General features: G+C 51.7%; 6 protein-coding genes, 2 long non-coding RNA genes and 10 other non-coding genes across 29 annotated transcripts; 5 read left to right on the plus strand and 13 right to left on the minus strand.

Annotated features, from left to right (window-relative positions):
* Nucleotides 1-52,171: 52,171 nt before the first annotated feature.
* Nucleotides 52,172-72,871, minus strand: ARMC1 (armadillo repeat containing 1). Of its 3 annotated transcripts, none has more exons than XM_064170614.1 (7): nt 72,677-72,871; nt 69,660-69,842; nt 66,388-66,479; nt 57,686-57,875; nt 54,906-55,022; nt 54,753-54,827; nt 52,172-54,322 (listed from the first exon to the last, which is right to left on the minus strand). In XM_064170614.1, the coding sequence occupies exons 2-7, from the start codon at nt 69,810-69,812 to the stop codon at nt 54,131-54,133; spliced, it is 819 nt and encodes a 272-aa protein (XP_064026684.1). In that variant the 5' UTR covers nt 69,813-69,842; nt 72,677-72,871; the 3' UTR covers nt 52,172-54,130. The 3 variants fall into 3 exon arrangements, with proteins under 3 accessions (XP_064026684.1, XP_064026683.1, XP_064026682.1); XM_064170613.1 differs by having other exon boundaries at nt 69,639-69,839; nt 72,677-72,868; XM_064170612.1 differs by having other exon boundaries at nt 69,639-69,842; nt 72,677-72,868.
* A 3,874-nt stretch (nt 72,872-76,745) lies between these two features.
* Nucleotides 76,746-89,124, minus strand: LOC135189862 (uncharacterized). Its single transcript, XR_010308335.1, has 5 exons — nt 88,997-89,124; nt 83,242-83,640; nt 83,026-83,160; nt 81,932-82,152; nt 76,746-79,051 (listed from the first exon to the last, which is right to left on the minus strand). It is a non-coding gene; the product is annotated as an uncharacterized LOC135189862 (long non-coding RNA).
* Nucleotides 78,265-87,291, plus strand: MTFR1 (mitochondrial fission regulator 1). The gene is made up of 7 exons (XM_064170611.1): nt 78,265-78,347; nt 81,869-81,967; nt 83,487-83,605; nt 84,620-84,885; nt 85,627-85,873; nt 86,019-86,187; nt 86,888-87,291. Exons 1-7 carry the CDS (start codon nt 78,282-78,284, stop codon nt 86,945-86,947), a joined length of 1,026 nt encoding a protein of 341 aa, XP_064026681.1. The 5' UTR covers nt 78,265-78,281; the 3' UTR covers nt 86,948-87,291.
* Nucleotides 89,125-89,398: 274 nt separating the features above from the next.
* Nucleotides 89,399-144,848, minus strand: PDE7A (phosphodiesterase 7A). Of its 2 annotated transcripts, XM_064170609.1 has the most exons (13): nt 143,941-144,848; nt 113,081-113,141; nt 107,493-107,576; nt 99,636-99,787; nt 98,735-98,798; nt 97,321-97,416; nt 95,030-95,130; nt 94,042-94,173; nt 93,660-93,751; nt 92,969-93,113; nt 92,764-92,860; nt 92,412-92,492; nt 89,399-92,083 (listed from the first exon to the last, which is right to left on the minus strand). In XM_064170609.1, exons 1-13 carry the CDS (start codon nt 144,076-144,078, stop codon nt 91,869-91,871), a joined length of 1,458 nt encoding a protein of 485 aa, XP_064026679.1. In that variant the 5' UTR covers nt 144,079-144,848; the 3' UTR covers nt 89,399-91,868. The 2 variants fall into 2 exon arrangements, with proteins under 2 accessions (XP_064026679.1, XP_064026680.1); XM_064170610.1 differs by lacking the exon at nt 107,493-107,576.
* Nucleotides 144,849-144,957: 109 nt separating this feature from the next.
* DNAJC5B (DnaJ heat shock protein family (Hsp40) member C5 beta) lies at nt 144,958-180,197 on the plus strand. 6 transcript variants are annotated; one of them, XM_064170637.1, is made up of 8 exons: nt 145,155-145,493; nt 145,802-145,872; nt 146,459-146,702; nt 157,126-157,368; nt 159,692-159,819; nt 167,482-167,695; nt 171,079-171,253; nt 177,767-180,197. In XM_064170637.1, exons 5-8 carry the CDS (start codon nt 159,713-159,715, stop codon nt 177,859-177,861), a joined length of 591 nt encoding a protein of 196 aa, XP_064026707.1. In that variant the 5' UTR covers nt 145,155-145,493; nt 145,802-145,872; nt 146,459-146,702; nt 157,126-157,368; nt 159,692-159,712; the 3' UTR covers nt 177,862-180,197. The 6 variants fall into 6 exon arrangements, with proteins under 6 accessions (XP_064026709.1, XP_064026707.1, XP_064026710.1 ...); XM_064170640.1 differs by having other exon boundaries at nt 145,155-145,259; XM_064170641.1 differs by lacking the exon at nt 145,155-145,493 and adding an exon at nt 145,643-145,706.
* Nucleotides 162,626-162,698, minus strand: TRNAA-AGC (transfer RNA alanine (anticodon AGC)). The gene has a single exon. It is a non-coding gene; the product is annotated as a tRNA-Ala (tRNA).
* On the minus strand, nt 163,019-163,106 carry TRNAC-GCA (transfer RNA cysteine (anticodon GCA)). Its single transcript is given in 2 exon segments — nt 163,019-163,054; nt 163,070-163,106. It is a non-coding gene; the product is annotated as a tRNA-Cys (tRNA).
* On the minus strand, nt 163,422-163,494 carry TRNAA-AGC (transfer RNA alanine (anticodon AGC)). Its single transcript has one exon. It is a non-coding gene; the product is annotated as a tRNA-Ala (tRNA).
* TRNAY-GUA (transfer RNA tyrosine (anticodon GUA)) lies at nt 163,819-163,906 on the minus strand. Its single transcript is given in 2 exon segments — nt 163,819-163,854; nt 163,870-163,906. It is a non-coding gene; the product is annotated as a tRNA-Tyr (tRNA).
* Nucleotides 164,063-164,135, minus strand: TRNAA-AGC (transfer RNA alanine (anticodon AGC)). Its single transcript has one exon. It is a non-coding gene; the product is annotated as a tRNA-Ala (tRNA).
* Nucleotides 164,777-164,864, minus strand: TRNAY-GUA (transfer RNA tyrosine (anticodon GUA)). The gene is given in 2 exon segments: nt 164,777-164,812; nt 164,828-164,864. It is a non-coding gene; the product is annotated as a tRNA-Tyr (tRNA).
* Nucleotides 180,198-180,567: 370 nt separating the features above from the next.
* TRNAY-GUA (transfer RNA tyrosine (anticodon GUA)) lies at nt 180,568-180,658 on the minus strand. The gene is given in 2 exon segments: nt 180,568-180,603; nt 180,622-180,658. It is a non-coding gene; the product is annotated as a tRNA-Tyr (tRNA).
* A 149-nt stretch (nt 180,659-180,807) lies between these two features.
* TRNAR-ACG (transfer RNA arginine (anticodon ACG)) lies at nt 180,808-180,880 on the plus strand. Its single transcript has one exon. It is a non-coding gene; the product is annotated as a tRNA-Arg (tRNA).
* An 818-nt stretch (nt 180,881-181,698) lies between these two features.
* Nucleotides 181,699-181,771, minus strand: TRNAR-ACG (transfer RNA arginine (anticodon ACG)). The gene has a single exon. It is a non-coding gene; the product is annotated as a tRNA-Arg (tRNA).
* Nucleotides 181,772-181,926: 155 nt separating this feature from the next.
* On the plus strand, nt 181,927-182,015 carry TRNAY-GUA (transfer RNA tyrosine (anticodon GUA)). The gene is given in 2 exon segments: nt 181,927-181,963; nt 181,980-182,015. It is a non-coding gene; the product is annotated as a tRNA-Tyr (tRNA).
* Nucleotides 182,016-184,916: 2,901 nt separating this feature from the next.
* Nucleotides 184,917-216,122, plus strand: TRIM55 (tripartite motif containing 55). Of its 4 annotated transcripts, XM_064170585.1 has the most exons (11): nt 184,917-185,004; nt 188,389-188,646; nt 189,771-189,943; nt 192,176-192,341; nt 194,646-194,741; nt 197,626-197,859; nt 199,875-199,897; nt 199,989-200,113; nt 200,619-200,839; nt 203,129-203,407; nt 215,098-216,122. In XM_064170585.1, exons 2-11 carry the CDS (start codon nt 188,458-188,460, stop codon nt 215,206-215,208), a joined length of 1,617 nt encoding a protein of 538 aa, XP_064026655.1. In that variant the 5' UTR covers nt 184,917-185,004; nt 188,389-188,457; the 3' UTR covers nt 215,209-216,122. The 4 variants fall into 4 exon arrangements, with proteins under 4 accessions (XP_064026655.1, XP_064026656.1, XP_064026657.1 ...); XM_064170586.1 differs by lacking the exon at nt 184,917-185,004 and having other exon boundaries at nt 187,972-188,646; nt 200,685-200,839; XM_064170587.1 differs by lacking the exons at nt 184,917-185,004; nt 215,098-216,122 and adding an exon at nt 204,464-205,295 and having other exon boundaries at nt 187,972-188,646.
* Nucleotides 216,123-216,857: 735 nt separating this feature from the next.
* Nucleotides 216,858-219,137, minus strand: CRH (corticotropin releasing hormone). The gene is made up of 3 exons (XM_064170617.1): nt 219,049-219,137; nt 218,362-218,518; nt 216,858-217,927 (listed from the first exon to the last, which is right to left on the minus strand). Exon 3 carries the CDS (start codon nt 217,910-217,912, stop codon nt 217,403-217,405), a length of 510 nt encoding a protein of 169 aa, XP_064026687.1. The 5' UTR covers nt 217,913-217,927; nt 218,362-218,518; nt 219,049-219,137; the 3' UTR covers nt 216,858-217,402.
* A 31-nt stretch (nt 219,138-219,168) lies between these two features.
* Nucleotides 219,169-241,624, minus strand: LOC135189866 (uncharacterized). Its single transcript, XR_010308338.1, has 6 exons — nt 241,568-241,624; nt 230,484-230,631; nt 224,876-224,949; nt 222,569-222,726; nt 220,175-220,303; nt 219,169-219,290 (listed from the first exon to the last, which is right to left on the minus strand). It is a non-coding gene; the product is annotated as an uncharacterized LOC135189866 (long non-coding RNA).
* Nucleotides 241,625-255,562: the final 13,938 nt, after the last annotated feature.

Consider the following 255,562-nt stretch of genomic DNA (forward strand, 5'->3'; position numbering starts at 1 on the left):
GAGGACTGGGTATAAAAATAGAGGGAAATTGTCTGCAGTCTTCCCTCATCTCCTGGTTGCCAATTGTAATTAGGTCTTCAGGCTGCTTTGTAATCAGCCATCAATTCCACACCAGAAAGACCTCTGCAGCAGAATATGTGCTCTACGTCTTTATCAGCAGAGTCCTCCAGCCACTGAAATGCTTTACATCAGAAATGTCTTTGCCACACACCTTAGGACATCCAGAGAAAAGGGAGAATGAGCAAAGTGGAGCTTCCAGCAGCAACTGCAAAGAACATCAACTGCAGCTCCCATGCAGCACTTCTCTGTGCAACCCTGTGTGAGAACCTTTAGCCAAAGCCCTTCACTTACACGCGTCCCAGACTCTCAGCATGGTGGGGTTGGAAGAGACCTCTGAGAGCATCCAGTCCAACCCCCCTGCTCCAGCAGGGCACCCACAGCAGCTTGCCCAGGAGCACAATGTCCAGGGGGGATTGGAATCTCTCCAGAGGAGACTCCACAACCTCCCTGGGCAGCCTGCCCCAGGACTGCAGCACCCTCACATCAAAGAATTTTTCCTCCTGATCAAATGGAGGAAAACCTCCTGGTTCCACTTTGTGACCTCTCTCCTGTCCCTGGGCACCACTGACAAGAGTCTGGCCTCATCCTGTTGCTCCCCAGCCTTTAGCTCTTGCTGAGCATCGTCAGACTTGACAGGGCCTGGAGCAGCTTGATCTAATTAAAGATACCCCTGGTCACTGCAAGGGGGCTGGACAAGATGACCTTTAAGGGTCACTTCCAACCCAATGCATTCCATGATTCTATGATTTCCAGATGAGTTTCCACTGCTCTAAAGCTAAAGAGAATTTTCACCAGCAGAAGACTTCAGGGTACAGAGGAAAACTGTGGTGTGTCAGCTGGACCTGGCTGCTGGAGCTGGTTGCTGGAGCCATCTCCTCCAATGCCCATCCCCATGGATAAAACCAAAAGGTCTCCATAGTAAGGTCAACTTAGATCGAGGAGATGTAGGATGTCTGAAAGCAATTCCTTCCCTAAATAGGAATGATAATGGCTCTAAGGAATTATTTCTGGGAAGGAGATTCCTGCACCTTCAAGCACCATCAAGAAGGGCCTGGTGCTATTCTGCTGAGTGTCCCCCTGCCTCTCTAGCGGAAGAAGATCTCTCAAGTGAAGAGATGGGAGCAAAAGTGAGAGATAATACATATAAATAATGTTCCATGAACCCTGGCAGATGTCACACTGAGCTCCTCAGGTGGAAATGCAGTTTCTGTGGACTCCAATCTCCTTTCATTGCACCCATCTGACTCTCCAGATTCATTAACTGAGCAGCCACATTTTCCATCAGGCTTCCTACAGTGATTGAAGTTTGCAACACATCTATTTCTGCACACAGCAATTCCAACACTTCTCAAAATCATCCCTTAAAGTCCAGACTTGTGGCAGATTGTCTTTCCAGCAGGACAGCACAAGATGGGCTCTGGTGTACATCTTGAGATGCATGCTGAAATAAATTAACTATTTACACAGAGCATTCCATCTCAGAAGTGCAGGAGCTCTCCACCTCACAAACCAGCCTGAAAAACAGCAGCCCACACAGCCAGACCAGGGAGCTGCTGCAAGTCAAGATCTTAGGTACCAAGAACACGGCAGCCTGATGAACTTGGGGGGTTCTGCTGGTGAGAAGCAGAGACTCATAGAATTGCTTCTGTTGGGAGACCTCTAAATCACCCAGTCCGACCAGCACCCCAACACCACCACTAAGCCAAGAGCCACAACTTTCTTGAACACCTCCAGGGATGGGGACTCCACTGCCTCCCTGGGCAGCCTGTGCCAATCCCTGACCACTCTTGAATCTCCATCCCTGGAGGAGTTTCAAAGCCACACAAATGTGGTGCTGATGGACATGGTTTAGCTGCTGTCTTAGTACTGTTTGGTTAATGGTTGGACTTGATGATCTTAAAGGTCTTCTCCAGCCTAACCCATTCTGATTGTCTCACGCTTGCTGGCTAACCTTAGGTTATGGTCAGACTTGTTCCCTGAGTGACTCCAGCCAGCTGAACCCTTCACAGAAGTGAAAGTCAGAGCAGTAACCTGGTCAATTTCTTCCTCATGCTTCTTTCTGATGGAGAAAACCAGGGCAAACCAGCAGGTGATGCAGATGTAGGGGTGAGCAGCACCAAACCCATGCCAGGAGTTAGCTGTGCCCTCAGAGAACTTCTCTTAGAGTCAACACCCAGCTCCACTTCTTCCTGGTGTCCTTTGGAACACCCAGCTCCACTTCTCCCATGTCTCCTTTGGAACACCCAGCTCTGTTTTTTCCTCATCTCCTTTGGAACACCCAGCTCCACTTCTCCCATGTCTCCTTTGGAACACCCAGCTCTGTTTTTTCCTCATCTCCTTTGGAACACCCAGCTCCACTTCTCCCATATCCCCTTTGGAACACCCAGCTCCACTTCTCCCATGTCTCCTTTGGAACACACAGTTCCAGTCCTTCCCTGTGTCTCTCTGTGGGGATTAGGATCAAGACTGAGGACTATCATGGTCCCACAGCCCAGCAAGCACTGTGCCAACTTCACCACTTTTCTTCTCTGGGAGCTGATATCCCAGCAGCAGCTTCTCTGTCCCTGGTAAGCTCTACATATTGTGCAGACAGCTCCGGAGCTGCCTTCAGTGCCGTCATATGGTGCCAACAGCTGCTGATGAGCCATGTGAACTGCTTTGACCTCCTGTGTGCCATTTTCCTTGGCTCCCCTTTGACTTTCAGCCTATGGCCTCTCACGCAGCTCACAGGATCCCAGCACAGAGGTCCTTTGCCCATTTCAAGGGATCAGTGATGTTTTTCTCAGAGGATACAAATGCAGATCAATAGCTGCTCCTCTCAACACACAGGGAATGCTTCTTTGGAAATGAACCCTGAGATGGGCACAAAGCAACCAGAAGAGGATCCATTAGAGCTGCACTCAGGGATTTGAAGACTCCGCTTCACTTGTCCCCATTTCACAGTGTCATAACAACTGAAAACAAAGGATTTCATTTCACTACAGAAGACATCTCACTGTGTCTGGCCTCAGAAGGACTTTGATTACATGGTGTATTCACAGGTGACCAGGTGCTAGCATCTGCATCTGTAAAAGCCACCTGAGCAAGCTTGCAGAAGGATTTTGACTCCAACACAGGGCAATGTGGGCTGCTCTCTCTCACACTGATTTAACTACAAGGGCTTCTAGTGACAGGATGAGAGAGAATGGATTGAAGCTTGAGGACGGCAGATTCAGGCTGGAGATAAGGGAGAAATTCTTGCCAGTGAGGGTGGGGAGGCACTGGAACAGGTTACCCAGGAAGGCTGTGAATGTCCCCTCCCTGGAGGTGTTTAAGGCCAGGCTGGATACGGCCTTGAGCAACCTGGGCTGGTGGGAGGATTTCCTGCCCGGGGCAGGGGGGTTGGATCTGGATGACCTTCAAGGTCCCTTCCAAACCAAACCATTCTATCAATCTAGAAAAGCCCACTCAGAGAAGCACACAAGACCCTGGACTGACTGAACTTGCAGCAGAACAAATGCAGAAGGTGCCCCTGGCGCTTCACATTCCTCCTCCCCTCCTGCAGCAGGGTGCCGGGGTTTGGTACCTGTATTTTCAAGACTCACGTTACCTATCTGATACTAGACAGATTTAGCAAGGGAGTAAAGTCATCTCCACACATCCTCCAACCAAGGGGTCTACTGAGCAGAAATCCCATCAGATGCCTCTGATGAAATCCTCTTGTAGAGAAAGAGGCAACTTGTAACCATGGGAATAGAGCAGAGAGCTGCTTCAGGAAGGTGACAGAGCCATGGCCTCAGTACAGCCAGAATTAGGAGCAATGGATCCCAGTGTGTACATATCCCCCAGCTCTGCCTGACCTTCTGCTCTGGGGGAAAACACCCCAAAATGGGGCACCCTAAGCTCAGGGCACAACTAAGCAGGATTTGATAGGAACCCAAATTCTGCCCCAGAAACCTGCAAGGCTTGCTGCAATCATGAGGCAAATCCTGAAACCAAAAGCAAAATGTGTTTGCTTCTGTTTAGGCTTAATAAAGTTCCATTTCATTTCACATTTGTTATTTGTAGAGCAAAGCAGCAGATTGCTATTTCCAAACCTTTTCCAACTGTTTATTTTAAGCAGTGCTACAGGAACTCTGTATTTTTACATATGGTTACTGGTGCTGTTTGCAACTTACCCACTCCTCAGCTTCACTTTGAATCAGAGTTTAAAAGGTTCCTGTGTCTTTGAAAGACTCACACATATCTAACTGATGGGCAGCAAAGATTTCATTGAAGAGGCACCCTGGGATGGAGGCACCTCCTGAGATACCTTGGGGACAGCCTTAGGTAACGAGTAGCTAAGAGCAGGTGTGCAAACCCCCTCAATCCCAGCATGGGGAGGGTGGGAAGTGACCCCAGGAGATCATCCAGTCCAACTCCCCTGTTACAGCAGGGCACCCACAGCAGCTTGCCCAGGAGCACAACACCCAGGGGGACTCTGGAATCTCTCCAGAGGAGACTCCACAACCTCTCTGGGCAGCCTGCTCCAGGCCTCCAGCACCCTCACACCAATAGAATTTCTCCTCCTGCTCAGGTGGAACCTCCTGGGTCCAGTTTGTGCCCAGTGCCCCTTGGTCTGTCACTGGGCACCACTAAGAAAAGTCTGGCCCCAGCCTCTTGCCTCCTGCCCTTTAGCTCTTGCTTTATTCTTAGATATTTTATTCTTAGTCTTAGCCATTCTATTCTAATTCTTTATTCTTAAATATTTTATTCTTAGCTTTTTAGTCTTAGTCTTTGCTATTCTTTTCTTAGCTATTCTTAGCTATTTTATTCTTATTCTTTACTGTTGGATGTTTTGTTCTTATTCTTATATATTCTTATTCATTTGTAGACATTTGACTCGTATGAATTAAAATGTCAATAGACAGCAAGAGAGACAGGAGCAGGTACTGAACATTAACAGCAAGGTCTGAAGATGTGAGCAGCTCTGAAGCCTTCCAATCCACATGTACAGCTCTAGACACAATGTATGCATTCGTATGTACTCTTAAGTGGTAATTCTAGAGATGACAGAACCCCAGGTGATGTTCACAGGGCTTGTTTTTTAAGTACCAGACACAAATCAAGCCAAGTTGTATTCAAAAGACAGGATCCAGATCCTTTAACTGAATGAAACATCCACACACCACAAATAAAGAGTAGAAACAGATTGAAGAGAGAGAGAATTGAAACAAACTTCACCAAAACAAGCCAGGTAAGAGCAGATCCTTTAACTACTTTGAAACTTTCTCAATGTGCCTAAAATCCTAACCTATTAATAAATACATCTGATAAATAATGGTGATAGCCTCCATATTTCTTTGTTTAATTCCCAGTTTTCTTGCAAGACCTTCTCCAAGTTTGGCTGTGATGGATCATTACGTCCATAATGTGCTCGATGTCGGAGTGAATTTTGAGCAGTTTTTTAGGCTGCATACTGTTTTCTTCCAGATAATTTACTGGATTAAAATTAGCAGTGTGAAAAGCTGTAGAGAAATCTAAATGCCTGCCAAATCAAAGAAATAATCACATTTTTATGAATATTTAATATCACAGTCATGGCAAATAAGGCAAGTAATTAGTACTTACCATAAATTTGCAAAGTATTATTTTATGTAAATGTTACATTCTCCTAGTTTGAGATGAATTATTCATTGTATTAGCAGAGGCTGACACAAACCAGCAAACACTGAAATCTACGTGGTATTAGTTTACTTACCTTTAATGATATTGTTTAGAGGCTATATGGGGGAGATTTACTCTTTTTTTTTTCCCTAGTGGGGATGGAAACAAGAAGAAAGTCATTTAAAGTCACCTCCTTGTGCACTGCAATATTGGAGAAAGTCAAGATGCAAATGGAGCAAATGCAGGTTCTCTCATGTGTGCAGATGAAGAGCTCTCAGCTCTGCCCCCACTGCAGAGACCGTGCAGGAGACTGCATGGGGAAAGCTGCTGGTAAAAACAATAGGTGGGGGAGACAAACAAGCAGCAGCTGTGTCCTGGTGAGACACTGGAGCAGGCTGTCCAGGGAGGCTGTGGATGTCTCCCGCCTGGAGGTGTGCGAGGAGAGGTTGGATGAGGCCTTGAGCAACCTGGCTAGTGGGAGGTGTCCCTGCCCACAGCAGAGGGGTTGGAACTGGATGAGCTTTAAGGTCCCTTCCAATCCAAACCATTCTGTGATTCTATAAAGTCATTGATTTAAAGGGGGAAAAACTGTTCCTGAAGCTTTTGATTTTCACTTGAGAGTCGTGGAGCTTGCCACACGTGAAAGCACCAAGAGAAAGGTGAAAGGGCAGCTTTGGGAGGAGTGCTGTGAGAACTGCTCCTCGCTGTGAGGAGGTCATGCTTGCATGCTGTGCTTGGGAAAGTGCTTCAAGGAGCCAGCAGCCAAGGCTCAAGTATTAGAAGCAGTTTTACAAACCACAGTTTACAATCCCCCCAATTCAAATCAAAGCTTGCCAGCTGGCAAGTGGGAGAGAAGGAAAGTTCTGGTCCTTGTGGGTGGTTTGGACTGTGCACCAGCAAACCTTCACTCCTTACCCTAACACAGCTCTCAGCAGTCTTTGGGAGCTCTTTTCCCTTCAAACCACCCATCTGTAACCCAGCTTCAAATTTATTTCCACCTCCGAGTAAGCAAGGTCTGGAGAAGAGCGGAAAGGAACACACAGAATGAGAGAAAGATCTCCCTGAGAAGCCCTTCAACCCCTGACTCCTTCACCCCTGGGGGAGCGCTCTGCTCGCCTCCTGTACCCCACTCTCCCCCAGTCACAGAGATGAGCAACACCTGCAGAACACCCAATTAAAAGCAAAATTGAGCCCGCAGATTGAGAGTGGTGGCAGAGAAGAGAGGAGAGCGCAGCACAACGGACAGCAAAAATGTGGTTCACATAAATGTTTGTTTTTAGCTTTAATATTTTAAACAAACATTTCCTTCCACTTAGACTCAGCCTAATCTGCAATCTCCACCTGGTGTTTTTCAAACCAGATGGAAATGTAAATTATTTAAAATCATGACATTCCATTAGCAGTTGGGCTTAAGTGCTCTAAAAAAATCAAAGATAAAAGGAAAAGAGGAAGGCTGAGAAATGTTCAGGGTTCCAGAAGGCAACTACACTACCCCTTGTGTGGGGAGGCCACCAAGCAGGGTCTGGGAGGGCTCTGCTTCACATGTGCCCTGCGTGGGCTCAGGGAAGAAGCCCCAGATCCAAGCACGGGCTGAGCTCTGCACTGCAGCAATGCCTGCAGCTCATTCATTCCCTCAGCAGAAAGAGTGTGACCCCCGGAGAGCCTGCAAAGCCAAAATCCATTTCACCTCCCAAACTGCTCCAAGCAATGCTCCCTACTTGGCTTCTGTTCAGCAGGGAGAAAGCATTTTCCCAAAACTTTCTTCCTTTTTTTCTCCCCAGAGTGCAGCTGATGCCCCTGACAATGCCCTTTCCTTCCTGCTTGTGCCATGAAAGCCTGGGAGCAAATGTCCTATGAACGAGGTGCCTGCAGGAACAGAGTAGGAACTAGAAAGGGTCATAAGGAAGAAAACAGAAACTAACTTGGGGGGGGGAAGGGTTGTTTGCCATGAAAATTCATAACAGAAATCACCTCCTGAAAGGAGGTTGGAGCCAGGTGGGAGTTTGTGTCTTCTCCCAAGTAATGAGTGATAGGATAAGAGGAAATGGCCTCAAGCTGCACCAGGGAAGGTTTAGGTTGGACATTAAGAATACTTTATTGTCTGAAAGAGTTGTCAAGGCCTGTCTCAGGCTGCCCAAGGCAGTGGTGGAGCCTCCATCCCTGAAGGGCTTTCAAAGCTGTGGAGATGTGGTGCTGAGGGGCATGGTGCAGTGGTGCCCTGGCAGTGCTGGGTGAAGGGTTGGACTTGATGAGCTTCAAGGTCCCTTCCAAATCACATGGCACTCTGTTTCTATGACATTTCAGGACACTGCACTCTTTTTCTCTCATCACTACTGTACAAGAGGTGATAAGCCAGAACTGATGTTGTCTCAGTGTGCATCACAAGACAGAAGCCTAAAGCCACCAGCATCACTGGGCTGAGACAAGATGCTCTCATCTCCCTTCCTCCAAGCAGGCTGTGTTCTGCCAGCCCCCATCACCCTCTGCTGAGCTCTCTGGAAAGAAATCAAGCCAAGGCAGCTTCTGCACTGACTGGAGGACTCCTCGTGCACCTCCAGTATCATTTAGTTGAGCTGGGAGGGAGAAGGGTGGATGCTTCCCATGGCTCTGTCCTGCTCCTTTCTCCACTACATCATTTAGATGCTGGACATGTTCTGTCGTGGCTTTTTCTCTGATTCCACAGGAAGACACTGAGGCTTCTGATCAGGATGGGGAGCACAAACCCCATTCTTACAACAAAGAGCAACCTGATGGGGGGCATTTGCAAAGACGGCAATTTAGGGTGCTCCTATACAGGTTTGTAGCAGTTTGGGCAGAGAACTGTATTCACTGGGTGGGTCCTGGGGATACGATGGCATAGTGGCACAGAAAGCAGTGAAGCTAAGTGCAGCCGGGCTCCATGCAGTCTCTCCTTTCTGCCAGCAGGAGCATCCAGGCGAGGTGCTTTAAACAGAGCTGGGCTGGACCTGCCTGTGCTGCAGTCAGCTCAGCTGCAGAGGAACTGCAGTGTGGTGTCCCCTCTCATGCAGAACAAGTCACTCCATGTTGTTGACTATTTTCTAAGCTCGCATACCCCACAGGTAGTCCAAAATTATCCTGCCTCACAGAAAGTCAGCAGCCATCTGCACCACAGGGAATTGCACTCAGGATGATACAGGACCCAGCTGGGAGCACGACTTCCTGTCTTTGTCATCTGAGACTTTCCCTCTTCCCTCAGCAAAGCCCAGAGAAGCCATCCAAAAATATTCTGGATTTCCCATAGCTTTAAATCCAGACAAAGCTTCCTGTGTGCCCTCTGTGAAGAACAGCTTGCAGCATCTGGGGCTACAGCCCAGCTGGGGCAGGAGCGTCCAGAAGTGCAGCCACATTTAGCCACAGCCCACAGGGACAATCTCTGCTCCGCTTCCTTAGATCATCCTCTAGGACCACTTTTGAGAGAGACTGAAGTGATAGGACAAGAAGAAATGGCCTCAAGGTGTACCAGGGAAGGTTTAGATTGGACATCAGGAAAAAAATCATTCCCCAAAAGGGTTGTCAAGCCCCAGAACAGTCTGCCTGGGGCAGTGGTGGAGTCCTCATCCCTGGAGGGGTTTCAAAGCCAAGGAGATGTGGTGCTGAGGGACATGGGTTAGTGGTGTCCTGGCAGTGATGGGTTAACAGTTGGGCTTGATGATCTTAAAGGCCTTTCCAACATAAATGATTCTGTGATTGTGTGATGCAAGATGCTTCAGAGCCCCCCAGCAGGCCAGGCTCTCACTCCTGAGGGCACACCAGGGACCACAGACCCTACCTAGAGCAGTGAGCAGGGGATCCCTTCCACCAGCAAACCCCAAGAACATGGCCAGCAAATGGAGACAGAAGAGAGCTGAAGGAGCCTGGGGCAGTGTCCCAAGGGGGAAGGGATAGATCCCCTCCAGTAGTCACTGCGAAGTCTTGTTTTGTTTTGTTCTTTGTTTGGATCCAGGACAATCCAGGTCCAAAGGAGCTTGGGTTCAGCAGCAGCGGGCTGCAGCAGCTTCCAGTTTAACAGAAACCATTTGAAGTTAGTAAACGAGTCTCTGCGAATGGGGAGAAGAAGACTCATGCCCTAAAGCTGCATTAGGAGAGGAGAGAGAAAACAAACAATTGCCTCTCTCTGCCACAAGCGTCACTTTAAGTGCAGCCTGCTGGAGAAGAAACCCTGTGGGTCCCCAGTGCAGAGGTGGAAGGGGCGGGCAGGTGACGTGGGGAGAAGAAGAAATCACTTTGTTTCCAGCCCGGTGCAGTAAGATATAAATACAATCCAAAGGGGTTAATCTAATCCTTTTGTGAAGCACTGAGTCAGAGAACAAGACAAAAACAAATCTGTGATCTGGAACTTCCTGAGCACCCACTCAGGGTGGATTAATGAGGAGTACACGGCTGTGAAATTACGTGCCCTCTGAGTCAGGAAAATGGTCCTAGTGGTGCATGACCTTGAAATGAGGGGAAGCAAACTTCACCTGATCCACAATTATGAAGACCTAAAAGGAGGGGGACTGAGGAGGAGGAGGGAGAGCACATTAAGAGCAGGGGGGAAACGTCGCTGAATATGAAACCAGCAACACACTGAACAAACCCAAGGTTCGAAGATGAATTAAATGTAGCATAAAAGGGGGGGGGGGGGGAAGTTCCAGAGGCTTTAAAGGATCCTGGCATTAGCGTCTGAGCATTAGAAGGGAAGCTTGTCCTCTTTATTTACATGAAGTGGGTATTTTGTTGCTGTCGTTATGGACTTAGCGATGTTTGTCTGCCTTCAATTTTCTCTTTGCAATGAAAAATTGTTGTGAGATGATTTCTAGTCTTAGCTGCTTTACATGACAGTATTATCAAGGATTCATCAAGAGGCCATCTGTCGAATTTATGAGAAAAAATGCAAAAACAAAACAGATGAAAAGGAAAGAGCAAGACAGAGACTGGTCCAGGGGACGATAGATGTGGCAGCATGTGCCTCGGTGTGAAAATTACAACGTTTAAATACTGCAGAATAAATTACTCTGCCGAAAAATTAGTGATGCTCTCCCACTTCAGATTCTCCCCTTATGAGGAGAACATAATGAAATAGATCACAGACCAAATCTTTCTTTCTTTTTTTTTTTCCCTGTGGCCATTATTATATTCTAATGAAAAATTAAAATGGGGTAAAGACATAAAACCTGCCAAGGAATCAAATCAGCTCAGCTCCTGAGTCATTTCTGAGGCACCCCCAAAATGTACAGCTGAGATGGAAACAATAAATTCCTGGGGGCTTCTCTCAGTAATCAACTCCTCTCCCCCCTGCTTTTCATAGCTTATTGCATCTCCAGGGCTGGTATGTGCAGACCCCATGGCTGTGACAATGGCAGGGCAGAACCAAATGATCTGCCCTCATTCCAAGCTGGCTCAGTTGCAGATCAAAGTGGAGTTCAATACAAACAACTATTCCCCACCAATATATATTGCAGATAAAAGTATCTGAATGGAGGCTGCTTCCCAAAGCAGGTTGAGACCTGTTCACATAGTGTGTGAGAGAAAGAAATGGTGCTTACTGAAATCTGCACTTTGGGTTTCACTGGAGTGTAAGAGATGAAAAGCAACTCACACTGCATTTAAAATGGAACCACTGCAGTGTGCTGGCCTCTCCCTTCAGCTCCATCAGGGATGAGTCTGAACTTCCCTGTGAATTGGTGATAAGCCAAAGGGGGAAATATCCCACTGATGGGTGTGCAGGTTTGGTGATTCTCAACAGCCTTTCCTCCAAAGCTGCCGGCCTTTTAAAGTTCTGGAAAGCCACCAGGCTAAGGGTTACCAAAACCAAATCTCTCTATGGCATGTTAGATATTTTTAACCAAAGCTGCAGTGACACCAAACAACTGAGTCCTTTCTGTCCTGATTCTTACTAGGGAGAAAAATCCAGGAAGAAAAGCCCATGCTGCTTTTGCACCACAATCAGAAGTCCCAACTATCCCTACCTTAACCTCCCATAAAAGTGGCCTAGCTCTCATGACCTTCTGTGCCTGAGAGAAGAGCAAGTGAATTTGCTCCTCAGCTTTATCAAAGGTCTTCCTGAACTGTTGTGGTTGGTGTGGCAGATAACCAAACTCTGCATTAATTTCCACCACTTTCCATTTTCAAACTAACTAGTTAAAAAAAGGCTACATGTAGCAGGCCAGTAAAGAGGAAGAGGGTTGGAACTAGATGATCTTCAGCGTCCCTTCCTACCCAAACCATCCTGTGGATATGAATCTAGGAAAAGCAGTCCTCAAGCACACCCTGGTTCAGCCCGGGAAATGAGCATGCTCAGTGCTTGGAGAAAGCAAGATCCCCAAAGCTGCAGCTGACTTCCAACAGCACCAAAATCAGCATTAATTTGAACTTAACTGAATTGGGATGAGCAGCTTGATGCACCAGTAATTAAATGAGGGCAGACATCACAAAGCAAACCACACATGTATCTTAATGGCACAGAGCAGAGCATAACTACCTCCAAGGTCTACACTTGGTGTCCTTCCAAAACCACACAAAGAGTTTATGGCTAAAGACCATTCTGTCAGCCACTGGGGTCCAGGGAGACCCCCACAGGTAGGTTCAGTCCCGTAACAGAGGTTTCCTTACTGAGCTTGACTCGTCAGAGGGAGCCCACACAGTGCTCTTGTACTCGAGCCAACTGTACAGGGTGTGCCCAGCATAAAAAGGACATGGAGCTGCTGGGGTGTGTCCAGAGGAGCTCATGGCTCCCTGGGCAACCTGTGCCAGTGTCTCACCACCCTCACTGGCAAGAATCTCTTCCTCATCTCCAGTCTAAATCTCCTCTCCTTAAGCTTCAGTCCATTCCCCCTCATCTGATTACTCCAAGCCCTTGTAAAAAATCCCTCCCCAGCTTTCCTGCAGGCCCCTCTCAGGTACTGGAGACATTCAGGTGCTGTAGCTATGCCAAACTGTCCTGTTTCACACCAAAACAAGTGGCAACCACGAAAATCAGTCACCACAAACGGCCACACAAGCCTTGGAGGTCTGGTTTCAGCAGGAGTGGCTAATTCTTTCTATCCCAAATTAATTTGCTGGGTTCAGAGGTTGTTTTGCTGGCAGGGAGCTGGCTCTGTTTGAGCCTCCATCTCTGCAAAATCAAGAGCCCTTGTGCCACTCTTCACCCATCCCACACTGCTGGGGGCCCCAGAGGGGAATTCTGCCAGGGCAGGGCTGTGTGGGAGAGGAGGAAAACACATTCCATTAAATTAGTTACTCAAGTGTGTAACACTGCAGCACGGGAGGCAATTACCCTGATAGCCCATCTCTGCCCCACTCCCTATAACCATATGACTGAAGAGCCATTGTGTACTAATAGCCTGCAATAAGGTGTCAGAGGAAAGGACATTAGGGGTCTCTGAAGCAATGAGCATTAACTGGGTGCAATATTTTCCTAGGTCCACGTTATTGGGATAATCCTTGAACCACTCAAATCCATGAATTCCCATAGGAAAAGGCTCTCTCTTGCCAGGCTGGAAAACAGATAGATATATATGGAGAAGCTGCTTTATTTTAAAGAACTGTTCCATAAAATAAATAGTAAGCACAGAGCTCAGCATTTCCAGAGCCATAAAATAAATCCTCATCCAAAAAAAAAAAAAGAAAAAAGAAAAAAGAAAGAAAGAAAAAAAAGAAAAGCTTCTTTATGGAGCCATAAATCTCCTGCACAGAAACGTTTGCTTCATCTTCCTGTGTTTTAATAAAAATCTCCTTTTTGTACTCACTCAATTACAATATCACTATCAGTTCAAATTACAGGTCAAAGATATGGAGGCTTAATGTATGTACAGCCAGTTCCCCTCTCCTAATAACCTGTCATTCCCAGGATTTGAATGTCAGAACACAGCCTGCCGCAGTAATGCTACCCGGCAGCGGCGTGATGAGAACTTTGGACAAATCATGAAGAACATTCCAGATCCAAATCATCCAGAAGGTTACTGGGGAGAGCTTTCCATCCCGCTCTGACCCCCTGATCTGACAAGTGACACCTACCAAATGAACAGCTCTCCAGCTCAAATTGTTTAACTGTAGCCTGATCAGTTTTATTATGGCGCTAATCCGGCTATCAGCCGGCTCATCAGAAGGGAAGATATGCAGATCATGAATTATTTTGACACCAAGACCTTTTAATTTTTGCCAGCAATATTTCACCACACCAATCAGGGCCTGCAGTCAGTGATGCTGCTCGCCTCTTGGGATGTCAGAGGACAGTGCACTCCTGACAGCACCAAATCATCTGGGAGCTGTAACGAGCTATTGCTGCAATTATTATTATCTCCTGTAGTCATGCATTTCATTACGGCGCAGGCACACAAGAGCCTCCGGTTTGGGGCCAGTCTTAGTTAGGAATCTCTGCCGCTTTATGGGCTGTAGGGCTCTGCAGGGTAATTTCTTTTCTCCTCGGTAGACAAGGATAGGTGAATTTCTAATAAAAACAAAACACTCGCTAGGTGCTGGAGAAAAGAGAGAGCACAATACAGAACATTAACCAGCAGTCAAGCAGCTTCAATGGCCCACTTGTAGTTTATGAAAGCAGTGGTTAATCAGCAATATGCTTTGCTGCAGAGAGAAATACACAAGGCTACCTCTTTAAATACACAGATCCCAGAACCACAGAGAGGCTTGGGTTGGAAGGGACCTCACGGATCTTCTAAGAGTTCCAGCCCCCTCCACCACCGTGGGCAGAGACATCTCCAACCAGAGCAGGTTGCTCAAGGCTCCATCTAACCTGGCTTTGAATGCTGCCAGGCTTTCAGCCTGCACAGCTTCTCTGGGAACTTGTTCCAGTTCCTCACCACCCTCATGGGGTAGAATTTCTTCCTAATGTTTCACCTCAGTTGAGTTTCTTGCAGTTTGAAGCCATTGCCCCTTGTTCTGTCACTCCATGCCTTTGGCAAAAGTCCCTCCCCAGCTCGCCTGTTGGCCTCCTCAGACACTGAAAGGCTACTCTAAGGTCTCCCAGAGGCCTTCTCTTCTTCAGGCTGAACAACATCTACAACCAGATCAGGTTGCTCAAAGCCCTATCCAACCTGACCTGCAATGTTTCCAGGGCTGGAATCTCTATTCACAGAGAGAATACACCACAAGCCCTTCCTGGAGGAAGCACCAACCACCATCACTTCAGCTCATGCCTACATCCAAGACTAAAGTGTAACTTAAAATAGGTTGTCCTGCCAGCCCTGTGTTGCCTGGCCCTTGGAGGACACTGCAGCTGCCACAAGCACTAGAGAGGCAGAGCAGCTAACAAACACACACCATTAAAGGGGCACATCTATGCAAAGGGAATGGTTTGCAAAATACCCAAAGGTCCTCCTCCTGCTCTCCATCTCACCTTGACATCCACTGTCACTGTGACCAATGTCCATCAGCTTGCACACACATCATGCCACATTTCCATCCCTCGCCTTTATTTCTTCTATGCTCATTGGATTCCAAAACCTTTTCCTCCCTTTTTTCCCTTCAGGATTTTCTTTATCCCTTGGCTCCCTTTCCCCTTGTCAAATCTGTTGCCTTTGTCTCTCCACATTTAAGCTACAAACGGCTTTGTCTCCTAATAAGCCCCCAAGAAACACCAGCAGAAACAGGGACACAATTCAGCAGTTCCAATCCTGCCATGTTTTCAGCACTGCAAAGCAATGCAACGAGTACAAAACAAACAGGGAAGTGTCTACCGAGCAGGGAGGGAAAAGTCAAGCACCTGACTCTGTGTACATTTATTATGTGCAGGAAAGTCAACCACACATACAGAGAGTCTAAAATTAAGGTGTTACTGAGAGAACAACAAATTGCTGCTATATAAAGAAGGGGAAGAAGGCATTTGAAGAGACTAATTGAAATGTAAACAATGCAAGAATCACTTCCCAGCACCTTTCCCCATCAAAGCAACACCACGTCTGCTCCTGTGCCGAGGGATTGAATCCTGCCCTTCCTGCAGGCAGCAATCCCCTCCACATGTAAAGCTTTTTTGACAGCAAGGCAGACAAAGTTCTGAATATTAAACTTGAAGTAACATATTCTGCCTCATCACTTGTGGAAAGACATCTGATATTGCCTGAGAGTTTGGCACCAGAGGCCAAGCACCATATTTTCCACCACCCACACACAAACCCTTTCAATACAATCGCTAGCAACTTGCCTGTGAAATCTCCAGACATTGATGGCTACCAAAGACTAATAGCAATGCTCCTGTGATGGACTCCCGTCAGCAGAAAGCAGCTCTGCAGCTTTTTTTGCTCCCATCTGTGTGATGCAAAGAGAGCAGGGAAGACTTTGCCTCGGCAAAGATAAGGATAGTGTGTCCAAAAAGGAGCAGAGCAGCACACCAGGGTCTGTAGTGTTGTGTTTGTTTACAGCTGCCATTCAGCTTTACGTGAGTCCCCTGCTAGTGAGGGGTTGCTGATCCTGCAGACTCTTACACGTGTGAGCAGTTCCATCAAAGTCAGCAGGACGTGAGTGAACGAAGATTCCTTTTCAAGTGAGGCTTAGCAAGATCAAGGCTGCTTGGCCCTCACGCCTGTGGAAATCTTTGATTGCCACTGACTTGCAGGAGAAGCTAAATCCCCTCAGCACTCAGCAAGCTGGAAGATGCTTTCACATGGCTTGTGAACCTTTTAGTCTCTCCTTGGCTTGTAAGAGAGGCACTCAGAGCTCCAAGGGGCTGACTTGGAGGCCTGTTGTGACAGGACAAGGGGTGATGTGCTCAAACAAAAGGAGGGAGATTCAGACTAGACACAAGAAATTGTTTACACTGAGGGTGCTGAGACCGGCCCAGGCTGCCCAGAGAAATAGTTAGGTGCCCTATCCCTGAAACCATTCCAGGTCAGGTTGGACAAGGCTCTAAACAACCTGCTCTAGTTGAAGATGTCCCTGCTCACTAGATGGCCTTTAAAGGTCCCTTCCAACCCAAACCATTCTATGAGTCTGCCTGCCTATGCTTGTGGCATACCGGTCTAGACCCTGGAACATTTCCAACCAGTCAGTACCACAATGATCAGAATCATCTTGGGCCAAATTTAGCACCATCCAACAAAGTGATCCACATCAGACTCCTTCCTTTTTCCAAGCCTTTCAGCACAAGGCTTGAGTCTTGCTCTTATTTCTTGTCTACTACATATCAATGCTGCCTTGCTAACACCTTGGTTTATTTACATGTGAGGAGGTGGAGTTTGAGCCAGGCCCTTTGTGTTACACAGAATGTTCTCCTTTAGAGCATCAGAACCACAGCTATTTCTAATGGTGGCCCAGTGCATTTGCACTCCAGGGAGCAGAGAGTTCCTTATCAACATCAGCATGTGTCCAGACACAGCCTTTTGGGGTTCAGGAAATCCAAGTTGACAGATTCTTTACAACCCTCCTCAAAGCAGAGCACACAACTTCCACCTGCAGCCCAACAATTAGCTGCAGCGCAACACTGCAGGCACCAAATCTGGTGCTGTCAGCATTTACCTCCTCAGCTCACAGGTGTATCTAAGTGATCCAGCAGAAATTAAGTGGGAAAATTGGAGGAATCTGTCAAAATCTGCTCTCAGCAACCTGTCAAAAGCCATATCCTTAAATTCAAGGTGGGAATTCCACAATTGACTGCTGTCACGTTGGAGCTGAAACCATTAATTCATTGTAACTCACGTAAAACCTTCCTCCTTCCCCCTTTGCCCTCCTCTAATTTGTTGTATCTTTTATTTGTATCACACTAAAAGGTGAAGGATGCACTGTAACCTCTTGCTGTGTGGGGGATGTCACACAGCCTGCTTCAACCCAACTGCTCCTACCTTTGGGGAATTTCAAAGAGAGGCTGTAAAACCTCCTGCAATTTCTACTGCAGACAAAAGCAATAAAACAAATCCAGGGAAAGATTTCGTAGCTCATCTGTCACCTGGATGTCAGAACTCCTCCTACAAGCACAAATCTGCAATTCCAGAATGATCTGATAAAGGTTGGACCAAAGGCTTCCAACAAAGTCTTATCACAGAGCAAGAGCCAAGTGTTGCTCAAAACCTGTCCTTCTGGATAAGTGTTGTGCCAAGGTGTGGCTGGGAATGGAGAAGCTATGGCAGGAACTGGAGAAATTCTTTACAGTGAGGGTGGTGAGATGTGGGGAGAGGGTGTCCAGGGAGGTTGTGGATCACAGAATCTGTGATCCACAACCTCCCTGAAGGTGTTCAGTGCCAGGCTGGATGGGGCCTATGAAGCCAGGGAGGAGATGCAGAGTTTGGGAAGCCATGAAAGCCCAAAAGGAAGTTGCTTCAACTTTAGAGGTATCATTCTGGAAAGTCAAAGCAAGATTCAGAACTAATTAACTGACCAGACTCATCTTGTCAATCCCTGGAACAGGCTGCTCAGGAAAGTGGCTGAATCATCATAGATTCCAAGAATGATTGGGGTTGAAAGAGACCCTCAAGCTCATCCAGTTCCAGCCCCCTGCCCTGGGTAGGGACACCTCCCATCAGCCCAGGTTGCTCAAGGCCTCATCCAACCTGGCCTTGAACACCTCCAAGGAGGGGACATCCACAACCTCCTGAGGCAACCTGTGACAGTGTCTCCCCACCCTCACTGGCAAGAATTTATTCCTAATATCCAGTCTGAATCTACCCTCTTCATCTCTGGGAGCATTCAAAAGCTGTGCAGATGTGGTGCTGGGGGACATGGTTTAGCACCAGGCTTGGTAGTGCTGAGTTAATAGTTGGCCTTAATGACCTTAAAGGTCTTTTTCTAGCCTAGACAGTTCTATGGTTCTGTCTTTGGACCTGATGTTTGCACATGGTTTGACTTCAAGCCAGTAAGTGCCTGTGTAGTGGCTTCTTAATGGAAGAGGCAAATCTGGGATGTAAAATTAGGCAGAATATTTGACAGCTTTGTCCTATAAACCTCTTGTCTATTGCCAGCCTAAACTCAGCTCCTAAATATTTAAAATCTTGTTTCTTTTTTATTGGAGATGATTTTCTGATTAGGAAAAAGAAGAATGGAAATAAAACCTTTTAATATTGCTCTCAGGATTCATTCAGATGACTCCATGAGATCGCAGCTAAGTGCATCAATTAAATTAAACTACACAAATAAGTGCTCCTAGGCTTGGAAAGAAAGTTGGGGAAGGACAAACTGAGCTTTTTTTACTCTTCTGTCTGAGTCATTTTTAGTCATCCTCTGCTATTGTTTCTTACTAGAGTTTAAGAGGATGAAGAGATGCTGTCCTGCTGTGGGCCAGCCCAGCCCCAGCTCTGCTCAGCGCTGTCCCTTCCCAGCTCAGTCCCTGCTCCTCTGTTCTCATTTATCAGCAGCGCTAAGAGAAGGGTCCCAAGACGCAGGTGAGTGCAGGGCAATGACATTTGTGACCTCCCCTAGAGAACCCTACACCTGGGTGGACGCTGGACATGTGTAAAACGAGCCCCTCTGCTGGTGTCTGTCTGCTGCTGAGCGCTAGACACGTTCCAACAAAGCCCGGGAGCAGCTCTCAGAACTTTGCCTCCCATACACTCTTGCTTTCTGCCTAGGGCAGTGGTAGATGCTCCTCTGCTGTCAGCAAGCCACCACCCCAGAGATACAATCACAGAATCCCACAATGCCAGCTTGGAAGGGACCCCAAGGCTCATCCAGTCCAACCTTTCTAGGTGATAGTGGAGTTGAAATGAGCTGGCCCAGCGCCCTGTCAAGCTGAGTCTTCAAACTGCCTGATGTAGGGGACCCCTCTGCTTCCCATGGGAGAGGATTCCAATGTCTAAGGCACTGATTGTTCAAAGAGGGCTTGCTCAGTTCAGCTCCTGAGAGCTTCAGGCTTGCTTTTGCCTCCCTCTTTCACCCAAGATAGTTCTTCTTTCCCAATCAGTCTGAGTTCACTCAAACACTGCTACCCAGGCAGGTTGGTCATTTTGTTTTACCCTGTTTCTTGTTAATAACTAACCCCACCTTGGGTTGTTATAACTCAGCAGTTCAGATTTCCTGTTGCCATTTGATTGCAAGTAACCTTCTGAATCACTTGGAAAGGGAACTGTCCCCCAAAGGGGGCAAAATCTCTTCAATTATATTAATTAAATTCAATTAACTCCACCATTAACCTGTTAGAGTGCATCCAGAGGAGGGCACAGCAACGACAGGAGGGCTGGAAGCCCTCTGCTGTACGGCCAGGCTGAGAGTTGGGGCTGTCCAGCCTAGAGAAGGCTCCAGAGAGACTTTCTGGTGGCCTGTCGGTGCTCAAAGGGACTGAGAAGAAAGCTAAGGACAGATTTGTGACCAAAGCCTGATGTGACAGGGCAAGGGGGGATGGTCTGAAACTAAAGAGGAACATTTAGACTGGTGGGAATGGTGAGATTCATTACACTGAGGGTGGTGAGGCTGCCCCAGGTTGCCCAGATTGATGGGAGATGTTGCATTCACGGCATCATTCAAGGTCAGGTTGTCTGGAAACCCAAGCAACCTGCTCTGGTTGCAGATGTCCTGGCTGACTGCAGGGGGTTGGTCCAGATGACCTTAAAATGTCCCTTTCAACCCAAACTATTGGCTGACTCTGTGATTCAACCCAAGTACACGCAGCTAGCTCTGTTCAGGCAGACAGAGCTGCTTTTAACCACAGCCCCCGTGCTGAAAGCTGAGCATGTTCCTGTCTTTGCAGAACCAGGGCCAAAAGGACTGCACAAGGCAAGGGATGAGGCAGGTCACTCATTTCTGTGCTCCTGGGTTAGGAAGGCAAACCCTTCCTCCGCCGCCAAACTAAAATCAGTCCTAGCCTGCTGTATTTGCAGCCATTCTGCCACAGGAGGCTCCCAGTTTGGTCTCTGTAATTTGTGGGCTTAGAGAGCAAAATTAAAATGTGAAAGCCCACCAGCATGTGAATGTGGCCCCCTCTGACACACAGGCCATGCCCCTCATCCAACACAATCTTTGCTTAACAGCTGTGAGGAATTTTACCAGGCTAAACAGCTTTTTAGTGTAACCCAGGGGAACTGACATGTGTTAGCACAGCTACAGAAGGTCTCTGCAGTCCCTAAATGCAAAAACATATTGAGGACTGCAAAGAAAAAGTTACAAGGGGGACAGAGTTCACAGAAAATTTGTTCTCTGGTTTGTGGCAAGATCTATCTGTGCTGACAAACAGGTTCAGGGCAGACTTGTTTGCCGCAGGTTTGCTTTCCATAGATTCACAGAATGGGACCTTAAAAATCACCCAGTTCCAACCCCCTGGCATGGGCAGGGACACCTCCCACTAGACCAAGTTGCTTAAGGCCTCATCCAGCCTGGCCTGGAACACCTCCAAGGAGGGGGCATCCACGACCTCCCTGAGCAGCCTGTTCCTGTGTCTCACTACCCTCACTTGAAAGAATTTCTTCCCAATCTCCAGTCTAAACCTCCCCTCCTTTGTGATTATCAGTAGAGATAGTTCCCAGTGAAGCCACTGGGAGCACTGGCAGACTGAAAAGCAGCTCTCTGTGGAGTGGAGACAATTTACACCAGCTGAGGATTCAATTCAAAGTACTTAGAGGATGAGGCTAGAGAGCTGTGTTCCATGACAAGCAAAATGAGAGGCAGTTTTATTTTCCTGTGGGGATTCTCACCCATACAACTCCCCACGGTATGGAACAATCACTGCCATGGCAAGGCCTGAACGTGGCAAACAAAAAAAGCTCTGCCTAGACAACATTTTGTGGTGGCTGCTTGCTTGAAGGCAGTCCCGAGAGCAGTACAGTGAGGCTGGCCCCGTTAGGGGAGCAATGGAAACTGCTGCCCGTAGTTAGGACTAGGGTGGTGACACCCTGGTTGCCCAGAGAGGTGGGAGATGCCTGATCTCTGGAACCATTCCAGATTGCTTGGAACTCTGAGCAACATGCTTTAGTTGCAGATGTCCCTGCTGACTGCATGAGGGGTAGACCAGATGAGCTTTAAAGGTCTCTCCCAACCAAAACCAGTCTGGGATTCTGTGCTTTGTGGCTGCCATGACTCTCCTCCTATTCTTCTGTAATGCAGGTAGAAGAGACATGATGCATATGGACTGCATCCAACCTGCTGTGCAGATACAGGCATGCCTGGCACTTGAGGCTGACTGCACCTTTGGAGTTCAGCTGGCCATGCCCAGCCAACATCCAGGGCATGCACAACCTGCTCAGGCTCGGGAGCGTGACTGATGCCAACCCAAACCACCAAACAGATGGCAAAGTGTTATTTGCCTACCAAGCAGGTGAGAAAAGAAAAGGTGGTGAAGGAAACTGGATATAGAGAACAGTGATGTCCTCATAGTCAAGAATCCAGAGCAGTTTAGCTCAGTCTGACTGCAGGACAATTCCCTCAGGCCACTGTAGCCTGTAAACTTGCCCTGACTGCCTGTAGGGAGGTTGTCATGAGCTGAGTGTTGGTCTCTTCTCCCAAGTAACTTCTGACAGAACCAGAGGGATCAGCCTCAAGCTGTGCCAAGAGAACTTTAGGCTGGACATTAGGGATTTTTTTCCTCTGAAAGGATTGTCAGGCACTGGAACAGGCTGCCCATGGAGGTGTTGAAGTTACCATCTCTGGATGTGCTTAAAAGCCCTGTAAATGTGCTGTTCAGAGATATGGCTTAGTGGAGGGTTTGGTAGAGTTAATGCTTGGACTTAGTGATCTTGAAGGTGTTTTCCAATCTAAATGATTCTGTGCTTCTAAACAGCCCATCCACCACTGCAGGCAAGCACTGTGCTGCATCAGGAGGTGGCACAAACACATGTGTGCCACAGCCCAGGAGTCAGAGCAGGAGGAGGGAGGGTTCTCCCTTGTCAGTGTGAAGGGTTTGTTTCGTTATTCTGGCCCTGACTGAGCTCCTTTGCCTCTTGCCACCTTAAACTTCCATTACCACACTAATTCTAGGTGCTGCTAAAGGCATTTGGTGAAGCATGAGGAAAGCCAATTGACATGGAAAAGCAAAATTCACAGGGCAGGTTTCCTCCTGTGGAAATTATGTAAAATTGTTGCTGCTGCATTAGACAAAGAATTTGGCTGCATTAACTTCTCCTTTCCTCAGTCTCCCTCCAACATTCGGGGTTTTTCCATCTCCTTTTTGGTTTTCAGCTGAACACTTCCCAGAGAACAACTCAGAGAGATCAGGATCCTCAAAGTCCCATCAAGTCTGACCTTGAATGTCACCAGGGATGCAGACTCAACCACACCACTGTGCAACCTGTTACAGGATTTCACCACCCTCATTGTGCAGAACTTCCTCCTGATGTCCAACCTCAATCTACCCTGCTCCAGTTTCAAACCATCCACCCTTCATCCCATCACCACAGGCCCTTCTGAACAGTCCTTCCCCAGCCTGCCTGTAGGTCCCCTTCAAATACTGAAATGCAGCTCTAAGGTCTCCCCAGAGCCTTCTCTTCTCCAGGCCAAACAGCCCCAACTCCCCCAGCCTGTCCCCACAGCAGAGGTTCTGCAGCCCTCTGATCATCTTTGTAGCCTCCTCTGGACCCTCTCCATCAGGTCCATGTCCTCCCTGTGTTGAGGGCTTCAGAGCTGGGCACAGCAGTGCAGGTGAGGCCTCCCCAGGGCAGAGCAGAGGGGCAGAATCAGCTCTCTCCATCTGCTGACCACACTGTTTTTGCTACAGTCCAGGCTGCCACTGGCCTTCTGGGCTGCAGTTTGGGACATCCCTGTTCTGCTTTCTCTCAACCACCTCACATCTCAGTGAAGCTCTTCTGTAATTCCCCAAATCTAAATAGAGGAATTTGATTCCAAAACCTCGAAGCATCAGACCCTTTACAAAGGCCAGGCTATTGTTACCTCCCCGCTGGGGTGGCAGCAGCAAGGACTATTAGTTTTTTAGAGCCTGTAAGTACCCAACATTTAGAATTCATCTCTGTCTTATAAATAGCTAAAAGCTTAAGCAATTTGCATCACAGCAAAGTGCTGAAATATCTGCCCACCAAATTGTGGCCAACTCCGAAGAAGGCTATGAATGAGTCCCTCAAGAACTAAAAAATAAAAAGAGAGAGTTAAAAAGAACAAAGAGGAATGGTAAAAGACATTAAATTATTTAAATCTCTGTTGTTCTCTTGTACCTTAGGTGTCATTTAAAAAGAGAAGACATATTTTAGCTTGATTACTAACAAATATAGTGTCATTAGTTTGGATTTCACATCCCTGCCTGTCTTGCTAAGGGATATTTAGAGAAAATGAATAATTCTGTTTTATTTAGAGACCAATAATATCCCTGAGTGTTCATCCTCACTGTTCTGGAAGAACAATGAAACAGCACTTAGCTGAAGGATTTACTGGTGTGCCTGCCAGGACAAAAACAGATGGACAAAACAAGTTTAGATGAGTGAATCTGAAAAATTGGATGACCTTTATCTCACAAACAAAGTTACAGAAATGCAGAAAAAGCCAAAAGTTCTTTTATTTCCTTCACAATTTGTGCTGGAGCCAACCACTCGGATTGAAACCTGGTGATGGAAGTTAGCAGCCAGCCCTTGTGGCCAGTGCACATCATTCCTCAAATGCCTTCAGAAATCCTCATCCCAAAAAGACCCTCAGCATTGACTTACCTAAGGGTAAGATCAGACCAAATAAAAGGAGATCTGTGGGTTTGGGGAGGTTTTGTTTGCATTCAGCAGCATGCAAGGACTCAGAGCCAAGACTGAATGGCTGGCAGTGACAATGTCAAGTGTAGGCTCCTGGCTCACAGAGCTCAGGGGTGAGGATGAGGCAGAAATTCAGCAGGGAGGCAAAACAAGAGGAGCTGGCAGGCTGTGAAAGAGTTAAGAAGACAAGAGCAAAACACATCCTGGCTAGCAACAAAGCCCAAGGTTTGGATCACTTGTTTTAAGACACACAAAAGGAAATGCCACAAAGGAAGTCTGACATTAGTGTTCCTTGGGCACCAAAGCTCAGTCTTTGCTGGAGACATCAGAATTGAGGCAGTTGAAGCAGAGACACAAGATACAGAAAGACCACTGCAAAAACTAATCCCATGGAATTCCAGGGTGGAAGGGACCTCATGTGCAACCTAAACCTGCCCTGGTACAACTCTAGGCCATTTCCTCTACTCCTGTGATTATTGCCTGGGAGTAGCCCCACCTACTGCAACCTCCTTTCAGGGAGGTGTAGAAGGCAATGAGGTCTGCCCTCAGCCTCCTTTGCTCCAAACTAACCCCTCTTCAACCAGTTCCGAACCCAAGTCATGCTCCATTAACTTTAATAAGGCTCTGTCCTGCCTCAGGAGACACAGGATCAGGCCCCAGGTACAATCATCTGCAACCAACAGGACCAAGCATTTTTGCTTTCAAGTGAAACAGTTTTTCTGCAGTCCCTCTGCTGACTAGCTGGAGCTGTGTGCCAGGAGAGGTGCTGAGGCAGGCCACGCAGTACTATCACCTTCAGAACACTTGTGGGTTTTTTTGACAGGGAATAAAATCATTTCTACTTCTCCTCTCTCAGCAGCATCAGCCTTTGTTCCTCAGAGCAGTTCAAGGATCCAAAGAAGACAGAACCATCCTGTTCTGCCGTTTGCAAAACAAGCTGCTGGAATCAGAAGAAAAATATTCTGCAAAGCTTTTTCTTCTCAGCAATTCTGCTTTCTCTTTCTCCCTCTTTTTGCAGCACAAAATGGTTTAATTCTGTCTAACAAGCAATTAATATGTTCTCCCAAACAAATCAGAACTGCAGAACCAAATTAACACCCTTCAAGAGTGATACATCAGTGCCTGATTTCACAGAATGCTTTACGACCCTTCCACCTAATCTAAAGGATGGGTTTGAAACAGGAGGAAGCCTTAACATGGCTTGATTTTGAACACTTTGGCTCCCTATAAGTCTTTATTACTCATTACAGGGAGTCTGTATTAAACCAAGCAGCCTCCTGTGTGTTTCAAAGGCAAGAAAGTCTCAGCCACCACTAAACATTACACCCACTCCTATTTTTACCCAGCAAGGGAATAGTTCCCATTTCAGGGCTGCACACAAAGCAAGACTCTTTTCTAAAGCTAAAACCAGTTCAACATTGCACCACAATAACACAGCACTCAGAACTGGAGATAGCAGCTGCTAATTTGCTTTCTGCTTGTCTTCCACTGCCTTCAGCTCACAAATGGGTCTAACAACAAAAAGAACCATGGAATCCATACAAGGCATTCATGGGGAGGGATCTTTATTAAGCAACGAGCTGCTCCCATCTAGCCTTAATAAGATTGATACACCTAAGTGATAACCTCACTGATGACTTACATCACACAGTCCCAGCATCTCAGCATGGTGAGGGCTGGAGGAGACTGCCCCTCTGATGAGACCTTCCCTACAGAGCTGGGCCAGCTCTGGAGTCTTCAGCACAGCAGAGACAGGGAGCTGGTGGAGTAGGGCCAGAGGAGAATGCAGCAGTGCTGGGAGGGCTGGAAGCCTTCTGCTGTGAGGCCAGGCTGAGAGAGTTGGGGTTGTTCAGCCCGGTGAAAAGAAGGCTCCAGCAAGCCCTTCTGGTGGCCTTTCAGTGCTTAGCGCTTAAAGGGGCCAAGAAGAAAACTGGGAACAGACTTTTGAGGAGAGCTTGTTCTGACAGAACAAGGGGTGCTGGCTGGAAACTAAAAGAGGAAGATTTAGCCCAGAGAGAAGGAAGACATTCTTCACACTGAAGGTGGTGAGACCCTTGCGCAGAGGTGTGAGATGCCCCATCCCTGGAACCATTGCAGGCCAGGTTGGCTACAGCCCTGAGAAAACTGCTCTAGTTAGGGATGCCCCTGCTGACCGCAGGGGATTGGGCTGCATGACCTTTGAAGGTTCCTTCCAACCTAAAGCATTCCAAGGTTCAACTCTACAGAACAGAGCAACAGCAGAGCAAGCTTCCCAAGGCTGCCTCCCTGGCCCAGGGTAACCCTGCTCGGAGGCAGTGCCTCTGAAGCCAGGGCTGAAGCTGCCTGGCTGCCCGCACAGCTCCTGCACTGCCAGATCTGGCAGCAGAGGTTCCTGCCAATTATTTTTTTGTTAAGGGACTTGGCCTGCAGCCCATGCCTCATTTTACATATAGTAGAGCAAGAGCTGGCCTACATATAAAAATTCACACTGGTGTAACTGTGTCACTTTGGGGTGTGATATTTTGCTGACAGTTTTACCTTTAAAAGACCTAAAGTAGATCTGGCTAAATCTCTGCCCAGATACTTTATACTCTCTAAGAGGATTTCTTTCTGGTTTTCAGCTAGAATAAACAGGCTGAACTGCACAGCCATGGCACCTTACAGCAGGCTGCCTGTTTGTCTGCTCTGAGCAAAATAATACAGATGATGTGGAAGGCTAAGCATGGACCAGGGCTGCCCAAAAAAGAGAGGAGCACTAACAGGCCCCCTTTGCATCTCTCATTTCATTACAGCACCACAGCAGCTGAGGCGGGAAGGGATCTCCGGAGGTTATCTGGTCAAGCAGGACCACCCAGAACTGGTTGTCCAGATGGCTTTTGAACGTTTCCAAGGATGGAGACTCACAGACTGCACTGGGTAGGGAGGGACCCTCAAAGGTCATTTTGGAAGGTCCCTTCCAGGACAAAACTGACAGAATGTGATTAGAATGAAATTCTTGACAGTGAGGGTGGGGAGACACTGGAACAGGTTGCCCAGGGAGATTGTGGATGCTCCTTCCCTGGAGGTGTTCAAAGCCAGGATGGAGGAGGCCTTAGGCAAGCTGGGCTGGTGGGAGATGGGCTGGCGGTGGGGGGGGGGGGGTGGGTGGAACTGGATGATCTTGAAGGTCCCTTCCAACCCAACCCATTCTATGAATCTCTGAATCTACTATGTTTAACTGAAACACAGGGAGGCCTGAAACTAAACTCCCTCCTTAGAGATCAGCAAATTCAGTCCTGTCAGAAACCCACAACCAAATCCAAGCTGCATTTTCAGAGCAAGCTGCCAGTTTATCACTCGGGTTACTCAGAAGGGGGGGATCATAATGCCAGATAAACCTTTTAAGAATGGAGATTTACATGGGGGGAAAATGACTTTGTTAGCCAAGTATGGCTGGCTTTACTGGCATCATTTAGTTCTAAGTAGACTGAGAAATGGAGAGAGAATTGTTTTTCATTTTTAGCCTCTCCCTCCCCCATTACTACCCCTCATCGACCACAGTAATCCAGCTCCTGCTGGGCACACAGATTCCAGAGTGGAGGGTGTGCAGGGCCAGCCTGGGCTTTTGCCCCTTTTCCATGCCCCACTTTCTCCAACCCAACCACGAGCCAGGCTCTTGGCAAAGGTGCTGACCTCCCCATTTAAAGCCTGTTTTCCCCCTCTAACGTTGACATATGGCTACTGTGCTCTTAATCCAGTTATTTTGTGTCTGCTCTGTTGTTGCTATCTCATCTTCTGAATTTTCTTCAGGCAATTACTGTCAGAGGCATTTAATTTCTTTTGCTACATATGAACCAGTTGCCAACATTCCCCTCTTCTCAGCATTGAGAAGCTGGTTATGGGGGGCCAATGCAATATTAGCACAAGGTGCCCAGGGTGTATCTCTATACCTGCAAGGCCACCTAAAAATATTCTGCTCAGGCACCAAAGTGTGGTAGAGAGACCACAAAGTGTTCTTTTGGCCTTCATGTGTCACAGAGCCAGCAGGAAAAAAAAACCCCACACTACGTTGCCTTCATCTCTAATATGTTGAATAGTTGCCTGTGGTTAATTATGCTGTGTCCTGGAAGGTGCCACAAGCAGGCAGCAGGATTAAGGCAGTTGAAAGTGATGGGAGGAAACAGATGGAAAATAACTCAGGTAAGCACAGAAAGCAAGTCCAAAAGCTGCAGCCAGAAGTAGGCAAAACAGCCCCGTTTAAACATCCTCTGCAAACACCCCTAACACATCTTGGTGCTACCATGTGTTGACAGGACTTCGACCTTGAGCAAGCGAGATCAGAGGCACAGCTGAGCAGCGGAGAAGTGCAATAGCTGCTAGGCACAGATGTATCACAGGGACAGGGGAGGGATGCTCTCCACATTAACTCCTGCACCTCCTCTGATGGGGAGCAGCTGTCTAACATAGAGCCATAAAATGGTTTATGTTGGAAGGGACCTTCAAGATCATCCAGTTCCAACCACCTTGCCACAGACAAGAACACTTCCCACTAGACCACGTTGCTCAAGGCCTTGAACACCTCCAGGAAGGGAGCATCCACAACCTCCCTGGGCAGCCTTCTCTCACCACCTTCAATGGAAAGAATTTCTTTATAAGATCTAGTTTGTGTTGGAAGAGACCTTTCCAAGCCAGCTAGTGCAATCCCTCTGCAATTGGCAGGGACATCTGCAAGTAGTGCAGGTTGCTCAGAGCCCCAAGCCACTTGGCCTGGAATGGTTCCATGCATGGGACATCTCTCACCTCTCTGGACAGCCTGGGACAGCATCTCACCACCTCCAGTGTAAAACATTTCTTTCTCTCTCCAGTCTGAATCCTTTCAGTTTCAAACCATCATCCACCCTGAGCAGCCTGTAGCATTTACTGTAGCTTCTGCTCAGTTCTCCTGTCTTGTTCTAATGTCACCTAACCTTAAACTCGGAAGAAGCTGCCAACAGAGTATGAGATCAGAGAGTGTTTATTCCACCAGGCTTCACAGGGCTGACCCTGAATGGTCCTCTGAGGGGCTTCTCTCTCTTTTCATTAACCATAAATAATTCCCATCTCTGGCAGCCAGGATGGACAGTGTCAGCACCTGCTCATCATCTCTGTCTTCCTGGGCTTTGTCCACACCCCCAGTGTGTGTCTCTGCCTAGGAAATAGGGGTGGCAAGACCTATTTCACCAGCTGCAACTATTCCAGCACAGTCATCAGGTGATCTGCTTTCCCTTTACAGGCATGAGTGGTGGTCATGATGCTTGCTTGGATGGAACAAATTGCAGATCTACAGAAAATCAGCATCTACATTTGTTCCAGTAGCTCATTTGGAATGCAAGTTAAATCCTTTGGTTTCAGATTGTACCCCACAAGCACTAAAATAAGCACTTCTTGGGGGCTGGAAAATAAACCCTGTAAAAAACATATCCTTGATTTCTCAGGCAAGCAAGAATGGATATTTGGAGAGAAAGAACAAAAGATTATTTGATCCATTCCTGTCATTCAGAGCCTACCACGTTTTGCACTGCAATTCAGGAGCCATTAAGGCATAGAATCATAGAATGGTGAGGGCTGAAAGGGATCTCCAGAGATCAAGTCCAACTCCACTGCCAGGAACACATCCAGGTGGCTCTTGAAAGTCTCCAGAGACAGAAACTTGGCAACCTCTCTGGGCAGGCTGCCCCAGGGCTCCAGCACCCTCACACCAAGGAATTTTCTCCTCATGTTGAGGTGGAACCTCCTGGGCTCCAGTTTGGGTCCACTCTCCCTTGTTCTATCACAGGGCACGAGTGCAAAGAGCCTGGCCCCTTCTTCTGACACTCACCCCTCAGATATTCAAAGGCATGGATCAGGACCCCTCTCAGCCTTCTCTTCTGCAGACTAATCAGGCCCAGGTCTCTCAGCCTTCCGTCACCAGACAAGTTCGAGCCATGGAACAGCATCTACTAGTTACACAAAACTCAAAGTAATGGTTGGGTTTGCTGACAAAAGGTTGTGCTTTTAACAACTTCTGAAGGATTTTTATCATCTGAGAGCAGGCTGCATCAATGCCAGTTAGTCAGACATGGCAGGGATACTGCTAACATAGAGCAGCAGCTCTGCTTTGCTTGAGCACTGGGGCTGAACGGGGTCTGTGCAGCTCATCAGGCCACTGGTTAGCCATTTAGCAAGCAGCTTATTCATTAAATCAAATGTAGCATCAAAAACAACCTGGCAAGGTGACTAAGCTGCAGTCACACAGGCTGAAGCACACTGGACAAGAGACCTGTCTGCAAAGTCCATCAGAACTCTGCTGCACTGCAGTGCTCTGTCAGCCATCACCATTACCTTGTACAAGTACAGTGGGCAAAACAACCATCCTGGACCCTGCTGCAATTCACACCTCACTGAAGTGCTGATTGCAGCAGCAACTCTCTTGGCTTCTCCCTATCACTCCCACCCTTTTGTTCTCTACTTTGCTTTTCTCCTGGAAGCGGCAGAGTGCTAAAATGGTGGGCAACAGCTGCTCTATTAGTTTTAGCTGCACTCACTTACAAGGAGCTGTGTAGTTAGCCACAGAAGAGCTTCAGCTGGGAAAGCCTTTAAGATCAAGTCCGACCATTCTCTAACTCTACCAAGCCTGAGGCTAAACCATGCCCCTCAGCACCACATCTCTGCCTCTTTGAAACCCCTCCAGAGATGGAGGAGATTCAACCACCTCCCTGGGGAGCCCATTACAGCCTTTCTGAACCCTTTCAGTCGAGAAGTTTCTTTAATATCCACCTAAATCTGCCCTGGGGTATCTTGAGGTCATCTCCTCTCATCTTTTCACTTTTCAGTAAGGAGAAGAGATCAACCCTCAGCTCAGCACAACCTCCTTTCAGGGAGTTGTAGAGAATGCAAAGGTCTGCTTTCAGCCTCCTCTTCTCCAGACTGAACAACCCCAGGTCCCTCAGCTTCTCCTCACCAGATTTGGTGCCCTTCCCTGGAGCTGCTTCAGCACCTCAATGTTTTTCGTGGAGTGCTCTCTCTGCTGGCCACAAGTAGGCTCACAAAGTCTCAGGCAGATCTGCCTTAGCTTGGAAGAATTTCCCTGTTACCTCATCAAAATAAGAGCCACAAGATTTATATTTCTTCTATAACTAATGCTTTTAATGTGAGGCAATGGACTGAAGCTTGAGAAAGGCAGATGTAAACTGGTTATTAGGAAGAAATTCTTGCCAGTGAGGGCTGGGAGATGCTGGAACAGGTTTCCCAGGGAGGCTGTGGATGCCAGGCCAGGCTGGATAAGGCCCTGAGCAACCTGGGCTGGTGGGAGGTGTCCCTGCCTATGGCAGAAGGTTGGAACTGATGAGCTTTAAGATCCCTCCCAGCCCCAACCATTCTCTGAATCTATGAATACCCTTGGCACTTTTATTTGTTTGGCAGGGTAGCTTTAGGTATCCAGTGGATATTCAACAGACTACAACTAGAGGGGGGAGGAGGAATTAACTTAGAATGAAAGAGGCTCTGCGTTTTTCTCTGAGTGCCCTTTCCACCTGAGCCCAAGCTGAGCTGTGTTAAAATATCCCCTGCTGGCATCCTTCTTCTCCCAGAATATCTCCAGTTCAGTAGTCTCAAATTATGACAAGTATCCTTGGATATGAAAGCTTTTGGCTGAGCCTGAATAAGCTTTCTGCTAAGACAGATGTTCACTCTTTGGATATGTAATAGAAAACCCATCCAACGTCTCATCAGTACAGAAGTGATGATGTGATCCAACTTCAGGTGCTTTGTCTCCTGCAGAAACTTTGATATCTATTAGATGGGAAATGGCATGATGATTTCCAATTGGATTGTGGAGGCTGGGCCCTGACTGACTGCCAGCACCAAGTCTTGCCATTCTTTATCCCTCAGGTGGGGTGAGGGGGGCAGGAAAGCAGAGGGAAGAAGGAAGCTCATCAGCTGCTTTCCTGCTTGGTCTTTTTAACCTTTCCTTTTCTTAGTGTTTCTGTGTCCCAAACCACACAGCTGCTTTTCTGCTCTGCTGCCTGATGGAGGAGCAACTCCATCCAAAACCCAAAGCAAGTCTTTGTCCTGACCCTTGCTTTCATGTTTCTGCTGTTGCACAAGTGACTTCCACTATCTCAGGGCACCTTCTCAACCACACCGATTGCGCTAGCTGAGATCCATTAGTGTGCTGCTTTGTGGGTTCAGGGCTGGAGAGGTGGGGAAGAAACAATTACCAGCTCAGGCACTGCACAGACTTCCCACTTCCCTGGCCAATGAGCTAGAGATTTTCTGATCCAGCTTTTGGGGGTAGCATCAAGTAATCCATTCCATAACTGACCTGTCCCAGCACCTCCCTATTTGAAGCTAACCAAGAAAACCAGAAAATAACTCTTTGCATTCTGAGGCCAAACTGTGGATTGCTGAGGGTAAGGAGTGTTAGAACCTCCCTTAACAATGAGGCCTCTTCTGCAAGCACCAGTGACATCATGCACCTTGAGATGGTTTAGCAGTGGGCCTGGTAGCATCAGCTTATGGTTGGACTTGCTCTCAGGATCATTTAGAATGGAAAAGACCAGACTTCTGGGGAATTTTCTTATCAAGTGCATGGGGAAAAAGCAGACTTCAAATGCTTGTGCTCTGCCTTGCCTCAGCTGGCTGTAGAGTGACCAACCTCCAAGCTCTGCACCTTTCCAGAGCACCTGAGTCTGGCTGGAGTAAATATCTTCCAACAAGCTCATAAAACAGGACCTTGCTGGGCTCACAGAATGCTGTAAGCCAACCATCTGTCAAAGGCTAACTTCCCAAGAGGACTTCCTGAAGACAATCCACTTTGGGCACCTAGGTAGAAAGCATTAGGGTCCAGCTTGGGCACCATTGATTTTAATGTAACCTCCTGCATCCAGAAGTCTTCTGCAGAGTTTATTTCCTCAGTATCTCCTGTACAAACCCTTTATGGGATTAAAGAACACTGCCCACTCCCTTGGATCTGATGTAGATTGTGGAGAACAGCATCACAAAGATATTGCACGGGGAATAAATTCAACCATTCAGCCCTATGGCCAGTGACCGAGGGAGAGAGAAATGAAGAGACATAGGCCGAGGAGAAAAGATGGCTTTTAAGATGAGGTTGAAAGAAGATAAGAGTCGATGAGGCAGAGAGCTACATTCATGAAATGGGATTGTGCACCACGAAAACCTTTCAGATGCTCTGATATCCAGACAAGCCAGCCATGGAGAGCTTTGGCCAGCCACGTGGCACCCAAACAGCAATTCTCACACCTCACTAATTAATTACAGGGAGAAACTGAGGGCTTGCCTGCTCTGCAAGTTCTTACATCTCCAGTTCCCCACTGCCCTACAGAAGGCATTTATGCTACCACAGACACAGGAAGTCACCAGGAGAATAGCTTCAACCCAAAAACCAGAGACACATGTGGTCTTTCCTGAGAGGAGGAGCATTTGTGAAGGTCCTCCAAACCCTTTCACTGTTACATACAGAGCTCAGCTCACTGTATTTTGGTCTCTGACAATTCCAAGTGCTGGAGAGGTGGCCAAGATTACATCAGTGAGAGCAGTGCAGTCACAGTAGAAGCTCCTGTCAGGTAGGGTCTGGGTTTCATGTCCCATTTCATGGGCCGTAGCCACATTAATATTTAGGTGCCCTGTGCCACCAAGTTCAGTGGAACTTCAGAGCTTAAACACAGGTTTCATGCTTAACAAGTCGTTTAAAGACTGTGTACCTCAAATGCATCACTCTCACACGGCATGTTAGCACTTGGTAACCACAAATGAAACTAGTGAAAGGTTTCTGCAGTAACACAGAGCACTGCAGCCATGGTGAATGACTCCACCACTGCCCTGGGCAGCCTGTTTCAGGACTTGACAACCCCTCTGGGGAAAAAAACTGTTCCTCATGTCTAACCTAAACCCTCCACAGCTTGAGGCTGTTTCCTCTTGTCCTGCCACTTGTGTACTTGGGAGGAGAGACTGACCCCCACCTGGCTCCAACCTGCTTTCAAGGAGTTGTAAAGAGCCAGGTGGTCTCCCCTCCACCTCTTTTCCTCCAGTCTGAACAATCCCAGGTCCCTCAGCTGCTCCTCACAAGATTTGTGCTCTAAACCCCTCACCAGCTTCCTTGCCCTTCAGTGGAAGACTCTTGGAAGAAGCTGTCTCAGAGGAAGGATTAGCAAATTCCTGCCAGGGAAGCAAAGGGGCACTGAGCCTGACTGTCTAAGTGAGACATCAAAGACTGTGTGAGGACACAGAAAGCTCAGTCCTCTGCAGAACAGACCCCTTTCTAACATGCCCTAAGTCACTAATCTTTCATTACCCTGCTGATTCCTGTGCACCAGAGGACAAAGAGTACAGATTTTGCCATGCTGCCTGGGATCCACGAGGTCAACTCCACTGAACGAATTTATCAATAGAGTTAGAATTCCAATTTATCTGCTCCATCTTACCTAATCAGGCAGTGCCTGTGGTAATTGCTGCTGGAGAGATAGGAGGTTAATCTTTTAAGCAGCAGCACCAAACTCACCTGCTGAGAGATGATCTGGAGCACTCCAATAAAACATTCATGGCTTCATGCCTCCTCTGTTGCACTTAAATCTACGTTAACAGTCTCAAAAAGCTAAAAAGCCAGGCCTCTGCTCTGTGGTGATCAATAGCACCATGGTTAGATATCAGCTCATCCAGCTCAGTGGGAGAAATGTTTGCTCTTTGGTAGGTTTTGTAGTGGGTGGAAATGACAGATGGAATTCAAGTCTTTTGTTCAAAGGCTTTGTTCTCCTCCTTTTGGTGCAAAGAAGTTCCCTGTGATATTTTGCTTGCTTTCCAAGAGATCTGAAGCACCAATCATTTTGCTTTGTTCCACTTAGAAATAAAAACATCCCAAAAAGCCAAAAGAGAGAAGGAAACACTTCAGAAAGATTGGTTATGGACAAAAGTTGAGGTCACCAGAAACAAGACGCAGCATGTCTGGGCAGCATCCTTCCAGATCTGAAAATGTGCAATGAAACCAATCCCAGCTCCTAGTCTAGTGACCATCTCAAAGTGTGCAATTTGATCAAACAAAACAATGGATAAATGAGGTAAAACAACACATGCTCCCCCCTCCCTTTTTTCCCCATTAAACTATGATGGTCTTAAAACAGTTTCAAAGAGCCAGCATTGCCAAGAACTATTTTGTAACTCTCTGTACTGCTGTAAGCCAGCCCAGCCCCAGTCCTGTTCACTGCTGACGCTTCCCAGCTCAGCCTCTGCTCCCTGAGGCACTCTCTCAGCTCAGGGCAGCTCTGCTCAGCCAGGGGCTGCTGCTAGCAGGGAGAAGCTGATGGGGACAGTTCCTGCCAAGAGTTGCCCTGAACAAAGCCTCTGCCTCACACTTGCTCCTGGGCACACCAAGGACACTGCCACAGCTTGTGTCTGTGTCCCCTCTGCCTTCCACCCTCATCTGTGTGTTCCTGAATGCAGCTCCCATGTGCCATGGAGTCCAGTCTGGGACTTGCCCAGTGCAGCCCCCAGCAGCAGGGGTGCCAGTGGTGCCCTCATAGCCATCAGGGGTTGGGTTCCACATTGGTCTCTCTCTCTCTATTCCATGGCATTGTTCTTTCCATCCCAGCAGGTTTAATTTCTTTCCCACTCCATCAGTCTCTCTCCCTTCTTCCCTTTCTCTTCCCTTTGGGAATGCAGAAGGGTTCACAGAGAGTCTCTGGCACTCATATGGTGGCCAGCACAGCCCTAGAAAGATTTAAGCCATATAACATATTTGGTGGACTACAGCACAAGGAAGACTGAGTGGGGCAGAAGCATCATTATTTCAACCCTTAAGAGTAAACCCTTACTATGAAAAGAACTCAAACATCCTTGGAAAATCCAACTAAAAAAAGGCACACAAGGGTTAGAATAATTTGGAAGCTGTAGCAGAAGTAGAGCCATACTGAATATGAAGATGAGACACATTTAATTTAAACCTCTGAGAAGGATTTTCTCAAAGGGGGATGAAACATAATGTTTGCTCTCCACAGAACATAAAGATTGCCTCAGCATCCTCTCTGATGCAGCATATGAACATATCTGCTAAAAGTCAAAAGTGAAAGACTCTAGGAAGCTGCCAGACCTAGGGAAGAAACCAATCCTCTACATGGAAAATAAATCTATTTGCAAAGCAAAGCAAAGAAAAATATTGCTAAATATTTACTCAGCACCCAGGAGCTTATTAATCTTTGTTGCAGCAAATACAGCTGACTCTGGAGTGTGGGCAGAGATGGGTCTCACCAGTAAATACCACAGCTGAGGCTTGTAGGTAAGCAGAAGCTCTGAGAACAGTGACTCAGCTGTGTGGAGAGAGCTGCACAAGCAAACCTGGCTGCCAGGAGCTGTAGTTGCTGCAGTCTCTTGCTTTCCCCCGCCCCCACTTGCGATTTCCTTCATCTACCCCCACAGAATTGTTTTGGTATTGTTAACCAAGCACTGCCAGGTCTCCACCAAACCACGTCCCTCAGCACCACATCTCTAGGGCTTTGAAACTCCTCCAGAGACAGAAACTCCACCACTGCCCTGGCCAGCCTGTGCCAGGCCTTGACAATCCTTTCAATGCCAATTCTTTTCCTAATATCCAACCTAAATGTCCACTGGCACAACTTGAGGCTGTTTCCTCTGTTCCTCAGAGTTACCTTGCACTACAGACATCCCATAACCATTATCCCAGCACCACTGGAGACCATGGAGACAAGAACGACATTCTGCCTACTACAGGCACTTATAGTGAAGGATTGCAACACTTGAAAATCAAGTGCCTGATCCCAGCCTGATAACTCAGGCTGCCCACCCAAGAGCAAAGGCTCCTCAGCTGGCCCATGGGGAATCTGCTTTGACTCAACAATATAATTTTCTCCCCTTGGTCCTCTGGATCTCCTGGAGGATGAATATGGAGCTGCCTACCTCCAGCTGCTAGGGAATTGTGGTTGCTTGCTTATGCACAAGACTGACAGCAGCAGAGAACAAACAGGGAACTTCCAGCCTGTGCTGTTCCGAAGAGGAGGAGGTCTGGCTCATGACTTCTGTCATTCAGGGCTCCTCATCAATTCCAAAAGAAAACCTCACAGAATTGTTTCGGTTGGAAAAGACCTCTGAGAACATCAACCTAAGCCCACCACTGCCATTAAACCGAGTCCTGAACATGGAGCTTCCTGGACCACAAACCAGATTATGCTGCGAGTGTCTCTTCCTCACCAATAGTGCACAGGAAGCTCTTGGTCTAAAAATTCAGAAGAAACCCCAATTAGCAGCCATGGAAAGACCATAAGGTGGCTAACAGATATGTCCATGGGAAGATATGCAGAGAGCACTGGCAATGAAATCAGGAGAGGCTCCTTTCCTTAGGGATAGGCTGGCCTTCAAGTGTGAGTTATTTAGTGAGCCTCCAGAGGTCTCTGTTATGCAAGAAGGCAGATTAGATGGTCAGAGCAGACCCTGCTGGCCTCCAGCAATCAATTTCTGGCGTGGTGTCAGAAGGTTGGTTCATCACAGCCAAAGGAAGCAATTTCCTTGCTGATAGATGAAAGAGTAAATCAATTTTTACTCCGAGATGAGGACAGGATTCCACCAGTCCCTGGGGGCTGCTTCTGAACAACTGAGCAAGAACTGCTGTGGCAAACAGCAGGTGCTTGGCCTGGGCCTGGAGCATCTCTGTGAGGAGGAGAGGCTGAGAGTCCTGGGGCTGGTGAGCCTGGAGAAGAGAAGCCCCAGAGGGGATCCTCTCAAAGCTTACCAAGAGCTAAAGAACCTGGAGGGGGCCAAGAGGAAGGGACCAGACTCTTCTCAGTGGTGCCCGGTGACAGGACAAAGGGCAACAGGCACAAACTGGAACCCAAGAAGAGAAACTGGAGAGTTTCCAACCCGCCCTGGGCATTGTGGTCCTGGGAAGCTGCTGTGGGTGCCCTGCTTTAGCAGGGTGTTGGAGTGGATGATCTCCAGAGGTTTCTTACAACCCCACCAGGCTGGGATTCTGCAGTTCTCCCCCTGCTTTCACCAATGCCACCCAGCTTTACAGCACTCGAGCCGCTTCAGCCTGGCGCCCCTCTTTGTGCGACTGCATGTTCTGCTGAGGCGGCAAACACGTCCCAGAGCCATGATTCGTTAGCGCTGCCTTCACATGTTATAGCCAATTAGTCAATAATTAGTCAAATCATTAAAAATATAATTATGTAACCATGTTGCCTGTTTTAAATTAAGGACTCATTCACAGGCTGATTCTGGGTTGCTTTGCTGCTGCAGTTTAAGCACAGAAGCCCTGGTTGCCTTTTCTCTCTCCTTCAGAACTAAGCCAGGCTTCTGCTAATAAACGGACAAGCTCTTACTAAAATGCTGTCACCAAAGTCACAAAGATGCAACCAAACACTTTTGCAGCTCCCACCAGATGAAATATATGTGAGGGCCACGACTGAAGTGTTGGAGACCTCTAGAGCTGTAGCTCTTCTCATGGCACAACACTTGCCAAGATGAGCAGCGATTAGGGCTGCAGCTTAGGGAGGCAATATCAAGCTTTAATACACAAACCAAACCAAACAACCAACAGAGAGGTCCCTTGCAGAATGATCAAAGTATCTCCTGCATACAACCATGAAGTGTGCAGCACCCCAACAACCACCATGTTTCCAGTATCTTTAGCCATCTAGTCAACTTGAACACCTTCTCAGGAGGCATTCAAAGCCAGGTTGGATGAGGCCTAGAGCAACCTGGGCTAGAGGGAGGTGTCCTTGCCCATGGTGAGGGGCTGGAACTGGATGATCCTTAATGTCCCTTCCAGCCCAAACCATTCTGTGATTCTGTAAATGTTTTTAAACTAACCCTGTGAAGGGCTGCAACTGATGTCAGATGGCTGGGAGAGGACTTGACCTCCCTGCAGTCTCCTGAAGTAAGACCTGCTCCCACAGCCAAGCCAAACACAGGCCTGTCCCTTACTGCACACAGCTGAAGATGGAAATGGAAGCTGAAAGCAGCACACACAGAGCTATGAACAAAACTCACAGCAAATCACCTCACCTCTTTATGAAGTGCAAAGTGCCATTATTTTACCCACTGCAAGCTGCTCCTGGCAAAGACTCACCAAAGCCACCTTAGATTTTTCCTTAAGGCTGCTCAAAATCACCCCCATGGGCCAAGGCAGCCTGAAGGAAACCTGTGACAAACACATCTTAATGCTGGAGGCTGAGGTGCTGAAGATTGTCTGTGTGAACCTATGGTTTGGGCTGGAAAGGACTACAAAGAGCATCAAGTTCCAACCCCCTGCCATGAGCAGGGACATCTCCCACCAGCCCAGGTTGCTTCATTCAGCCTGGCCTTGAACACTTCCAGAAAGGGGACTTCTACAACCTCCCTGGGCAACCTCTTCCAGTGTCTCCCCACCCTGACTGGAAAGATAGAAGCCTTTCAGACCACTTAGATGAGCAGGATTCTTCCCTGGACAAGGACTGAGCAAAGAAATGGAGACCTGTAACCCAGGTCATGATGACAAGATGCAATTCTGGTCACACATCACTCCAAGCTCCTGACCTGGATCTCCCTCCCCACTGCCCATCAGAAACCTTCATTGTGTTCTAGGGATGTTTCTCCAAGAAAACTCTCAAACCCTAGTAGCTGGTACCAAAATGTGGGTTTGGCAGGTGTATGGAAAACTTCAATTTTTGTCTCTTAATCCATGGTACTAGAGATGGGAAACGTTTTTGCCTTCGTACAGGACCCAGATGGCAAACTGTGAAAGCTTAATTTCGAGAGCATTCAGGCTGACAGCTCCACAAGCAGCAAGCTGAATTTAACTTATGTGATTATGACACACACAGAGAGGACTCTTCAAACAAGTGGTCAAACGCTCTGCCTATCCCAGGCCTGCCTGCAAGATCCACGGGTGCTGCAGGAAGGCCTTCAGTGTGCAGCTCAGGGCTGGGTTACTACTCTAGAGACCTCACCTGCACACAGTACTCTGCATAGGCTACCTCAGCACAGAATCACAGCATTGTCTGGGTTGGAAATGACCTCTAAGGTCATTGAGTCCAACCTTCAGCCCATCACCATGAAACCATGTCCCAGAGTGTCACGGCTACACATCTTTTCAGCATCTTCAGGCATAATTACTCCAACATCTCCCTAAGCAGCCTGTTCCAATCCCTGACCATTCTTGCAGCAAAGAAATTGTTCCTGACATCCAACCCAACCCTCTACAGCACAATTTCAGGCCATTTCCTCACTTTCTGACACCCGATACTGGGGAGAAGAGACCAACCCTGGAACCAGCTTCACTCCAACCTCCTTCCAGGTTGTAGCAGAGAGCAATGAGGTCTGCCCTCAGCCTCCTCTTCTCCACACTAAACAATTCCAGGTCCCTCAGCTGCCCCTCACCAGCCCTGTTCTCCAGACCCTTCGCCAGCTTTGTTGCCCTTCTCTGGACACTCTCCAGCCCCTCAATGTCCTCGGAACGAGGGGCCCAAAGCTGACCCCAGTATTCAAGATGTGGCCTCACCAGTGCCCAGCACAGGGGCACCATCACTTCCCTATTCCTGCTGGCCACACCATTGCTAATCTAGGCCAAGGTGCTGGTAGCCTTCTTGGCCACCTGGGCACACTGCTGGCTCACTTTCAGCCTGCTGTCAGCCAGCACCCCGGATCCTTTTCTGCCAGCACCTTAATTCTATTTCTGCGTTTGCAAGGGGGGGGCAGAGAGCTGCTGCAACCTCCCAGGCAGGGTTGCTTTTGCTCCGTAGGGCTCCACTGGTGTGTTCTGCCTTATTCAAAGTCATGCTGGCAACACCACCTACTGACAGCCCAGCGCTGCTTCCTCTAGCCAGTGTTTCAATCCTGCCCCTGCCTGAGCCTAGCAGCTCTACAAGTTACAGCACCCTCTACAGAAAGTTAATTAACCAAACCTTCCTGAATTTAATAATGCTGGAATTTGGCAGAATTCACTCCATCCTGTCATTTTTAGCATTATTTGAGGTATCCTCACCCACCAACTTTGCCACCTGCAGTAGCCCACTAGTAGTTACTTGTTCCCTTCTCCTCCCGACCTCCCATTACACCTTTTTTTCCGTCTCATCTCTCCAAAACTCACAAAACTTCCTTTAAAAGCATATTTTAGAACTTAGGATGCTAGGAAGATACCAGTGATAAAAAAGGAGAGGCTATTACATGCCTGACTGACCTGCAGAACTGTATGATCCTGGGGTGTATCAGAAGAGCTGTGGTTAGTAGGTCAAGAGAAGTTCTCCTCCACTTCTATTCTCTGCTGATGAGGCTGCACTTGGAATATCTTGTCCAGTTCTGGGCTCTTCAGTTCAAGAAGGACTCCAGGAAACTACCTGAAAGAGTCCAGCACAGAGCCACAAAGCTGCTGCAGGCAGTGGAACATCTCCCTGTGAGGACAGGCTGAGGCAGCTGGGTCCATGTAGCCTGGAGCAGAGGAGCCTGAGGACTGCCCTCATTCGTGTTGATAAAGATGTGCAGGGCAGCGTAGGGAGGATGGAGCCAGACTCTGCTCAGGGACAGCCAAGGACAAAGTGGAGCAGAGTAGATGCCACAGGAACAGAAGGGAAAACCTTTTCCCTATGAGGGTGCTGGAGTCCTGCAGCAAGCTGCCCAGAGAGGTTGTGGAATCTTCTTCCCTGGATGCATTCCTGTGTGCTCTGCCCTGGCTTTCAAGGTCCACTCCAACCCTTATCATTCTGTGCTTCTATGGTCATCCTCCTTATCTTCTGCTCAGAACATGAAGGGCACAGTCACACTGGGGAAACTTGAGGTCCTCAGTGCAATGGGGACCTGTACATCCCCATTAGACACTTGGGAGTGATTCAGGGTAAAAAATGAAGGGACATTTGCTATTGAAGACGTCTCTGGTGTTGCAGTCTGAGGGAGTCTTAAGAGTCTCTAACCATCTTGAGCCAGTTAGAAAGAAGATTAAGGCTGGTCTGATCCAATTAGAGGGGATTTGAGGAGGAAACCAAATAGAAGTTGTGGATTAAGCTTTAATAAAGTTTTATTTGTCCTCCTATTGATGTCTCACTGATGGGCAAGTGCACAGCAGCTCACACAGCACAGGATCCACCAAGCCATCCGACTCCCACATCTCCAGCAGGGTTTGAACTTCCACATCCAGGAGGACAATGCAAAGTCTTCACTTGCTCAGGCGAGCACTGAAGCATGAAAGGTTTGATTGTCTTCCCCCAGATCATACAGGCACAGCAAGGAGCAGAGCTCTGGGATTACCAACCAGAAATGAATGCTCACGAGTTTCTCCACCTGCAGATAGAAGTAGAGAAAGTTAAACTCAAAGTTGTACTGCAGAAGCCATCAGCAAACAGGCCTAAGCTTCCAAAGCACAAAGGTGCTGGGATTTGCAGATAAAACTCTCTCTTTACTTCCTTGGTGCTGATAAAACTTCATTAAATGGAACCATAACACTTAAACTAATGAAGAACCAGCAGATGTTCAATCTGGGCTATTTTACAGCCTTGTTTTATTTGGGGAGAGAATCTAGTTTTGCTAAATTATTAATGAAAAAATGCTCATTTTGCTTCTGGATTCACTGAATGCCTGGGCTCAGTAGTTTGTTCTCATTTTCAGGCCCCACTGTTGCTTCTCCATCTCACTAGCAACAGGCATAAAACAAGAACTAAGAGTCTTTGTGCATTCACCTGTTAGGTGTGCACCATGAGGACAGTAGAGAGGCTGAGGTACCTGGAGTGTGCCCTGGAAACCCACTCACTTGAATTCACAGAACCCCAGCATGGCAGGGGTTGGAAGGGACCTTTGAAGATCCAGTCCAAGCCCTCTGCTGAGGCAGGGCACCCACAGAAGCTTGCCCAGAATCACAATGCCCAAGGAGGGCTGGAATCTCTCCAGAGAAGACTCCACAACCTCTCTGGGCAGCCTGCTCCCAGGCTCCAGCACCATCACACCAAACAAGTTTCTTCTTCTGTTCAGATTGAACCTCCTGGGTTCTAGTTTGTGCACACTGCCACTTGTCCTACCACTCGGCACCACTGACAAGAGTCTGGCCTCATCCTCTTGCCCCCCACCCTTTAGCTCTTGCTGAGAATTGATCAGATCCACCAACCCCAGGGCTCTCAGCCTTTGCTCCTCACAGAGCTGCTCCAGCCCCTCAGCATCTTTGTAGCCTCCCTTGGACTCTCTCCATCAGTTCCCTGTCACTCTTGAACTAAGTGGCTCAGAACTCAATACTCCAGATGTATGGATATCATCAAAGGAAAATTTAAGGCATCATAATATGGACATGAGTCACAGGAGCCTTTCCAAGTCTTGAGCAACAAACTGCACATCTCCTTTTTGAATAACATGCCCCAGAGGATTTCCTCTGGGCAAGGCTCCCTTTGGTTCAGACAATGTTTGACTTGCTACAGAACCTCCTAACCAGTCATTGTCCAGCAAACCCCATCCTGTGTCACTTGATTGCAACCACCTAGGCTTGCCCTCAGTCCTTGCCACTTGGGACGTTCCTGAAGGCTTTGACTGAATTCTCTCTTCTGCCTGACTGCCAGGAGAAGATCATTTTTCTGTCCCCACCAGAGAAACCTCAGCTTCTGTCGCCTCCATAGCAGGCAGTGCTGTGCCTGTGTTTTGTGAATCACTCTGCTATACATGCCTCTGCTGTTATACATCTGTTGTGGCACAAGCTCATCTCCCCACTGTCATTCTCTGAGTCAGTATTTGTACTTCTGTCTCATATTGTGATGAAAACATCTCTAGTGGCACTACACTTTAATTGGTATCAAAATATTTGGTAGCAGAGTCAGTAACACCCACAACTTTCATTTAGCACGTCTCTCTCTATGGAATATTGCTGTCGTCATCCCCTTTTACATGGCATTATTTTATCCCTAGGTTTTATGTCACTGATGGGACTCCTACTTCTGAGCAGTCCAGTCTAGCCACACACATCAAACTCCCCCTAGGGAAAGCTCCAGAAATCTAAGGGAGGAATTGAATTCCACTACAAGCATCAGTTGACCTTACACCAGCATAGAGTCACAGAATGGGCTGGGTTAGAAGGCACCTTAAAGCTCACCCAGTTCCAGTCCCCTGCCATGGGCAGGGACACTTCTCACCAGCCCAGGTTGCTCAAGGCCTCATCCAACCTGGCCTTGGACACCTCCAGAGAGGGGGCATCCACAACCTCCCTGGGCAACCTGTGCCAGTGTCTCCCCACCCTCACTGGCAAGAATTTCTTCCTTATCTCCAGTCTAAATCTGCCCTCCTCCAGCTTCAGTCGGTTGCCCATCATCCTGTCAGTCCTTGTTAGAAGTCCCTCCCCAGTTCTCCTGCAGCCCCTTCAGGTCCTGGAAGTCTGCTCTAAGGTCCCCCTGGAGCCTTCTCTTTTCCGGGCTGAACAGCCCCAACTCTCACAGCCTGTCCCCTTAGGGGAGGTGCTCCAACCCTCCAATCACCTCTGTGGCCTCCTCTAGCAGCTCCACATCAGGATGTCTTATGTGAAGCCACAGAGGACAAAGGCATTCCTAAAATTACTGCAGGTTGGTCTCCCTGCTCAGCAGCTGCCCACACACCAATCTGACTTGTGCTGGGAAAGTCCCAGGAGGGAGAGAAAGCCACCCACGCTCCCATGCATGGGGTGTGGTGGCTGAACATGTGCTGGGCAGGGGAAGTTCACAGACACCTCTTTGGGGAAGTCTAAGTAACAAGAACCTTTGGAGCCCACACCCACAGCATTCCCCTCTCCTACACACATCACAGAATCATTTCGGTTGGAGAAGTCCTCTAAGGTCATTGAGTCCAATCATCAGCTCATTACCACCATGAGCATTAATGCATCCACATCCAAAGTCAGCTGATCCTCCAGCAAACCACTGCAAATGGGTTACAAGAGGAAAGGATCTGTGCTTCTGCTTGCTGTCCTTGGGAGTAAAATGTGTACAGGGCACTGTGAAGGAGCAGTGCATCTCTTCTGGGTTCTAAACTGTATTCAGGGACCTCCACTGATTATCCTAGTAACACTGGGGTTCATTTCCTCTAATTTCACAACCCATTTTTGGCAGGGTAGGCCAAACAGAGTGAAAAGCAGCAGCTGAAGTCCTTGACTTTGTGTGGGCATTGCTCAGCAGCAACCAAACCATGAGTGTTGCTATCCACATCATTCTCATCCTAGACCCCAAACACAGCACTGTAGTGGCTGCTAGTAAGAAAATGCACTTCAGTGCAGCCCAGAGCAGGACACTTGTGCTGGCATTGCTGACAAAGAGGCCAGGCCAGGGCTGCCGTCGCTCCACTGGGTGCAGAGCATGAGCACGCAGAGGTTTGCATGGGAAGATGCAGTCCTATGACACTCAGCCCATGTTTGAGGTGACCTACAGCAGCTGCCCCATCACCCCCGGGACCCCTCCCAGCAGAGAAGATCAGAATCATAGAATCAATCAGGTTGGAAGAGACCTCCAAGCTCATCCAGTCCAACCTAGCACCCAACCCTGGCCAATCAACCAGACCATGGCACTAAGTGTCCCATCCAGGCTTTGCTTGAACACCTCCACCACCTCCCTGGGCAGCCCATTCCAATGCCAATCACTCTGTGAAGAACTTCCTCCCAACATCCAGCCTGAACCTGCCCTGAAACAGCTTGAGCCTGTGTCCCCATATTTTGTCACTGGTTGCATGGGAGAAGAGCCCAACCCCACCTGGCTAAGAAGGAGAGAAGCCCCTCAAGGTTGGCATGAAAATGGATTTGGTGTTGATTTGGCACTTTCATTCACACCAAAGCAAGGCAGATGAAGTTAAACTCACCCAGAGAACGTGCAGTGCTCACGCAGAAAGGCAGCCCTTGGGAGCAGGAGGAGCAGCAGGGTCAGGAGAAGCTTCAGCAGGATCACGAAAAGCTCCTGCTTAGCAAACTCCCTCCTTATCCTGAGAGTGATGTTTATGGGATGGCATTCACCTGGGGCTAACTCAGCTCAGCTGCCCTGGCTGACTTCAGCCAACCAGGTGGCCAGCAGGGCAAGGGAGGGGATTCTGCCCCTTTGCTGTCCTCAGGTCCCACCTGGAGTCCTGTGTGCAGTTCTGGAGCCCCCAGCACAAGCAGGACATGGAACTGTTTGAGCCAGTCCAGAGGAGATCAGCTCTGAGGACAGGCTGAGAGACTTGGGGCTCTGTAGCCTGGGGAAGACTTCGAGCGGCCTTGGAGCGGCCTTCCCGGATCTGAAGGGGGCTGCAGGAAGGCTGGGGAGGGACTGTGCCAAACACTGGCACAGGTTTCCCAGGGAGGTTGTGGAGCACAGAAGCACAGATCAAAGATCACATTGGGTGCTTGTGTGCTCCACAACCTCCCTGGAGGTGCTCAAGGCAGGCTGGACGAGACCTTGAGCAACCTGTTCTAGTGGGAGCTGTCCCTGCCAGTGGCAAGGAGGTTGGAACTGGCTGAGCTTTGAGGTCCTTTCCAACCTAAACCATTCTACGATTCTGTGACTGCAATCTAAGGACCTGCAGGCCACGGCTGGCCCAGGGCTGTGCCCCAGCAGGAGCAGCACAATTCCCCTCCTCCAACGCCACCTCCAGGGTCAGTCAGGTCCTCCTCTGGCAGCAGAATGTTCCAGAGCTGCTCCTTTCCAACTGTCCTCTGTTTCTACGATTTGCAGCGCTGCATGCACACTTGTGGCTAGGTTTACTGAGGAAAAACAAGCAGGGCTCTTTCGGCAAGGACAAACACACAACTTCCAGAGGAAGTTTTCCTCCACGGAACCAAACAACAACAACATCAAACCACCAAAACAACGCAGCGAGCCTACAGCGAGCTCCACGGCAGAACAAAGAAAGCAAAACGCGGCCAAGAGGGCAAATTCGGGGGAGAGGTGACAGAATGCGACTACAAAAGCGAAAAAGAAAGAGAAGCGAGCAGCGGCAGGAGGGGCTGCCGGGGGCTGCCGTCCCTGCGCGCCGCCGCCTGCAGGCTCCCGCGGCCGCTCCTGCCGCTGCCCCGCGCCGCCGCTTCCCGCCCAGCGCACGCGCCGCCTGCCATCTAGCGGCCGGGCGCCGCCACTGCGCCTGCGCCTCCGCGGGTGCCCTGAGGCCGAGGGCAAGGTCTCGCCTCACGGAATTGTTCGGGTTGGGAGAGCCCTTTCAGGTCACCGATTCCAGCCCTTAACCCAGCACTGCCAGGGCACCGCTTCACCGTGTCCCTCAGCACCCCATCCCCACGGCTTTGAAACCCCTCCAAGGGATGGGGACTCCACCATTGCCCTGGGCAGCCTGGGCCAGGCCTTTACAACCCTTCCGGTGCCAAACGTTTTCCTAGCGTCCAACCTACACCTCCCTGGGTGCAGCTTCAGGCTCTGCCCCATCGCTTGTCCCTGGGAGAAAAGACCTACCTTGCGCCAGGCTCCTTGCAGGGAGCTGCACGGAGCCAGGAAAGCTCCCTTCGGCCTCCTCCTCCGCAGGCTTGTCAGAGGCCGAGGTAAACAACATGTCCCAGCGTCTTCTGGGCTGAGCTTCGGAGCAGTGCTAAGCTCCTCTCTGTACTCACGGCCCCGAAATTCCCCTCCTGGCAGAGCTCAGCGCCCCGGGAGCTGCCCAGCATGCAGCCGCTGGAGAAGCGAGCCGCCAGGGAGCAGGGAGTGAGCCTGTGCCTGCTGCCCGCCCGGGCTGAGACCTGCACAGCTGCCACTGAGCTCCTAACGCAGGGCGGGGGAAGGCTTCCTGCTGGCACAGCTGGGGCTGACTCTGACTGTGAGACAGCACAGGCTCACAGGGGTGGAAGGGACCCCAGGAGATCACCCAGTCCAACCCCCTGCCACAGCAGGACCACACAATCCAGCTCAGGGCACACAGGAGCACATCCAGACAGGCCTGGAAAGGCTCCACAGGAGACTCCACAACCTCTCTGGGCAGCCTGTGCCAGGGCTCTGGGACCCTTCCAGTCAAGAAGTTCCCCCTTGTGCTGGGCTGGAACCTCCTGTGCTGCAGCTTCCATCCACTGCTGCTTGTCCTATCCCAGGGAGCAGTGAGCAGAGCCTGTGCCCCCTCCTGACCCCCAGCCCTCAGATAGTTACAGACATTGATTAAATCCCCTCTCAGTCTTCTCTTCTCCAGACTAAACAGCCCCAGGGCCCTCAGCCTCTCCTCATCAGGCAGTGCTCCAGACCCCTCATCATCCTCATAGCCCTCCACTGGACCCTCTCCAGCAGATCCCTGTCCCTCTGCAGCTGGGGAGCCCAAAACTGAACAGAGATCTGTGATCACAACCTCCCTGGGCAACCTGTGCCAGTGTCTCACCACACTCGCTGCAAAGACCTTCTTCCCCACATCCAGTTTCAATCTCCCCTCTGCCAGTTTAAACCCACTCCTCCTCGTCCTGTCATTGCAAGACACTTCCCTTGATTGAACCCCAAAACTGCAGAGAGAAACTCTGCCTCTTACCCTGCCTTGGCTGAGAAAGGGAGATGAGGAGCTGTGGCAAGCCAAGCAGGGGGGGAAAGCAAACAGAGAAGATGTACTCTGGATGCTTCACAACAGCACTGAGCTTGGGAAAACAGGAAAGGCAGAGTGAAACAGCAGAAAAACTGCCCAAGTGCAGCAGGGATGGTGAATGGGCAAAGCAAGAAGGGTGGAGAGCTGCTTTAATCTCATTACAGGGTTTGGTTGTGGTGCTTTGGTTTGGCTTTTGCAAAGCCGATTTGAAGGGGAAGCAAGTCTACAAAGTCTCTCTCTCATTAAGAAAGCAAACACCTCTAATCCTCACAGCTGCAGAGGGGGTGCAGAGGCACTTGGAGCTGCACTCCAGCACACCCCAACGGCCGGAGAAAACGAGCCAGGAACAGCAAGATTGGGTTTAGATGCTTGGGGGATCCACTAGCAGTTCCTGCTGGGCTGATGACAACACAGCAAGTGCTGCAATGAGGGCACAAGGAGCAGCAGAGGCAGCAGGCCTGGCCAACAGAAAATGCTCCAAGGTCTCTGCTGATGGATGCTTGAGCAAGATGAGACATCCAGACGCAGCAGTACCAGATCCCTTTAGCTCTGTGAGGGCAGCTGTCAGTTTTAGCTGTCTGGAGGTAGGGGTCTGAGTGAGCAGCTCAGGTGCAGGAACCCAAGCCAGTTTCCCTGCCTCAGGCCTGGCCAAAGCTGTGTTTTAGAGGGTGGCCCAGCAAGCAGCACTGCACAATACTGCTGAGTGCCCAGAGCTCTGCCCTTGGAGGGAGCTGTAGGCTCTCTGCAGCCTTCTCGGAGCCACTTCAGGTACTGGCAGGCTGCTGTTAGGTCTGCTTGGAGCCTTCTCCTCCAGGCTGAACAACTCCAGCTCCCTCAGCCTGTCCCCATAGCAGAGCTGCTGCAGCCTCTGAGCGTTTCTGTGGCCCTCCTCCAGACCTGCTCCGTCAGGTCCATGTCCTTCCTGTGCTGGGGCTCATGAGGTGAACCTGCACTAACAATTAGTGCATGGGTGGTGGGAAGGGAGCGTTAGAAAAGGGAGCCCATGGGCAGCAGAACCACCTTTGTGCAAGAGTTATTTCTGTCCAAGAAAGCTTCCCCCCAAATGCAGGGGAAGATGTTGATCAGCATTGCAGGCTTCTTCCAACTCAGCTCAGGGACAACCTTGCAATCACAACAGCATTATGTGGGGGCATTTTGTCAGCATTGACAATTTTTATCCTGTACAAATGGTGGTGTTTAACAAAGACATATGTTTACACAGATGGAGGAGGGAGGTTGTAGTAATGGTGTGATTGAAAGTAAATTGGATTGGTTGAGTAGCTGCTGCCAGCTGCCGTTTCAGCCTAGGAGTAGGTGGGTACTGGTGATGGGCTGTAGGCACCAGGACCAGAGATGGAAAGTTTGCTTGGTACCTGTTCTTGGCCATTGATCTGATCCCAGAAGCATCACATCTGGGCTATAAACCCTAGGACTGCCTGAGCTACTCTCTTACCTATGCTCCTTTTGGAGGCTGCTTCCCAAGGAAGTCTTTCACAGGCTCCAGCAGGAGACTTGGCTTTGGGTGTGCCTATCCCCAGGGAAGCAAACAAAATCTTCACTGGTGGCTCTTAAGCACAAACCTTTCCTTTTTCCCTCAACTTTCTTCCTACTCCACTTAAATATTGCAGGGAGCTTTTATACATTCGGGGTCTTCACAAGTGGGTCAGGTCATGGCCCAGGTGAAGAACCTGCCCAGCACCAGCTCTCATTTGCAGGGTCCTAGCTTTGAAATGGGGAGCAGGCACATCTGCAGTTAGCCTGGAGCTAACCTACAGCAGCTGCTCCACCACCCCATGTCCCCTGTCCACCACCCCATGTCCCCTGTCCAGCAGAGAAGGGCAGCAGGAAGAGAGGAGCTCCCCGGACTGGAATGCAACTGGATTGAATGAACCAAGCAAACTCTGCCCAGTGCCAGTATAAAGCAGATAAAAGCTACACTCACCCAGCAGTGTGCAGTGCTCACACTGAACAGAAAGGGAGTCCTTGAGAGCAGAAGGGCCAAGAGGAGTCCATGCAAAAAGCCTCAACCCTCACCCTTCCCCCTGAGGGGAATGTTTATGGGATGAGATTCACCTGGAGCCAACTCCAGGCTCACTCCAAAGAGCTGACAGCCTGCAGCCCATGGCTGGCCCAAGGCTCTGGCCCAGCAACACCTCTTGGCTACTCCACACTGCTGTGTTTCAAGATACTGCTTCCCAGCACAGGATTATAGACAAAGGCACTGCTTTTTTCACCCCCTCAGAACAATGTTTTCCAGGCTGGCACTGAGTATTCTCCTTGTTCAAACCACCACAGGGAGAAGGAGATGCAAACAGAGCCATTACTTACTTTCTCTTTGCTTGTTCTGCTGAGGGGTCCAGCTGTAACTTCACTGAAGCAGCGAGAGCATCCTCGGAGCAGCCGAGATTTACTGGTGCCGACAGCAGTGGGGGTTACCCAGCAGAACAGCCACACAAACGGAGAAAGCAGCCCAGCTTCCAGCCGTAAGAAGGTTGCTGCAGCAGCCTCCACGCCGCTGGTAAATGGCTGACATCGCCCTCTTACAGGGGGTGATAGATCTTCATTGGCTCAGCAACGCAGCCCACAATTGAGAGCTAAGTAGTCGCCACTCTTCACCTGCAGGAAAGCTTTACAGGTGTTTTATATGCAAAGAAAGACTCCTTCAACCCTGCCACTTGCTGCCTCCTGCTGAGTTACAGGCTCCAAACCGGCCTGGGTGCTTGCCTCACGCCGTACAGAGGCTGCTGGGGGGGAGCGAGGGAGTAAAACCAGACACCCAGGACAGGTTTATAGCCAGATAAAGAATGGCTTTGTCAGAGCTAAACTCGGGAACTCGGCACTAACTGCGAAGCTGCTGCAGTTGTCTCAGTTTCTATCCAGGAAAAAATAAACAATCTTGCAGGGCAAGAGAGGAGATTCTGCCTCTCCTCTGCTCTGGCGAGACCCCACCTCAAATCCTGCATCCAGCTCTGGTGTCCCCGGCTTAAAGACACGGAGCTGCCAGAGTGAGTCCAGAGGAAGGCTGGGCAGGGACTGTTTAGAAGGGCTGGTGGATGAGGGGCAATGGTTTGAAACAGAAGCAGGGGAGATTCAGTAGAGCAGACTTAGGTTGGACATCAGGAGGAAGTTCTTCAGAGTGAGGGTGGTGAGACACTGGAAGAGGTTGCCCAGGGATGTGGTTCAGGCCCCATCCCTGGAGACAGTCAAAAATCAGACTCAGTGTGGCCCTGGGCAGCCTGATCCAGTTGGAGGTACAGGGAGTTGGACAAGATGGCCTTTGAGGGTTCCTTCCAACACAATGCAGTCTGTGAAATCTGAGAGATGTGGTGCTGAGGGAGCTAGGTGAGTGGGACCTGGCAGTGTGGGGTTACCAGTTAAACCTGGTGAGTGTAAAGATCCTTTCCAACCTAAACAACTCTCAGATGCCAGTCCCACAAGTAAAACACCCCCAGAACACCCACCGAGGCAGCAAGACAGCAGCAGGCAGCCTGGGCTCAGTTATATTATCCTTTATTATTTTACAATATATTTCAAAAACTTGTACAGATGCCTTAAACTGTTCTACAAGAGCTGCAATACTGTCAGGAAAGCACAGCTAGGACCGAATGCACACACAGGCTGCCATACCTACTGGGATCCAACCACTGACACCCACAGGCTGCAGTCTTGCCCTAAATCCATGTGCAGCAATGCAAATGCAAACATGTGACTGCAGACCAAGGAAGCTCTGCATCCAGAGGACTTCTCAAAACACATTTGGTACACTGGAGACAGCAAGATGAGCAGCAGCACACATCTAAAGCAATACATGCCCTGGGAAGCCTGTATTTGCAATCTGTGCGTGTAAATCTGGATCAAACCCAAACCAGACAGAGGCAAAACCAGACACACCTCAGCTGCCAGCAAGCTTCTGTTCCTTTCTGATCCTAAAAGGACACCTGGGGTGGGGTGAGCTCTGCCCAGCATTATCCTCTGACATCACCATCTCCTCAGCGCTACTACAACAGCCTGTGCTGCTTAGTTGTTGGTATTCCTCCTGCATGGGCAGGCAGGAATCAACTCTGATGCATTTTCTGAGTCTCCAAGTGGTAAACAGAATGAGCATTATCACAAATACCACACAAAAGCATTGCATGATGAGGTCGATACCACTGTTTAGAGGCTGATAACCTTGTTTAGAGCTTGTGCAGCAAAGCAGTGGCACTGCAGCTTCCAAGCCCTGTGCACTGAATGCCCTCGGGCACACACCCAGTGCTCACCAGCAGCTCCCAGATGCTTTGTTATTCTCTACCAACAGAAGTTTTGCTTTCAGTGTCACTTCTGCTCATAGAAATCATCGAAGAGATCTTCACACCTAGGCTGTAAAGGTAAAGCCAGTGGGTTGCAGATGTTCTGAAGACTGTCCAAGCTGATGCACTCCATGGAGCCTCATCAGGAACAGCAATTAACAGGTCAGATTTGATAGGGAAGAAATAAAACAAACTAGAAAGGGTTACAGCCAGAGTCTCTGTGTGGCACTGTGGCAATAGAGGCATTCAGCTCTGCTTCCTCCTTCAAGTTTCAGTTACCACTAACCACCCACTAACAGCAAACACCATTCCTTACCCAAACACAGCCTCCACCTCTTTCTTCTCTGCAGACAGAGCTGCACTGGGTCATCAGCACCACAGCTTTTCCAGCTCCAGCCTCCCCAGCTAGCAAAAGAGCAGTCGGTGGTGTTGGTTAGTCACACCCATCCTCACAAGTGCGTGCTGGGTTCTGTACCGCACAACATCAGCACACACAGCTGTGCCCAGGCAGGCCCTTAGTCCTTAAGCACTCCAGTGGTTAAGGGTAGGCTGGAAAAGAATTCAGTATAGAGAAAAGGGTTCTAAGGTTCAAGTCTGTAGTGATTTGAGTTGAACAGCAAAGAGGGGAAGGTGATGCTCAGGCAGTGCACAAAAAATAAAGGAAATAAAACCACAGAAAGAGGCAGACTGCATTTTTAATCTGAAGTCAAATCTGTGAAATGAAACAAAATAAGGTTAGTCACAGAGGGAGGGGGAAATAAAAAGGGGGTTTAGTTAATACACAACTCAAGCTCTCCAGAATTTTCTGCCACAGAGGCCCTGAGACCTGGGCTAAGCAGACTCTCCCTAGGGGGTGTTCCATGTGAAGCCAGACTTAAAGCTCTACGAACATTTGGTATGGAAGAGTGGACCCAGTTTTGAGAAGGGAAGCAACAAAACCTTACAAGAACAACTGAAAGAGAGGTTTGCTTGGAGGCCTCTGTCCTCTGACCCCTGTCCCATCAGGCTAAATGTCCAATAAAATGTCAAATTGCAGCATACATTTGCTTAATCTAAAACTCCTGGGATGGGTTATTGCAAATTGCACTTGGCAGTTCCACCACAGCCATGGCAAACTGGCCCCCTCCTGGTTCATCCACACAGTCTCTGAACACCAAACCCAAGTCACCAATAGAAAGATCTCGATAAGAAGTTTGCTGCTGTGCTGAGCCAGCTGGCTGCACCCTCTGGGTGTGACCCAACACGGGACACTGCTTTGTCCTGCTCCTTCGTGGGGCTTTCATCTTCAGGCAGATACTCTGGGAGGTCTGTGTTCTGCTCCACTTCCACAGGGGTGTCTTGGAACGGGACCAGCATCTGATCAAACACAACAGGTTCAAATCATGGCCAATGCTGTCACTTAGAAACCTGATGGAAGCACTTGGTTGAGGCACACACCCACACTTCTGGGCTCCTCACTACAAGAAGTGAGGTGCTGGAGCAGGCAAAGAAGAGCAACAAAGCTGGTGAAGGGTCTGGAGAGCAAGTCCTGTAAGCAGCAGGTGAGGGAGCTGGGGTTGTCTAGTCTGGAGGAGGGGACTGGATGATCCCTGGAGGTCCCTTCCCACCCCCACCATGCAGGGATTCTGTAAAGCTCTCATATGGACGCATGCTCTGACAGAGGATTCCCTTTGTGCCTCTCACCTTGTGTGCACAGCACTGCCACACACAAAACCCTGCTTGGCATCAGATGCTAGGGGCACAGCCAAGGGTGAGCAATCAGTCCTTAGCAAGCTCCACATCTTACCTCCTCACCACTCTCACTCTTCACCACTTGCTGAGCCTTCATGACTTTGGTCGATGCTATTGCTGTGGCCAGGGCCTGCAAGCAGACAAAGCCAAGAGCTCAGCGCGGCAGCAGGCGGCGGTGCCAGGGGCTGGAGGGCTCTGGGGCACTCACCTCTGCCTTTAAGTCTGAGCGGATTCGGACCACACACCTCTGGACAGCCATTTGGAAGGTAAAACTGATGACACCTTTGATTTTCAGCAAAGCTTCTTCACACAGGTTCCTTCGAGACTGCGAAGCAAGGAGAAAAGGAAATGCTTCCAGAATGCACCACAGGAAAACACTCAGCACGGGGTGCCCAGGAACTCCTGGGGGCAGCTGGTGACTCAGGTGGGTTTTGCAAAGGGAAAACTGAGATTTACATTTTAGTGCACAAGTATTGGACTGTCTTGCCACAGAGAAAACAAAAGTGCTTACACTTTAGAAGCAGAAGAAGGATGGAATCAACTGTAAATAACGAGAGGAAAGTGCTGAACAGCAAAGAATGTTCTTCTCCGTCTGATCAGCTAAACAGTCCCCTCTGGTTAGGCTGTGAGTGACTCCAGTGCTCATTGATGAGTGGTTAGTGTGTAAGTTGCTATTTATCAGACACCTTGCCTCCATCCTGACTGAACGCATCAAAGCAGCTGCTCTGCCCTTCAGCTGCCTCACCCCTGGCAGCTCGCAGACATCGCTGAAGTCTCCGTTCAGCCGGGGAAAAATCTCTGGCTGGTAACCCACAGAAGGCTGTGGTTAAAGCAAGTGACATCTCCTGCTGTGCTCCAACATCACTGACCTGTGCTCCCTGCATCTGCTCTGCATTAGCCTACAACAGCTGCAGATTCACAGAATGGCTTTGGCTTGGAAGGGACCTTCAAGATCATGCAGTGCCAACCCCCCTGCCATGGGCAGAGACACCTTCCACTAGCCCAGGCTGCTCAAGGCCTCATCCAGCCTGGCCTTGAACACCTCCAGGAAGGGGACATCCACAATCCTGGAGGGGTTTCAAAGCCATGGAGATGTGGTGCTGAGGGACATGGTTTAGTGGGGACCTGGCAGTGCTGGACCTAATGATCTCTTCCAGCCAAACCAATTCTGGGATTCCATGAAAGTAAACTCACACAATCCCACCCTGAAACAACAAACAACCTTTCCCCTGCTGCCTCCAGGCAATCAATATCTACTGTTTGAGGTTTCAAAATCCACAGGCACGTGGAGGATCTGCAACCATCCCCACCAGCAGCTTCCTGTTCCAAGCCCAAGTGACAGAACACAGGTAAACGCACACAGCTCTGCTTGCTTACTGCACCACTTAACATTCTCCATGCCACCCAAATATTCTTTGGGAATAAACTCCTGAATGAAATAAGCTGCTTTCACTGCTCACATCCTTCATCATCCTCCCAGTCCCAACTTACCATGGCACTTAAAGCAGCATTACACTGCCGGGTGGGCACCTGGAGAATCGCCAACGCTTCTTTCATCATCTGATGAAATGCAGAGCTATGGGCAGCAGCCAACCCCAGCCAGATTTTCATCTGCAGCAGTTCTCAAAGAGCACCTGGTGGTGAGCTCTAGACAGCTACAGAACCTGCAGCTCTGCTGTCTGCAGTATCTAAATATCATAGAGGCATAGAATCGTTTAGGCTGGAAAAGGCCTGAAGTTGTGCCAGGGGTAGGTCAGGTTAGAGAGCAGGAAAAATTTCTTTGCTACAGGAGCGGTCAGGGATTGGCACAGGCAGCCCAGGGCAGTGGTGGAGTCCCCATGTGTGGAGGTGTTCAAGAAACCTGTGGCCATGGTTTAGTGGCCATGGAGGTGCTGGGTTGATGTTTGGTGTGGAAGATCTTGGGGAGCTTTTCCAACCCAAACAGTTCTATTGTTCTGTGACACCTATGAACAAACAAATTGCCTGCAAGCTTAAAAAGCAACCCAAACAGCAGACAACTGATTAGAGAGCCTGAGAGGTGCAGCACTTCTGGTGTTGACAAAGCACTGCCTGCTCCACACCAAGTGCTAGAAGGCCAAAAGTGAAACAAAAACCATTCCCTTTGTATGAAGTGAGCTGGAGAAGCATCTTACTGCTACAGGAATTAAGCCTGGTCTCCTGCAAAGAGTGCAGCGGGTGTGCTGCTGATAACATGGGGCCTCTGGACACGCTTACTTAGCAAAATGGGAAGCAACAAAGCAAGGGATCAGGTTCGATCAGTTAAAAATGGGTAGAAAAGTGAAGATGCAGAGTCCGGAGGGCACTTGTGGCTAAGGCACTGAAACAGTCGCCGCACGGCTTGGCAGCCAGGAGAAGGCAAACGTGGCCCTGGGCTGTGATCTGCAGGGGCAGGGCAGATAAATCCAGGCAAGTTATCCTGACATTACAGAAAGCCTCAGTGAGACCTCATTAACTCAAATGCCATTCTGGTCACTACAGTAGAAAAGATTTGCAGACAATGAAAAGATGTAGCCGAGCCAGCTCGGACCAAACCGAGTGCTGCAAGAGGGAGAGCAAGGACAAACCCCAGCAGAGGCTGCAATTGCCCAGGAACAGGAACAGCCTGGGGTTAGCTCACAGGATGGGTTGGAAGGGACCTTAAAGATCATCCAGTTCCACCCCCTGCTCCACCTCCCACTAGCCCAAGGTGCTCAAGGCCTCATCCAGCCTGGCCTTGAACACCTCCAGGGAGGGGGCAGCCACAACTGGAGCAGGGCAGATTTGGAGGAAGCTCTGCACAATAAGGGTGGTGAGCCACTGGCACAGGCTGCCCAGGGGTGTGGTTGAGACTCATTCCAGGTGAGACTTGATGGCAGCCTGCTCTAGTTGGAAGTGCCCCTGCTGGCTGCAGGGGGGCTGGACTCGCTGACCTTTGCGGGTCCTGTCCTACCCAGCCCACGTCCCGGCAGGGGAGCTGGCTCTCCTCACCGAGTCGTCCAGGCCGTCGATGTGCAGCACCACGGTCTTGGCGCGCTTGTTGGTGCTGCCCAGGAAGAACTGCGCTTTCCGCCGCCGGTAGTTCTGCTCGCTCACACTGTCCATGTCTGACAGGTTGGAAGACTGAAGGATATCATAGACTTCAGAAGCTAAAAGTTTAGTCTCTCCTGGTGTAGTGGTCCTGAAACCAAAGAGTGAAAAAGCAAAGGGATAAAGGCCTGGGACTCTGCCCTGCTCCAGCTCCATTTCCAAACCACTGCCCCTAGTCCTATCCTCACAGGCCCCTCTGAATTGTCCCTCCCCAACCTTCCTGTAGGTCCCCTTCAGATATCCAACTTCTTGTGACTGTTTGGTACATTGAGAGCATCCAAAGAATTGAAGAGGCAAAAAGAGGGGGTAAGGAGCAAGCAACCAAGTGCTAAAATAGCAAAGCACTGCAGCTACACTCAACTTTCAATCCAGGCTTATGTTTTGCTTCCTAACAGCAAAACAAATGCTGGTTTTAACTAACAGGAACTAGTGCTGGGAGCTCACAGAGACTTCAACTTCAGCCTTCCATCACTTATTACATAGAGCAGGAGAACAGATCATAGAAACACAGGATCCAACCCCTGTGCCAGAGCAGGGTATCCCCGGAACACATCTAGGCAAGTCCTGAAAGTGTCCAGAGAAGGAGACTTCATAAGCTCTCTGGGCCGCCTGCTCCAGGCTCCAGCACATTGGAGCTGTGCAAGCTGATGGCCTGAAGCAGCAATACCTTAGCTTGTGCACTAGTGACACCTTTTTGAGACAGTAAGCAACTGACCCAGCTGTTCTGGCAAATCCTTTCAACACCACCACAAAAAGCCGGCCCCCACCACAGTGAACTAAGCAGACACTGAAGAGGTCTCCACCCCACCTACAGCACCCACTGTGCTGGCAGCAGAGGGAACTGGGTGCTTTAGTCAGGCACAAAGGAGGCTGAGACCTGGGACAGGGCAGTATCACTGAGGCTCCCCTTCCCAGGAAAGTTTGGACCAGAGGACCTTTCAAGGTCCTTTCCAACCTGGGCTGCTGTAGAGTTCCATGCCTAGTGCCCTGCTCCCCTGCCAGGAAACTGGTGATTGTCCCTAGTTAGAGCAAAGTAACAGTTGGTAAGAGCTGGTTACCAACTCTGTCAGAGGCAGTAACAACTTTCTATCACTTCAGCAGGATTCAGAAGATGGCTGTCAGAAACCCAAACCCTTAATTTTCACTGTCTTCTTGAATTGCTGTCATCCTAGATTGCTGCCTGTCCTTCCATCATGTTCACCCAAGGCTGGCTGTATAAGCAATGAGCACAGAATCCAAGTGCCATGTGCTGTATCTGTCACAAGACACAAGAACTAGTTCCCATCCTCTTCACTGCTCAGAGTAACTTTGTAAACAGGCTCCAACTGCTGCAGAGGTTTCATTAGCACCACAAGACACAAGCAAAGCTCTGACCCTAGGGAGGGATAATCCCAGGCACCAGCACAGGCTGGAGGTTAACCAGCTGGAAAGCAGCTTGGCAGAGAAGAACCTGGGGGCCCTGGCAGACAGCAGGTTGAAGCTGAACCCACCATGTGCCCCTGTGGCAGAGAAGGGCAATGTGTTCTGAGCTGTAGCAGTAGGAGTGCTGCCAACAGGTTGAGGGAGGTTGTGGATGCCCCCTCCCTTGAGGTGCTGAAGGTCAGATTAGATGAGGCCTGGAGCAGCCTAGTGGGAGGTGTCTGCCCATGGCCGGGGGTTGGAACTGGATGAGTTTTAAGGTCCCTTCCAACCCAAACCATTCTCTGAATCCTGCCCCTCTCTTCAGCACTACTAAGGCAACACTGAGTACTGCATCCAGGTCAGGGCTGCCCTGAACACAAGATATATGAACATACTGGAGAGTCCAACAAAGGGTTAGAGGAGATGATTAAGGGGCTGATGAGAGGCTGAGAGAGCTGGGACTGCTCATACTGATCCCACTTCCCCCAGCTAGTGATGTTTTCAGCCATCATTTTCCTTCCATAATGAACCTAAAGGTAGCATCCTGCAGGACACCAAAAACGTGAGCAGAATTTAATGGCTTGGCACTAACTCTGGCTAAATGCAGGTGGATTAGAAACCTTCAAGCACACTTGGCAGAGGCTGATTGCTCGATTTAATTATAGTTAAAAAAGAGCTAACCAACAGATATCCACATCCACCATGCCTTGAGGCTACTGCTGGATCTGTTTCCAGGTGACCAGTTTCTTTCAGAGCCCTTTCATCCTAAATGTAAGGACAGAAAGTCCCCAGCAGCATGTGAAGGGAGCAGTAAAGCTGCAGAGAATTGCTGCATGCTGGAACGAGGGGGTGTGGGGGGTGGGAAAGCACTAATCCCTGATTCTAGAAGTGAGACACAGAGTGATTGACATGGATTTGATGAAAACTTTGAGCATGAGTGACAAGCCTAAAGAAAGAGCAGGGTATTAGAGAAAAAGCAATCTGCTTCCAGACAGTTATCTGATCTGGCTGGGCTTTTGCTGGCTGTTCTGCTCCAGCACCAGGGCAAGGCTCCTTCTTATCTCGGAGAACGCTGCTCTTTCTTGTGAGCTTTTAGGGCATGCCATGCTAGGGTGGGCTCCCAAGCATATGGCTCTCTCCTGACTCATTCCAGGCAAGTCGTTTGGAAACAACCTGGAAAAGAGCATTACTTCAGTACACACTTCCTCGCTCCCAGGGTGGTGTTCTCACCGCGCTACAGCCTGGGAAAGACCAGGTAATGGCATGCAGCAGCTGAGAAAGGATCAGCACCTGCTTTGCTGAGAGAGTCAAAATCCTCCACAACAGACAGCACAATCCTTATGCTGGCCAACGCCACAGCCCAGAATCCCAGCATGGCTGGCGTGGGAAGGGACTTCTGGAGATCATCCAGTCCAACCTCCCTGCTAAAGCAGGGCACCCACAGCAGCCTGCCCAGGAGCACAATGGCCAGGTGGGGTTTGGAAGCTCTGCAGAGGAGACTCCACAGCCTCTCTGGGCAGCCTGCTCCACAGTTCCAGCACCCTCACACCAAAGAAGCTTCTCCTGTTCAGGTGGAAGCTCCTGGGTTCCAGTTTGTGCCCACTGCCCCTCATCTTGTCCCTCACAGGTCCTTTAGCTCTTGCTGAGCATTGAGAAGCTTCTCTCCTCTCAGGCTGCTCTTTTCCAGTCTCAACAGCGCCAGGGCTCTCAGCCTTTGCTCCTCACAGAGGTGCTTCAGCCCCTCAGCATCTTGGTAGCCTCAACCCTAGCAATGGGTTAAGCAGAGGAAAAAACATTCAGAGGTGTACAACAGGAAGAACAACAGAACCTGCAGGACTGGGCAAGTCTGTAGCTGCTGCAGCACTATGGATCTCTAAATCCAGCTCCCAAGCAACTGGACTGCTCCACGACCCTACACAGCCCACGTGCAGCTGTGTTGTGTGACTGCCCCCATTCTAGGGCTGTGGTTTAGAGCAAGTGGGATGGATGCTCTGAGGAGTGCTGAAAACGAACAAAAGGCTCAGTATCAGCTGCAAGTTGGAGGGTGTGAGTAAAATCACAGCCCAGCCCCTTCAACTGCTGCAAATCCAGTGCCTGAGATAGCATCTGAGATGCTGAGCTGAGCAATCACCCAGCTCAGAGCACCTCCCTGAGCCGTTCCATTGTCCTCTGACCAGGAGAGGAGAAGCCACTCTCAAGACTGGGCTGACAGATTTGAGCACAAGCCATATGTCTCACCCAGCTCTTCAGCTCATTTGGTTTAACTCTTGCTATTTATATGCTAAATGGAAGATCAACTTTTGATCTTCCCCATCTTGATATCTACCATATGGACACGTTCTCCGTTTCAAAATAAAGAAATAAAGTAAGAAATCAAGGCCTGATACTCAACTAAACTCAAAAGGCTCCAGAGGAACATTTGTTAGGCAAAAGGCTGCACGACTGACACCAGCTCTATGTTGAAATTCACAGGAGCTCCTTCCAGCATCCTGCCTGCTAATGAACAGTGATCATTTAATGGGTATATAAGAGATGATTTCTGCCCTATCTGGCTTCAACAAATCACATCAGAGTTAAAAGAAGAACCTTAAGGCTAACAGCTCTCTCTGGTCCTTTCTGGTGGAAGAAATCAAATACTGGCATCCAAAAGGCAGCTCTGCCTGGGATCAGGGAGGAATTAGGCTGAGCTGCAGCATTTTAGGAACATCCTGAAGGAAGCCAAACACCACCTCTTGTGTTACCAGCATGCTAATGACACTACAGGATCACAGGCCGGGTTGGGTGGGAAGGGACCTTTCAAGCTCATCCAGACCAACCTCCTGCAGTCAGCAGGGATATCTGCAACTAGAGCAGCTTGCTCAGAGCCCCAGACAACCTGACCTGCAGTGCTTCCAGGCACGAGGCTCCCACCACCTCTCTGGGCAACCTAAGCCAGGGTCTCCCCACCCTCAGTGTCGAACATTTCTTCATCTTCTCCAGTCTCAACCTCCCTCTTGTAGTTCAAGGCATCCTCCCTTGTCCTGTCACTACAGGCCCTACTTTTTTGTAGGAAAGCTCTGGAGGACACAGAAAATAGCCTCAAGTTTCACCAGGGGACGTTTAGGTTGGACAGGAGAAACACATTCTTTCTCAAAAGGGAGAGAGGCCACCCAGGGCAGTGGTGGAGTCCCCATCCCTGGAGGGGTTTCAAAGCTGTGGAGATGTGGTGCTGAGGGCCATGGTTTAGTGGTGACCTTGATGATCTTGCAGGCCTTCTCCAATTCTCTGATTCCCTCCCCCTTTGCAGACCAGCACTGCTGTGTTCCAATCAGCAGCAGAAAGGAGTAAGTGCAGGAAATGGCAGGAGTTCACAGGAGATTTTAGCTATAACACAAAGCCAGCTGTGATGTGGCAACCTCCTCCTCAGATAGCCCTTCCATTAATTGAACAAATACATGGCTGTGCCCTGCCCTCCCCCAGTCCTTTCCTCCCTTCTCATCAATCACAGAATCAGTCAGGGTTGGAGGTGACCACAAGGACCATCTAGTTCCAACCCCCCTGCCATGAGCAGGGACACCCTACCCCAGACCAGGCTGGCAAGAAAAAGAACTCCACACTGAGCCAGGAGAACTCCTGTGGTACTGCATCCCTGCTGTTTTATTGCAGCAAACCCCACCTGAAATACTTGATGAGTTTTTGGGTTAGATCATAAACTTTGCTGCTTTCACAAATAATTCACTCTTCCCAAAGTCCTGGTAATTAGAAGCATCAAAAATTAAAGCTGAGGAAGAAGTGGGCAGTTAAAGAGACTGGATGTATTTCACCAGATCTGCAAGGGACTCTAATTAACCACATATTAATTGCCCTAATCTTCTTAGGCATGTAATAAATTGGAAGAGCTGATTAATGCCCTGGATTTAGTTCAGCTTGTTAGAGCTGACAGCCTGGCAAAGGAAGGCTGTCTTGAAAAGCTCTTTTAGCTGAGTAATTGGGATTTGACTCTCAGTCAGCAGCTATTTAGGATATTGACTCTTCATCAGTTGCTGTTTTTAAGCCATGGCAGATTTCAGCAGTGCCACTGTGCTGCTCATAAAGATCATCAAAAAATCCCCCTGAACCCTGACCTCTGCTGTCCATCAGAAGTCACTTTCACTCGGAACACAAACGAGCACATCTCCTCCTAGGCTAGAAATCCTAATTAATTTTGATTCCAGGAGCTGCTAATGACTCTTCATCGAGTCCATACGGACACATTAAGCCCTGCACACGATTCATGAAGCCAGCAACTACACCAGCTTTCTATGTTAGATCACTGCTGGAACACAACAAAGCACCATCCTTCAACCAGCCTCAGCTTCTCGTCTCCTTACCTCCTTAAATACTTCCACCAGCATCAACAACTACTCTCCTTCTCTACCAGCCTCAGAGACTTGTCTGGGTTGGAAAAGCCTTCTGAGATCATCCAGTCCAACCATCAACCCAACACCACCAGCATGGCCACTAAACCACAGCCCCATGTTCCTTGAACACCTCCAGGGATGGGGACTTCACCACCTCCTTGGGTGGCCTGTTCCAAACCCTGACCACTCCTGCAGCAAAGACATTTTTCCTAACCTCCAACCTAAGCCTCCCCTAGCACAATTTCAGGCCACTTCCTCTCCTTCTATCACCTGAGACTAGGGAGAAAAGACTGACCCCCACCTCACTCCAACCTCCTCATCCTCTTCTTACTTCCCTCCACAGTACTCGTACACACACAGGTACTTGGTCACCTGGAGGGACACATCTTTGTGAGAACAGCAAAACAGTTCCTGGAGGAAGAGGTGGCACTCCAGTCCAGCTGCCATTCTCAGCAGTTTAATAAGGAAGCAGGACTTTACTTTCAGGGCAGAGTTCAGACATCTTCTTCTTCTCTCATGAGCTGTGTATCCCTTGCAGTGAAAGGGCTCTGGCCTGCGTGTGGGGCTCCCAAGTACTACTACAAGAAATGAGAAGTGGCAAAGCAGCTCCAACTACTTTCCAGTTGATGGCACCAGACATTTCAAGATGAGAAATTCCACACCTGAACTGGAGGTCTCTATCACAGAGACCTCCAAGGCTTGGAGAGAGACACTCACATGAGAAAAGCCTTCACACATCAGGATTTCTGTGAGTGAAAACACAAGAGCCCTGGAATTCTAACCAAACTCTTGACTTCCCCAGCACAGCATCAGCTCAGCGCTGCCAAGCAGCAACTTCATGCTGAAATACGACAAATACTCAGCTTGTGGCCTCTCTCTGGACTCAGGAGCTGCACTGCACTGCACTGCCTGAAGAGACAAGTACAGCCTTATCAGTGGCAGAAACAGTTTGTCACCATTCAGGACTGAAAAAGGAAGGCCACTGGATATTACTGAGAAGGGAGTGGAAGCGGACACTGAAAGTTAGAAAACTGCTGATGAAAGGCAAAGATTCAGCCTTCAAGATGTGCCCCACTTGTCAAGAGCAAAAAAATCACTGGCTACAGCTCCTGGGCCAGAAGATGCTGGGTTCTGTTCCACCTGAAAGAAGACTGACAGAAATCCTTACCTCTTCCTAAGATTCTTATAACATCACCCAGAAAATGATGTAACCCCCACATTAAATTGTGGACACAAGCAAGATTTTAGATGAAAGTGATGAGCTGAATAGGCACAGTGGGAGACACAGCATGAAGTCATACAGAACAATTTCTTGCTGACACTCAGTTCAAAGCACAACAATTATGTTCTGGTAAGCTGAAATCTCACTACAAGCCAGAACCTGAAGGAGGCTGAGACCCTCTTTCCTCCCCTACAAACCTTCTAACACAAAACCACAAGCCCAAACCATTTGGGTTTTGTGACAAAAATAATTCCACAGCTCCCTTCTCAGCACTTTCCTACCATCTTTCTCCATATTTCTGCAGGCAACAGAAACCTCAGCTTCAGCATTTCTTGTCAACATGAAAGGCTCAAATCCTGACAAGCCCATGACAAAGTCTTGTGTTGAAGATGCTATGCACTGAAATTTTCATGATCTCACACTCTCCAAATGTTACAGGCATACAAATCAAATCCATGTTCTTACTCGTGCCAGAGAGCTTTCTAGAAAACACCTACAGGATTTCCAGTTTTTACTGACTCCTCTCCTCCTCTCTGAACCTCACTCTTTTGGTGCCTGAAACGTAGAAAAAAGCTATGTTGAAGAGACTGTCATAAAATCCTTCAAACCAAAGGTTTAATGCTGCTGCCTGAGTGATGTTTGTTAGCTGAAGGGCACGGACTTGCTGGAGTGGGTCCAGGGAAGGGTCACAGAGGTGATGAGGGGGCTGAGCAACTCTGCTACAGGGACAGGCTGAGACAGATGAGGCTGTTTACCCTGCAGAAGGCTTTGGGAAGCCTCATTCAGGCCTTCCAGTACCTGAATGAAGCTACAGGAAGGCTGCAGAGGAACGCCCAAAAGGCATCCAGTCCAATCCCCTGCACTCAGCAGGGACCTCCTCCACTACAGCAGCTTGCTCTGAGCCTGTTCTGAGCCTTCCCCAGCCTCACCTTGAATATCTTCAGGAATAGGGCCTCAACCAGCAACCTGCTGCAGTGTTCCAGCAGCTTCATGGTGCAGAACTTGTTCCTGACATCCAATCTCAATCTGCTCTGCTCTCATTTCAAACCATGGCCCTTGGGCCTGCCCCTGACCCGAAGGGGGCTTCAGGTCCTGGCAAGCTGCTATTAGAGGTCTGTCTGGAGCCTTCTCTTCTCCAGGCAGAACAGCACCAGCTCCCTCAGCCTGTCTTCATAGCAGAGCTGCTCCAGCCCCTTTATCACCCAGTTCCAATCCCCTGCCATGGGCAGGGACACCTCCCACCAGCCCAGGTTGCTTAAGCCTTCCTCCATCCCGGCCTTAAACACCTCCAGGGTTGGGAAATCCACAGCCTCCCTGGGCAACCTGTTCCAGTGTCTCCCCACCCTCACTGGAAAGAATTTATTCCTCATCTCCAGTCTAAAACTGTCCCCTTCAAGCTTCAATCCTTGCCTCTCATCCTATGAGTACCATTCTGGTGCAGTGTAAAACAAGAGCCATGAACTGCTTGCAGCCATGCAACATCAACAAGGAAGAATGCAGCATTAAATATCTGCTCCAATAATTCCCAGTCAAGGTTTCATTTTGCATCAGGGCATTGTGTTTACACTGTCTTTGGACCCAACAACCACTTGTAAACTTACTTTTGGATTACATTCTGTAAGCTGAGCATCATACCCAGTTCACCTTTCATCTTCTCTCTGTTGGCACGGCACTCGGCCAGGTAGCGGAGAGCCTGGAAGAGAAGAGGACCACAGCAAATCAGCAGCATGGTCAGGCAGGTGGGTTAGCTCACACCTGCAAAATGCTCACAGCACACTTGCAGGAAGAAAATAAAGAGAACACTTGAAGAACTGCTCTAGTCTCAAACACACAGGAAGCAGAGAGTATCTAATCTATGAGCAAAGGTGGAGAGCTTGGGTTTGGTAAACTGCTAAGAAGCCTAAAGGACAATCTAACAGCTGTCTACAGCTACTCAAAGAGCCTCTATGGAGGGCATGAAGCCAAACTTTCCTCTACAGCAGCAATGAACGTGGGCAACTAGTCACAAAGTGCAGCTTGGGAGTTCCAATCAGCTAGTACAAAGTGTCTCCACTATGAAGGTGGTTCCACACTGGAATCTAGTGGATCAATGAGACAAAACTGCCACTGACCTGACGGAGTGCTGCTGACAGTCCCAATTCAAGCAGGAAGCTGAAGTGAATGACTTCCAGAAGTCCCTTCCAGCAAACATTTATGTGATTGGAGAGCTAAAGTAACTGGCCCCATCTTTGGAGGGGTTTCAAAGCTGTGGAGATGTGGTGCTGAGGGACATGGCTTAGTGGTGACCTGGCAGTGCTGGCTGATGATCTTGGAGGCCTTTTCCAACCCCTACCATTTTGTGATTCTCTGATCTTAGAAGGTCTCTTTCCATCAAAATTCTCCTGATTCTCTGATCTTATACTATGCATCTGGCATGATTTTCATCAATCAATTCCATGGGCTCCCCTAGCAGTAGCAAACTCACCACCACCAAGTTTTCATTGCCCACAGAAAGAGGCTTAAAAAATTTATAAGCATTTGAGGAACCCATGCAGGGGTAAGAACAAAAGCAGCAGAAAGCTGCTTAGGTTATTGTTATCTAAACCACAAAGTGACACTTATTTGCTGCCCAAGGTCTTCGAGGTGGACTCTCTGCACAAGCCCAGGCAGCAGCTCTGTCTGCATGATCTTCCTAAGCTGGAGTTCAAATAGCAGCCCTTCCTTTCATGAGACACCTCCCTCCTCAATGCTGCCATGTCCTCAGAAGGAACCTCCAGAGGTGCACTGTGCTTTAACCAGGTGCAACAACTGCACTTGCAAACTCCTGCAATACACAAATGTAATGGTTTACAAAGTGGGAATCTGACAGCAAGGATCAGAAGAGCACAAATGCTTTAAATATAGTCAGGTAATAGCTGTGCTGCTCAAGAGCTGCTTTAAAAATAACACCCTTCTCGGGGCCTTCCCAGAGAGCTGACGAGCTGGGGGTGCTCTAAATCAGCTGCAGCAGAATTCAGCACCTCCTGAGAAAGTGTGGCTGCTCTTTGGCACGATCAAAAGCCCAAATGTCATTTGCTGCTGCCTCCTGACACGGCTCAGCATCAGTAACTGCAGTTTCTAAATGCTGTGCATCCATTTCTTTTCTTTTCTCTTGTGGGGACACACCTGAGTGGTAGCTCTGAACTAGCTTCCAGACTAAGAAATGGATCCTCACTGCTGCAAAAAGCTCCTCAGTTTTTGTCAGTCTGTGTTCAGGCAGTTTAAGGAGGATATGTCACAGGACACAGAATACACCTTTCTCTGAACAGCTAAACCAAAATGCAGGCAGTCCCTTTGCCACCTGTACCGCTCCCTTCACACACAAACCAAAGTTTCCAGTACAGAAAGACCAAAACCAAAGCGATCAGAATGACCAAAGTGACCTGCCCTAGGAGGTCCTATTCCCTCTGCTACCCATGAGGGTGACACGAAGGTCTGTCCCTTCCAAGAAGTGAGATCATTTGTGCTGTCTCCTGAGGGCAGGAGGAGGATTATTCTGGATTTTGGCTCACCCTCTGCTCAGATAAACACTTCCTTACCTTCACTTTAAGCTCCCAAGAGATTTCATCATCATCAATAGGAATATCTTCATACAGGAACATAAAAATACACCATCAATCTTAACAGCAAAAGACACTTTTGATGTGTTACCAGTGAAATGCTCAAAGAGTTTCTTCACTTCACAGTCCTGCCATTTAAAATTTCAGTCCAAATTTAAGAGAGGGGGAAAGAAAAAGTAGTGTTGTCTGGGTCAGTATTGGTTTATTTTACTTAAAACACTGGAAACTTATAGGATTTGAAGTGTATTGTAAAGAAGTCCTGAATAAAAGCTAGAAGAGAACCAGAACAAAATAAAATCCAGCACTTCTTGATCAGACAGAAGGAAGGGCTGAACTGAAACTGCAGATGGGGAGGAAGACACCTTCCACCCTGGAAGATTCTGCAATGTATCAACAAGTCAAACAGAGAACTGTTGTTCATACATTTATTCAGAGAAAGGTTTAAGTTGGGAGGAACCTTAAAGATCATCCAGTTCCAACCTCCCTGCCATGGGCAGGGACACCTCCCACCAGTCCAGGTTGCTCAAGGCCTCATCCACCTCACCAAGGCTTTGAACACCTCCAGGGAGGTTGTGGAGCACAGAATCACAGAATGTGATCCCTGTGGCAACCTGTGCCAGTGTCTCCCCACCCTCACTGGCAAGAATTTCTACCTAATCTCCAGTCTAAATCTGCCCTCTTCCTGTTCAAAGCCATTGCCTCTCATTCTGTTACTCCAAGTCCTTGTGAAAAGTCCCTCTCCAGCTTTCCTGCAGCCCCTCCAGGTACTGGAAGGCTGCTGTAAGGTCTCCCTGGAGCCTTCTCTTCTCTTCGGGCTGAACAGCACCAACTCTCTCAGCCTGTATCCATAAGGGATGTGCTCCATTCCCCCACATATCTTCACGGCCCCCTCTGGACATTTTGGGGTCATCCAGATTACTTATCATTTCAGCCAGGGAATTGCAGACTAATACAGTAAGAGACTTCAAGTCAGTACTTCACACCCTTTCATTAGGTACAAACTTAAGAGAAAACCCTGACATTTAGTGATCCCTTCCCAATGGAAGCACCTTTCTGACCAACAAAGTGCCTAGAAAACCAAACCAAAAGGACCTTTCCAAACCCCCTAAATTCTCCTGGAACAAAATGTCACTGCTGGACAGTTTTTGAAGCCCTGGTTTTCAAAGCACACATCAGGTCATAAACCCAGGCTTGCTCTTTCACACTCCTACCTCTTTAAAGCATACTGACAGTCATAAAGCATCCTACTGCCACAGAAAGATGAGAGCACTTACTAGTAAAGCTGAATGAACAACCTGAGGGTTGGGATGGTCCAGAAAGAGAATAAGTCCTGGCAGGCATCCTTGATCCTGAACAATGGCCCTTCTGTTCAGGGGGTCCGCTGCTAGGTCTCGCAGCTGGTTAACCACGGAGAGGGCATCCGGCTCCTCGCTCATCGTGGAATTCATTCTTTCTGCACCATGCAGAGAAAAAACCTGCTGGAAAACAAAAGAAATCAACCCTATTACTAACAGCACAAGATCTAGACCAGAATTGTTTGAGTTGGAAAAGACCTTTAAGATCATTGAGTCATTATGATCTTAATAATGGCTAAGATCATAGAGCTAGAGAATGACTGTTCTCTAACTGAGCCAAGGCTGGGGCTAAGCCATGTCCCTCAGCACCACGTCTCTGCCTCTTTCAGATGTCACCAGGGATGGGGATTCAACCACCTCCCTGGGCAGCCTGCTTCAGTTTTTGGGAACCCTTTCAGGGAAGAATTTTCTACCCACATCCAACCTAAACTTCCCCAGCAAAATCTTGTCCTGTCACTTGTTTGGTAGGAGAGACCAGTTCCCAGCTGGCTCCAGCCGCCTTCCAGGGAGCTGTACAGAACAATGAGGTCTCCCTTCAGCCTCCTTTTCTCTAGACTAAACTACCCCAGTTCTCTCAGCTGCTCCTTGCCAACTCTGTTCTCCAGATCCTTCACCAGCTTTGTTGCCCTTCTCTGGACAGGCTCCAGCACTTCCAAGGTTCTTCTCAGAGTGAGGGGCCCAAGACTGTGCCTAGGATTCACGGTGTGGCCTCCCCAGTGCCATGTATCCTACACTTTATCAGACTACCTCTGCCTCAACATCTGAGAGAGAAATCCACAAAGTTCCATTTGTTGAAGAAGACAAAGAAACACTTACGGCAGAATCAGACTACAGCCAGGATACCTAAATTCACAAAGCAGAAGATGAAATCATCAACTGCAGTGAGTACCATCACCTTATTGTGTTACCACCAAGTCAAGCACAAGTAAAACCAAAGCCCAAAGGTACTGAGTTGCTATAAGCATAAAAGTATGGAAAAATAAGGACTGCAATGCATGGAATGTGGATGGAAGTGACAAGCAGGTTGATCCTGGTATCTGTAAATGGCAAATCTAAGTTCATAGAGAGAACTGGTAGGTCTGCTCAGGGACACCCTGACTTGCTTCCTACAGCTCATTCAGACCAGTGAGCTCTCACAGGAGCCTGTGCTGCTGGTTATTTCACACCAATACAACCATTCCCTGAGAATCCCACTTCCCTCACAACAAAGCACCCTTAAAGCCTACCCACAGCCTTCTGCACCAGCAGCTGCAAAAATCAACAGAAGCATTTTCAGCAACAACCAAATTCTACACAAAAAAACAATGCAGAAAAGCCAGCAAGAGGTTAACACTGCACCAAGACAAAAGTCTTTGCTGTTCTTGGTGCAGTGTTAACCTTTTGCTCTGGATCCATATGCACTGCCACACAAACACTTGTGGTTTTCTTTTCCTGTTCACCAACACCCCCTGAATAAAAAGCAAGCAGGTCACATCTTGCTGCAGCTGGAGTCCAAGCCAACAGTTCAGTTTCAAAGCAGACAAGTGTTAGCTGGAGAGCACTGGATGGCAGAGTTGTTTGGTGAGGAGTAACTACTTCACAGGCAACAAAAGGACAAGTTTACTTAGAGAAGGTGCTACACTTCGTGCAAACAACTAGTTTCCTTCAAAAGACTTGTCATGGGCCTCTGAAGTGACTACTAAATGCTGGCTGTGGTCCGGATCTTGCAGCTTATGCCAAATAACTTTTTCCCCAAGGCAGAGAAGTGTGAGCAAATTGCAGTTAATTTGTGTTCTCTTCTTTTCCCTCTGCATAACACAAATTAGGTTCCTAAGTGGTCATATCCTTCCAGCATCATTTCCCAAGCACATACTGCTGTACAAACACTGTATTGTTTCCTTACTAAAGGCCTTTCAGCAACACAAAGTAATCAGGTTCAACAAACCCAAGCAGCCACAAATATGCATTTTGGTTAAGAGAATTCCTGACGTTTCCAGAGAGGGAAAAGGCTGTTAACTTCCCATGCCACTCCAGGAAAGTGCTAATGTGAAAAACGAGTTGGCTCCAAGGTGTTTTTCTTGACTGCCACAAGTCCAAGAGCTCAGCTGGGGGATACAGCAGCTCAGCCAATAGACAATGGTTTATATTTCACAAGCAGACAACTGCAAAAGCCCCAACTCTATTAAGAGTTACCAACTACTTTCCAGAGCTCACAGAAGAGCTTATTCAAAACTTACATTCAGTCAGCTGTGGAGCTGATGCTAACCAATCTCCCACTTTACTGCTGTGTCCCAAGCACTACATCATTCCCACAACTCCCTCCCATCCTTTTTTCCTCCTCCAAATAGCCTGAAAAACATAAACCCAAATTTCAACTCCTCCTATGCCACTGAGCTACACTCGTGTCCTCCCCAGCCTCATCTCCTTCTTTCCCCAGCCACATCTGAAGTCTTTACCTTCTCCATCACCTACAACAACCAATTTCACTAACTAGGAGCAGAGGCATTTTTAAATGCCAAACCCAAGCTGGTTAAAAAGATTCAAGAAGTGATCTCGAATTTGGAGGCCTAGCAAAGACGTTCGCCAGGCACCAGCTCTTTTCTACCCCTGCAGCTCTGAGAACAAAGCTTAACAAAGGCAGTGCAGACCTCTCTGTCGATCTCTCTGTCCGCTCTGTGTTCCCACCGGGGAGGCCCGGGAGAGGAAGCGTCACAGCTTCACACCGCCGCCCTCAGGCTCAGCGCTCTCCGAACGGCGGAGCTGACAGCCCAGCTGCGACAAGGCCCCGGGGCTCAGCTCCGGGCACCTTCACCCAGGGACGGCACAAGCCTCCAGCGAGCGGCTGCCATGAGCTCTGTGAGGCGATCGGAGCGAGCAGGAGGCCCTCACCGCCCCTCTTTCACCACCATCCAGCCCTCCCCCACAGCCCCCCGTTCCCGCCCCCCCGGCGCGGCCTGTTCCACTCCCCAGCCCCGTACCGTCACAAAACACGTCCCGCACCGAGGAGCTCAGCCCCGGGCCCCCATGGCCCGCCCGGGCCACAGCCTACAGAGGGCAGCGGCAGGAGGCCGAGGCAGAGCCCTCCACTCGCGCGTCAGCCGCCGGGGCCCGCTCTGACCCCCACCTCCCAGCGTCCCGCAACGCCATTGGCCCGCAGCCTCCGCCACTCGCGGCGCGCCTTGTTGCTGGCGAGGCGCGATTGGCTCTGCGGCCGCGGCGGGCACGCCGGGAGCGGCAGTGCGGGGGGCAGCGGCACAGCGGCTGCTGGCTCCCCTCGCTGTGCCTGGGTCCCGGCTCGCCAGCGGGGCTTGGGTTTGCCGCTCGGCTGAGGGCTGAAGTGTGCTGCAGACAGACACCCCTCAGCCCGCACTGGGCTCCCCTCGCTGTGCCTGGGTCCCGGCTCGCCAGCGGGGCTTGGGTTTGCCGCTCGGCTGCTGCAGACAGACACCCCTCAGCCCGCACTGAGCTCCCTTCGCTGCCCTGTGGTCCCGGCTCGCCAGCGGGGCTTGGGTTTGCCGCTCGGCTGACGGGTGAAGTGTGCTGCAGACAGACACCCCTCAGCCCGCACGGGGACGCGATGCCGGAGCCTGTGCCGGGGCCCGCGGCGGGCACTCCTCGTCCCGGGAGAGCCCAACAAGGAGGTTCATTGTCAAACCCGCGCCGAGCGCCCCCCGCCGCCGCCTAGCAACTGTGACGTCTGCCTGCGGAATTTTGTGATTGGTCACGTCCGGTCCTGTGACCGGCACCGGCGCGGGGGCTGCCGGGTAGGTCACCGCGCCACGGCCCGGCGGAGGGCACCCGAGGTCCCGCCTCCCGCGGGTGCCTATTGGTGGAGGGGGCGCCGGGGCGGCCGCGGATTGGCTGCGGGGAGGGGGCAGCGGGCGGCGGTGGAAGGAGCGGGTGGGAGAGCGGCGGGCGCGGACGGTGAGTGAGGCGAGGGCGGGCGGCGGCGGCTCCTTCCCCTCGGGTTCCTCTTTGTCTGTGCTCTTTCCTGTCTTCTGGGCAGCCCTACTTGGCGGGCGGGCATGCATGAGGGGAAGCGCGACCCGGGCTCTCAGACCGGCAGGCATGTGGGTGTGTGGGGCGGGGAGAGCGTTCTCCTGTGGAGTGTACTCCGAGGAGCTCCTCAGTCGGCGATGAGGGGGCTAGAAGTGGCTAGAGGCCGCTCAAAGCAGCTCTGTTCGTGGCGGCTGCCCTCGGGCAGGGCGGCGGGATGGAGCCGTCGCCTCCCGTTGCGAACGTGGCAGCGCCGGGGGCCGATCCTGGGCAGGGCAAGTGCCGGGCGGGCAGTGGCCTTGCGAAGGTGTTTTGCTTGCTCTGCCTCTCCGGAGGGGCAGGGCGGCGTGTAAGTGGCTCAGGCCGTGGAGGCCGAAGCTGTCGCAGGCAAACTGCCCGAAACTGAACCCCTCTGCCGCTGCCGTGCCGGCGGTGACAGCCGCGGGAATCTCGTACTCCAAGGGCGTCTGCAGGAGGGTGCAGGGGAGCTTTCCAAAGAGCTGTCCTGGCCCAGCCCTGGGCTGCAGGCAGTTAGCAGGCATTTAGTGATCCTGCTGCTGTGCTCAGCTCCTGCTGTTGTCATCGATAGCTAAGCTCCTAAACTCCTGGGTTTGTGTTGCATAACAAGCTGTCGAAACGCACATACTGAGTGTGAGCAGAGTTGGAGTGCTTGGCATCAGCCGTAGCATCGATCTGTCTGATAGCGTCAGCAGGGCTTAGCAATATTTACCCGTTGTAGTTCTTCCACTCCTGGGAAGGCAAGGCTTACAAAGCCCGAGTGAAAAGGAAATGGTTGCCTTCTGATAAGCCCCTGTATTCCACCTGGGTGATAAAGACAGGAGAGGGGAATTGAGTTCTCTGCACACCAGGTCTGAAAGTTCCAGTTACCTGTCACTGGATTAAAAATCTCCACAGAGCTGAAATAAGATCATAGTATCATAGTATCACTCTGTAGGGACTCTTGTGAAGAGAGGAGGGAGAAAACTGAACACTTCAAGTGCTTTTTCAGCCAGATGCATCCTTTTGTGGATAAATCTGCACACTGTTGTTGCTCAGAGCTGTAACAGGAGTGGTGATGACAGCAGTGAGCAGGGAGCTGTGTGTGTCTGGCAGGAAAGTGTCTGTGTGATAGGAGCCCCTGTGCTTTAGAGCTGCAGGTGGATTTCACTGTCCTCTCCATGCTGTCTCATTGCACTGTGTAGGTCTCATCTCCACCCATTAAAGTAGTGTTGAAGCATGGATTTTTTTTTGTCCTGCTTGCAACCCCCCTGTCCTGGGCAGGGACACCTCCCACCAGCCCAGGTTGCTTAAGGCCTCGTCCAACCTGGCCTTGAACACGTCCAGGCAGGGAGCATCCACAACCTCCCTGGGCAACCTGTGCCAGTGTCTCCCCACCCTTACTGGCAAGAATTTCTTCCTAATCTCCAGTCTAAATCTGACCTCTTCCATCTTAAAGCCATTCTCACTCCTCCTGTTACTCCAAGCCCTGGTAGTTTGTTTTGTCCTTCATCAGGAGATGCTCCCTGCCTGTTTGGCTTGCTCTTCTGTGATCATTTTTTGTTGTCTTTGCCTTTCTCCATTACCTCTTGGCCACGTTTCCACATGGCTGTAATTTCATGAGATGAGCTTGGCTCCCGTGTTGGTTTCAAGGGCTGTGAAGATATGTGTGCCCCAGTTTCCTGCTAAAATAAGGAAGAACCTGCTTTTTTTGCCTGGGGTTTGTGCTGTGGTTGGTATCCCTTTGAAACCAGGCTGACATGAAAATGTCTGGCTGCTCTTTGTTACACATACCCTTGCAATTCAGAGGCTACACCTTTCACTCTTCAGGTTTCCTGGAGTCATTTATTCTTTGTTCAGACTGAGCATTAAGCACATTAAGGCATTCTCTTTTGTATTTGTGCTGGTCTGATGTGCATGAGACAAGGAGACTTGGACAAATACCACGTTAGAAGTACCCACAGAAGAATTTCCATTTGAAAGCAGTTGCAGCTGATTTGTCTTTCAACCTTTCATGTGTGGGACTCACTAGAAAGCCTGGCCAGGGGCTCCCTGTCATACTCGCTGGGTGTGTGTGGCCTCGTGTACATCCTCCAGAGCCTTCATGTTTAATTAATGAAGGCTTTGTCATTTCTGAGTGCTGTCTTTCAGCCTCGTGGCCGAGATGCGATAGCAGAGTATTGAGTGACACCTGCAGAAGTGGTTTTGCTTGCATGGCCTGACACAGCTTCCCTTTGCCTTCCCTTGGGTTTCACAGCAGGTGTGCAGCAAGCCTGCACGTTGGAATGAGGTGCAGTGCAGCACATGCCTCATATTTCTGGAGCAGGTTTCCCCTTTCAGAGGAGGATTCCTGTCTCTTATGTCAGTGCATGCCTGTGGCACCAGATACACTGCCCAGTCCCACATGGGACATTTAGAATGACTTGATTTGCCCCTGGCTGGAAAACACATCAGGGCAATGTGAGCCTAGGTGTGTGCTCCATACTGTGCCTTGTCCAAGGGAAGAATAACAGAAGGCTACAGGAAGACTAGGTCACAGAGATGGTCATGCTTCCCTAAGGCTTCTTCAGGGCTCCATGAAGAAGTCCATGACTTATTCAGTATATATCTGTAGCTGCATTCATAGAATGGTTTGAGTTGGGACCTCAAGGATCATCCAGTTCCAACCTTCTGCCATAGGCAGGGACACCCCCACTAGAACAGGTTGCTCAAGGCCTCATCCAACCTGGCCTTGAACACCTCCAGGGAGGGAGCAGCCACAACCTCCCTGGGCAACCTGTGCCAGTGTCTCACCACCCTCACTTGTAAAGAACTCTCCTAACATCCAGTTTGAATCTCCCCTCTGCCAGTTCAAACCCATTCCTCCTTGTCCTGTCATTACAAGACCTTGTCAGTAGTCCCTCCCCAGCCCTCCTGTAGGCCCTCTTCAGATGCTGGAAGGCCACTCCAAGGTCTCCTCGAAGCCTTCTCTTCTCCAGGCTGCACAGCCCCAGCTCTTGTAGCCTGTGCTCACAGCAGAGGTGCTCCATTCATGGCACTTTGGCAGGCAGTCTGTTACTCTTCCTCATTTTATTTCTACCAACTGCACTTCCATTATCTCATGGTGGGTGAGTCACTTAATAACTTTATCTTGCATTTTCACAACTCCTCCTTTAGCTGATAGTTTGTTCTGACCCTGGTAAGAAGTGCCTTTGTTTTCCGTGGTGGTGAGAAACCAAGAGCAGCTTTTTGGACAGATAACTGCAGAGATGCACAGCTCCTGCCAAGTTTCCAGAAGCAGCAGGTTATTACTAAGCAGCTGTAAACTCTGTAATGGAAACAGTGATGGTTTAACTGTAGTGCTTGTGGGCACTTCCAAACAGCATCACTTTTCCATCTCCTGCCTTTCAGATTTCCCCAGTAACCAGTTCCTTGCTGCTCCCTGGCTTTAGTCATCCTTCCCTCTATGTATACAATACACAGAGTGGCTTCATCCTGCAGGCAGATCACTCAGGGTGTTTCAGCAGTGTTGTTTCCAGCTTGATACACAAACCAAACATAAACCTCAGTCTATAGCTTCCTTAGTTTTAGTGGTACCCACTTGTCCAAGTGATGGTGCAGAACACAATTAAAGCTGGGCTGTGTTCTTGAGAGCAGCAAACAACATCTTGTTCTCACTGGATGGTAGTACCTATAAATAGATGGGATCTGAAACCTGTCCAGCTTTGTAAATCACATGAGGATTTTCAGGTCCCACATCTGGGCTATTTCCTGTCCTGCTCTTGCTTTACTCATTTTCCACATTTCCTTTCTCCCCTCACTTGTAGGAAAAAGAAGGGGAAAACAAAGCTGTCAGATGATGTGGATGAAGAGAGAGGATCAGCTTTCTGTGTTTGCCCCCTGCACATGGTTTTGCTCCTGGAAAGCATGTCCAAAGAGAAGGACCCAAGTGTCCTGGTGGCCAAGAAGGCCAATGGGAGCAGGCTGCCCAGAGAGGTCTCCTTCTCTGCAGAGCTTCCAAACCCACTTGGCCTTTGTGATCCTGGGCAAGCTGCTGTGGGTGCTTTGCTTTAGCAGTGGGGCTGGACTGGGCAGCCTCCAGAAATCCCTTCCCACCCCCACCATGCCAGGATTCTGGAAGGAGCTTTGGACAGGAGCTTTGGACAGGAGCACAGTGCTTTCATCTTCACACTAGCCCCCAGCTGCAGGCGTTCAGTGGGGCCGGGTGCTCACTCAGAGCTGTTGAACCCCATCACCTGTCCAAGCTGAAGTCAGCAATTGTGTCCCCAGCATTTTAATCATTAACTTTGCAGCAGCTTTGACTTCTTCCAGATGACACTGCTGTGGAGTCCTTGTCACCTGTCATCAGCAAATGTCTTCTGACTGCCTCTGCTTTGCAGCACAGGTTGCTGCTGGCCCCCAGCACATCTTGTTTCCAGGAACTCTTTCTGAAGTTTGCTTTTTAGGACTCCAAGGAGCAGGTCTTTGTGTGCTCCTCAACATGCATCTAAGATTGTCTTCTTTCTCATTTCAGAAGTACTATGGAACCTCTGGAGCCCTCTAGGGTTGGAAGGCTTAAGTCCACCTGTGGAGAGGCTTTTCCCATTCCAGATGATTTGCTGGCTTAAGCGCTTCGTTAGGATGGCTTTGGAACAAGTTGGATTAAACATGGAATCAGTAAGTGTGGGAAATGTGCTTTGTGCCTGCAGGAGCTCCAGCTGTGGCAAGCTCTTGGGATGCTGTAGTTTGTGCTTACCTTCTGCAGCAGAGTGAGTGTAGCCAGCACTTGGCTGGTTCTGTGCTGCTGAAAAAGGATGAAGTTTGCTACTTGGGCACTGAAGTGTTGAGTAGAACACATTCAAAACACGATGCAGCTTCTTCTGGCTTTAAACCCAAACTGTTGGCTCTGTGAGCATTGCTTTTCCTGCTGAATTCTGTGTGCCTTGAAGCTGAAAGAGAACTTTCAACTGATTCTTAAGTGATGTTAATGCTCAGATCTTATTTCTTTGCTCCTGCCTTGGAGATAGGAGAAGCCCCATTAAACTCAGAGCTGTGCTAAATTACACTGAATTGTTTACCTCTCTGAACATGTTAGAGGATGGGAGAGCACACATCTCTGCTCTTCACTGAAGAATGTGCCTGGAAGGAAGGGGTGCAGAGAGTTGTCTCTGGCTGCTTAGAGATCTGCTTCACATCAACTGCTTTGTCACTGGGACCTCTAGGAAGCTATTTTGAGTACAAGTACTGACCTCAGTGCAGTAATCCCTCTAAGATGTGGACATGCTTTAGTGTGTTAACAGCAGGGAAATCCTTCACAGAATTTAGGAGGGCAGTTCTTACTCTGGAGTACTGTGGTAGAACCTCCCATCAGTCTGAGGAATCTGGAGAACAAAATGTTTATAGATTGGAAGTGGAAATTACCTACAAGAATCAGCTTGTTAGGATTTTGCTTGGACTTTGAGCTGAGGTTTCATGCAGTGTAACTTTAAAAACTTACTATGAGACTATGCTGGGCTACCATGGGTCTTTGTCAGCAGCATAGAATCATTAAGCTTGGAAAAGACCTCTAAGATCATTAAGTCCAACCATCAACCCAACACCACCCTGGCCATTAAACTCCCAGTGGGGGGAAACTTGCACCAGGGGAGGTTTAGGTTGGATATTAGGAAAAAAATCTTCACTGAAGAATGAGCTGCCCAAGGAGGTGGTGGAGCTGCCCACCCTGGGTGTGTTTAAGGGTGGTTGGATGTGGTGCTTAGGGACATGGTTTAAGGTGTAGAGTAGGGTTCTAGGTTGCACTTGGTGATCCTGAGGGGCTTTGCCAACCTGGATGTTTCTGTGAGTCTGTGAAAGGGTCACTGGGCACTGGAACAGGCTGCCCAGGGCAGTGGTGGGGTCACCATCCCTGGAAGTGTTGAAAAGACATTGGGATGAGGAGCTCAGGGACATGGTCTGAGAGCTGTGCAGAGGGAGGTGCTAGGCTGTGGTTGGACTCAGTGGTCTCAAAGGCTCTTTCCCACCAGGCTGTTCTGTGACACAAGTGTTTGATCTCTTTCTCCTCCTTCCTTCTTTGTACCAAGCCTGTGGTGGTGCAGCTGCACTTCCCAAGGTCTGCTGCCCTGGCTCCCCCCACCCTGATGCAACAGGAGGCTGTGACTGTGTAACATTTGGCAGACTTGCTCTGCCTGTGCTTCCAGCCAGCACGGAGCTGTGGGAGCTTGGGCAGAGCAGTGCTGAGACTCCCTTAGCTCTGCTGAGCAGTGGTTGGCTGTGTGCACACCTTGTGGCACAGCTCCCACACAGGTTGTTGAACATACTGTCTGGAATTACCAAAACTGAGTCATTACAAGGTTTTGGTGCACCAAACAGCTGCTGTTGAACAGCCCCAGGGGTGCTTGGGCATGAAATACTTCTGAGGCTTTGTCTTGTCTGTGGTCTGAGCCATCTCTGAACGAGTTTCACCACCTATTTAAAACGCTCTGTGCTTGTGCAGGTGACACAGCCTGCAGTCTGGGCTCAGCTGCTGCTGTGGAGGTGCTTCTCTGATTGATTAATCCCTCCCTTGAGTAGTACTTTCTCCACTGCAGCTTGGCTTTGAGGCTGTCACCAACAGTTTGCTTGTCAGTCAGTGAGGCTGCATTTCTGTGGCACTGTTTGTCAGGGACTTTTTCCTCAGGGCTCCTGACCCACCTGCTGTTTGCTCAAGCACAAACAGGAAGGGGATAGGCACAAGGGGGAGGTTTTTGAGGCACCCAGAATGCAGGATCAAGAGTGCTCTGCATCAATAACCTTTGTGTTCAAGCTCAGCAGCATTTTAAACAAGGGAATGCAGGTGAAAATGGTTCACAGTGGATTCACAGAATGGGTTGGGTTGGAAGGGACCTTCAAGATCATCCAGTTCCAGCCTTCTGCCATCCAGTTCCACCTCCCAACAGCCCAGGTTGCTCAAAGCCTCACCCAGCCTGGCCTTCAGGGAGGGGACATCCACAACCTCCTTGGGCAAGCTGTTGCAGCAGGTTAATGGTGAAGCTGCAGCTGTGCTGTGAGGGTTTGTGCAGTGCACACTCAGGCTGTCAGAATCAGTGCTTGTCAATAAAGGCAAGAGGAAGGAAGTTGTTGTTCTAGAAACAGGCACAGCGTTTGTGAAGTTCCTCAAACAACAGATGCTGTGGAGCAGAACTGTTCTAAGAGAAGCTTCAGCAGGGATCTTAGCTCAGACTATCAAGAGGTTGCTCAGCAGTGTTGTGAAACACCCACAGCTACATGCACTCAGCACAGGGCAGTGCTGCCAGGCATGTGAGGGTTGTTTCAGTCTTTATAGCCTGTCACAGTGTCCCAGCCTGGTGAGGGATGGAAGGGAGCTCTAGGGACCATCCAGTCCAATCCCTTTGCTAAAGCAGGGCACCCACAGGAGCCTGCCCACAACGGCCAGGCAGGTTTGGAGTCTCTCCAGAGATTTTATCTAAGGTTTCCTTCGGCAACCTTCTGACAGGATGTTGAGTTTGCTTGGAGCTATGAGCCCTGAAACCTGCTCTGCTGAGCGAATTCATGTCTCAGCTCTAAGTAAACACTGCCGCGGGGGGTGGGGTGGGTGTGTTAATTACCATACAATGTTCTGGTTGTTTACTAACAACATCTTCTGTGTTAGACTCTCCCCATTATTCTCTTTCCTCTTTGCATAGCTTTTGTTGCCTTCCCCGTGCTGAAATCTGAGTTTGTTTTTGCTTCTGCTCTGGCTCACTTTGTAGGATTCTGGGATTGAAGTCTCTTTGTTTTCCATCTAACCACTGTAAACAGCAGAGCAAACATTCCTGTCACAAGGTACAACAAGGGGAAGCAAATTCAACCCCTCTTGTAACCAGCAGTCTGAATTGTAGTAGCAACAGCTCTGGGGAAGCCAGAGGCACTGGCCTGCTGGGGGCACTTTTTTCTGGGGGACTGTGTATAATTTTACTTCTTTCAGCCCAGAATTTCATTTCATGTCTTTATTTGCCTGTGGCAGGGAGTTGGAACTGGATATCTTGAAGGTCCTTTCCAACCCTGAGCATTCCATGACTCTGTGATCCAGGTCTCATCTATGCTTAGCCATTCTGGCAAGAAGGGAATAACTTGGGATACATTTAGCACAAGCATAGTATGGAAGGGTAAGGAAAAACAGAAGTCACCTAACAGCTGCTGGCTTCTCCCTTCCCACCCAGGTGCTCTGGTCAAGCAAGCCCTATGGTTCATCTCGGAGCATTGTGAGGAAGATTGGCACCAACCTCTCCCTCATCCAGTGCCCAAGAGTTCAGTTCCAGGTAGGTGCTCTCGGCACTTGGGAAGTTGGGTCTCGTTCTGCTCAGAAAAGGATTTGCTCTTGCTTCCAGAGGTGTTCAGCCCAGATGGAGCCAGTCTGATGCCCAGAGGGTTTGTAACAGCAGAATACAAACCAGGCACAGCAGAGGATGACTTTTTTCCAAGTACAGATTCTTCAGCTTCTGTACTGTGAGGACAACAAAGTGACATCTGGATTAGAATGCTGGATTCTCTTCAGCCTGGACAAGAGAAGGCTCCAGGGAGACCTTAGAGCAGCCTGCCAGTAGCTGAAGGGGCTGCAAGAGGACTACAGAGGGACTGTTTGCAAACCAGGGGCAATGATTTGAAACGAGAGCAGAGCAGAAGGAGATTGGATGTGAGAAACAAGTTCTGCACCATGAGTGTGCTGGAGCACTGCAACAGGTTGCCCAAGGAGATAGCTGAGCCCCCATCCCTGGAGATACTCAGGGTCAGGCTCAAGAAGGCTCTGAGCAAGCTGCTCTAGTGGAGCATGTCCCTGCTGAGTGCAGGGAGAGTGGACCTTTGGAGGTCCCTTCCAACCCAACCCCTTCTGTGATCTATAGCTAATAACAGTTTTGCCAGCAGTAAGGCTGCTGTGCCTCAGCTGGGAGAGGAAGTGAGGTCCTCCTGCCTTTGCCTGGTTCTCCTAAGGAGGAATGCACTCAGCTTAGACAGACTTCATGAGCACTGCAAATATGAAAGGAGCCTAAAAATAGCAACCCAGCTGTTGGAGCTGATGGATTCAAATGTGAACGTCTTAATTTGAGTGTGAAACACTACAGTGGATGTGGTTTGTGCAGGCTGTTTCACTACCTTTCAAAGTGTGATGCTAACATCTGTTTTTTGTGTCTTTAAGATTCTCTAGTGAAGCTCAACAATGCTCTCAGTCATTTTTAAGCTGTTTCAACTGACACCTTCCTATAGCTGTCTCTTCCTCTCTCTCTCTTGCCAGCTTTAGCTATGTTTTGAAAGGACCATGCTCTGAACCTTGCTGTAAGTCACCTTATTTCAAAGCCACAGCCAACCTCACTTGCCTCACCTGAGGGTGCATGTTTATCAGCAGTGCTTCCACCAAACTGCCCTCAGGCCTTCATTTGCCTGCTGATAACTGGATGAGAGGTGTTGGAGGAGCAGCAGACCCTTCATGGCTCCTAGCTGCTGGGCAGGAATAGAACTGTAAAACATGGGATGTGGGTTAGTAGAGCAAAGGACTGGAGAATGCTGATGTGTGGCTGTCTTGAAGGGAACAACTTACTCTGGATTCTTGGTGTCCAGTGGTGCCACGGGAGAGCATCTTCAGTTAGCCCATCAGGCTAGAGGGAGTAGTCTGAAGCCTGGGATGTGGTTCTGGGCCAGCCCCAGGACAGAAATAAGTGTGTGAAGTCCACAGATGTTCTGTTCACCTGTGTTCATAGCTGCCTGTAGTTCTTGGGTAAAATAAAGGGGACCTGGGCTGGGAAAAGTGACTCTGAAACCTTCGATCTTGTCTTCAAAATTTAGCTTACTTCTCATGCTACAGAAGGGAAGCATCCAAACCAGCTTAGAGAAGATGCAGTGGCCTCCTTTGCAGATGTGGGATGGGTGGCTCAGGAAGAAGGTGAAGTCTCTACAAGGCTCAGGTATGTTCCTCAGGTCTTCTCTTAGGTCTTAAGAACTGAAAGGAAGAAATTAACTGCATTGAAGGTAAGAGAGCTCTGGAATGCTGGGAGGAGAGGGAGGGAAGAGTGATGGCACAGGTAGGGGCTGGGAAAGCAGTAGCAGAGGTGATGCTAAGAGGATTAAGAGTGAAGGCTGCTTTGATGAAGGTCTCTGGTCCTGCCTGCCCAAATAGCTGCTCAGCCAGAAACAAAGGTGCAGCTCTGCAGTGCAGGGGAAGCTTCTAAACACAATAACCTCCCAAAGACAGGCACAAACTGTTGCCTTCAGAGGTACCTTCAGAATACCTTTCTGGAAAGCATGAAGGAGGTTAGTGGTGACCTCTGTACCTCCCAGCATGGCAACAAATGTCCTGGCACTGCCACTTCGTCACAACCCCAGAGGGGAGCCACAGAAACCAACACCTGTCTGGGAAGCAGCCTTTGTGCAGCCTGCTTGCTGTGAGGGCAGCTCAGCTTTGGAAACTGAAGTTTTCTTCTCCTGCTGTGTTAGACAGAGATCCAAGCCCCTTTCCATGTTGGCAGCCTTGGCATCACTCAGCTGTTGCAGGCACTCCCAGCACTGCTGGGATGGAGAATTGTCCTCTCAGGAGTCCATAAAGTACAAAACTCTGCTGTGGAGCTCAGACCCCTTCTTCAAAAGAATCAACTCCAAGTGCCTGTTTGCAGCCCCTGAGGGGAAAACTTGAGCAAAAGCAAATAGCAAACTCTTAACTCCACCGAGAAATACAAGAGGGATGAGGCAGAGGAATAAGTGGGGGTGGGGGAAATGGATTGATTCTTCTCCTGAAAGTGAGCAGTCCACCAAAAGCTGGCTTGAGAAGGAGAAGAAATGAAGCTGGAGATGCAAACAAAGGGGGAGCAGCTCTGATGTCCTGGTGGAAGTGATCTGTGTCAGACAGTCCTGCTCTGTGGGTGACTTTCAGTTGTATCTAGTACAAAGCCTTTGGAAGGCATCTTGTGGTATTTTCACTACAGGTCAGAAGTTTGGTCAGAAGCAGCCCAGGCTCCCCCCTCAGGTGAACTACATCGTTCTGGAAAGCCTCTCTGCAGGCAGATGTCCTTACCCAGCAGGCAGATGTCCTTGCAGAGCCCGGTGGAAGAAGAGCCAGTGTTGAGGAGCCCTGTGTTTGCCAATGAGGAAGCTCTGCAGAAGATCAGTGCTCTGGAAAATGAACTAGCCACTCTGAGAGCACAAATAGCCAAAATTGTGACCATGCAGGAGCAACAGAACCTGACAGCAGGTAGGAAATTTGCTGGGATCAGCACTTCACAAATGTGCCTCTTACAGTCACTGGTTTGGTTTGTGAGGTACTGGGACACTGCTGACATCTCCATGCTGGTTTGGTTAGCAGGCAGACAGCTGCACCATGCTAAGCAAGGGGTGCAGGAAAGGGCTTGAACTCAAGAGACCTGCCAGGAGCTGTTCACAGCCAGGTTGGATGAGGGTCATGAGCAGCCTGGTCTGGTGGAGAAGGCCATGGTTTAGTGGCTGTGGCGATGCTGGGTTGGTGGTTGGACTCTGATCTTAAGAGAGCTTTTCCAACCCAAACAATTCTGTGATTCCAATCAGCAAGTGCCGCTTCAGCTGCTCGTTTCCATCTGTGAGCTGACAGCAGTTCCTCTCTTCCTGCTTAGCCGTGACACAGCTGCGAGGGTCGAAGGGTTTCACCCCGAGCTGTGACCGCTGCGGCTCTTGCCCTTTCCCCTGCTCGTTACCAGCACGGAGTCGATTGCCTCATCTGTGGCTCCCTCTGCTGGTGCCAGCTGGCACTGACGCGCTGGGTGCCTGCGCCAGGAGCAGCCTCCTGAGCCGTTGCTCTGCTCTAGTGGAGGATGTCCCTGCTGACTGCAGGGGGGTTGGACTGGATGACCCTTGGAGGTCCTTTCCAACCCAGCCCTTTCTGTGATTCCTACCTGAACATTTGAGAGGTGTGAAGAGGCTTTACAAGTGAGCTGATATGCAGTGCATGTTTTACTTGCAGTTGGGTCAAGTCCAGTTGCTCCAGCTGCTGTCCCTGGTGCACCTCCACCACCACCTCCTCCTCCACCGCTGCCAGCCCTGGGCCGACAGCAGAGCATGTCTGCAATCGAGCTCATTAAAGAAAGGAAGAACAAAAAGAACAGCTCTGGCCAGAACCTGGCAGAGAATGGGCCAAAGAAGGCTGAGCTGCCAAACATGCTGGAGATCCTCAAGGACATGAGCAGCGTGAAGCTGCGTGCCGTGAAAAGGTAACCGACAGCCACCCCGGGGCTGCTCTGGCTTAGTGGCTCTGAGCTGTTTTGAGGAGAAGCAGATGCTGGCAGACAAGCAAAAGCCTTCACAGCTTCTAAAGCTTTGTTCTGGGCTGCTAAAGCTTCTTCTTTTCTTCTCCAGATCCTCAGAGGGTACCAAATCCAGAGCAGCTGACCCTGCAGACCCAGCAGCACTCATAGCAGAAGCACTCAAGAAGAAATTTGCTTACCGCTACCGGAGTGACAGCCAAAGTGAGCCAGAAAAAGTGACCCCAAGGGCTGAGACAAAGACACAGGCTGAGGTGGTGCTGGTGAGTATGGGGCTTGTGAGCCCAGCCTCGGGCTGAGGGGGGAGCTGCTGTGAAGCCAGGGCCTGCACATGCCTGGGAGTTAGCATCTGGGCTTGGGTCAGTCACGCAGTTTGGAAGACAAAGAGAGAAGTTCATCAGTGCTGGGTTCTGTTCTCTTGGATTTTTAATCCTTCCTGTTGCCAAATCCTGGAACCCTAAGTGCTCAGAACCAAGTCTGAACTGAGTTTGCCTGTTAGGATCAGAGGTTGAAATGATCTGACGGGTGGGGGGCAGGAAGCAGCAACCTGTGCTCAGATGATAAATTGCTTCAGAAGTCACTGGACATGTGTGAGCTAAACCACTGAAGCATGTCCCAGAGTGCCACATCTGCTTCTTTCCTGAGCACCTCCAGGGATGGGGACTCCACCTCCCTGGGCAGCCTGTTCCAATCCCTGACCATTCTTCCAGTAAAGAAGTTTTCCTAATGTCCAACCTAACCCTCTCCTGGTGCAGCTTGAGGCCACTTCCTCTTGTCCTGTCCTTAGTTACCTTGGCCAAGAGGCCAGCAGCAGCTCTGAGCAGGGTGGGACCCCCATGCAGAGGAACAGGTTGCTGAAGGAATGATCTCTGCCCCAGTTCCACTCCCAGCTTGGGTGGGTGAGAGCTGCAGGAGGTGTCTGCTTGGCAGCCAGCTGAAGGGGCCTCTGCTTTCCTCCCCCAGTTTGGGCCACACATGCTGAAGTCTACAGGAAAAATGAAGACTTTGATTGAAAAGTCCTAACCCCTGAAGCTCCCTGTGCAGGACTGTGCTGAGCTGCTGTGCCTGGAACCTTGCCTGTTGCAGAGAGCACCGAGGGAAAACCCAGCATGAGCAGGAGAGTGGAGGCACTGAAGATGCTGGTTGGTGATTTACTGAGGGGACTGTACTCAGGTCCTCCCTGTGTGTCCAAACCTGGCTCTGCTCAGCCTTGTGTGGTGGCTTTAGTTTGTTAACACTACCTTAGGGAAGCAACATTCTGTGCATAACTCAAGTGTGTGACCATGTTCACAGTGACAGCCCTTGAGCTAATGCCACTTCTTGGGGCTCTAACCTGCTGGCACTACAACATTTGGTTGGGTACTGAACTTTCCATGTCCAAGTACTTCTTTTCTACTTTATTTTAGCAAACTTTTAGGCCAAAGAAAGCCTGAATGGATCCAGCATCCTCCTCAGAGAGACTGCTTCAGCCTGCTGCAGTGCGATGGTTTCAAGGGCAGGGACTGGGGATGGGTAAGAGAACAAAGCCTCCTGGCATCAGTCTCCTTGTGGCCAAGGTAAAGAGCACAACAAGGCAGCCTCTAGAGGAGGCTGTGGAAGCCTCGCTGGAGGCAGCCCAAAGGACTGCAAGGAACCAGCAGATAGCAGCAGAGGACAAGAACTAACAGAGTTTCACTTGCTGGAAGTGGTGTAGAGGAGAAAATCAAAGCACTGTGGGGTGCAGGCTCATTGCTCAGCTCATTTTATCCCCTGCTGGCTTGGGCTTGTGCAGTGCCCAGGTGCTGGAAACACATGGAAGGGGTTTCCAGCACCTGGGCACTGCACAAGTCCTGGTGGTCCCGATGTCTCATTAACAGCCAGCCACCCAAGCTGATGTTTCCAGGCACAGATGTAGGAAGGGCTGAAGCTTAGGAAGCTTTGCGACACCTCAGCTGCACGCAGAGCTGGAGTGAAGGTTTGCTCTGCCAGGAAAAGCTGGGTCTGGGTATTGCAGAGGTCTAAGTGACTGCTGGAAGGAGCACAAAGTGCCTCTTGGAGCTTCTGGCTTCTAGAAAGAGAAAAGAACAGCTGAACTACAGCCAGATGAGGGGTCTGACCATGGCTGAAGGGGTCTGAGGGGTCTGAGGGGCTACTGACCATGACTGAAGGGATCTGACCAGGCTGCTGACTATGGCTGAAGCTTTGCTGCTTTTAACTGGAGGTTGTACAGTCCAGGATGTTTTCTGGTATGAAACCTCACACAGTGTTGATGTCCAGGATGTCCCTTCCTCCCCTGCCATCAGTGTCACTGATGGGCCATGGAGTCCTCCTGTTCTTTTAAATGCCTTTTAAAAGCCTTTTTTGTTTTGAGAGATCCAATGTTTGTTTCAGGTTGTGTATTTAATGCTCTGTTGCCACTGGCTAAAATTAAAAGCAGTTAAAATAAACACTCTGCATACCACCAGGTTCCATCCTGTTGTGGTGTGGCCATAAATCAGTTGTGCTGACAGCTTGTTTGCATCTCCTCCAGGCCTGGACACCTTGGCTGGCAGTGCAGCAGGGCCAGCAGAGGACAGGGCTGCCCATTCAGTTACAGGCAGATAAAGACCAGCAGCAGCCAGGGAGGGGTTTGTGCCTCACCAGACAGAAGAGGAAGGCTCTTGCCCAGGCCCTGCTCCTCAGCAGGCCCTAGTGAGGCACAAACCCTCTCCCCCAAGGCCTCTGCTGGAGCTCTTGGAGACAGAACCTCTGTTCAGAGTGGTTCAGTTGCTGCTGTTGATTCTCTGATCCTAAACCAGCAGCCTGTAAAATTCATGCTCTACTTGGCCCACACCACTGCTAAACTGGGCTAAAGCCCCAGCAAACCCCAGGGCAACCTCTCTGAGCTGCTGCTGGGGCAGGGAGCCAGCACCCCAGAGCCTCTAACACAGAATTAGAGCACTGCTGAGACCTCATCTTCAACCCAAGTCTTGTTGCTTAAAAGCCACAAAGGCCCCAGCAGCTGCTGCTGCGGGAGGTGTCTGGGAGGTGGCCGTGGGGCTGGCCTCTGCTTTAGTCAGAAGCAAAGAGGAGCTGTTGCTTTCCCACACTTACCTCTGCAGAGCTGCAGGGAAGCTCAGCTGCAGGCTTTCTGGGACCAGTTCCTCACGTGGGCATCAGAGCCAGGCTGGTGGAACACTGGAGTAGGCTGCCCAGGGATGTGCTTGAGGCCTCCCTGGAGACATTCAGTCCTGGGCAGCCTGATCTAGTTGAAGATGTCCCTGCTGACTGCAGGGTGTTGGCCAAGATGACCTTTGAGTCCCTTCCAACAAAAGGCAATCAGTGAATCACCTCTGTCCTGGCAGCTGAAGCCAGCACCAGTGCCCATGGCCCCTTCAGAGCCCACCTGCTCTATCAGGACTCTGCTGTGACAACCAGAGCTCCTCGGTCCTTTTCAGGGTGAAGCCAGGCAGCAGCAGTGAGGGCAAAGGAAGGAAGCTCAGGCAGGCTCCAGAGGATGGTTTCAGTAGAAATTTATTTCTTTCAACATGGCCACTGTGAGAGTCATGGCAACTACTTCGGGAACAGGAAAGAACCAGCAACAGCTTCAGCTTGGAAGGGAACAGCCTCGACAGCATCGTTTTGGAAGGGAAACAACTAGGTGAAGTCAGGATTTGCTCTTCAGAAAGGCCAAGCTCCGAGAGGTGATCAATTCTGGCAGGTCAGGACTAATTAAAGTGTTCTCAGATCCAGAAGCTGGCTGCAGCCTTGGGCTACCCTCCATGCGCCGGGCTCAGTCGGGAGGTCTCGGTCCAGGAGCGTCAGGTGAGAAGTTTGTTCATGGACAGGTAACAGCAACAGGCACGTTTCAGACAGGTATGGCAAAGCCACTGCGGATGGCTTTAGGCTGCAGCTCTCTCCCCCCATGGCTGTAAACAGAAGTAAGGAAGAGTATGGTGCGAGAACAAGCAGGAGACACCGACGGACCAACAGCACCAGGAGCTCTGCCTCGCCGCCAGCTGCGCCTGCTCCCCTGCAGCCCAGCTCCGAGCAGCCCCAGCAATGGAATGTTTGCAGTTAGAAGTAGTCCTTTGTTCTCTTAAACCCCCATTTCTCCTTGCTCCCTGTCGGACTGGCTTTTGGCTTCCCCATCCAAGCCCCCGTCCGGTGGGTGATGTCTCCAAGGGAGGAACAGGTAAACAATGCACTTCTCCTGGGGTCTGGCCGGGGGGGGTTATTTGTTAGTAGCATTTGCTGCTCAAATCAAAAACAACCCAAAAAAACACAAATTTGGTCACTTAGCTTTGTGCATAGTTTAAGGCAGCTGTAGCGATTTGTTACAGTTTCCTTCCCCTCCCTCCCCCGAGGTGTGGCTGTCGGTGAAAACTGTCACGGTGGAAAATAAATTAGAAGAAAAGGGTAGGCATAAAAAAAAAAGGACGGGAGGGGAGCACCAAAAATGGGGGGAAAAGAACACAAAACAAGCACAGAAAAGGAAAGCAGAGACGAAAAAGTGAAAAAGAAACCACACTAAAGAACACAGAAAGGGAAAAACAGAAAAGCACACACAAAAAAAAGGAAACAAAAACAAAGGAAAAAACAGAAAAAATACAAAATAGGGGAAAAAAAATCACAAAAAGAGGAAAAAATCGAAAAGGAAAAAAGGAAAAACAAAATTAAAAAGCACAAAAGAAAAACCAAAGGAAAGCCACAAAAAAAAAGAGTCACAAGAAAAGGAAAAAGAAATGACAAAAAAAAGGAAAATACAAGAAGGGGAATACAAAAAGGAACACACAAAAAAAGGCAAACGCACCAAGGCTGACAACGAAGACAGCCCCCCCGAGCCGAGCCCAAGCAGAGAGCTGCTGCCCCTCTCCCCCTCCCCACTGCCCTCCCACCCCCCAGCCACGCTCCGCACCGCACGGGGCCGTGCAGGCTGCAGCGCCAGAGGCCTCTGCCGGTCCCCTGAGCCGCCCGCGGTGCTGCTGCTGCTGCTCAGACATTCCACCTCCGGGTGCTCTTTTCCCGCGTCTGCAGTTCAAGTGTACAGGAGTGCAAGCAGCATGCGGTGCTTCCACTGCCCGGCGCCATGCGCCCCCCGCGCCCCAACCTCCCAGCCCCCCCCGCACTTCCTTTCTTTCTTCGTTCCCTCCCCCAGTTTTTCCCTTTTGCCCCTTCCCGAATCCCAGAAGATTTTGTTGATTTTTTGTCCGTTTGGTTTTTTTCCCCGCCAACAAAAACTTGCATTCGCAGCCAGCAGCGGAGCGAAGCTGTGCTCAGTGCCCGGTGCTCAGACTGAGCTATGGCAAAGAGGGAGGCTCGTTTCTGGCATCCGAAGAGCTGCAGTCTCGACTTTGATCTTTAGAAAAATTAAGGAAAACAAAACTGAAACAAACAACAACAACGAGAAGAAAAAAAAAGAACCAAACCCCAACCAACCCCAAAGTTTTTTTCAGTGGTTCCTTCACAGCCATGCGCAAAGGTTTTGAGTCTAGGACCAAGAGTTTCAGAGTTCGTTTGTAAACATCGAGTCTGGCCAGAGGCAGCAGAGGATGGGCACTTCACATTTCCGTATGAAAAGAGGGGCTGGGAGGAAGGCTTCTGCTTCCCACAGCTCTGCCTGGATCCCAGGGAAGTGGAAGGATCCCGAGCTGGGATTTTGAAGAGCCTTTGCTTTTGTTTTCTTTTTTTCCCAAATGAAACCAAGGAAAAGAAGGAAGCCATGAGGCAGGGTGAGGCTCTGGCACTGCTCCTCCACGGCTCAGTCACTGCTGTGCTTTGCATATTGGAGGTTCCACACGCAAACCGGCCTGGTATTGCTCTGGGTTCTGGCCTGGCAGGGGTCCCGAGGGGCTGAGTCGAAGGAAAGCTGGAAATAAATAACGCTGGCATCACTTCGGACCAAAGCCGGGGGCTGGGGAGCAGCTCCTGCCACCCAGCCCTGCAGACGCCGAGGGAAGAGGCAGTTTCGTCGCGCAGGTCGAGGTCAGGACAGTCGAGGTTCCTGAGGTAATAAGTCTGAGTCCATCTCCTCGAAGGCAGGGTCCACGTCGTCGGCAGCACCGGCGGCCTGCTCCCGCTGCACCCCCTTCCAGCTGGCCTTGTTGAGTCCCAGGTGGCCCAGCATGGTCTGCGAGAGCCGCGTGTTGGAGAACCTCGCCCACTCCCCGAACAGGGGCTCCACCAGGTACGTCATGAAGCCTGCAAAGACAGACACAGCCCTTGAGAACTCGGCCCCAGGCGACCCAGACTACGGCTTTCAGACCAAAGTCAGCAACGGAAACATCAGCCAGGGCAGAGCTCTCTAACTGGGGAAGATTCACTGCAGATCATAGGGGATCAGAGAATTGCTGGGGTTGGAGAAGCCCTCCAGGATCACCCAGTCCAACCTTCATCCCAGCACCACCATGGCACCATGTCCCACAGTGCCACAGCCACAGGTTTCCTGAGCGCCTCCAGGGCTGGTGACTCCAGCACCTCCCCGGGCAGCCTGAGCAGGAGCTGCTGCCCCAGCCCCGGGCGCGGTTACCGATCTGGATGTTGGCGATGGTCTCTGTCTGTCGGTCGCAGAGAGGACTCACACCCAAGTGGTATTTCTTTTCGATGTCTCCTGAGGACACAGAGAGTTGGCAGCTGTCAGCTCGGCCGTGCCAGGCCCAAGCGGGCCCGCAGAGGGCAGATGTGCAGCCTGCTCCGCGGGGGGGGTCGCCTGCAGCTGGCTGAATGCTTTGACTCAAGTCCCCAGCGCCAGCAGGTGAGACCAGCAGGGCTTTGCACTGCTCATCAGGTGACAGTGAAAGGCAAAGCCTTCAAATCCCCGCGAAGCATGAACCCCCTCCCCCACACAGGAGGTAGCATCGGGGCCTGCTCCTCTCACTTGCCTTGATGGAAGAACTCCTCTGTTACTTTTTCACTCCACTGCTTGCTCAGCTCCCACGTCCGGCAGGGGTTGCAGATATCAGCACACTTCAGAGCCATCTAGGAAGGCAAGAGAGCAGTGTCAGAGCCAGCTGGGGGCTGGCAGGAGTGCCCAGCGCTGCAAGGCTGGGGGCTGTGACTCTGAGGTGCTGCTTTCACCCAGATCACCTGCAGGATGAAGTGTCGGTGGTTGGCATTCTCCAGACATAGGTCTCCTCTGTCCAGGTGGGACCGAAACATGGACAAGTACTCGTTCTGCTGGCTGATGTCAGTGGCAAGAATCAGATCTCCTATCTGGCTTTCCATCAGCTGCCTGAAATCAGGGATAGCAACGCTCGGGACGCAGAACAAACCTCACCAGCAGCCAGCCCCACAGTCCACATCTCCATCACAAAGAGCAAGCAGCAGCTGCAGCAGCTGCATTCCTGCTGGGCTCTGCCTCTGCCCTCTGAACAATTCGCTGCAGACGCCCAGCTCAGAGCTCCTGAGTACGTTTCACTGGCAGCTCTCAGGATGACTGAAACACTTCTCAGCTTTCCCTTCTCCCCTTCGTTTCCCCCTTTAAAATGTCTGAACTGTTTCCCGCTGCAGAAGGTGAGGGAGGTCTGTTGTAACCTGCAGCCGTGGTGGCAGAAGCAGCAACAGCTGCCAAGGCTGACCTGAACAGAAGCCTGACTGGATGGGTGCACTGGCAGTACAGGTGGCTTTCCAAATAGCACACTGCCCCCCCATCAACTGCCCCTGCTCCAACACTGTGGTGCCAGGAATCCTTAAAGGAGATCAGGATCTCCAGCTTGGAGTCAGAGCTGCTGGCTCTGGCAGGCTGCTCAGCCCTGGAGCCTTCCCTGCAGAGCCCTACCTGTTCTCCAAGGACATGTGTGCAAATAACCCAGACTCCCGCAGCAAGCCCACTGCTGATCTCCAGTGATGGTTCTCCAGTACTGAGGTATTCTGCCAAAGAAAGGGGGTTAGAGGCAGCAGGCAAGGCCTGAAGCTGCAGAGCTACACAGCCAGAGCAACACCAGACACTTTCCCTGGGGCTTGGGGATGCTCTCCTCCTCCTCTTTCCCAGCCCCTCAATGCTTTGTGAGCTTGCAGGGTTTTGTTGCCCCAGTGATATGGAACAGTGTCTGGATCCAAACCTCCCCCAGCATCCACACTCCACACCCAACCCCCTTGGCCCTACTCCTCAGGCCTTCCCCCAACCTGCCTTCCACAGAACAACCCCCTTTTGGCCTTACCTTATATAAAGTTGCTAAGTAATGGTTTGTTTTAATTAGGAAGGGTTGGTTAACACCTGGGTGATCCAAATCATGAGTGGCAGCTGCTATTAAACTGAGCAGGACATCCCATGGAGTTAAAGATCTGGAAAGCTGGAAGGAAACAGCAACCATCCTGTTAGCAATGCCAGGGTGCCCTTGCAGAGGGGCAGGGTGGCTCTGTTTTAGTGCTTAACAGCCCCCAGAAACTCAGAGGCACTTCCCATTGGATCAACCCAATATTCCACTGACTCTTCAGAGTGCTCCCCCCCACAAAAGCTGCAGAATTTCCAGAGTGCTCTGAGATTGTGTTTTCTGAGTGGCAATGTTTGGGCTCAAAAGCTGCTGGCACACAAAATGCTACTTTCTGGCTGGTACTGAGCTCCTATTTCCTAGCCAGAGCCTGGAAAGCAGCAAACTCTCCAGCTCGTTCACCAGGTCTGTCCAGCTCAGCTCTGCTTTGGATACAGAGGAGACTTAAAAAGCATCCCAACCCTCGGCCACTAAACCACAGCCCCAAGTGCCAGGGCCACACATTTCTGGAACACCTGCAGGGATGGGGACTCTGCCACCTCTGCTCCACTGCCTGACCACTCTTGAAGGACAGAGACAGAATAGAATCAGGCAAGTTGGAAGAGAGCTCCAAGCTCATCCAGCCCAACCTATCACCCAGCCCTGTCCAGTCACACAGACCATGGCACTAAGTGCCCCAGCCAGGCTCTGCAAGAACACCTCCAGGCACAGCCACTCCACCACCTCCCTGGGCAGCCCATTAATGTTTCCTGGTGGACACTTCACCATCAGCCACTGCTATGTGTGAACCCACAGCAACAGGCAGAGGGACTCCTTGCCTCAGTGTGCTCCAGATTGTTGTGCTGGGGGCTGTGCTGGTTGTAACAAAGCCTGCTCTAAGAACATGCACACAGAGCAGCTGCACACAGCTGGCGTGGAGGTGAGAACATCTCCTTACCTTGGGCTCTTTTAAGTAACAGTGCATGGCCTGAGTCACATCAGCAGCATGGACTGCATTGTGGTAAGGGTTCTGACTGTGATAATCTTCCTGAACCATAACTGCAGGGAAACAACAAAAATCCACACTTGAGTGAGGCAGCAGCAGGGGAGGTGTCCTTGCTAGGCACAGAGACAACCACACACAAGTGTCCAAGGCAGTAACTGAGCCACCAGGCAGGTGTGAAAGGTTTCTGTGGGAAGAAACAGCCTTTTCTAAAGGAAATCAAGGAGAGGTGAGGTCAGCTCAGAGCAAAGATTAAACAGCTTCAAATCAACAGAATCTGAGATATTTAGGCTTGAGACTTGCCCGGAAAGACTCCCTCTGAGCAGAGAGTCAGAGAATGGCTTGGAAGGGACCCTAAAGCCCATTGAGCTCCAACCCCCTGCTGTGGGCAGGGAGAAAAAAGAAGCATCTTTGGGCTCTAACCTGCAGGAGAACTCTCTCCTACCTGTTCCTCACCCCCAGTGATGAAGGAGGCTCTTCTTAGCTTACTCCTCCATTTTTTCTGGCTTCCTTCTCAATTTGTGGTGGTTTCAGAGAATGAAGTCTCCAATTTTCTCAATGTATTGTTTTTAATAAAGCAGAACTAGGACAGTATTTGGGTCACAGTTTGCCAGAGCCTGGGGATGGCACAAGCCTGGGTTTCCAGGAATGCAGCACTTTGTATTCTCTCTCCCTGCTTGGGTCTTGAAGAAGAACTTGAAAACACAGAGTAGGAGGAGACAGATCTTCAAGTACTGCTTGGAAATCCCAAAGCCTGTGCGTGTAAACAAACCTACACACAGATAAAAGGTGAGCTCTTCATCAGGACTGAGATTTCTCTCCTCAAAAAGCCTCCAGTGAAGTTCTCAAAGTGAATTTTTGCACTGTGGATCCTTTGAGCTGTCCCAGTCTCCCAGAATTTCAGCTTCAGATTACTTTGGGTGTGAGAGACAGCAAAAGAGGGATGAATTTAGTCCATGGTACAAAGCTGTGTTTGGAGAGCAGGTTCCTTGACTGGACAGATGGGCTTGGAGCAAAGAGATGTTTCCCTTCCTGCCATTTATCAGGAGGAAAAGGCAAAGGAGGTCAATTTCAAAGCTAGAAGAATAATTTTGTCCTCCTCCAAGCCTAAGCTGATTGCAGTGAGTCCCATGTTAATTCCTGTCACCTTGGGATAAGCAGTTAACTATCCAGGCATTCCCACCTGGTCTGGCACTGCAGGCACTGGCGTTTGCTACATTTCAACTAACCAGGAAATAAGTGAGACAAGAGACAACAAACCACACTCAGCTACCACTTGGAGTAGTCTAAGAGCAGATTTCTAGAGCCATTTTCTTCCCCTGCCACTGTATCAGTCCTGAAGGGCAGCTGAGGGACCTCTGTGGAGCTAGAAGGGATTGAGTCCACTCTGAAAGAAGGCGAAAGGAGATGGAATGGGAAATGGTTAAAGCTGAGAGAGAAGGGAATGATGGAAAGAGAAAGGGGAGGTGAAAAGAAGAAACCTGGCCAGGCTGCCATGGTCAGCACAGGCAGGAACCCAGCACAAGCCTCAGGAATTGAGCTTCAAACAGAACTAAGAATCAAGAGGAATAAAGGAGCTGCCCAGGCACCCCCAGCCAATGTCACAACCACCCCAGCTGCTGACATTTAATAGGTACAATGCAGCAGCTGCTGCATGGTCTAGTGTACATGGCTAACACCTTGCAGCAGCAGGGCCATGGCTAACACCTTGCAGCAGCAGGGCCATGGCTAACACCTTGCAGCAGCAGGGCCATGGCTAACACCTTGCAGCAGCAGGGCCATGGCTAACACCTTGCAGCAGCAGGGCCATGGCTAACACCTTGCAGCAGCAGGGCCATGGCTAACACCTTGCAGCAGCAGGGCCATGGCTAACACCTTGCAGCAGCAGGCCATGGCTAACACCTTGCAGCAGCAGGGCCATGGCTAACACCTTGCAGCAGCAGGCCATGGCTAACACCTTGCAGCAGCAGGGCCATGGCTAACACCTTGCAGCAGCAGGCCATGGCTAACACCTTGCAGCAGCAGGGCCATGGCTAACACCTTGCAGCAGGGCCATGGTGAATGCCTGGATTTAACGTGGAGATTTCCACACTCCTGGAAACTTTGAGAGTGCCTCAATCGGCATCATTTAAATCACCACCTGGAGCACAGCAGCTCTCTCCCAGAGCTCTAGCTCAGCTGGGAGCAGCACTGAGAAGAGAAGAGGATAAGCAGCAAGAGTTCTGGTGAGCAGAGGCTGTACTTACCCAGAAACCTCCGGAGTTTCATGGTATCTAAGTGGAAGTGCTCAATCAGGCCGTGGAGGTTGAAGAGGTGAAAGGTTAAGCTGACCAGACTGTTTCCTAAAAGCAAGGTAAAGCACTGAATTGATTGGCAGCAGGGAACCAGTGACTGGCAGAGGGAGCCCTGCAAACAAAGTGCTCACACATTACACAAGCGAATGGTCAGGGGCAGTATTTACACCCCTGTGCCTGCCCAGGCTCCAGGAGCTCTCTCCTCTAGCAAGCAGCAGGGCTTGGCATCAGCAGAAGGCATCCAGCACTAGCTGGGAGGAGGAGCATGGGGCTGGACATCACAAAGCAGCAGTTCCAGTGGGACTCAGCCTCATCCACAGCACGATGCAAGACATCACAGGCAGCCATGCAGCTTCTGAGTAACTAAACAAGCAGGTGAAGAGCAAACTGCTACTGCTCAGGGTGCACTGGGCATGTGCCAGCTGTCATTTCATCAGCTGCTTGGCCCAGCTGCTCCTTGCTTCACCCAGAACACTTCCAGTTTCTGTAGGAAATGTGCACTAAGAGAGGCTTACAACATCCTTCACCTGCTGCCAGCTAGAAATGCCAGAGTCACTTGCAGTGGGCAAGCTCTGAGAGACAAGAGAAGCAGCCTGCAGCTGTTTGCTTGTCCAGCATGCCTGGGGCTGACTGCAGGCAGCTCACTCAGCCTTGGCTTACAGCAGAGAATCATGGAGTGGGTTGGAAGGTGCCTCCAAAGGGCATCCAGTCCAACCCCCTGCACTCAGCAGGGACATCCTCCACTGGAGCAGCTTGCTCACAGCCTTCTTGAGCCTGACCTTGAATATCTCCAAGGATTGAGCTTCAATTCCCTCCCTGGTCAACTTGTTTCAGTGTCCCAGCAGCCTCCTGGTGCAGAACTTGTTCCTCACATCCAATCTCAATCTGCTCTGCTCTCATTTCAAACCATTGTCCCTGTGCCTGTCCCTGCAGGCCTTTGCAAACAGTCCCTCTGGAGCCTTCTTGTAGCCCCTTCAGGCACTGGTAGGCTGCTCTAAGGTCTCCCTGGAGCAGTCTCTTCTCCAGACTGAACAGCCCCAACTCCCTTTGCCTGTCCCCATAGCAGAGGTGCTCCAGCCCCCAGATCATCTTTGTGGCCTCTTCTGGACCTGCTCCATCAGGTCCATGTCTTCCCTGTGCTGAGGGCCCCAGAGCTGGGCAGAGCACTGCAGGTGACCCAGGCACTGGCAGGATTTTAGCAGTACTCTAAGAGTGAGCAGGCAAATCAGGATTCAGACTCAAAACTCTTCAATCAGCAAGTGCTGCCTGGTGAAAGGTGGGGGGGGGTGAGCCAAGCAATCCCGCCCTGCAAGGAGGTCTGCATGCTGAGACACAAAGCCCAAGAGAACAGCAGAGGCAAACTCACCATTTGTCAGCCTATCAAAAAGGAAAATATCAAAATTCCAATTTCCAACCTTCTCCAGCATGCACTGAAAGAAAACACAAAGCTGTCATTTTCCCCTCAGCATCTCCCTTCCCACAGCTCAGAGGAGTGCTTCAGGGGCAGAGGCAAGTCTGAGCATTTCTGCAGGTGAACAATGGGACTGAGAGAGAACAAAGCTTGTGAACTGGGAACCTTTCAGCTCCATGTTACAGATTAAAATGCAAGCAGTGCCCTGTCAGACTGGCTGCAGATTATCCCTTCACCCTTTCCTCAATGTCCTAAAGGGAATGAGACAGTTTCAAGACTGAGGTTACCACAGAACAACTCTGCCTCCAGCCCTACTCCACCTTAGCTTCTGCAGTGAGCCTCTAAATTTATCTTGCTGCAGTCCTTCATCTTGGTTCATTTCTCTCTTTCCCTTGTTGCTGAGAGGAGAGAAATAATCTTTGGATCCACTACTGGGCACAGGAGCCAAACTTTTTATGGCACAGAGAAACTGACTTTGGACTCCCACCCAGGTGAACCAGCACTTCACTGCTGGTGGATGGTCACAGAATGCTCTGATCCACAGCCCCATCGAACGGTTCAGGCTGGAGAATGACACCTCCCACCAGCCCAGGTTGCTCAAGGCCTCATCCAACCAGGCCTTGAACATACACAGGGAGGGGGCACCCACAGCCCCCCTGGGCAAGGTGTGGCAGTGTCTCCCCAGCCCCCCTGGCCAGAACATTCTATGATTCACAGACCTAAACAAACGAAATTCCCCCGTGCACACCCTCCCACTGCTGGCTGCCCTCTGAGCACCAGTTACAGGCCAGCGAGAGTTCTTCTAGCCAAACTTATTTTGAAGGGAATGAATAAACAAAGAAATCGAGCAACCAACCTTTGCTTGTCCATTATAATCATCATCTAAGATGTTGGATGAGTTTGGGACAGTGATACCACGGAAAAAGCGGGAAGATCTCAGGTACCTCTGGAAGCTAAGCAAGCGCCTCACATTCCGCGCAGACACAGACACCTCGATCTCAGAATTTGCTACAAAGGAAACCAAGAGAATCAAACACTCTGCAGAGCCTGCACCCGAGAGAGGGTTGGGCAGGGAGGCTGGGTGCTGTGAAGGGTTCAGCTCAACCTGCTGCTATTCAGTGCAGTGCAGGGGGTCGTGTGCCAGGGTCAGCCACAAGTAACAGAGCTCTCGTTAAGCAGAGAGCTCAGAGATGGAAGTGTTCTGTGTGAGCACTCTGTGAGGAAAAACAAGCATTGAAAGAGCTGAAACTGAGCTGTTTGAGGAGCTCTGGCACTGGAAGGTCAGAAATGTTAGGGGAGATGTGTACAGACACCCAGCATCAGCTGCCTGATGCCCACCCAGCAGAGCTCCTCTGCTCTCACACAGCTCAGCGCCAGCAGCCGCCTGCTGGCCCAGGAGCTCTGACAGAGCTCACAACTCCCTTCCCTGGCAAACCTTTAACCAAAGTTAGATGGATTTGGGTGCTCTGCTCCAACCTCTCCTCTGCCAAACAAGGACCACAGCAAGTCACAGCAGCTCCAATTCCCTTTCCCAGCACGGTGAACCATTTAGCTTCTTTCCTGATCCAAGGATTTGGCTTAAATGTAACTGTTTGTTCAAACAAGTGGTGCTGGCTTCAGCTTGGTCCCACCTGATGTGCTTCAAGTGGTGCAGGAACAGTTTTACACAGTCAATGATCTTGAGATGCCTTCATGCTACCCTGAAATGGCCTGGGGCAAGGAAAAGATGGAGAGGAGCAGAAAGAAAAGCAGGCACGAAGGTGCAAGGAAAAGAAGGGGCGAAGGGGAAGGGGAAGGGGAGATGGGGCAAGGAAAAGAAAGGGAGAAAGGGAAGGGGAAAGCAGAAGGAAGTCTGGCAGCCTAACAACCTCAACTCCAATCCTGCCTTCCAGCAGAAGCAGTTCAACTCTCCACAAGTCCTCCTCCATCTGAGTTCCTCTCTCTGCAGAGCCCCCAGTGCCCTCCACGTTGTCCATCAGCTCATCAATCCATTCATTTCCAACCTCCGCTATTCCAGGGGTGCTGGGCAGGCCTGGCAGTGCACAAGCAGCCAGTATCTAAAGGCAGCAGCATCTCACTCCCCCAGCCTGTGCCAGCAGAGGTGCAGCTGACACAAGTTCATGAAACCCTTGAGCAAGAGGCTGGAGCTCCCCCAGCTCCCCAGGGCTACCACAGAGAACTTCACCGGGAAAAGCAGCTTTGAGTCGTCACGTTCAGGCAGGGCTCATCCCCTGCAGACCACACATCCCAGGTGATAAAGCTGCTTACAAAGCCACATCCACGGACAGAGCAGGGCAATAAAGACCTTGTCCCACTCTGCCTCTCTTCCAGTCTTTCTAAGCAGGCTGCTTGAGGTGAGGTGAGAGCCTGAGCACTGCCAGCCTGCAGAACACAGAGCAGTGGAGCTGCTCCTCAGCGCTTCAGGTAACTCTCCCTCAATCTTGGTCCTGTCCCTTCAAATCCAAGCTCAGAACAGAAACTGTTAGGTTTGAAACAAAACAGATCTAAGGCTCACAAACCACTGCTGCTGACACACCACAAGGAGCCTCAGAGGCCACCCCTCAGCCTTTGGCAGAGCAGTGGGATGGAGGCAACACAAAGCAAGCAAAGCAGCAGCCTTTGTCAGCACCGCAGAGACAGAAAGGTGGTAATTTGGTGTTCCACCTCTACTTGTCTTCCCAAGTCATCTAAGCAGGACTGCAGATGCTTTTGCTCCAGTGTTTCTGCTGCTGACTCTTGCACATGAGCCCTGCTACTTCAGCTGCTAGCAAAACAAAGGAGAAAATGGGAAAGAAGGACCTGAGCAGTGCTGCAATTGCTGCAGAGCAAACGGGCAGCGAAGCCTGCCTCAGCCCAGCCCTCCTGACAACAGTGCTGCTGCTACAGACCCACAGAAGGGACTTCTGGAGGCCATCTGGTCAGACTCCTCCACTCAAGCAGGGCTACCCAGACCACACCACTCAGGACCAAGTCCAGGTGGCTTTTGACCATCTCCAAGGATCCTCTGTGGGCAACCTGTGCCAGTGCTTGGCCGTGCTCACAGGGACAAAGTGTGTCCTGATGCTGAGGGAAGCTCCTGCACTTCAGTTTGTGCCACTGCCCCTGGTGCTGGGCACCACTGGAGAGAGCCTCTTTGCTCCCTCCCTACAGGTATTTGCATGCATGGGGAAGATCCTCCTGAGCACTGTCAGTCCCAGGCTGAACCCCAGCCTCTCCTCCATCTTCCTGGCCTTGGCTGCACTCTCTGTGCACTGGGATGTAGCCCTAGCAGCGCTGAAGGACAGGGCACAATCACCTCCCTCCACCTGCTGGCCACACTCCTGCTGACACGGCCCAGCCCAGCGGCTGATTCGCCTCCTTCGCAGCAAGGACACACTGATGGCTCATGTGCAATGTGGTGTCCACCAGGACCTTCTCTGGCAAGCTGCTTTCCAGCAGGTCAGCCCCGAGCCTGTGCTGGTGCTTGCGGTTGCTCCCCTGCCCTTCTTTGAGCTCCTCTTGATTCCAGGTGTGCAGCCACAGTTAAGCCACCATGGCTTGACCACAGCCCCTCTCATTTAATCTGCCTTGACAGGAGTAACTTGCCAGTGAGAAGAGAGCTGGAGCTCTACCAGCCCTCTGCAGCTCCCGAACACCAAATTCAGGAGGACTGCACCAAGCCAAAAAGCAAATTGCTCTCTTGAAGAGCTAAACACTTGCCAAGAGGACAATGCAGAACAGGTGAGTCAGCTGCGGAGGTCTGACAGCTGATGAACTGCACAGCAAACGAGAGGCTTTCAAGGAAAGGGCGAGAAGGAAGCAAGAGAGGGAGGCTCCTTTCTGCAGGAGCACTGATGGCATCCATGGCTGCAGTTTCCTTTTCCTCTCAGCCTGCTATGGAGGAGCCAAAAATCAGCCACTTCCTAGTCCTGCCAGACCAAAGCTCCCAGGAGCGGCTGGCCAAGTGAACCACTCAGTTGTGCAATGGGAAGTTGGTGTTTCCCTCCTGGCACAGGCAAAAAGCTCCTCTTTATAAGCATGATTAACTGGGGAGTGCCAGCCTGCCCTCTGCCATCCTGAGTCACCAGATGCTCATTTCAGAGCCCCTGCCAAAGTCACATGCTCATCAAGGGAAGGAGGAGGTGCAGAGGAGGTTACAGCTGCTCAAGAACAAGCATGCTGCAAAACATGCCCCATGTCACTTGGAGCCTGAGCTGTGCCAAAGACCCCCTCAGGACTCAACAGGGACCATTTGATCAAGAGGTGAGGGCAGCTTAAGGACAATTAGGCACTAAACAGACGTACAGGAGATGGAAGGTCTGGAGAACTGTAACAACAGGAGAGGCAGGTCAGGAGGGTGGGCATGGGAAGGAAGCTACAGCGTTCAGAAGAGTCTCTCATGCAAGGAACCAGAGGAGTGGAACTGCAGCTCCTGTGCCTGGTCAGCAGCAGCCCCCTGGGGCACTCTTTATCCTTTAACTCTTCATCCTCTACTTAAACAGCACTTAAATTGTTTTGTACTTCCAAGCTGTTGACTTCTTTTTAATTATTAAATGATGCTCTTTGCATTCCTAAGCATCCTAACTGAACTGCCAGGGTGCTAGAGGTTCCCTCTCTAAAATGAAGGACCAAATCTGTCCACTCATTTCAGTTATTCTGTTGATGTTCTGCATAGGCAGCAAGCAAGCAAAATAATCCAAGTTGTCTTCAGGCACCAGATTTCATGTTTTCCAAGGCACTTATTTTAGTCTCTCTTCCCACTCCCAATCTTAAGTGTGTCATAAACCCCAAAGTCAATCACATTCTCCCATTTTAGAGAGATATTAAATACTTCTTTGGTGATTTTATTTCAGCATGAGGAAAAAGGAGTGGAGCAAAGACAAATGACAACCACAGCATCAAAACCTGCTGCTGCCACACTGCAGCAGCTCTGTAGCAAGGACCAGCAAGAAGGGGAAGAGGCACAACTTTGTTGTGCTTTGGTTTAATCTTTTATTCGCAGAAACCTTAAATCCCAGCAAAATGCTTCAAATTGCTTTCAAAAGAGTGATAAAGCCCCAGAGCCTCTGATGGGCTCCTGGTCAAGACATGACACAAGAACTCTGACTCCAGTTCTTCCCTGCTACAGCCCAAGAGGCAAGCAGGAAATGTTCCACAATAAAACCCACTGGATTTGGGGACCACCAAGAGGAAGAGGCAGCTGAGGAGCTCAGGCACGGCTGCCACCAGCAGCAGGAGGAATTCAAAGGCACCGTGGGGAGGATGGATGTTGTGTGAAGGTGAGAGCTGAGGTCTGCTGCGTGGGGCTCCACCGGGAGGGCTTTTCCTTTGAAATTCAAGGGAATCTCTTTCCACAGCACTCAGCCCTCACCTTTTGGGCAGCTCAAAGCCAGCTACGCAGGGGCTCATCCGGCACAGCAGCCACCAGCACCAGCGCCGCAGTTCCGCTCACTGCGCTGCCAGGTCCCTCCGCATTCCCCAAGCCATAGCTGCTGCTGCGCAAGCCGCAGGCATTCCCCAGCCCCTCGCACCACTAGAGGGACCCAGAAGCATTCCGACGGCAGCTCCCTGCCCATCGAACCAGCGCGAAACGCGAGGGATCAGAGCTGGAATCTCATTTCACAAAGCAATTCGTCTTCTGCTTGAGAGGAATCACAGAAATGTCACTTTCGAGAAGCTCTACCGGTACCACAACTAACAACTCTGCTGTGGATTCTCCTTGCGCACAGGATGGTGGAGACTGGAAGGGACCTCTGGGGATCATCCAGTCCAATCCCACTGCTAAAACAGGGTCAGCCACAGCAGCTTGCCCAGGATCACAATGCCCAGGTGGGGTTGGAGTCTCTCCAGAGCAGGAGGCTCCTGGACTTGCACTGAAGGAGGTGGTGCCCTGCTGGACATCAGAGAATTCCTCTCCTGAAGAACCTTACAGACTGAAATAGAGCCACAGAATGGGTTGGAAGGGACCTCCAAAGTGCATCCAGTCCAAACCCCCCGCACTCAGCAGGGACATCCTGCACTAGAGCAGGAGCTCAGGGCCTTGGTCCAGCCTCACCTGGAATATCTCCAGGCATGGGGCCTCAACCATCTCCCTGGGCAACCTGCTGCAGTGTTCCAGCAGCCTCCTGGTGCAGAACTTGTTCCTCACATCCAATCTCAATCTGCTCTACAAACTTTACTTTGGTAACTGTAGCTGAAGCTGCCAATAAAAATACTGCCAGGAAACAGAGGTGATGAAAAGAAAGACAATAACTCCCAGAGCACAAAGCCAGCAGCTTCCTGGAGATAATGCATTTCAAATTCAGAAGATAATGCACTTCAAACCCACCAATGAAGCTTTGGGCTAAACTGGTGGAAAAAGAGAAGTGGTCAGCAGACTGGCAGCTGGACTTCCTGAGAGACATTTGACTTCTTCACGAGACACGACTGACACCAGAAAGGACACTGGACACCAGAAGTGAGCCAAGCAAAACAAACACCAACAATAACACTTCAACACTGAGCCACAGCCAGGACAGGAGCCCCCAGCAGAACAGGCAGGCAATGGTCCACTGAAAAGGACTTAGAACCAGGGGGAATTAGTGGAGGAGAAATTACAGTGAAGCTTGACAAGGAGCATGAAGTTTATCCATGCACTACTACTGGAGTGCAGGGGAGCACTTGAGGTGGTTTAGTCTGCTTCAGCTGCAGAAAAGCCCCTTTCCAGGGCAGCTTTTGCCCAGGCTGGCTCCTCTCACACACTGTCCACTGCTCAGGTGAGCCAACATTTCTTAGCCATGTAGCTCTGCACAGGACAATCCTTCTGGAGGGCAGGGAGAATATCCTTGAAGTTAGGTCGAATCCAGCCCGGGCAGAAGGATATTGAAACTCTTTCGCTTAGAGAGCTACTGCTCTAACTTAATTAAACCCCAACATTTTACTGCTAAAACCAATCCTGTAATGGATAACCTCATGATTCAGTGAGAGACTGGACTGAGTCCAGAGACTCACAGATGGTTTGGGTTGGAAAGGACCTTAAAGACCATCTAGTTCCACCCCCCTGCCACAGGCAGGGTCACCTCCCTCTAGAACTCCTTACTGAGTCCACAGTGCAGGGAGTCACAGAAACACTGAGGCTGAAAAAGACTTTTAAGACCATCAAGCCCAACCAGGGGGCAGGACTCTGAAGTCAAGCAGCAGTCCTGAAGTGCAAAAAAAACCTGACTCTAGCACAGCACCAACCAGAGCTGCCCCAGCAGCTGACTCCAGAGGGAAGTTACAGCCAAAGAATTTTTTGGGCCTCCTAGCAACATTCTTTGCTGTCATCAGACACCACAGTTGATGTTGCTCAAAGTTGGTGCCTGTGCCTGGACAAGCAGGAACAAGAAGAAAGGGTGTGAAAAGCCTTTTCCTGATTAGTCATGGGCTGCCCTGTGCACAGCCATCGGGACAGACACAGGCAGCTTGACAGCAGCACAAATACCAACCAGGCTGCCCTGGCCCGGGGAGCTCTGCTGAGAGCTGTTAGCATTTCCCCACATCAGCAGAAAATGCCATGGAAATAATCTACAAGAAGACACAATTATGCAATTCCTAACTCAAATGCTGTTGCCACAGAGGAGTTTTAGGACACAACACAATCATCAGGACTTGAGACAGAATTCTCACCCTCTACTGGAAAAGCAAAACCCACAGCAGGCTCTTCAAACTTTGTTTTCTCACCTACTTTATGCCACTGACTTTTGGAAGAAGCTCAGAGTTTACGGGTTTTAAGTAGTGATCTGCTTTTCAAGAGGGACTGAAGATCAGAACAGTAACCAGACCAGCTTCTGCCACTCATTTTTGTTCATAAGTACAACCACCACACTTGTTACCATGAAATGAGATCTACTGTGTCAGAATGCTTGGACTATGCTGATCCAATCTTGGTAGAGATACCTGATGACATTTAATCCATACAATATCATGGCATCATTTAATTAAGGCTTAACTCCCCTGCACTTTTGCTGCATGTTAGTTATCAAAAGCTTTTCTATTACAGCTACTGACAGATTTAGTTACAGAAATGGAGATGGAGAGAAGGGAGTGAAATTATCAAAAAATTATTCTTCTGCTAAGAAGGAAAAATAAAGTTTCTGGGGAGGGGGAAACAACACCAAAGTTTCTTTAAACACAAAACTAATTCATTCATTAACCTGCTAGTTTCTTAGAACCCTTTGGGGAGTCGTTTAAGATTTGTCTGTGTCCAAAGGATGCAAGCCCTGGTTCACGTCTGAATGGCAGCAACGTTAGCTGGTTGTGAAGAGGCTAAGAGCACTGCCACCTCATCATCTTCAAACAGCCTCCTGGGCCAGGCAGGAAAACATTCTTCTCACCTGCTTGTGTCTGCCAAGGAAGAACTCAGCACTCAGAGCCTTCATTTCCAGAGGGATTCAGGACTCAGTGAGTTTAAGCTCTATTTTTAAAGGTAAAAGTTTACTCATTCCCAGACTGCAGTGGGTTGGAAGGGACCCTCCAAGGTCATCCGGTCCAACCCCCCTGCAGTCACAGCAGGGCCACCTCCAACTGCAGCAGGCAGGGGAGCTTCTCCTCTTAGTTTTGCCGATGAAGTAGCACTAAAGAGTCTTCCTAAGAAGGATGGAAAATGGCCTTGCTCTCTAAGCTGCTGGCTTGGACTTTGAGAGGCTCGGGAGCTCAAAAGCTAAGGGAAGCCTTTGCTCGTTTATTTGTCATGGAGCTGCTTTCAAATACTTACAGTGAAAAATACGGAAATCAATGTATGGATGAGAGCCTCTTCTCTCTGTCTCAAATCCTGCCCGACTTCTTACTCGCACATCTCCTAGAAACAGGGTCGAGAGTGAAATAAAAGTGTGGAAGAGTGGCAGAGATAAAATGCAAATGAACACAGCCTGCAGGGGAGAGATTCGCGTACTGCAGGAGGGCTACTCCAGCAACAGGCCGGCCCCGAGGCTGGCTGCTGGCAAGGTGAAATCGCAAACGAAGTTTGAAGGCTGGCTACACATGCAGCCTGCACGCTTGCTCCTCAGGCGGCCGCTGCCTGAGCACCGCTGGCAGCAGCATGTGGCAAGCACTCGGTGGAGCCAGGGACAGCTTGCTAGGCCGTATGGGCAAACACCTTCGTAGGACAGGAAACGAGGACGTGCGAGCCTGGGCTGGCTCCTCAGCCACACACATAAAACAGCAACGTTCTGTACAAGAAAGAGTCACTTCTAGAAATGGCAGCTTGGAACAAATGAGCTGGGGACAAGATGGGGTTAGATTACACAGGAGAGGATTTCCCCACTAGCATTTACTTACTTGCACTCAGCTGTTGGATTATTACACAAGAGCCTAGCAAAATACCAAAACTCAGTATTAAAATGTTAGCAACTCCTTTGCACTGCAATTAGCTTCAGCCTGAACCCTGCAGCATGCCAGCTGACTTCTGCCCAGGCACTGCACCAGCTGAAAGCTAAGCAGTACTCTATGGCTGGATATTTGCACACATCCACCTGGTTCAAAGCTTGCACTTCAAATCCTTGGCAGCCACAAACTTGACAAAGCTCTGAGGCTCAACTGCAGCAGAGGTTCACTCCTCCAATCCTAACCAAGTGGTGGCATTTAAGATAGGAAAATGTTCTGGTTTCCACTTGAGAAAATTCTTTCTGCTCTCCGCAAGCACAGTTTGATATGAACCCAAAGTTTGACATCAGCTTCCTACAAACTCAGAGCTTGACACCTGCTTCCTCTAAGTGTGATTACCTGCTCCCTATGAACCCCAAAGCTTGACAGCTCCCTATGAACCCAGAGTTTGATTACCTGCTCCCTATGAACCCCAAAGCTTGACAGCTCCCTATGAACCCAGAGCTTGACTACCTGCTTCCCAAGAACCCCAACTAAGTACTTAACACTAAGAACTAATATTGATTTTAGAAGAACAAGATCAAAGTACAGCTATTTAATGTCCAGCAGCTGATAACTTGAGAGCAGTTTTTTCTTCTCTCTACATATTTACCAATATGCAAAGGTGAGTGCCAGGAGGCTGGAGCCAGGCTCTGCTGGGTGATGCCTGATGACAGCACAAGGGGCAATGGGTGGAAGCTGAGGCAGAGGAAGTTTCATGTGCATGTGAGGAGGAACGTTTTCCCTGTGAGGGTGACAGAACACTGGAACAGGCTGCCCAGGGGGGCTGTGGAGTCTCCCTCTCTGGAGATGCTCCAAACCCACCTGGATGTGCTCCTGCGTGATCTGGTATAGGAGATCCTGCTCTGGCAGGGGGATTGGACTGGATGAACTTTGGAGGTCCCTTCCAGCCCCTGACATTCTGATTCTGTGATTCTCCATCCTGCTCATCTGTAATGCTGAAGCAGGCAACTTGTCAGAAAATAAAGCCACTGAGTGAAACTTCAGTAGGAGACTTGTAACACTTCAGAGGTGTCTTTCCAGAGCTCCATCTCTGCACACTGCTGTATCTGCAGTGACAGACTTCAGATGAATGTTATCTTGTGAGGCACGCTGGGGAGCCCACAAAGCCCAGAGAGGCCAAGAGTTCCCCAAAGAATAAGCCTGGAGTTTCTGTGTCAGTGAAAGCACATCAAATACACTTCTAACCCCTTTTAGGGGCTTCAAACTGAAAGCCTTAAGAGCTGCAAGGGGCAATAATCCCATTTCTAGCTGACAATCTATTGCTTATGGAGGCTTCAAGCATTCATCTGAGCAGAGGGCAAGAGACCTGCCATGTCCCAGACAACACAGAGGCAGCAGCTTGTAGAACTCTTCTGAGGGGCACCCAGAAGGAGTTAGTAAAGAGGAAAAAGGGAGGAAACTTTGGAAGAGGAGGTGAACACATCTGTGGCAGTTCAGAGGGAGGGGAAGGCAACTTTCATTACCTTCCACTCACAGTTATCTGGGTAATCAGTCACAGCTATAGCTGGTGGAAGGAGACTGAATTACAAGACAAAAGAGAAGGTTTCTTGTTAACCTTTGGGTTTTCTACAGAGAAGATGATGCAGCTCTTGTGAATTGTGTGGTTTGCAAGGCAGTCTCAGCTTCCCAATTTTACCAACCAGGATGTGAATTAGCAAACAGCTGCAGTGTAGAATGAGGGATGGGTGAACAGTTTAGCCAAATTTGCCATGAACAGGAGAGCCATGGAATGGTTTGGGTTTGAGGGGATCTCCAAAGGTCATCTAGTCCAATCCCTCCTGCAGTCAGCAGGGACATCCTCCACCAGAGCAAGCTGCTTGGAGCCTTGTCAGTGGGGACACCCAATCATGGAATGGTTTGGGTTGGAAGAGACTTTTAAAGGTCATCTAGTCCAAAGCCCCTGCAGCAAGCAGGAGCCTCTTCAACTAGAGCAGGTTGCTCAGAGCTCCATCCAAGCTCAGAGAGAATGTTCCAGGTGATGTTAATCCTGGCAGTGACAGTGCGGCCTGATCAAGAACTTTAAATACTGACAAGGACCACAGCCAGCTCTAGTTGGAAGATGTGGGTTTAATTTTAGATCTAATGCTCAGCCCCAAACAAGTGAGAGCTAAGACTCTGTAATGCTGCTGCAGCCACAGATCACCACAGGTCTGCAAACCTGACCCAGGGTAATGTGTGATGTGCTAGACATCATCCTTCAGGCCACACCCGGAGAGCTGGGGCACAAACACGACTAGGTAGCTGCTCTCCAAGCAGTGAGCTGCATTTTGTCCTACATCACCACCAGCACTGTGAGTGTTCTTTAGAAAAAGGCTTGAAGATTGAGTAAACAGCAGGAGGAGGACTGCAAGAAGGAAGTTTGCAGCTCCAGCTGAGAAGGCATCAGGGCTGTAACATACCGTGACCTAAAGCTCTCAGTTCCTGTCCCTCTCCCAGCTTGCTGCTCACACAGCAAGGACAGCTCTGACACTCAGGAGGCAGCTGAAAGGTGACAGCTGCCAGCCCTGCCTGTTAGGGTTACACAGCACATGCTTGGTGCTACCCTAACACCCCAGCATGGCACAGGAACAATGCAGCAGCTGCCTGGGGAGCTGAGGCAGAAATCACAGGGAGCATGAAGGAGGATTGCTGGCAGCAGAGATTATGAGAGACACCCCAAGGGAAAGCACCCAAGGCAAAGCTGGGAAGGGCAGGATTGCCAGCAGCCATCACTAGCTTCCCAGCAACCAGCTCCTAGGAAATTTGCTAGAGAGACAGGACAGGTCATCTGAACGTGGCAGAACTGAAGGAAAAGGAATACATCACAACTGCTACCAGAGGGGAGTGTGGACCTGTGTTCCACAGCAGCTTTGCCTCCACTGCTCTCTATCTGAAGTGCACAGGACTTCTGAAGGAGGTTAAAACACTCCAGTTTGAGCTGAGGTACACCTCACCAGTACAAACAGTCACTGCCCCACTCCTCCTACCCCATGCAGAGCAGCAAAACTTTCAGGCCATATAAAACAACAACAGAAAAAGAAATCAGAACAGCAAAAAGCAGCAAAATGAAGGAAGCAGCAAGAGGACACAGAAGCACTTACAGGAGCCGTTTAGAATCTCTCCTAGGTGCTGAGAGCAAAAGCTGACTGAGGTGAAGCAGCTCCAGTAGCTCTTCCAAGGGCTTAGAAGAAAAATTCTACAATGCTGCATCTGTATCTGTGTTTTAAAATGGTAAATAAGGCACTGGGGAGTGGCTTGGGGAGTATTTTGGGAATGGGGCATGACAGATGAGTCAGAGCCAATGCCATTTGTTTATATCCCTGCTGGTGGAGACAGTTAAGTTCCTTGTTTGCTTTGTGTGCCCTTAAAATTGGGTCTCTCAACTGCCCCTGGAAAGACTGCCACACCACAGGGCTTTCTGTCCACTTGGTGCCAAAAGGATTCCCACTGGAACAGCCTGAAAACATTAAAGGAAGCAACTCTATGGTCAGCACAACTGAAGAGAGGCAGAGGGAGGTGTCCTACATATTCAGCTTTATAGTTCTGGTCTGCTAAAATAAACACCCTGGTAAGGTCCATTTTATTAGTAGCTACAGCCTGTTTGGAGTAATAACCAACAAGCAAAAGGCAAAACCTCTTGTGACTGTACCTAACTTCCAGCTGAATTACACCTGAGGATTCCTTGCAGCTTACTCTGCTGAAGTGCACTAAGATAAATAAGAGAAGCCAATCTCAAACTCTCACAGTTCTGCAGGGCAAGTGTAGCACTTCACATTTCTTGCAAATGAATTTGCATCTACTCACTCCTGAAACCACTCTGACCTGAGTGTTTCTACAGACTGCTGTGCCCAGCTGCTCAGCTTTCAGGCTGCTCTTGGTTACAGTCCCATTAGGAACCAAGCAGTAATAGATCTGCAAATAGCTGCTAACTCCTGCAGGAGAGTGGAGGGAACACCAGGGGAAATCAAGTGATCACCCACAAGTGAGAAGTCCTTCCAAAGCCTCACTGCCTCTGAACAGCAACAGCTGCCAGCAAGAGTTCTACCATCCACAAGCACCCATCACATCCTCTGATCATTAATCACAAGGAGAGAACACGGGAAAAAATTCATTTCCTTCCATATTCCAGTTCTGCCCAGGAGAATGGTTCAAGACTTCATCACAAATGGGATTTCCCCAGAGCCACAGGAACTCCTGCTCTGCTCTCCTCTGGGTTTACCCAGGCATTAGCACAAAGCCTCCTGCAGAAAGGATGAGTTAACTACTTCATGGGACTGTTCAGCTTCCAAAGGAGCAAAAGAAAGGAGACTCTTCTCCTTAGAAATGAAGACTTAATTCCTTACAAGCCAAGATTCTATCTCTAGCAGATCAAGTTTAAACAGATAAACCAGACACATACTTTCAGTGCCTTTAATTCAAGCATATCAATGCAGCTGAAGTGAATCATTGCACATTTCCACTGCTTGGGAATCCAAAGTACCCAATCTGTGAGACTTTGAACCTTCACAAAAATGCTCTCTAGGCTCCAGCTGTAACCAGAAGGGTACCAGACAGAGGTACCACTGCAGAAACACCATTCCATTGCAGAAATAAAAATCACTCAGGAGTCACCTGGAAAACTCCACTTCCACCAAAGACACCACATTCATCAGAAAGCTTTGCATTTTCATTAGTGTAGGAATAAAACATCTGACAGGAACTTTTCATTGTATTTAATAGAGAAGAAAAACATCTGCCACAAAAGGTAACATAGGGAAAGCAAGATAAAAGTCACCCTGCAGCCCAACCAGCCCCTGAGTCAACACAACCCAATCTCCTCTGAAGAATCTACCCAGCAGAAAGGCAGTGAGAAGCTGAAGGAGACAACAAACGCAGAGCCATCAGCTGAAATCCATCCCAGCCATCAGCACTCGGCACCAGAGAAGCTGCTGTGCTTACCTAGCATACGAATGTAGAGCGCAGTCTGGTCCGAGCTGTCATAGGAAATTGCTCCACGTCTCTGCCAAAAAAGGAAACAAAAAGTTAGGGTTCAGGCAAGCCAGAACTGAATTGTTCTCAACTCGAGATGAAAAGGACCTAGCAGCTGTCCATCTGCAGCCTGTGCATGCACTTTGCAAACATCCACACACGGCTGCTGGGCCAGGAAGAGTCTTTGTCTTCTCGGCTACTCCACGCTGCAAATCAAAGAAGTTTCTCCTAGTGCCTTTAGCCAGGTTCACTTTCCGGGCACAAGGTCCACTAGGAACATCTGCAGGACTCTTCAGTGAGTCAGTACAGAACTCAAAGGCTGAGAGACCCGGGGCTGTTTAGTCTGGAGAGCTGACATGGGGCCTCATCAATGCCCACAAAGGTCTGAGGTGTGGGTGTCAAGATGAAGGCTCCAGGCTCTGTTTGGTGGTGCCCAGTGACAGGACAAGGAACAACAGGCACAAGCTAAATGCAGCAGGTTCCACCTCAACATGAGGAGACACTTCTTTAGGATGAGGGTGCCAGAGCCCTGGAGCAGGCTGCCCAGAGAGGTTGTGGAGTCTCCTCCTCTGGAGGCTTTCAAAACCCACCTAGATGTGCTCCTGTGTGACCTGTCTTGGGTGAACCTGCTCTAGAGGGAGGGGTTGGACTCAGTCTCTGCAGGTCCCTTCCAAGCACTACCATTCTGTGATTCCATGAATAAATTCCCCAGATCATTAGGTGAGGTTCATAAGCACTCTGCTGCTTTCCAGGCACAAGCACAGCCACCTGCAGTAGGTGGGCTGGTTTGCCTCAGGAGTGAAGCCAGAGAGAGAACTGGGCAGGATTGTTCACACTGGGCTGCCCCTCTGAACAGCTCACTTGCAATTTCAGAGCACAGGAGAGTGTCATTTACCCTTCCAAAGGGCAAAACAGCAAGAAAAGCTTCTATTTCACCTCCTTTTCAGCACATGTTTAAGGAAAAGGAGAGGAAGAAGTCCAAAGTGCAGTGGAAGATCATTAATCCCTCCAGAACACCACCACAGGGGCTCCCGAGAAACAGGTGAAGGCAGTATCCACCAAAAGAGATTTTTCAGGAAGCTCTGCCTTAAAATCTTTTCCCAAGAGGACAGGAAGTTAAAGGCCATGCAAGGGGGGCGAGGTGCCAAAATAGCACAGAGAGAGAGAGATCTTCAAAGGGAAACAGCCTCAGTGATGCTGGGGAGCACAGGCTGGAACGCCTGGAAACGGAGCACCTGCTGCTGTTTGTGCCAAACAGAGACGTTTCCACTCATGTATCAGCTTCAGCTCACGGCTTTCCCAAGCCCCTCCAGAGCGCCGCAGCAGCACTGCTGCCGGGCACTGGGGCTGAGCAGGCACCAACTCGCCAGCTCTTGGACTGGCAAGAGCAACAGCTGCTGCTCTGGGGCTGGAAGAGAGGGAACGCTGCGGAGCTGGGGGCCACAAAGCTCAGCGCTCCGGCCGCGACGAACCAGCGCTGCTGCTGCGCGGAGCACACAGCCCTTGCCCTGCGGCGCAGGAGTCCATTCAGAAGCCAGAGGACAACAGCAGGCAGGCGTTTTTTTTACCTTCGGGGCTTTTCCACTCAAGACATTTGGCATTTATTCACCCCACAAGACAAGCCCTCACTCACTAAAACCACTGGGAAATGGCCGTTGCTGAACTCGGGCAAGGCACTGCAGACCACCAGCCCCGCTGTTACTTGCTACATCTTTCACTGGAGTCCAGGGAGGTGTGCTGAGAGTTCAGCAATCCAGGGCTAAGCTGACACAGTCCACCTCAGGAAGGTGACACTCACCAGCTGGAGGCATCAGCACATCCTCTGCAAACACCTGAGTGTGGCAGGTCTGTATTTTCCTCCAGATGAAGCTGTTTCACAGGAGCATCTCCCCAGGCACTCAGCTATAAACTCAGCTACTTTGAGTGACAGTTACCAACACCAGTGGCATCTCCACGAGCAGCTCCTGGGCATCTTCTCTCAGGTCCCCTTGGATGTTTCTCTCAGACATCCCCACCCCAGATGGTCAAGAGAGCTGATTCTGCCCCTCTGCTCTGCTGAGACCTCAACCCAGAGCACTGTGTCCAGCTATGGGGCCCTCAACAAAGGAAGGACATGGACCTGTTGGAGTGGGTCCAGAGGAGGCCACAAAGATGATCAGAGGCTGGAGCACCTCTGCTATGAAGGTTGAGAGAGTTGGGGCTGTTCAGCCTGGAGAAGAGAAGGTTCCAGGGAGACCTTAAGAACTACATTTCAGTATCTGAGGGGGACCTACGGGCAGGATGGGGAGAGACTGTTCAGAAGGGCCTGTGGGGGATAGGACAAGAGGCAATGGTTTGAAACTGGAGCAGGGCAGATGGAGATTGGACATCAGGAGGAAGTTCTGCACAGTGAGGGTGGGGAGACGCTGGAACAGGTTGCACAGGGATGAGGTTGAGTCCCCATCCCTGGAGACATGCCCCAGGCAGTCTGCTCTAGCTGCAGATGTCACTTCTGACTGCAGAGGGGTTGGACACGATGATCTTCAAGGGTGTCTTCCAACCCAATGTACTCTGTCAATGTGCATCATGTGGCATCATAAGATTTATCTAAAGTTTTATCAAGACAAAAACTTCAATATTTAACAAAACCAGACAAAGCAAAAGCTCAGAAACTGACCAGAAAATAGTGAAACAGAGCATGGTTGGCTTGAACTTACAACTACAGAACTGAGCCAGAATGGCAGGAGGACTCAAAAGCAGCAGGAAATAGGAGTGTATAAGCACCAAAATAAGCATCAGCCTATTTAAAACCAGCCACCAACAGCAGAGGGCTGAATGCTCAATACACTGTGGCAGCCAGCTGGAATTGCTCCTTTTTCCCACCTGAACATAATCTTTGACCCAAGTGAATTGCAGACACAGGCCATAGTATGGGGGCCACCCTTTATTAATGGAGATTAATTATTAACCCCTTATTATGGGGATGCTGCTGTTCTTTAGAAGGAGAACAAGAACTCCTAACCCTTGATACCAGCACACACTTTACAACCAGAGGCACCTCAGATGGTAACGTTACAGGGTGAAGCAGCCAGCCTCTCACCCAGGCAAACAGAACTGGTATTTCCACTCCTGTAACCCTGAAATCAACACCACAAAGAGGACATCCTGTCCAGGCAGCAAAATGCCCTGATTTCTACTATTCTCACCATGTTCTCAATTGTTTTTCCTTCTTTCCACCAAGCCTTTAAAGCCCTAGAAAGCCTAAACTCTGTTAGTACAGGCAGCAGGCGAAGCCCTGCCATTCAGAAGCCATTTCAGCTCCCTGCTGCTGGTCTCCTGCTCACTGGCCCTGCAAACACACTTCAAGGCAAAGCAGAAGTTGAGAGCCACAAAACCATGTCTGAACACTTAACAAACACAATCTGCAATGACCAATGCTGTGTTGCCAAAACAGATCAGACTAAAAAGAAAAAGCACTTGTGAAGCTCTTCAGGACCTGTTTCCAGCCAGCTACTCACACCCCCCAGTTAGTCACAGCACACCAACCCCCTGGCCTACCTTAGCAGTAATCCATTTGATAAGGCTCAGAGCTAAGCACCAGATCAATGCAATTCCCATTGGATCTCCCCACGGACCCGAGGCATAATCTCCTCCCCGATCCCAGCCCGTGCTGGAGGCAGTGTGAGGGCTGAGGAGCAGAAGGCAGCAGGCAGGGGCTGCCTGCACCCAGCAGCTGCCGTCAGCTGACGGCACAGCAATGCGCTCCGCGTGAGCCGTGCTGCCCAGCGTCCCCCTGCCAGCTCCACCTCAGTGCCAAGCTCCTACAACCCGAGGGCACAGGCAGGAGCGAAACCTTAGCAAGCCCCACAGCAATGCTAAAGGAAATTGAAATCATCATTACGTGCTTCTGAAAGAGAACTCTGGTGGGACTCTGGCACAGGTTGCACAGGGAGGTTGTGCATGTCCCCTCCCTGGCGGTGTTCAAGGCCAGGCTGGATGAGACCTTGAGCAGCCTGGGCTGGTGGGAGGTGCCCCTGTCCATGGCAGGGGGTTGGAGCTGGATGAGCTTGAAGGTCCCTTCCAACCCAACCCATTCTATGAATCTATGATCAGCACGCAAAGCAGCAGAGTTAACTCAGGACTGCAGGCTATCAAGTGCCTGTTCCCAGCAGATGTCTCCAGGGCTGACGTCCACAAGTTGCTTTTACCTTCGCTACCTGGAGCACCCCTCTGAGCTGAACTTCCAGACACCTCACAGACTGAGTTCATGTGGCCTGCAAAAAGCCTCTGCTGCTCTTTGTACAATACAGCTGTAAAGACCTTGGCTACTGATGGTTTGACCTTCCAACCTAGCCCATTCTATCAAACTTCCTGAACTGGGCCCTGCACCACAGGAGGTGCAAAGCTGCCAGAAAGGACACCGAACTGTCAAACCCCTGGGACTCTAGCAAGGATTAGAGTGCATCTGGTACACAAGACACAGCATGAGCCAGTTTCTGCTGAAAGGAGCCTAGTTAGCAGATACTGAAACTGCTCTGGAAACCAGACCCATGGAGATGATAAACAGGGACAATGAGGCAATTTGCTTCCAGCCTGAGCTCTCCTCCAAATAAAACTCACACACAAATAGCCTAAACACTTGGAAAGGTCAAGCATTTCTCTCTGTCACCACTATTTCCAATCCCTGAGCAGTCTTCTCTGTTTTCATGTCTCAAAAACACATGGAAGTGTTCTTGGAGTGTGGGGATGGTCTTGCATGGAGCAAGTCTTTCCTCCCCTGATATACAACATTATCTTAGCAAACACAGTGGCACCAAGTAATTCCTCCTTTGTCTTCCACCAGTAAGTGGTGTCATTCAGGAGCCTCCTCTTCCTGAAAGCTTTTCTTAAACCCATTGTCTCATGCACCACTTTAATACCAGCAGACAGAAATAAAAATCCCTGCCCATCTGTTAAGCATCACTCCAGCACTATTTGCTTTAACTATGGCTTGGAAAAGGAAGGACTTTCAGAAATAGGATTCCAAATTTGGGGACAAATGAAGACCTAACAGTGTCAGAAGCAGGGGAAATCAACAAAGAAGCTCAAGTGCTTCTTTGGGGGAAAACATAGATCTGAGTAACAGTAATAAGGAGCAGCATTAATAACAGTAACAAGGCTAAGGGGAAAGAAGTGATGGTTTACGAGAACTCAAAACAGTGAGGGCAGCAGGACAGGGAGGGGATTCTGCTCCTCTGCTCTGGTGAGACCCAACCTGCTGCACTGGGTCCAGTTCTGGTGCCCCCAGACAAAGAGGGACATGATGCTGCTGGAGCAGGTCCAGTGGAGACTATGGAGATGATCAGAGGCTGGAGAAGCTCCCCTATGAGGACAGGCTGGGAGAGCTGGGGTTGCCTGAGAAGGCTCCAGGGAGACCTTACAGCTGCCTCCCAGTACCTGATGGGGGCTACAAGAAAGCAGGGAAGGTACTTTTGACAAGGCTTGTAATGACACAAGTGGCAATGGCTTTGAGCTGTAAGAGGGGAGATTGAGACTGGGGATGAGGAAGAAATTCTTGACACTGAGGGCAGGGAGACACTGGAACAGGTTCCCAGGGAGGCTGTGGATGTTACTATGCTACTCAAGTTCTGGGTGTGCACTCGGAGACCCTCAGGGTGTGGACATCACCACCAGCTGGATCTTGAAATGGAGGCACACACCAAAAAGAAGAGCTGTCCTGCATGGCATCTTTGGGCTTGGAAATCACAGACATTCCCCAGGATGCTTCATTTTCTTCCTTTTTAGCAGGTGGTTCTTCAGCTTTTCTAGAACTCGTTTTCTCAGTGCCTGCTGAAATCCCATGTCTGCTGAGGACTGGAAATCTTGCCTCAGCACTGCGATCTAGCACACAAGTCATCCTCTGGCTCCTCCAGCCCTACCATCAGCTCCAAGACACAAGTGCCTTTTCCAAACAGCAAAGCAGCAATCTCCCAGTGACTTCAACACAGACTTACTTGATATGTGACACTGGGGATGGATCTGTTTTGCCACCACTTTTGTGTTTGCTGAGTAAACCTTCCTGTGCAACTGCTTCTAAGGCCAGAATTCATCACCTCATCAGCAGAAGGCAGCTCTTAGCCAGGTTCCACTAAGGAATCTGCCAACAACACCACTGTGAAACAGGCACTCCATGGGCCCAGCTCCCAAGGACTCAAAGCAGCTCTCCACTACATGTAATTCACAAGGATCCCATTATTCCCATTCTTTCCAGGGATGCTCCCAGCCATCTGCAAGGCTCCACATGGCAGCTCATTACTCTCTATCAGTGTCCTCTGCTCTCTGAGGCAGCAAGTGCTGGATCCCAGTTTTACTGGTGGCTTTCTGAATCCTCATCTGTTCCCATCCTTTCTCTTTCTCTTTTTAAATCCATTCCAGCAGCCCTGAAGCATGACTCAGTGTTGCCTTACAAACCCCAGCAGCTACTATAGCTACTGAAGAGGCTTTAAATGCTCCCCCCCCACAAAAACCATTTCATTAACACCTACAGGAAAGGCAGAGCAGAGGCAGCAGCACTGTATTTCAGACATCAGGATGCTCCTGTTGAAGTGCAGCAGGGCTCCTCAGACCTGCATAAAGCCTCCTGTGGTGATGGAGAAGTTGAAGGCCCACAGCTAATCTTCCTGCCTTTGCAGACTGACCTGATTTCACATGCACACACTCATACACCTGGCCCAGAAATCAGATCTCCATGGAGCCTCCTTCGCCCTTCAAATGGCACAGAATGGGCACAGAACAGAAGCTTGTGGCACACTGATTTCTAGGCTACACTTCTGACTTGTTATGGACCAGCCAGGGAAGTTAAAAATGTAAAGACAGCAGAGGAATAAACCCATCATTTACCAGCTCATCAGCACGGAGTGAAAAACCCCACAGCTCTCAGCTCATTTCCATCCTTTCATCGCTTCTCTCCCTCATTATCTATCATGTGTGATCTCTCTCTCTCCAGCAGACTTCACTAACAAAGAATAATTAAATGGTAATCTGTGAGAAGGATTCTTCAAACTGTGGGCTGCTATTACTGCAGCCCAACCCAACCACTGAATGCTGCACTCCAGGGAAAAATCAATTCCAACTATTCTAGCTGCTTAGTAATCAAGCTACACATCAGCTAGTAAGCAAGAAGCCATGAAAATTAAAGGCACTTAGCAAAATTCACCTCCTTTACTACACACAAGTCACCATTAGTATTTATTGCAACTAAACTCCAAAGGCTGGGTGATCTCAAACCAAGAGTTCAGAACTCCAAAGCCAGGCTGGATGAGGCCTTGAGCAACCTGCGCTAGTGGGGAAGGTGTCTCTGCCCATGGCAGGGGGCTGGAACTGGATGAGCTTTAAGATCCCTTCCAATCCAAACCATTCTGTGAATTCATCAAAAATCCAAGGAAGGCTGCAGATGCAGAGAGAAGAATTTAGCAATTCCCTGGAAGCTCACTTCTCAGTTTGAGAGATCTTCCAGTTCAGTCTTCAGTAAGAGAGGAAAAGAATTCTCCTTGGAAAAGAAAGGATCAAATCTCTGTGAAGGAAGCCAACAACCTGCATTTCCATACCATCATTCCTCAAACTGTAACACAATCAGAATGGTTTGGGTTGGAAGAGACCTCCAATGGTCACCCAGTTCCAACCCCCTGCATGGGCAGGGACATCCCCCACTAGGATCAGGTTGCTCAGCATTGTGTTCAGCCTGATCTTGAAGATCTCCAAGCATGACTCCTTAACCACCTCCCTGGGCAACCTGTTGCAGTGTTCCAGCACCCTCATGGTGCAGAGCTTGTTCCTAGCTGGTAGAATCAGTTCTGAGCTGCCCAGATCAAGAGAAACAAGGAATTACTGGAGGAACTCTTGTAGAGGCTACGAAGACGAGGAGGAGACTGAGGCATGTCTGACATGAGACATCACCTGTGTAGCTCTTTGTGGACTCATCAGCTGAATAGATTGAATAAAACCAAAAGCAGCCTAAAAGCTCTTGCCTGGCCTCCAAGCCATGTGTGATTCCCCACAGCTGCGAGCTCACCTACCTCTAAGTGTAAGAAACATCCACCTGCCCGATTCTGGACTAGCAAGGTCTCCCTACTCCAGCACTGCTAAAAACCACTTCAGCATTCTCCTAGGCACAGGGGCATGTGCTCCAGGTTGAGAAACAATGCAAAATGTTGAAAAGGCTGTAATAAGATCAACTTTGGTTCTGGTTCCTTGATAGCCATTACACTGAAGTATGATGTTGTCAAAAAAGATTAAATTTCCAGGGGAAAGCTGGAAGTCTCATTAATAAATTAGGCAGAGATGGCAACAGAACATCTGAAATAAATCATCTAGGGGGTTTGTTTTCATCTCCTGTGATCACTGTCATTAAAATAACTGAGGGACTGCACAGGACCAACAGTGAAGCTGCATGCTGTCCAATTCACAAATCAATGAAGGATTTACAAACTAAAAGCAAGAACTGACCTCAGCAGTCACCACTGAGCTTATCAAGAGATCCAAAGAAAGATCACTTTGGCCATGCCCAAGCATTGCACAAAAAAAACAAGCAGCAGCACGAAGCATCGGGGACACAAAAAGCTGAAGAGAAGTTATGCTGGCCAACTACATTCGACTTCTTTCACTTGGAGAATCATTTCACGCTCAAAAAGCCAACACCAAGCAAAAGAAAGCCTCAGCATTAGCAGAGGTAATTTCTGCTGCAGTGTTCTCTCTGGAGAAAATCTGCCTGGAGACTCACCTGTACCAAGCTCCTGTCTGAGAACTTGTTCTGCACCATACCAAAAGCATGCTTGGAGCCTTCCACGCATCTCCCCAGCACCTAACTAAACTTCCACCCGTTAAGCTGCCCAAACTGAACAGAACCGGTGAAGCAGACCCAGCAGCTGAGCTGATAAACACTGGCCAGGTCCTAAAGAGCTGGTGAGCTGAAACCCAGCCCTTGCAGCACCTTCTCCCTGTGCTAATCCAGGAACTATCATGCTAACCTGAGACTTTCAAGACATTTCCACATTTGTAAAGCATGCAGTAACTGCCTCCCATTAACACTGGGTGCTAACATGAATCTAAAGACTTCTCATCCAAACCCTCAGCTATTCACTTCAGCATTTCGCCCACTCTAGCTAAAGCTGACCCAGTAACAGCCAGAGTTATTCAGTGGTGTTGTGGCTTCAGTCTGCAGGTGCTGAACTGAAAAAGGCTACTGTGTTTGAGACCAAAATACACTGAAAGGGTTCAGCCTTCCATGGGAGAGACGTCAGCACAAGAGATTTCTTTTGCTTGAGCACAGAGAAAGAGGTTTTAGTTTGTTTTAAATACATCAGTACTAAGAAAGAGGCAGCTGACAAAGGAACAGAGGAATTAAAAGCTCAAAACTAAGAGGGAAAAAAATCCTAATGATTGCAGGCCCCTGTTAGGGGGAGGCATGGAAGGAGTGATGGAAACAGGCATACAGAGGAATTGTTCTATTAATAGATGAATATATTTCTTATACACTTCACAACTGACATAGACAGGAAAACAAGGTGGAAAGCTACTAAAAGTTTAGAGAGATCTCTAACTGCAACTGAAATCCTTCCACAGCCTCCTCAAGCACACAGTATCTTTGGACAGACCTCTCAGCATTCAATGCAAGTCTGCATTTTATGGTATTTACAACATTTCGAGGCCTCCTACAATGAAAACCCACTTCCAAATACTTCTTCTTGCAGGGATTTCACAGCAGCAACCCTCTGAATTTCATGTTCCCCTGTGAAGGTAAGAAGATGCTCCTTCCAGCGAGCTGAAATGGAACCGAAGACTCCAGCACTAAAATCAAGCTCCTTCGATAGGACTGCACAGATTGGCGCCTGCAAAGCCGAGTGCCATCGCCCTCGAGTGATCCTGCAGGGATGCTGAAGAGAAGCCACACAACTATTATTATTATTATTATTATATGGTTTTCTTCAAGGAGCAAGAATTGCAGCGTTACCAACAAGAATGTTTCTCTCTGAAGCTCCTTGCCACCCACTGGACACCTGTCAGTCTTGGCACTGGCCTTGATGTGCCCATGTAAAGAAGATTTTGCATGGCGTAGCCCTCTCTTGACCAAATTAGGCTAACCTCATCTGCATTGACATCAGTGCCTATAATTTTGGAATCTCATCGACAGAAATAGCTTTATCACAGGGCCCAGCATACAAATTAAGCATCTGTATAGGGCATGCTGAACTTGGGGAAGTGATGAAAAGCTGGAGTGGAAAAATCTTCGCATACGCTTTGAAGCTCTAATTAAGGCAACAGTTAACGGCTTGGGGTGAATTTATTATTTGAAGCCTTGGGTTTAGTTCAGTTGCAGTCGTTTGTTTGCACACAAAACCTCTCATTTTAACCAAAACCCCTGGCTGCTGTGCAGCTTAGCAGTGAAGAGTTCAGGTATTTAGAAATCACACCAATTTTTGGCACGAGGGTTGGACTCCATGATCTTGGGAGGTCTTTTTTCCAACCAAAATGATTCTGCGCTACCAGATCCCAGTTTGATCTCCAAATCTGGGATCTCATTTTGGGAGTGGCCTGAATTTCAGCTTGGCAGAGGACTGACTGTGTGGTCTCTATGCACCAAAACTATGAATACTAACAGTAAGTGATAGATCCTGAAGAAATGGCCTGAAAGTTGCACCAGGGGAGGGTTAGATTGGAGAGCAGGAAAAGTTTCTTTGCTGCAAGAGTAGTCAGAGATTGGCACAGGCCGCCCAGGGAGGTGGTGGAGTCCTCATCCCTGGAGCTGTTCAAGAAATGTGTGGCCATGGCACTTGGGGTCATGGTGGTGTTGGGTTGAAGACTGGACTTGATGATCTTAAAAGTCTCTTCCAACCCAAACCATTCTACGAATCGGTGAATGGCAGAGACAATGAACTCCATTTGTGTTGTCTGACTGAGGCGGCAGGGTGAAGTCTGGGATACTGCCTCAGTCTCCTCACGGAGGCTGTGATCTACTTTTATAGAGGGATTTTGGAAAGTGGAATGATGAAACAACTCAGCTACATAAGCAACCTCAAAAAGGCATTTGGGAAAATGAGGGATGAGAAAGAGGAGTAACTTGCACAACTGCAGCATAACTCCAGGCTGCTCAAGGCTCTGTCAGAGCTGGGAGCTTCCAGATCAAAAGGCACAGAGCACTGCTTGTCCCATTCTCTGAGGGAAAGGAGGATCTGCTGTCACTTACTTCTCCACGTATGATGGAAGACAGACACGAGCCTCAACATAATTAAAGCCTTTCTCATCTTATGAAGGAGTTTGAAGACTTATGGAAATAGAGATGAGCACATCTGACTGAGGATCAGAACAAAAGATGAACAGAAAACACTAACAAGATTCTTTTCTTTAGAACAGTTCCTGGATATGGACATCACTGCTCCTGAAGGGAAGACTGCTGGAAGCACTGAGCCTACCCACAAAGGGTAGCTGGAAAAGACCTCCAAGATCACTCAGTCCAACCATCAACCCAACACCACCGTGGCCACTACATCATGTCTCAAAGTGCCACGGCCACAGGTTTCTTGAGCAGCTCCAAGGATGGTGACTCCAGCACCTCCCTGGGCAGCCTCGTCCAATACCTGACTAAAACAGAAACACAACCCCAGGAATCCTGAACCACAGAATGACTGCGGAGGGAACATGAGGGGCCAACCTGTGGTATACACAGCACAGCTTTGCCTCTCATGGTCTACAGCAGCCTATCCATGCCTAATTAACCGACCCCTTTCTGTACTGCTTCCTACACAATTACCAGAGTTTTCCAGGTGCAAAGAATCTCCTCCCATCCTTCCATTCCCTCTTTTCCATCATATCCTACCCAGTATTAGCGTAGGTGAGCAGGGAAAGAAAGGTACCAAGTACTTGAGGTGGGTGTCAGTTTCTTCTCCCTAGTAACAAGTGACAGGATGAGAGGAAATGGTCTCAATCACACCAGAGGAGGTTTAGGTTGGATACTAGAAGAAAATTCTTCCCTGAAAGGGTGCTCAAACAGTGGAACAGGCTGCCCAGGAAAGTGGCTGAACCCCCAACCGTGGAGGGGTTTTGAAGCTGCAGAGATGTGGAGCTGAGGGCCATGGCTTAGCACCAGCCTTGGCAGAGTTAGAGAATGATATACTCCATGAGCTTAAAGGGCTTTTGCAAGTGAAACCATCCCGTGGCTCTAGGAGAAGCCAGACACCTCCTTGCCTCCCTCTCCAAGCAGCAAGGAGACTGTTTTCCCTCCCAGCCTGAGGGTTCCTGCTTTGGCATGCAGATGCAAAAGTACATGCATGAGCTGCACCAGTTTGGACAGAGCTCTTCAAAAGTAACCTATCCAATTTCCCTGCATCTCTCAACCTGGCCTGGCAGATTGCTGGAAGGCCTCTAGAGAGCAAGGTGGGATCATGCCCAGCAGATCAGCATACGCTGGGCACCGAGATCATTGTGTCAGCAAGGCAAGAACATGGCAACAGCCTTCCTGTGTGCAGCAGAGCTGTGCAAGTCAAAGCCTGCCACACGTGTGCAGAAGGCTCCTCTGACTCCCGAGCACCTTCCCCAACAGAGAACACGAGGTGAGCTGACTCATTGCCTCAATGTGCACAGGCAGCATTTCAGCAGGTAAGGGACTGCTTTTTCTTCCCTTAACTGCAGCTATTGTCCAACTCCATCAGACCAAATCAGTCTCACCCCAGTGGGGTCCCCCGCAATGACAAGAGTCCTGCTCATACTCATTCAATAGATCTGGTGTCAATCCACATGCCTGAAAAAAATGTCTGGGAGAAGAGAGGGAACTGATCTGCTTTCTGGAGTAACCTGGGTTTTGTACCTCTGGTCAACACTGCCAGGTGAGCTACCAAAAAGTGTCCAGCACTGAGAGCATCCTAAGGTGAGGAGAGAGCACAAAAGAGTGGCCAGAAAGAGGAGATGATGTCAAGCATCACACAGACCCCTAAAGAGCCCTGCAAGGCACATGACATGGCTTCTCAGTTCTGTCTTTATTATCAATTAAGTAACAGGCCCATTATATCTGTTGACATAAAAGGCTAATTCACAACATCTAAAGACAGTTTAATCTTTAACAGAATTGATAAGGCTCTCGTTGGTATCTGGATAAAGCTGCCTTTAGTATCTTGGACAAAGCCATCCTCAGTTTCCTGATAAAGCTATCTTCAGTACCCTCATTAAGTGCCTTCTAAATCCACAAAACACTCCTCGGGGATGCCACCAATTCTTTTTTCCTTGCCCTTCTCTATCTAGATTTCTGCAGCGTATCAACAACCCTCAACTTAATTCAAGTGTCAGAAGGCAGCTCTCTGAGAGAAACGATGGCAGGTTGTGGAGCTGTGTGCTGCTGACTTTACATGAGGTTCTCTATTGTGCTGGCAAAAGAACAGTCTGTCTGTTAGTGGAACCAACCGTCCTTAACCCTAACAGTGGAGAAGGAAGGCAGTCGGGCATTCACTGGTGAGGCTTTCTGTCTCCAGCCATTCCCAGAGGAGCAGATCCTCGAACTCACTCTGTCAAGAGGCTGCTTTGAGGAACAGCACCAATCCATGCCAAAACACCATCAGAGTAACATACTTGGTTAGCATACAGAGACAAAAACCTGGGTTAGAAAGCAAAAACCCTCCTGAAGGTACAGCGATCAGTCACTGGTTTTACAGTGCACCACCAGCAATGTTTGCCACTCTCAGGCACTAAAGAAGACCTTCACTTCTGCTTTCTGCACCAGCAGAAAAACATCACAGAATGGTAGGATCATTCAGTCCAACCTCCTGCCACAGCAGGATCATCCCAGGGCAGGGCACGCAGGAAAGCGCCCAGGTGGGCTTGGAATAGCTCCAGGGAAGGAGACTCCACAGCCTCTCTCTGCAGCCTGCTCCTCAAAGTAAAGAAGTTTCTCCTTCTGGTCCTGTGGCACCTCCTCTGCTCCAGCCTGCCCCTACTGCCCCTTGTCCTGCCCTTGGCCATGCTGTGTCCTCCCAACACTGCCCTGCACACCTTTATGACCAGGAACGAGGGCAGCCCTCAGGCTCCTCTGCTCCAGGCTAAAGAGCCCCACAGGGAGAGTGCCACTGCCTGCGGCAGCTTTGTGCCTCTGTGCTGGACTCTCTCAAGCAGTTCCCGGAGGTCCTTCTTAAACTGAGGGGCCCAGAACTGGACACAGTATTCCTGATATGGCCTCACCAAAGTCACTGTCACAAAAATACTGCGAATTGGAATGAAACCTACAGAGTTAGTGCAAACATGCAATCTTTAGAGGAAAGCTGGATGAACAAAACCAAGAGAGCGTTAAAAGCTTTAATGCCCTCCACAAGTATGAACAAAAGCTGGGGGAGAAAGACCCTTGTGGATTCCACCAGCTCTCATTATGCTGCTTCACCTGCTGGGCTTGAGCAAAAGCAAGAGAACACAAAATGACCTGGGTTTGCCACCAGGCATTTCCTAAATCAAACCCTTTACATCAGTACTATCCATAGTGGATGGATCACTGCTGGAATGGGGAACTTGGAAGGAAGCTCCCTTTAAAGAAATTCCTTCTCTGAGGAAAGGATTTATCCAGCTTCTGCAAACCTGGGAACTCCTGAGATAGCAAAAACTATTGCAGTTGCAACTGGAGCTGTTTCCATCTGCCAGCATGGAGACAGCTCCTGGAGAGCTGCTCTGGGAGCACCAGTGCACAGCCACGCTGATCTGTGCAGGCAACACCGAGGCAGTTGGGGTTCCCCCACAACCAGCCACAAAGAACAAGACAGAGCCACCAAAAAACAGCCTACATGTTCACTTCAGAAGAAAATGACATTTATCTTTCACTTCATCTGCATACCCTGAAAAACCAGTCTGCAGGAGACCCAAAGCTGAAAAACATTCTGTAGGCCTCATCTTCCAGAAGGGAACTTAACAGCTGCTTCAGCTTCCCTTCCTCCTGCTCGGTTTCTTACAACCACATTTGCCTCACCAACAGGCTCTTAAGTAACTGACACCAATTCCAAAGAGGAATCACATGACAGAGCCTAGCTGCTTAGAAGAGACCTTCAAGATCATTCAGTCCAACCTTCGACCCAGCACTGAAGGGTCAGCACTAACCCATGTCCCTAAGCACCAGCTCCACAGGCTGCCCCAGCACCCCCGGAGATGGTGACAGACCAGTCCAATGGTTTAGTGAGTAAAGACTCCATTGCATTCAGCCTAAGCCTCCCCTGGCACAGCATGTACCCATTTCCTCCAGTCCTGTTGCTTGCTACCAAGGAGCAGAGGCTGCCCCCTCCTTGCTCCAGCCTCCCTTCAGGTAGTTGTAAAGCGTGATAAGGCCTCTTCTCCAGAGCTCCCGATGGCCAGACAGGCTGATGAAGAAGACAGTGCAGCCACACCAGCTTCATCTGAGGGTGTGGGAGGAAGCCACACTGGTGCCAGCACATCGATGCAATGTGGTCCCTGCAGATGTGCTCCTGTCGGGGCTGTCAGCTGCCTTTGGAGATACACATCAGAGAGCAGGCTGGCACCTAGAGAACAACCCCCCAGGTGGTGGTGTGTGGACTGCAGCACAGTAAGGCATCTTGAGAGACACACTGGGCTGCCTGCCTTGTGGAGCCCAGACTCTTACACACCCCCATGACACATACCATCATGGGTTAATTAGCATTCATCTGTGCCCCAGGGCCTCAGGAGCCACTCTCAGAGCCTGGAAACTCCTCCATACCTTCCAGACAACATCCTTCTGCCATGATTTTGGCTGTGCAGGACAATTTAATTGCAAAGCTTGTCCATTCACAGAAACTCTTTTAAACCACCACTGCTTCCTATATTAGTGTGTGCCAGTGTATGTGCACCTGATGGAATGACCTATCTAGTTCTGGGCCTTTTCCTGCCAACAGAAACCAGCCCAGGGTTGCACCTGGGCTATTTTTGGTACCCTTCCAAGGAACTGAAGGACAAACTCAAAGCATGCAGAGCTGTTAAATACCACCACAGAGGAACTCCTATCCCAAATATTTGAGAAATCTACACAAGTGCATCCCTCTCTACTTCCTTTCTTTGAAATGACAGGCTCTGCTGTGCCTTCTACTTTGCCTTCCTGCCAGCTTCACCTGAACACTTCAAAGCCACCTGAACAGTTACCACAGTTACCTGCCTTCCCCTGCTACTGAGCACTTCCAACCCAAGACATTTTATGGTTCTGTGGTGGCTGCAGGGACCTTAAAGATCATCCAGTTCAAATCCCTCTGTAGTTAGCAAGAACATCTTCAGCTCAACCAGGTTGCTCAAAGATCTGTCCAAGCTTGAATGTTTCCATGGAGAGGGCAGCTACAGTCTCTGAGCAACCTGTGCCCATGTCTCACCACCTTCACTCGAGAGAATTTCTTACTAATCTCAGCTTAAATCTGCCCTCCACAAGCTTCAATCCGTTCCCTCTCACTCTATCACTGCAAGCCCTTGTAAAAAGTCCCTCTCCAGCTTCCTGTAAACTCTCTTCAGCTACTAAAAGGCTACAGCCTGAAGCCTTCTCTTCTCCAGGTTGAACAACCCCAACTCTCAGCCTGGCCTCATGGCAGAGAGCTTCCAGCCCTAGCATCATTGCTGTGGCCTCCTCTGACCCTGCTCCAGCAGCTCCTATGCTGAGAGCTCCCAGAGATGCAGCCCAAAAGGCAGAGGCAGGACCAAGAAGCTGCTGGTGCATGATGTGCTGGGAACACCTCAAATGCCACCCAAGGGCTGCATGTGAGGTGTTGCCTGCATGTCATGCACCAGCTGCACCCCTGCTGCATTGTGCTGGAGATCCAAGGCAGAGCAGCAGAGCTCAGGGGCCCCAAACTGGGAGCACAGCTCATTCTCTCATCTCCAAGCCAACACCACTGAGCAGACAGACACAAAGCACTTCACATCCTTGCGAGCCTGCAGGAGAGGGTTAGAAGACCTCAAAGACCTCCTGCAACAAAAGACGAAGAGCTGTCCCCCTGCTCTGGCAGCACCAGAGGCCACTCCATGGTGTGAAAATTGATACAGAGCCACTGCAGGAGCGGCTGAGGAGCCAGCTCGGTGTTGGAAACGGTAACTCAGCAACTACTGCCTCACTGGAGGCTGCTCTGTATTGTGTAGGCACTGTCATACTCCCTGCAGCACGATCTTTTTCCATCCCCTGCAGAGAAGCAGCAGCACAGCCCACAGCCAAAGAATCTCTCTGCATGGCAGCAGCACTGTGTGACAACAGACGCAAGCCTAGGTGCCCACAGCTTTCTCCTCCGGGCCAGAGCTGCCTCCCTCTTTCTCCCGAAGCAATGAAGTCAGAGGAATTCACAGGCAGCAGAGACCTGCTTCAAACCTCAGCAGCCAATCCCTCTGTGGCACCAGCTCTGTCATTAACACTTTGAGTCAGGTGAAGCAGCAGGCCCCGTAAAGACTCCCAAAACTTCCCGAGGGTGTTCAAGAGGCTGTACCTGGGGACGTGAAGAGAGCCATGCCACAAAGCAGGCTGCAGCAGATCAGAGAGATGGGGATCAGTGTGTGCCTTTGGCAACCCCACACCGCTCCCAAACCAGAGGGAAGAGGCAATATTCTGCCACTGAGCACTTGACACAAGTTATCTGATCTGTGCCTTCTCCCAAGGGGACAGGCCCAGCAAGCACTGGTGTCACAACCCTGACTGCTTCTAGTCTTAGGAACAAGTGACAGGACAAGAGGAAATGGCCTCAGTTTGCAGCAGGGAAGGTTTATGTTAGACATCAGAAGAAACTTCTTGACTGAAAGGGTTCTCAGACCAGGAACAGGTGGTTAAATCTCCATCCCTGGAGGTGTTTCAGAGCTGCAGACGTGGTGCTGAGGGCCAAAGCTCAGTGCCAGATTTGGCAGAAAGGTTGGACTGGATGACCCCAAAGGTCTTCTCCAACCAAAGCAGTTCTGTGACTCAATAACTCTAGTCAGTCCTTGTTTGCTCTCACAAATATTACAGAGCCAGCTTCAGGTGGGACCTTCACGCAGCATCTTCTACAGCACACCTGAGGAGCTCCCAGGAAAGGCTCCTGTGCACACATCACCTGTCCCACCCTCAAGTTTCACTTCATCTGCAAATGATCATCTGCTACCCAACGACTCTTCTCCCAGCTGCAGCATGCTGAAATGGAAGGCAAGGCATTTACTGCTGCAGCTTCTCCTCCCCGTGATGATGCAGAAGGCTATCAGCAGCACCTATCTTATCTGCTCATGCCAGAGGCATCCCGGGGATGCACTGGACAGACCGGTCCTCGACATCCATATCCCCTCCAGGCACTTCTCCTGGCAGAGGAGCTGGGTTCCACACAGCCCCCCCGTGAATAGCTCTGCAGAGCTGGACGCACTTGGGGCTGGGGCTCAGGAGGGCTCTGCCAGCTGCTCAGCCTGCTGGGTGCTCCTAAGCTGAGCAGGGCCGGGGGTGAGCAACTGCACACTCATGGCCTCGGGCAGCCAGGGCATGGCTGTCCCCGGCCTGGTGCTGCAGGGCAAGCTCTGCACTTCGGAGAGATGGCTAACAGCAGCAGTCTGGGCAAAGGAGGAGAAAAAAGGCTAGCAAGAGCTATCCCAGCAGTTACCTGACGCCATCCCGAGGCACTTACACCTGTGTAAAGCTGAAGTGTCCTTATCTACTGTTCCTTTTGACCAAGTGCTTCTAAAACCTTGCTGGACATTAACAGTCAGATCTAAATCCCTGTCAACTTCTTCTTAGAAAGATCAAGTGAGAGGCACAAACTATCCCAAATGTATAAATTCTGAACATACTTTTGTCCTGTGACTTGCATGGCAGCAAATGGTGCAATGAATAGAATCAGAGAACGGCAAAGGTTGGAAGGGATCTCAGAAGGGATCACAGGCAGAGACAGCTCTCAACCAGACTCAGCTGCTCATCCAACCTGGCCTTGATCATCCCCAGGCACAAGGCAGCCACAGCCTCCCTGGGCAGCTTGTGCCAGACTCTCACCATCGTTGTACTGAAGATCCTCTTCCTCAGCTCCAGCCTAACCCTGCTCTGCCTCAGCTTCAAACCATTCCCCCTTGGCCTGTCCCCAGACACCCTCAGGAAAAGTCCCTCTGCAGCCTTCCTGCAGGATCCCTTCAGGTACTGGCAGGCAGATCTGAGGTCCCCCTGGAGCCTTCTCCAGGCTGCACACCCCCAGCTCCCTCAGCCTGTCATAGTAGAGCCGCTCCAGCGCTTGGAGCATCCTTGTGTCCTCCTCTGGCCTCACTCCAGCAGCTGTGTGTCCTTCTGCCGGGGACAGCAGCACTGGAGGTGAGGTCTGAGCAGGACAGAGCCAAGGGGCAGCACACTGCTTTCTGCTTTTGTGCAGGAGCCACCATCCCCTCGCTCAGCTGCACCTCTTCAGCGCTCTCTGCACAGCCACTCTCCTCTCCGCACGCACACATAGAGGCCTCCCAAGCATTCCGAGCAATTCTCCAAAGACAAAAGACAGGATTGATGCTGAGGCTCTGACATTTTGTGTCTAAGCTGGAGCAAGCAGAGCTGCTCTGAAGCAGCAAACACAGAATGGAAAGCTGCTGCCAGTGTCACCTGAAAATAACCTTTCATTTGGAGGTTATCTCTAAGTGTTCTGCTCATGCACATGAGGAAAGAAATAATTCATGGTTTGGAGATCTCTTAATCCAGATTTCCAAATTGGATGGGTTACAGACAGAAAAAGAGGAAGACCTGGAGATTCCTGTGACGGAATGAACTTCAGCAAGCCTTTGCTCAATGGCTAACGACAGCCCTTGTGCTCTCCACCAGAGAATCAGAGTCCAGCCCTTAACCCACAGCTGAGAAGTTGCCACTAAAGTCTCATCCCTCAGCACCACACCTACACACTTTGTCAACACTTCCAGGCATGGGGACTCCACCACTGCTCCAGGCAGCCTGGTCCAGGGTTTCACTGCTCTTTCAGTGAATAAACTGTTCCTCATCTCCAATTTAAACCTCCTCTGGCACAGCTTGAGGCTGTTTGCCCTTGTCCTGTCGCTTGTTCTGTGGGAGCAGAGCCCAACCTCCACCTGGCTCCAGCCTCCTCTCAGGGAGCTGTGGAGAGCAATGAGGTCTCCCCTCAGCCTCCTTTTCTCCAGCCTGGACCCCAGTTCCCACAGCTGCTCCTCACCAGCCCTGCTCTCCAGACCCTTCACCAGCTTTCTTGCCCTTCTCTGGACACACTCCAGCCCCTCAATGTCCTTCTTGGAGTGAGGGACCCGAAACTGAACCCAGAATTTAAGGTGTGCCTTCACCAGTGTGCAGTACAGGAGGACAATCCCTGCCCTAGTCCTGCTGCCCACAAAATTTCTGACTCAAGCTGGGATGATGGTGGCCTCCTTGGCCACCTGAGCATATTGCTGGCTCATACTGACCCTCTGTCAACCAACACCTCCAGGTCCTTCTCCACTGGGCAGTCTCCAGCCACTCTGCCCCAAGCCTGGAGCACTGATGGAGCTGTGGAGGGCCTGGCACTTGGCTTTGCTGGAACTCATTCCGTTGACCCAGCCTGGGCAGATCCCTCTGCAGAGCCTACCAAGTTCAATCTATCCAACATCTGTAAAATCCAGACATGTGGACTCATCAAATAAAGATGAAATTACAGAAGCTTGCAACTACTGATGGATGAAAGACACAGGGCAGCACACGGCTCGGTCGCCAACCACGAGCAGAATCCAGCGCTCCAGAGAAATCTGAGGAACAGCAGGGAATTATCCAGCCCACTCTTGTCTGGGGAGAAAGTGAAACAATTCCACACAGTTGTTAGCTGTTCTGGACATTCCTCCGACTGCAGAGGAAACAACTTGAGTCAGTATTGCCACACACAGCGCTGCCTCTGACTGCACGTCCCTGCTCCTTCCCTTGCACCAAGGCTCCTCAGATCCCACAAGCAAGCCAGGCAGAGCCAAATCAGCAGGAAACTACTGCTTCAGAAAGGAAAGGGCTTTCTGCAGGGTCAGAGGAGTGCAAATGTCAGCACAAGAGGAGAAGGCAGGCTGCTAGAAGTGATTACAGTGCAAACAACCCTGCTTACATTTAACACCAAAAATGCCTTGCAACTGTGGCTGCAGACATTAAATAAAACACCTGGGAAAAGAAGAATTTCTACTTAATTTAACATTAGCAATACAAACTGCAGCTCCAGCCAGTGATGTTCACCAAGCACAGTGCCTCTCTGAGCACAAAGTGCAGCAGTGTCACACTAGGCAGAACTAAAGGAACTGCTGTCCTGTTTTCCAGGACATATTAAACAGAGTAAGTGTTTTGTTTAACTTGAACAACCTTCATTTGAGGAGTGTCAAAACCCTCTGTAAGCTGCACTGTTACACTGACAAAGAAGCTTAAGATCTATTCTTCAGTTTATCATTTCTGTCTCCTCCTATGCTACTCAGACCCCTTGCCACATTCAGCATAAGGCAAAAATCTGACCTGGAGATGTTCACAGTGAGGCTGGAGAAGGCTCTGAGCAAGCTGCTCTAGTGGAAGATGTCCCTGCTGAGTGCAGGGGGTTGGACTGGATGCCCTTTGGAGGTCACTTCCAACTCATTCTAGGATTCTCCTTCCTCCACTCCCATATGAACACAACAGTATTAAGGCTACAGAAAAAAAGCTTTAAACTCCATTAGTCATAATAGTCTTTCCTACCTAGTCAACCAATCATGAATAATAACTTCTCCCCTAATCCCCTCAAATCATCTTTCCCCAAACGCTCGTGAATGTGCATTAGCTCTTGAGTGCACAGCAGATTGTTTCACTCCAGTCTAGTGTACTAAAAGGTGGCTGGTGAAGAACTTGAACCACGTCTAAGACTGAAAACATCCTTCTGAGTCCCAGCTTCAGCAGCCTTAACAGCCCATGGAAAAGCAAACTACTGGGTGAAGCCTCTCTCCTTTATAAGAGCCTGAAACTCACTACAGACCCCAGAGGGAATCCAGACACATTCCCTGCAGGAAAAACTTAGGCATGTTAGCAAAACACAGCTACTGTGTTTAACTTCAGCCTTCATTTATGGTAGGCTGCAAAAGAAATCACAGAACCCTGCAGCACTGGGGTTGAGGGCTGACCAGAGCAAAGCGGCTGCGTCGCCTCTCAACCTGCTGGCCACGCTGCTGCTGCTGGGGATCTTAAGTGACAAAGACACACTTGAAGAGAATCAGCCTCCTTTCTGAAAGGAGAAGGGAAAAAAAATAAGGAGATGGCAATCTGAGGGGAGTGTTTGGGACATTATGGAATTGGTGAGGTAAAAACACTCCATGTCAGTTGTCTGGGTTTTGGTTTTTTTTCCTCTCTTTTTAAATTCAGGCAACAGCTGAAGTTCTGCCACTTCCTCTGCCAGTTTGTGAGCTGAGTAGCAGCTGTTTGATCTGGACAAAGATGTATCCAGTTTATTTTGTCCAAAGGAAAAAGCTGATTAAAAACATTAAATGCAGTGAAAAGTGCAAAAATTCCTGTTATCACCATGCTGGAGGAAATAGAACCGTGGGATGCTTTAGGTTGGACAGGACCTTCACAGGTTATCCAGCCAACCCCTCAGCAGTCAGCAGGGACATCTGCTACTGGAGCAAGGTGCTCAGACCCCCAGTCAACCTGATCTGCAATGGATCCATGGATGGGGCATCTCCCATCTCTCTGAGCAGCCTGGGACAGGCTCTCATCACCCTCAGTGCCAAACATTTCTCTCCAGCCTGAATCTCCCTCTTTTAGGTCAAGCCATCAGTCCTTGTCCTGTTACAAGAGGCCCTGCTCAAAAGCCTCTCCCCAGCTTTTTGATCAGCCCCTTTAGCTCTGAAAGGCCACCAGAAGGTCTCTCTGGAGCCTCCTCTTCTCCAGGCTGAACAACCCAAACTCTCTCAGCCTGGCCTCACAGCAGAGGGCTTCCAGCCCTCAGATCATCTTTGTGATGAAACTTTACAACAGAACAAACCTCCACCAAGTTACTCTCTCATAATAAGCAAGAACCGGGGAAGCCAATGCATTCAGATAGACACTTTTTACTCAGCCCTTTCACACCACATTTGCAGCTGTGACATTATGGATTGTTCTCTGCCCCGTACCAGAAAGAGCTCAATTACTGCAGTTGCTGAAATCTCCACTCCATTCCAACTCCAAAAGGCTATGAAATTCCACAGGGAAGAATTAAGGACAATAAGTACTCCGGGCTTTCAGAAATCCTCCTTCCAAAGAAGCAGCTAAGACAGGGCACTCCTGACAAGCCCCCAGCACACAGCCACGTTTCAGGTGGCTGCCACATGGGAACTTGACTGAAGAGGTTAAAGAAACGGCAGTGTGAGCTCACTCCTGACTAAATGTGAAAGCTCCTCAGCCTGCCACCACCTGCACCACCAGCACATGGATCAGCTGCAAACACAAAGCACGAAAGGCCACAGGCCACCACAAGCAGGGCCCCTCCACTCCCGTTCTGCTGTTAAACCCAGGGTATTTTCCGTGTTAACCCTTTCTGCTCCCGAAGGGAACCCCTTGCTCGCTAGCATCTCACCCTCACCTCCATTTCTAAGCCAACAAAGAACCTCCAGGTAAGAGGACACTAAACCCTCCCTGCTCCAGGGCCGATCCTCCTGCTGAAGTCTCAAGTTATCCGCACAAGGTTTCCCCTCCCCGCCTTGGAACAGGTCTCTGTATCTGTTATCTCTTCCTTTGATGTTGTTTTTTCCCCTTGGGAGAGACTTGACCCCTTGCCCTGGAGTGGACAACAGGCTGTGTTTCCTACCTAGGAAATATGCAGCTTTACCAGCAGAGGAGCCTGCAGCTATGTTTGCTACAGAAAAAATAATAGCAATAATCACTGGTGGAGGCAAAAGCCTTCTCTCCACATATCATCTGGCAGCGAGGAGTGGGAGAAATGGCAACACTTTCTGCTAATAAAGAGCTCTGCCCATGACTCTCACTGCAGCACAATGGTGATGGGGCAGGCAGAGAAGGGACTGCTGCACATTTTGGCTCCTTCGTGCTTGCAGCAAGGAGGTGAGAAAGGAATTTGCCCTCTACCGTAAGATGAAAAGCAGGCTCCAGGAATCTCTTTAATTATAATTATTGTGGGAGTGTGGTCAGGAAGATAATAAATCAGATGGCTGTATCACAGGTGTACAAAGCAAGGGGAAGGAGGAGGGAAACAGGAGTTCAGCTGCTGTTACAGGAGTGAAAACTCTCAGGGCCTGGAAGGGAAGGCAACAGCCACAGATTTATGTCCAGCCAGAGAGAAAACAAACTATTTGGCTACAAGCTCCTTTGCAATACACCTAGGAATCAAGCACACCAAGAAACAACTCCCCGAGTAACCCTTCAATCCAGCATTGCATTTTTGTAATGAAGCCCTCGGTCCCTGGCAGGCTGCCTGCCTGGAAGCCACCGGGTGCTTATTTACACCACAGCGACTTGCTAATGACAGAATCAGAACAAACGGAGGAGAGCTTCACATCTAACCAAGCACAAACCCTTCCCAGGCATCCTGGGCCGATCTCTGTGTGCAACACTCAACAGCAATCACAGGGGTCTCGGTTCAGTTCCTGGCCCTAGACTCATGTGCACATGAAGAGGCCAAGCATGTGCAGGTGTTTGCTGCCCCTCCCGCGGACTGACCGCTCGGCTCAGCTGTGAGAGCACACAAAGGGCTCCAAATGCACCAAATGCAACACTGACTCTGATTTCTAAGTTTTTAGCACGCCCACCCTCAGTCTTGCATTTGCAAGGAGAGGATACTCCACCAGGATACATCACATTCCTTTAACGAATGCCTCCAGGGAGGGGACATCCACAGCCTCCCAGGGCAACCTGTTCCAGAGTCTCCCCACCCTCACTCTCAAGAATTTCTTCCTAAATTCCATTCTCAATCTCCCCTCTTCCAGCTCAAAGCCATTGCCCCTTGTCCTGTCACTGCAAGCCCTTGTAGGAAGTCCCTCCCCAGGTCTCCTGTAGCTCCCTTCAGGTACTGGAAGGCTGCTCTAATGTCTCCCTCTAGCCTTCTCTTCTCCAAGCTGACCAACTCAAATTCTCCCAGCCTGTCCCCCTAGGGAAGGTTCTCCTGCTCTCTGATCATCTTCGTGGCCTCCTCTAGCAGACGACCTGACACATCACACTGCCATGAAAGCAAAACTCTTCTGGGGACAAATTCCTGCAGAAGAGTGCAGTTTCCCTCACTTTCCTCACTGGAGAGGTCTCCCTATTGGTACAATCTGTCTCTTCAAGCCTACTTCTCTTTAAAGATAGCATCAGAAAATGGAGGTTCATAGCAAGCACAAAACATACTCTTCCATGACCTGGACAAAGAAGAATTCATTTCTGATGAGTTAAGACAAATTAATGGGGACCTTGAACAACCATTCTGCTTGGATCTTACACAGGCAATTACAAGCCATGAACTAAGCTGCTATGACTTTTTGCAGAACGAAAGTACCAGTGCTGCTTTGCACTACAAGACATGAAAAATTTAATTGGTCATAAAAGTCAGAGAGCATTTTCAAAATGAACTGCCACAGAACATGACTGCAGTGCTGGAGAGCCCCGATCAGAACCTGTCCATGCCGCGTGCAGCCAGAGTCAGGCTCTGCCTCTCATCTGAATAGATGCAATCTCAGCAAGCAGACACAATAAACACAAGATGAAGGGAATGGCAAGCATAGCAACAACACACAGAATTAATTCCAGAGGCTAGGAATCACAGCAGGAAAATTATTTCATTATTTTAACTTGTTAATTATTCATGCAGCAGAGATATAGGAAACGGCAGGAGAAAGCTAATAGAAGGGTGAGCACCTGAGATGGAGAGGATTAGAAAGGTGAAGACAAGTTAGGAAACCCAGTGGAGGAGAGGTGGGAGCTCAGGGACTCCACAATAGCAGGGCCAACCTAAGGCATTCTCTGTGTCTCCCCACTACTTGTTCCTCCTGGTCTAGCACCATGCTGCACAGCTTCCCCCTTACTGACAGCAAAACTGCTGTGAGTCAGCCAGGGCTGAAAAATAACCTGAGCAAAAATAAAAAGAAGTTGACACAACTAAAGAGGAAAATGTAGAAGCAGAAATGAGCAGCTGAAAGGGAAAAAATAGGTCAGGCCAACACTTCTCCTAGCAGTAAGGTGCAACTGTGGGATTACAGACCAGTGTCTATCCTCAGACCATAAAAATACCCCTCACCAACCAGCTCTTGTAACGCTGCAGGCAGAACTGCCCTTGTTTGGGTGCCATCAGGTGAGCATCACTGAAAAGCAGTCACACAGCAGAAAGGGGCCAAAGCACCGGCTGGGTGTTGGGGATTCCAGGTTTCAGAGGCACTTGAGGAACCCTCCAGCCCAGGGTTCTCCAGATGCTCTTACTGACTGTTTCCCACTGCACCCTCTTCAACTCAGTCTAGAAATCCATGTGCATGATCTTACTCCATGCAATGTGTTTCTGCCAGGTCCCTTTGGGGGAGAAGTGTAATGCAGGGCACGATCCAGATGTGCTTGCAGCTATGTCTGTAGAGTGGTTTTCATGACAAACCCTTAATCACACTAAAATTTGCACACTGAAGCTTTAGAAACTTCCTATTACTGTTAACACAAGTGAAAACAGTAGATGAGGCAAAGAATCCCAAAATTGTCCTTTGAAAGCTCAGCTTTAATTTACAAACCATTATTTTGGAACATTTGGAATGAGCACCCTCAAGGTAAGACCCAAAGTACTACTTAACATCCACTTGATCTCACAGTGAACCCAAATTCAATCCCACCAGCAGGAAACACCTCAGTCATTTCAGCAGCTACCCCTTCAAGTGCCCTTAAAACCAGCTTTTAACACCAGCATTTAAAATTATTTCATGTTCCAAGACAATTATTAACTCCACCGATTGTATAAAGCTGTACAATAGCAGCTTCTCACTTGGCTGGACTCGAACAATAAATATCACCAATTACCTGCAGGTAACAGATGTCACTTTGCCGATTCTTGTTGCTAACGCTTTGAAATTGAAGGAAAGAGACTAAAGGGAAAGAATTCCTACATAACTAGGAGAAGAGAACAGGAATAAGCTTTTCTTCCCGTTCAGGGAGGCTGTAAGCAGGTGTAAATCACCACAAGAAGAGCTCGGTTCAGTACTAGGAAGGAACTCTGGTGGGGAGCAGAGTTAAGCACCATTAACAACAGCTGTCTTCTGAGACTGCGGAATTTCTATGATGTGAGGCTTTGAGGGGTTTCAAAAGCCGAGTGGTAGCAGCTTTGCTTTTAAACCGGTTCCAACAAACTTCCCCAACCAAGCCTGTTCCATCCAAAGATGCTGCAGGCAGCTCCCCAGTTTCCTGCTTGAGTTACATCTCTGCAGGTTTGGTGAACTGAATCAGCAAAGGCTGACAAGCACCAGAGATGGCACAAAGGAAGTGACAACAATACAAGCCCAATGTCAGGACTTTAACCTTCAGCAGAGTTATGTCAGCTCAATGCATCTTGTAAGGACGGATCTTAATTAAGCAAACAGATTAGACACACATCTCCTAATAACAGCCTAAGTACAATTTATCCTTCCTGGTGCTGAGAGGAGCAGACCAGAACTCTCCAGGTCACTTCCAGCACCACTTCATTTAAGGTTCAAAAACCACCACAGTGCCTGTAGTCCCCACTCAGTGGGACTCTAGCAAAACATTAAATTGAAACGTCACTGAATTTACCAAAAGAGAACTATTTGCCTGCTTAGACAGCATTTAACTGTGGCAGTGCTAGTGTAGCATGCAGTGCCTTGTGTGAGCATGTAAAGTATCTCCACCATCAGAGAACGGTTTGGAATGGAAGGGACGATACAGATCATCCAGTTCCAGCCCCCTGCCATGGGCAGGGACAGCTCCCACTAACCCCAGCTGCTCAAAGCCCCATGCAACCTGGCTTTGAACACTTTCAGGGACAAGGCATCCACAACTTCCCTGAACACTTCCAGTGTCTCAGCACTCCCATGCTAAAAGGATAAGCCTAAAATCTTACACCTTAATCATTCCCCTTTTAATAGACACGTGAGAATTCAATTTTCAAGAGAAGAAAATCTGCCAGATGTGTATTAACTGCAAACCTCTGGCTGCACAGAGCAGCTTCTAGAGTTTGGTAACACCCATCTCCAGCTTAGCTCCTACTGTCTGCAGGAGACTGCAAGGAAGGGGGAAAAATTTAAGATAGCAAAACACTCTAATCTGCTGGCAGATATTAGCAAAGACTTCCTTAGTTAAAAATCCCAATTACCTCTTATTAAGGCATTAATTTAATTCAGTCCCTCACTCCAAGGAGGATGCTGAATGGCTGGAGCAGGGCAATGTGGGGAGTCCAGAGCACAGGTCTTGTGAGGAGCAGCTGAGGGAACTGAAGTTGTTCAGGCTGGAGAAAAGGAGGCTGAGGAGAGACCCTCTGTCTCTCTACAACTCCCTGAGAGGAGGTTGGAGGCAAACTGGGGTTGGTCTCTTCTCCCAAAGAACACTTGGTAGTTGCACCAGGGGAGGTTTAGATCACAAGGAGCAAATTATTCACTGAAACTGTGGTTAAGCCCAGGGCCAGGCTGCTCAAGGCAGTGGTGGAGCCCCCATCCCTGAGGGGATTTAAAAGCCACGACAATGTGGTGCTGAGAGACATGGTTTAGTGGTGACCTGGCAGTGCTGGGTTAAGAGTTGGACTTGATGATCTTGGAAGCCTTTTCCTACCTTAATGCTCCTGTGGTGTCTCCAATGGACACACTACTTGGTCAAGCATACTTCGGAGTTTTCACTTTTCACAAGTATTTGAGCACCTCTCCCTGTGACTCACTCCAATACACCCGCAGCACATTGGTCAGAAAACAAGGAATCTATTGAGAAGCTTGAAATTGGAGAAGAAAAAAACCACGAACCACACTTAAATGCCAATAGAGTATTTAATTTGATAAGCTTGTACACACTTCATGCGTCACCTGCGCCGGAGCCCGCGCGGGGAAGGAATAAATACCATCTATCACTGTGACCACTCTGCCTGCTCCTTCTCCCAGAAGACCAAGAACGCTTCCAACAAGACTCTTCTCTCATTTGCACAGGACAAAACGTGCTAAATCAGGGTGGACTTTTCAGAAGCCTTACACCTATGGAAAATTCACCATGGCCAAGCAGAGCTCGGCTCGAGCAGGACAAGCGGAAAATGTCCTATCCCAGTCACTGCGTGGAAAACTGATTTGTCATAAACCCAAAGTTTTTGTCAATTCTTAATCATGGCTGGGGAAGTGAGGCTTGCCAACATATGTTCATCTTCGTTTGCTTGCTAATAATTATTTCCATATGCATTAAAACTCCTGGTAATTAACACTGTACTTTGTTGATTCTTCCTTCTTAAACACACACGTCCAATGCACACACACTGAGCTTCACTGCTACCAAACCAGGGACAGAGCCAGCAGAGACTCACAGCTCTGCATGTTCTACGTACAAAGCAAAGCAAGTCATGAATCACACAATGGATTGGAAGGGACCTTAAAGCTCAACTAGACCACAGGCAGGGACATCTCCTACTAGAGCAGGTTGCTCAAGGCACTATCCAGTCTGGCTTTTAACATCTCCAAGGCTGGGGCCTCCACAACTTCTCTAGGCAACATGTGCCAGTGCCTCATTAGCCTCACAGAGAACAATTTCCTCCTCATGTTCCATCTGTATCGAGCTTCTTCCAGTTTGAAGCCATTCCCCTTTGTCTTGTCACTCCATGCCTTTGTCAAAAGTCCCTCTCCAGCTTCCTTGTAGCCCACTTCAAATACTGCAGGGCTGCTCCAAGGTCTCCCCAGAGCCTTCTCTTCTCCAGGCTGAACAAGCCCAAATCTCTCAGCCTGTCCTAACGAAAAAGCCAAGCAACTTCATAAGACACCCAAAAAACGCACACAGCAAAAAGTGACCATTGCACAAGAGTGAAGACAACATCTTCTGAGGACAACACAGTTCTGAGAACTTGGACATCTCAATTCTGACACTATAGGAAATCCCTCAAAGCCAAAAGGGGCTGATTTCCCACCAAAACACATCCTTCCCACTGCGACTCCAAGCTCTCCCAGTCAGGAAATAATTTCATCCCTGTTTGCTGGGAAACCACTCTGAGCCGTGCTCAGAAATGTAGGGCAGCCTTCAGAAGAAAAACCTCCCTTTTGTCCCAATAGTTCTAATGACCTTTTTTCTTTTTTTGCTAGTATTTCCACCACGATCAGATGAAACAGAATACAGAGTAGCTCATCTTGTGACTGATGTAATGTGGGCAGGGAACAATACCGTGGAAATGGGAAAGCCAAGGATCTTTGTCTCTTTCGAGAGGGATTGCCAAGTCTTAATAGTTGGAGGGAGAACCAGCTTAGCATCCCAAATAAAACACTGCAGTGCATGTTCGTTATTTCAGTAAAGTCACTGCAGCTTTTGGCAACCCTGTAGGAAACTTAGACCCTTCGAAGAAAGCTCAAGCTGAAAAGCTGGAAAACAGCCCTATTTTCGAGATCACAGAAGAAATAATTCACCGGCTCTGGAAATAAACCTCAAGGTGTTCACCGCTCGCATTACAACCGATGCTAAAGAGATAAGCTCGATGATAACCAGTCATAAAGCCATAAAATGTGGTATTTTCTCGTCACCGCCACCGGTACCTGCTAGCAGGCAAGGAATGCTCGGCCGGGGAAGCAGCCAGGCCGCTCGTCCCCCGGGGCTGCTCCGCCGCCAGCCCACCCCCGCCGCACCGCACCGGTACCACCAGCTCCCCGCTGACACAGAAAGCGGACCCCGGTGCCCAGCAGCGGCAGGACTGGGATCGGGCAGTGCCACTTGCCATGGGCAGGGAACCGTGGGAGACGCCGACCCCGGCGCAGACCCCTCCGGCGGGCCCAGTGACGGTTCCTACCTGCGAGAGCTGCCGGGGGTTGGGGCAGCCGAAGAGCGCGGAGCTGGAGCTGAAGCTGATGGCCCCTCTGCGGCTGAGGACGTGCTGCGGCACCGGCCTGTCCAGCGGCAGCACCGGCAGCTGGTAACATACTTCCATTGAAGAAGCCTCCGTGCGCCGACCCGCTGCAGGGCAGCGGCCTCACCCGCCGCCGCACCTGCCCGCGCAGGGCTCGCCGCAGCGGGGCGGCGGGGGGAAACCCGCGGCAAAACGCCCGCGGGGCCCGGCGCCTCCTCACCGCCCCCACACCCCCCGGGGGGTCGGGCCGGGCCGCGCCGGGCCCCGGGCCTTTGTCCTCCGCCGCCAAAGCCTGGCGGGAACCGCCGCCGGGAGCGAGGGGGAGGCGGCGAAGCGGGACGCCTCTGTCAGCGCCCGAGGCGGCGAGTCCCGGCCCGAAGCCCGGGGCCGCCGCCGCTTCCTCAGCTTCGCTGCTGCCGGCGGGAGCCGCTGTCAGCCCCGCTGCCCGGCGCCGCGCATGGAGGCGATGCCGGCCGGGGGGGGCCGCTTTGGGTGAGACACACACTGCGCTCGCCCCTATTGTCCGGCACGGCCAGGAGAAGGAGGAGGAGGGGGGAGAGGAGAAGGAGGAGGAGGAGGAGGAGGAGGAGAAGGAGGAGGCGCTGCTGCCGCACGGCCCCGCTCACGGAGGGGGAAGGGGCCGGGCCCTAGGAAAAGGGACCAGGGGAGGGGGAGGAGGAGGAGGAAAAGAAGGGAGGAGGAGAGGAGGAGGAGGAGGGAGGGGAAGACAAGAGGAGGAGTGGAGGAGGAGGAGGAGGAGGAGGGAGGAAGCCTTCGCCCCGCCCGTCCCCACTGGGAACAGCCCCGAGCGCACTGGCCCGCGAGCAGAGCCGTGCGTGGGTCGCGCGCCTGGCGACACGCAGCGCGTCATCACGTCACGGCCGCCCGGCCCGGCCGCCCGCGCGCCGCAGGGCGGCTCGGCGGCCCCCGCGGGCTGTGCGCATGCGCCCTGCCCTTCCCGCCCGGGGGCCGGCCCGCGGCGGGGGCCCGCGAGTGAAGCCGGGGCGGGGCGGAGCGTGTGGGAGGACAGGGGCGCCACGCCCCGCCACGCCCTGCCACGCCCCGCCACGCCCTTCTCGCCCCACCCGGCAGGCCTGGGCTGCCAGCCGCGCTGGAGAGCTCGAAGGTCTGTTTCAGCCGTTGCAGTTCTGTGCTCCCTTTCTCCTTTCCTTTTCCCCACTGCCCTCTGTTCCCATCCCCTCTCCTCCTTCCCTGCCCAGTGCTGCTCCGGCAAGGCCTGAGGGAGCCAGGCCGGGGTTCAGGTTGGAGCACTGGGCACTTGTGGAGCAGCTTCACTCAGGCCTTTGGGCCGCCCGTGGGCTGTGCCCTGAGGCTGGGGGAGCCTCACTGAAGGGGCTGGGGGGGTGTCCCCAAGGCAGGGTCCGGGTTCTCCAGCTGCTTGGGCAGGTGAAAGGGCAGCAGTTATGGCCTGGCCCTGGCTGCCGCACTTGCGGATCTTCTCAGAAGTCAAACCTGGAGAGTCACTTTTGTTTCAGGTGCCTGCTCTCTGAAAGGCGCGCACGGAGGAGTTCATATTTGCATTTGAATCCTCACCGCTCAGTGTTTCAGAGTGGGGAGGGAAGGGGGTTGTGCGAGATGAAGAGGCAAAACCATGCAGTTTTTGTTAAGGTAAAAAAACAAAGCAGCTTTCTGGCAAACCACACAATTCCAGGAACTGGAGCTAAGGAAGAGATGGAATAATTCCTGAGGTGATCTGGTCCATAGCTGTGTACACTGCACTACCTGGGATGCTTAGAACGAAACTGGTTTTTAGGACTAAGCCTCCCTTTGTCTCTCCCTGCAGCTGCTTTTTTTCCATCCTTTCGTCTCTTTTATTTCCCCATCGAAAATATAAACCTAAATATAGCCTGATAGGTAAGGGAACATTTCTGTTCTTTGAATAACTTCTGAAGTGCCTGTACCTACTTAAAAATCAGAGTTTGCAAAGTGATTCATGTGATTTCACTTTGCATAATGCATTGTTCTTCTAAGTGCTAGCTTACAGCAGAAAGGTTTCAATTTCACATGATAATGGTTATTTATAGGCAACAAGACAGCTTTTGTGTCCAGTTCTGGAGCCCTTAACACAGGAAGGACATGGACCTGATGGAGTAGGTCCAGGGCAGGGCCATGAAAATGACGAGGGGGTTGGAGCACCTCTGCTACAAGGACAGGCTGAGGGAGCTGGGGCCGTTCAGCCTGGAGAGGAGAAGGCTCCAGGCAAGCCAAATAGTAGCCCACCTGTACCTGAAGGGGCTACAAGAAGGCTGCAGATGGACTTTGCAAAGACCTGCAGTGAAATCGTTTGAAATGAGAGCAGAATAGATTTAGATTGGATGCGAGGAACAAGTTCTGCACCACGAGGGCTGTGGGACACTGCAGCAGGTTGCCCCAGGGAGGCAGTTGACGCTGATGGACATTTTATTCCAATAGCTAACAGATACACTTTGTTCTTTTGCAGATCTGCAGTCCCCCATTGTCTCGGGGGGAAGGCACAAGCATACATGAGAGAGGACACTGCATCAACTGCCTTGCCTTCAGAGCTTTCTTCAGCTGTTTTTCTCCCATTCCTTGATATAAAACTGTCAGAAGCATTCACAGGATGATTTTATAATGAACGCATGCAATAACTCCACAGATAATGAGCACATCATTAATTCAGAGTAAAATAACATCTCAGCCTTTCTTTTGTCTTCATAATTAAGGTATGTCAGGGTTTTTTCCACATTCTTTCCCAGTTTACTCACACTTGGCTTTCTGACACTAAATCAGCTCTGTGTTTAAGTTGCTGATAGAACTCTACCAGCTTCAGTGGTCTCAGAATTTCCCTCTGCAATTCATCTTTCAGATTGTAATTTGCTCCTTTCCTACTACTAACAAGTTAATTTTCTATACTCAGGTGGAAGAGATTGTAGCTTTTCTCATCTGAAGAAATTGCATGGTATATAAAGGCAGGGACATTTCTAAAGACAGGAGAAATGTCTCATTTTGGTGACCTCAGTAACTGCTTTGTAGGACATTGCTCTTGACATGTGCTTGTTCTTTGCCAGTACTTGGAAACATCCTTTTGTGCTCCCCAAAGTTACTGTGAGTCAATACCATGTGTTTCCATAGAATTTCCAGCCATCTGGTAGCCCACTTGAGGTCCAGTTGGAGCCCAACAGTTGTTGCTGTACCCATGTGGTGTGTCAGAGAATTATAGAATGGTTCGGGTTGGAAGGGACCTCCAAAGGTCATCCAGTCCAAGTCCCTGCACTCAGCAGGAACATCCTCCACTACAGCAGCTTGCCCAGGGCCTTGTCCAGCCTGTACTTTGAGTATTTCCAGGGATGGGACCTCAGCTGCCTCTCTGGGCAACCTGTTGCAGTGTTCCAGCACCCTCGTGGTAAATTTAATCAGCCAGCAGTGGAAATTCAGTGACTGAGTCAGTCCAAAGTCTGGAATAATTGAATTTGGTCCATCCTGCCTCTGAGAATGGTTTCAAATCATTGTTGCACCCACACTGCAGTAGTATTATGTACTCCATGGCCCACATTTCCTAACTTGAGAGGCTTACCCTAGAGAGCAGTTGCCTGGGGCTAGTTCCATAGTCAATAATTAAGGGGAAGGCAGCAGGGCCATTGGAGTTACTCTTTGAAGCTGCCTTTCTCTTCCCTGCAAGGAAGGGCCACGATCAAGTCTTACTCCTAAATCAGATACTTTGGGCCAGGAAGTCAGCTAGGAGAAGTGGGAATTCAGATTTTGTTTATGGTGGTGTCAGGGTCGGCTATGTAGAAGGGCTGTCAGCAGGGACAAGCTGTGTCACATGGACCATGCTGCCGTGAGCCCCAGGCTTTGCCTCTCTGCTGCAGAGGCAGATGAAGTCAGGTCTGACTTGCTGGGGCAGGCTGCTTCTCTGCTGCTCCTTCCATTCCTGGGGTTTTGAATATTCTATTGGAAAAGATTTAGAATACCCTCAATATTCAATTTCACTAAACTAACCTTGGCTAATGGGCACATACCAATTCTGTGCCAAGCCCCAGCAAGCCTGAAGCAGACAAGTTAAACAATGATCCCAGAGGATTCCAGTCCCGCTTGGCTCCCAGCCCTCAGAACGCCCCTCTACGCTTCAGTTAAGGCTGGACTGATTCCTGACAAGTTAAAGCCTCCAGAAGCAAGGAGTGAGTGGAAACAGGGTAACAAAACTCACTTCTGAGCACAGCCCCAGACTCTGGAGGGTTTAGCATCAGCTCACAGACAGCTCTTTGTACCTGCACTGAAGAGATTATCGGCAATAAGGGCATGAAGTGGGGAGCTTTGGGTTGGGTGATTTTTTCCCCACGCTGTTACTCTTTCTAGAACACTTGCTGGAGTGCACAAAACCTACATGGTCTCGGCCAGGAAAGTTCTGGGTTTGTCAGAGATTTGGAGTTCTCTGGGAAAAAAAATCCTCATGTTCCAGTAGTGTTAAAATGACTGAGGGCGTTGGTGTCAGCATGAGCCTGTGGAGAAAGCTTCTCTTTGTGTCATTTTTACATGCATAATAACAGCTGATGCGCAGAATATTTTTAATATCAGAGTGGGAGGATATGAGAACCCCAGGTGCAGTTTCAGAGGTGCAGCTCACAAGTTTAATGGTGTTTTTAGAAGCTGAAAATTCACAGCTTTTCACCTTGGGAATGGAAGGAGATTTGGACCCCTATGAGCAGAGGGAACAAACGCATTGCACCTTCACCAGCTGAACCCCTTCTCGATTTATAGTACCTGGTAGCCTCCACCATAAACTGGAGAGCATCAATCACCCCTTCTGTCTTTAGAAAATCATGGAATCAGAGAATCACAGAACAGGTTAGGTTGGAAGGGACCTTAGAGAACTTCTACTCCAATCCCCTGCTGTGAACAGGACACCATTCACTAGACCAGGTTGGTCAAGACCTCATCCAATCTGGCCTTGAACACCCCCAGGGAGGAGGCAACCACAACCTCCTTGGGCAGCCTGTTCCAGAGCCTCAGCACTCTTGTACTCAAGAATTTCTTCCTCAGCTCCAGTCTAAGTCTGCTCTGCCTCAGCTTCAAACCATTCCCCCTCATCCTGTCTCTAGACACCCTCAAGAAAAGACTCTCTGCAGCCTTCCTCTAGGGTCCCTTCAGGTACTGGAAGGCAGCTCTGAGGTCCCCCTGGAGCCTTCTTTTCTGCAGCCTGAACAGCCTCACCTCTCCAGCCTGAGGCAAACCTTTGAGCTTGCATCAAACATTAATCAAGCATCTCATTTTTTTTGGCTAATGGTGGGACTGCTCTTTAGTCAAAACCTAGAACAGGAGAAGTTTGGGCTAGGTGGGGGGGCTTGGACTAGATGATCCTTAAAGGTCCCTTCCAACCTTTCTATGATTTTAGGGTTCTATGATTTTACAATTCTAAGGTTATTTATTTAGATGAATAGGAGTGAGAGAATTAAGTGTTTGCAGCAACTTGTGTTGGTAGGAGTGAGTGGATTCAGTGTTTGAGCAGGTCATGGTTTCCCACTCTGTAGCATCCTCTTTGTGAAGGAAGCCTGTGTCAGGGTTAGCATTAGCATGACATCTCCTGGAAAGCCTGGAGAAACCTCTGTCATTCTGCCAGTCTGCCCAGTAACTACCTCAGCAAAAGCAGCCAGGAGCTTTCATTCCTTTCAAGAGGCTGCCTCTGCTGAGGTTTATTCTTTGCTAGACCCTTTTGTTTTCAACAACGGCAAGAAGGTGGCTGGAATCCTGTCTGCTCTAACAACTCGCTGCATTTCTGTGTGCTTCATCCAATTAAAGCTGTGAGGAATGCTGCCAATACATCAACAAAAAGGCACCACAGTGATGGGAGGGTTAGTTTACAGAAATTCCTGAATTCCTTTGTCTTGACCCAATGAAAGAAAATTATTCTTGTAAGACAAGTGCATGCTGAAAGGATTAACTCTGATAAACTGACTTTTATGTTCAGATGAAAGACAGCAGAGCAATTTTTTGATCAATTCCTTAAAAAGCAGCTTTGCATTTAATTACAGATGAGCCTCTCATTTATAAGCTGGGGTGGGGGTAAAGCACCAAAACACAGAGGCTGAGCCTCCTAATGGTGGGGAAGGCACTGGAAATGGGGGGTTAAAATACATCTGTGGGGTTAAAATGCATCTGTGAGGTTAAAATACACCTTCAAGGTGAAAATATATCTGTGCTGAGCTGGATACTGCTGTGTGGAGGGGCTGTGCCCCTTTGTCTCACTCCTTCAGCCTGCTTGCTCCTACCAGCATCAATTCTCAGCTCTAGTTTAAGCCAAGGGAGTTAAAGTGGTAGAAAATGAACCTTACCGCCCCACCCCCCCCACAAAAAAAAAAAAAAAGCCTGGGACCAGCCAAGCAGCACAGCTGGGACAAGGTGTAGGGATGTGACTGTCGAGGGGAGTGTCCCTTTTGGAGTCAGCCCACGTCGTCTGTAGCATAAAAGCTCACCTACGTGGTGTCAGTCAGGATGAAATCAGGTAGCACATCATCCAAAAGGCAGCTCAGCTTAGACAGTCTCCTTTGAAAAGCTCCCAGAAAGGTGTTCTTTGGAGTATATGTGTGTCAGTGAAATGTAGAATCAGAGAAGGGCTTTGGGTGGAAAAGATCTTGAAGATCATCAGATCCAGCCATTATCTAACTACCAAATCTGATGTTAAATCATGCCCAGCAGCACCACATCTCTACCTCTTTTCAGCACCTCCAGGGATAGGGATTCAACCACCTCCCTGGGCAGCCTGTTCCAGTGGCTGAGAACCCTTTCAGGGAAGAAGTTTCTTCTAATGTCCAACCTAAACCTCCCTTGCCATTTCCTCTCAGCCTTCTTCAAGGCAGCTGCAAAGAGCATTGAGATCTCCCATCAGCCTCCTCTTCTCCAGGCTAAACATCCCCAGCTCCCTCAGCCGCTCATCCCCAGCCCTGTTTTCCAGACCCTTCCCCAGCTTTGTTGCCCTTCTCTGGACTTGCTCCAAGCCCTCAATGTCCTTCTTTTAGTGAGGGGCCCACAACTGCACCCAGGATTTGAGGTGTGGCCTCACTAGTGCTGAGTACAGGGGCACAATCACTTCCCTGGTTCTGCTTGACGCACTATCCCTGATCCAAGCCAGGATGCTGTTGGTCTTGGCCTCCTGGGCACACTGCTGGCTCCTATATAACGGCTATGAGGGGTAATACAGATAGGGAATAGAGGATGTGGCTGTGGAATGTGACTGTCACACATTCATGGCACAAAACAGGCATAGCGGAAGTTGCACCAGAAACAGGGGATCCATGGCCCAAAATATTAGTGGCACAAAGTCTGTACTTGCTTTCCTGCAGGTTCTGACATGCTTTGCTGAGCTGGGATCATGGAGAACAGCCTCTGGCCATGTGTCAGAGCATCAGTTCAATCTACATAAATCAATACCATGTCAGCACTTCTCTAGATTAAATTACACAGCTGGAAGTTTGCAGACTGATTTTTGCCATCAGGAGCCTAAGAAAAGAAGCAACTTCTGTAAGCTTTAATCTCACCTTGGGCCCTGGATATTATAATTATTTGCTAAGCAATTGTAATTCCAAAATGTATAAAATCTGTAGAAGAGGCTGAGGGGAGACCTCATTGCTCTCTACAGCTCCTAGAAAGGAGGTTGCAGTGAGGTGGGGGGGGGACGACTCTTCTCCCTACTATCAGGTGATAAAAGCAGAGGAAATGGCCTGAAATTGTGTAAGCATTGGAGATTAGGAAAAAATCCTTTATGGATTGGTATGGCCAGGGACTGGAACAGGCTGCCCAGGGAGGTGGCAGAGTCCCCATCTCTGGAGGTGTTCAAGAAACCTGTGGCCATGGCACTGGGGGGGACATGGCCGTGGTGGTGCTGAGGTGATGGTTGGACTGGATGGTTTGAGGGCTTTTCCAACCCAAACAATTCTCTGATGAATGCTGTCCTTTGGAAACTGCTCCCAGGCAGCAAGACAGTGGATTTTCTAGAGCTGCAAAAGGCAGGGCAAGCCATGACACCTGCTCAGTGGCACACGGGAGCTTTTATTTGTACATTCAAGTCCTGCTAGCACGATGGAAGCAGAAAAAGAACCAAACAACCAAACATATTTTGTGTGCCTCTAATTTGTCTACAAAGACAGAAAGAGTGTAGAGCTCCTAACACAACACCCTGCTACTGCAAAGTGCAAAGATTTGAGACCCAGGAGGTTTAAACAGGAGGAGAGCTTAATTTGGGGGAAAATTGGTTGTATTAGTGCTGATCCTGGGTGATCTGTGGGCAAACTGCATGTCATTGCATCTGCAGCTGAGATAATCAATTCCCAGATAATGAGAGAATTGGCTTTAATTTGTTAAAGGCAGAGGCAATACCAGGGCAGTGCAAGTTGATCCCATTTGCTTTGCAAATGACTGCTTGATTGCAAGACATGGGAAGCAACCTGCAGTGTGGAGCTGTGCTTCCAGACAGCAGAGCAATTCAGCAGCACAGAATCCCAGACTGGTTTGGGTGGGAAGGGAGCTTTAATGTCATCTACTGCAACTCCCCTGTGCTGAGCAGGGACATCCCCAGCTAGGGCAGCTTGCTCAGAGCCCCAGACAACCTGACCTGCCATGGTTCCAGGGCTGGGGCTCCTACTACCTTTCTGGGCATCTTGAGACACGGTCTCAGCACCCTCAGTGTCAAACATTTCTTCCTTCTCACCAGTCTGAATCTCCCTCTGAGTTCAAACCATCCTCCCTTGTCCTGCCACAACAGGCCCTGCTCAAAAGTCTGTCCCCAGCTTTCTGATTGAGCTTTCTAAATACTGGAAGGGCACAGGGATGTCGTCACCAGTGCCAAGAACGGAGGCAAAATCACTTCCCTGCTCCTGCTGGCCATGCTGTTGCTGATCCAGACGAGGATCAGTTGCAGCTGCCCGGTTGCAGGTGGATCCCACGGCTGGATCCCAGAGCTGGCAGCTTTGGCACCTCGTTGCCGCTCCACTAAACTTTTTTGTTTCTCAATCAGAAGCAAATTAAGGCAGGCAGCTGCAGAATCATCAATAGGTTAAATTCATTAGCTGTTCTCTCTGTGAAATAAACAGGAAAATGAAGCTCTCCTCTGTCTTAATTAGTTCTTATAAAAGTTGGCAGGGAAACAAAGACATCTGTACACTCCTTTATTTCTGTAAGAGACTTGCCCGAAAGAGAAACCTCAGACACGGCATTTCCTTTGCTTTTTTTTTCTTCCCCTCCTCTGCTTAACGCTCTCAGTCAAAGGCTAACCCAGCAGCCTCCCTCCCAGGGCAGCAGAAAGGTGGCTTGGCTCGGTCTCCTCGGCGCAGATCAGGGCATGTTCCGGGCAGCCTGCACAAGCAGTTTGCCCAGCGCTGGGCCACGCTCCACATCCAGCGTCTCCCACACAGGCAATTCCCCGGCAGCAGCAGCCGGAGCCTGGCGCTGTGGTTCCGCAGTCATCACCGCTGGCTCTGGGCCATGCCACATCACCCAGCAGTACAAATTTGATCTGCAGCAGGTGTGGGCACACGATGAGGTTCTTTGTCAAATTAGCAGAGCACTTGGTGAGGCTTTGATGCCGCCTGGCTGCTTTTATCTGGGCTGCAGAGCAGCACATGGGGCTGGAAACCACAGAGGCTGAGAGCTGTGAGGGCAGCCCCTGCCTGCTCCTGCACTCACAGAACGGCTTGGGTTGGAAGGGACCTTAAAGATCATCCACTCCCAGCCCCCTGCGTGGCAGGGACATCTCCCACCAGCCCAGGTTGCTCAAGGCCTCATCCACCTCATCAAGGCTTTGAACACCTCCAAGGAGGTTGTGGATCACAGAAGCACAGAATCAAAGATCACATTCTGTGCTTCTGTGATCCACCTCCCTGGGCAACCTGTTCCAGCACCTCCCCACCCTCACTCTCAATAATTTCTTCCTAAACTCCAGTCTCAGTCTACCTTCCTTAAGCTTCAGACCCTTCCCTCTGGTCCTGTAGCAGTCATCTTGCTGGAACAACATTAACCTGTCAAAGTTTGGTGTGAGGGTGACCAGATGAAGGCTGACTGCTCATTTGAGCTCCAGACCTTGGAGTTTGCTACTTTTTCCCAATACTGCAGTTGTGGAAGGATATTGAACCCCTCCCCAACAGCTATTTCTCTAGAGGAATTCTATGTGAAGAGCAATCAAAGGTCACAACATGTTCAGAGTCCCAGTCTCTGGATGTTCTCTTATGAGTGCTCTATGTCTTGCAGAGATGGAGTTGCAGATGGGTTCCCAGATGGAATAACCTTCCTTCCAATGCAGTCACATCTCTTTAAACAGGGATGCAATGCTACCAGATTATTTAAATCAGTTCTGTTACTACTTTTTGAAGCAGCAGTGGCAGTAACTCTTCTTTGACAGAGAAATGTGGCAGTCTGATTTCTTCCTGGGGTATTGTTGGGTTTGAGATCTCAAAAGGCTTTGAAGAAGGACCTTAAACCAATTCTCTCTTCTTTAGAAGGTTGTGTGGGTATCTAGCAGACAGGGCACTAGACATCCAGGAGCATGGGAAGCAGAACTGGCAAAAAGAAATGCCATGAGGATCATTTTGGGATGTAGCTGCCCCAGGTGCACTCATTGCTTCTTAACAAAACTCAATCCCTGTGCCTGACTGCATCTTGGCAGAAAAATTATTTTCCACTTGCTCAGTCTTCTGCCCTTTGATCCCAACATCCTTGAGAATGTTCTCACCAGCTTTTGGGCAGAACAAGGCACAGGAATTCGCAAGAGCTGTAATTTCTCTAGAGAAGGGTTGGGGAAAGGAAGCAGGACCACCTAGAGCCAATTGACCAGGGCCATGTTCAGGCAGCTTTTGAAGATCTCCAAGGATGACAACTCCACAGCCTCCCTGAGCAACCTGTGCCAGTGCTCGGTGAAAAAGTGTTTCCTGCTGTTCAGAGGGAACCTCCTCTGTTTCTGTGTATGCCCATTTCCTCTGCTCCTGTCCCTGGGCACCACTGGCTAGAGCCTGTCTCTGTCCTCTTTGCACCCCTCCTTCAGCTATTTGCCCACATCAGTGAGATCCCTGGAACCTCCTCTTCTACAGGCTGAACAGTCCCAGCTCAGTCAGCTTTTTCTCCTAAGGGAGATGCTCCAGCCTCTTTATCATCCTTCTGGACCCTTTGCTGGACTCCCTCCAGTATGTCCATGTCCCTCTTGAACTGGCTGGGGACCTGATCTGGACCCAGCACTCCAGGCATAGCCTCACCAGTGCTGGGTGGAGGGCAGGATCACTTCCCTTAGCCTGCATGATGTACTGAAGCATTGAGCAAAATTAGAGCTTTTCTTTCCTTGGCAGAAGGAGTCAGAAGCTGTAGGTTCTCCAAGAAGGTCCAACCACTTGTACCTCCCCCATGTTTTAACAATATCAGGGTTAACACTGCCAGATTCACACCTTAAGAAAACAACTTGTCTCACAGAGACTGTCCTTCAAAAACTGCCTTGCCTTGGAAGCTGGAAAGCAACAGCCCTGTTGGGCAGTGGTGCCAGGCCTCTCAGCTCCAGGCTTTTAGTTCCTGAACTTGCTGTGAGCCAGGAAAAGGAAGGGCCAGAGTGACTCACAGTTCTGCAGCCCTTAGCTCTGGAGGCTCTGAAGCACCAAGCCCAGACCTCCTGCTCTCTCTGGGCCACGTTTCACACTTTGTGCAGGCTGAGAGGCAGCTTTGCATTTCCAGACATGTTCTGATTTGTCTGCTTGGAAATGTGTGCAGCATACACATAAGATGGGAAGTGTCGGTAAGACTTTAGGGGCCTAAGGTCCTTCAGGACCAGGGCTGCCTGCAGGTTTTGTGCTGCCTGCCGCAGCAGGTGTGGTGTGCCACGAGGTGTGACAACAGAAACGCTGAGTGGCCAGGCATAGGAAGGAAGGGTTTAGTGCTCCAGGTGGTAGAGCTGATCTGGTGGGAGATGTGACAGTTCATGCGAGCTGGAGTCTCCTCAGGATTCAGTCACAGGAATCCCCAAAGGGAAAAAAACAATAGCTGGGGCTGCAGAGACCGAGAGAGTTTCCTTCAGACAAGAAGTGCTTGTAGAAGCAGCACAGGACCCAGAGCAGTGTTCCCTCGCCACACGAGAGGGAGCTGTGTGCCCACGGAACTGCAGGTCTGGCTCTGTGTCAGGACTGCACAGCGCAGGTTTCCCTTCACAGAGGATCTGAGTCACCTCTAAGTGATTTTACTTTCTTCCTTCTGTACTTCCCCCCTCCATTAATTTCTTCTTACCATTCAAAGGGGTTTGGTTTTCTTTTGCAAGAATGCTGAGTTTCAGAGATTGAGATCAAGCTCACTGAGTGATCTGCCTCGTTGTGTTCATGCAGCACTGAGGCTGCTGAGGGGACTATGAAGCTGCTGAGGGGACTGATGTCTATGACAAGGAGATACTGAGGGACCTGAGGCTGTTTAGCCTGGAGCAGAGCAGACTGACAGGGGATCTTCTCAATGCTCACCAATATCAGTGTTGATTTTCTTCTTCCTTGCTTGACAGCTGTCAAATGTCACCCCCAGTACTGTGTCCAGCTTTGAGCCTCACCACACCGGAAAGGCACCAATGAAATGAAGCAGGCTCAGTGCAGGACCACCAAAAAGCTCAGGGGATGGAGGGATTTTTCTCTGAGGAGGATCTGAAGACATTGGGCTTGCCCAGCTTAGAGAGAACAAGAATCAGATGGCTTTGGCATGACCTTCCAACTGGTAGGGAGCACCATTTGTCTGGTGCTTCAGCAAAGCAGAGTGAAAGAGAATCAAGGGAAGTGGCAGTGGGATAAGCTCTTTTTGGTCCTGAGGAGAGCCTAGCAGCAGAAGTTGATGCCTAAGCTGCTTTTGGAGCCTCTCTGTTTATGTGTTTGCATGACTTGAAGGGCTACAGGGTCAGGAGGGGACCTGGAGGAACTTCTTCTGTTGATCCTGTTCCAGAAGAGAGTAAACCTAAGCCCCAGCTGGTCTCAAAGAAGTGAACTCTGGAGCAAGACAGTTGTATCCAGAAGCATATTTAATACTTTTGAGGGGGAAGAAAGCAAGCTCTAGATCACACCAAGAGTAAAGCACTGAAACCCAGCCAACAAGCTAGAGCTGTGTCACATATCAGCTTTTAGGCTTATGAATGTTTTATTCCTTCTTTCACAGATCTTCCTCCGAGATAACCAACTGGCTGCAGGACAACCAAACAAAAGAAGTAATCAGACTCCACTGACCTGCTTGCCCTCAGTTGTGAAGGATGAAAAGCAGCAGCAGCTTTCTGTGGAACAGGGCTTCTGGCAGCTCTGGCTTCTTTCCTCTGGGATTCTCTTGGCATAAAGACATCAAGGTCTTGAGCTGATAATGCTGTGAGGCCACACGTAGCAGGCTGTGCTGTGTCCCGTGAAGCAGGTAGGTTATTTGAATCCTTCGGCCTTGCTTTTCAGCACAAACCCAAATGAGTCGTGGGCAGTGCAGGGTGGGGGGAAAGGGCAAATTGTTAAACCTCTGTATTCAATAGTTCACCCTGGAGAGCCTTCCTCTTAGGAGTTGGATTTGAATTGCCTTTGGATAGATGTTATTGCCATTCAGGGGAGGAAATAATACTTTCTTGACTCTGTTCCACTGGAACAAAAATACAGAGCCTAAACCCAGGATCTTATGGAACTTCTGCCACCAGGAATGTATCTACCACTAAAGCTGTAACTGTTGCATCTCCCTTAATCAGGAGAGCATAGCTTTTGCTAGCAAAGTGTCATCTCACTGCACCCTTGGTATTTTACTGGCCTGCTTTACCTGAGGAAGAAGCAATGGTGAGTAGCCAGACCATCAAGGTGATTAGTGAACAGGCTGCTGGGTTTTAATTTCCACAGCTGACCAGGTTACTAACATGATTTTATGAGAGAGGGCAAACTGCAGGGCTGTTTAGCTTTGCAAAATAAAATCCCCCATCCCTTTCACTTTGCTTTGTGCCTCAGGGTTGCCACGTGGCTGATCAGCATTAGTTAACAGAAGTTTGAAATTATCATAGGTTCATAGAATTGTTTGGGTGGGAGCAGCCCTCCAAGACCATCCAGTCCAACCACCAACCCAACACTTCCATGGCCATCAAACCATGGCCCCAGGTGCCATGGCCACATATTTCTTGAACACCTCCAGGGATGGGGACTCCAGCACCTCTCTGGGGAACCTATTCCAACCTCCCCAGTGCTGTATATCTGTGCCTTCACATGGTTGAGAACCATTATCTTGTGCATCAGCAGGCTGGATGTGCCTGGCATCATCTCAGTGTGGTCAGGATAGATCCCAGTATGCCATTCAGTAAGCTCTTCATCAACAAATATCATTGCAGCTGCTGCTGTCAGGATGCTCCGATATGATTTTACGCTTAACTTGAAAACAGGAGGTCAGTTAGGTTGCTTGGTGCTTACTCATAAGGAAAAGGGAATATCTTTTTTCAGCAAGATCACAAGGCCCTTAAGTGTGTGTTAGAGAATTAAAACAGGGTAAATATGAATCAACTTAGGTCTTTTAGTGATTCAGATTCTATGTGCCAGACTTGCTCAGTGCATTCTATTTCTGCATGTGCTTAATGGCATTTGATTTGCTTTTTGGTGCAAAAGAGCTTAGCAGTGTTACCTGGCAGGTTCTGACCCAAAACGTGAGCTGGTAAATAATGTATGGCTGGGTATGAGATAGGGTTTCTAGCTCAGCAATGAGAAGAGTGAAACAGCAGCGTGTGGAGTCCCATCTAACAGAAGAGCTCCTTAGGAATGTTTCTGACGGCTGTGGCTGCAGCTCAGCTTCAGGCTCTTCCTGTGATCGTGTCTCAACGTTTGGAGAAGGCTGCAACACACAAAGAAGTAAAGAGGTTGTGGTGAGAGTTTTGTTGTGGCAAGTCTCCCATCAAAGAGCTGCAGCTTTCTCTTAGGAGCGATAGGGATCTCTGCCGCTGCTTTAAATGGTGGTTTGCAGGAGTTCCTTCGCACCAGCACCTGTGAAGTGCAAGGGGGTAGCAGAGCTGCCTCAGTGGAGAGTCGCTTGTTGGTCTGCTTTGCTTCTGTGCCAAAAGCAGGAATGGCCAGTAAGCCTCAAGTGGATGAGATCACAGAGTCATAGAATCATTGAGATGTTTCAGCTGGGGAAGACCTTTAAGATCATCAAGTCCAGCCATTAGCTAGCTACCAGGTCTGGAGGGAAACCATGTCCCTCAGCACCACATCTGTGCCTTTGAGACACCTCCAGGGGTAGGGATGCAACCACCTCCCTGGACAGCCTGTGCCAGTCTTTGAGAACCCCTTCAGGGAAGAAGGTTCTTCTAATATCCAACCTAAACCTCTCCTGGGGCAACTTGAAGCTTTTCCTTCTTGTCCTGTCACTTGCTGCTAGGAAAAAGAGACCAACCCTTATCTCCTTTCAGGGAGCTGTAGAGAGCCAGAAGGTCTCCCATCAGCCTCCTTCTGTCCAGGCTGAACAACTCCAGCTCCCTTAGCCACTAACACACCGAGTGCTGCAAGTGACACAAGAGCTTCAGTTCTCTGGGGTTTGCTTTTCCATTTTCTCAGACAGTTGTAAAATACCTTAAAGGGTAGAGACAAACTTAAGGGGGTACAGCAAGTTTCACTTTCTTGTCTTTTTAACCTTTTACTCCCTCATTAAAATCTGTTAGTATGAAGGAACATTCTGCATGCACACTTTAGTCCCTGCTGTTCTAACCCCTGTTCTCCCCTGGCAGCTTTGGTGATGCACTGCTGACATGGCTGAGCAAAGGCAGCGTGCTTTGTCCACGTCAGGACAAGCCTTGTATGAAATCCTGGCTGTAGAGAAAGGAGCAACACATGATGAGATTAAGAAGTCCTACAGGTAGGTAAATTCTGCTTTGCCACGTGCCTAAAAGCATTGCTGTGTCTGCCAAGCCTTCTGATGCCTGTGCTGCAGACATTCATTGTTACAGTTACTCTTTTTGCACCATGAGCCTGAGAGGAGTCTGAAGTGATGCAGAGTGAATCAATTTATTTAACCCCACAACCAGGCAGTGTGATCCCTCTAAAAGGTTCTAATCTTGCTGAATGAGAGGCCAAACTGTTAGGATAAAATAACACAGGTTAGGCCTGAGAAGGGAAGACCAAGTACTGTAGCCACTTGTGCTATCATCTCTTCTGCTGAGAAAGCCAAAGCAGAAAACTGTTAAAATCACAAAACTGTGGAATCGTTTCAGTTGGAAAAGGCCTCTAAGACCACTGAGTTCAACCATAATAACAAGGCAAGAACTACAGCAAGAGGCATAAGGAGTTCAATCAGTTTATCTTGGCCTGAAGAAGGTGACCTATAGATGGCTTGATTGTGGGGTGGAATATCTCCCACAGAATAGTAGAAAGTTGCTTGGGTTGGAAGAGAACTTTAAAATCATCAAGTCCACAAATGCTGGGTATGAGAACATTCTGCATCTCTCTCTGTCCTAGTCAGGTCCAGGGCTGGGCTCCCCAGATCAAGAGAGACAGGGAACTACTAGACAAACTCCAGGGAAGGCTACAAAGATGCTGAGGGGCCTGGAGCAGCTCTGTGAGGAGCAAAGACTGAGAGCCCTGGAGCTGAGAGCCTGCAGAAGAGCAGCCCCGAAGGGCATCTGAGCAATGCTCAGCAAGAAATAAAGGGCAGGGGGCAAGAGGATGGGGCCAGACTCTGCTCAGTGATGCCCAGGGAAAGGCCAAGGGGCACAAACTGGAATCCAGGAGGTTCCATCTGCACAAGAGGAGAAAATTCTTTGGTGTGAGGGTGCTGGAGGCATGAAGCAGGCTGCCGAGAGAGGTGTGGAGTCTCCTTCTCGAGAGCTTCCAACTCCCCCTGGCCATTGTGATTCTGGGCAAGCTGCTGTGGGTGCCCTGCTTTAGCAGAGAGACTGGACCAGGTGATTCCCAGAGGTCTCTTCCAGTCCCCACCATACTAGGACTGGGATTCTGAAGGCAGGCATATCCACAACCAATTTTTGCTGAAGAAGAGGCTGTGGCTTTAACAGTGCTTTAACCAGACACTGAAATGTTCTGGCCCACGATGTGGCAGTTCCCTACTTAAAAAGAAAAGTCTTACTCAAACACAAGTCACCAAAACAGTGAAAGCATTTTATTGCTGAAAGGTAACCACCTAGAATCAAGACTAGAAGATTTTATGGGTCATTTCACTCAAAAATCTGTTCTGCTGCTAGTGGAAGAGAAAGGACTTTACGTGTCAGCAGTGAGATAGATGTTCTTGACACGGGAAGGCCTAACATTTACTTGCAGGTTTAATAAACATAGCAAAAAGTTTATATACATCACTCTGGGTGGTGCTGGTCACACACTCTATTACCAGTCAGATTTCAACACAGCTTGTAAGAACATCTTGGAGCTGAACAAGTGGCTCTGAAATTGATCCACTCCTGTCATTGTTCAGCTTGAACTGTGCTGCAGTTCTCTCCTCTCTGCTTTGCAACAAACTCCACCTCTCCCACCTTCTGTTCCTCAAGGCTTGTGTTCAGTGGGGGCAGGAGATGAGGTGAATGTCCAAACTCTTCACACAGTCCAAGGCAAACTGTGGCACCTGATGGTTCTATTGTCTTGCATAACTACTCCTGGGGGATAAACTTCCTTCAGTACCCAGTTCTCTCATGACTTGCACCTTCCATGGCCCTGTAGAACAGCCTGGCTGCAGATCTTCTGTATCAAACCTCACAAATCCCTGGTGTTTGCCATTTAATTTTCTGGCAAAGAGGCCTTCTTTTAACCCCCAAAGGAGAGAGTTGTCATGGAAGAATGCAGAATGCAATTAACTTTAATGCTGCACATGAGGAGGGATGATTTCCACAGTAGAAGTGACAGTGGTGCTTGATCCATCTTTATTAGTAATTACAGCCCCCCCAAAAAGGCTTCTTCTGCCTAACATGGAAATGTCAGAGGGATTCACTTTTAATGGAGGAGCTGTAAATATTTGCGAGATAAAATGATGAGTCAGTCTCCTAGATTTGCTTTAATTAGCTCCTAATGTATGCTAATCCAAAAATCTGCTGCAGAAGAGACATTCTGTAGCACCAAGGTATAACACCAGCACTACCTGACTCTGAGTTTCCTGCCATTATTAATTAAGTCAGTATTAATCCCACTATCACAGCCCAGGGCAAAATTTCCTTGTTAATAAACATGACAGGGGTAGCTCTCTGGGTTTGATTGAGAGTTTGGCACAACTTGATTTCTGAAGGAGGAGAGCTAACAGGCTTCTTCTCATCAGCAGAATTTCAATACCCTACCAAAGAAAATGAAAACCCAAGAATTTTTTCTCCCAATAAACTCTGCTTTGTCTTCTGCTTTCCACTCTGAGAGTGAAAACACATGGAGAGAGACACCATACTTCTTTTGTTTTCTTCAGAAGATTGCAAAGGTGAGGTTTGGGAGGTGGTCTACAAAAGACTTAGTGCTTGGACACCTCTGGGCACAAGCACACAGCAGTGGCTTAGAACTTTGTTACCAAGAGGGTGCAGGACTTGGAAACTTATTAAATAACTGCCAAAAAAAGAGGGATGATGGCCTCCCTATGCCACACCCAACACAGCCCTGGGTGCTCTCAGCCCCTGGGAACACCACAGGCATCACACATGGACTCAATAAGAGGGCCTGGCTGGCAGGGCAATGAAAAGCACTGGAGAATGCGGGCATCGATCCCGCTGCCTCTCGCATGCTAAGCGAGCGCTCTACCACTTGAGCTAATTCCCCACCCCTGGCCTTTTCCCTGGGGCCTCTTCACTCCCAGAGCCCCGCCACTAGGATACTTGCACCCAAACACCTGCTCTCTTCATCAGCCTCACTCTCACACCCCTACCCACCTATTCACTGTCCCAATGGAAGTGACCCCATGACAGCTCCAGGACTTGGGAGCACCATGCCCTGGACAGGATGCACCCAAAACCACCTTGGCTGCTTCTCGTATCCACCTCACGCAAGAGCTGAAGGCTCAACAACCCCTGAAGAGGAGCCACTCAAGTAGGGACAAAAGGCAGAGGTGCCCAGGGCCTGGGCCAGAGCCAAAAGGATATTCCTTCGAGCCGGAGTTGAACCAGCGACCTAAGGATGGCCGCGCAGGGAGCCTGCAGTCCTCCGCTCTGCCAGCTGAGCTATCGAGGGAGCCATGAGCACAGTACTGGGGATGGCATTGACAACTGTCAAGCCAAGAGAGGGAAAATAAGGTCATCTGAGAAGGTGCCCTTCCTGCTCTTGGTGCTCTTTCTCCAAACCGAGCACAGGACTGAGGTTGAGATTTGATGACTGCCAAGCGGAGGAGAAAACCAATCCCTCTATGGAACTGCACACACTGCTCACAACACAGCTCTGATACCAGTCCTCCTCTATAACGCCAGAGCACACCACGGTGGTGGCGCAGCCCTTGGAGACAGGGAGGCAGCAAAGGGCCTGGCTGGCAGGCAGGGCAATGAAAAGCACTGGAGAATGCGGGCATCGATCCCGCTGCCTCTCGCATGCTAAGCGAGCGCTCTACCACTTGAGCTAATTCCCCACCCCTGGCCTTTTCCCTGGGGCCTCTCCACTCCCAGGCCCCCATCCCTCATGCAGGATCCCTGCACACAAAGCCTTGACATCCAACTGGCTTCAGTCTCACTGCATCAACTCTACCATTCACTGTCCTGATGGAAGTGACCCTGAGAGAGCCACAGTGCTCAGGAGCACCATGCCCTGGACAGAGAGCACCCAAAACCACCTTGGTTGCTTCTCATGTCCACCTCACGCAAGAGCTGAAGGCTCAAGAGCCCCTGAAGAGGAGCCACCCAAGCAGGGCCAAAAGGCAGAGTGCCCAGGGCCTGGGCCAGAGCCAAAAGGATATTCCTTCGAGCCGGAGTTGAACCAGCGACCTAAGGATGGCCGCGCAGGGAGCCTACAGTCCTCCGCTCTGCCAGCTGAGCTATCGAAGGAGCCATGGGCACAGTACTGGGGATGGCATTGACAACTGTCAAGCCAAGAGAGGGAAAATAAGGTCATCTGAGAAGGTGCACCGCAAGCTCCGTGGCCTCCACAGGACACCTGTGCCAGCAAAGAGCCTGGCTGGCAGGCAGGGCAATGAAAAGCACTGGAGAATGCGGGCATCGATCCCGCTGCCTCTCGCATGCTAAGCGAGCGCTCTACCACTTGAGCTAATTCCCCACCCCTGGCCTTTTCCCTGGGGCCTCTCCACTCCCAGGCCCCCACCCCTCACGCAGGATCCCTGCACACAAAGCCTTGACGTCCAACTGGCTTCAATCTCACTATATCAACTCAACCATTCACTGTCCTGATGGAAGTGACCCTGTGAGAACCACAGTGCTCAGGAGCACCATGCCCTGGACAGGGCACACCCAACACTACTTACAAGGTCTTGTAATGACAGGATGAGGAGGAATGGGTTTAAAGTGGCAGAGAGGAGATTTAAACTGGACATTAGGAAGAAGTTCTTTACAGTGAGCGTTGGGAGACACTGGCACAGGTTGCACAGGGAGGTTGTGGATCACAGAATCACAAAATGTAATCCACAACTTCCCTGGGGGTGTGCAAGGACAGGTTGGATGAGGCCTTGTTCTAGTGGGAGGTGTCCCTGCCTATGGCGGGGAGAGGTTGGAACTGGATGAGCTTTGAGGTCTCTTCCAACTAAACCATTCTATTCTATGATTCATTCTAAATCTGCCTTGGCTGCTTCTCATGTCCACCTCACGCAAGAGCTGAAGGCTCAAGAGCCCCTGAAGAGGAGCCACCCAAGCAGGGCCCAAAGGCAGAGGTGCCCAGGGCCTGGGCCAGAGCCAAAAGGATATTCCTTCGAGCCGGAGTTGAACCAGCGACCTAAGGATGGCCGCGCAGGGAGCCTACAGTCCTCCGCTCTGCCAGCTGAGCTACCGAAGGAGTGCAAGGCTGCCCTGACACCTGCACATGCTCCACAGCAGGGCCATACCTCACCCTCTTTACCAAACATTCCTCCCTTAGGATCATAAAATCATAGAATCAAGCAGGCTGGAAGAGAGCTCCAAGCTCAGCCAGTACAACCTAGCACCCAGCTCTGGCCAATCAACCACACCATGGCACTAAGTGCCCCAGCCAGGCTTGGCCTCAACATCTCCAGGCACGGTGACTCCACTGCCTCCCTGGGCAGCCCATTCCAATGCCAATCACTCTCTCTGACAACAACTTCCTAACAACATCCAGCCTAGACCTGCCCTGGCACAGCTTCAGGCTGGGTCCCCTTGTTCTGGTGCTGGCTGCCTGGCAGCAGAGCCCAACCCCACTTGGCTACAGCCTCCCTGCAGGCAGCTGCAGGCAGCAATGAGCTCTGCCCTGAGACTACTCTGCTGCAGGCTGCACCTTCCCAGCTCCCTCAGCCTCTCCTCTCAGGGCTCTGCTCCAGGCCCCTCCTCAGCCTTGCTGCCCTTCTCTGGACACCTTCCAGCACCTCAATATCTCTTGAATTGCGGGGCCCAGAACTGGACAGTATGTTCCTCCTCTTCAGTATGTTTCTCCTACCTCCTTCATGTACCCTCTTCTTACAGACCTCTGCAGCACAGCCTGGCCTGATGCCTTCTGTCACTCTAAGCCTCTCTCTGAGTGAGGTACTGAGGGTGCCTCTCTGACTTCCCCTTCAGTGGGCCCACCTGCTGGGGTGGTGGTGTCCCGGGTGCTTGTTACACTTCACATTGTTTACTGCTCTGAATGCCTGCCAGGGTGAATTGTCCCAAGGTGGTGAAGGAGAAGAATTTTCCCCCGAAGAAAAGTCTGAGTGGACATAAATCATAGAATCCTAGAATGGTTTGGGCTGGACCTTAGAGATCATCTAGCTCCAACCTCCCTGCCATGTGCAGGGACACCTCTCAACTAGTCTTGATTGCTCAAGACTTCATCCACCTGGCCTTGAACACCTCCAGGGAGGGGGCACCTCCAGGGCAGCCCATTCCAGAGTCTCACTGCCCTTGTACTGAAGAACCTTGTCTTAAGATGCAGTCTCAATCCATGTGTTTGGTATGGGAGGCAGCCAACGAACTCCTGTGTTCAATTCACTCCACACGTTTTGGCCTCTTCCCTTTTGCTTTCTTTTTCTTTCCAAAACTGCATTTTACTGGATTTTTTACTTTTTTTAAATGAGATTGTTGGGGAGACTGAGAGGTCAGAAGATGACTTGGGGTCTGTGGAAGAAAGGAGGAAAGGCTGAAGATGGCTTGTTGGATGCCTGCAAGCACACAGGGGTTTGGAAAGCAGCCCCTCTGCTTTTGTTTTCAGTTCTAATTGCCAGGGTTTGTTTTCAGCTCAGAAAAGGGGTAGATTGCAAAAGCTCCTTAAATCCTTGGCTGCCACATGATGTCATCACTCTTAGCTTGTTCTTCCAGTTCTCCTCTTTCATCTTCCTTCATGTTTAAGGCACCACATGTGAAATCTGACCAAAAGGTTCTCTTTAAGGTGCCAGACGCCCAGTATTTTGTCTGTGAGCAAAGGTGACCTCCCCCGAGCCGTTAGGGACATGCTTAAGGAGATGCTCAGCAGCCTTCAGCCCAAGGCTGGTGAGGAGCAGCTGAGGGGGCTGCGGCTGCTCAGCCATCAGAAGGGCAGGCCGAGAGCTCCTTCCCCTCCGCGGTCAGAAGCGTTGGGAAAGGCAGCTCTGAGGTGGCAGGGCAGGACTGGAGCCCGCAGCGCCCGGGTCCCGGTGCCGCTAGAGGTCACCACCATTCGTTAAATGAGTGTCCTGGGAAACTGCAGCGAGGGGGATCTGGGACACAGGCACTTGTGCCTGTTCTCGGTGTGCAAGGGCGAGTGAGCTCCTGCCGACCCTGCTGCAAGGCCGATGGAAGCGAACTCCTCCTCCTCCTCCTGCTCTCCACTGCTCCTCCTCAGAGCTGTCCGTGAGCCAGCACTCCCCTGCTGTTCCCTTCAGCCTCTACTGGTCCTCGGATGCTGTGGTTCCAGGGATGAGGCTTCTACCACCTCTCTGGGTAACCTGGCCCAGGCTCTCCCCACCCTCAGCATATAAACCTCCTCCCTTCTCAGGCAGCACTTGGTGCCAGCTCATGTCCAGTTTTGCACCCACCAGCACCCCCAAGTCCTTCTCTTCAGGGCTGCCCTCCAGCCCTTCATCCCCAGTCCGTGTTGATACAGAAGCTTGCCCTAACCTAGGTGCAGAACCTTGCTCTGGGCCTTGTTGAACCTCATGAGGTCCTTAGGCCCAAAGACAGACACTTAGAACTGAAGTTAAGTGACGATGCTTTCCCACCTGCTGCTTCCTCTCTACTGCATCTCCTTAGTGTATTTATTTGTCACTGCATCCTCGTAGCAAAACCTCCATCTTCAGTCACTTTGTGCCACTTTGCTCCCACTGAGCTCATCAGAGCTGGAAAACAGCAGGCTGGGCATGCAGCTAGGGGTGATTTTATTTCCACTGAAGTACTCTGGGGTGTTCTGGGAGTGTCTCCATACATGCTCACACACAGATGACTTACCTCCTTCTGGGTTTCCTGTTGGGTTTTGTTTCATGCTGAAGAAAACTGGCTCTGAAATACCATCCTGACAAGAATCCAGACAATCCAGAGGCAGCAGAGAAGTTCAAAGAGATCAACAATGCTCATGCGACCCTGACTGACACATCCAAGAGAAACATCTATGACAAGTATGGATCCTTGGGGCTCTACGTGGCAGAGCAGTTTGGGGAGGAAAATGTTAACACCTACTTCATGCTCTCCAGCTGGTGGGCAAAGGTAAGCTGCTGGCTTCTGTGGGAAACTTGCCAAGAGGGCATGGGGTGCATGAGGAAGAGTGTGACCAGCAGGCTGAGGGAGGTTCTTCTACCCATCTACTCTGGCCTGGTGAGACCACATCTTGAGTACTTGGTCTAGTTCTGGGTTGCCCAGTTCCAGAGGGGCAGGGGAGAGAGTTCAGTGGAAGCTACAAAGCTGCTGAGGGGCCTGGAGCAGCTCTGTGAGGAGCAAAGGCTGAGGGCCCAGGGGCTGAGAGCTTGCAGAAGAGCAGCCCCAGAGGGCATCTGAGCAGTGCTCAGCAAGAGCTCAAGGACCTGTGGGGAGCAAGAGGATAGGGCCAGACTCTGTTCAGTGGTACCCCTTGGCCCAGGCACAGGTCAAGGGGCACTGGGCAAAAACTGGAGCCCAGGAGGTTCCACTGGAACAGGAGGAGACAGTTCTTTAGTGTGAGGGTGCTGGAGGCCTGGAGCAGGCTGCCCAGAGAGGTTGTGGATTCTCCTTGTGTGCAGAGCTGCCAACCCCCTCTGGCCATTGTGATCCTGGGCAAGCTGCTGTGGGTGCCCTGCTTTGGCAGAGAGGCTGGACCAGGCAATCCCCAGAGGTCCCTCCCAGTCCCCACCATGCTGTATTCTGAGCGTCTGTGAAATCAAATATTATCAAGCACAGAGACAATTAAGATACACACAGAAACTCCCTAGAAGAAGATCTCTCTGCAGGCTTAACAAATAGAAGCATCTGAAGCCAAACAGCTCCTAAAGGCTTAATTAAACACCAACATTATCTGGGACATGGACAGTGGCAGGGTAGAAGAGTGCAGAATGGAGCTGAAACAGAATGCTTGCTTTGTGCCTGGGTGAAGAGTTAGACAGCAGTGCACATTTTGTAACACCTTCAGACACTGGCTGGAGTTGAGTTGTGCTCTAGGTTAATTTTGACTTCCTTTTCAGTAATGACTAACCAAAAATGACTCAGGGTCCAAAAGGAAGCAGTCCCACTGCTGTGACAAGCAGTTCATAAGTTATTACAGCATGGGTTTAGCCCTGCTCTTTGCTCTGTATAGCACACAACCTAAGTAAGCAATAGCAGCCCTTGGCTCTGGGACTGTGGTGTCATAGCTGGGCCCTGCTGAGGGGGAGAGGGAAAGGAAGTGGAAGAAGAGGTGAGAAGGGTGGAGTGGAGGAAGAGAGCAGGAAATGAAGAAAAAGAAACATCAGAGTCTGGCATATAAAATCATAGAACCAGTCAAGGCTGGAAGGGACCACAAGGATCAGCCACTTCCAACCCCCTGCCATGGGCAGGGACACCTCACATTAGATCAGGCTGCCCAGAGCCTCATCCAGCCTGGCCTTGCACACCTCCAGGGAGGGAGCCCCCTCCCACGCAGCAGGGATTCCTGTGGCAGCATGGATCAGGTCACTGCCTCACTGCCCTGCAGTCCCTTTGCAAACTGGGAGGTCCCTTGGGCCCTCCATGGGTCTGAGAAGCCACAATTTGTCTGCTGCATCAGGAGGAGACAAAAGCTGTTCAAATACAGAATGGAGACTGAAGCTGAGGGTGTTGAAGTGACACTTGTAAAGCCCATCTGCACTTTCAGAAGCAGCCTGGGCTGCCCCCCACAGCTGCTGTCTTCTCCTGCTTGGATCATTCTCTCTTTTCTTTGCTATCCACCCTCTCCTTTGGCCTCTGTCACAGTTCAGGTGCCAGGGGCACTGGCTGAGAGCTGGGAGAGCAGCACTACTGACTCCACTAACACTGAACAAGGTTTTCTTCACTGTCTACTGATTTCTTAGCTTTTATTTGCTCCTCTGCTAACTGCTCTTTACTGGGGATTTTATGAAGTGTTAAATCCTCTGTGGTTAGGAAGTCAGGAACAGAAATAAGCACACCATGGCTTTGACTCAGAGCAATGGAGAGCACAGAGAGATGCCAGCAAGTCCCCAGCAGCTAGAGGAGGGATGTGGAGATGGTCTCAAGGGAGCTGTGTCCTGGAGGTGTGATGAGATCCGGTGAATATCCCCCAAGAGCAATCACTGCTGCTTTGCTTTCCAGAGTTGTGTACAAAGCACACACACAGGCTGGTTTGAGGACTGTCACAGATGGTCTTTCTGTCCCTCCCCCCACCCAAATTCCTGCCACCACCGAAGCACAAACAAGGCACTGAGTGCTTTGGGTTTTCTGCAGGCTGAGCTCACTGTTTCTCACCTCCCTTGAACCCCTGCTGGGGCTGTGCCAGGGCTCTCTGGCCATCACAGCACTGACTGGGGCGGGAGGATCAGCTGCAGATGACCTCTGGAGCCCTCATGGCCTCTGTCCTGGTAGGGACCACAGCTTTTGCTTGCCATCTGCCTCTTCTGCTAGCACCATTCCTGGTAAACCCCCTTCCCTGGCACACTCAGCAGTCAGGAGGTGTCACTAGGAGTTAGAAAGCTGAAAGGAAAGAAGTGCAGAGTGGAAAGGACTTCTTTTCAGAGCACCAGGACCTCTTAGCAGGCACAGTACACTGGGGACAGGCTGCCAGGGGTGATGGGGACTTCAGCTGCCTCTCCACTGGCAGGCAAAGGGGTTGTTCACCATGAAGAGTTTATTGATCACAGCAACAAACTACTATGACTGGCTGAGATCTCCAGCCTCAGCCCCAGGCCATCGTGGCAGCTCTGCTGAAGCCTCCATGCTTTGTGTCACAGAGACAGGAGAGAGCAGAGGGAGATGCAGGTGGGAACTGCTTCCCGTCTGAGTCTCCAGATCAAGCAACCACAGCCCAAGGGGTCTAATTTAGGAGTTGTCACCTGTGTTGTTCTGCCCAAGCTAACAGGGACAGACAGAGGAACTGAGTCACCCTCTGGAAGGGCTTTCAGCTTCTCATGGACTAGGATGGGAGCCCATGGAGGCTACAGTCCTGATCTGGATGCCTGCAGTGCCTGCAGTTATGTGGGATGCATCTGGGGCTTTGCTGCTGCTTCTCTCAGCGTTGTTATTGACAAGAGCCTGCCAGTAAATAAGTGTTTGCAAGAGGGAGCTTGGGCAAGTGAGTCACTTGGGAGATGGAAGTGAGTCACAGCAGGGTGGGTGGGGCTGTGCATACCTCCTGGAAGCGTTTTCTGAGGGCCACCAGCTGAAGATCGACTTTGCAAAGCTGAGCCTGTGGGGGCCTGTTGCTTGGTGTCTTCTTTGGGGAGCTGGTCCTGAGTAGCAAGCAGGAGCTCGGGGGGAGGACTTTGCAAGCCCTGGCCCTTGTCCAGGCACCTGGCCAGCAGCTGCACCCCTCTGAGGGGCCAGCACTTGGCAACCTGTTCCTTTGCCAACCTACCTTGGGCTGCAAGAGGCTGCCAGCAGCCTGAGCTAGGTCATTGCTCACAGGGCTGCCTCTGCTGTCTTTGCCCCAGGGCCTGTTCGCAGTCTGTGCTCTGCTGACTGGCTGCTACCTCTGCTGCTGCTGCTGCTGCTGCTTCAACTGCTGCTGTGGAAAGTGCAAACCCAAAGCACCTCAGGGGGAAGAGCAGGAGTTCTGTGTGTCTCCAGAAGACTTGGAAGAGCAAATTAAGCACGACATGGAAAGAGGTGTGTATTAGAGGGGCTGACTGTGTGCCAAAGCTCTTCAGAACAGTCTTCCCAGCCTGGAGGGCAGATGTTCTGCTCAAGATGCTGAGACTGCTTCCAGGCCTCTGCAGACTAAGCCAGTTCACTCCGGCTGACACCATGCCCTGATGACCTACCAAGGTGTGTGTTAGTCAAAGCTAAACTCCTGGCACTAACAATTAAATATCTCCTGTATCTCTTAGCAGACACTTCAGCATCAAAAGGCTCAGGGCTCCAGCTAAGAGGTGGTGTTCACTGTGTAGCCCTCATGCCCATGTTTCATGGCCTAGATCCTGAGCTTGTACACCAGGCCCTGCCTGGACTGCTGCTTACAATCTTAGAACTGTTTTGGTTGGAAGAGACCTTTCAGACCGAGTCCCACTCTTACCCCAGCACTGCCAGGTCAGCACCAAACCATGGCCCTCAGTGCCACATCTCCACAGCTCTGAAACTCCTCCAGAGATGGGAACTCCATCACTGCCCTCCAGAGATGGGAACTCCATCACTGCCCTGGGCTGCCTGGTCCAGGCTTTGACCTTTCCAGGAAAAAATTGTTCCTCATGTCTAAACTAAACCCCCCCTGGATAGAATCATAGAACCAGTCAGGGTTGGAAGGGACCACAAGGATCATCCAGTTCCAAACCGCTGCCACGGACAGGGACACCTCACACCAGATCAGGCTGCACACAGCCTCATCCAGCCTGGCCTTAAACACCTCCAGGGATGAGGCTTCCACCACCTCCCTGGGCAACCCCTTCCAGGCTCTCACCACCCTCATGCTGAACAACTTCTTCCTCACATCCAGTCTGACTCTCCCCATTTCCAGCTTTGTTCCATTCCCCCCACTCCTATCCCTACCTGAGAGCCTCAAGAGTCCCTCCCCAGCTTTCTTGTAGCCCCCTTCAGATACTGCAGGACCACAAGGTACCAGGATGAAGCCCTGGGTCCCTTTGGAGGAGTAAATCTCTGTGAAGTCTGACCAGGAGGGTGCTGCAGTGTGAGGCAGGAGCTCAGCAGCCAGCTCTCTCTTCTCCTCTCCCATTGTTGTGGAAGCTCTCAGGCTGTTAGAGCCTTACGGTTATTATGCTGAAATTAGCTCTGCCAGATTGCAGGAGTCATGTTCCCTTAGCAGGAGGGGAAAAAATGCCTCCCCCCAACTTCTCACACCAATTTACCCTTCCATAAATATGTAGGGAAAGATTTGTAGTAGCTGAACCAGCTGCTATTTATATAACTGATATGTCAGCCTGTGGTGCTGCTTTGGAATGCCTTTTGCCTAGAGACAGAGCAAGGTGAACACACTCAGCTTGGAAACTGGTGGCACTGGGTCAGTCTCTGCAAAGGCAGCAGGAGCTGGGACAGAAAACTTCCTAACCACTCTCTGAAATCAGCGTGGAGCACTCCCTGACCTCAGCCACCTGAAAATGCAAATCTAAGCTGGGCCCTGTTGAGAAGGGCAACAGAGCTAGAGAAGGGTCTGCAGAATTTCAGCTGCTCAACAGAGTGAACTGTGTGCTTCAGGTGTTCTGGAAACAAGTCTGTAGGTAAGGCCTGAGCAAAAGTGGACATTTGGATCTGTCCTACCCTTCTTGTCACTCTTGCTGCCTTGCCCTACCAAGCAAAGCCACTTTGCCTCAGCAGAGTGCTCTGTATCTTGAAGTTAGCTTAAAAAGAGAGACAGAGAAGAGAAAGAGAGAGCAGCCTAGCAGGAAGCAAAGAGAAAACTTCCTGCCAGAGGACAACAGGAGTGCCTTTTTCTGCAGCTGAAAGGAAACCAGGCACTGCATTTAGAGAAATCAGTGCTAGCCAGCTCAAAGTGCACTGTCCCCTCCAGCTCTAACTGCACTGCCCCTCCCAGCTCCAACTGCACTGCCCCCTCCAGCTCTAACTGCACTGCCCCTCCCAGCTCTAATTGCACTGCCTCCCCCAGCTCTAACTGCACTGCCCCCCCCAGCTCCAACTGCACTGCCCCCCCCAGCTCTAACTGCACTGCCCCTCCCAGCTCTAACTGCACTGCCCCCCCCAGCTCCAACTGCACTGCCCCCCCCAGCTCCAACTGCACTGCCCCCCCCAGCTCAAAGTGCACTGCCCCCTCCAGCTCTAACTGCACTGCCCCCCCCAGCTCTAACTGCACTGCCCCCCCCAGCTCTAACTGCACTGCCCCCCCCAGCTCCAACTGCACTGCCCCCCCCAGCTCTAACTGCACTGCCCCCCCCAGCTCTAACCGCACTGTCCCCCCCAGCTCTAACTGCACTGCCCCCTCCAGCTCCAACTGCACTGCCCCCTCCAGCTCTAACTGCACTGCCCCCCCCAGCTCTAACTGCACTGTCCCCTCCAGCTCTAACTGCACTGCCCCCCCCAGCTCTAACTGCACTGCCCCTCCCAGCTCTAACTGCACTGCCTCCCCCAGCTCTAACTGCACTGTCCCCTCCAGCTCTAACCGCACTGTCCCCCCCAGCTCAAAGTGCACTGCCCCCTCCAGCTCCAACTGCACTGCCCCCTCCAGCTCCAACTGCACTGCCCCCTCCTCCTCCTCCCCCAGTGCAAGGCCAAGGCATGCAGCTAATTGCGAATGGCCAACGCTGGGCTTTTCCAGCAGCCATTTCCAATTCCTGCCCTCCTGTTTGGACAGACCAGAACTGCTCCTGTAGCTAATTCAGAAGCACACTGCAATCATCCCAGCAGCAGATTTCATTTTGGAAGAGGAAATCCTATCAGGATCCAAATTCTTCACATGCCCTGTGCCCACAGCCTGCTCAGGTAATTCATTCATTTGCTTCCTGCTGTCTCCAGAATCTCTGCTGTTGCTCACCACAACTTCGTCTGCTAAGGTCAAGATGTAGATTCTCAAGCTAAGACCTTACTTTAATGCACCCAAATATTTTGTAGGCAGTTGTTGCCTTCCTGAGGATGACAATGTCAATGAAACATCACCACTCATGATCCTAAGAACCTCTGAGAGCATCTTGGAGCTGCTTGTGCTGCACAGAGAGGCACAGGGTGTCTGCTGGGAGTGGAGACTGAGGCTGCATCTTTGCACTGGCACAGCAGGAATCATTCCCAGAGCCACTCACATCTCTCCCCAGCAAAACCTCACATTTCTCCTTAACAAAATGAAGGTTTGAGGTTGGACTGGATGATCTCCAGAGGTCCCTTCCAACCCCCACCCTCCTGGGGTGCTGTGAAGGTGCTGCACAGTTGACTTCATTCTTCAGGTTAATCTACTGTCAAACAGAATTATTAGTGGGGGAAAAAAAGTGAGGCAAAAAATTCAGAGCTCCACTCCCTGAAATGTAAAAGCCAAGTGAGGTGTCACAGCAGCCAGCACAATCCTGGATTCTTTATCCAGGTGTCACAGCAGCCAGCACAATCCTGGATTCTTTATCCAGGTGTCACAGCAGCCAGCACAATCCTGGATTCTTTATCCAGGTGTCACAGCAGCCAGCACAATCCTGGATTCTTTCCCCAAAAGCTTGACCTTGCTTGTTACTCTCCCAAGGAACACACAACAGGACAAGAGGAAATGGTCTCAGGTGGCACCAGGGGAGGTTTAGGTTGGACATGAGGAACAATTCTTCCCCAGCAAGGTTGTCAAGCCCTGGGCTAGACTGCCCAGGGCAGTGCTGGAGTCTCCATCCCTGGTGGGATTTTAAAGGCATGGAGATGTGGTGCTGAGGCACATGGGCAGGTCTAGGCTGGATATTAGGAGGAAGTTGTTGGCAGAGAGAGTGATTTGCATTGGAATGGGCTGCCCAGGGAGGTGGTGGAGTTGCTGTGGCAGGAGGTGTTGAAGCCAAGCCTGGCTGGGGCACTTAGTGCCATGGTCTAGTTGATTGGCCAGGGCTGGATGCTAGGTTGTGCTGGATGAGCTTGGAGGTCTCTTCCAACCTGCTTGATTCTATGATTCCATGATTCTGTGGTTTGGTGCTGACCTGGCAGCACTGGGTTAATGTTGGACTTGATGATCTGAAAGGTCTCTTCCAACCCAAACGATGCTGTGACTCTGTGGCAAAGGCTTCAGTTCTGTGGCCATGGCATCGTCCTCCAGCAGAAAGCATTCCAATGTGTTTGGCTAGTTCCAGTGCTCAGTCAGTTGAACATCTCCCCTGAGAGACCTGTTTCACAGCACAGACTTCTTGTGCTCAGTCAGTTGAACATCTCCCCTGAGAGATCTGTTTTTTGCAGCACAGACTTCCAAGGGGATTGGCAGTGCCATCTAGAGGTCATCCAGTCCAACCCCTTGCTAAGGCAGGGCACCCACAGCAGCTTGCCCAGGAGCACAATGGCCTCTCCAGAGGAGACTCTGCAACCTCTCTGGGCAGCCTGCTCCAGGGCTCCAGGACCTCCAAGACTTCTGTGATCCCAGAGGAGGTGCTGTTGGAATTTGGATTGCTGTGGTGCTTCAGGCTGTATGGGTGCACCCAGGCAGGTTTGTTGTCCTCTCCTGTTTGGTGGTTGTCATCATGAGGACAAAGCAAACCATTCCTAGACCAACTTTCATTTTATAGAAAATGGAATCTGAGAAAGAGAGGAGATAATAAGGGGGGGGGGGGGGGGGGAAGAAAAGAAAAAGAAAAAAGAATTTGAATAACAAAATCCTTTCCCAAGTGAGAAGCAAGAAGTGTTGAGCACTTCATTGTCTCCTCCACACTCCATCTGATACCCATGTAGGCAAAGAGTGAGCAAGAGCTATCTATAGAGAAGAGATTCAGCTGTGAATTCTGCTGCAGCTCTCCAGGAGCAGGCTGGATGGGTCCAGTTTGCTGAGCCATGGGGCCCTGCTCTCATCAAAGCCAGCAGAAACCTGAGAAGCAAAATGTGTGGTGAAGGTGCCCAGAGCCCAGCTGGAAGTGCCACAGCAGCTGTGCAGGGGGTGCTGAGTCTCTTGTGGAACCCCTGGGCATGGTGGCAGAATCACAGAATGCCAGGCTGGAAGGGCCCCCAAGGATGCCCTGCTCCACCCTTTCTGGGTGATGGTGTAGCTGCAGTGAGCTGGCACAGCACCTTGTCAAGCTGAGGATTCAAACTGCCCACCACAGGGAACTCCACTGCTTCCCTGGGAGGTGATTCCAGTGCCTCACATTTCATGGAATCATAGCATGGCTTAGCAGCAGGGCAAGGGCAATGGTTTGGAGCTGAGGCAGAGCAGGGAGCTTAGAAGAACTTTCTCAGCACAAAGGTGGTGATGCTCTGGCGCAGGCTGCTGAGGGAGGCTGTGGATGCTTCCTCCCTGGTGATGTTCAGGGCCAGGCTGGATGAGGCCTCGAGCAGCCACGTCTGGCTGGGAGCTGTCCCTGCCCATGGCAAGAGGTTGGAGCAGACCAGCTCTGAGGTCTCTTCCAACCTGAGCCATTCCAGGATCCTCTGATATTCAGCACTGGCTTGGAGCTCAGTGGTGGGGGGAGGAAGAGCATCCATATCTGATACTGGAGATGAAATGAAATCTCAACTGCAAGTCTCTGCCCTCCATCAGCCATCTGAAGAGCTCCCAAAATGAACAACTTGGAGGCAGGAGAGGGTGGGAGGAGTGCTGCTCTGAAAGGCAGGGAACACACAGCTCCTCCAGACTGCACTGGGAGTGCCAGAGCGAGCTGAGCTCAGCTCTCAGCAGTCATTACTCAGACACTGAGAAGTTATGAAATATGCCTGCCTTTGCCCTTGTGTCTAAATAGGGAATTGCCCATACAGGGATGCTGCTTGGCATTGGATCATTCCTGCCTTTCACCTTGACAGAGCCAACCTTGTCCTAGCCGCGCCGAGGGGAAGCCGTATGGCATGCAGTTAGAGTGCTGCTCTGGGTTAAGTTACTCCTGCACCTTACATCCTCTGCCCATGATTCATCCCATCACCTGCCATGTAAGCAGGAGGAAATGGCAGATGAGCTTTTTTCTGAACACTGGGTCATTTGGCAAATGAAGTCAGCATTTGCATCCCATTAGGGCTGTGCCAACATCCAGATAGAGACAGTCCCAAACTTTCATCTGAAAACACCTCCCCGAGGTAGCTGAACCTTTAAAAGTCACCCTCTGACTCTCCAGTCCCCTTCTCCCCCCCCAAAAAAAAGAGGTAGGTTGGAAGGAGGCCCGGGAGAAGGGCAGCCAAACCTTGCTCATTGTCAGAGGAAACACAACAGGAGCAGGGAGCTCTGTGAGGACTTTGCTTTCCTCCACTCCACTGAAACACATTTTAATACAGCAAAACTCTGGTGAGACCGTGGCACAGGTTGCCCAGGGAGGCTGTGGATGCCCCTTCCCTGGAGGTGTTCAAGGCCTTGAGCAACCTGGGCTGGTGGGAGGGGCACCCCCCGCGGCAGGGCGTTGGAGCTGGATGATCTTCAAGGTCCCTTCCCACCCAACCCATTCTGTGATTGTCTGACAAGAACTAAGAGCCTTTGTAGGTTTGTGGGCATGACAAAATGTTGTGGTGCTAACAAGAAATGTGACTTTGGTGGCAAGCAAAGGATTCCTGAAGTCTGTTTTGTCCTCCCCGTTGTAGATGGAGAAGCCTGTATCGTGCTTCAGCCGACGAACGCGACCGAGAAGACGCAGCTGATCGGGGACGGGCAGCGCAGCTACCGCACGGACCGCTAGGGAGGGCAGCAGGACCTGCTGGAGCTCACCACTGGGCAGCACAGCCAGAGGACACCTGAGCAGCAACCCTGCTGTCTTTGTAGTTGGCTTTAAGCTAATCAAGAGTAACATGAGAGTCATTTCCTATCAAGGCATCTCCCTCTAGGCTGTTTCCAGTACGCTGATATCTGCAGGCTGCAAGGAGATAGTTGTGGCCTGTCCAGAGCTCTACAGGCCATCTGCTGGTCTCCCATGGCTCTGGACTGCCAGACCCAGCAGGCTCTTTCCCCCTACTCCTACTCCCTCTGGGCCAGTTGCTCTCCTCCCTGCCCTTTGCTGTGGTTTCACCTCTCAGATCCAGTCCTGAGCCCGTTTCTGGACACTCTGGCTGTCCCTGCCCTGGGAATGCTGTTTGCATACAGCAGTTCTGGGGGATGTGAAACGTTCCTGGAAATGCTTTCTAGCAGACCTCAGGGGGAATGTTGGTGGCAGGGCAGGTGGAGTTGTCCTTCCAGAGAGGAAACCCTCTTTGGAAAGCAGCTTGCTAGCAGTTATAAACCTGAGCCAGGACAGAGTGCGTGGGGATGGTCCCACTGGTGGTGAGAAGTCCCTCCAGAGCCAGGAGCCTCATCCAACAGCAGAAGCACACACGGGCTCAGTGTCTTCCCCTGCACAGGTTTCAAGCCCAGGAGACAGAGGGCAAACACCTGGTGGAGGGGGAAGCTGGTCTTAAGCTGCCCCACAGCCATCAGCAGACCCATGGCAAAGCTTCTCTGATCCTGCTGCCCATGCTGGGCAGCTCCAGCTTCTCTGGCTGCAGCTGCAATGTGCTGGAAGTTGGTTCCCAGCCAACGGCTTTCTGCCAGCTTGCTGATCCCACCACACTGCTCCTGCTGCCCTGCTGGCGCTGGGCTGGGAGCCATCACACCAGTGCTGGCAGCAGGGCTGTGGGAGCAGCAAGGACAGGCTTTAGCAGGGCCTGTTGGGACAGCACAAAGGGTGAGAGCTTTAAACCAAAAGAGTGAGATTTAAAATAGAAGGAAGAAATTCTGAACTGTGAGGGTGGTGAGACCCTGGCCCAGGCTGTGTTTGTTGTGGGGCCACCTAAAGCTCACTTGCCCTCAGCCCTACTTTTCTGCCCCAAAGGAAAGGAGGACTTTTGGCACCTCTGTACCAAGTGCATGGGCATTTGCTCCTCTCCTCTGCATCCTCAGTTGCTTGTTGGAGATGATCCTGGAGGCCAGTGGTGTGTCTCTAAAACCAGACCTGCCCAGGAGAGCTCAGCCACTGGGTACGTGCTGGGGCACACTGGCACCAGGCATTGCTTGGCTTTCTTCACTGCTGCCCTTTGCTGGGTGGTTACTCTGGTGGGAGATGTTATCACCCAGGGAAGGAGCAGGGAGAGCACGTAGCAGGGAGTAGATCCACAGGCCAAGTGATTTCCCAAGCTTCTCTGTCTGGGAAAGAAGCTCTCTGTGACAGTGGGCAAGGGCTGTGTGGTGACTTCCCAGCAGAGTTGGGAAAGGTGTTGGGAGCAAAGTCTGGTGTACAGCTACAGGTTACCTGTGGAGTCCTTTCCCGTGTGAAACATCTCATGGAAGGCACTGAGAGCTGCACCCTCGATTTCAACAGCAGCTCCAGAGACAGGCCTAAAGCCAGGGAGGGAAAGGTAAATCCCAGGTTAGCAAAGGCAAGCAGGGAAATCTGTCACATGCAGCACCTTTGATGTCCTCCAGGACCCACCTCCTGGGCCAAAGTTTGTTGAAATCAAGGAAATCACCTCCATGGGCCTGAGATGTGGCATAGGTGGTGTGGGGCTTGTCTGCCCTTTCTAGGCAAGAGCTGCTTCCTGGCAAAGATTTATGGTTGCAGCTTGCAGCCTGATGCAAAGGGGAGCAAGCTGCTGCTTGAGCTGCCGGGTAGCCAGAAACCCCACAGCAACCCAGGGATGAGCCTCTGAGCCTGCTCCAGGACTTGTGGCTTCAAAAACTGAGTGTCTCAATCCACAGCTTCATTCCAAAGAGGAAAATCAGTTTTCAGAGTACCAGGACATTGCCTCCCTCGCTGCTGTTGGGATCAGCTGTTCTGAGAACAAATGGAAAAAGGATGGATAAGGATTTCAGGACCTAGCTCTCTGGCATGACATTACTCAGGTGTTGGTGTCAGGAGTCTGTTGGTGTTAGCACAGCTCTGTGCTCACAGGGTCAGTCCCTGGGCATGCCCATAAGCCTCCTCAAAATGGACAGACCCTCACTTTTTTGTTCTGCCTCTCTGTGTTTATGTATTTGTAAAGCATCCATGTCCAAGCCCACCCTTGCTGCCAGCTGCTCTAGCTAATAAAGCTTGCACCAACTACAGCTCTCCCTTTGCCTCTCCAGGCTATCAACAACCTCATTCCAGTCCCAGCTAGGGAAGCTGCTGAGACAGCTTTGCCCTCTAGCAAGTGCCACTGCAGGGTTTACCCTGAGAGGAACCAGGGCGTGGGTGCAGGCAGATGTGCCTAAAGCAGCCAGAGCTACAGCCACACACAAATTCCTTATGGAATCCTTTAGTGTGAGGGTGCTGGAGGCCTGGAGCAGGCTGCCCAGAGAGGTTGTGGAGTCTCCTTGTGTACAGAGCTTCCAACCCCAGCCATTGTGATCCTGGCAAACTTCAGCAGGGTGGTTGCAGGTCTGCATGAGCCAGCGAGAAACAAACACTTTGGGGAAGAAAAAAAACACTAACGTCTCCTTCGAGCCGGAATCGAACCAGCGACCTAAGGATTCCCGCAGAACGGCGCCTCTACAGTCCTCCGCTCTACCAGCTGAGCTATCGAAGGGACTTACGTGAGCGACCGCCGCCGCGCTCCAAGAGCGCAGCGCTCCGCGCATGACACACCCGCGGTGCGCATGGCACATGCGCGCGACAGAAGCGCGGGGCGCTAGGGAGGAGGCATACAGAAGAGTGGGGAAGCACCTTCACTGTGCGGGGCCAGTGGCGCAATGGATAACGCGTCTGACTACGGATCAGAAGATTGTAGGTTCGACTCCTGCCTGGCTCGGTGTTACGTTTTGCCACACGCCCAGGGGTTCTTTTGTGTCTGAAATCATCGTTTACTCTTTATTCGTACGCCCGCATCTGATTGTTGTGCCGCCGACACCTAACCCGGTAAGAGCTTCCGCACGTTACGTGAGCTTCGCCCTCTCAGGCCCTCTAAAAATGCATCTCTCACCCGTGTGTGCTGGGCAATTAACCCAATTATCATACTAACAAACCACAGAGGGGAAACCCTTAGGCTCCGCGGGAGGTGTGGTGCAGTTAGTCTTGTGAAGGACACTGCACCATGGAGTCGTGCACTGCTCTGGGTTGAAGGCACCATTCAGGCTCATCCAGTGCAGCCCTACTGCAGTCAGCAGGGACATCCCCGGCTACAGCACAGCCCCAAACAACCTGGCCTGGAATAGTTCTTCTCTGGGCAACAACCCTCATAGTGCAAAATTTCTGCCTTCTCTCCAGTTTTAATTTCCCCTTTCCGTTCAAACCATCACCCCTTGTCTGGTCACAACAGACCCTGAAAAAAGATGTCTGTCCCCATCTTTCTTACTGTCCCCTTTAAATACCAAAAGGCCACAAGAAAGTCTCCACAAATGCAGCCACGAGTTCTCCAAGGTGATCCCGTGACACTGTTGAGATGCAGACTGGTCCTTGCCTAGTGAACGTCTGTAACTATTGAGCAATGTGAGCATCCTTGCTGTGCACTGCAGCGAAAATGTGTAACGCCTTCTGGGGCAGGAAGGAGGCCAGGCCCATTTGATGTCCCTCTCCGTGGGTCACTGACACTTCAGCGTGTAGTGAGAAACCGCGGCACAAAAACAGGAGCGAGCCAGGCAGGAGTCGAACCTACAATCTTCTGATCCGTAGTCAGACGCGTTATCCATTGCGCCACTGGCCCCGCACGCGATCTGCCCCGCGCCGCCGCTCGCTCAGCGCATCCCTCGCGCGGGACACGCCCGCTCGGCGCGTGCGCCGCTCCCCGCGCCCATAGTGCGCGTGCTTGGGGCCGCGGCGCCACGCCTTGGGCGGCCGCTGGGTGGCGGCGCTCAGGTCCCTTCGATAGCTCAGCTGGTAGAGCGGAGGACTGTAGAGGTGCTCTGGCCGACATCCTTAGGTCGCTGGTTCGATTCCGGCTCGAAGGAGACAACGCAATATTTTGTACTCCGCGGGTGCGATTTGACGGTCTGGGCTTCTCTGCGGTGGACCAGGCGTAGCCGGCGCTGCTCTGGTAGCTGCTCCTCTGCTGTGCCTCGCTGCTGGGTTCTCTTTTAGGGCACGCTCGTCTGAAGGTACTAACTGCTTTTTGCTACAGCACAGCCTGGGCAGTGCTTGAGTGACAGTGGAGCTTGCTCAGAGCTTCAGTTAGGAGTGATTAGTAGCTGCTCAACTGCAACGCCTTAATTTCTTCTGTTTCTCATCTTCGGGTGGCTAAGATGGCCAACTGCAGCCTCGTGACAGCAATGGTGCAGCCAGCGGAGCTAGGGCAGTGACTGAGCCCCAGAACTCAGCACTGGTTGGGTGCACTGGTGAGGAGGACAGGTTGTGCCATCCTGCTGGCCAGAGCCCCTCAGCCACTTCTCCAGCTGCAGCCCAAAGGAGGAATGACGATGCTGAGAACAAAGCCCAGGACACAGAGTGGGAGCAAGGTGTGAAAGGTGGAGAAGGTTTCCAGCATGCGAGAGGTGGAGCCATCATCTGCCCCCACACACCTCGCAGCCTTCTGGGGTTTTTCCATCCTCTTCACTTTCCTTCTTTATTTTCTGTAGGTGCTTGTAAGGTGGGTGGTGAAGAGGAGGCCAAGTTCCTCCTGGTTGCTCCAGGCTAGTGCAGAGGTAGGCACAGAGAGGAGCAGCTCCTTCATCAGCAGAGATGTGCAAATGGCTCCTCTTTTGCAGATGGGTTTTGTTTTTTTTCCCCTCAAACTCATCTTGACAAACCATAAAATGAATGGAAGGAGCTGAGTGTGGCCAAATGGCTGCTGGACACATAGCAGCAGGAGTGTAATTGCAGAAGGGAGTCTGCAGGGGTGGAGGCAGAGCCTTTTTCCAGCTGGGCAGCTTGGGCCTGTACCCATTCCTCTGCTTGGCAGCCAGGCAGATAATCTACCACGTGCCTGGGCCAGGCAGGATGGAGGACTTCCAGGTACTCCCCCAGAGACTCCCGGGATGTCCCCCTGCTGTGATGGTCATGCAAGCACAGAGTCATTTGGGTTGGAAGAGACCTTTCAGATCATCAAGTCCAACTTTAACCCAGCACTGCCAGGTCACCACTGAACCATGGGCACGGGGACCTGGGCAGCCTGGGCCAGTGCTTAACGACCCTGCTGGAGAAGAAATTGTTCCTCATGTCCAGCCTAAACCTCCCGTGGTGCAACTTGAGGCCATTGCCTCTTGTCCTGTTGTGTGTCCCTTGGGAGAAGAGACTGAACCATCCTCATGCCTGGAGGCAGCTGGAGCCAGATCTGGGAACTCAGGCCAGTGGTTTGTGGATGAAGTGAAGAGAGGTAAGAGCTGGAAGTGGGAGGGGGGGCACATCTCCAGAGGACACTGCTCTCCTCTCAGCCATTCCCTGCCCAGGGCGGGCAAGGAGCTGAAGGAAGTAGTGCTTACAGAGCACAAGCTGGCAACCTGCAGTGCTTGTGAGATGCCCCAAGCCCTGCGTGGAGATTTACCACATCCTTTGGCAAGAAAGGAGTCATTAGTACCCAATTACACTGAAATCATCCTTAATTCAAGGCAGGTTAAGACAAAAAGCAATTAAAAACAATTTCTCACAGCTGCCGAGCGAGATAAACCTCCAGAGGAGGTGGGTGGGGAGAGCAGCAGAAGGCAGGCTCCGAGGCTTAGCTCGGCAGGGCCATTTCGCCCCAGGCGCTCCCACACCTGGAGGAGCAGGGAGCTGCTGACCGAGAAGGGTTTCCTCGCGGGAAACAAAGCCCCTCTCACCTCCCAGTTCCTTCTAAAACCCCAAAGCCTTCCGTGCCAGGCAGTTCCACCGCTTGGGCACGGAGCTCCTCCCGTTTCCTCCCTCTGCGGGAGCCAGGCTGGCCTTCCCTCCCGGCAGGAGTCAGAACGAGTTCATCCCTTCAGCGTTACCTGCCCTCCTAACAATGCCTTGGCTCAGCTGCTCAGCCACGAGGCCGTGCTGGGGAAGGTTCTGGCTCTTTGCCTGAGTGCCAACATTTTCTTCTCTTGTTTCTTTATTTTCCCCTCTTCTTTGCCCTGCCTGCTGCCCTTGATCTGGTGGACATGCAGCAGCGTGTGCCTGGCCAGCCTTGGTCTGGAGGTGTCTTGCATCAAGCTAGTGCTGGGATGAGGAGCAGGGGTGGTTTCTGCCTGCTCAAGCAGTGATGCCCTTTGGTTGACTGGGACTTGCCTTTTCAGGAGAGGACGAGTCCAGCCCCTTCACGGAAGAGGACAAAGGAGAGGAAGCAGGGAAAGCAGCAGGTTGTGGTGGTGCCATGAAGCAGAGGAGGTTGGTGAGTTGTGCTGAGCCTGAGGAATCCTTCTTCAGCCCAGAGCCTTCTCTTCTCCTTGCTGCACAACCTCAGCTCCCTCAGCCTGTCCTCACAGCAGGTGACATCCCATAATCATACCTTAAAGTGTGCTCATTCAACTCCTGCCCCACTTGAAGGTGTCTCCAGCTGTTGTTGTCCTTGCAAACACCTGCATCTCTCTCAGACATCGTTCTTTATGCTCATGTGAAGCTCAGACGAGGGAGCTGGGGGTAGAGCTGGGCTGGAAGGTGGCCACAAGGCAAACTGGCTCTTCTGATCTGGCTCTGGAAAGAAAAGAGGCATTGGCACTCAGAAATGGATTATCAGACTGCTCTTGCTCCATGCCTGAAGAGCATCTACAGGACAGAGAAGACAGGGAAAGAAAAGAGAGGAGTTTGAGTAGAGGACAGGGGTGGCACCTCGGACACCAGTCCTGTGCTAAGCAGGAACTGGACCGGCTCAAGTAATGCCTCACTGGGTGCAAACCTTTCTGCCCCCACAGACTGTTTTTGTTTGGCTGCAACTATCCTTATCTTCCAGCACCAAATTCTATCCAAGAAAAATCACCCTCAAGATGGGGATGGATGAAAACCTAAGTCAGACCACCCTGGGGAGCTGTGCTGGAGTCTCAGCAGGTCTGTATAACCTTAAAACCAATCTCCCATTTAAACCACAGATCTCAGCACTGTCCTGGAGGAAAACAAGCCACCTGTGCTCCTCTGCTTGGCCAGCTGAGCTATGGGGGGGGACATTCTGAAATAGCATCAGAAGTGGCTTGTGTTGAGCAGCCCAAGGCTGGGAGAAAGCTGACACTGGGACAGGGCTGCCCCTCTGCAAAGTGATGAGCTGGCACCAGCTGGGAAGCCTGAGCTGAGTTTGTGCTGTGAGGCACAGGTGGACATCACTCTCCACCCCTGATGATGGAGCTGGGCTTGTGACAACAGGGTCTAAAGACAAGCCTTATGGCATGATAGGAAATCAGATCTGCCCCCAGCCAACATTCCTGCTGCTAATGCTCTGCAGCCTGCTTCCCCCTGGGCTCTGGCACGCTTGGGAAGCTCCTGGCTGTGCCACCCACATCCTGTCCTGGCTCCTCTGCTGCTGACCCATCTCAACACCTCTGTTATTCCATGAAATGCAGAAAGTGAGGTGGTGTCACCGTTCCTCCCTCTCTGCTGGACAGGGAGACACAGAATGATGCTTTATGTCCCATGGGATGCTCTGGGTGAAAGGCAGAGGGGAAGGGGTCAGGGCTGTGTCTGCAGGTGAACTCACACCTCCTAATCCTGGGTTCAGCTTTGGGCCCCTCACTCCCAGGGTGCTGAGGTGATCGGTGCAGGGCATGTCTGGTAGTGTGGGAAGGCAAGACCAAGCCTGTTATCTGCAAACTGTCCCTCAGCCTGCACAGGACCTATTTTTAGGTAGGCAGTGGTGTGCTGCTATTGCTCCCCCACACCCAGCACTTCCTTCACGCCAAGCTCTGGGCATACTTCTCCTTGCCTGTGGAATGCAGACCTCTTTCTAGCAGTCATATCTGGAGGGGACAAGGGTGTGGGAACCTGAGGGAGATGCTGAAGCACTGATCTCATGTTTGTTGTTCCCCAGCAGCTCACTGCTGCTCAGAGTGCAGAGAATGGCAGGGAAGCTGCTTCTCACCAGACCTCTTCTCCAGAGCCTTCACCAGCTTTGTGACCCTTCTCTGGACCCATTCCAGCCCCTCGGAGTGCTTCCCCCTGGCATTTCTGTCTGTCAGTGAGGTGGAAGTGCCTGCCTCGGATGCCTTTCCTCATCCAAACCAGAGCCCTTACTAAAGCAAGTCCAAGGAGCAGCTGACTCAGAGTTAGGAGGGGCGGAATGAGGCATTCAGATTCCTACAGACACAGAAGTCACCCCCGAGCTGGGCAGGGAGGGGACAGCCTCAGCTGTCCATGGCTCAGCTGCTGCAGCAGCCTCTGTGCCGCTCAGGGCTCATCTGCAGCAGGCAGGAATCATAGAATCAACCAGGTTGGCAGAGCCCTTCAAGCTCACCCAGCCCAACCTAGCACTCAGCCCTAGCCAATCAACCAGATCATGGCACTAAGTGCCCCAGCCAGGCTTGGCTTCAACACCTCCAGGTGTACTCAGCACTCCAGGTATGTCCTGAGCAGTGCTGAGCACAGGGGCACAAGAACCTCCCTTGTCCTGCTGCCTACACTGCTCCTGAGCCAGCCCAGGATGCCATTGGCTCTGCTGCCCACCTGGGCACTGCTGCCTCCTCTGCAGCTCCTCTCTGCCAGCACCCCCAGCTCCCTCTCTGCCTGGCTGCTCTCAGCCACTCTGTCCCCAGCCTGTAGTGCTGCTTGGGGTTGTTGTGGCCAAAGTGTAGAACCCTGCACGTGGTCTTGTTCAATCTCAATCCTATTTTCAGATTTCAGGTGGGTTCAGCTAAATTAGCACAGGGCTGTGGTTGGACAGGATGACTTTCAAGGGTCCCTTCCAGCCCAATGCCATCTGTGAAGCTGTGAAAATTCCCTTGAGTGGAAGACTAGTGGGGGAGAAGTGCCTGCTTTTGTGTGAGTGCTGAGGAAGTGTCCGTCTGTGGGGGAAACTCCAGCTGCAAACAGGTGCAAGGGTTCACCCCAAGGCTGCACGGCCCCGCGGTTAGAGCGGTGAGCAATGGCTTTAATGGGATTCTCGGCGCGGTGTGGCAGGGGACTCGCTGCGAGCGCAGCTCAGATGCAAGCCCCGTGCGGCCGTGAGGCAGTATAAACCCGAGGCACTTAGCAGAGTCAGGTGTGCAGCCCGCGGTGGAAGGAGAGGATAATCTCCTGGTTGCGTGAGGTTCGGTACAGTACAGGCGGGGGGCTCGGCTGCAGCGGGAGGGTGAGGTGCGGGCGGCTCGGGCCGTGATAGGCTCGCAGGTGGCTTTGCCTTAAGATCAGCCACAAATGATCCGGGAAGCTGTCCTTTTAAAAGTAACTCTGGAACCAAATGCCAAGCCGAGAGGGCTCTCGGTGTCTGACAAACATCTACGGAGATGCAGTGCCCCGAACGAGATAGATCTGAGCTAAAGAGGAGAGAGAGAGCACCCGCAGACGGCAGCGGTTCCCCAGCAGGAGGAGTGAAGCCTTTGCCTCCTGGATTTCTCCTGACCCTTCCTGGTCAGGAGATTCAAATCACAGTGGCTTTGGGGGGGGTGTTTAACCTGCTGTGGAGTTAATGGCTTCGACAGTCAAAGGACGGAATCAGTGGTAGCAGTTGGAAGAGACCTCTGGAGATCATCAACCACCCTGCTAAAGCAGGGGTGCTTAGAGCAGGTCACACAGTACAGCACCCAGGTGGGTTTGGAAAGTCTGCAGGGAAGGAGACTCCGCAGCTTCTCTGGGCTGGCTGCTCCAGGGCCCCAGCACCCTTCAACTAAGGGAAGCCTCCTAAACCCAGATCATCTCGGAGGAGACTTCAAGTGCAGGGACAGGAGGGAATTTTTAACAGGTTCTCCAGGTGGTGGCCGCGAAGTGCCTGAGCCCCGTCCTGCACATCTCCATCGTGTGCAGCCCCGTCCAGAGCGGCCCCGTCCAGCACAGCCACCGCTCCTCCAGCAAGCCCTGCGCCACACCGTGGGAGGGCAGGAGCCTGGAGCCTGCGGGCACACACAGCGCCCTCCTGCACCTCCTGGCTGTGTGCTCCCAGGGAGCGTTCCCTGGGCTGCGGGCTGGGGCCAGGCAGGCTGGAGCAGCCCTGGGCTCTCCATCGCCCTGCCGAGATAAGGAGGCACAGCCTGCGCCTGCGTATCGCTCGCCCTCCTCCCCGGGGCGAAGGCCACCATGTGTGAGTGAGCAGAGCCAGGGCCCCCAGCCCACCCCCTGTGCCACCTGTCCCAGGCCGTGCTGCTCTCACACGCTTATATGGGCATGGCAGCATGGCAGCCTCTGACGCGGCGCTGCTAAAAACAGCCTGGGCTGGCGCCGGCTCTGCCGTGAGCGATGTCCTCTGGCCGCAGCCGCCCGCAGCGCCCCTGACCGCAGCGCTCCTGCCCGCAGCGCCGCCTTGGACTCCCTGCGGGGGAAGCTGCCCTGGAAGCCCCTCCGGGAGGCCCTGCTCCTGAGCCTATGCCCCAGGAAAAGCTAGGGATGAGCAGCTCCCTGAGCTACAAGTCCCTCTCCAAAGAGCAGCAGACCATGGACAACCTGGAGAAGCAGCTGATCTGCCCCATCTGCCTGGAGATGTTCACCAAGCCTGTGGTCATCCTGCCCTGCCAGCACAACCTCTGCCGCAAGTGTGCCAGCGACATCTTCCAGGTGCGTTCTGCTCCCGCGGGGGCCTCTGCCCAGGCAGCTCGGCCTGAAAGGGAGGCAGAAGAGGTTTGGTACTGGCTTGGGCTGATTGTTGAGCAAGGGCAAGGGCAGGGTCCTGCTTCTGGGAAGCACCAGTACAGATGAGGGTTGAACTCCTGCGAAGCAGCTCCAGGAGGAGAGGGCCCAGGGAGTGCTGGCAGACAGGCTCAGCAGGAGGCTGCAGCATGCCCTTGCAGTCAGGAAGGCCAAGGGGCTCCCGGGTGAGTGAAGGTGAGTGGCCAGCAGGGCAGGGAAGGTCCTTCTGCCCCTCTGCTATGCCCTGGTGAGGCCACATCTGGAGTGCTGTGTCCGGTTCTGGGCTCCCCAGTTCAAGAGAGACAGAGAAGTGCTGGAGAGAGCCCAGCAGAGACTGGGAAGCTCTGTGAGCAGCAAAGGCTGAGAGCCCTGGGGCTGAGAGCCTGCAGAAGGGCAGCCCCAGAGGAAAGCTGAGCAATGCTCAGCAAGAGCTAAAGGAGCTGTGAGGGGCAAGAGAATGGGGTCAGACTCTGCTTAGTGGTGCCCAGGGACAGGCCAAGGGGCAATGGGCACAAACTGGAGCCCAGGAGGTTCCATCTGAACAGGAGAAACTTGTTTGGTATGAGGGTGCTGGAGGCCTGGGGCAGGCTGCCCAGAGAGGTTGTGGAGTCTCCTCTGCAGAGCTTCCAACCTCCCCTGGCTGCTGTGCTCCTGGGCAGGCTGCTGTGGTGCCCTGCTTTGGCAGGGGGCTTGGGTTAGATCTCCAGAGGTCTCTTCCAACCCCTGCCACTCTGGGATTCAGGGATTGCTTCTGTCAGTAAGACAGCAGAGGAGGAGTGATTTAAATCAGGAGCTGTGAGTGTCCCCAGGGGCCAAGGCTGAGCTCACAGCAGTGTCACCTGTTAGCTGCAGGGCCATGGGCACTGTGTCAGCTGAGCCAACCCTTGCCCTGCCACTGCCAGGTGCTCTCCTGGGCATGCTTTGCTGGAGCCACCCCCCGCTCCTTGGGCAGCTTCCTTCCAGCATGGCTTTGCCCTGCTGCTTTTGGAAGAGGTTTTTGTGGTTTCTGCATGGCCTTGCTCACCTCTCCTTGTGCTCTTTGGCAAGAGCAGGCCTCCAACCCCTACCTGCCGACCAGGGGTGGCACAACCATGGCATCGGGAGGCCGCTTTCGCTGCCCCTCCTGCCGGCACGAAGTGGTGCTTGACCGGCACGGCGTCTACGGGCTGCAGAGGAACCTGCTGGTGGAGAACATCATTGACATCTACAAGCAGGAGTCCACGAGGTAACCCCCGGGGCTGTGCCCTCCAGGGCAGCTTTGCCACAAAAGCAGACCTGGCTTAGGAGTGCTGTGTGGCCTTGCACAGTCAGGGCCTAAGGGCCAGGCTGGATGAGGCTCCCTGCTGTGGCTCTCTGAGGTCCCTTCCAACCTGAGCCATTCTATGATTTGGTCCTCAGAAGTAGGATTAGTGCTGAATGTTTGCTGCCTGCTTTGGATGTGGCATGGATCCAGGCATGGAAAAATGTTCCATTCCCACCTCTCTTTCCCTGGGATGGGTGAGATGCTTGGCCCCACTGTGGAGAGCTTGGAAGAAGAGATGTTAAGCCTGGTCCCAGGCCACTGAGCGGGCAGCTCTCACCCAGTGGAGCTGCCTTGTGCCACCAGTATGGCCCCTGGGGCTGGTTTTGGATGGTGAAGTGTTTTGTACCCCTGTGTCACCCTGGCTGTGCTCCTGGCAGTGTCCCCATCCCACCCCAGCCAGGAGCTGAGCTTTGCAAGGGCACTGAGAGGCTGTCGCTGGAGCAGGTGGACACAACCTCCAGAGCCCTGGGCTGGCTTAGGGCACTTCTCCCCTCCTCCAGCCGAGGAGGACAGCAAAGAGAGTGTCCTGGGGATGGCTTTGGCTGCTCTTGGCTATTTGAAACCCTTCAGCTTGGAGCTCCAAAGCCTCGGAGAGCACGAAGTTGGCTTAAAATTGTCCTTTCTGCTGCCCTTTGAGCTGGGTGCCAAGGGAAGGTCACCTACCCTGGTGTGTCACTGATGCCCACATTTTATTTTAGGCAGGAAAATCCAGGAGGAAATGAATCAGCAGAGCTCCAGTGGTGGGCTTTGCTTTGGGCCACACCAGCTGGGCACGGCTGGCCTCGTGTCCTTTGTGGTTTGGGGCTGGGGTTTTTCTGCTCACTTCATTTTAAAACCCACAGAACTGCAGCTCCTTGCCCCAAGCACTTGATGGGCAGTGGCAGCAAACCCCACCCAGTGCAGCTGGCTTAGCAGGCTTTGTTCCTTCAGTTCCATCGAATTGAAGATGTGATGGATGCAAAGAAAGAGCAGAGGTGAAGAACCTGCAAATCCCAGCAGATACTCGCTGTGAGCTGTGCCCCAAAGCTGCTTTGCTCAGGCTGGGAAGGTGCTGCTTTAACCTTCAGAGTCCTCAGCTGCTGCCAGGGCAATGCCTAGCAGCGTTATCTAAGCTATGTGGCACTCTGAGGGCCTCAGCTGCTTATCTCCCTACAACTAATGCTCCTCAGGCTCCCATGAGAGTGTGAGCAAGCCCTGCCGTGGCCCTACCCCCTGCTGTCCCTCCCAAGCCACAGTGTAATGGAATCATGGAATTGTTTAGGTTGGAAAAGACCTTTGGGATGATCCAGTCCAGCCCCAAACCTAGCACTGCCCAGGCCAGCATGGAAACAGAAGCTGCTACTGGGATCACTGAATTGTGGAGCTTGGAAAAGGCCTCTAAGATCAAGTGCAACCATAAGCCTAAAACCACCATGGCCACTAAACCATGTCCCCAAGTGCCATGGCCACAGATTTCTTGAGCCCCTCCAGGTATGGTGGCTCCACCACCTCCCTGGGCAGCCTGTGCCAATCCTTGACCACTCTTGCAGCAAAGAATTTTTTCCTGCTCTCCAATCTAACCTGGTGAATTTGAGGCTACTTCCTCTGCTTCTGTCACCTGATACCAGGTAGAAGAGCCCAACCCCCAGCTCAGGGAGCTGTAGAGAGCCAGCAGGTTCTCCCCTCAGCCTCATCTTCTGGCTGAACAGCTGCAGTTCCTCAGCTGCCTCTCACCGGCCCTGTTCTGCAGACCCTTCCCAGCTGCTGCTGGGGTGTCTCAGGTGGCTGCTGGGGGTGGGGGCTGATGTCTCAAGCAAATCAAGTCTCCCCTTCTGCCCGCCACACAAGCCTCTTCCAAACAGAGGGCTGGGCCCTGGCAGAAGGACACAAGAGGAAGGAAAGCTGAGAACTGACCTTTGCCTCCTTGTTTCTCCCCAAGACAACCCTTCCAAGTGGCAGCCCCCATGACACCCAGGCAGGAGCTCCTCAAGCCCTGCTGGGGCTGTGGTTGCACCACAACTGCACATGCCAGAATGGTGCCAGCTCCCAGCTGCACTTCACATCAACTTAGGGGAGTGAGGGGAAGCCCCCCCTGTGTGTGCCCCCCTGTGTGCTCTGTTTGCTGTGTCCTCTCCTCAGAAGCACTGTTTGTTTTCATCCTGCTTGCTTTTGCAGACCTGAGAAGAAGTGTGACCAGCTGATGTGTGAGGAGCACGAGGACGAGAGGATCAATATCTACTGCCTGAACTGTGAAATGCCCACCTGCTCCTTGTGCAAGGTCTTTGGTGCCCACAAGGACTGCCAGGTTGCTCCCCTCACAAACGTCTACCAGCAGCAGAAGGTAGATTTCCCCCCTATATCTTGTGGCTATATACATATTAGTATCTCCTGGGTGCAAATAGACTTTTATCTCCTGGATACCTCAGAAGCATCGATGGGAAAGCTTCCAAAGGAGTGCCTTTGCCATTCCTGTGTGTGAGTGCAAGGCTCACAGAAATCCACAGGGACTGTTTGGAAAGCCAGGGAAATAAACTGATGAGATCACAGGAGGTGCTGCAGTGTCCCGGTCTTGGTCAGCAGGCAGTTTGCTGTGGAGCTAGGTTTTTAGGCAGCAGTTTGCTGTGGAGCTGTGGATCAGCACGTGGTGAGACCTCAGAGCTGCCTTTCAGTATCTGAAGGGGACCTACAGGAAGGCTGTGGAGGGCCTGTGGGGGTAGGACAGGGGCAATGGTTTGAAGCTGGAGCAGGGCAGATTGAGGTTGGACGTCAGGAGGAGGTTCTGCACAGGGAGGGTGGTGAGACACTGGCAGAGGCTGCACAGGGAGGTGGTTGAGTCCCCATCCCTGGAGACGTTCAAGATGGGACTCGTGTCCCTGAGCAGCCTGCTCTAGCTGGAGGTGTCCCTGCTGCCTGCAGGGGGTTGGACAAGATGAGCTCGGAGGGTCCCTTCCAGCCCCGCGCAGCCTGTGGCTCTGTGATCGCCCTTTTGCGGGTGCTGTTGGATCAAATAGCATCCAAGTGGGCTGGCCAGCAGGGAGCAGAGCGGTGCACACCGAGCAGCGGCCTGGCAGGCACCTTTGCTTTAAGCATCCCACCTGCCAGACCGGTGAAGTGCAAATGCTGCCCCTGCGAGCGGCAGCAGGAGCATGCAGCGGCGGCTGTGGCCGACAGCCTCTGCCCTCGCTGTCACCAGCAGAAAGCTTTGCTTGGCTTTGGTACAGTGTTCGTCTGCAGCCTGACTCGCTGGGTTATCCTCCTGAGACAAACAGCTCCTTCCTCGGGAGGGCCCCGGGGGGCGAGTGAGCAGACAGGCCAGGCTGGCAGCCCAGCCTCCGGCTTCAAACAGGGCTGCTGCTGCGTGGGAACTGCAAATGAGCAGAGCTGCAGGGGAGCAGCGGCCAGCAGCCTCTGCAGCCAGCAGAGCAGGAGCGCTGCCTGCGCCCGAGTCCCTGCCCCTGCTCTCTCCTCTGCATGCAGAGCTGCAAGCAGTGGTTTCCTTCTCAGGGTGCCCGTGGTAAGGGCAGGCTGTGGCCAAGAGCCAGCTGCAAGCAGAGGCTGCAGGATGAGTCCTTGGCAGGATGCTTTGCAAAGCTGCAGAGGCCATGGGCATGGCTGCCTCTGTCCTCGCTTGGACTTGGTGTGCCCAGGAGGCCTTGCCCTGCCCAGCTTCCCTAAGGGACTCTTTTCTCTCTCTCTCCTCTTGTAAGGATATCTCACATTCATCTCCAGCTCCACGCTCAGACCGTTCCCTTCTTCCACTCATTTCCCTCAGCCTCCACCCTGTGCTCTTTGTTCTCTCTCCTCCTCTCTCATCACAGTCCCAGCCCCACTGCTCCTCTGCCATCAGGCTCTGTAGTGCTCTGCTCCCTTCAGACCTGTGAGCCTCTCCTCCTGTCCAAGGCCAAGAGCTGCAGTCCTCAGGCAGTGGTGTGGCTAAGCCCAAACACATCACCCCCCAACTCTCCCAGAGACAGAGTCTCTCCCCTGAAAAACCCCCAAAGGGAGCACTCTGGGGCTGTTGAAACATGGTGCTTGAGGCAGAAGCCCCTCGAGGAGACTCCTGGAACGCAGCCAGGCCTCCTTCCCAAGCCACAGACTCTTCTCCACGAAGTTTCAAAGTGTCAGTGTTTTCATGGTGCCTTGGGAGAGGGCTCAGGGAACCACAGGCTCATGGAACGGGTTGGGTTGGAAGGGACCTCCAGGGGTCATCCAGCCCCACTGCTCCCTGCACTGAGCAGGGACATCTCCAGCTACAGCAGGTTGCTCAGAGCCCCAGACAACCTCACCTGGAGTAGTGTCAGGGATGGGGCATCTCTCACCTCTCTGGGCATCCCGGGTCCCACCTCAGTGTCAAACATTTCTCCCTTCTCTCTGCTCTAAATCTCCCTCTCTTAGCTCAGACCACCCCTCCTTGTCCTGCCACAACAGGCCCTGCTCAGAAGTCTGTCCCCAGCTTTCTGACAGGTGCCCTCGAAGTGCTGATGAAACAAATGCCAAAGCACCTGCAGGTAACTCGTGGGCAGGTGAAGCTCTGGTTCTGGTGGGAGAAGAGCTGCTTTCCATCTGCTGCTCCCCGCTGCCAGGTGTGCCACCCTGCAGTGGGATTGTGTCTAACACCTGCTGCTTGCTCTCCCTTCCTGCCTAGTCCGAGCTGAGCGATGGCATCGCGGTCCTGGTGGGCAGCAACGACAGAATGCAGGGCATCGTCGCGCAGCTGGAGGAGACCTGCAAGACAGTGGAGGTAGGTGGCACAGGCCTGTCGCTGGCAGGTCACCTCTTGTCAGCTGCTCACTCTGGTCACTCTCTGCCAGGCCTCAGCTTTACCCAGCTGCATCCCCGCAGCACCTCACCAGGCCATCACTGTGGCTTTGTAGCAAAGCAGCTCTGCTTCTTCAGCCAAGGGACGCGTCCTGCTCAGCACCCTGGCACTGGCCGTGTGGCTGAGGACATAGGCTGAGCACAGTCCACGTCTTGCTTGGCGTTCTTGGTGGCACAGGGTATGAAGTGAAAAGCAGATCCAACCAGATTCCATCAGCTCCAGCTCATTTCTCATCTAAGGTTAGCTTGTAGAGCTTTAAAAGGCCAGTGCTGGACTAGAGGCTGGCTGGTGCTGTGAGCAGAGCCCCGGGCAGCCACGGGGTGCGTGCTGGTCACGCTGCTTGGCTGCTTTGCCTTCTGCAGAAGCAGTTTTCAAACACATCTCTCCGTGGATGCAGTGCTGATGTACTCACACTTTGAATGCCCTCTCCTTGTCCCTTAAGGAGTCCTGGTTTGTTGCTTGTGGGAGGGAAGAGTTTAGGTTCTTGCTGGGTTTTCTGGTGAAGGTTTCACTCAGAGCTGGAATTTGCTTTGTGTCATGCACCAGCAGAAGTGGCTTTGGATTCCTCTGAGTGGTTTGCACCAGCAAGGCCAATACAAATATGAGCTCTGACCAGTTCGAGCATCACAGCAGCAGGCTGAGGGAAGCTCTCATGAATTGATCTTGTGGTCAGGGTTTGATGAAGCATCCAGTGAAGGAGTCTCATCCCTCTCTACCCAGTTAGAGAATACTGACCCTTCAGAGCTGGAGCACAAAAGAGAAGCAGCAGAGGAAGAGAAGTGACTCCAAGATGTACAGATTCTAAGTGGAGAGGAAAATGGATTGCACAAGCTGTGTGCACAACTGCCCCAGGCTCCTGTTTCCTTGGAGCAAGGGAGAGCAGAAAATGTCCCTGCCTGGGCTGGTGGCTTTATGTTCTCTGCAGCAAGTGAAAGAGAGAGCGCAGCAGCGCAGGCGGAGCTTTGTAGTCAGGAAGCCTTCACGTCTCCAGGAGGAAGCTGGCTGCTATCAGGGCTCTGCAGACAGCCACAAGCCTTTCAAGTAGGTCAGCTGCAGAAATCTGAATGAGACAACAGCAAAAGCTTTTACTCATTTAAGCTGAACTAGCTGAGCCAGAAACAAGACTTCAAACATCTCACCCAAAGTGTGGAGAAACAACTGCGCTAAAAATACCTTCACAAACACACCAGGTCCTGAAGCTGCCTGCCTGGCTCCTCCACTCTCTGCAGAGCCCACCCTTGCAACCCAAAGCCCAAAGGAAGTGCAGCCTTCAGATGTTGGAGCAGGCTTTCCACCTTTCCAGTCAGAGATTGCAGCAGATTTGAGCTGGGAGCTTACCTTGCCTCTCCCCTGTTACCTTGCAAGCCTGTGGCATCTCCCAGCACACCAGAGCCTTGACTGGGTGGAGAGCAGATTGTCCTTGGGGGTGGGAAGCCACAGCTGGAGCTGAGAAATGCACAGATGTGGAGAGAAGGCTTAGACTCATAGAACTGGTGAGGCTGGAAGAGACCTCTAAGGTCATCGAGTCCCACCCCAGTGGCTCTGGTGGTGTTGGGTTGATGGTTGGGGCCGATGGCTTTAGAGTCCAACCCAAACAATTCTGATTCTCTCTGTGCCCAATTCCCACTCCTCAACACATGCAGTGATTTTTGCACCCATCTGCATGAGGCTTTAGAGGTAGAGAAGGGACCATCACCACTGGCAGGGAAGAGCTCTGGCTGACAGTCAGGGGAGAAGTGGGGGCCTCTCCAGCCAGGTGCTCTGATCAATCAGCCCTATTGCTTCCAGACCTGCTGTGGAACTGCTAAGAGTCCTGTGCTGCTGGCATCCCAGCACTGTGCCTCAAGGGGTGAAGGTGAGGAACTGATTCAGCCTCAGCTCCAGGGAAATTGAATTGAAATATTCACCACCAGCCACAGCCAGATAGTGCCACAAGAAGGTTCTGCCACGGGGCACAGAGGTGACTCAGGTACCTGATTTAACTTGGCTCGAGTGCTTCTGTTTGGCAGCCCTCAGACACTGTAGCTCCCTGGCCCTGATTTCCTCCCCATAAACCCTCCCTAGCAAGTGCAGTTTGTTCTTGTCAGAGAGCTCTCAGTGAAGCAGCCACCAAACCCACCCTGCTCACTCAGGGGCATAGCTGAGGCTGTCTGCTTGGAGGGACAGGCATTGTGTGCAGTCAGTGCCTGAGGGCGAGGGCACAGCCTGATTCCTCCTCCTGCCCGGGAGCTCTTCTCAGATACTCCTTCCCTCCTGGCACCTCCACCTCCTCCAGCGCCCAGGATGTGAGGGACATGGGCTGCCAGGAGAGAGGCTGGGAGGGTGTATGTGCAAATCAAGCTAGGCAGGATAACTCCAGGTCCTCTGGTAGCAAAAGAACCTTTGCCAGAGGTGGTTTGAGGTGATTGCTCCATTCTGCTCCTGCAAATGGACGCAGCTGCTAAGGTAACCTGGAAGGTCCCTTCCACCCCAGACCTGGGGAGGGATTTCTGCCTCTGCAGCCCCTGGCGTGCCGCAGCTCACATCCCGAACGCCTCTCCCGGGGACTGGGCAGGCTGGCAAGTTACACAATGACCTGCTGGGGGGAGGCTGCAGTGGCTCAGAACTCCAGAGCTTGAGAAGAGTTTGAAAACTTTTGTTCCACCAGCTTGGACTTTGCAAAGGAGCAAAGCCTGTGGGGTCATTCGGATGCCTTTGTGCTGTTCAGCCAGAGGGATTCCTTTGATGAGAAGGCTTCCAAGGGGCTGCAAAAATAGCAGTTCTTTTAAGCCCCTAACATCTTTAACATAAACCAAACGATTTGCAGGAGTGCTGCAGACGACAGAAGGAGCAGCTGTGTGAAAAATTTGATTATCTCTACTCTGTGCTGGAAGAAAGGAAAAATGAGATGGCACAAATCATCACCAGGAGCCAGGAGGAGAAACTGGAGCACGTCCGCTCCCTGATGAAGAAGTATGGGGATCACTTGGAAGCTGTGTCCAAGCTGGTGGAGTCAGGAATCCAGTTCATGGAAGAACCAGAAATGGCTGTGTTCCTGCAGGTATGGCACCTGAGAACAAAAAGCAATGGGGAGGTTGTCATAGAGCTGGAGGGGGCTGGAAGAGCTCTCTGAGGTCATCCAGTCTAACCATCCACCCAACCCCACCGTGGCCACCAAACCATGCCCCCAGGCACCACAGCCACACATTTCTTGAACGCCTCAGGGCTGGAGACTCCACCACCTCCCTGGGCAGCCTGTGCCATCCTCTGACCACTCTTGTGGAAAAGAAAACATCCCCAGTATCTAACCCAGACCTCCCCTAGCACAACCCCAGGCCACCTCCCTCCTTCCAGCACCCAGTACTAGGGAGAGGAGCAGATGGACTGCTGTGAATTGTGGCATTTATTTACTGTGTGCCCAGGTGGGCATCAGAGCCAATGGCATCCTGGCCTGGCTCAGGAGCAGTGTGGGCAGCAGGAGCAGGGCAGTCCTTCTGCCCTGTGCTCAGCACTGCTCAGGCCACCCCTTGAGTGCTGTGTCCAGTTCTGGGCTCCTCCATTGCAGAGATGTTGCAGTACTGGAAGGTGTCCACAGGAGGGCGACAAAGCTGTGAGGGGCCTGGAGCAGAGCCCTGTGAGGAGAGGCTGAGGGAGCTGGGGGTGTGCAGCCTGCAGCAGAGGAGGCTCAGGGCAGAGCTCATTGCTGCCTGCAGCTGCCTGCAGGGAGGCTGTAGCCAGGTGGGGTTGGGCTCTGCTGCCAGCACCAGAAGAAGGGGACACAGCCTGAAGCTGTGCCAGGGGAGGTCTAGGCTGGATGTTAGGAGGAAGTTGTTGGCAGAGAGTGATTGGCATTGGAATGGGCTGCCCAGGGAGATGGTGGAGTTGCTGTGCCTGGAGGTGTTTGAAGAGGAGGCTGCATGAGGCACTTAGTGCCATGGGTTAGTTGATTAGAAGGCATTGGGTGATAGGTTGGACTCAATGATCTTGAAGGTCTTTTCCAACCTGCTTAATTCTGTGATTCTGTGAAAGGCAGCACAGGGAACTCACCTGCATGTGTTTCTGTGTGACCTGCTCAAAGAAAGACACACAGAAACCCAACCTAAGGAAGTCACAAACCAGAGCAAAACAAAGACCAGACCAAACAAAAACCTCCAAACAAGCAGACCCTCCTAAACAAACACAGAAACCCAAACAAACAAAAAAGGGCAAAAAAAAAACCCCAACCCAACCAACCAACTAAAAAATCCCCAAACCCCCCTGAGCCAACAACCAAAGCCACTTATTGTTTTCAAAGTGCCTTTAAAGAGCTCAATAATCATTCCAGACAAAGACAGTTTTAGGGCTCTAGAAGCCTCTCACCCTTCTGGATCGTCCAAGGTAGAGTTGCTGGACCTGAAGATGGCAGTGGGAGAATTGCTTCTCACCACAAGACAGCCAGGGGAGAGGACCCCTCAGTTTCCAGCTCGTTTTGGGAGCAGCTGCAGGTGTTCCATGTCTCATTCAGGTTTTCATCTGGAAGGGGTTATTCAGTTTGGCAAACAGAAGGCTCTCGGGAGACCTTCTTGTGGCCCCCCAGTATCTGAAGGGGGCTATGAGAAAGCTGGGGAGGGACTTTTGAGGCTGTCAGGTAGTGGTAGGACTGGGGAGGATGGATCCAAGCTAGAGGAGGGCAAATTTAGATTAGACATTAGGAAGAAGTTCTTCACCATGAGGGTGGTGAGTGACTGGCACAGGTTGCACAGGGAGGTGGTGGAAGCCTCATCCTTGGAGGTGTCAAGGGCAGCCTGATGTAGTGTGAGGTGTCCCTGCCCATGGCAGGGGGTTGGGACTGGCTAATCCTTGTGGTGCCTTCCAACCCTGAGAGCAGTGTGAGTCTGTGAAAGGGACTGAAAGGCTCCCTCAGCTGTGTACTAATTACCTGCTGCCCTGATTTGATCTTGGTGCTAGACCTAACAGTTGGCACTTAGGAGCTCCATACTGGTGTGCTTAGAAGCAGCCAGTGTAAAACTCCAGCATGAGCTCCCTGAGCAAACTGATCAGCTTCAGCAGTAAGTTCTCTCCTTTTTGTTTCCACAGAATGCCAAAACACTGCTGCAAAAGTGAGTATCTGACCTGCAGCCTCTCGACCGCTGCCACGCGCTGCAAACCGCAGACTCCCCGCAGACCCAATAACCAATCTCTCTGGTTCAGGATCACTGAAGCCTCTAAAGGATTCCGGATGGAGAAAATAGAGGATGGGTATGAAAACATGAACCAGTTCACAGTGAACCTCAGCAGAGAAGAGAAGATCATCCGGGAGATCGACTTTGACAGAGGTGTGTGATGGATTGCACCTCAGCTGCACTGCTGAATTGCAGCTGGCTCTGGTGAGGCTGAGCAGGAAGACCTGAGCCAGGTGTTTCTCTCCACCCCACAGTGCAGGCAGACCTCTTTGCATCAATTACAGGGGAAAAGCAAACATCTCTCAGTCAAAAAATCACCTACCCTCTTGGCACCATTAAACTTACCTTAAGTGTGACCTCAACACTCTTCTAAACCCATGATCTTTACTAGATCAGAATGGAGAGGAGGAGGAAACGTTTTGCACTGAGGGTGGTGAAACGCTGGCCCAGGTTGCTCAGAGGGGTGGGAGATGTCCCTCGAACCTTTGCAGGCCAGGTTGTTTGGGGCTCTGAGCAAGCTGCTCTGGTTGCAAATGTCCTGCTGCCTGCAGGGGGCTGGCCTGCATGAGCTCTGAAAATCCTTTCCAGCCCAGACCAGTCTGGGGTTCTGCAGTCTTCATGGGGTGCTCAAACCTCTGCTTTTATGTTGTCTTCTCAGAGGAGGAGGGAGAAGAGGGAGAGGAGGAGACAGTGGATAGTGAAGCTTTGGATGAAATCCATACAGAGTCATCAGGAGATGAAGAAGAGGAAGAAGTGGAGGAAGAAGGGGCTGAGAGAGCATCACAGCCACCCCAGCAGGACCTCGAACCTCAGAGCGTGGTGGGAGAGCCCCAGGCTGACCCAGCTCCAGCGCCACTGCCCGCTGCCCCAGCTGGTCAGGTGAGTGGCACTGGTGTCTCGGCGTCCTGCCAGCTCTGCTGAGCGTGCCCTGGAGCAGCGAGCAAACAGCCCCCCGTGGGCTGAGGGTGGTGAGCACTGAGCTTTGCTGCCCTCCTCTGCGCGCTCCAATCCACGCAGCTCTGCCCTCCCTCGGGCCACACGGTTCCCGCTGGAGAGGCAGAAGGTGCTGCTGGGCAGATTGAGGTCCAGATGGGCTGCAGAGGGTATGAGTGAAAGAGATCCAGTTTGGGAGCTAAGCACATTAGAGAGGATGTTCTGCTTCTGTGCCTTAGCTCGGGCTAAGTGTTCCAAATTAAATGCTTGGTAAAATGTTTATCCTCAGAGGTTCTGGGCTTCCCTCTGGGTTCAGTGTGCTTCCCACCACCCTTCTTAGATGAGACTTTCCATCTGGGGTTGGTTTGGGGGTTTGGGCTGGTTTTTTGTTTTGGATGATGTTTGCTGCTGTGGTCTCGTCTAGGTGTGTGCAGGGATGTGAGAGAGCAGACAGGAGAGGAGGCTGCAGCAAGCAGCTGCAGGGTGGGGCTGTATTTAGGCCAGCACTTGTCCTCAAGGAGTGTGATTAGAATGAGACCATCACTGCTGCGTACTCTGAAAGACCTACATAAGAGCACAGACTTCGCCTGCTGCTTCAGCTGGCCTGGCAAGTGACTCAGACAGTGCTCCTCTTGTGCAACTTAGCTCTGGCTAAGCTGCTCTGAGGGTGTCTGAGTAGGCCACTGTGAAAGCAAGAGAGAGCAGGAAGGGTTGGACCTTTGCTGGCAGCGTAAAGCAAGGGGAAAGAAATACTGCAGATTGACCCTTGCTTTGATCTTGCTTGTCACTCTCCCAGGGAACAGCTGATAGGACAAGAGGAAATGGCCTCAAGTTGTACCAGGGGATGCTTAGGTTGGACAGGAGGAACAATTTCTTCCCAGGGCAGTGGTGGAGTCCCCATCCCTGGAGGGGTTTCAGAGCCATGGAGATGTGGTGCTGAGGGGCACGGTGCAGTGGTGACCTGGCAGTGCTGGGGTAAGGGTTGGATTTGGTGGTCTTGGAGGTCTCCTCCAACCAAAGGGGTTCTGTGGTTCATAAAACCATGGATGAGCTTGCACCAACTGTATGAAGCTGCTTTCAAACCTGGCTCCATTGATTGAACCAAGGTTTGTCTTTTGAGGGCTGGCACTGACTTAACTAAACCTAACTAGTGTTGATTTAATCCAGGCCAGAGCCACGCTCCTGCTGTAGCCTTTCTGCACACTGACAGAGTTCTCCACTTCTAAGGCTGAAGTGGGAAAGGTACCTTGGAAGGTGCCATTTAGGTGCCACGAGATGTCAGCTGTGCAGTCAGACATGTCCTTGGGTGTTGTGGTGTGTGGGACACCTGAAGTTCAGCCTTTGCCTTCTGGTGTGGGTGACCTCGGAGAGCCTGATGCTGGCAGAGAGGCACAGCTCATCAGGTTGCTCCTTGCCCTCCAGAGCAGCTGTGCTTGGCTCAGAGCACTGGGCACAGGGCTGCTGGGCAATGCTCCTCTCCACTGTCTCTGTATTCCTCTTGCTCTGTCTGCTGACAGCAAGCAGAGTCCTTGACAAATGTCTTGTTCTGAACCCAACCCCTAACAAGCCACTCAGAGGTACCCACAGCTCTTGTTCATGGCTGGTGCTGCTTCATGGGGCTCTTATGCTGAGTTTCTGGGGAGTTAGGACTGAATTGGGTGTTGATGTGAATTGAGGAACCAGGTCCTTGCTCCTTTCTCAGTCTGCATCCCCTTCCCAGCTACGTTTTCTCCCCCCTGTCTGTGTTATTCAAACGATAGCTGCTCTTGCTTCTCATTTTATTCAGAGTGGTTTGGGTTGGAAGGGATCTTAAAGACCACTTAGCTCCAGCCCCTGTTCCGTGGGCAGGGACACCTCCACCAATCTGGGTTGCTCAAGGCTTCATCCAGCCTGGCCTGGAACACCTCCAGGGAGGGGGCAGCCACAACCTCTCTGGGCAACCTGTGCCAGTGCCTGCCCACCCTCGCTGTCAGGAATTGCTTCCACATCTTCAGTGCTCTGAATTCTTGCAGCCCATGCAGGAGCAGCCTGCTCCTGCCTGCAGATGTCCCTGTTGACTGCAGGGAGGTTGGGCCAGGGGACCTCTGAAGGTCCCTTCCAACCCAAAGCATGCTGTGCCCAGGACAAACCTGTCCCTCGCAGTGAGCTGTCACAAACAGGCATGCAGGGCAGCCTGGCTGTGGCAGAAGGTAACGTGGTGCACTCTGCTTGTTCTCTCTCTCTGTCGTGATGAAGGAAGAGGTTGTGACACCGAGTGGCTCTCAACAGACCCCGGAGTCTGACACTCCAGTGCTGGCCACAGCAGAGCCCCTGGATCCCCTCTTTTACCCTAGCTGGTACAAGGCTCAGCCGCGGCAGCCAGGCAGCCCCAGCGGCACCCCGGCGAGCGGGCTGGGCACAGCAGCGCCTCCTGCTGCCCTGCAGACTGGTGCCAAGAAGGCAGAAGCTCCAGCAGCAGCCGAGGAGAGCGCAGTGGGCAGCGGCAAGGAGGGTAAGGCCTCCGCCACCTCCAAGGTCAGTGCCAGCAAAGCCACTGCCAGGGAACGTGTGGCTGCATTTCCCTCTGCATGCTGAGGGCAAGGAGTGGGCACAAGCCAGGAGCTGGGAGCAGCAGCAGCTGTCTGCAGCACATGAGCTGCCTTTGTGGGTGCTGGGCTAAGGGCCAGGCTGGTGCCCAGCTTTGCAGGAGCATGGCCCATGGCTGCTGTGCTTAGCTGTGATGCGAGTGCCCGCGCTGAGGAGCTGCTGGAGAGGCTGCCTGTGCCCCTGTGCATCAGCTGTGTGCATGTGCTGGCAGCAGGCAGGGCCTGGCAGAAGGGGATGCTCAGCACCTGCCATGCCTGAGCAGCTCTGGCTTGGCTTTGCCTTCTGTGGCTCTCCCTGCAAGTGTGGGGTGGCTCTCCCGTGGGAACCTGGAGCTGTGCTGGTACCCAGAGCCCTCTGGTCTCCAAGCACTGTGACTCTCTGGGGTCAGCTGCTGCAGGGAGATTCCTCCAAGGATCCTTGGGACTTGCTAAAAGGAGAGCATGGAGGTCACTGCTGCAGTGGAGTTAGGCTCCCAGCAGTGTGATGGGACAGGAGATGCTGATGTGCTGGGCATGGGAATGCTGGACTTGGTATCACCTCGGTCTGAGTGTTCCTCCTTCTCTCTGTGTGTGAAAATAGGACCACAAAACATGGTCAGGGGGCTGGGATCCCTCTGCTGTGACACCAAGACTGGTGAAGTCCTTGCTGGGTGAATTCCCTGGGAGCTTGTCTGGCTCTGGTCTGCTTCCCTGGGTTGTAATTTAGCAGCAGCAAAATCAAGGAGCAAAATCCAGGTTTGTTGTGGCCAAAAGAGGGTCAGGGGCTAAGAAAGATTGGAAAGATGTCAGTTCCTGTTGGAGTGTGAATTGTGGGGCTCAGTATTTTCCTGGATCATGAGTGACACTGGCATTTTGGGTGGAGGAGGATGTAGGGAAGTGTAGCACATGTTCTAGAGAACAAGTCATAGGAGGAGCAGCTGAGGGACCTGGGAGTGTTTAGCCTGGAGAAGAGGAGGCTGAGGGGAGACCTCCTTGCTGTTTACAGCTCCCAGAGAGAAAGCTGAAGTGAAGCCAGGATTGGCCTGTTCTCCCAAGAAGCTAAGGACAAGAAGAAACAGCCTCAGACTGCACCAGGGAAGGGTTAGTTTGAAGAAGAGGAAACATTTCTTTGCTGCAAGAGAGCTCAGGGACTGGCACAGGCTGCCCAGGGAGGTGGTGGAGTCCCTACCCCTGGAGCTGGTCAAGAAACCTGTGGCCATGGCACTTAGGATATGGTTTGGTGGCCATGGGGGTGCTGGGCTGGGGGCTGCACTGGGGCTGGTCCAACCCAAATAAGTCTGTGATTTTGTGTGGTTCTGTGGCTGGAGGACCAGGGTATGCAGCTGAGAATGAAGTTGTCGCTGAGCTGGAGGCAAAGGAGGGATAGGAGAGCTCAGGAGGCAGCAAGGTGCTGCAGCACAGACGAGCAGGGCACCCAAGCTAGGAGCGGCGATGCCGTGGGACGATGCCGCGCTCAGATCCACAGGCGTGGGCTGGAACGTGCCTGCCAGGACAGCAGTGGCCTCTGTCCCTGGGGACGTAATCCTCAGCTTTGGGATTCCCCTGCATGTGATTTTCCCATGCCTCCCCCTGAGGTGCCGAGGCCCTTTGAAGCCCCAGCAGATGTCCCTCTCGCCGCTGCTTTTCCTCCCTGCCTCCAATCAGAGGACTTCTTGGAGAAGTGCTGTGGAATCAGGACTCTTTCCCTGCCCCTGCTGGCAATGCCTCCTCCGTGGCAGGAGCAGACTGGTGAAGCACTCTTCTTGTTTCCTCACAGGAGTTAGCTTTCTGCTTCTCACTCCTGGCACTCCTTATCATACTGCATCAGCTTTGGAATCTGGCCCAATACATGATTTGTACCTTCATGGGTAGGAAATGTTTTGTTTTCCCATTAACTAACAGTTCAAAGTGTCTCTGCTGCTCTCCCTATGTGGTTCTCAAGGGGTTTTGTTCCCTTTCCTCCCATCCAAAGCCATCCTGCTAGTTCACCACACAGGCTGCCTAAAGCATTCCTTCTTTGCACCTCTTCAGCTTCCCCCTGCATGGTTCAACCTTGCACCTCCCTGGTCCAGAATGAAAAGAGCCATTTAGTCCCTCAGATGAGTGCTGTGTCCAGCTCTGGGCTCCTCCATTGCAGAGAGATGTTGAGGTGCTGGAAGGTGTCCACAGGAGGGTGATAAAGCTGGGGAGGGGCCTGGAGCACAGCCCTGTGAGGAGAGGCTGAGGGAGCTGGGGGTGTGCAGCCTGCAGCAGAGGAGGCTCAGGGCAGAGCTCATTGCTGCCTGCAGCTGCCTGCAGGGAGGCTGTAGCCAGGTGGGGTTGGGCTCTGCTGCCAGGCAGCCAGCACCAGAAGAAGGGGACACAGCCTCAAGCTGTGCCAGGGCAGGTCTAGACTGGATGTTAGGAGGAAGTTGTTGCCAGAAAGAGTGAATGGAAACAACAGGACAAGAGGAAATGGCCTCAAGCTGCACCAGGGGAGGATTAGGTTGGAGATGAGGAACAGTTTCTTTGCTGCAAGAGAGATCAGGCCCTGGCACAGGCTGCCCAGGGAGGTGGTGGAGTCCCCACCCCTGGAGCTGGTCAAGAAACCTGTGGCCCTGGCACTTGGGAACAGGGTTTGATGGCCATGGGGGTGTTGGGTTGCTGGTTGGACTGGATGACCTTAGAGGGTTTTTCCAGCCTTAATGATTCCATGATTCTGCAGCTCCACAGTTCTGTAGTCCCACAGTTCCATGGTGTGTTTGCCTGGGCCTCTTCTTACCCACTTCATTCTACCTGAGCCCTGGGCTTTCCGTGGTGTTGCTCACATTGCCCACCAGAGAAGTGCCTGCCTGGAGCTGGTGAGTTTGGCCTGGCAGGAGGTGCCAGCTGATCACCCACAAACAGAGCTCTGATCTCATTTCCCTCCGCTGCCGGTAGCACACTGCCTCTGCTCTGCCAGGAGATGAGATATAATCAGGGCTGAGCTGTCTGGGAGGAGAAATCCTCCTGGAGTGGCCTCTGTTAATCTTCTTTCATTAGGTTTAAAATTTTCTATTACTTGCTTGCAACCTTCTGCCACCTGCCAGAGCCCCACGGGGATGCTCCTCTCTCTGCTCGTGCACTGTAGCTCTCTCTGCCCGGCTGCTGCTGCCTGCCACTGCAGCTGCTGAGCCTGCAAGCATCTCGCCGTGAGACAGCCTGGGACCACAGGGCAGCGAGGTCAGCCCTTGGCTGAGGTGGAGCTGGTTGGTTGCTGTCTCAACCTGCAGGCAACACAGACAAAAGGAGGGCAGCTAAATTCCAAACAAGCTCAGGAGAGATGGTGCTGTGCTGGTGGGCCCTGCCCCCCTTGCCTTTCCATGGCTCTATAAAAGCTGTGGTGCCACATTTTAGCACATCCTAATCTGGAATGGCCACACCAGAGTGCCAAATCTTAATGTGCTTCCCCTTCTCCCAGATGGAACTTGGTCTTTGCCATCCTGCCCAGGTGAGGAAGCCAAGTCCTCACTTCAAGCCAGCTGCTTGCTTGAGAGAAGGCTGAATGTGGAGGGAATGATGCTAAGCAAGGTTCTCCTTCCTCTCTGGCCACCCAGGGCAGCACCAGGAGTGGCACATTTGGAACAACTTATTGATAGATTCACAGAATGGTTTGGGTTGGAAGGGACCTTAAAGATGACCCAATTCCATCCCTGCTGCCATGGCCAGGGACACCTCCCAGGTTGCTCAGAGTTATCAAACCCTGGCCCAGGCTGCCCAGGGCAGTGGTGGAGTCCTCATCCCTGCAGGGGCTTCAAAGCCACGGGGGTGGTGCTGAGTGACACAGTGCAGTGGTGACCTGGCAGTGCTGGGTGAAGAGCTGGCCTTGGTGATCTTAAAGTCTCTCCAAGCGAAACGATTCCACAATTCTGTCTGTCAACATCAGGAGCAAAGCTGAGCTCAGGAAGCTCCAACGCTCTCAGCTCCCTGCAGCAGCTGGTCAGTGCATGCAGAGTCTGGGAATGTGGAGGGCAAAAGCTACCCTGATGTTTGCCATCTGGGTCTCGACATCCTTGAACTGTGTCTGTCCTCAGGCAGGTATCTGGGTGGGACAATTCTGCCCCATTGAGAAGTCTGCAGGGTTTGGCTGAGTGAGAAGTGGGACATCTGTCCTGGTGAAGTGGGGCTTTTGGAGGAGGCCCACGGAGCAGGCAGTGTGCAAGCCCAAACTGACCTCTCTTGGAGGCTTCTTCCTCCACATCTCTTAGATCTGGCAAAGCCCAGAGCATTCCACCTGCAGCTGGGACACAGAGCAGGCACCAGGTGCAAGGAACTCAGACTGCAGGATCTTGAAGGTCCTTTCCAACCCAAGCAGCTCCATGGCTTAATGGTGCCAAAGCTTCTCTGCCGTTGGACTCTGAGCTGACGCTCAGGTTTGAGCCCAGGTCTGAGGCTGCCCAGGCTGGTGTCCAGCCACAGGCAGCTCTGCCTGTGGATTTCCATTTTGCACCTTGACTTCGTGCTTCAGGTGGGGTTTTAATCATTTCCCCTCCCTCCCCCCCTCAGTTTAGCAAATACCTGCAGATAAAATCAGGAAAGTCTGGATTGTTCCTCTTTTAACACCTCCCTCTGCCCTGCTGTAGAGAATGGAGTGATTCAGAGGCAGCAGTGAGGAGTCGTGAGGGCAATGCATTAAGTCCTGCTTTTCAGACAACAGTTCCTCATAATTAATATGAGTGGCAAATCCTTCACCTGGAGTTGCACCTCCGATAGTCTGCTCTCTGCTTTGACTGCTGAGTCACAGATACCCTCTGGCTGATGTACACTGCATTCATTTCAGTCCACTGGTAGCAAAAGGAGCTCCGCGGTGAGAAGGTGAACACAATGATCTCTGCTTCAGTTGATCACCAAGCCAGGCTCACCCAGACTGTCACTCTGTGACAAACTCATTGTCACAAACTGAATCCTGCCTCCACTCCTCCTCCCCCAAGCATCCCTCGTCCTGCTGCTGGTTCCGGCGCTTGGGAAGGACAATAGAGGGTGGGCAGAAGAGAGTTCTTAATCCTGGGTGAGCTGTTGCTGCTTTCCATCACGTTCTGGTGGATCAAAGTCACTACAACAGGAGCCATCTGTCTGGAGATGTTCGGTTTGTTGTGCCCCTGCTGCCTTGAGGCAGTTCAGTGCAGCCACAGGTTTGTGGAATGCAGTGCTTGGAGCCCTGTGACAACTGGAGATGGATCAGCAATGGAAATCCCTCTGGTGGGCATTAGCCAGCTGGGCAGGAGCCCTTGTGTTGGGATGTCGTGGCATAGCCCCTCCAGGCTTTCCTGACTTGAGAGCAGGAGAAGGGCTGGATGTGCCAGCTTTGGTGCCCACCTGCCTGGGGGTTGAAATGGAGATGGGGGGAGGATGCTGCATGTTGTGCCAAGAAGAAACAGGGTGAGGGGAAAGGAGAGGGACATCTCAAAAGCTTCCTTCTGAGAGAAACTAAGGGTGGTGAGTGGATAGATCTGGGGGAGACTGTTCTGATGCTGCAGCCTTGGCATTCAGGACCCTCCTCTTGAGTTTCCTTCCCTTCCCTGGAGAGCACCAGGCCTGGAGCTTGTTCAGATCTGCAGCTGCTCACGCTCAGGGAAGGTGCAGAGATGGCTGGGAAGCTACACGAGTGTCTTATTTTGGGCTGGTTGTTTGAGTCGTGGCAGTGACAGAAAGGAGAGAATTGTCTGTCTTGTGTTCAAAGGCACAGCTGGAAACTCTCCCACACCACTCCAGCAGTGCCCACCGCTGGCTGGACCTCCCCATCCCCTGGCAGGTGTGTGGATCCCCAGGCAAAAGAAGGCAGCCAGGCTGTTTTGCTCTGGGGTGTGTTGGGGCTGCCCCAGGTCCTTGTGAAGGAGGCACTGCGTTAGCCATCACCCACCTAAAGTGAGTTGGCGTTGAAGGAGAAGCCGCTGCAGAGGCGCAGCTCCTCTCCTCGCACCGGGGAGCTCCTTCGCCGGCCACTAGCGAGAGGGAGACCTCTCTGGTGCTGTGGCGGATGGGGCTTGTCCGTGCCTGCTGGCTGCTGCCGCGGGTCTCGGTGGCAGGCAAGGGCAGCAATACTTGGAGGGTCTATGCTGTTGGCTCCTGCTAATGATGGCAACGGCAAAGAATAATTAAAAGAAGGAGGAGAAACGCTGCATGCAGAATATGCAGCCTCGTAGCGCTGTGGTGGTGGCTGACAGCTGCCAGGTGGAAGCTAGAGAGCAGGAACACAGGAGAACAAAAGGCTCGAACTGAAGTTGAAATGGGTTAAAAATAACCTGTTGTGCTGCCTTTGTTTCTGCTACCTGGAAGCCCTGAGTTAAACTCTTGACATTTGAGGCAGACAAACAGCCTCCAGGCCCTGCCAGGGTGTCAGGAGCAGGCAGCAGCCTCTCGTCCTGCTGCTGCTTGGCAGCACCCAACAGGGCAGCTAAAATGGGGGAATTAACTTCGTTTTCTTGCCACTTCCTGAGGCTGTGTGTAAAGGGTCAGGGCTGGGCTGGCCACCAGAGCAGTGCCAGAGGCTCTTCGTGAACCACTCTGCTTCCCAGCAGGGAGAAGGGAGAGAGACTGATGTGGTGGAAAGAAACTAACCCAGCTGTGATGGAAAGAAGAACAATGCCATGGGATAGAGACACAAACCAATGTGGAACCCAATCCCTGATGGCAGTGAGGGCACCATTGGCACCACTGCTGCTGGGGCCAAGCACTGGGCAAGTCCCAGACTGGACTCCATGGCAGATGAGAACAGGAACACAAGGATCAGGATGGGAGGCAGAAGGGACAGAGTCCTCCTGGAACAGCAGCCAGGGAAGAAGAGGCTTGACCCTGGGGATCCCTCAGCGCTCTCCTGAAGATGCCATCCATGGGCTGCAAGCCCTTGTTGGGCACTTGAGGGGCACCTGTCCTGTCCTCTCCTCCCCACAGCTGCCACTTCTGCCTTGCTGCCCCACAAGGTGGGGCACAAGCTGTGGCAGTGCCCTTGGTGTGCCCAGGAGCAAGTGTGAGGCAGAGGCTTTGTGCAGCACAGCCCTTGGCAGGAACTGTCCCACTCAGCTTCTCCCTGCTAGCAGCAGCCCCTGGCTGAGCAAAGCTGCCCTGAGCTTGAGAGAGTGCCTCATGGAGCAGAGGCTGAGCTGGGGAGGGCCAGCAGTGAGCAGGACTGGGGCTGGCTCAGAGCAGGGCACTACAGAAGCTGCAGAGGCCAGAGGTTTGGCTTTGCACTGCTGCTCTCTCCAGACCCCTCACTTTCTCTCAAGTTCCCCCTCCTGCTGTCCTGTGGGGTCAGGAGAAGGCACTGGGCAGTTCATGTGCTGCTTCTGAGAGTGCAGCTCCATCTTTTTCCCTCTGGCAGCAAAGGTGATTTAGGAGTTCCTTGCCAACCAGACCTGCTTCTTACTGCTGCCCAGATGCCACCACTCACTTTCGCGCTGAGGCAGCTGTTTGTTGGGCCCTGTTGGAATCAAAGCATTCCAGTGGGCCAGGTTTAAAAATACCTTCCTTCACCTCAAAAACCCAGCAGAAGGTTGGTGTCATTCCAGTGACATTCCCGTTCTTAGCACACAGCTAAGAGGAGGGCTGAACAGATCCCCAGCAGGAGCTGGGGTTGCTCAGCATCTCCACAGAGTTGGTGTGGAAACTCCAGCCTGGACTTTGCTGGTGGGGAAACCAAATCCAAGGATCAGTCATGCAGGGTGTGCTTCCCTCCTCACTTCATGAGCTGGCCTGCTGAAAATTCCTGGGGCTTATTGAAAGCATCTTCTGATGTCACTTGGCACCACAGGGGAAATATAAATCAAGGTGTAAGTATTCAGCACTCTCTCAGCATCAGCTTAATGGGATTAATGTTATCTGAGGTCAGCGCTTCAGTTCCTCCTTGTCACTGTTAAGGACCCAAATCAAGGGGTTGGAACTTGTTATTCCAGGTAATGTGAAAAACAAGCCCAACCCATGAGATCTCCAAGACTGAGATAAAGCTTGACAGCAGTTACCTCATCAGGCTGGACAGACACAATGGAGTGTTGAGTCTGAAGCACCTGAGAGGCGTGTGGCAAGGGCTGTGCTGTGCTCAGCAGAAACCTTCTCCCCAGCAGCAGCCTTGGGCTGCAGGAATAGGGAAAGTGAGGTGATCCAGCATGAGCCTGCAAGGATCTGGAATTTAGGAGGAGAGGAAATGGCCTCAAGCTGCACCAGGAAAGGTTTAGGTTGGCTATTAGGAAAATTTTCTTTACTGTAAGGCTTTGGCAGAGGCTGCCCAGGGAGGTGGTGGAGTCCCCATCCCTGGAGCTGTTCAACAAACCTGTGGCCATGGCACCTGGGGACGTGGTCTGGTGGCCATGGTGGGGTGGGGTTGGTGGCTGGACTGGATGAGCTTGGAGGGCTGTCCCAGCCCTTGTGATCCTGTGGTGTACTTGCCTTAGCAGGGAGGTTGGGCTCTATCTCCACAAGTGCCTTCCAGCCCCCACCATTCTATGACTCTGTGACCTACAGGGGTTGGGCACCCAAACCCCATCCACAAGGAGATGATCTTGTGCTTTCACCACCTCCTGCTCTGAGAACCAGTTGTGCTTTGTGGAAGTCTATAGCTGAGATCTTTGTCCAGCTCACTGCCTGCTTCTGAAGCGTGGGGGCTGCCCTTGGAAGCAGGGAATGGACTTCATACCATGGGCAGAGCTGCTCCTGGCATCTTCTGCCTCAGTGGAGTGTAGCATCCCTCAGCCACTGCCTGGCTGGGAGCACAAATACTGCAGTGTCTTTACTGAAGACACTTTAGGTGTGCAAAGGGGAGCCCCAGAGCCAGAGAATGACCTCAACTGCCAGCTTTGTGCTTGCTCCACTCCCGCCTGGCCGCGATGGCAAATGCTCGCTCTTGGAAAGCTCTCTGGGGGTAGTGCAGCCTGGCAGCCTGCTGAGTCCAGCGTGGGGAGCAGCTGCTTCAGCCAGCCAAACCCAGTGGGAAGGTGCTGGGGCTGCAGCAGTGTTTTGCTGACAGGGGAAGATGTCATCGCAGCAGAATATGAAGGAGCTAACAGGTTATGAAATAAAGCTCTGGCAGGGGAGCAGACAAAGGTTGTTTTGTTTGAAAGGAGGTTCCAGCAGGGTTGGTTCACGAGGCAATGTGGTCACCTTGCCAGTCAAAGTCATTACCTTGTGGTTTTTGTCTGCTAACATGTTGGGTCCAAACCCTATGAGACAAGCTGCTCAACCTCAAGGCCCTGGAGAGTTCTGTTTCCCAGAGCTCAGTGTGTGGAGAGGGGCTGACTGGACTGGCAAGTGGAAGTGCTTCAGGAGGCTTATCTTGCACAGGAAGAGAAAGGGCAAGGGGGGTTTAAGTAAAAAAGAACAACCCCACAGGGAATGCTCCCCTAAAGCTGTTGCCAGCCAGGGTGAGAGCGAGCAGAGCTGCCCCATGCCTGCACAGGATTGCACCACCCCTTTCAAAATAACTCTGGGCTAGTCCAGGCACTCCAGCTGGCCTTCCAAAAATAAAAGGCAAACCTTTCACCATCCCAGAGGACTGCTGAACCACCCCCACTCCTCCATCAACCAAGGCCAGGAGAGCACAGAACCCATAGCAGCTCAGCAGGTCTGGCCATGGCTGTATTGCTGCTAGGTGACTGCTGGAAGCAGGCTGCAGGGTTTGCAGTCAGTGCTTTGCAAAGCTGAGAGCCAGGCCTTCTGTGATCAGGTCTCAACCAGCTGTCTGCTCTGGCCACTGGAGCTCTGGCCCCATGGGCTTGATTCCTAACAATGCTTCTGCTAACCCTGGGAGCTGACCCTTCTCAGAGGCATGGCTGAAAATGGACTTCTGTATGGAAGCTGTTCCAGGTTTGTCGTGGTGCTTGTGCCCACCTGAAGTACCTGATAAAGTTAGCAAGACAAAGCCATCTGCTTCCCCCAGATCCCATTGGAAATCCATCCAGAGCCCTGATTTTGCAGCAAGAGGTTTGGCTTGACGTGGTTTAATGGGCAGGGTGGTGTTAGCTCCGTGGCTGGAGCTGATGATCTTAGAGGGCTTTTCCAGTCAAGAAGTGATGGAAAGGCTTGTCCACACTTCAGAAATTAAATAGAGCCTGAGTACTTAGCTGGAGGGAGTGGGGCTCTTCCAGTTCAGAGCCTCTGGCTCCCCAAAGGGGAGCTGAGGCCCCTAATTAGAGATAAGTAAAGCACCAGGGACCTACTTTCCTCATCGCTGCTAGCTGCCCTGCTTGTTGGTGTCATGACACTTCTCTGGGTAGTGACTGGAATGGAGCCCAGCAGCTGTGCACTGAACATCCCATTAATCCTTACTAACTCCTGGGGCACGTTTCAACACCCAGCCCTCACAAAACTGCTCCATCCCCATGCTCCAGTGCTTGTTTCTGGCTGTGTCTGTTAGCATCACTGCTTGAGGAGCTCCCCATTTTAGGCTGAGATTACAAAGGACTGAGATCTGTTAAAATTCAGAGGACAGCACTCCTGACACCTGCCCTCTGGTGAGCAGTGTCTTGACATCAAATCATCCTCCTGAGGTTCCCAAGGTGAGACAAAGCCTCGCCCAGAGAGGCCTGGCAGTCTGGCTCTCTTCATTTTAAGCATGAGCAGTAATTGATGTGCAGGTCTAGGAATACAGGGGGAGGGGAGAGGAGAATCCTCTCTAATGCAAGCTAAATTGTGGGTTTGATGCTGAAGCCACCAAGTCACCTGTTTGGATGTATTTTAGCAGGGTTTCTGGCACTATCACTAACCCAGCTCCCAGCTCTGCCACAGAGCTGAAAACACTGCAGCTGGCAAAACGTTTTGCATTTTATAGCGGCCTGTTGAGCTGATCTTTGAAGCAGTAACAGTCCCTGGGACACGCAGCTGCAGCACATCAGGTCCAGGCTCCCTTTTGCTCTTTACTGGAAGAGCAGGATACTTCGGGGGGGGGAAGCAAAGCAAGGGAAGCAAAGCAAAAGCCTGGGATGTAAGCAGCAGCTTTTATTTTCTGTATTATTTCTTTCCTGGTCTTGGGCTGGGTGAAAGGGAAATGGAAAAAAAAGACTTTGTGAAAGTAAAGGAAGGAAATAAACAGCAGCAAAACCCAACACAGAACCATCCCCTCCCCCCCAAAAAATAGCGCCACAAAAACCAACCAGGGGTGGACTCTGATCTCCAGAGGTCCCTTCCAACCCCTGCCCTTCTATGAAAGGGAAAAACCACCAAAGAACAACAACAATAAAAACCCAAATAAAACCCCCAAGCGACCAACCCAAGGCCAGCAGCAGCCCCGCGCAAGGCAGATTTCACGACAGCAGAGCAAGTATCACTTTGAGTGGCAATGCACTGACAATGACTTCTGGCTCCAGGCCACATCAATCTGGAGGCCCAGCTCCGCAAGCCAAGCTGGCTCAGGAGCTCTTCTCAACAGGCAGCTCTCACCTCCAGCGCGATAAAGCAACATTCCTGAGGGCCGGAGCAGGACCCAGCCCTTCGCTCAGCTGTGACTCGCTCTTTCCTCTGCTGCAGTCCATGGCAAGCCTCCCTCTGGCTGCCCTGCTGCTGGCAAGCCGGCCGCCCTCCCCCGATTGCCACGCTCCCTGCCTTCCCCCACTTGGGTCTGCTTTGGGAAAGCTGCAGGATTTTAGTGCAAGTTGCCTTTTTCCCGCTGCCATTTGTCAACCTTTCCTTGCGTTGCAGCCTGGTTCTGAAGCATCTCCGCAAGGCCAGGCGGAGGAGCGCGCCGGCAGCGGCGAGGAGCCAGCTCGCCATGTCTTCTCCTTCTCCTGGTTGAACTCCCTGAATGAATGATGACTCACTCTGGCTGCCTTCTGCCTGCTGCTCCGTGCAGGGTCCACCGGGGCAGGCAGCCTGGCTGCACTCAGCAAAGGACCTGGACTGGAAAGGGACATCTGAGCAGGTTTCATTCCCAGGAACTCAGCTGACCTCCACCTCATACCCAGCCCTTGAGATGCCAGTCCTGAGAGGGGTGGGAGCATGGGGACAAAGGACTGTATTGTAGCCAGAGTGTTTGCCAGGAATTTCTTGTTTCCAAGGGAAAAATAGCATCACTACAGCTGTGGGCTGAGCACTGTTAGTGTTTGTTACTCACTTTTTGGGCACGTCCCCGTGTAGGTGTAAATGCTTCACCCGTGTTGGTAAAGTGCTGCTGTGATACTCACTGGTAGCATCCTTTGTCACAAGAGAGTTTCTCCTCGGTGCCCTCTCGTCGCTGCTGGTGGCCTCAGTGACACCAGCATGCTCTTTGCACCCCCAACGTTGAGGTTGTCTCTCAGCACCTCCCTGCAGTCACTTGTCCCCAGGGTATCGGTGCCTCCCCAGCTGCCCAAATCACCTTTGTATCTGAAAAGAAGCTCTGCCAGGCGCACTGAAGTGACACTCTGCAGGCTCTGTCACTGAGGGCAGGGTGGCAGCACCCAGTGGTGCCCAAGAGAGATCTCAGGTTGCTGGGAGTGGTGGTGTCGAGGGGAGCAGGCAGCAAGCTCTGCGCTAGAGCTAAGCAGGGCTCTGTCCAGGAGCTCCTAGCCCTATCCACACCCTGTTGGCGGGGGACTGTAGGGCTGCACTGGGCCGCAGCAGGACTGGTGAGCAGGCAGCACCTGGTCAGGAGACTGTAAAGGGTCAGGCTCAATCCTGGCCACACTTCCCCACAGGGCTGAGTCACAACAGCCCTCATTCAGATTTCATTCCTCTGGAAAAATCCTCTTGGGAGAGGTTTGGGGGGGGGTGCAGAGGCGAGTTCCAGGCACAGTTTGGAGACTCGACCACAAGCACATCACCTGGGGCTGCTGGAGCAGCTTTTCCCTGGGATTTGCTGTGGGATAAGGGATTTCTTCTCTGCCCTGGAGGATTTCCCCTAGTTCTTCCTGGCAAGTTTCTCAACACAGATTGCCACATCCCCAGTATCCCTGGGAGAGACCTGGCTTGGGAATGGGACAGGAGGAGTCAAAGCAGAGCTGAATCTTTCAGGCTGCAGAGGAGAACCTATATTTTTGGGGTGAAACCTGCAGGTTTTGGGGGGTGGTGTGGGATGAACACCAGAGCCAGAAGGAAAATACAGAAGAAATGTCCCCTGCTGCTGTGCTCTGGTGGGAGGAGGCTGCCCAGCCCCAACTGCAGCTGCAGGAGATGGGAGACCTCCCTTGGGGTGCTGCTGAAGTGGGAGGCAGTAGGGCTGGGGTTGACCAACTGGTCCTCAACCCTCTGTTGCCATCCCCTCGAGCAGCCTGTGCCATGGCCAGCTGCATACTGGGAGTAGCTGTGAGGGTCGTGAGGGGCTCCCTGGGGCTGGGAGTGGGGAAACATCCCCAGGGTGGTGATTAAAGGCTCCAGGTAGCTGAGGTCATGGGGGTGGGGGTGTGTGTCCTCTCCATCCTCTGCCCCAGCGAGCATGGAGGAGCCCCCGAGGGGTCCAGGCAAGAAAGTTTATCAAGCCATGGTTACTTTGCAGCTTTTATTAAAAATATAAATATTAAACATTCTCTTACACAACCAACTCGACCGAGCGCTGGAAAGATGTTTATTGTGGGAATGGTTACAGGAGAACAGGGAAAGAAATAACAACCAACAAAAGAACCAACTGGAAACCAGAAGAAGGAAACCCAAAAGAAGTGGATTTAAAGTAGCTTACAGAGATTCCCCCTCCCACCTCCCTGCCCCCCCAGCAGAAAAGTTATCTGTCTTCTTGGCACCACTGCTTGCACTGCTCACACGACCCCAGGCAGCGACGGCACGAGAACGACGGGGAAACGGAGAAATAAATAGGGGGGAGGGGGCAGTGGGGAGGACACGGAGGTGGTCCTGCACTTGGTACACGCTTGTGCATGCTAGTCGAGGGAGAGAGGCTGGTCGGAGTGCACCCTTCTAGGTTTAAAGCTCTATAAAAATAAAGAGATGAGCTCAGAGCAGCACGACGTGGGTCGGACGGCGTCGGCATTCTTGTGCTAACTGCGGAATCTCTTTGGCAAGGCGGGGAGGGGCCGCATCACTTCCCGATTATCTCCATCAGTTTCCTGTTGCTGTGAGCTTGCTGCGCCAACTGCTCGGCTCGGGCCATCTCCAAGACTTCTCGCAGGAGGTGGAAAGTCAGATCCAGAGAAATAGGGGGTTCCTCGGATCGCTTCTCCCTCTCCACAGCCTCGCCCTCGGCTTCGCCTTCCTCGGGGGTCCCCAGCGAGCGCTCGGGTAGCTCTGGAACCGCCGCCCGGAAAAAGTTGCTGGCGGAGGCTTCGGGTTGTAGGTGGCTGGTGCTGATGGAGGAGGTGGAGAAAGAGCCCGCGGGTCTCTTGTTGAGGTTGCCCAGGCGCAGGAAATATTCTTCTCCCATGCGGAGCAGGACGGGCAGAGTTTGCTGCTGCTGCTGCTGCTGGAAAAAATCTGGCTGGGGCAGAGCCCCGTGGGCAGCTCCCGGGCTCTTGCTGAGGGCTCTGCACTCCTGGCAGGGCAGGAGGGCGACCAGCAGGATTCCCGTGGAGACCAGCAGCGGGATCTTCATGGTCGGGGCCCAAACCTGCGGAGGAGGACGGGGAAAAAAGAAGAAGGGCCACGGGGGGCCGTTACACAGCCGAGAAGCAGCGGAGGGGATGGGGACAGGGTACCCCTGCCGCCGCTGTCCCGGTGCTGAAACGCGACTCTCCGCGCCCCTCCGCATCCCTGCTCCACCGGCTCCCGCCGTCGAGGCAGCCGCCCCCCGCGGAACGTCTCCGCCAGGGCTGCACCGGCAGCGACTCCCGGGAACGAGACTGTGGGGAGAGTCCGTGCGTGGACCCGCATCTCTTTGCCCACCCGGGGCTGCGTGGAGTGCCTGTTCACACCCTCCAAAAGCTGCCGAGTACGAGCACTCGGTTCCCCTGGAGCCTTCCCCGCCTCCCTCGGGATGCTGCTGTCGAGCAGTCCCCCCCATCCCCCCCGCATCCCACATCCCGGGCGCGGTCCCGCACCTACCCGGGGCGGTGGCGGCAGGACGGGGCAAGACAGGCGGTGAGGCTCGGTGAGTCCTTTTTCTCTCGTTCTCCCTCGGAGCCGGCTCCCGGTGAACTTGGGATGAGATTTGGTCCTAAGGAGAGCCGGGGCGCGGGATTTTTATAGCTTCGACCCTCTCCTGGAATCACGCAGAAGTTGCTGACGCTCCTGCCAGCCCCGCTTGCGTGCCCCGAGCCGCTGCTGAATAAATCATGGGGGCCCCGTCGGAGCGGCGATGGGCCGAGTTTCGCTATCGCAACCCCAAATCTCACGGCCAATTATATCAACAGATATTTATCGCCTCTGCAGTGACGTCAGCCGGGCCGGGGGCTGGGGAGCAGGGTGCCCCCCCCCCCCCTTACACCCCATTGACAAAAATACTTGAATGAGATTTCCTTGCGGGTGCGTACTATCAGAGGTCACTCCGGGAAAACTTTCCACTCCACCAGCCCGGGAGGTGCCTGCATCCCCTCCCCAAACCCTCGGCGCTCCGAGGAGGAGGCTGCACGGGGCGCGGATTTTGCGCGGAGTTGGCGGTGGGGGAGCGTTTTACTCCCCCCTCTCCCGCAAAGCGCTCAGCCGAGCCCCGATGCCGCGACAAAGCTGACGCCTTCCGCAGGCTGCCCCGGGACCCCCCCGCTGCCACCGGGAGAAGGGATGGAAAGTCACCGGGATAGAAGACGGAAAGCCTCCGGTGGGCACCCGCCGGGAGCACTGGGGAGGACCGGAGGTGCCGCGGCCGCTGCGGGAGCATCTGCTGGGGCAGGGAGCACAGCCCGGGCACCTGCTCCTCCTCCTCCTCTTCCTCCTTAGGCACTGCCACCGGCTGGTCCCGGCCCTGCCTCCGCGCTGCCAGCTCTCGCTCCCTGCTCCTGGCCCTTGCTTCCCTCCATTGTCTTCCTCGTCCTTGTCTGGAGGGAGAAACTGCTCTTTCCCCCTGTTTTTTTCTTTTTTCCACTTTCCCTTTTTCCTCCCTTTCCTCCCTTTTTCCTCCATCTCATTTTTTCTCTTCCCCCCTCCTTTTCACTCCTCCCCCCCTCCCTAATTTCGCCCCTTTTTTCCTCTCCCCCTCTCATCTCCTGACACCACTGACTGGCCTCCCCTCCCTCTCCACCCCCATGGCCCTGTGCTTTTCTGCCTGTCCCCCTCAGCCAAGTGCCGACCTTCCCTCTGCGTGCCCTCCTCTCCCCCTGACATCCACACTCCACCAGCAGCTCCAGCTGGGCAGCTCACCATCAGCTCTCTTTTTTGGAAGGTGAAATAACCTCTGCCCGACACCTGTCCCCTGCCTAATGTGTGTTCTTCGTGTCCCACGCCTCACCAGCCTTGCCCCAGCCTCTCAGCCTGCCTCACCCCTGCCTCTCAGCCTGCCTCACCCCTGGCTCAGTAGCAACATTCATTGTGTCCTTCCCTGTAAACTGGAGAAGGGGACAGAAGAGCTGCTGGGCTTTTTCTCACCAAGGCTGCTGTCAAGGGTCAGTGCTGGGCTGGCCACCACATGAGTGCCAGAGGCTCTCCATGAACCCCTCTGCCTCCCCAAAGGGAGGAAGAGACTGATGGGGTGGGGAAGAGAAGCCTGGGTCCATGCACCTGCCTGTCTCCACCCCAGTGAGGAGTTTCACCAGCCCACGGGAGGTGGTCACGCACCACTGACGCTAAATCAATGCTGAACCTGGAATCCATTTCCTTAATAAAACACCAAAGTTCAGACAACTTAATAGATGAGGGTTGGCCACAGCCCAGCTGGGAGCATCTCCCCAGGGACGCTGTGCACTTTAATTGTTGTTCTACCTACCTGCAGGCTGGGATGCTGTTGGTCAGGTGCCAAAGCAACAGCTCCTGTGCATGACAAAGAAAGGAACGGGAAAGCGAGCGGCGGTATCAGAGGTTTGTCTCCAGCTCGGGCGCTCAGGAGCTGAAATGCCTGTTTACAAGGAAAAGAGAAGGGAAGATCTTGTGCAGCTGCTGGCAGCAGAAGCTCTTTGTGTGCTTCTATGGCATGTCAGCACAGCTCTCCACGAGAACACCTCCAGGTTCAACAGAACCAGGAGAGAGAGAAGTTCAATCAGCCGAGAGAAAAGACAAGAGGCACTTAGGAAACTCCAGCCCACCATAGGTACTCTGGGGTGGGTCTGACCACAGCATCTCCGTTTTTAGGCTTAATGCACCTTTTAATGATGTGAAGCCTAAAAAGGTTGGGCCAGATGATCCTTGGGGTCCCTTCCTACCTGGCATTCTGTGAACGTTCCTCCAGTGGTGTGCTCATTGATGTAAAGAAGGCAGAACTCCCATCCAAAGCCATGCTTTTAGTGCTGTGGGTGGGATCTGAACAAGACAGAGGGCTGCCTCTCTCCACAAGACTGATGCCAGCAAGAACTGGCTCCAATTATTTGATGTTTTCCATCATTTACAATTTTATTCAGGTCCCTTCAGGCAGACAGTTTGGAATGGCAGGGACAGCAAACAGAGCTCAGGAGTGGGCTAGGAGAGCTCTGGCAATTTCCACAAGAGCTCTACAACCTGCCAGGTGCTTCTGCCTTTTTCCCTGACCCTTAGCTCTGAGCAGGGTCTGCAGCATCTCACACAGGCTTGTTTCCAACCCAACCTGGCCATATCACCCCATTGCCCCCAGAAATCCTGAGTGAGGTGTGAGAGGGCTTGCAGGGAAGAGTGGGAGAGACATTTGGGTGTCTTGGTAATGAGGAACAGAAAACATCATGGACACACAATCAAAAAAGGCACTTCCCTCAGCACTCCAAACGCAGGACTGGCTGCCTGGGAGGGCAGATCCAGAGTCAAATGGTTTCTGGGTGACATCTGCTGAAGGGGGTGAGAACAGAAGAAGGGGTGAAAGAGAGAGACAAGGCAGAGATCAGGTTCATCTGGATTAGAGATTTCTGTTCAGTGCTACAGCTGGAGATTAGCATCCCCTCCACAAGAGAGCCACTCACACTTGACTCATCCTGCAAACATCAGGGGCAAACAGGAGGTTTTGCAGTGAATCACAAAATGACATCGTCTGAAAACACATTGGCAGGGCCCAGCTTCTTGGGCTGGGGGCACCCCCTCCATAGCCTGAGTGTCTCAAACCCAGACACCTACCCAAAGGCAATCAGAGCTGCTCTGCTGCAGCTAGCAGAGAGCAGAGTGTGAAACAGCCTAGTGCAGAGCAGCACCTTGAGCCCCTAGGGAAGCTCGCCTGCTTCCCTTGTGGGGAGAACCTCCTCAGCCCAGTCCCCGGGTTCTTAGAAGGCCAAGGTGAGGTGGAAGCATCCTCCTCTCACCAGCTGAGCTTGCCCAGTTCTGACACCAGCCGCAGAGAGAGGCTGTGAAACCCAGGACATGGCTCTGACTGCAGCTATTTCTGACGGTGTCCATCTGCAAGCCCGCAGCAGATGCAGGTCAGCTTCTCTCCACAGCAGTGCTTCATGACCCCTGCAGCTTGTGGCAGGAATTTCTGCTCTTGTTGCACTCAGAGGACATGTCCATGTCCCCTCACATGGCCACTCCATGTGACCACCATAGCCAGGCTGTCCCTGCGGCCAGCTCCCCAGTATGAGATCCGTGACTATTTCAGGTGACCTCCGAGCATCTTGCCCACTCTGGGGTGCCACCAATCATGCACTTCATTTCCTTCCCGCTTCACCTCTGCTACTCCTGATGCTAAGAAATCTACAGCTGCTCTGGGCTCTGGGGCCATCAGGAGAAAAAGCAAAGCCATTCAAGGTGTTGGATACCAAAGTCTGGAGGTGCTAAGTCGCTTTAAGAACAAAATGCATTTGCTTGTTATTCCTCAGCAGGCTGGAGCTGCCAGACTGGTCAGGGAGAGCCTCAATGGAAGTGAAGTGCAAAAATCGATAGAAATAATTCAATTAAATACAAGAGGGTGTCCCGGGTCGGGGTGGAGAGCCAGGCTGATAAGGAGCTCAGCTGCATGCCCCTCCAGCTGACCCCAGAGGGCTCCCAAGCTGTCACAGTCAGGTTTAGTTCCTCTGTGGGCTCAGCCCGGGGAGGGAAGGCAGTGCTCACCTGGCAGGGATAGCCTGTGCCAAGGCTCACTGCTGGGCCACAGCTCTGCCTGCACCTTCAGACAGCCTTCCCTGCATCCCCCCCGTGAGCAGCAGTAAGCACCTTGACTTCCCAACCCTTGTAGAGGGGAAAGGCAACGCCAGAAGTTGAGCTGATTTACCCAGCGCCCCTGAAGGATCTGCGCCCGAGGCAGGAGTGCATCCTGCATGCTCCGAGTCCATCGTCTCGGCCAGAGGACTATTTGCATCCACGGCTCACTGCTGACTCCCTCGATCCCAGACGGCTGCCCACCAGGCACACGTTAGTGGGGTTGGGGTCCTAGAGGAAGGAAACATTCCTTGAGAATACCCTCTTGGTTCCACCGTGTCTGGGGAGAACAGAGCCCTTTCTAGCAGCTCCCCCACGGGGCATCTGTGGGGATGGTTTTCCTCCCGCAGCCTGACCCCCAGCTGGGCAGAGGCCAGCACACACCACGCAGGAATCTCAGGCATGAAGCTCCCCTGTGCACTAGGGGGCAGGGGGGGACACCACACTCACGTGGATAGGAACTCTGCACATACCCTCTTGGACATCACCAATAAAGACTTGTGGAGGTCTCACAGCCTCACTTCCTCCTCCTGAGTGGTGAAGGGAAGCTGCAGACACAAACAGACCTCACAGTTGGCTTGGACTTGATGATCTCAAACCAAAACGATTCTGATGGCAGGATTCTATGTGTGCAGGCTCTCAGGCTGTGCCTCTCTCCTCCTGACAGCCCTCATCTAAGGAGGCAACAGCTGACCTTTATATTTACCTCACAAGACTTGTCAGTTGCTATTCTTGCTCTCCAATAAGGGCTGGAGAAGGCTGCATGGGTACAAGTGTGAGCCCTCCACGCCATTGGTAATGCTGCAGGAGCTCATCCACGGTTGCTGGGAGCAGCAAGCAAACAGGCAGACCCTGAAAGCACCAAGCAGTGGTTCTCTTGGTGTCTGGGCACACTGGGCCACAGCAGAAATTGAGCTGGCTGGTCAGGAGTCTGATCTGTCAGACCAGGGCAATGACGAGGGATGGGGTCTGCATCTGGAATAACCCACTGGAGATCACAGAGGAGGGACAAGGACCCCCACTGCCTGCCCAAGCAGCTGGACACAAGCAGCAGGGGGTGGGGGGATGCTGAATCAGAGAAGGACAGGAATGGGGTACATGGGCACCGACAGCTTCAGCCACCAAAACCTGGGGCTGACACCAGGGACCCTGCATTGCTCTCATTGTGCAGCACCAGACCTGCCAGCAGCAGCAGTGCCTACACCACCCAGGTGTGAAGCTGCAGGCATGTCACAAGCATGGTGACACCATGCTGCTGGGGGTGGCTCACTGTGAGAAGGAAGACAAACAGCTGAGCACAGTTGGGCTGCTGGGGCATGCTCCAGCATCCAGGCAGGAGCAAATTGCATAGCCATGGTTGTTCAGAAGCCAGCCCACTGCTGTCCCACTGGAGGAGAGGGTAGCAGGAGAGATGCTGGAGCTGGAATTTGCTGCAAGCAAAGCCCTTGCCCAATGGCAAAGCAGAAACGTGTTTGCTGTGGGGCAGAACCTCCTGTGTAACTCGAGGTACACAGCACGGACCCGAGCAAGAGCATCCACAGCCTGAGACTGAGACACGACAAACCGAGCAGAGATGGACAGCAGCCAGTGCAAGCTTGGAGCAGCTTCGTGGTACCAAGGGCATGTCCTGCTCTTGGGATCCTGCTGCAGCCTCAATTGGTGCTAAAAAAACAAAGCTTAGCCTTCAGGCTTCAAACCACCGCCCAGCTCCCCCATCAGGGCTGAGAATGTCAACTCCTGCAGCAGCCTCACGACTCTGGACACAGCCTCCATGTCTGGAGGAGAAGGGGATGGGGGCAGTGGTCTGCAGTGCAGGAGGTTAGAGATGGTGCAGTTTGCCTTCTCACTCCTTTCAAGGGAGGGAAGCTGGGGAGAAGCACACCCAGAGCCCCCCTCTGGAGCGGCTGGGCACGGGGCTATATATAGAACCTGCTCTGCCCTACTTCAGTTGTGACTAATGCTAAACAATTAGAAATTCAGATGGCTGCATCTTTGGAGGAGCAAACATCTCACAGGCACCAGTTGTTGTTCATCAAAGAGATGGAAGAACCACAGAACTGTTTGGGTTGGAGAATCCTTCTGAGATCATCCAGTCCAACCATCAACCCAGCACCTCCATGGCCACTGAGCCACAGCCCCAGGTACCATGGCCACAGCTTCCTTCACTATCTCCAGGGATGATGACTCCATCACCTCCCTGGGCAGCCTGTGCCAGTTCTTGACCACTCTTGCAGCAAAGAAATTTTTCCTCATCTCCAACCTGAACCTCCCTGGCACAATCCCAGGCCATTGCCTCTTCTTCTATCACCTGATATTAGGGAGAAGAGACCAACTGCCCCCTGGCTCCAGCCTCCCCAAGTTCCATCCAGGCTGCACTTACCAACAGGTGCCCAGTGCTGGAAGTGGAGCCCCAGGAGATTAACCGCAATGGGAAATGAAGGAGGTGAGGAGTTCCTTGAGAAGAAAAAAGGTTGTTGTCACTCTGACGACCAAAGAGTGCCAGCTCCTCAGGGGAGGGCCTTTCCTCTCTGTCCCATGCCTGCCTGGCGCCAGGCACTGCAGCACCCAAGCCTGTGAGCAGTGCTCCTGCTCGCTGCAGTGAAGAGCAGGAGGAAGGCAGCTGGAACACGAAGGTGTCTGGCAGCACTGAGCAGGTGCTGACACAGGACCAGGGGACCACCTCATTGGAAACCATTGACCAGCTCCCCCCGGGGCTGCCCTCCTCCAGACTCTCAGCCCCAGGGCTCTCAGCCTTTGCCCCTCGGGAGATGCTCCAGGCCCTCAGCAGCTTTGTAGCCTGCACTGGACTCTCTCCAGCAGTTCCCTGTCCCTGTGTACCGGGGAGCCCAGAACTGCACACGATGTTCCAGAGTGGCCTCACTGGTGGGAGCAGAGGTGCTTGGACTACTGCCACCAGGCTGCTCCAGCACCGCAGTGCTGTGGCTCCTGTAAGAGCCTTGCTGAGGGCTCCTTGCTTTGCTTGGGTCTGGAGCAGCAGCTCAGCTCCCTCTCTCTGCCCTGGTCTCCATGCCCTTGGATCGACAGCTAAGCTGAAGCTTGGCTAAAGCCACCTGGGTAGATGCCAGGAGCTCGTCAGCACCCTGCTCTGACGTAACCTGGCTCCTCCAGATGAAGCCTTTGCTAACTGACAGAGGAAGGATGAGATTTTAGGAGTGAATAACTATAGAAGAGCCACAGGGTGGGCTCAAAGAGATTAGGAGCTACACGTTCACAGCTCCTCCTCAGAGGCTCTCAAGTGGGAGAAGACAGCTGCCAGCAGAGGGGCCAGGGCTTTTTTTAAACCTGAAAAACAACATCAGAGCTGGAAGCAGTAAATAAAGTCCCATTTTACACAGTACTCGAGGGGAAGGTCTCTCTCTGGAGGCAGCCACATATTGGGCACCCAAAGGTTGGGAATGTCCCTGTAAGGCTTTCTCAGTTCCCTTAGTGAGGGCTGAGTGGGAAGTAATTTTAGAGCAGCCACACTGAAGGTGTTAACAGTGAGTGCCACTGACCTTTGGGTGTTGCTGTAAGACAGCAGTGTGAAGAATAATAAACTCCCTCAGGTTGCCTCTCTTCAGCTGTCTATGAGGATCTTCTGCTCAGGGAGGGTTTTACAACTCCTTGGCTGGAGCAGGCAGCTCAGTGACCCTCCAAGGGCTGCCACCCCAGGCAGGCTGCTCAGCAGTGCCTCTGCCACCAGAGGAGGGTTCAGAGGAAGGCAGAAACACCTCTAGCAACAGGGGTGACATCAAAGCATTTAGAGCTTAGAACTGCTCCTAGGCTTGAGGGTGAGAAAGGTTCCTCTGTCAGCAGGAGGAGGAGGAAGGTGTGATGTGGGGAGTCCATCTCAGTCCTTTGCTTCTCTCACCTGTATCCATAGAATCACAGCATTGGCTGGGTTGGGGAAACTCTCCTAGATCATCCAGTCCAACCATCAGCCCAGCACCACCATGGCCACACCTTTCTCCAGGAATGGGGACCCCACTGCCTCCCTGAGCAGCCTGTTCCAGTCCCTGACCACTCTTGCAGCACAGGAACTTTTCCTCATCTCCACCTTACCCTCCCCTGCCACAATTTCAGTCCATTTCCTTTCCTTCTATCACCTGAGACTAGGGAGAAGAGCCCAAGCCCCAGCTCACTCCAGTCTCCTCTCAGGCAGCTGCAGAGAGCAACGAGGTCTCCTCTCAGCCTCCTTTTCTCTCAGTCCTCTCAGCTGCTCCTCACCAGACTTGTTCTCCAGACCCTTCACCAGCTTCCTTGCCCTCAATGATCCAGAGGGGGAATAGGAGCTGGTTTTGGCTCCAGAGATGATGAAATTGTGCATCCTGAAATCTCAGGGGTTGACACTGACTGCAATTAGGCTACTTTTGGCCCAAACTGCAACGCTCTCCTGTTTGTCTTGGCAGAGCTCTTGGCAGAGCTGTGTGATAGAGGCTGATGGGCTGCTGCAGAGCAGGAGCAGAGAGGAGATGCAGACAGCAGGGAACTGGTGAGCTGGAAGAGAAGGGCAGCAGCAGCCAAGGAAACAGCTCCCACATGGCCAGAGGTGATGGACCTGCGCCGCGATGGCAGCAAGAGCAGCAGGTCCCTCTGCGTGACTCAGGGCACCCTCTGGGCTCGCTGCTACAGGAGGGACAACTTCTGCATTCTCCTGCTGTTCCTATCAAAACCAAGCCTCAACTCAGAGAAGCAAGAAGGAACATTGTGCACTCCAACCAACCACCAGTACCACACCTCTACCCCCTGTCAGACTGCACCTCCTGGTTCACTCATCCCGAGTCCCTTTTCCCTCAGGAACCATCACTCCTAGACCCAAACCAGCTGCATCACCAACTGCACCACCCTGCGAGTGCTGAAGGAGTGACAGCTGCCCCAGTGCTCACCACAGACATCGTGGAGCTGTCACTCCTTTGCCTGAGCCTTCAGCTCTGTGCCCCTGGGCTCTGCTGGGATGTGGTCTGTGGCCTGGGGACTCTGTGATCCAGTGACAGGCTTCAGGCTGAACAGCAGAGAATATTAATAGAATGGTATAGAATTTTCTTTCCCAAGCCTGTCTGGACAAAGATTGATTGGGAAGCTCTCCCTGCCCATGGCAGCTGCATCAAAAAGCAGCCAGCCCCATCCCAGAGCCTGCCACCTAACGTGGCCACGAGGGGAACGAGAGAGCTTCAGGTGCACAACTCATCTGCAAAACCACCAAGATCCTTCTCTTCCTAGCAAGTACATCCTTGCATCTCACACTACTGCCCTTGCTCTGGCAAGGGAACTGATTTTGTAGCTGTTTGTGGAAGGCCTGAGTCCTCCACAAGAGAAGAGTGCAGGTGAGCACCCACAGCCCACATCTCCAGGGCAAACACCAAGAAATTCCAGCAGTGCTCTCCCAGCTCTGTGCCCCCAGCTGAGCAAGCAGCATCTCTCTGAGAGGAAGGATGGGATGAGCTGTATCAAAGGTTCCCACTGTCCTTTAGTCATCTGTTTAGCCAGAATCATCCCCTGCCTGCAGGTGGGAGCCAAGAGGTGGTGCTAGAACTCAGCTCTCTGGTACTCAGCAAACCCCTGCTCCATCTGGGCTTCGGGTGGAAAGCTGCAAAGCATGGCTGAGCTCACAACATTTGCAGCCTCTGAGTTCAGCCAGCTCAGCAGCCTCCTCTTAGGAGGAGGCTAACCTGGTTTGTAGCTTAGGAGCTAGCTGCTGTGGAAAGGTGGGACCAGATGGCCTCCAGGGGTCCCTTCCCACCCCCACCACTCTGGGGAAGCAATCATCCTCACTTCTTGCTTCCTAGAGTTCTTCCACCTATTCCCTCCAGCCACATCCAGAAGCACTCCTGATGGGTATAATGAGAGCCATCTCAGCTGCAAACAACTCATCAGCTCATCTCGGCTCATTGTCCCTAAATTGAGCAGTAGAGCCACACTCCACCAGACAAGGGCGAGTCACACCCTGCTTAAAACTAACACCAGACCTTTCATCCACGACCTGCTCAGGGAATGAGTTACCAGAAGCTCTCCCAGTGACAGAGGGGATCTGACTATGCTTTGGGTTCAGGGCCTCGAGAAAGAAAGCAAGAACACCACCAGAGATCCACACAGCATCACTGACAGCATCTGCCATAGCTGAGGCTTTCCTTGCCCTGCTGCTGTCTGCCTGAGCTGGGCAGTCAGTCCCCTGCAAACTGCTCACTCTCTGTAGCCACCTCCAAAGGGACATTTTGGTGCTACCAGTGGCACTTTGAGCAACGCTAGGGAGGAAGAATAGGCACAACTGTGATGAGAGCAACACAGCAGGGTCTCAGTGGCAGATCTGCTCCACAGGCCCTTGCAAACCACACTGAGCAGAGGCCACGGGAGCACTCAGTGACCACTCTCCTGTCAGCTAACAGGACTGAGCACTTGTCACCTGCACCACCCCAGCAACTGATTTTAACAGCCCTCCAGAGGAATCCTTCTCTTACAGCTTCCAGCGAGCTTTCACAGAAGCACAGGTTGGAAGAGCCCTTTGAGATCACAGCCAACAGCTCACCCAGAGCTCACCACCCCACCGCTGCTGCCGAGCCACTGCCACGTCCCTCAGCACCACATCCCTGGCACCTCTAGACACCTCCAGGGGTGGGGACTCCACCATCTCCCTGGCAGCCTGTGCCAGTCCCTGATAAAGCTTTCTATGAAGATATTTCCCCTGATATCCAAACTGAACCTCCCTTGGCACAACTTGAGGCTCTCTCCTCTTGTGCTGTATTTATCTCTGCTAAAACCTGAGCAATCAAACCTCCTTCATCAACCTCATTTATTCTGTGGCAACAACCCACTGCAGGCTGTTCCTTCAGAACCAAGGAGGAGCTGCTAATAAATTGCACTACCCTGGCTTGATGGGTTAGGGAATTTCTTGAAGTGCTCCTCAACAATTAGCTGCCAGAGCACTTGAAATGAAAGCTTTTTTCAGCTGCTCATGAACAAACCTGGGTTTATTTCATCATCATCATAAAACCAAGAAAGAGATCACTGAGAGCAAACCCAAATGCTGGCATATTGCAGAATCTGTTGTTCTGTTCCTGTATAATTTGGGCTGTGTTGGATTGTTCTGCACCAGAAGCACTTTGGAACGAGCAGATGCAGCAGGCACCTTCCTCTGGGGATAAATGCAAGCAATTAGGGTACTCTAGGGAATCAGGCAGTGAATGGTGCTATTCTCTGTCCCCAGAATGCACACACGTCACCCACAAAGCCACAGATCAGCCTGTCGAGCTCTCTGGGTGCTGGTTTTGGAAGCCTACCCCTCTGAAAGGGGCTGAGGAGGCAAGAAAGGCAGCAGAGGTCCTGGCAGGACCAGAGCGCGCTCTGGGTGCCGAGCTCCCGGGCCGGGATGGAAAGCGCTGCAGCCACCTGGCGCAGAGTGTGCTGGATCGAAATCCCGCAAGAGCAAGAGAATTCTGGGCTGCTCTGGGTGTCATCTGTTCCCCCTAAAGCTGCCACAGAAGGGGGAGGCTGCCTAAATGCCGCAGCACGACAGAAACGGCAGCGTGGCTGCTCTGGTGCCGAGCAGCTCCACCGGCGAGGAATGTGCCAGCACCAGCGCCAAAACAAAGAGAGGGGACTGGAAAAGGAATCCAAACCACCACCAATTATCCTTTGTCACTTGCTCCTTTCACCAGAAAAGAGCTTTTGTGTTTGAGGGCTGTGGACTGGTGTCCAAACGTGGAACAATAGCCCTGAGCCTGCAGCTCTGCTTTGTGCTGAAAATAGCCCAGCTGGCAACATCCAGGCCACTTTCATAAGCAGCCAGCAGCAGCGTGGCTCTTCAGGAGCTCTGCTGAGCTGAGCAGACCAACACACTGCAAAGAAGACACAAAGCAACAGATAAAGTGTTTGGAGCCTTTGTGGTCCCTCTCCCTGCCAGAGAGCACAGGAATGAAACTAAGCCGTGGGACCCTTTTCCTCCCTGAAGCGATTCTGCTATGTCCTAAAGGCCTCATCCAGATGTTACTTACCTCTCAGAATGTCTCTCACCACTCAGGGGCTGCCCATGACTTGGTGGAGACAACTCGTGGGTGAGTTTATCCCATGGGATCCATCTGGAACCAGCACTTCAGGTGGGTCCTTGCATTAGCAGCTGATGGATCTTTTTGGCTGACCAAGCTGAGGGAACATAGACAAAATCAGAATTAAGGTGAGATGAGAGTCACAGAACCATTCTGCTTGGGAGAGACCCTTAAGGTCATCCAGGGCAAGCCTTAACCCAGCACTGCCAGGGCACCACTGCACCACGTCCCTCAGCACCACATCTGCAAGAGCTAGAGTGAGGTTGAGACTTCCATGCTTGAGGTGCTCAAGGCCAGGTTGGATGAGGCCCTGAGTGACCTGTTCTAGTGGGAGGTGTCCCTGCCTCTGGCAGGGGGTTGGAGCTGGAGGAGCTTTGAGGTCCCTTCCAACCTAAACCATTCTGTGGGTCTGTGATTCTATGATATGGGTGGGGAATGGCTGAGAGCAGCCCTGAGGAACAGGACCTGGGGGTCTGGGGTGATGCAAAGCTCAACAGGAGCCTGCAGTGTGAGTGCAGCCCAGACACAACCCTGTGCTGGGCTGCAGCCAGAGCAGTGTGGGCACAGGGCCCCTTGGCTCTGCTCTCCTCACACCCCACCTGCAGTCCTGGGGGCAGTTCTGCAGCCCCCAGCACAAGCAGCACATGGAAGTGTTGGAGCCAGTGCAGAGGAGGCCACCAAGATGCTGAGAGGGCTGCAGCAGCTCTGCTGTGAGCACAGGCTGAGAGAGTTGGGGCTGTGCAGGCTGGAGAAGAGAAGGCTTGGAGGAGACCTTGGAGTGGCCTTGCAGCATCTAAAGGGGGCTGCAGGAGGGCTGGGGAGGGACTATTGAGAAGGTCTGGGAATGGCAGGAGGAGGAGGAATGAGTTTGAAGTGGCAGAGGGGAGATTAAAAGTGCATGTTAGGAAGAAGTTCTTTGCAGTGAGGGTGATGAGACACTGGCACAGGTTGCCCAGGGAGGCTGTGGAGCACAGAAGGTGATCAAAGATCACATTGGGTCATTCTGCACTCCACAACCTCCCCGGAGGTGTTCAGGACCAGGCTGGATGAGGCCTTGAGCGACCTGTTCTAGTGGGAGGTGTCCTTGTTGGAACTGTCTGAGCTTTGGGGTCCCTTCCAACCTAAGGCATTCTATGATTCCTCCCTCTGGGTACTGCCATCTCAGGTGCCCTTAGCCAGCCAAGTTCTGTCCCCATGCCTGACATCCTTACCCCAGAAATGCTCCTTCTGGGGGCACTTGCAGCAAAGATTCTGGGGTACACAGGAGAGAAGGTTCCAGCCCTGGAAGCTGCGACCCTACCTGAGCTGGGCATGGCCCGGGAGGTCACCTCCCCCTGCAGCTGTGTGCTGTGGTCTCTGCTGCCCTCCTCCCAGCTGCTGTGGCAGCTCACAGATGGGTGTCTGCAGAATGGCACTAATCAGGCACAATATTTTGCGTGCAGCTAATCATTCATATGGGACTCTGCAGCTCAGATCTTCCTAATTAATGTTTTGCATCATGATGGTATTTACAGTAATTGGGGCTGATATCTGAAGTACAGTAAAAGCTGTCAGCTCACTCCCTCCTAAAGCACCCAATTACCTTCAGCTGTTGGCAAATGCACATCAACATTTGGGTTTCTCAGACTCGACACCGCAAAGGCAGCTCCTTGCATGGCACAGTCAGCAGAAGGCCATGGGCTCAGCCCTGGCAGGCACTGCACACCTGGCCTCAAAACCAGGCAGCACTGACAGGCTGGCAGAGACCTTTGAGGCTGTGAAGTCCAACGGTGAGCCCAGCGCTGCTGAGGCCACCACTAAGCCATGCCCTGAGGTGCCCTGTCTGTGCGCCTGTTAAATCCCCCCAGAGCTGGTGGCTGCAGCACCCCCCGGGCAGAACTGTGTCAGTGCCTGGCAGCCCTCTGGGGGCAGAAGTTTACCGTCTGGTCCCAACCCTCCTGCCACCGATACCTTCTGCTAGTCCCGAAGTGTCTCCCTGCCCTAGATCCCGACAGTGAACTCTGCCCCAGGAGTGGCTGCAGGATGAGACCTTGGCCCCGGTCCCGCCGGGGCCGAGCCCACGCGTGCAGGGGGAGCCGAGAGCCGCTGCGCTCCGCCACCTCCCCGGCGTCCAGCCTCACAGCAGGCAGCTTGTGCCCGGCGGCGCCCAGCCCAGCTTCCACCTCATTCCCTGCCTGCTGTTTGCAATTAGCACCTCTGAAGGCCCCCGGCCGGCGAGAGGAAATCTCAGGCACAGGAACTGGGGCAAAAGTCGAGCCGCAGGAGCCAAGGCATTGGCCTTTTTGCGCCTCCAGGATAGAGAATCTCAGAGCCCTTTGGGTAGGAACTGACTTCTAAGGCCACCAGGTCCAGCCCCTAAGCCAGCTCCACCAGGCCACCGCTGCACCACATCTACACACCTCTGAAACCATCACTGCCATGGGGAGCCCGGGGCAGGGCTTGGCAACCCTTTCCGTGCAGAACTGTTCCTCGCATCCAGTCTAAGCCTCTCCTGGCACAGCCTGAGGCTGTTTGCTCCTGTTCTCCCAATTTTCGTGCCCACTAGCCTGAAGAGCACTGTATCGACACCCTCAGGCTGCTTCAAAGCGTACTGGAAGCTCTCCTAGAGAAGCTGCTACAGCAGCTCCTCGGCTGCTCACCTTGGCTGTGCCAGCAGGAGCTGAGGATAAAGCCAGAAGGCTGAAAGCTCATCTCTTGCTGAAAGAATAACCTGTGCCTGCCTCCTGTCCCATCAGGTGTCACCAGGCATCAGAGAGCAGCACCCACCTCACTCCAACCTCCTCTCAGGGAGGTGTAGAGAGCCAGAAGGTCCCCCCCAGAGCCTCATCTTCTCCAGGCTGAACGCCCCTCAGCTGCTCCTCACAACCTCTGTACTCTGGACCCTCCACCAGCCTCACTGCCGTTCTTCGGCCGCACTCCAGCACCTAAAGGACACCCGCGGAGGGGCACCCACGGAGTGGCACCTGCTGCTCCTGTCACTGCCACCCGCAGCCACCAATTTCAGCATGAGGTGTTGAAGTGTGCCCTGCCCATGGCTGTGCAGTACAGATCCCCCCAGCTGCAGGCAGGGGTGGCAGTGAGAGGTGCTCACCGCGGGCACCTGGCAGCGCCGGGAACGGGCATGGAATGGTGCCACGCTTGGTGCTCCTTCTGGGAAGTCCTATTGCAGCAACTGGTGATTACCTAATAACCTAATCAGCAGTAACAGCAATATTTGGCACTCCAAACCACTTTATATTCAAAGAAGCTACACAAGCAAATTAGGTAGAAAATTAATCCCTAACTAAGGAAGGCACAGGAAGGAAGCGACACCAACAGAGAGCTCCAGAAGCAAGGGCAGCTTGTTAGGGCACAGCCAGCCCCTTGGAGGGCTTTCTGGAGGGAGGATGTCAGGAAAAAATTCCTCACAGAAAGGGTCCTCAGAGACTGGCAGAGGCTGCCCAGGGAGGTGGTGGAGTCACTGCCACTGGGGGGATTTAAAAGCCCCATGGAGGGAGATGGTTCAGTGGCAGTGACCTAGCAGGAGCGGTGAGGTTATGAGCTCTGAGTGAGTGGTTGGACCTGAGGACCTCAAAGGTCTCTTCCAAGCTCTGCAGCTCTAGGAGGCTGTGGAACAGGTGGTTGGCAGCAGGGAACTAAAAAGGTAAACTGCTTTTAGCAGATGTTGGTGGCTCAGGGTCAGTCCCAGTGGGATGCCTGGGAGCTGCCTGATTAATAAGCATTAAACCAGCAAGAAGATGCTTAGATCATTCCCACCCTGGGCACAGCAGCTGCCCACAGAGGTTGTGGAGTCTCCTCCTCTGCAGAGATTCCAAACCCGCCTGGCATTGTGCTCCTGGGCAAGCTGCAGCAGAGGTTTCAGAGTGGCTCCAGGATGTTAGTGAGCTCCAAAGACACCTTCCTACCTGGAGCAGGCAAGATGCAAATGAGAAGCAGGAACCGGAGGTCCCAGCCCTTCCTGCCCACATTCGTCTCTGCACGGAATCCCAGCAGAAAGCTTCCTCACTGCAGTCAGCTCCATGATTCGACAGCTCAAGGAGCAGGAGCCTCTCTCTCTCCTTGGTCGTTTTCCCAAGAGTTCCCTCCAACTATTTTAGCTCTTCATTCCTCTCTTTTGTTTCCCTCTACAAGCAACTTCTTCCCTGAGCACCTATCTCCAATTGGATCCCACTCTAAATTCATGTCAAGCTCAGCTTTATGCATTCACTGCTGAGTGAATTTCAAATCTGTGCTCCTTGTGTTCCTTTCCCAACAGGATAGAGAGGCCTCTCGAGCTGCTCTAAATGTCTCATTACAAATGCTTCATTAGAAACTACGTCACAGATTGTGTCAATCTGGTCCACACTTCCATGCCAAAAAGTAAAGACTTTCAAGCTGTGCCTTTCTTGCCATTAAGTTTCCAATCTGTTTTTAGAATCTCAATCAGTTCTTTAAGGAATGCAAATGTTTCTTCCCCCTCCAGGGCTGGGAGTAGCCATTGGGAGATGCACATGCATAATGCTTCCCTGCTCCCGCATGCATTGAAGCAATCATCCGAGCTGCGAGGGCAGGCTGCTCCCCGCAGTGCCTGGGGACACGAGGACCTGCTGCACCCCTGCCCACTGCAGCCCTTTGGGCCAAGAGCTTTGTGAAGAGCACTGAAGTCCTTTGCCACTCCTGCTGCTGCTCCCGGGGGTGTCCAACAGGTACAGCCTCTGTTCCATCAGCCAAACCACTAACGAAGCACTGAGTATCAAGCCCAGCTCCTAACTCCTTGGGCACACCAGCTGCAGAGGTAGCCATACCCACTCTGAGCAAGGTCTTCAAGCCCAGCTTTGCACTGGCTGTGCTCTGCTTCCTCTGGAGCAATCTTGTCCAGCCAGAACCACTCAACCCTGCCCCCCCCAGAAAGGCATAAAACTCCTTGGCCCATCTTGAGCAATGACACCACCTGAGACTCAGCTGTGGTGGAGGCTGGAGGAAAGCTGCTTTTCTCCTCCCTCCTCCTGCATTCCCAGCACCCACATTTCCTTGGTAACCATTTGGCAACTCACGTCTGAGATCTTACCAAAGACTTGAGGTCAGGCCACAGACTACCCAGAGAGGAACTTCAGCTAGAGCAGGTTCCTCTGTGCTGCTTACCACAAACACCCTCAAGGAACTTCAAGAGAGGAGACCTCAGAGCAGCCTTCCAGTACCTGAAAGAGGCTACAAGAAGGCCAGGAAGGGACTTTTGACAGGGACTGGTAATGATAGAATGGGAAGGATGAAATTGGTCATTGTATCCAACCTAGCCCTCCCCTGGCACAACCTGAGGCAGTTTCCTTCCTCCCCTGCAGCAGCAGAGGTGGGGGTTCATCTGCTGGAAAAGCAGCTCCATGGAGAAGGACCTGGAAGTGCTGGTGGACAAGTTCAGCACGAGCCAGCAGTGTGCCCCTGTGGCCTGGAGTGCCACTGGTCTCCTGGGGTGCAGTAAGAGCTCAAGGGAGGTTCTCCTCCCCCTCTACTCTCATGTGCTCCATGGGAGAAAAGACCAACCAAGACTTGGTTCCAACTTCCTTCCAAGGAGTTGTGGAGAGCAAGATCTCCCCTCAGCCTCCTTGCCTCCAGGCTGAACAACCCCACTGCCCTCAGCTGCTTCTCACAAGGTTTGTGCTCTGGACCCTCACCAGCTGCATTGCTCTTCTCCGGGCACGTCCCAGCACCAGAGTGCCCTCCTTTCCCTGGCACTGGCTCTGCATGCCCAGCTCACTTGCAGGGATGAGGCTTCCTGCAGATGCTCAGAGGCTCAGGCCATCAGCAGCCATTCTGCCTGCCTTGGCTGGAAGAGCTAACCCTGACCTGGTGCCCCCAGATGACCACCACAGATGACAGTCCTCATGCACCACAGATGTTCCATCACTCCTGCAGGCCTGACACGAGTAGGAGGATCCTCAAGGGAAGCTGTAAGCACAAATACATTACATTTAATTTCAGAGGAGAGGCCCTGCAATGGCTAATTAGATTTCCTTCATCTCTTCCTCACATGTGGCCAGTTGGGATCTTCAGAAGTTCCATAACATCTTCTCTGAAAGCCAGGACTGTTTTCTGCTGGGGTTGTTTGCTTCTGAGCTGACTAAATGTCAATTAGGTAGTGGAAGAAATTTAATTGAGCTGTGCTGAGCCCTCCAATGACTAACCAGGCTACTCCTGAGCTCTGGAAGCAAACATCCTATCACCTGTGATGTGTGTCATCTCCCAGGGAGGAGGCAGCCAAGAGGAAGGGGCACAGCCACAGCTGGATTGCTTCTTTTCCAGATGAGGACCAAGAACAGGGTAGGAGAGGCCTCCAAATCAACACCTCTGCATCTCACCACGGAAATCACAGGCTGCTGGCACTCACAAGCCCAAAATCTGGAGCACAGGGTTTGGAACAGGCAGAGTCAAATGCTTTGCTGAGGGGATGTGGACCCCTGGGATGGTGTCTCCTGAATGCCTTCAAGAGCCAGCAGCAGCCTGGCTGCATCAGCCAGGCACTGCACTGCAGCTTTGCCTCCTAACCCTGCTGAGAGGGAGGACTTCTTACCTCCTGTGGAAGACACAGGCTGCTGCCACCTTGCATGACTGTCCTGTGCCTCACAGAGGACCAAGTGGCCCAGAGGGGTTGTGGAGTTTCCTTCTCTGCAGAGCTCCCAGCCCCCACTGGGCATTGTGCTCCTGGGCAGGCTGCTGTGGGTGCCCTGCTTTAGCAGGGTTTGGACTGGCTGATCCCCAGAGGTTCCTTCCAACCCCCATGCTGGGATTCTGGGATGCTCTAGTCCATAGTGCTCCAGCAAAGCTCCTCTCCTGGGTCACCCATACTGCTGCTGCTGTAGTGAAGACATCTGACCTGCTGCTCTGACCCTCTCAGCTTTCTAACCCAGCAGGGACAGGCATAGGAGGATGTGGGTGCTGGAGGCACATCTGAGCCCCACAGCTCAGGTGAGAGCAGAGCCAGCATTGTGGCACAGGGCACTGCCACAGGCTGCTCAGTCAAGAGCCAGACTCTCCAGCTCTGAAGTGTCTCCCAGAGAGGCCTCGGCGCCTTTCGGGGAGGTCTCTCGGCACACGGGGAAGGAGGATGCTCTCCTGGCCTCGGATCACTTCCATCGCAGGACCTGCTCTGCCCTTGGTGCTGCAGGACCAGCAGCAGGGTCCAGCCTGAAGAACTTCCTGGCAAGCACTTTGTTTCTCTCACCTGGCATCCTCCTCACCAGGAGTGTGTCCTGCCAGGGGCTCACAAGCACTGTGCCCATTCCCATCCTTCCCACCTCACTGCCACCACTCATCCAGATTTTGTGTTGGAAAAATAATGTCCTGATGCACGGAATTTTTGAGTGACTCATCTAATTCCCTGAGTAGGTGGACTCTGTGCCAGCACACAGGGGAAGAATACTTTAATCTCAGCCCTCCAATTCCTTTAATCTTCAAAGGCAGAACGATGCAATCCAGCAGTGCAGCTGACTGCTGCTTGAATTTCCAAGGAAGATCTCTGGTCCTGTGCCACCTGTGTCACAAAAGAGACCTTTGCTTTCCCCAGAGCTCCCCAGCATGGCTTCACACTGCCTCAGTCCACCTCTGGCTCCATGGCATAGCCCAGGACAGCCTCAAAGCTGCTGAGCTCTGCAGGGCTCCACATTGCTCCAGGGCTGCAGCAGCTGTTGAGGTCAATGGCTCCAGTATCCATGCTCCTCTTTTCCTTGTCTCACACCCCAGGCTTCCCAGCAGCAGGTTGACTCCACCCCACAGCACCAACCCAGAAGAAGAGCTGGAGGAGCAAGTGCCCATGCAGCTACCACTGCCTCTGCAGCAGTGGTTGGGCTTGGTGATCTCAAAGGTCCCTTCCAGCCTCAACAGCTCCATGGATCTGTGATAAGTGAGATGCCGACAAGCAGCAAGGGGTCTAGAAGAAACTAAATGCTAAGCTTCCTAGGCATGGCCAGCAGACAGCACAGGCAAAGGAGAGCTCAGTTAGGACTCCCCTGTCTTTCTGAGAAGGATGAAGTATGAAGGTGCTGGATGCTTCCTCCCTGCTTTGTGCCCAGCACTAGCCTCTGCTCCGTGCTCCTTGGAGCTTTCAGTGCAATGAAATGCAGCCTCAGGAGAGGGGCAGGAAACTCAGCTCTGGTGTTTAAGCTCCATTGGAGCCACCTTGGCCAACTAACCCAGCAGCTGCAGGTGGGCAGAAGCTGCCTGGCTAAGAAAAGTGAGCAGACAAGGCACAGAGTTCCCCTTTGCCAGCCTGCACCCCTCTGGCTGGGTGTCAGGCTCAGAGCCACGGCCAAAATGCTGCCTGCTTCACTTTGCTGGAGAGAGCCTTCACCAACCCTCCTTAATCTGGGAGAAGTGACAAAATCAGCAACCCCAGCTCCAGGATAGGACCAAGAGGAGGAAAGTGCAGTTAAAGCAGCTACGGCTCCCCAGCACAGGTGCCCAACATGGAGCTTTTGAGGGCTCTGCAATTACTTAATTCCCTGGAATTAGAGAGAAATGAAGTGCCTGATTGATCCTGCAATGAGGGGCCACAGGCTGCCCTGCCTAATGGAGGACCTGCTGCTTTGGAGAATAGAGAGAATTGCTAATTGACTTGCTGTTTGCTGGGCTGTAATTTCTGCTCTGAACCAAATTGGTAAAAATAAACAACTTCTTTTCCTTCCCAAATAGGAAAAAGAGAGAGAGAGAGAGAGAGAGAGAGAGAATTTATTACCAAGAATGTTTTGTGGCTGTAGGGGGAAAGTTAAATTTAGAACTTAGACTGGTTGCACAAAATGCTTTATAAATATTTCAAGGAGCTAACTTCCACTTTCTGCTGAATACAGATGGGAGCAGGGACCAAAGCAAAGCAAGGGCCTGGGCTGGAGTGGTGCTGGTGGAGCTCCACGTGCTTCTGAATGGGAAGGAAGGTCTTCTGCTTGGGGATCAACCCCTCCTGACTCTGCTCCTTGGCTGCCCGTGAGCCCATGAGGGACAGCCTGGCCAGACAGGAACCTGCTGGTGACTCAGGCTGCAGCCCCAGCTCCCCCAGCCTCCTGCCCAGATGTGCCTGCACTGCTGCTTCCTCACCCCTAGCCTGGGGCACAGCCCCATGCCTGACTGCTTCACTCCAGCATGCCCACTCTAACTGGCCTTGTGCTGCCAGGGCAGCAGAGGAGGCTGCCCCCCAGGGCCACCTCATCCTCAGCCTTGGCTGCTCTGCGACTCTGCAGGGCCTGGCTCTCCACTGCTGCAGCTTTTCTGGTTCAGCTGGCCCAAACCTGGGTGTCCCTCAGCAAGCAGGAGGCAGCTGGGAGCTAAGTGAAGCCAGACATCTCCCATGGGAAGCCTGCGCCTGCCCCAGCTCAGCCTGGAGCACAGCAGAGCCAGGCTGAGGCAGCTATGGGCTGACAGCTTCTCCTCTAACTGTTCCTTCAGGTGGCTCCACTTAGGGGGTGCTCAGGACATGGGGACTCGTTGCTAGAACTGCTTCACAGGCAGCTCCCTCCGAGCTGGGGCAGCAGGAGAGGAGCAAAGCCTCGTGCCTGGGCTGTGTGCAGCGAGCCCAAGCACTTGGCCAGAGCAGGGGCTTGGATGTGAGCCTGGCCCGGGATCTGGGCACACTTTGCAGTGCATCTACACTATGTGTCAGGAGTGACATTTCAGAAGAGCCTGGGAGAAGAAGAAATGATGACTTGCATCCCCCTGAACCTAGCTCCAAGAGCAGCAGCAGCAAAGAGCAATCAGCCCCTTTTAACCACACTTGTTCTCACAGAAGAGTCAGGAAATTAAAGGTTTGTTTGGTTGGTTTCAGGCAAAGAAATCAGATGAAATTTTGGTCCCCACACTTCAGAAAAACAACCCCTGGCACATGGACCAAGCAGTGGAGGTTTTCAGTAGGAAAAGGACAATTAATCAGCCCAAAGAAGCTGATAAATGTTCATAAGCACAGAAGTTAGGCATAGTCCTTTCCATCTGACAACAGAGATGGATCTGAGGGGTGCACTGCCCAGAACTGAGCCCCGAAGATGGCTTCTGAGCACCTCTAAGGAGGGAGCTTCACAGCTGGTACCTCTCTTTTGGTGTTATTACTGAGGCAAAGCTCTGCAGTGCCACACGAGGTGAGACCAAGCCCACAAACCCAAGGCTCTCAGTGTCCCTCAGGGTTATTAGGGCACTAAAAGAGAGTTCATTTCAGTCGTTTCTGAAGGAAAATAATAGCAAAGACAATAAAAAGAGGCCAAGGTCCTGTCGAGGAAGGCTTCAAATGGAAGGTGTGGTTTGGTTTCAGAGACCCAGGCACTTGGGGATGACAGGTCCTACAGAACCACAGAAGCTTCCAACATGTTAACACCTTCAGACAGCTTTTTCCAGCACTGTGCTGCTTGGCCTCAGCTCTGCAGTGCACTTCAGAAGGGTTCCTGCCATGACCTTCTCCCATGCTCTGACACACCACACTGGGCAGCTTTCTTCACATCATCTCTCCCTTAGAGAGAGGAAGCTGCTGGGACCTACAGAGCTGCACACCAGGAGTCACTGCCTGGTGCATGGGGCACCCTCTAAAGAGTTCATTTTTCACCCTGGGAACCAAAACCAGGACAAGAGAAAATCCCCCTAAAAATGCCAAAATCTCCCTCATGCTCTGTTTGGGGCTGGACTGCTGGTGGCAACTCATGACTCTTTGAAAGGATGCACCAGGTGGGCCTCGGGGTCCCTTCCAGCCTGGCACTCTGCGGTTCTCTGACTTCAGTTCACAGCTATTTAGTGTCCAAAAGTACCCCAGAAAGTATAAAATTCTCTTACACTATCCAAGCCCAACATCCCAGCACGGTGGGGGTGGAAGGGACCTCTGGAGATCCAACCCCTCTGCTCAAGCAGGGCACCCACAGCAGCTTGCCCAGGATCACAGTGCCCAGGGGGGTTGGCAGCTCTGCACACAAGGAGACTCCACAACCTCTCTGGGCAGGCTGCTCCAGGCTCCAACACCCTCACAGCAGAGCCTTCTCTTGCCCAGGCTGCACACCCCCAGCTCCCTCGGCCTGTCACAGCAGAGGGGGTTTTACCTGGAGGTTTCTAGAAGGCTTGAGCCAAAGCTTGAGGCCGAATGGAGGCAGTCTCAGGCCGCTGGGACGTGAAGCAGAACTTGCTCAGCAGCAGGAGGAGGCTCCTAACTCCGGCACAGAACTCCTCTGTCAGGGAGGCTCGCTGGGATTTTTCTGGCTAGGTGCAATGCAAGCACTTAGCAGAGGCTCTCTGGGCCCCCCTGACATTTCAGGAGGGATCTATTAGTCACCTGATGTCATTAGCCAAGGCACATTCCTGCTGAGGCTGGGGCTGATGAGCTCATCCATCATCCTCACACGGCTAACATCAATCACCTGCAGCAGACTACCGCAGCTGCCTGATAGATAAAGTTCCTCTGCTAAAGTTGCAGGCAGTGGACTCCTTTTCAATCCCAAATGTTGATGGGCCCCATCCTGCTGCTCGTTTCCCTGCTGGTGTGACTTCAGACTGGTGCTGGTGACAAGCTGGGTTCCCCCAGCCCAGCAGCTGTCAGCAGAACTGAAGAGACCTCCCAGGAGCAAGACCTCTGTGCTCTGAGCATTCCTTCCTCCCCTGCAGCAGCAGAGCTGGGGGTTCACCTGCTGGGAAAGCAGCTCCACAGAGAAGGACCTGGAAGTGCTGGTGGACAAGTTCAGCAATGTGCCCTTGTGGCCTGGAGTGCCACTGGTCTCCTGGGGTGCATTAATAGCTCAGGGGAGGTTCTTCTCCCCCTCTATTCTCACCTGGTTAGGCTACATCTTGAGGTCCCCAGTTCAAGAGAGACAGGGAACTGCTGGAGAGAGTCCAGCAGAGACTGGGAAGATGCTGAGGGGCTTGGAGCAGCTCTGTGAGCAGCAAAGGCTGAGAGCCCTGGGGCTCAGAGCCTGCAGAAGAGCAGCCCCAGAGGGCATCTGAGCAATGCTCAGCAGGAGGGGCAAGAGGATGGGGCCAGACTCTTTCCACTGGTACCCAGGGACAGGACAAGGAGCAGTGAGCACAAGCCAGAGCCCAGGAGGCTCCATCTGAACAGGAGAAGCTTCTTTGGTGTGAGGGTGCTGAAGCCCTGGGGCAGGCTGTGGAGTCGTCTCCTTTGCAGAGCTTCCAGCCCCCTCTGGCCATTGTGATCCTGGGCAAGCTGCTGGCCAGGACCAGATGGAGTTGGACTGGATGATCTCCAGAGGTCCCTTCCAGCTCTGGCTGCATCCACTTGCTCTGCTGAAGCTGTTTTAGAGTTCTATGCACAAGCTGGGCAAAGTTAGGAGCATTTCTAACGACACTAATTGTGCTCAGGGAACAGGATGCCAACACCTTCTGAGCTGCTGCTTCTGATGGGAAGGGAGTGAATCACCACGGAGTGGGTGTGGATGGACAACGACCTCCACCAAGGTGATGGCTTCCAGCAGTAAACAAGTGTGAGGAAATAGGTGAGCTCTGCCAGGAAAAGGGCAGGCAAACTCTGTTCTCTTCAAGGAACAGAGAAGAGGCAGAGTTTCAAACACCTCCTTAGTCACTGTTTGGTTGTTCACCTTCTTCTGTGCAGGGCTGGTTTCCACAGGGCCAACAAGCACTTGGACTACATGTTCCCATGGCAGGGAGCTGAGACCCAGCTTAGTCTGGAAGGAGCAGCACACTGTGGGGCTCCTAAGCCCAGGGCCACAGCAAGCTGCACCCCCAAGCCACAGCCAGGAAGGCTCCACCACCACTGCGCTTAAAGGGGACCCAGACAGAGAAGTCCCTGAACACGAGCAGCAGAGTGTGCACCTGCCCTGCCCGGGGGGTTCTGCTCATGAGAAGTGCCCAGCCCCTGGCAAAGCCTACTCCTGCTGGCTGCCACCAGGGCAGCAGGGAGGGGCTGGAGTCGTCCCACCACGGCACATCGCTCTGCAGCGGCAGTGAGATCAGGGCAGGCAGAGCCGGGGCCGTAGGGAGGAGATGTCTTTCAGCCCCTGAAAGACAGGGAGGAAAGGGAGAGGAGCATCAAGCCAAGCTGGGGGTGCCTGTCAGGTCTGCCTCAGCCCTGTCAGATGTCAGCTGCCTCCACTGCTTCTAACTATAAATGTGACAGATAGGTGCCTCATGCCAAGGAGTGCTTATAATCATGCATGATGAAAGGAGCTGAGATTATGGAGCTGTCAGTGGAGTCTGTGTCAAACTGGAAGTTTATATTTAGTGTTTACTTCACTTGAAGTCACTTCAGTTACTACTGCAGTCCTCAGCCTGCTCCCTCCACCCATGCAACTGCCCAAGAGGTCAGGGAAGTCCCCGTGGGAGCAGCTGTCCAACCTCTACAGAACTTCAGGACATGGTATCACAGAGACACAGAATGCCAGGTTGGAATGGACCCCAAGGCTCAGCTGGTCCAACCTTTCTAGGTGGTGGTGTAGCTGAAATGAGCTCTCTGACTCCCTTCAGAACCTGTGCCCAGCAAGTGCCAGGGAAATGGAAAGTGCTTTACACCAACCCAATCCCTCAGCACAGCCTGAAGGGACGGTGCAAGGTGGCACAGGTCTGGGCAGGCTGAAGAGGTCAGCAGCTAACTGACATCCACTGAGTGGTGTAAATTACTTGGCTCAATCCACAACTTGTCGAGATGCTTTGTTTGCTCCCTGGGCAGGGGGAGGACCTGCAACGGGCAGGAGAGGTCCCAGCAGCTTCACAGGGGTGGTTGCTGCTCACATGTGAAGGATGTGAACTGACTGAGTTCAGGCTGCTCCAGGCACCAGGATTCTTCAAGGCTTGTGAAGAAGTGGCAGGAGATTGGAGCTTGTAAAGAGGGTCCAGGTCTGGGGGTCCCCAGATCAAGAGAGACAGGGAACTACTGGACAAACTCCAGGGCAGGCTACAAAGCTGCTGAGGGGCCTGGAGCAGCTCTGTGAGCAGCAAAGGCTGAGAGCCCTGGGGCTGGGAGCTTGCAGAAGTGCAGCCCCAGAGGGCATCTGAGCAATGCTCAGCAAGAGCTGAGGGGTGAGGGGCAAGAGGATGGGGCCAGACTCTGCTCCGTGGTGCCCAGGGACAGGCCAAGGGGCACTGGGCACAAACCAGAGCCCAGGAGGTTCCATCTGAAAGGATGGAGAAATTCTTTGGTGTGAGGGTGCTGGAGGCCTGGAGCAGGCTGCCCAGAGAGGTTGTGGAGTCTCCTTCCCTGCAGAGCTTCCAGGCCCACCTGGACGCTGTGATGCTGGGCAGGCTGCTGTGGGTGCCCCTGGTGGAGCAGAGGGGTTGGACTGGGTGACCTCCAGGGGTTCCTTCAGGCCCCACCATGCTGGGGTTCTGGGATTTAGGAACTGCAAGTGCCTTTATGGCTTTTCAGATCACTTATTGCTCCTCCTGGCATTTCTGTGCCACATCAAGCTGCAGCTCCCTGCAACCCTGCATGCTCAGAGCTTTCATCACACCTAACAGCTCCTCACCACCACTCCCCTCACAGACTAGCACTCCACTGACACCTGCAAAACTCAGCCCAAGTCCTCTGTTGATCTGAGCACACAGACTGGGGCTGCTGCCTGTCAGCTCCAGGAAGCTGAGTCTTGGAATGCCCACATCTCCTGGGAATCTCGCTGTGAAATACCAACTGGGGACCACCAGGGAAAGAAAAGAGACCGAATGGTGGAGGGGAAGCCTGCAGCAAGTAAACAAAGAGAGTAACAACAAAGGAATGCAAAGCAGACTTGGGGCAGCTGAGACTGCTTTGGAAGCGTTTCACCACTTTGGTGTTTCAAAAAAGGACATTTGTGTTTGGCAAAGAAGCCTCCTGCTAAATATTCATAATGCCCTCTCTGTGCAAGTGAAGGTGAGGGAGATGTTCCCCTTCGTGCCCTGCCCGGCTTGCTGCTCCTGGGTGCCCGCAGGGGAAATGCAGAGCAGGAGGGTGAGCCGAGGAACCAGGTAGCAAGAAGATCAGGTGTGGTTCGAAAGGGAAAGCAAATGGCATTGCCCTCGGAAGGCAGCCACGAACCAGCACTCATGTTTAGTGCATTCAACGCTGGCTGCCAGGAGAGTGGAAAGCATCAAATGTTTATGCAGCTAAGATATAGAAACAATCACAGATTCACTCAAACACTCCTCCGGGGCTGCTCCTGACCCACGTTTGAAGGGAAGTGGCTTACTAATTAATCACAGAGAAGTGGGATTGCTGTGCCACTGCTGAGCTGCAGCACACCAGCCTGGGCTTCAGCTAAGATCAATCAACCCAGAAGGCTCATTCCTCATCCTCCTGCCTCGCTGAGCTATGAGGGTAGGAGCAGTGACATCCTGAGGCTTATGACCGGCAAGAATTGATGCTACCAGCACAGAAAGCCAGGCCCAGGAGGCTCAGAATGCCTTCCAGGCTGTAGAGCAAGCAGGGCTCAAGCACATTTCTTCCAGCATAAAGCAGTAAGTGCTCAGAACTGTGGCCGAAGAACAGCACCTATCAGGCAGCTTGGGCCAAAATCCATCAAGCACAGGCTCAAAGTTTCTTGGATCTCTCACCTTTCATGATGCTCCCTCCCACAGCCTGGGGCAGGAGCCTCTGAGACCTCTCAGGTGCTGTAGCCACAGACTAGAACCACAGAATCATCCTGGTAGGAAGAGACCTCTGAAATCAGAGAGTCCAATCCTTAACTGCCAGAGCACCACTGCACCATGTCCCTCAGCACCACAGCTACACAGCTTTGAGAGCCCTCCAGGGATGGAGACTCCACCACTGGCCTGGGCAGCCTAAGCCAGGCCTTGGTAACCCTTTGATGGGAGAAATTTTCTCTCACATCCAACCTAAACCCCACCTGGTGCAACTTGAGGCCATTTCCTCTTGTCCTGACACTTATTACCAGGGAGAAGAGCCCAAGCCCCAGCTGGCTCCAACCTCCTCCTTTCAGGAAAGATCTCTCCTGAGCCTCCTTTTCTCCAGGCTGAAGAACTGCAGTTCCCTCAGCTGCTTCTCAGAAGACCTCTGTAAAGCCCTGCAAATATTACCTTAATAAAAGTAGTGGTGATTTATACCTGGGCAGCAGCACTCTGGTGCAGGGGAAGCACAAAGTCAGCAGTCAGTGGGCGAAGTTACAGCCTCGCTGGGCTCCCACACTGGCCAGTGCCAAGAGGAGTCACAACAGAAGCAGGCAGAAGTCCTGTCTTTGCCCTGACCTTTGCCACCTCAGCACCAGCAGCTGCTAAACTGCTTAAGAAAAGGTTGCCAAGAAGGAAAAGGCCATGGTGCCCACAGCAAAAGAACGTGCAGAGGGGAGAAAGCAGGCATGGGGCAGAGCGACGCAGAGGTCCCTTTGTCAGGGCAGGAGAAACAAAGCAGGGACCTGCGGGCAAACTCTGCTGCCAGAGCCGCCTCGCCCCGCCCGGGAGCCTGCCGCGCTCTGCCCAGCCCCCGCCTGCATGGATGGCTTGGTGAAGGCTGCTCCTGACCTTTCCCTCCGCCAGCCAGAACCCCCCTTCCAGACCCAGCATCTTTATCAGCAGCTACCTTGGCCTTGCTCCTGCGACTCGGCAAAAATTGCCCTGTCCACAGAGCCCTGCAAGGGCTGCGGCAGCCGAGGGGCTCTGCTCCTGCCCCCAGAGCCACGGGGCGGGACTGGGCAGCGGGGGGCGGCCAATGGCACAGCCTGGAGCATGTGAGAAAATCCCTGAAGTGAAGTTGTCTGTGGAGAAGGTGCAAGGGAAGGGCAGAAGGGAACAGGATGTGATCACCTCCTGCACAAGAACAGGGCAGATTCAGGCTGCAGTTAGGAAGTTGTTTGCAGTGAGGGATGTGGCCTCAAGCACCTCCCTGTGCCTGTGCCAGTGTCCCCACCCTCACTGTGCAGAGCTTCCTCCTGATGCCCAACCTCAATCTGCCCTGCTCCAGTCTCAAACCATTGGCTCTCAAGCTGTGCCAGGGCAGGTCCAGGCTGGCTGTTTGGAGGAAGTTGTTGTCAGAGAGAGTGATTGGCATTGGAATGGGCTGCCCAGGGAGATGGTGGAGTCTTTGTGCCTGGAGGTGTTGAAGCCAAGCCTGGCTGGGGCACTTAGTGCCATGGTCTGGTTGGTTGGGCAGGGCTGGGTGCTAGGTTGGGCTGGAGGAGCTTGGAGCTCTCTTCCAGCCTGGCTGATTCTATGATTCTATCCTACCCCCACAGGCCCTTCTGAACAGTCCCTCCCCAGCCTTCCTGTAGGTCCCCTTCGATACTGCAGTGGCAGTCACCAGCTGACGAGAATCTCTGTTGTCTCTTCAGAGCTGCAGCTCTGCTCCAGCCGAAGCGGCTGCGCTTGTCGGCTCGGCTCCCGCCCGCTGCAGGTGAGGCCAACCACAGCAATGTCTTCATCTTCTCCTGTGCTGGGAAATGATTGTGAGTGGCCCTGGCATTTCCCTGACTGCAGCCAGTGATGGCAAACGACACCAGAGGTGTCATGTTCTGACTTGCAGTCTGACAACAGCCAAGAACTTCAAGGACTGCTGCGCTTCAAAACACAAGTCCTGAGCCACGCTAGACACCCTGAGTCACATCACCACCCTAGGGCGTGAGCTTCCACCAGGACTGCATGGTGATTTGATTTGTTTGTCCCCACTGATGTTACTACAGCTCCTGTTTGACTCAAAGTAGCTCATTTGCTCTTCTGCAACTTAGTTTAAGTTCCAGCAGAGGCAATTAGAGAGTTGTGGTAACAATTTGCGGCTGAGCATTTGCAACACCTCCACCACCACACACCTGGGTCAGGCACCACTCCTGGGTATTCTCCTGGCTCAGACTGCCTCTTTTCTGACGAGCCCAGGACACAGGCACTGACCCACACTGTAGCCACCCTCACTCATTACTGGTGTAGCCATGAAAGGGAAGGTCACAGAGCTCTGACTGACCCAAAAACATCCTCCAAGCTCTGGCACCTCCTCTGTACAAGAACCACTGCTGTCTCCTGAGCCTGGGAACGCTGTTTCCTTAGCCTTAGTTAGTGTTTTATTGGCTTTATTTAGGTTGGATATTGAGAAACACTTCACAGAAAGGGTTCTCAGGCTGCCCAGGGAGGTGCTGGAGTGCCCATCCACGGATGCAGTGCTGAGGGATGTGGCTTGGTGGCCGTGGCTCGGCAGCTGTGGTGGGACTGTGCTTTGGCTTGGTGATCTCAAAGGTCGCTTCCAAGCTGGACAGCTCTGTGGTTCTCATGTGCACAACATTAGCTCCTGTCCATCTGCACAGAAACCCCCAGGAGTGGGCAGCCTTGGAGGGTCTGGGGCGTTCTGAACGGGATTTAACAGCCAGGGTGAGAAACAAACGAGTGCCTTAGGCAGTGCCCAGAGGTTTCCAGATGCCAGAGGGAGACAGAGTTATTGATCACTGCTCAACATGCCTGTAGAAACTACTGGGGTAGCAGGAGCTGTGCCACAGCAAACAAAGTGCTTTCACCTGTGGTGCCAGCACCAATATCTGGCGGCGTCTGGAGCTGAAGCCTCCTGACGTGCAGCACCAGCCCTGCCCTGAGCAGGCGGCGCCCAGCAGCTGCCAGCCCTGCTGCTGCTGCTGCCTTGTGCCGAAATGGTGCAGCGGTCTGAGGAGGAAAAAGGCAAATCAATAAGTAATTATCTCCCAGCCCTCACCACTCTCCAGCCATGTCAACTAATTGAACTCATAAATATTTCATGGCCTCCTCGCTCCCCTCGCTGAGGCTGCAGCCTCCTCCCGTGTGTCCTGGCTGCTGATAGAGCTGGCAGGGAGCATCTCTCCCCATCTCCTTTTGGTCACAAGTGGCCTCCTGAGATTCACTGAGGTAGTCCAGGGTCTCTCTGACAAGCAAGGCAGGGCTGGAGGGTGGTAGGGGAGAGGCTCAGTGTGCTCAGGCTGCCTAATAACAGGGGAGGGTTGGTATTTGGTCTCCTCCCAACAGGTGGGCAAGGAGGTGCAAGCACATGGGCCTCACCTCTGTGTATCTCTGATGTAGCTCCTGAGAAAGCTGGGGAGCAACAGAGCACTGGAAGGTCTCTGGAACCCCCCTGAGGCAGCAGTGCAGGGTCTGTGCAGCTCATCCCACCCCACCCCAGGAGCAGGGCAGGTGGAGAAATGAAGGTGCAAGCAGGACTATAACAGGGAAGTGTTCTGTAGGTCCTTAGAGCTATGGACAGCAAGTCTCAAACCGGGCTGGGGAAGCTGCAGCAAGAGAAGATGCAGCCCACCAGGTGTGGAAGTGGGAATGGAAGAGACAGCTGGGAGAAGAGCAGCAGGTCTGGCACCATCCAGACCCTAATTCATGGCTGACACCCAGGGAGTTTTGCTGTTGGCTTCATGCTAGGACTCCACACTGCTTCAGCTCCACCAGTATCAGCAGGCTGCACCTTTAGGGCTCTTACACTTCCAAGTTTGAACTTTCCCATGCAAGCCTGCCTCGGGCACCTCCAGCACCTCACTTCCACCCTGCTCTCGTGCTGTAAGCAGCACCTGGGCAGCCACTCAGCAGCAACGAGCTGCCATTGATCACAGAACCATGCAATTGCTTGGGTTGGAAAAGCCCTCTGAGGTCATCCAGCCAACAGCAACCCAGCACCACCATGGCCACTAAACCATGGTCCCAAGTTTCTTGAACAGCTCCAGGGATGGAGAATCCATCACCTCCCCGGGCAGCCTGTGCCAATCCCTGACCACTCTTGCAGCAAAGGAATTGTTCCTAACTCACAGATTCACAGAATGGGCTGGGTTAAGAAGTGACCTTAAAGATCATCCAGTCCCAACCCCCTGCCATAGGCAACCAACCTCCCACCAGCCCAGGTTGCTCAAGGCTTCATTCAGACTGGGCTTGAACACCTCCAGGGGACATCCACAACTTCTCTGGGCAACTTGTCCCAGTGTCTCTCCACCCTCACTGTCAAGAATTTATTCCTCATTTCCAGTCTAAATCTGCCCTCCTTAAGCTTCAATCCATTGCAAATCTTCAACCTAATAATCCAACCTAGACCCCCCCTGGCACAACTTCAGGCCATGGTCTACCAGCTTCAATAGCAGCTGCTTCGATTTATATCTGCCTGAGATCCTGCTCCTGGAATCTGGCAGCTGGGTGAAGAAAGAGCAGGTGCTGGAAGCTTTTCTGCTGTCAGTTGAAAATACCTTTGCAGTCTAAACTTAAGTGTCCATCATCAAACATGCAACCAGCTGCAGCTCAGTATCAAGGTGACAGGACACATCAAAAGGAGGCAAAGGATGCAGCTGAGAGCAGCGAGCTGCTGGAAGAGGCTGCCCAGGGAGGTGCTGGAGTCACCACCCCTGCAGGTGTGCAGGCAGCTCTTGGTGTCGTGCTGCAGGATGCAGTTTGGTGGTTATGGTAGTTGGGTTGTGATTGGACTCCAGGATCTTTAAGGTCTTTCCCAGCCTCAGTGGTTCTCTGATAAACCAGAAACCACTTCAGGGTCAGCAAGGCTCAGGACTCTTCCCTCCTGCAGTGCCATGGAACTGGAGGTTGGTTAATGGGCAGAGGAAATGCACAGCATCTCTAGAAAGGATTTAATTCAGAAGTGGCAGGAAAAGATGATTAATGAGTGACACTGCTACAGTGCCCTCCTGGTGAGGCCACCTGCAGGCCAGCCAATTAACCTCCTTACCAGCATCTATGCCCCGGACTTCCACCTCCATTTGGCTGTGTCAAATGTGCCACTTCTCTAGCTTCATTAATGGATTTCTATTTTTAGGTGCTGGACTCAACACGAGCAGTGGGACAAAATAATCCCCAGTGAGGCTTCCATTCCTGGCCCCTTCCTTCCAGTACTCAATTCTTCACCTGGCCTTGCTGCAGCTCCAAGCATGAGCCAGGAGAGAGGCAGCACCTGCAGAGCAGCAGCAAACCACCCAGGGCTTGCTGGAGTTTGTTTTGGTGGCGAGGTCCTTGGTGGTTTGAAGAGTCAAAGCCTGGGTGAGCAGCAAATGGCTTTGGGATCATTGATCAAATGCCAGCCCAAGACCACAAGACAAGCAGGAAGGTCTTTAGCACAGGAACAGGAGGAGGGTTTTGGCACACAGAAGGAACCAGGAGGTGCAGGAGCTGTCAGCAGTGCCTCAGAGGCTGTGCTCAAGCTGCAGAGCAAGAGAGGTGGAAATCCAGAAATTGAAAGGCCAGCAAAGCTCCCTGTGGAGACTGCCCAGGAGCAGCAGTGTCCTGGCACACCCAGCCAGCAGGGGAAGGCAGCTGGGGAAGCTTTCAGCACTTTCTCTGCTGACCCAAACCCACCCAAATGACCTTAGCCCTACAAAAATGGTTGTCAGCAGAACTGCCCTACTCAGGCAAAGAGCTACAGGTCAGGCTGCCTTTCAGAGCCCACACCTTGAAGGACAACTGAAAGCCAAGGCATTACAAACACAGCTCAAGGTCTACACAGCCACCCAAACACTGAGCCACCTCCTGCTTCACAGCTCAGCTCCCTTTGGAGACTGCCCCAGGGTCTGCACAGCCACCCAAACACTGAGCCACCTCCTGCTTCACAGCTCAGCTCAGCTGTCTTATTTCTTGAACTAGACTGAATCACTCCTTGGTCCTCCTCTCCACGGAACAGAAGAGCTCCAAGCTCATCCAGCCTCATCCAGGGATGAGGCTTCCACCACCTCCATGGGCAACCCCTTTCAGGCTCTCGCCACCCTCCTGGGGAAGAACTTCCTAACATCCAGTCTGACTCTCCCCATTTCCAGCTTTGTTCCTTTCCCCCCCGTCCTATTACTCCCTGACAGCCTAAAACATCCCTTCCCAGCTTTCTTGTAGCCCACTTCAGATACTGAAAGGCCACAATAAGGTCATCTCAGAGCCTTCTCCTCTCCAGACTGAGCAGCCCAACTCCCTCAGCCTGTCCTCACAGCAGAGCAACTTCAGCCCTCTGCTCATAATGAGGTTTTTGGTTCTGGGAGGGGGGAACAAGACAAACTGTAGCTTTGTTGACAGCTCCTACACACCCTCAGTACAGCTGTGGCCAAGATGCAGGATCCAGGGAGCAATTTAGGAGCATCTTCACTCAGAGAACTGCGGCAAAGGCTCAGTGAGGCTGCAGGGAGGTGCAGCAGGACATCATGCAGTCGGCTGGTGGCTTTTGCATCCCTTTTGCCTATCAACCCAAACCTCCTCAGCAGAATTCAGATGCTGTGCACTGCTCTGCACACACAGGACACGACAGCCTGACGTGCCCTTGTGCCACCCTGTCATCGCTGGCACTAGCAGCCAGATGTAGCAGCAGCTGCTTCGCTGCATGAGAAACAAACCTGATGGTCTTGCTCCGATACTCACTGCCCTCAAAAGGAGCAGCAGGTGCACTGTAGGGGCTGCATTCTGCTCCTCAAGTGTCTTCAAGGGGACAAGGGGCAGGAGCTGGAGGTTGGGAGATGAGCTGCAGGGCTACGAGGAGCCACAGGGGCACAGCAGGGTCCTGAGCTCATGGCTCTGGCCATCAGGCTCCAGATAGCTCAGTGCCAGCACAGCTGAGGGGAGTGGAACTCTGGAGCAGGCTGCGCAGGGAGATGTCTGAGGCCACATCCCTGGAGATATTCAGGGTGAGGCTTGACAGGGCTCTGGGCTCTTCTTCCACTTAGAAGTCACAATAACCTGTCTAGTTCCTGCCTGGTCTTGGCACCCCCTGAGCAGCAAACCACAGAGTCTCTATGGCCCACACAGCCAGAGCTGGGGTGTGTGAGCCCAGAGCAGACACCACAAAGCAGGAGGAAGCTCTGTCTCAGCCCCTGCCACTGACAACTGCTCCCTGGTTTACTCTCTGACACTGGACTGTGAGCACAGGCTCTGGCAGCAGCACAGAGGCGGCAGCCAAGAGAAGCCAACTGAGAGGCAACCTTCAGCACAGCACATGGGTGGACAAATACCCTCAAGGCAATGGCAAAAAGGGAGACCTTAGAGCAGCCTCCCAGTTCCTGAAGGGGCTACGAGCAGGCTGCAGAGGGACTGTGCCCAAAGGCCTGCAGGGACAGGCCCAGAGGCAATGGTTTGAAATGAGAGCAGAGCAGATTGAGATGGGATGTGAGGAACAAGTTCTGCACCAGGAGGCTGCTGGAGCACTGCAACAGGAGGTAGCTGAGGCCCCACCTCTGGAGCTATTCCAGGTGACCCCAGGCTTTTGGTGGTCCCAGCCCCCAGTGCAGCTCCAGCAGGACAAACCTGCCCTGGCTCCTCCAGCCTGGCCATGGGGTGCGACATCTCTGAACACCTGAGCTGAGCCCTCACTGGTGGGAAAAGTGAAATTTCTCTTCCTTTTAAGACACCTAAATTAAGCTGTGGCAGATGTTGTCATGGGAGACAAGCACCTAACTCCCATCCCCAGTGCAGCTCAAGTCAATGTGGCATGGGGATGTGAAGAGCTGCCTGGACACAAGCTGTTGACTTTGTGGTGGGCTAAATCACTACCTCGAGTGTCAGGGAGCTGCAGGAGTGAGTCTGCTTTGGAAGAGGAGCTAGGAGCTGAGGCTGGCAGCCTGGAGGGATGGACCTGCAGCATATCTGCCAGCCCTGGGCAAGTGCATTGGATACTGAGGGACCCCAAGGGGCTACAGACAGGAGCTGGGACACCAGACCACGTCACAGGGAGTTCTACTTGCAGACACCTAGTTGTAGCCTGCAGCTAAAGCCCACTCCAGGTGTCCTAACTGACAGCAGCAGAGAGAGAGAAGCAGCTGCAGAGGAAGCTGAGCTGGTCTGAGGTTGGTTGGACAAATCTCGTTGGAGGGACCCTCCCCTCTGCCCAGAGGAGCACAGAGGAGATCAGATGAGACAGCAGACAGCTGAAAAGGAGTGAGGGTGTCCCACCCTTTGTGGCTGTGCAAGAACCATCCTGGTTGGAAGAGACCTTTAGGATTGAGTCCTACCCTAAAGCCAGCACTGCCAAGACCACCAAGACATGGGTTAGCCATGGCCCCCAGCACCACATCTCCACAGCTCTGAAACCTCTCCAAGGGTGGGGACTCCACCACTGCCCTGGGCAGCCTGGACCAGAGCTTGACAGCCTTTTGGGGGAAGAAACTGTTCCTCACATCCAACCTAAACCTCCCCTGGTGCAACTTGAGGCTGCTTCCCCTTGTCCTGCTGCTTGTTCCTTGGGAGAAGAGACCAACCTCAGACACTGACTGAAGACTACAGCCCACAGCCCTGGGGCAAAGACTCAGCAGCCCCGAGGGCAGCTACACTTCATGCACACCTACACTGTCAGATTCTCCACCTGGCTCTTCCCAGAAGTAGCCCAGCCCTGGCAAGGGTAACTCCTAGCAAGGAGAGACCTGAGCTTGGCCACCTGCTCTCAGCCCCACACCTCCCTCCTGCAGAGCCCTCTCCAAAGGCAGAGAGAAGAATCCACAGGCAGAGGAACGCATGAGAGCCTCTGATGAGCTGAGAGGGGAGAAATCAGCTATTATTTATTCCATTAAATGGCTGCCTGATAGAAGCCACAAACACTAACTGGCACAGGCAGTTGTGGTATCAGAGTTCTTTGTTCTTGTTCTCATGCCCCAAGTATCTGTGGATTCAGTGGAAAATGAGCAAAAATTACCTAATTCATTTGCCTCTTTATACATCAACTCATCAAAAGCCTATTGAGATATTTCTTCCTGTTCCCTGCAACACAGCCCCCCCCCCCCCCCCCAGCCAGGCCTGGGAGGCTGTGAGGGTGGTGAATGCAGCACCTCAGTCCTTTGGGATAACAATGTAAAGGTGGAGAGTCAGAGGGGATGGAGCCAGACCTGTCCAGTGCCAGGACCAGAGGCAACAGGCACAAACACAGGAGGTTGCCTCTCAACATCAGGAGACAGCTCCTCACTGTGAGGGGGACCAAGCACTGGCACAGGCTGTCCGGGGAGGTGGTGGAGCCTCCACCCTTGGAGACAAGAAAGCCATCTGAGAGCTGGCATCATTCTGGCACACAGCTGTGGTGAATTGTGCCCACAGGACCCGGGAAGAGGCTCCTGTCTGGGAATCTCAGGCACTGCCAGTCTGAAGGGTTGTCTTGGGAAGAAAGTAGGCGGCAAAGGTCACATCACCATAGCTCTGCCAGCCCCACTCTGGAAGAGACTGCTGCAGAAGGGAGCAGTGGAGGC

This window comes from Pogoniulus pusillus, chromosome 34, assembly GCF_015220805.1.
Source record: "Pogoniulus pusillus isolate bPogPus1 chromosome 34, bPogPus1.pri, whole genome shotgun sequence".
Taxonomy (NCBI): domain Eukaryota; kingdom Metazoa; phylum Chordata; class Aves; order Piciformes; family Lybiidae; genus Pogoniulus; species Pogoniulus pusillus.

What these genes read in the sequence shown, in the direction of transcription:
- DNAJC5B (XM_064170639.1), top strand. Translation starts at nt 159,713, where the DNA reads ATGGCTGAGCAAAGGCAGCGTGCTTTGTCCACGTCAGGACAAGCCTTG. An exon ending in GAGATTAAGAAGTCCTACAG is followed by an intron (nt 159,820 to 167,481) that starts GTAGGTAAATTC and finishes TTCATGCTGAAG; the next exon opens with AAAACTGGCTCTGAAATACC. An exon ending in TAAGCACGACATGGAAAGAG is followed by an intron (nt 171,254 to 177,766) that starts GTGTGTATTAGA and finishes TCCCCGTTGTAG; the next exon opens with ATGGAGAAGCCTGTATCGTG.
- MTFR1 (XM_064170611.1), top strand. Translation starts at nt 78,282, where the DNA reads ATGATTTGCTGGCTTAAGCGCTTCGTTAGGATGGCTTTGGAACAAGTT. An exon ending in GCCCAAGAGTTCAGTTCCAG is followed by an intron (nt 81,968 to 83,486) that starts GTAGGTGCTCTC and finishes TTCAAAATTTAG; the next exon opens with CTTACTTCTCATGCTACAGA. An exon ending in CACAGGCTGAGGTGGTGCTG is followed by an intron (nt 86,188 to 86,887) that starts GTGAGTATGGGG and finishes TTCCTCCCCCAG; the next exon opens with TTTGGGCCACACATGCTGAA.
- CRH (XM_064170617.1), bottom strand. Translation starts at nt 217,912, where the DNA reads ATGAAGATCCCGCTGCTGGTCTCCACGGGAATCCTGCTGGTCGCCCTC.
- PDE7A (XM_064170609.1), bottom strand. Translation starts at nt 144,078, where the DNA reads ATGGAAGTATGTTACCAGCTGCCGGTGCTGCCGCTGGACAGGCCGGTG. An exon ending in GAAACTCCGGAGGTTTCTGG is followed by an intron (nt 95,131 to 97,320) that starts GTAAGTACAGCC and finishes GTTTCCCTGCAG; the next exon opens with TTATGGTTCAGGAAGATTAT. An exon ending in AGAGGAGTTCTTCCATCAAG is followed by an intron (nt 92,493 to 92,763) that starts GCAAGTGAGAGG and finishes CTGTGTCCTCAG; the next exon opens with GAGACATCGAAAAGAAATAC.
- TRIM55 (XM_064170585.1), top strand. Translation starts at nt 188,458, where the DNA reads ATGCCCCAGGAAAAGCTAGGGATGAGCAGCTCCCTGAGCTACAAGTCC. An exon ending in AGACCTGCAAGACAGTGGAG is followed by an intron (nt 194,742 to 197,625) that starts GTAGGTGGCACA and finishes AACGATTTGCAG; the next exon opens with GAGTGCTGCAGACGACAGAA. An exon ending in GCCAAAACACTGCTGCAAAA is followed by an intron (nt 199,898 to 199,988) that starts GTGAGTATCTGA and finishes TCTCTGGTTCAG; the next exon opens with GATCACTGAAGCCTCTAAAG.
- ARMC1 (XM_064170613.1), bottom strand. Translation starts at nt 69,812, where the DNA reads ATGAATTCCACGATGAGCGAGGAGCCGGATGCCCTCTCCGTGGTTAAC. An exon ending in TTGTTCATTCAGCTTTACTA is followed by an intron (nt 66,480 to 69,638) that starts GTAAGTGCTCTC and finishes CTTCTCTTCCAG; the next exon opens with GCTCTCCGCTACCTGGCCGA. An exon ending in TCGACGGCCTGGACGACTCG is followed by an intron (nt 55,023 to 57,685) that starts GTGAGGAGAGCC and finishes CTTGCTTCGCAG; the next exon opens with TCTCGAAGGAACCTGTGTGA.